Source organism: Molothrus aeneus, chromosome 9 (assembly GCF_037042795.1).
Source record: "Molothrus aeneus isolate 106 chromosome 9, BPBGC_Maene_1.0, whole genome shotgun sequence".
Taxonomy (NCBI): domain Eukaryota; kingdom Metazoa; phylum Chordata; class Aves; order Passeriformes; family Icteridae; genus Molothrus; species Molothrus aeneus.
The window spans coordinates 14,519,326-14,744,578 of NC_089654.1; the positions used below are offsets into that span (position 1 = coordinate 14,519,326).

The window sequence follows — 225,253 nt, forward strand, 5'->3', positions numbered from 1 at the left end:
CTCATCTTTGCATGGTGGTAAGAACTGCTGCTTCTTTACTGATCATGCAGATTTGGTTTGTGGGGCTGTTTGATTTGTTGCCTTTTAGTTTAATTTTCAGTATAGAGATAAGCTTAGTGAAATCAGATTTTTCACTGTATAACTGGATTTCAGTTGTGCTTTCTACTGCATCTTTGCAAAGACCTTAAGAACATGCAAGAAACCACACACGTAGCATAGCTTAAAGAACAAAGCTACAGCAAAGCAGCTTACCAGTCTGCAACAAGAAATGTCGTTTTCTAGACTCATATCACAGATAGGAGAGCAGACCCAAGTACATGATCTCTGGAAACCCAAGGGTACAAAATTGCTTCCTCTCCCTCTTCCCCCGGCCCCGACTTTGTTTCCTTAAAGGAAAGAACGTATCATGCAAAATAACGCAGTGTATTTTTTCGGTGTGTTGCATGGATTAAGGTAACACCGTATTAAAAAACCGCTTGACACAAGACCTTTGCCGGCGCCCGCAGTCCGTACGAGCTGCCCGCGCCCCAGCAAGGCAGGGCCCCGCAGCCAGGGCTGTGCGAGCGGAGTCTCGAATGCTTGGAAACTCACGTGTGTGCTCCTGATCGCGTGTCCGTGCCCGCACACACCGCGACGTCTGTCCGGGACAGAGCGACAGCCCCGGCTCTGCCCCGCCGGGCTCGGGCTGCGCTCCGGGGCTGCCCCGCCGGGCTCGGGCTGCGCTCCGGGGCTGCCCCGCCGGGCTCGGGCTGCGCTCCGGCCGCTGCCCGCTCCGCTCACCGGCACGGCCCGGGGCTCCGCAGAGAGTTTTACAGAAGTGAAGAAGTTTTGCCAGCCCGACTCGTGAAGCAAAGGCGCATTGCTCCCGGAGCCCGGCCAGCCCGCAGTAACAGCGCTCCTTCCCACCGCTGCCCCCTCACCGAGCGCCGCCCCGGGACGCGCCCGCCCCGCGCCCCGGTCCCACTCACTCAGCGGCAGCCCCGGCCCCACTCACTCAGCGGCAGCCCCGGCCCCACTCACTCAGCGGCAGCCCCGGCCCCACTCACTCAGCGGCAGCCCCGGCCGGAGCGGAGCAGCGCCAGCGCCGCCGCCAGAGCGGGCCCGCCCGCCCGCCCCGCTCCGCGCCCCGGCCCGCCCCGCCGGCCTTAACCCGTCCGGCCCCGCCCGCACCTGCCCCCGGCCCGAGAACGGGAGAGCTCGCCCAGGACTTGGTTTCCTCCCTGGGACCAAGGTTTGGCTCTCCCCCGGCACGGGCGGCTGTGGAGAACGCTAGCGAGACCCCCGAGCCGCGCAAGTCCAAAGGGCTGTGCTGCCCGAAAAGCCCAGCAGAAGCTCCATCACCATTCACACATCAGGAAACAAACGCAAAACCCAGATTAAACTGCAATAACTTCTGCGAATAGATCCGGACAGTACAGACAGGTAGAGCACACTCGCAGCTGTTCTTTGAAACACGGTGTAAAAAGCAAAAAACCATTTCACAGCCAGCAGTGTGATACAGAAACTTGGTGGCTCATGCCACCTCCAAGGGGCCAGAGTGAGCACACACAGCTTTGCAATCAAAGACAAGCCAAACTCAAGAGTAGATGGTAGTACAAAAATCGCATTTATCTGAAGTCTGTGATCAAGCAGATCTGACCCATTGCTACCCACCTCAATCACTTACTGAGCTGAGGCCAGGCATATGCCCACATAGTGCAGACCTAGGCACAGGTCTGCTCAGAGCTGAACTGACTAAACAAAATCTCAGCAGATCTCTGTCCCACTTCTCAGAAAAAAAAAAAAAAAAAAAAAAAAAAAACCTCGGAATAAGGGCCCAAAATCTTACTGATCCTGTTCCCCTCACTTGAATGGTCACCTTGACAATGGTTCAGGAAATTTTCTTCTCTTCCTTCCTGTCCACGTCTCATCAAGCTTCTCATTGTCTCATCCATTTCTATCCTCCTTTTGTTAAGTCCTACAAGCAATTAGCAAAAGCTTCCTACTCCCAAAGAACAAGACTATGAAAGGCAACATCCCTTTTCAGAGCACTTTGTGAAAGTTTATGTTCCAGTTCTGCTTCCATTACTGGGCATTACCTCCTCAGCAGCTCGAGTGGGACCACCTATTAGCCAGCAACTGTGTTCAAATCTGTATTAATGTGCAGAATTCAGAGTCAACATATGCCAGATTTCCTGTTAAGTTTCACCTCTGTGGAACAGAGAGGCAGTAATAGCCTCCAGAAAGTGTGTCTTATCTTCTTTTTCAAGAGGAAAAAAAACAGAACACCAGATGGTGAAGATAAAAAGTGGTTTCTACAGCACATTAGTGACCTGCTTTAATATGGTGGAGCTGAAGCAGCAGTCTAGCTAGCAAGCATTTCATATGATTGAAATAATTTTAAAAAATCAATACTGGACAAGAAAGCCTTATGATTCCATTACAGAAATTAAGTCTTAAAAACAGTTAAGAATTATTAAGTATTCTTTGCATTTCTTTTGTTGATAATGCTTTCCCTCATTCCCTGGGGGGTTCTCTCACAAACAAGTATTTATGTGAGCAGTGGTTTTGGCGGGTCACATGAAGAAAGAGCTGGAGGTTGAGTGAGGAGCCACAGCTCCAGCACCTTGGCTCGGTGTCAGGGGCATGGGAGGCACCTCAGCTGCTCCAGGGAAGAGGCACCAGCCTCTGCCCACACACTTGCTTTACTATCTGCTTCTGCTAGGTTCCAGTCTCTAACCCAAGATTCCTGTAAGTACTGGCAGAGGGCACAGCAGTAAGGAAAATTCAGTTCATTTTCAGACATGATGGATGTAAAATGTTTGATTTAAAAAGAGGCACTGCAGAAAGCTAACCAGTAAAATAGCTGCAAATTCAGAAAACATCAGCATCTTGTACATCACCAAGTAGACTGCACATTGTAAGGGGGAGAGGGACCTTGGCACCCAGTTAATGCTGACCCTCCTGCAGTCTGCAGAAGAGTTTTTGGGTTATCCAGGGCCCCAGAGCACACACCAAAATACTAACATTGCCCCAAACAAGTTCTGCAAATAAACACCAGGAGAAAAGTTGACTCTTCTGTCATCAGTGAAAAACAGTAATGCTCTGTTCTAGATCACACAATTTATGAAAAGACAGTTACAGACAATCTTTGCTAAGAGCACAGTGTCTTGGTTATTGGTAGCAATTTCAGTTATAGCCAGAAGCTGTAGTGAGATTAGGCCACAGCAACACATTGCACAGCTGGGATGGGAAGAAAATTCACTGTCCCAAATACATTTCAACAATAGAAGCATTAAAATGTGCAGAACCTGGATGCATCAAAATCCTGACACCAAAAAAATCTGTTCTAGACACCTAGCTGCAGCCAAAGCAATGGCATTCACTTTCAACAACAACAATAAAAGTAGAATTGTTACAAATGTAAACACTAGGCAGGAGACTAAAATAAACAAAAGAAAGGGGGGAAAAAAGGCTGCCACTCATCTCACTCATATCAGGGCAGCATTTTGAATTTCCTTTGCCATTTGAAACACTGACAAGCCAGAACCTGCAGAGAGCACCGTTAGTAGTTAAGAACACGCTGAGCAAGACTGAGTCCAAGCCAACACACTGACATCACCTACTAAAGAGTGGCTTTACTACTAAAGAGAGCAAATAGTGCAGAGACACAAGTGGAGCATCTCATATAATAGCACACCCACCCCAGGAACTGTCAGCATCCCTGGAAGTTTCCAGAAATACCTGGTTAACACTTATGCACTACTATCCTGGAAGTGCTTTGAAGTTCCCCAAAGTCCTCTGTTCTCATTAAATAAAGTTTTTAAAGGGGAAAGAGGAAAGTACAGTCTGCCCATCCCAAAGACAGCTGCAAAGTCACCTGAACAAGCCAACTGCAAGGCTCATTTGCTACATATTTCCTTCCAATTAACATGTGCTTGAAATAGAAGTAAAATTCCATGGCACTGCTTTTGACTGAATTTGTCCTCTGGATTATGACAATACAACAGTATAATAGTACCAAATAATATAGTATAATAATAATAAATATAAACAGTATAATAATACCAAAAAAAAAAAAATCTTTCCAGCAGCCTTCAGATAATGCTTACCACGAAAGCTTCCAACCCTGTAAAGATGTATTTAACTATAACTAAAGCAGTAAGTTGAATTTGGACACAGTATAAATCAATATTGTGGGTATAATAGAAAAGACAGCCAAAAAAGATAAAAGGATAACAAACTGCTTTATAGTAAAGCTGTTAAAGAAAAGACTGTGACCTATAAGTGGTTTGTGGTAAAATTATATACAAGACCGAAAACAACAGTTACTTTCCACTTTTGTGCAGCTTGTTTTACATAAATTTAATTCAAATAAATCAAATGTGCCAAGTAGAAATGACAGGTTGAATTCATCAAGTGATAAACTCCTCCCTTCATTACTTCTTTTTATTTAATACTTTTAAACACAGGATTCTTTTTTTAAAATTATTTTTGTATAATTCTTTTTCTTATTAACAACAGTTGATTCAAGGCCATTTTCCTTCCTCCTCAATGTCATTAGCAAACAGAGCTTCCACAGACAATGCTCAAGGATCAGTCTTCTCTAACATGACAGAACTTGAGGCAAGAATACAGAATTCTTCACTGCTCTCCTCCAGACACAGCTTCTGGGTCTCCTGTTGGTCAGCCAGCTGCTGTCACACCAATAGCTTTCTCCCCCCAAAACCTGAATTAACTAAAACAAGTTGTTCATGAGGCAGATCCAGGTGGCAGGTTCCATTGCAATTTGGAGAATTATCCTTCTCCATACCACAATGCTTTCTTTGCATATATCAGTAGTGAATTTCAATGTGCGGCAATCAATTAATAAGTATCAAGCTGTCATCACTCTGTTGTCTGCAAAGAAAAAATTCACAATTCTCCAATCAGCAAGAAATGCAATAGGAAGCATCTACCCATATGAGCTCAGATTTGATCCTTCTGTTCTCTGCTCTCCCATTTCCACATACAACTCTAACTCCTGCACTGGACAATGATGCAAAACCTCCCACAGCAGCAAAAGCTCAAGATTTTCACTCCACTTTCACTCCAGGCTTGTGCCCTCAGTACTGCACAGCATATTATGGTGTATGCTTATTATGCTCAAGCACACAAATCTCTTACTCTGCACAGTGACTTGCAGGTGAAACCTGAAGCCAGAATTCTTGTTAATTAGTTGGTTTGCATGTGCCCCCAGCAGCCACTGGGATACCTGCCCATCATCATCACCTCACATGTTCCTTTTGTGGCTATGTGTCCCTTTCTGCCAGGGCACACCAAAAGTATAAAATTGCATTTCAGAAAAGCATCAGTATATAATTAGACAACAATCCTACTGCTAAAAGGAGATTTGTCACACCAGTTGTGATTAAGTGTTCACATTTTGGTCTGCTCATTCTCCCATAGCCTGGCTTCCTTGCACAGAGCCCACAACATTCTGTGCACATGAATGGATTATCCTGGACTGTCTAGGGACAGTGACAAGGTCCCTCCTGTCTCTAACAGGGCTTCAGAGGTGTGTTATGCTGCCTCAGAAACAGAATTCAAAGCAGACCAGCAAGCACCAGATGAGACATTTGTCTCTCACCACCACCTTGAAAAGGACCCCTGCCACAATGCCTACAAGAAGACATTTACCAGTGTGTTTCCAATATTCTGGCAGATGGTATTCAAACAGTGTGCCTCTGACACTGCATAGTTTTGGGATTAAGCACCTGTGGCTGAATCAGCCTCTCACTTTTCTGCTGCTACTCCAAGCTTAGTAGCAAAGCTTTTTAGAAACAGCTTGAAGCAAAAACTTGGTTTGCTCCAGAACCCTTGGTAGTTTCATGCTGCACTCCTCAGCCCTCTCATCAGCTTCTGCATAGCAGTTTTCATAAGAGTACAACAGTTAAAACATGTTTAAGCTCAGAACTGCTGCCTTTGCATCATCAGCTGACTAAAGATCTAACATGAAGTAAAGTGCAGGAGGAACAGCAGCACCCAAATATTACCAGGCTGAATTCTGGATACTCCAGCATTTTGCAGTGAGAAGCTAACTGTTGTGCTTCTCAGGAAAACACTCATTAAAAACACCCTACTGACCTCCTGCAGCAGCAGATGAGTGGAAAAGAAGTTCTGTCTTTTCTGTAGCCAGCACTGCTATGGTCTTTTAGAAATTCATGTAAATCTGTTGCTGGAAAACCACTTTCTTGGTATTTCTGAAAGAAAAAGCATTTCAATTACAACACATGAGAAGTTACTGGTCATGACACATTCTAAAATTTCCTCTAGAGTGTGACAGTTAAACCAGATTATTTGGTTCAATAATTCAATATGTCTGTAGGAAGGAAAGAATCCATTCCCATCCTAGAAACACTACATAGCTTGCTTTGTTCCACCAACAGTGTGACAGAAAATTCACATTGTTCAGTAATTCTTATGTTTTGTTTGCTGCCCATAAGGCCAAGCAAGTGATCTCAGGCCATAATGGCATTGATTCTCCCTTGTTCACAGTGAGATGCTGTGCTCACTGCAAGTGCCCTGGGCTCCTTTTCCCTAAAACCTTTAATTCTGGATTTGAAGGGTTCCAGTGTGACAATTCAATATTGCCATGCTGAAGAAATGCTATGAAAAAACAAGTTCAGCATACTGAAACAGCTCCCAGTTGAGCTGTGAAAAATGCTCAGAGGGACAAGTCAGTATAACACCATTTTGCCGATCAGACCATCCAGTAAACTAAGAAGCACAGACAATTAAACTATATTTTGAGGTTCTTCAAAAGTAAATCTCTTGCTTGGTCTGGAAGTTGTAGTTTGTGTCAGACCAGCCTTATTTTGCTGGCCTGTGACACCAAGACAGAAAGAGATGAGGGCTGAAGGCTGGGATCCACATTCCCTTCCCACTGGCCACTGAGGCTACCAGCAGCACAGAGGGCAGAGAGCACTTGAGGTCAGAACAGAAGGCAATTACTGAAAAATGAGGTTCACTTTCAGACAGTCCATACTGGAAATGGATGGCACAATTTTAACTTGAATGAGAAGTAGTGCACCTCTCAGAAGACATTTCCTTTTAACCACACATTTCTAAGCAGCACATTAAGGAGGCCTGGACACCTAAATGTCCAGACTTTGGAGTTATCTGCTTGAACCTTTCCAAACTCCTGCCAAAAGCACATCTCTGAGATGTCAGTAAACCCAGCCACCCTTTGCCACAGACTAAAGGAAAATATTTTAATAATCTCATCACACATCAGAAGCAATTGTAGATGGTATGGTGTTGAGTGATTAACAAGAATGAATGCAAAACTGAATGGAAGTGTAACAGAAAACAAATGCTTTACCTTTATGGTGTCATAGGAGTCAGTAATGAGTGCAATAAAAAGGCTGAGGATCATGTATATAAACAGACTGATGAAAGAGTACAGATACAATCGGCTGAACATCCACACCAGGGAACTCTTCTGCTGGATTTGAGCAAATGTTGCAAACATATCATCACCATTGACCAAAGAAAACAGACATTCAGCCACTGTGTTCAGATCTTCAAACTAGAAAATGAGTACAAATTATTAGCAGAATGTGAAAATCAATCAAGACTCAAAGATTGAGTTTTACTCAAAGCAGATAAAAAAGCCAACTCAGACAATTAAATGCTACCACACTTTCCATTCAGGCAAAAATATACATCAGTAATAGAAACATGTAGAATTATCATCTTGACTAAGCATGATGTGTTGAGATTAGACATAAGAAAATTTATTATCAAGAAATAAAACTTACAATGTTCAACAGGCAGAACAGTCAATAACTGACCACCACAGAAAGCTACTGAATTATAGGCAATTTTGGACCTGCAGAAAAGTATCATTCCATTTCCCAAAGCACAGCAGGAGTGATTTCACAGAACCTATACAGTAAATTAGTGGTAGTATGCTGGGAACACACCCACATTCTCTGGCTTCCCAGCTCTGCAGCATTACTGGAGTATGGGTAATAAATCAATACTGTGTTCAGGGGCTAGAGTCAGCACATAGCCTTCAGAACTCAAATGGTCCAAACTGAATTAACAATCTGTCACTCAGAAAGACCTCTATGAGCTCTAAGTACAAGCTATAGCTTTATTATGAAGCTACTGGAGCATACCCTGTACAAAAACCATGGCTTAATTTCAAGGACAGTCTCTTAAACTCCAAACTCCATTTCCCCAAACTGGAATGTGTCCTGAAGCTACCAGGTAAACCCACTTCCCATTTTGCTCTGCCTTTCCAAATAACTGGATATCTTAACTATAATTTATTGGACAATATGAATTAATAGCCACATTAAAACATTGTGCATTATCAATGAACTAACACAATTGTGGCCCCACAATGAAAACAAGATGTCAAGTGGTACATGCTTGTAAGGAGAATATATTGGTGCACAGGAACAGCAGGTCTGGTTCACACCTATGGCTTACTCTATTATTATTTTTTAACTGAATTTTAAAGCCATTGTGCAACTCAGCAGTACATTATCCAGGAAGAAAGGAGGCATGGCACAGGTGATTTTTGAGCAGCTCAAGTTTTGATGCACTGACACAGGGACACTGCTAAGGACTGCTCACCTGGAAGCCCCTGGGCTGACATAGCACAAAATGCAGGACACCCACTCCCTCTCTCTGACTGTAATAGAGGGTGTATTTCTATATTTTTGAGCATAAGGAGCTCTCCAGTGTTTCTGCACATCGGGGAAGGCCCTTCCCATCTCTTCCAGGAGGGCTCAGTGGCTGGAGAGCCCCAGGAAAGCAGCCCAGGGCTGGCCTGCCTTGCACAGTGCCACATTGCCTTCCTGTGGGACACTGGGGAACTGGCAGGAACGGGAATCCTCCACAGCTCCAGCTGCTTTCCTTGACATTGATGCATGATATTTAGGGAGGAGGTAACATTTTCATAGATAAGCATGATAAGCATGTTGTTGACTGTCCTTCCTTTAGCTCAGATAAGGTACTTGTTGCAGGGAGGTTACAACAGTAATTATGCTGTGCCTCATAATATTATAAAACAACTGAGCCTCTGGTGTGGCAAAAGATCCCTCTGCATCCAGCATCCCCCAGAGAAATGTATTGCCATCAGTGAGAACGTGCAGACTGAACACCTGCATTGCCCAAAGGGGGAATTACAGTAAACTAGAGCAATGCAAGCTCTGGGGGCAGAGCAAGCTGGAAAAGCACTGCAGCATGTCCCTGTTACACACACACTGTGTGCACCCAGAGATCCAGAATGAGGAATCAGACATTTGTTAGTCATTAACAGACATTTAGAATTTGCCACGACAGGATTCTGCCTCTGTTCAAACTGTCACACAGAGCATCTGCCAAGAGGAAAAGCAAACAAGCTTTAGGGTTGTTTTGGCTTGTGTTTGAGAATATACAAAGCCTTACTCCTGCACCCGGGTTTCAGACAAGACATACCAGGCACACACTTTGATACGAACCTTAAGAAAACAAACAAACAAACCCACAGCACGCCCCCACACAGGAAGCAAAGCAAACAAGACAAGCATTCATCCATTCCTTTATGAGTCACAATTTAGGAGCTGAAGTTACATGGCACAGGAAAGATTTGGAAAAACAAGGCCAGAGCCAAGGAGATAAAAAAAAAAAAAAGTTCCAGCGAATTATTTAGTGCCTCTTTAACCCAGCTGAAGTGGGATTGCCAGAAGAGGGCAGAAGAGACAGACCAATGCCCATGGCCTGGGCAAACCATCCCCTCACCAAACCAGCCTGGTGCTGGAGAGCACGCTGACTTGGGGCACACAGTAAAAGCAAAAATAGTTATTTTGTTACAAGAAGCAGGTAGAAGGAAGTCCAGAGGGAATGAGAAACACTCCCATGTTCACATTACAGCTTTTAAATAGACATTTCCATTTAAGACACATTTCTGTTGGTTTGGCTAGGAGCTACACACACACACACACACACAGATATTCCCATCATTACACCACAAAAGGAGGGATACTGCTGATGTACCTTTTCATGATAAGGTCCCAGGACAATCCAGCCACAGAAAGTATAGCCAAGATAGATCATCCCAGCACAACAGCAAAACCGCAGCACTTTCGGCAATGATGCCTGCATAGTCAAAATGAGTACCTACAAGTCAGAGTGGAACAAAGAAGAGGGGAAAAAGCAAAAAAATTTAGAGAGAGATCTGGAAAGAAAGCATATATATATATGTTTTAATTGTTAGAAATTTGATTCTCTCCTTACATTGTAGGTTTGAAAATATCCCAGGTATCGGATGACTCCAACCCAGACAAACAGAGTTGAGGTTCCAAGTAAAATGCTGCAGACATCATAACTTGTGAGGTTCTGGGGGATCCAAACAGAGCAGATGGTCAAGTTACAAAGCAGTAGATATGTCAGCTTGACAGCTATTCAAGTTCCAGCAGTTCAAACAAACAAAGCAGGGCAGCCTAATACTGAAAGCCTGTTGCTACATCAAAAAATCAGATCAATGTGAACTTCAGTTATTTACTGAGATCATTCAAACACAACAGTGCTGCAAATGAAGGTACGCCTATGCTGATATTCTTGAAATTTTATATGAAGTGCAAAGTCTGGAAGAAAAAAAAGCCCTTAGTTTGGCTACAACACAGTTTCAAAATTAGATTGGATAACTCAAAATTTTTGTTTAAAAAGAAGGTTACTATTTGCTGTTGGGCAAAGAAGGTCTCATTCACTATTTAAAAAACATGAGCCATCATTTACATGAAAAGTGACCCTTGGGACTACAGCTCTTTCCATGCTTACATGCATTTACATCTCTGAACAGGTTCTCTGCCAGCAGATCACAACCTGAGCATTGTTTTTACTACAACCAAATCTACTTTCACTTTACTTTAGAAGGCTGGAACTGGTTGCAGTAAGCACAAGAGAGCCATCTAGCTCAAGTTTTCCTACCCTCAATCCCCACCTCAACCTACAGCCAGTGATTCCCAAGCGCTTCCTCTGAAGGCCACTTTGGGATCTGCCTTTTGAGCCTCAGTACACATGGAGCAGGAGCAGCACACCACCTACTCTGTTTTTCCCAGAACACAAAGTTTTGTGAACACATGAATTGTTGACACACATCTATTGGAGATTAAAAAAAAAAAAAAACTAGAAAAAAAACCACAAAACCAACCCCAAAATCCTCTTGTCAGCTGGACAAAACACATTGATTTCAGCAAGCCCAGGCAGGGAGGTCAAGGATGAGCAGGTCACACACTGTCTGTGCCAATGCTTGCCAGGAAAGCAAGCTGTGACAGCTATGTGTCCAGTCCCACAAGCCATCAAGAGCCCTGTGTCATTCAAGGGGAGGACTCGTGCCTTCCCAGTCCTGTATGTGCTACTTCTTACAGAACAAACAACTCAAATTGTTGGGTCTTTCTGTTAGGAACTGTCTACCCACAGGTCCCATACCAGGGATTAGGGGTCTTAGAACTGTGGAAATAAGATGTTTAAATGGCCTACATGGTCTTACTGAAAGACTTTGGGGAAGAGTGACTAAAGGTAGTTATTAGATGAACTAGGAAATGGACTGAAATAAGCAAACAGATTAAAGCGCATTGCATGTGGTTGTAGCAAGATTCGTATTTTAGCTGAAGTATGAAATTCTTACCTTGGCTTTTATTTCCATTTTTAGGATTGACCCAATGATTGTCATGACATCACTGATAATTACCAGGACATACCACCCGTTCAGGAACTCCAGGCGGTCAGCATAGCACACACGGCGCTTGTGTTTCTCCAGGAAGAAATTCACAAATCTCTGTTGACAAGCATTTAGATCTTTAGTTACAGGTCACCTTGGATGAAAAACATGGCAATGTTCAAGTTCCACACAACCCATTTTCCTATAGTATTCACTGGAATAGCAGCTTAAAGCTCATTCTCAATGGCAACAGAAATAAATAGGAAAAATACTTAAGATGGATTTAGCCAGTGAAAATGAACTTTCCAGAGATCACTTGATTTCAAAACCCATTCCCACCAACCTAACCACAGCCTGCTAACCCCTTTACCATAGGTTCTACCTACTTCTAACACAGCAGGGCACCCAACTAAAGAAGTGAAAAAGAACTCAAATGCAACTACAGGGCAAGAGTTCTCATTTCCAATAGAGCAAACAATATCACCCCTGCCCAGCACAGCCCATCTGCTTTCACTTGCTCTTTTTACTCAGGAATAAATGTGAAGTGCCTATTCCTGAGAGCAGTTTGACAATGCCTCTGTTGAATCATGTCCTCTTGACACTTGGTCTTGTTTCCAAGCTACAAAAAGGATATATTGAGCTACATATACAAGTATTTGTGTTTTCATATGCTACCTACCATGGACTCTAACTCTCATGAGCCACATGCTTACAAAAAAAAAAAAAACCCAGCCAGAGTTAGATTATGTGCTGTGCTTTACATTTTTTCTGTTAGAGCTGGCTTTGAGGTATATTCATTAAGGCATTAATTTATAACTAGACCACAATGGGAATTCTACTCTGAAGCCAGGGAAGAAAGATTTGTGGTTTGGAGGTGCAGGACACATTGCCTGTTTGCAGTACAAAGACTCAGAATCATTTTGTCTAAAATTCTGGGGGAAAGAGGGGAAAAAAGTATGCTTCTTTTGCCCATGGAGAGATACAACAAAATACCTCAAATTACAGCACCACACAAACAGAAGTAAAATCCATTCACAGTTAGCAATTGTCCACCAAGATATCTACACATCCTTCCTAGAGATAACAGTCAGAGGGATATCTTACAACAGATTTTCTCACTTTAATACCCCATGTTCAAAAGGTCCCCTCACAAGACCAGCAGCAGAGAAGGCAGAGAGCAAACAAGCATTAAGGCCATGGGCACTGTGCTCACCTTCTGCAGCCTCCAGGCAAGAACGATGGATCGTGTGCAGAGGATGAGAGAAGCCAAGCAACTTAATATGACAAATCCATCAAAGGCTAGAATATACTGAGTGTTTTTCTGGAGAACTGTAAAGAGACAAGGCAATAAAGTAAGGTGAGTCTTTTCACATCTCTTTTAATGCAAGTTATGTGACATTTTGCAACAATTCATGCTCAAATACTCTCACCCCATAAGCAGACGGGTTACAAGCTATATTCTTCCTGCAAGCATGTCTTGAACACAGCTCAGCAGAGAATTACATCAAGACAGTCATGGAGACAGGGTCACAAGAATGAAAAATATGTTCAAGTTCTTCAAAATAAACCCAAAAATGGGTACATTAATACAGGTATCCTCCTTTTTACCTATCCATCTGTGCTTCCACAGTGTTACAACTACATGAGGCAAAAGAAATGCAGATTTGGTCTGTAGCAACACCATTAAATTAAAAAAAAAATCCCACCTTAGTCTGCAATAAGAAACTTGTTGGACTTTCTGTACTGTTTTCTTTTCATCCACAAATTTAAAACTCATCATGTGAACACAAACTAGGTCCTTTGCTTCCTCACATCAATAGTCCCTATCTTTTCCATAACATACATTTTTAACTATATGAAAGAGGCCAACACTCAATTTTAATTGTTGCAATAGCCCTTCAGCTCACCTTTATTACTGAAATATGCATGCTCCCTCAGCTGGTAATTAGACACAAAATAAAGAACTCAGGAACAGGTAATTGAAAGACAACCACAAGAAATTACTGGACAGAGATGCAAGCCAAGGCACTTTGAGATTATTCAGAATATTCTATAAATTACCACTTTAATATCTGTACAACACAGCATTATCAGAGAAGGCAAAGGGCAGGCCACCTGGCATATTTATTAATCAAGATACTATATAGCACACTACAAAATATTGTTCCATCAGTCCTTTACAGCAAGTCACCACATGGGAGAAGCAGTTGCACAGTCTGTCACAGCTGCTGTTTCTTTAAGGGCCCTTTAGTGCACATTCCTGAGCTGTCAGACCAAGCCTTAACACTGGAAATACATGGCAGATGCCAGCCTTGTTCATACACATCATTTCATCTACCAGCAGTGGCAAAAAAAAAGCCAACACGAAGAACAAACTTTCAGAAATAGTATGCTTCAATCAGTTAGAAGAAAACAAAATTGAAAGCTGTTGGAGGCTTCAGTTGGAAATGTATCCAGTGTTAGTGGGTTAAATTGAGTCATCTCAGAGCAGCACACCAATTAAAAATCTGTGGAAGAAACATTCACCCTCCTTGCAGGTGGAGCTCACTGCCAATACACACTGGCATGGAGAGGGGATCGTGTCATCTCACAACACCCTCACAAAAGGGATTATTTCCTAGCTCTTGACTAGCAAGAGGTAATGAATAGGCAAGTTGCATTGTTTTATGGCCAGGGGGATGAACAGGCTGGACAGACTGCTACAGACCAGGGAAAACAAAGGGAGACCCATAAGTGCTGTTCTGCAAACACACATGCACCACACTTACCTGAGTTAAATATGTGCCAGTCTTTGCACTCCTGAATGTCAGTGTCACTATCAAAATAGACCTTGATTTTTCCACTGTGGGCTCTATTATTGAAAGTTATCTGAAAATACAGAGCTACATCAGAAACAGGAACAGCAAGATTGCATTCCAGAAAAATTAGTCCTGTTAAGTTCCTTGGACACAGCATGCTTTAATACTGTTGATCAGATAGGCTTTAAGAAATTTGCCACCATAAATGATGGTGTAGGTATAATTTGAGTAGATGACATGTATTGCTTACAGAGCTGTATTCCAAGAGGCCAAACTTCACACTTAGTCTTTAGGTGAAGAACAATTCCCTACCCCTCTCTCAGGTTATGAGGTTACCAGCTGGAATATGTTACAAAGCAACACTGTCCCATGGCAGCACCATTTCAGCAGCCTTTGCAAAGGAGGGATGAGGGCCAGCACATGCTCAGCTGTGCTTCTCCTGCAGGCCAGATGTGAGGATGACACCTACACCCCAGCCTGAGCTCTCCTCACATGTGCAGGGATGGAAGTGCCACAGCCCATTTTCACTTACAGTGTTTTGAAATGCATAGCAGTCAGGCAATTCACGAGCATGGATTGTCTGAAGAGCAATGCCTTTCAGCTTGAAGGAGATTTCAACCTGTATAAGCCTGCATATTTGAAAAAGTGCACAAAGATATTTAAATATCACAGAGATATACACAAACTGCACAAATCAGAATCCACCATATTAATATGAAAGAACAAGTTGGAAAAATTTAAAAACCACATCACTTTACCTGTAAAATTCAAGATTGAAAAAAGAAGAGTTCAGCTTCAGTTCTGCCTTCTCACCAGTTAGTTCCTTTGGCTTTAAAAGGATACATTCTGGAAAGACAAGAGGAAAATATGTTAGCATAAAAATTTCACATTGAAAGTGGCATTAAACTGAGATGATCAGTGTGTATAGCAAGTCCTAATCAGGCAAAACATGAATTTTGAGCAAACCTATTCAGAGGCCCAGCTAGTGGGGTCAGAAGCAGGTTTGTGTACCAACTTGTGAGCAGCCAGGACTCGTCTCTGAGAGGCAGTAAGGGGACCCAGCCATGGAAAGTACAGACTGCCCAGCATCCAGAATTCCCTATTTGAACCTCCTGCACAGAGGGGAACAGGTGTGTTTAAGAAAAGGAACAACAAAGCACCACCTCAGCATCAACTACAAGGATTTTAGGTGGTAGAAGAGAGCCTCTTATAATCACAGCTCTCTTTTCTAGACACCTGCTAAAAGCCAAGAGGGAAATAGGCAAGAAGCATGGTGATGTTCCTGTGATGGCCACACAAAATCTATTTGTTTTAAGCTTTAGAACAAGAATTCAAGTACTCCACAGCAAGACATTTTAAGTACAACAGTACTGTACCTGTTTCAGTAGAAATATCTATGCTCAGTGTATCGTTGGTAGGAAGCATGGGGCCTCTCTTGTACTGCTGTTTACAGATTTTTAGACCTGATTCTTCATGTTCGTAACCAAGTGTCCCCAAGGATATGTTCTTTAAGTTCCTGTACTAGTTTAAAAACAAAAACAGAAGTTAGAGAAAGTAATCTTTTTTTTGCATTAGAAAGCGAACTGAAACCTCAAAGTTATACGTATCAATACAGGTTTTTAAATTAAAACTCACACCTACCTGATTAATAACATAAAAAATGCTATCATAAGCATCCTGTTGAGTATATATACTGCAGCTGTAGTCATCTTCATCAGTTCCAGAATAGCCTTTCAGGAATAGGTGTTTGAAAGCAACAGTGTTTTCCTCTTTGAATGAGACCACCAGCTGGTTACTCAAACCAAAAAAAACAAGCTGACAAGAGGAAAAAAAAAAAGAAATGGATTTGAATTTTGAACAGTGGTCAAGCACCAGCATTTTTGGAAACAGCTTTAAATTACAATAAACACAAGCCAGACAGGTGCCTTTTGCTGTAACTCTGGCAGGAGCAGAGCACCCTTTAACCAATGGCACAAGATTCCAAAGCCAAGGTTATCATCTCATGCAGGGTGACTGAAACAGACTCACTGCAGCAACCAAACAGACAGCTCCATCACTTGCAGCTTTTACACTTCATGGACAAACAACTCCAGCTGGGATTTGCAAAAACCTCTGTGGAGGATACAAATGGCACACAAGCTAACTTAACAGCATACCTGCTACCCCTGAAAGGCTCTGCTTCGCTATGGACAAATTCCTGCTCCTTTCCTACCCCTGGCATGGCACAGGATTAGAGCAGTAAAAAGCCTCACCTGCCTGACCCAGGTGCTGCTTAAGGAGGCTGTAACAAGCAGGAACAGCAAACTGCAGAGTTACTACTGAAGACTTGTGCTCCCTTGCCATTTGGATGGTCCCATTTCCACCACCAAGAAAAACAAATAGAGCCTAGGAACTGCTTGGTTTTCCACAAGAGCTTCTTCATAGGCACAGTAGCAGGAGGATATCCCCAAGCCTGACATCTGAGCAAAACCAAGGGCTGACAAGAAAAGTCTCAAGCAGCAGTCCAGAAAAATCTTGTGGCCTTTGAAACCCAAGCAGCAGAGCACCCCTTCTGCTCACAAAGGACAGTGGGAGACTGGGGCAGCAGACAGAAAAATTACATGTTCAGTGATACCCCCAAAAATGGAAGTCAGTAGGTTAAGACAGGTGGCAGTACTGAATCTTTCCAGAGACCTGTAAAGTTGTATTTTGTGTCATCATTCACATGCAAAGTCTACTGTCCTGTCTTTGAAGGAAGAGGAACAACCCAGCCTGTATATTTAGCTGTTCTTGCAAACTGTCAGATGTCAATCTTGCATTTCAAAGATTCAGAAAAAGTAATTTCTACTTATATGTGTCTCCCATTTTTCTTCCCTCCACATGCAGTCACTGTTAGAGGACCGTATGCACTGTGATACCGTTGCAGTTTACAAACACCCTCTTCTTTGCCTCCATGTAGTATCTCAAACAGTATACAACTTTTTAAATGCATTATTTGATTACAGAAGCAAGAGGAATGTCCAGTTCCTGCAGCCCAGCCATCCCATCATCTTCAGAAACCAGAGCATCTTCACATTGAACGTGGACACCTTAATTTCCTGATTAGATATCAGGAAATATCACTTTTGAAATAGTCCAACAAAACTGTAATCTAAGAATGGAACAAAAAGCAGTACTGTGACAACAAACTTGAACACAGTGCTGAATTTAGTGGCAAGAGTAATTTGCTTTAAAGTATGTCAAAAATGGCAAAATTTTGACATAATACTTTAAAGCAAATTCCTGCCCTAAAAAGTACTTTAAAGTAATGACTGCCCTAAAAGCCTCCAGGAGGCTTTTATAATTTATGTTATTCTTCCCTCTAGAAACACCTTTCATAGTATTTTTCCTTTATGGACTGAAGTGGGAGGTTCAAGCCAGTAACGAGTACCCAGGATGGCAAAGGCCCAGAAGCACAGACCTGCCTCTCTTGCTACTCTAAGAGTAAAACCAGAGGCTCACCTGTGTTGTAACCATAAGTATCTTCAAAATCTGCAAAGCCAATTTCCATGGTATCTGATGTCTTGCTCTGTATTTTTCACATGGGTTCATGAAGTAAAACTTCAAATCCTCTTTCAAAGCCGTCTCTTTTAGATCTAAATCTGACTGAGTCATCATATTTCTGCCACAAAAAAAAAAAAATTAATTAGAAACCAACAGAATATTTTGGCAGACAATTTCCTCATTGCAGTATCACCTCAGATCACCACATGACATAAAAGGTCCAAAATAGTTTTTTGGGTTATCTTATGGAAATGCAAAAATATTTTCCTGTCATCACATCATTGAAAAGCATTCAAACACATCTGATCATTGAAACACACCATTTAGACAAATAATTAATAGCCATTAAATAAGAGGGTCTGTAATAGAAGGAAATGTAGACTTGCTAGTACTCTCTTTAAAATGTATTTGAAACAAAGAGGGACCACTGTTAACATGTTTGTCTGAATAACCCACATTCTAGCAGAAGAAAAGACCAGACCAGAACACAACTTGTAAAAGCAGAAGATCAGACCAGAACACAACTTGTAAATTTTTTTTCTCTCTTTACATGTTAACAGGATCATATCTGACAGCAGCTGATTATCAGTCCCATTTACCATTCAGAATATTGCTCCCAAAGTTCTGAATTTTACAAAGGATAACATTTTGTCTGAGGCTCAAAACCAAAAGCATCGATTCCAAGTTTTCAGATACTTGGAATACTTTTTCATTTTTACTTTTGTGTCCTCACCTGCCTGAAGTCCAGAGATATTTAAGCTCAAACTGTAGATCACAAAGCACATTTGATTTGCTAGAACCAGCTGTCCCACAAGAAGAGAAATTTCAGTTAAAGAAGCAGAGTAAGGCTGACACTGTGGGGTTTCCTCAGAAGAGGAAGTGAAAACAACAAAAAAAAATCTATTTTAATATTAAAAGCTCAAGAGCTATCTTTCCTACACAGCCTTAAATCAATCTTTCATGAAGATGATGAGAGGCGGGATGATTTTGGTTGTTGAAGCAGGAAAAACATGAGAAGTTTCCAAGAAAAAGGAACTGTGGGCAGCATCCCTATTTAAAATTATAATAAAACCATACTGGACTAGCTTCAGTAAGGTCTAAGATACAAAAACTTTGAAAGATGTAAACACACCTGACAGAAGAGGATGTGATAGTTCCAGATGTGAGCACTGATCAAGGACACAGGTACAAAGATGCTTCAGTCCTGACTGACACCCAAAGACATCACTGCTCCTGTACCAGCCTCTCCCACAGGCAGCAGTGTTTGTGTGGGCACACAGTGAATAAGAGCTAACCCAGAGTCAAACTGACAGCACGAGGTGGGAAGGAAAGAGGAAACAGAACAGGGTTAAGCCAAATCTGGCCACATTTTAAAGCATGAAGGTATGACATATGAACCACGCCAAGACTTCAGCAAACTCCTTCCCTAATCTTCCAGTAAAAGCATATCAGAAGTGACAAATCTTTAAAATAAAAAAACCAAACAAACATAGGCCAAAATCCTCACAAATCAAACAGCAAACTTTATAATGAACTTTTTTAAAAAATATTCAAATACATAGCATGAAAAACATAATGCTTACTCCAAAGATGTGTCAAGACCTTACAGATATTCCAAAAACTTGATGTTGACTAATAACAGCACTTTCACCTTTACACAACTCTCACTTGTGGGTAGGGATTATTTTCATTGATGTCTTTAGCTCCCTTTATTAATTAACTGTAGAAATTATGAGCAGGAAATTTGTCAAAGAAAGCAGCACTTTTTTTTTTGCTTAAGAGAGATCAAAAATTCAAGTTTGTATCACTGTTGGACTTTGTCTTCCAATTAAAAAAAGAGGCATTCTCTGGTGTAGTATTTAAGAATTCATTTTTAAACAGGTGAAACAGGTAACAGGGCAGCAGGTGAAAAAGATCAACTGGTTTTGAATTAATTCATTTCTGGGCTAGATTAAAAATTACATCCAAATAGACCACATTAAATCAGCAGAACTAGAACCTTCAACCAAAGCACTGAAGAAGTTTAAAAGCTCCAAGAAATTACCACTGATTTACCATATTTAAAACAAACCATCTAATTCTACCACATGGTCATTAGCCTAATAATCTAAACTAATTGAAACAAAGTACCCAGCTCAGGACAGAGCAATGAAGCAATTAAATCCTGACACAGTAGTGTAATTAACACCACTCAACGGATTTCCATAGCGTGTTTTGTGAAGCACTGACACATTCAAATTTTTTTTGTGAATGAAGACTAACTGTATAATGCATGCTGAGGTGCACATCCAGGTTCATGTGTCTCATATATTATAACTGGTACTGACTCAGTTCTAGCAGCTGCACTGCTGTAACCAACACCGCACTGCTGTAGCTGGTAGGACAGTCTGATGTTCAGCTGGTTTGTAGCGAGGCATTTTAGAGCTCAACATTCCACTCAAGAAAGAGGTTTCAACAGTAAGTACTACAATTTACAGCTACCTACTCATGAAATACACGTGTAGTAGTTAGCTCTTCAACCAGCAGAAAAAGCACCATTGAATCAAGAGCTAAAATGCGCTTAGTAAGTGAGCGCAGTCACTTTCTTTAATGAGTAACTCACTAGAGCAGCGACACTAACAGTGTCCATCAGAGCTCCGTATCAGCAACATTTATCTGCTTGAGCGCTGTATCTTGGAGAGCTATTAACGAGAACCCTGCGTTCCTAAGGGGGCAAGAAGGAGAAAAAAAACCGGAAAAAAAGCCATCATTGAGTTCTACATGTCAGCCTGGGCAACCCCAGCTTCACCTTCTCGATCTGTACTAAGCTCAGCACGCTACCAGAGGACGGCACCGCTTCGCTCTTCTCAGAAGCGGAGGGGAAAGCGCTGCCGTGCGGGGCTCACACCGTCAGTACCCTCTCAGAAACGGAGGGGAAAGCGCTGCCGTGCGGGGCTCACACCGTCACTGCCCTCTCAGAAGCGGAGGGGAAAGCGCTGCCGTGCGGGGCTCACACCGTCACTGCCCGGCTAAGCCGGCCCGGCAGCCGCGGGCGGAGCGGCCGCAGCCGGGGCAGGCACGGAGCTGCGGGCAGCGTCCCGGCGGCGGCAGCACCCACTCACCCACCCACCTACCTGCCTTCCTACCTACCTGCCTTCCTACCTTGTGCTCAGCCCGAGGCACCCGCGCCCGCTGCCCCCCTGTGCCTCCCGAGCGGCTCCCGCCGTCCCCGTGCCCCGGCGCTACCGCGGCCCCGACCGGCGGGATGGAATGGGATGGGATGGGATAGCCCAGCCCAGCCCGGCCCGGCCCCAGCCGCTGGCGAAGGAGCGCCCTGAGCCCGCTGCCCGCCGGGCGGGCTGACCCGAGGGCTCGGCACCGCGCCCAGCCCGGCCCGCTTCCCTCACCCGCTGGCGGCGGCCCGCCCGCCGGGGAGGGACTTGAGGGGGATCTCCATGGGCCGCGGGGTTCGGCCGCTGCCCGGCCGGGGCAGGACTGCGGCGGAGCAGCCCGGGCCCTGCTCCTGCCCCGCCGGCCGCGCCGCCTTTATGGGCCCGGCGGAGGAGGGAGCCAGCCCGCCGCACACGTGCCCTGCCCGGCCCCGCTGCCCCGGCCCGAGCGCGGGGCTCTCAGACACACGGTGCGACTCTCGGGGATGTCCCGTGCGGGGTTGAGAGTTGGACTGGATCATCCTTGTGGGTCCCCTGCAACTCAGCATAATCTCTGTCATAACAGGAGTTGCCTTACTGCCAAGGAGTAGTTGTAGGCGCGGTGATACCATGCAGGGAGGACCGCAGGTGAGATTAGCTACTACAGAGTTGGTTGTCTTGCAGGTTAAGAGGTATTTAGTTCCTCAGAGGATGTGGTTTAATGCAGTTACTCCAAACTAGGGCGTTCCAAACAGAATGTAGGCTCATAAGAGGCATCATTGCAGCAACTGAGCTCTCTACCTGCCCACCCAGTGGACATGGGCAGCACAGGATTCTTACACAATGCTCTCAGATCATGCTGTATTTGGTTGTGGTCACACTGTAAGGGAGAAGAAGGAACAAAAGCCCAGACAAACATCCATATGCAGTTTCTCAACATTAGCTGCAAGGGCATTGTGTCAGCTCATGCATGAAGGTTTTCTTAAGGCTTCTTCTGGCATTAGCTACTGCTTGAGGCAGGAGGATGCTCCTCATAGGTGCAGCCATAGGTTTTGTTTTTTACAGCAGTGTCTGTGTGTTGTCATACCTCTTGTTTCCATTCCTGTCTCCCCACCTGTCAGATAAATTATGCCTTTACACATTTTAATACTGAATAGGTATGAGCACATCTGAATTTGTATACACACTGTTTACCTTCTCTTGAGAATGTGCTTCAATCCAACATGGAAACTGGTACTTAGAAACAAGTAAGCCCTCCACCTCTTCCTCTCAGCATAACTTCATTATGTTAGAAGATCTGGGCTCACTGAAAACAAGAAGTTCTCCCTAACTGTATATGCAAAACAGTGGCATTGAAATGAGCCTTGGTAGGAGAACAGCTGCTGCCCAATACAGCACTCTGTGATTTATGTTCATGAGAAAATACTGACTATTGGACTTTCCAGAGCCCAGTGAGAATCAAAACAAAGAAAATCTCTTACCCCTCCACAGCCTCTTGGTCAGGGCTGAAAGCCCTGTTTGTCTTAGGAGGGCATATTTAAGCATGAGTTTATCAGATGCTTTATCTGCTTCCTTGCTCTCCCCAGCTGCATTTTACAGCTCTGTCTGTGCCTGCTTGATTGTATCAGCATAAAGATACCCATGTCTCCAGGATGCAGCTTTACATGTGCTACCAGCATTGCTAATGCTGAGATCACTGATACCCAAGTCACAAGGGTTTTTTAGAATAAGATCATTGTCACACATCTTGGCTCTGCAAGGCCATAACCAGCACATCATATGTTGATAAGATTAAAAAGCCTCACCACATGCACAACAGCAGCAGCCACAGATCTGGCCGAGCTGTACTTCATGTCAAAAGAACCACCAGGCTAGAAAACACACCACTGACTGGCTTCTTCTCAGGTGAGCAAAATAGTCAGGCAGATGAAGATCTTTAACACCAAGGATCACATAGGTCAGAAACCTGGACAAGCAAGCACTTAGACTGCAGCAGTAGCACCAAGGTGAATTGAATTGTTCACCAAGGTGAACAATGCAAGTTTGAGTGTCTGCTTCTTTCTTTAAAAATAATCAGAATCTAAGTATCAGAAATATAATACAAGCAGCATTTATTTTCCCAGTCAGAACTGGACATTTTGAGCAGTTGCAAGCCTGTAACCTTGTGGGGTACTGTTCTTTCCCAGTGTGACAGCCTGCACCCATAGCCAGAAATGCACGATTGCTGCCCTGCTAAATTTATAAGCAGTCCCTTTCTTTCCCCTCACCCCATCCTATCCTTGCTTTAAACATCCTTCTCATTCTTTTACCTAGCCCTCCTCTCTGGCCTCATAGTCTGCCCCTGCCCAGTACTGTCTGAGGGCAACTTGTAATTTATCAACTCTTTCCTCCCCAAACCCACACAACTCCCAGCAATGCTAAATAAAAAGTTGTGGAATCCAGAAGGAGAAACATAGACCTTGGTTTTCCAAGTAATTTCTGCATCTCAGTTTATTGACTTTTTAGCTGTAGCACAAGCACCTGTCATCACTTAAAGATCTACCAGGGATTTCCAGTGCTTCACTTCAGGCAACAGAAACCAATCTTCAGTGGATGACTTCACCACTTGTATTAGTAATAGAAAGAGTCTATATACAGTGTATTTTCCTGCTTTGTGGTCACCTGTTGTAGATTTCCATGCCTTATGCTTATGCTGCAGGCTTCTATTAACATGCTTTCTCTCTGCTATTCTAAAACTCTGTAAGAATTTGATACTTTAGAGCTCTGTCAAATTTTGTTGAAACTTGCTGCCAATTTAATAACTTAACGGTGACAAAGCACATGTTCTACCTCATTTCTAAATGAAATCAGACCATTTCTTACCTTATAATTGTATTGGCAAAATATTCCATAGCTCTTTACAAAATATACCTGCATTTTAAGTGAATTATTAATCTTAGCTTTCTCTTAACTCTGTATGAAAAAGCCATGTAGGTCTGCCTTCTGCATTTCATTGATCTTTAAAGTGCTTGCCACCCTTGCCAGAGTTCCTTACATAAATTACTGTACACAATAGTGATGTGCACATTATATTTTGTGCATTGTCAAAGATCCATAAGGAGTTAATTGTGTCAAGAGAAAACATGGTCACTACATATTTGCTTTTTGAGGCAAGACTGCCTTGTGTCTTCTTGAAAAGTTTCAAAAGTCTTCAGTCTTAGGTGTTGAAAGAGAAGGACCTCAGTACACAAAACTTTCAGATACTGTGAATAATCTGTTCTGCCTACACCTTATATTAGGTTTGCCTTTGCTGAATTTGAGGAGTGTTTTTAGTGTAAGGTTAAATACTTGAATATCTTTTTCTATGGCAAATTTTGAAATGCTGTTAAACATCAGCTGGAGGCAGGTCCTCAGCAGGGTCCACAGGAACTAGCATGGCTACAGGAAATCCAAGTTCACACACTCCACTCTCCGTTTCATGCCAGAAATTGCATATTAAAAAACAAAGCTCCTATATTAACCTGGCAACATATTTACTCTTAAGATGAATTCTGACACACTCAATACTTACTGCGGCTGTAAGTGTTTATTGTAGCACATTTACAATGTGTAAGCATTCAGACAGAACATGTTTGGTGTCCTCTACAGCATTATACATTGTCACACACAGCTACAGCAATGCTGCTCACAAATGCAAATTCTCTAAAATATGCTTCCCTTTAGTTTTCTATTCTGCTCCCAGAGTGAATAGACTATAGAAAATAAGGCATCCATTAAATAGTATCACCATCAACAAAGAATATAAACAAAGTTGTCAAAACTGGGTAAAAGCTAATGTTTCATCCAGCCACTGACAGTAGCAGGTTATTAGGTTGCTAGGAAACATCCAGTTTCTAAAGTGTGGAGAGATTAGACTCAGAAACATATATCCTGTGTCTTTAAATCAGCTTAGACTTCAGGTTTACAGACTTGTATGCCAGAGGAAGATTTTCAAAATACCTATTTTTAAAAAAAATTTGAAGTGTTTTTGTCTGATTTTCCCTTTAAAAACGTAAGATTCAAACACTGTTAAGCTGAAGACTGTAACTGGTGCTGCCCAATGCTTGATACATGAGAACATTTCTCCACTCAGCTCATCCCTGAAACTTCAGTTCAGCCTGGCACATCCCAGCCTCTCTGAGAATAGATTGCCACTTACATCCAGTGGTACTTGTGTTTAAAGAAATATTTATTTTGTGCTTTCAGCTATATTTGAGTGGTTTGTGTATCAACACAGTGTAATGACTCCAGAAACAAATTACACCAAATTTCATAGTATTTATTTTTACTGTGAATGCAAAAAACCAAAAAATGCTGAGGGCTCTACTGAGCTTTTATTCCTTCAGTAACAGGTCAGCCACAGACAGATAATGCCTGCAGTGCTGAGGGCTAGGTTGGTGTTCAAAGCTGAAGTTGTCTGGCACTAGTTCTACTTAGAGTTGAAGTTACTACATTTATATTCTACTTTTATAATCTAGCCAAGTCTCTGAACGCAAACAGGTTTTTATGCCCTTTGCATTCTAGCATAATTTAGCTAAGGAATCAAATAGAATAAAACTACTAAAAACCATCCCCAAACCCCCTGAACTATCAGTGAGTGTCAAATCAAAAGTCTGTAAGTTTAGCATAAACTTCTTCCATAGGCTTACACTGTTTCTTGAGAAAAGCAAATTAAGTCTTCAGAAATAAGGTTTTCCACCAGCTCCACTGTCAAGTTCTTGCAATGTGTGCTGCTTTAAAGCCTCCATGATATACTCCCACAATCCATTAAATATGTCCACTACAACCTGTACAAGAGAGGAGGAGGAAGTTGTCAGGTACATGCATCAAAATAATAGTTTCACAAGGAGCCTTAAAAATGCAACTGAACTATTAATAATTTGACATCCATTGACAAGAAACTGCTATGAACCACCAGAAAACATTCTGAATATGAGACTGCTCTCCTCGATGCCTGATCCCCACTGCACAGTCTGTTGGAAGATTATTACATCCCCACCCTGACCCATCTTCTCCTGGCTCTCTTGTCTGGTTAAACTGAGAGGTGTGTGCAGAAAAGGAAATATTAATGTGTCCATGCCCTTCACCCAGGAGCAAGATGCCCTGCTCTGCTTCATCCCACACTTTTATCTCCAGTAAAACACTCGCTCAGAACAGGGGCTGGCTCACAGCAGGCTCTGTCATCTCCTTGCTCCAAAATATATCCCCATCTCCTCCCTCTCATAAATGTGTTCTATCAGGCATACAACAACACTGCCCACCAGAAAAGCCCAATACCAAGGAGTTGCACCTTTGATCTTTTTAATCAAGAGGCAAATATTTTTCAGCTCCCCCACCAAAAGGCTCTTCAGCAAGGAAGACTCAGACTTGCTGCCAGGCAGGTTAAATATAAACCATGTATCCTGCAATCAGTATTCCTGAAGAAACACAACTTAAAATAACTGAAGCATTTTCCCTCCATAATGGAAGTTAGGCAATGTTTTCCAAGTGCTGTGGTAGTATCTTAAACTGCATGCTGTCTTAAAACCTTGACAAGCTGATTTTCTCCCCAGATTTCAGGCCTGTTACCTGCACAAGGTGTGATTAAAAAGTGGATAAGAGGACACTGAAGGAGTTCTCTTAGTCCTGCCTGTTGCAGTGACTACAGGAAATGTTAATGCTTACACATTATACTTATGGGGTTCCTAAGTTACTGTATATATTATCTTACTTTCTGTATAATTTTTCACATTACGTGCTTCTTAATTTGGAAGTTCCCTCACATTTTCTAAGAAAATTGTTGGCTGTAGACATTTTGCTGAAGTTCTCTGTTCATTAGAAATAGTTTGGGATTTTTGTGTGGGTTTTTCCCACATATACAACTTCCCCCAAAATTTAAGTACTTTTCATAAACATTGTACCAGGGACATTTTTTAGCATGTTGTTTTTGTATCTACCTTAATAGATAATTTTAATATAGGTACATACCATTACAACAACAGAAGAGAGATGCAGAACTTTCCTCCTCTAACCTGTATCTCCCAGAGTTTGGTGAGTCTTTGCACTGTGATATAAATTTCTGCAGTTCTGTCTCTGGAAAGCCATCTTGCTGGTAGTGCTAAAAATTGATACTTAATTAAACCTTTAAAAAGGCTAAAACCTACAATAACCCAAATTCTCCCCAGACCACTTTTGAGACATTGCTCAAGTCTGAAATTAGAAGATTTGTAGGACCTAATGTGAAAATACTGCTTTTTAGTAGATATTTCGCTGCATTGGAGCAGAAAAACAGACAGACTTTTTAAGAAAAATGAAGTAGAGAGCAATTAAAAACCCTCCTGTCATCAATTTGTACCCTTAAAAGTAGTAATTATATTTATTCTTTAAATTGGCATGCACTGCAAGTTAAAAGATTGAGGGAGATGACAGTTTTGATAGCACCAATTTTGCTCTGTTATTCCAAATGAAGAGTCTCTGCCTACCTTGACTGTTTCATATGTATCTGTAATGAGTGCAATGAAGAGACTCAGCACCATATAGATGAACAGACTGATGAAGGAGTAGAGGTAGATCCTACTGAATAACCAAACCAAGTAACTTTTCTGCTGCATTTGTGCAAAGGTGGCAAACATGTCATCTCCATTGATCAATGAAAAAAGGCATTCAGAAACCATGTTCAGAGTGCGAAACTAGAGGAGGGAAGACAAGGACATGTCACTGCTTTATTTGGACACAAAGACTGTACATAACATGAGGAACATACACTGAGATGACTGGCTGCCTCAGATCTCTTCCTACACCCAGGGGATGACAAGGTGCAAACAGTAAAACATCTGAGGAACAAACAGTTTGGCACCTCCTGTATTCATGCACATTCAATTCAGATAAGCAAATTTTTCTCATAAGAGGGATAAGCATAATGTCTCCAAAGTTTTAGTCTGATACTCGTGTTCTGCAAAATGGAAATTATTTCTTAAAATATCAGCATGTGATTGGGAGTCACGGCAGCTTCCACTTCTGACTTGGAGCTTTCATAACTTGAGGAAAGTCTGATTGAGTCATGGAAGTCAGACTCCTCAAACAGAGCAGCATCATGTTGAAGATGCACTATTTTTACATTAAGGGAAGCCTTGACATGGAGAACTAGAAAACAGCAGGAGTCATCTCTCATTCTGTTATTCAAGCTATCTTTTCTCATCGTCAGAACATTACCTTCACATGGTATGGTCCCAGCACAATCCATCCACAGAAGCAATAGCCCAGGTAGATCATAGCAGCACAACAGCAGAACCTCATTACATTGGGTAATGCTGCTCGCAGTGTTAGGATGAGAAGCTGCACAAAGCAATGCAAACAGTTAGAATTCAACCAGAAACTTCTACCAGTCCTCTTATAGCAACAAACAGAATAAATACCAACAATATGAAGATCCCAGGAGATCCTTACATTATACTTCTGAAAGAAACCTAGGTAGCGAATGACTCCAAGCCACACAAGCATGGTAGATATTCCTAAGAGTATGCTGCAGACATCATAACTTGTCAGACTCTGAAAAAAGGCAAGAGAAGAAGCAAAAAAAAAAAAAAAAAAAAAAAAAAAGGAAAAATTAATTATTGTAACAACTGACAGATTCTAAATAATGACTCTCATTATTACAAAGATTTGTTTAGAAACACTTTTCCTTTGGCAAACTCTCTCCAATTAGAAATTAGTTTGAGGCAATATACATTAGAGAGAGGTCCTATGAAAGAGCAGGGGCACTTTGAAGTGCAACTCATTTAATGAGTTGCTCATGCCTTTACACATGGCTGTTTGTAAAACAGATTCTAACAAGATGAGCTTTATTTGCAAGGCCAAGAGTGCAGGTGTGCTGCAGAAGCAGAGACACCTCCTCTGTACCCAGCTCACCAAGATCTGCAGTGGCACTGTAAACATTTTTATGCTGCTTCCAGACTTGCAGCAACTGCTTCTAGAACCTGCATTGACAGATTCCTCAGAACATCTTAGGAATCTCTGCACTGCAACCCAATGGACAGTATGAACATGACAAAGAACAAATAAAGTTCTTCCGCTAGTTAGGAAAAGCTCTTTGTAAAAATTAGCATGACTTGTCAGCATTGCTCAGGAAGAATCTTGTTATGTAGTTGGGAACTATGAGCTATATAAAGCTATCAAGGAGAAGATTAATTAGCTTCTAATGAATTCTATCTGAATTCTATTTTTCTGGTTTTTCCACCTATAGATACTGGCCTGTTTTCATCCAAATTAGCATGCACTCTGTTCCTGAACTGCAGCTCTACTCTGACATGGATCGTGACAGCTTATTTGAAAAGAAGTTTTCATTCATTTCTGTTTCTATTCTCCTAAGAATAAAACAAAAATAAGAGATATTGGCAATGGATATTGGCTAATCTTTCCTATCGGCATAATTCATTTAGAACTTAACAAGAAACAAATTTAGGCTACATTAATGTGAACTTGTGATTCAACCACTTTCATACAGTAACATGGAACAGGATCTTGTCATTATGGTCCACAAAGTTTGCAAAAATGGACCAAAATGTACCTGTAGAGAGGAGTTTTAGTAAAATACTCTTGCATATATAAATAGATGTATGCATAATATAAGATACAGGAATCCCAAATGCAAGGTATTATTCCAATCTTGTTCTCTTTTTTGCTTTTCCCAAAGTAGGATGGAGCTATCTCTTGTCTTGGCCAGCTTCCTCACAGCTTCTTTCTACTCTCAGTGAGTTTATAGGTCCTATGGTGAGAAGGGCAATTTGTACAGGGTGTTTGTGATAGTCAAGCTGTCAGCAGATGGATTTCAGACCCATCCTCTCATCATGAGTGTCCAAAGTTCACTATGTTGCAATGTCACACTTCAAAGTCTGCTACAGACTTTGTGAAGACCAGTATTATCTGAATATCAGAGTGCTTCAGGATAACATATTATAATAATTTTTCTTTCCTAATTCTGTAAAAAATAATGTTTTACAAGTTTTGAATTTTGTCCATATCAAGTCTATTTTAGAAAGTGAAAGCCCAGACCCTACTGTGGCTGACTGTTAAATACATGCTGGAAAACAGAAGCTGGGAAAGCAGCAAAGTGATATTTAAGGAGAGAGAATGTTAAACACTTGCAAACAGAGTTCCAAAAGTTAAATCCTAAATTTGAAGAAATTCATCAAATGAGCAAATATAAGTGAGGAAGGGAGGAAGTCAACGGTGAAACTTTCAGAGATGAATTACATTTTATTCCTCAGAGTCACAGGGAGCAAAGATAATTCAGCACTATAATATGGAGTGATATTTGGAGTTTTTAAATCTTGCTAGTAGGAACAACATGCATGAGTTGCAATTCTGGAGAAGATAGAGTTTTAAAATGTCATGCCACTCAGAAGCAAGTACAGCCAGCCTAAAGTCCTCTGAGAGATTTAAACCTAGGCTGGACAGAAACAGTTTTCCTACCTTAGCTTGTATCTCCATCTTTAGAGTTGATCCAACAATAGTTAGGACATCACTAACTATAATCAGGATGTACCATCCATTGACAAATTCCATTTGATCACTGAAAGATACTTCTTTCTTGTAATAATACAGGAAAAAGCTTACAAATTCCTAGGAGAAAGGAGGAAAGAAAACAGTTAATCAGGCTTACACAAGACAAGGCTTTCCAAAGAAGGAGCTGTACCCACCCTTTGGAGCCAGATTCCTTTAATCACTGATCGTGTGCAAAGGATCAATGAAGTCAGACAAGTCAATATGACAAAAGCATCGAAGATCATCATGTAATGAGTGTTCTTCTGTACTGCAAGAACAAAAATGTGCATGTTTATAGTGCCTTTATTCTTGTTGATTGACGTAAAAATCAAGTTTTGATGTTAACTATATTTATACAACCAAATTAAGAAAAATTATAATCTTTTTTCCAACAAAAGTACATCTGACATATTTTATGAGAGACACAAGTGCATCTGCACAACAGATACCCCTTCAATAAATTTAGGAGGGTGGATATCACATCAAAAATATACCAAAGTGTGAGTGCTTCTTACATCCCTGCAGGATTATGGGTGAGAGTTAATAATTTTACAGGGACTGGAATGGCCTTTGGAGTCATAGAGTGGTTCAGAAATATTTTTTTTTTAAATCCTAGGAATATTATTATATGTATCTTCTCTCTCACATCAGTATTTGATAATCAATTTTTCTGTCCTAGGGCAGTGCAGATAACTTGTACTATTGAGTTAGACACGAGTTCTCCATCTCTTACATTACTAAAATTTACAATCTTGATCATCTAATGTTAAACATTGCATCAAATCTTTTTGTTTGTTTGTTTTTATACCTACCATACAGCTGAAAAGAGGTGAGACAGCAGAAAGATTAGATTTTTAATGCTAAAAGATTTCAGGAGGTCAGCGAGGGGCTCCGGGAGCGGCTCCGTGTTTGCGGCACCAGCGCGGGGCCCGGCAGCGCCGCCCGCTGGGCACTGCTGGCACGGCAGCCGCCAGCTCGGCACCGGGGCTTGGGACTACCAAAGAGATTATTTTTGCTAATGAACAAAGATGATGTTTTAACCACGCCAAATACCTGCCAACAAAGGTGGCTCATTCTTGTGAGTGACTGCATAAGAAATTTAACTATCCTGTGTACCTCAGTTATAGCCAAATACACAACAAATGGCATTTAAGCAACAATAAGAAGTGTTTCTAGCCATTTCACTCCAGCAAGATTTACCAACAATGCTTCCTTATCTTTCCTGGTACTAAGTCCTGAAATAAGAGTAAATCAGCTTCAACTTTCCACCACTATCATGTGTCCTGTTGCCTGGTGCTAGAACGTTTCACAACTCTGCCTTAAGAAATGAGCAGTGTGTTCCGTAGCGAAAGAGAGAAGGATGCACAGTGAGGCATTGACAAAGTTTGGTTTGACATTATCAGTGGTGCAAGCCTTGAGAACTGCTGCAGAAAGTAATGGTGTGACTGGATTCCCAGGTTTTCAGATCAGGAGTTGAAGAACAACAAATTCTTAGAAAATCAGATATAGACTGCACATACTAGAGATTGTATGTCAATGGTGTCTCACATTTCCATAAAGAAAAAGTTTAACAAACATTGTGCTAATGGAAAAAATTTCAGCATGAAAATTTGAACACATTTATGTCACTTACTTGATCCAGAAACATGCCAGTCTTTACATTCCCTGATTGCTATGTCATTGTCTAGACTTATTTTAATTCTTCCACTGTGTGCTTTATTATCAAACACAATCTGTATTAAAAACAATAAATAAAGAAAAGATGCATGTCTTTATAAAGTTAAACAATTACATATGTAGTCCACTGTATTGCTAAGCCTGCATAATGATGCAGAATAATTCTCCTAGGGGAGAAGTGACAAAACATTTCTAAGCTTAAACTAATTCAAGTATCTTCAAATAAGTGGAGTCAAAATGAAAGACAAATCTCCTGAACCATGTATTTGCCACAAATTGTTTGATCAACTAGTTACTAGGTGAATTTTTTTTAACTGCATTTTCATTCCTCTGTGATCTGAAAACAATCTTTCCCAGAAGCATCTCTAAAGAGAAGAGATTTACACTTCCATTATACTTCAGCTGGATTAGAGCACAGGTGGCTGTAAGCCAAGCAAATACTTCAGGACCACATCAGGAGCACTCAAAGCTTAACCTCCCACAGTGACAACTGCCGGTTATTTACAGGGTACACTAAGCCATAACAGAATAATCCAGGCCCCTCTGATCCAGTGGTACTCAACACTCTTCAGAAAATGCCTGTGCTGACTATGTGCAGTAAACCAGTGAGTAATTTTCTGGTTTTGAACAGAAGGACACGTGGCAGGCTTCCACATACCCGCAGAGTGAAATCGTAGCAGTCGGGGAGCTCGTGGTGACGAACGGTCTGGAGGTTGATTGCCTTCAGATTGAACATGAGCTGCACTGCCACCAGCCTGCAACAGAGCTTCAGCTTAGCCCTGCACGGGGACAATGCACCAAAACCCCAGCACAGGAGGTGCTCTTTCCTCCTCACCTGGGGAAATCCAGAGTGAAATTCAAATTGTGCTTTCCCATCGTGGTGTTGTCTAGTGAAGTCGTTGGCTCAATGTACAAGCAGTCTGGAATGGATAAGGACTCACAACAATATCTCATGGATTATCAGGCTCTTTAACTGTAATCTGCCTGTCCCACTCCCGAGGCTGTTATGAGCTGTTGGCTACACCAGACAAGATAGCACACTGGAGTGAGGAGTCATCTGAGAAGCCAACTGACAAATACACTGGCTTCCTTCAACACCAGCCAAGTTGCTCATCATGAATTCACAGGGATCACTCCTGAAAATTAGCCCCAAACACTTGTATTAGATGGTCACCAGTGCTAAGGGCCAATTACCTTTACTTTACTAATTACTTCTTTGTGGCATTAGACATTGGAGGTGAGGGTTAGTTAAACAGAACTTTTCTTACCAGTTTTGGCTGGTAGTAAGTTCAATACAGATTATGTGATAAGACTATACCATACTGTAAAGTTTTTGAAAGAATTTATCAAAAATGTAGGTCCCATCCTCCCAAAGAACTGATAAAATAGATCAGGTTCATCACCAGTCACGATCTCTGGGTCTATATCAAAGGTGTCGTTTCCAGGACAGATGATTCCTCGCTTGTAGAACTGCTGACAAACAGCCAGGGGGGTCTCTTCTGCTCCCCTCTTCTCATAAGCATGATTTCCAACAGAGATGTTGGGCAGCTGGAGGTACTAAAGTCCAAAACAAACAAACCAATTTAAACAGCAACAAAACTGTTAGTCTCTGAGAAAAAAACAAAACAAAGCAAAACAAAACAATGAAACAAAGCAAAGCAGAAGTGTTTGGATTGGTCATAACCCATCTCTTTTATTTAAAACATCATTTAAAGAACTGTGAAACCTAAACCACACAACAGCTGAGTCCTCAAATATCTTAAGGTATTTGACAAAAACACTAAGTACAGGATTTGCATCTAAATACCTTTTTGCTTATTAAGTTTTTCTCCTTACAATCTTTACTAGAAAGCCTAATTTGTTACTTGCAAAGGATTCTGGCTAAAATCCAAGGAGTGCTTTTAGTGTAGAACCAGTACACTGATTATCTTTAAGGATGTTACTATACCATAGTGCTCTAGCAATGACAGAAAACCTAATTGAGTTGATGTTTTTGAAACAGAAGTTCAATTCAAAAAGGGGTACCCATGCAAAGATCATACATATTGTACATATTGCAGCAACAATTCCTACCTGATTTATTGCAAAGAATATCTGGTCATAGACATCTGTTTGTGTGTATACAGCATAGGTATCATCCATTCTGTCCATATATCCTTTCAAGAACAGATGCTTGAATGCAACAGTGTTCTCTTCTTTGAAGGCAACCACCATTTGGTTGCTCAATCCAAAAACCACCAGCTGAAAAAGACATATATTTCCTGTTCAAAGACAGAGTTGGCTTCTGGATTAACATATGAACCTGTTCTATGAACAGCCAGCCTTTTGCCTCACTGCTAGGCACAGCAATTACATGCAGGCTGCTCCACTCCACAGCTGCTGAAATGAAAGTTTGACTTTAAGGAAATAGTGGGTTTCACAATGTGTCTTTAACATGTTTACAGCATCTTGGCCAAGGACTTGAATTTTTACAAAGAAAATGATACCATCTCAGGTTTGAGCTCCCTATATACTGTTACACATGCTTTTTAGTTCGGCCTGGCTCAATTGACTTGTGCTGGGGGAATATCATTGTTCCTCAGCCAAAAAGGCAGGACCAGACCTAACAAAACCCCACTTTGAAGTCCTTATTCCAGTTCACAAAAGGGAAATTGAGGACAACTCAGGAAAACAAACATCTCTCAATCAAGTTTCAGTGAAAAGTGCTTTGAGAATAACTCACCAAAGCTGTGCTTGTAACAGGGTAACACCTGAAGCTGGTTAAAAATATATATTGCAACCGTTCATGAAAAGTGAGCACAAAACTGTTAGCTACTATCCAGACTGGAAAAAGTTTCTAGAAGTACATGATGTATTGTTTCTGGGAGCTCACAATTGCTTGACTGTTGTTTCAAATCTGGTGTCAGGTGTATTGTGAAGAAACTCATCAGAGATAAGCCTGAATCAGTAGTCTGCAGATTTATGGCCGTGGTGCAAACTGGATATGCAGGTTTTGATAAGGGTAACTCAGTTACAGAGATACTGAAATGCTCTGTAGGCAAGCTCAGCCCACAGGCATACACCAGCAAACCAACACTGCACAGACTGAATTACCACAAGGCAGATTTTCTCTGAAAATATGAAATCAGCATTAGTTCCTTTCTTACTGGATTCTTCCATCATCAAATTTTACTTTTAGTTGCAAAATGGGAGAGATGACAATCAGAGAACAATGACACATTTAAAAATTGATCAGTAAGGGACACAAACACGCTGCCAGATGCACAGCAGGAGAACTTTTCTGCAGTGCCATCATTCATGCAAATGGAAAGAAAACATTTTTTTCTATACGTGTATTGCCATAGCACTGGCATAACCATAAAGGGAAATTATGTGGACAACTCTGAAGGATCATCTGAGGACTTAGAAAGGTTTTGTGAAAACTTTCTTCTGCCTTAACCACAGAACTTTGAGAAAAACAATTGTGTTTTGAGCAGTAGATAAATGTGTTATATGAAATCTGTGGTGCAAGACCTGGTGAGAGGAAGAATTTCTGAGGTTTTTTTCAATGCAAGAGTTTGTATGCCATATGCAAATAATAAGCAAACCAAAAAAAGAAAAAAGTCACCAATTTCAGTTCTTATCACTGTGATATTGAAACAGAAACAACTTCTCCTTCCCTCAAACACAACAGTGAAGTGGGTATTGGGGTAACAGATGCATAGGGATGCCATCCTTTGTGCAGGGAAATGGCAAAGGAAAAAAAAGTAAAGTAAAAGGTCAAGTTGAGCCCTTAAATATAGCTCCTTTCATCTGTACTGGAAGGCTATTTTTTTCAGTCCGTAGTTTCATGAGAAAATTAGGCCACCTGAGATCTTAGCCACATATATGCAAATAAGATAATTTTGCAATCTATCCTTTTCCTTTCTCTGCACCACACCATGAATTGCATGTCACCTGCATTCATCTGACTTCCCATAAAGTGAGTCCCTGCTTCAATAGGTACTCACCTGAACTGTAACCATGACTATTTTGAGTAACTGAATGCCAAGTTTCCAAGGCTTTCTGCCCCGCGCCCAAAATTTCTCACACGGGTTCATGAAGAAAAATTTTAACTTCCTTCTAAGCTGGTCTTCCAAAAGTGTCTCCTGTGATACTGATGAGTGTCGTTTGTAGCTGCAAAGGTTTTCATCGTCATGTGCACTGCAGCTGCTCACAGTCACTTCAGGATTCTCCATTTCTGAAAAGAAAAGTAGGCCTTGTCCGTTGAAAAACCTGCAAGCATCAATAGAGTAGCAGCAGATCAGTCTGCACTAACAACCTGGACTCCAGAGGTGTTTATCTTCTGTGAAAGGCACTTACACTTTACACTGAATTTCAGACCTTTCACATATTATTGCACATGCTCTGCAGAACTCCAAAAAAAATATGGCCAAGTTCTTAAATTTACAGCTAGGCTGCCAGGACACTTATTTAGTAGTGGAATTTCTGTCCATTTGGACTTACAGGATCACTTCCTAAAAACTTCTTCCTCTCTCACTTGACAACACAGCATATGTGCAAGATATCCTGACTCAAGAAGAGCACCAAAAGCCTCTCATGACCATTCACTCTTCTGGAAAAATTATCTACTGCTGTAGCTAGTATTTTCCCCCACACCTACAAGCCTATGTCCAGTCCCTGGAAGAAATGGAATTTTCAAGAGAGGCAGCAGTTTTCTTATACATTACTATTAGCATGGTTTACTCTGGGTAATGGAGCATGACAAATTGCAATTCAGATAAATCACCTGAGAGCATTAACTTGTCATTTGGCAGGATTATGTCTTTTTCTTTTGCCATAAAAGACCCAATGCAAACCACCAGTGATAATGAACCAAACAAAAAGAACAAGAGGTAATTGAATCATGATTAGCCAGAGGCTCACATTTGAGTTCAATATGATTAGATGAGAAGATTAGATGAGAACCTTATAAACATGTTTAGAGATATTATTCTACATAGTATTCAGCATGTTTACATTTTGGTCTGTTACTAAATTCAACATTTTATAAATGCTTTATAAAGACTCACAAACATTTTATAAATGCTTTTTAAAATACTAAAGAACTAGCCAGGAATATTTTTTTTCAGATGACATTAAGAACAGAGAAGACAGCCTTGGCTGTGAATAAATGTGTTCCTTATTAGACAGTTTATTTTTGATTCCCATAAGAATGCTTTTGTATGTAACTCAAACAAAAAATCATCATCAAGATTGGTCAAAGACATTTTTACAAATGTCCAGTCACATCCAGTCTCCTCCAGCAGCCCCTGCGGACAGAATAACAACAGTCTGTTTCAGACATGATTCGAGACCTTCAATTTCCCCAGCTGTCAGGAACACAAGAAAAGTTTGGAGTCAGCAGTGCAACACTAAGAACAGGCCCATACAGAGGCCAAAAAAGTTCAGCTCCTGTTTTATCAGACTTCCATTGTCCTTCAGGATAGAGTACAGTCTGTTGTGCTTTCCACTCACCTTACTGACAGCTGATCCAGCATTTTTTTTAAAATTAAGCCCTACTCTGCCCCTGCAACAGTCCTGTCAATATCAGTGCTAGAAAAAAACCAAAAAAAAACCCAAAAAACCCACCAAAAAACCAAACACCAACAAACCCAAAGGCATTTCTGGTCCCCACGGTGGGCTCGAGGCGCCGTTCCCACAGGGCAGCCCCGTGCTCCCCCCACAGCCCGGCCCGGGCCGGTCACGGCGGGGGCGGTCACTGCGGGCCGGGCCGGGCCCTTCCCCCGGCCGCTCTCCCCTTGCCAGCGGCTGCCGGCGGCTCCCAGCCCCGCGGGCTGCCGCAGCCTTGCGGATGGCACCGGGGCCGGGGCGGGAGCCGTCCCCATCCCCATCCGCGCCGGCATCGCCGCCCTCGGCCAGGCCGGAGCGCGGCAGCCGCTGCCCCTCAGGGCTGGGCGCCCCTTCACCGCGGCGCCCAAAGGCGAAGCCTGGGCCAGGGCGCACCCCCGCCGCTCTCCCCGCTGCTAAAGGCTCCCGCGCACCTGCACCGGCGCCGCTCCTGCCGCTCCCCGGCCTCCGGGGGCCGCCGCCGCCTCGGGGGCGGCCGGGGGAGCGCCGTGCCCGCAGCCGCCCCCGCTGCCTCCCGGCTCCGCTTGGCTGGGCGGGAGAGCCGCGGCCTCCGCCAGCCCGGCCGGCCCCCGGGCTGTGCCGTGCCGGGCTAGGCTCGGCTGTGCCGTGCCGGGCCGGGCCGTGCCGCGCACACCGGCACCGGCGGCCTCTGACACCTTGCGCCGCACATCTCCCTCCTGCCGCACGTGACGGGCGGTTCTCCACACTGTAATACACTCCCCATAGGATGGGAATGCCGGCTCCAGATTTACTGACCTAGGCTTCTCCATAAGGGGAAGTAATGTTGTCATAAATAGCTGCATTGCACCCATAAAAAAAAAAAAAAAACCAAACAAATTTAAAAAGCCCCCAAAATCGCTGTAGTCATGAAGGGCAGCTAGTGGTACAGTGGACATGCTGAAGTCATTCCACTCATTACACAATTAAGCTATTAAAGTTATTAACTGAACTTCGAAGAGAATGGACTCCTGCCTCGGGTCTGTGCCAGTCCCACTGCACTGCGGAAATGATCCCTTTGGCATTGCTGCCTGACAAGAGGATAAACCTCGGGTTATAACTGTGCACAGTCTTCAGCTGCCTAATTTGTGCCACTGGTATAAAAGGAGAAGATAAAATAAGGCCAAGACCAAAACAAGGTGAGTAGCAGGCATTTTGAGAAAGGGAACTTCCTGGCTGTACAGGTTGACAAGGAAGACAGAAGGGACCCTCCTGCTTACCATAAGAAGGGGTGAATGGACTTCGGAGAGGCACCAAGGACCAGCACCAGGTGCTCCGCACAGGGCAGAAGATACTCCGGGGCTCCTTGTGTTTTACATTGCAGCAAGGCAAACTAAATTATTTTTATGCGTCCAAAATACAAAATATATAGATTACAAATCGTCATATTAACAAACCACATCGAATCGTCTCAGTCCCAGCGGCAGACGGCCGCAGCACTGTCCGGCAAACACCGAGGCGCCGCCTGGGCTGGGGTGCGCGGCTGGCCTGGCTGCAAGGGGACTGCCGCCGCCTGCCTCCTACAGACCCCATCATGCCCCGAGCCCCAGAGCCCCGCCGGCGGTGGGTCTCCCGCGCACGGCATGCTGGGACAAGTAGTTCTTGCCTGGCGCGTCCCTTCAAGCTGCCGCGGCGGGGGCGGGCTTGCAGAGCAGGGCGCTGATTGCCTGTCCCAGCCGTCAATCACGGCTGGACCGTCGCCATGACAACGGCGCGCTGCCGGGGACGCGCCGGGCCGGGTTCAGGGTTCCCGCGCAGGTAGGGGACAAAGGGCACGGAGGGGACCCGGCCGCGCTGTGGCAGCGCTGAAAGGTGCCCGACCCCCGAGCACCGGGCAGCAGCCGGCAGGGCACAGCCGCTGGTGCGGAACCCGCCACTGCCCCGTGCGGCCCAGCAGCCCCTTCCCGGGGCACGGCCAGCGGGCCCCAGGCGGTGCCTTCCCCGCTGCCTGAGTGGAGCGGGGGCGGCGAGCGCTGCCCGGCCCCGCACAGGCCCCGGGCTGCTGCAAACCCCCGCGAACCCGCACCCCAGCGCCGCTCTCACACGGGATCTTGTACGGCCACCCAGCTCACAGTTCATAGATGAGATGGTTATTTTTCTTACCTCTGCGTAAAGAAGTCTTATCTAATGTAAATCTTTACAATATAGCATTTCTGTTTCAAAAGTCCTGACAGCGCAACATATGTTACTGTTTGGTTCCTGGCAGGACCATGTTATGACAGCTTCTATGTTATACTTAGTAACTCTTTAAGTACCAACCAAATTGTTACAATATTTTAATGACCTAAACCAGCTGTACTGGCTCATACCAGAAGTTCTGTCCGGGTAAGATAATAGTAAAGTCATATTTCCACATTTTGCTCCCTTTTTTTTTTTTCTGGTTTTGTGGTTCAATTTCTACAGCTAGATATATTGTCATTATTTTTAGTTGCCCTCAATTTTTCATGTGTCAGTTTGCCCTGTTACATTGTGAAATTGTGGGCTTCTGGCAGCGTTCCTGTCTAAAGGCAGTATATTTTCAAATTCACACACTTATTGTGCAATGAAACACTTCTGCAGTCCTGTTGTTTGTTCCCAGTTGTTTGTTCCACATCCGTAAGCTCATGTGATGCCAGCTCGATCTCGTGTTAGGACCATGAATCAGCATCTCCTGGTCACTTTCTCTGTGTCTCTTGTGATTTCGCTGACTTCGATCATACCATTTTCAGGCTAAAAATAATCCTTGTTTATTCCCAGTACAAAATATAATCTATGTATTCAGTCATCCTTGTTATACCTTTTTCAATTTTAATCTATTTGTCTTTGAGTAAAAGAAAGGAGACAATCAGAACACAGTATTAGCCAACATTCTAATGAAGTTTTCCATTTTGTTCTCTTACGGCTTTCTTATTAATTCTTAACCTAATTTTACACATATTGTACTTACCATCCCAGGTACTGTAACTACACCTACTGGTTACTATCAAATACCAAAATCAACATCAGGTTCAAGGAAGCCTGATTTAATGAGAAGTTGTAAGCGTGAAACTAGTTACATTCAAATTGAATTTCTTATATGCTGAAATGATTTGGCAGTTGCCAAAACTTCAGCTTTACTCCCTACAACTTATACAGTGAAGCTGTGTAAGTTCAAATATGCACAAGATTATTAATAATTTTTAATAATTTTGTCTTATTTCCTCTTTGCGTAGAGCAAAATAGAACAAATTTAATTAAAGGCAACACTGCATGTGAATTTCTGGAGAGACAAAGTAATTTTCAAAATGGTATTTTTAACAAGTTCCTAAATGTTTGCCAACAGAAATGTGGTTTTTAGCTTGCTAGTGATACAACAAAATAAGCAATTAGCACAGGGTTTTGATCCTTTCCTTGTAGTGCTTTTGTAAAACGGACATGCATCCAATTCTTCTGTCATTCCAAATTATAGTAAATTACAGTCCTGAAATAGTAATGCACACAAACTTGACCTTAAATCATTCAATTAGGCAACTAATGAATCATTCTGTGTCCTAAAATCAGGCAGCATCTTTTGCAGAACTGATAGCTAATTAGTTTTTGCCTTTTGCAGAACCTAGCAACTTCACGGATTTGTTTTTAGCTGTAAATGTTTCAGTACATCAAATGATTAGGAGAACACTCTGATCTTAGTTTTTCCTCTTAAGCCTAATGTTCAAAATATTAGAGCCACCTGTAAACAAACTAGGCTATTAAATGTCAAACAAAGTTGTCAAATATTTACCCAGACTTTAGCAATTACATAATGTAACACTGTGTTCCACTGAAAAACTGCTGAAAAACTGGACTGAACATAATTAATGAAACCTAAATATTATTTACTTTCTAAAAATAAAATACATGGCAATATTTATGACAATTAATTTTCAAAAGATATCATTTTATATAGATTTTGCACTCTTAAAATTTACAAATTATGTTAATTTACATGTTGTTTCCAACCTCTTCTCAATCATGGAATCATGAACTTTTATAAGCTTAATGGAAAGGCATAATACATTTGTGTGTGCCTTGACCAGTCCTTTTTAAATAAGCAGTATAGAAATACCCGTAAGAGAATAGGAACTAACCATAGATTAAAAAATTAATTGTTTTGGTCACATTTTCAAACAGTCCACTAATATAGAATGATTTTTTTCATGGCTTTCTTGATAGCATTTAGTATCTTGTATAAAAACTTAGGGGGAAAGAAAACAAACCCCTAAACTAAGAGGTAGCTACTGAAAATAGTAGCTTTTAACTTACACATTGGGACTTTTGTTCTATTACACTTTTTTGGAAGAGGTGAGGTACAAAAGGCTTCTCCTCAATACATAATTGAAAGTTTAGTGTGTGTGTTTCCTGAAGGGAGCACCTGGAGGTTACCATATTCCTGTGTAAAAACCAACTTTGCATCTAGGCTTTGTGAGTGGCTGTGGGCCTGGTTATGCTTCCAGAGAAGTTTCTGGAAGCTCTGCCTTTGCTTTTTCTGCAGGCCTTCCCTGTTTCCTGAGCACTGACACTCAATGGGCCACAGGAGGAAGGAGGGCCAGGGTGATAGAGTACTGGGGATGTTGTAGAGGAGGATAAGCAGTCTGCAATTTTCTATCTCCTTTCTGGCTGGGAGGCCCTGAGCATCCCAGAGGGAAGCACCAGCAGTGCCACTGACTGCTCTGCTCATCTGCAGCCCTTAAACAGGGCACTTCTGTATTAATAAATGCAAATACATGCACCGGGCACTGACACCAGCTTCACTGACTACCTCTGTACCTCGTCCTTTCAGTGAAGGAGGGGGAACTGAGTACTGGGACACCATTTTCAAGGGTTTTAACTGTTTTTGTAGATAAAAGATGCTTGAAATCCTTTGAAAGGAAAGGGATGTTTTTATTTGCAAGTTATTTTACTAAACACAGAATGTGACTTATGTCGGCCTTCTCAGTGTTTCCTCCATTCATGTGACCTAGAGATTAGGATACTCAGAGGAACTCACTCAAAATTTCCAAACCCTGTTTGTTGCAGTGCATAATTATGAAATGGTGAATTAAGACATTGTGACTGGAATATATATGAGATGGTTTATATTGTCCTTCAACTAATTTCTACAACAGCTGCCCTCAACTCCTGGTGGGGATCCTGGAGTGCTGTCTCTCTTATACAGAAGTATAAATGTTGGTTTCAAATTAGAATAGTCACAGAACCATTTACAAAATGGGTCACAATTTTTATACATAAAGTATGCAAGAAGATAGATAAGAAATGGCTTCATACAGCTTTCCTTTTTAAATAAGGAAAAATTAGTCTCTTTTGACCATCTGAGTTGATATGAACTCTCAGTGAGGTGGGCCTGAGTGTTTCAGAACTATAAGGCAAGCATATTGTATAGGCTCCTTTGAAAGATTATACATATCTATGAAAATATATTAAAAATACACATAAATATATGAAAATATATTGGCTTACACAGAACTATGTTAACAGTGTTTCTACTCCTGTATTTGACAAAAATACTGTGAGAAGGAGGGCAGAAAAAATTCTCAACTTTCTCCTTAGATTCATTATATATAATTTTTGTGGGGGCAGGGGTTAAAAACATCATTCCACTCATAGCAAAAGTTTCAGAATTCTGAAACATTAATTTTCTTTGCATTGGTATCATAATTGCTTTTTGGAAGAAGCAGAAGATTAAATTACTACTGTTCTTCAAACAGATTAATGAAGGGAACTGCATTTGCCATAATCAAGAGAGATTAAACAAGAGAGAAATACACTAACATGCCATGGATGCAGCCTGCCCCCTGTGATTTGCAAGACCCAGTATGATCCAGAAAAGAGTCTGAGGATTTATAGAGTATATTCTTCTAATTTCACTGGAGTGAAAACCAAAAATGCATAACTGTTATAAGAGTGTCAAATTGCTCACATTAAAGCCGAGACTGAAATTTACCTTGAGTTCGTGGGAGGCCAACATGTATCCCAAACCTCAGCTATTCCATCAGGCTATAATCCATGACCTATATCTTGCCATCAGGGGCCATCTCCATGTTAAAATTTAGATCAGAAGCTAAGATTATATTGCTCGCTTCTGGAGTATTTGAGAACTATGTTACAAAACAGTAAACCACTGTTTCTCAGTCTGGGTTTGCCACTGAATTTGCAAACACACAGGCCACAGCATGTTTGTTTTAGCACTCACTATTTTTATGTTGTTCATAAGGAAACCCTCAAGACAGAACATTTCTTTTATAAACTCACCTTTTTACCTTAAGCATCTTGACAGAAAATGTGCTGTTCATGTGCACAGGCAGATGGGCTGTAGCTCCTGTGAGATCATCAGAAATAGTTATGTCATGCCAGCGTTCCTGGAGGTGCCGTCTCTTTCTGTCCTATCTGCATCTACTTTCCTCTCGTTAGTGGTAAAATTGTAATAGCACCCAAACCATTTAAAAAATGGTTCCTCTCCCAGTCTGTTTACATTCATAAAAGTGTGAACATGGAGAGGGAGAATACAAAGTGAGAGCCCCATTGTCCTCATCCCATCTGAACACCTCTGTCTCTTCAATATTAACACCAAACAATTGTAACCCTGCTAAGAGAATTGGGCCATCCTGATTTAGTTGTTCCATCGGCTGCTATGTGAGCACCTCCCACATGATGGTGCTGTCCAGCCTGAGCAGCGGGCAGCTGAACCACGTTTCTTCTCGCCATGGAACTGAGTCTTTCCTGCCCTTCTGTTCTAATCCTTTCTCCAGATATTGGGATGAAGGAAAGCAAATGAAACACAAGTAGCCAATATACAATATCATCTCCTGCCGCGTGGTTGCTACATTTAATCAGGCATATATCTTCTTCCCGAGTCTGTCCTCTGCAGAGCTGCACTGAAAAATAAACTGCAAAAAGAAATGCTTTGTGCAGCTGAGTAATGGTTGACACTTACAAACATTGGGGCAAACATTTATAACTGCTCTTCCCACTTTATCTCAGATCCTTAGCTTTCAGTGAGGGGAACCTCTATCCTCATTTAACCTGCTAGTATTTTGGACAATCAATGCTCATTTTTGAACACCCAGGGCAAAAGAAGTTTTTCCATCTATTATGCATGATATGAAAATACAGCTTATGATTTAAAACTATGAAACATACCTTTAGCTGCATATGAAAATATTATTATAATGATAAGCTACATAAAGTCATGGACAAAATTTTCACTCATGCATGGTGCATTCTGTTGTCTATCTAAAATTATTAATGATATGTGTCTTTCTCTAGAGAAATCTGAAAATATGCCAAAAAATGTCAAATCCAGCAAGACCACCTTGAAAGATTCAAAACCAGCAGCAAAGAAACAAAAAGGTAAAACAAAGCTAAGGAATCATGAAAAGGAAAAAGAAACACATCTTGGTATGTAAGGTACAGCAAAAATGAAACAAGCAGCAGCCTGGGCTCACATGAGATCTACTTTAATTTTTTTGGCCCCATGCATTAAAAAAACATGAGATCAATTAGAATATGCTATTTTATATAAATAACAGAGAGAGGTAAAATTACTCATTATAGTTCTGTAACCAGCACTGATAACATCATGTCCTTATATTTCAGATAAAAAAGATGAAGTTGATCTTTCTATGGCCAGTATAGGTAAGTGCTATGATGACTGAGCTTTAAAGCAGTAGTTCTAGAATACTCAAAGCAGTTTGAATTTTCAGTGTTACTAATGCAGAGAATAAAAAGAAAACATTTTTTAATGAATGGGAAAAATTAGAAACTATTTAGAAATGCAGCTATCACAGTAATTACAGTGGCTCTGAGTAGCCAGCAGTGCAGCAGGAAACTGGTATGGGTTTTAGAAGAGGTTTTTTTCTTGGTTTGAGAGGAGTTGGAATAGGGGGAAATAAGCATCATAACAGAATTATAGGGTGCAAAATCTTTGCATTTAGAAATAGTTTAGCAATTGAAAGAAAAATAATAACTTTTTTATAATTCATTAATCTTTGATCTTTGTCAAACCATTATTAAATTTCATGAGAAGATTATTTTAGCATACCACTTGTGGTTCTTAATCATAGATACCAATAGACATCAATTAGCATATTTTTTTCTTTGTAGGGGAAAAAAATTAACCATTTAAAAGTCACAATTAGTCTTATGTTCAAGTAAAGTTAGGTTTTAAGCATGGCCATAATTAAGGGCTAAAAGTATGCAATTATCCAAATTTAAATATATTCCTTTTTCTTAGACACCAAATGATTTCCAATGGTTTATTATTTTTTATATTTCTGGTTGTATTTTTCTTCTGACCCAATTTGTGCAATTATCCCTCAGATAAACTTAAATTGATACCAAAGTAAAATTTATCTATGGTTTACAGGAACAGTCCAAAGGGTTATCTTATTAATTGGCTTGTAACAATAAAGCTTTTATTGTTAAAGGCTAAAACAGAGTGGCAAACAAGGAATACACAAACTAGGTAATTCTAAAAGAAACTGTAAATCACTTGTTTTCATCCATAATCCTATGAGCACTGGGTGAAAATTGTTCTCTGGTTAGCATCACCAAAATGGCTAAGCTGCAGTTAATGAAAAGGCACAAAAAGTGATCCCTCCGATGATTAAAGTGGTACTTTTAAAATGTGCTTTCAGTGTTGCAGGAGATAGTTAGTAAGAGAGAATTGTACCTCCACCTACTGGCAATAAAGGTTAGAGCTCTAACAGCTAAACCACTGCTAGGAACCTGGTGCTGAAAGCAGGAAAACAACACTGGTGTAAGCAAACACTGCCTGTGCAAGATTTAAACACTGTGCACACACTCCTTAGGCCTGCAAGTGTTCTTTACTTCTTCCTTAGAGTTTCTTGGTCTTTTGTGAAGACCTAGCACTGAGCTGCTGACTGTTACAAATGATACAGGTACAATTTATGGATAGAAAAACAATGTGAAGCCTATGATCAGATGTTACACACTTCTTACTGGAAAAGAGCATTCAATAAAAATGTTTATAATGTAAGAGCTCCAGTATCTGCTACTTATATTATAGATTCTGTTAAAAATAATATTCTGCAATATAGAAATTTAGTTCTTTAGACTGAAAGGTGTAATTTTAATTCTGATCATTGTTCTGTTTTTAGCTTGGGCTTATAGCAATAGAGAGTTGAAAAAAATGCACTTAGAGTATCTGTCTTACTCTGTTTCCTCTTGCAGTGATGTCCATAGTATTCTTGCTTAACTTTAATGCATGCTTGTATTGTTTCATTTGGCAATGAAACCTACAGCTCTTTAAAAGGATTTTTTTCAGCATTAGCATTTGTGCACAAGGCTTACACAAGATTCAGCATTTTAAAAACAGCACCATAAAAGCTTATTGTTACAAGCAATAATGTCTAAACCAAACATTACTCCTGGCTGGGATTTTTGAGGTCTGGTGTTACCAACAGTGAGTTTGGACCAGATGACTTGGAGGTCTTTGCAATCAACATCCCTATGATTCTGTATTTTTTGGAAGCATCCACACAGAAATCCTGGAAATCTCCAAGATATCAAAAAGAAAATCATGCAATATTGATTAGAGCTTATGATGAAAGTGAACTAATGGCCTGTACATGCTACAGATTGTATGTGCTATGAAATAAGTAGTGGACACTAAGTAATCCATACTTGGAACGGTGTAGCATGCACCAGAAACATCAGGCATGCCATTAATTTTAGTGATGACTGTGGCAGAGCAGATGCAGTGGAGTAGCAGCACTGAAAGATTTTAAAGGATAAATGTCAGATTCATCAAACATAATGTATTATGTGATAGGATTATGCAGAGATTAAGGAGGATTTACCATTTTGTGAGTCCTTGTTGGTTTGGATTAGAGATGACTTCTCAAAAGATGCTGACACAGCTGGTCACAATCATCATTTGAGGTATGTCAACTTCTCTTCAAGGCATGCACAAAGAGGAAAAGCCCCACAGGTGCCGGGAATTAAGATAAAATACTAAGTGACTGAAACAAAGAGAGAAAGTATCAGCTATTATCACAACAGCCAGCATATTTCAGTTCAGTAAAACAGTATACACATCCCTAAGTCTTTTAGTTTCCAGTTCACCAAAAAGATGAACATCTGCTAACCTGCCCAGGCAAAAATGTAGTGGCCACATGAGGAATGCTCTTACTAGGGCAGCTGAGACAGAGCATGAGTCTGCTAGCAGGGCAGTGTAGCAAAGGAGGAGTCTCAGGATTCAACTGGCCGGGCCTAGAATGATCTTAGCACCTTAGAGCTGTCATGCAAGCTGGAGACAGAAGATGTAAGGTGAGAAAGGCCAGCATTACACACATTGCCCTACTCACACAATGAAAAGCACTGCATGCTACCCCCAGATTGAGGGTTGGCAGAGCACAGCTGACAGGTCACCTAACTGCATCCAGCCTCCTCAAACCAATGCAGATATCCATGCTAGCACAAAGATAAGAAATATCTTATTCTGAGTTAATATGAATGACCCTAACAGACATCATGTGTGTAGAAAACAACATTCTCTAGTAGAACTTAAAATAAATATCTGACTTTAATCTCAGTGAGCGTGCTTTAGTCTCATTGATCAGTGAGAAATAGTCTCTCCTGCACTCTGAACTCAACGGGAGCAAGATGAAAGTCCAAAATCAGAAAAGCATCCTCACCTCAATTTGGCTTAATATGGTGCTGCCCTACAAGGAAGGACCACAGGGTATTTATTCAAAGGCTTTCTTAAGTCAGAACCATGCAGTTTTGCCCTTAATATATTAAAACCAACCCATTAAAGATTTTTCACTGAAGTTGTTAATAACCTGTTCATCAAGAAGAAAAAAAGCCCCCTATACCAGGGAAATCTTATTCATTATGTGCAAAATGCTGGGTAGAGTATTTTCAAAGATTAATAAAGTAAATATAATTTGTATTTCATGCCTTCCAAAATACCGAAAACAAAGCTGAGAGATTCAAAGGCATAGGTGAGAGATTCAAAGGCATTATGCTGGAAACAGTAAAGACATAGACTTATCAAAGTATACGTGCATGTTTAAACCACACTCTGAAGTTATCATGCAATTTTGCTTTTTTTCAAAGGCCACCCAGAAATCTTTCCTTTGCTTTTGACTGAAAAGACCCAAGAAATTTTTAATTGCCGACCTGACGAAGATGTCACAGAAGAAAATAATTTCAAGTGTATTAAAAAGGAGGACATAATTCAAGACCTGAAAACAAGAGCTAAATCTTCTGATTTCCTCCCTTTCAAAAAAGTTATCCTAGTATGTAGCATATTTCCTTCTCTCTTTAAGACTTATGCTCTCAGAGTGTCCATTCTTTTGGAGAGTGGGTCTGTTCTTGTTTGACTCTGTGTAAACACACTGATGCTGTAATATCTGAGTGCTAGAGGTCATGGACAGTTGTTGACTCAAAGTTTCTCATGGCTTGTCATGCTTTTTTTTTTACTAGCTTCAGATTGAAAATATGCTAAAAGTAACATATATTAATTTTGATTCTGTGAACTGACAGAGCTCCACATATTTGGCTTCCCCTAATTCATGGCCTATGTATTGAAAATCATTAAAACAGTTTATTTTCTGTTTAATTGTCTGTATAAAAGATTAGTTTTGTCCCAGACTTATTTTTATTACAAAATAAACCCCATCTATTCCTTTCAATTGACACATTAAATTCTCCACTAAGAATACAAAATTAACCTAACGTACTAAATTGGTGGTAGCTTTTGCAGTCACGACTTTATGTTTGTTTTGAGTATTATTTGTTTTCAGTTTTCCACTAATTTTTTTCATTAAAATAGGAATATCCAGGGGAAGAACTCTTGGTAGTTTTTGATCCAAGCTTCCAGTATGGAGAGAACTTTTATATTGTTGCTTCTGAAGAAGCCAAGGAAAACTTTCTAAAGGTAAAACCCAAGTATACCAGAGCATTGTTCTATCTATAAATATTTCAGAATCTAGTCTCAAACAAAGATGTCAGGAATAGTATTGTTAAGCACCCAGTATTTCTCTAATAGTTAAGCTGATCATGGAAAAGTATGTGTATCACTGTAAAAATATATTTTATTCTGAGAAGGACTAAATTAAGTTTTTGCATTTTACTTCAGAGAGCCAGTATTACCCCTCTGCTACATTTTTATCATAGGCATTCATTTTCTCTGACAATAATCAGTTTTCTCAGACATAAAAATAACAGAAAATAAACATATAGAGCATTTTCAAAGAAGTATTATACTTATTTTTCATAATATTTATTAATATATTCTTCAAATCATGAAAATGTTCTTGAGTTCCAAATAGCTCCAGATATATAGAACTTGTACACTGCATCATAGGAGAATGTTTATAGAAAGATTATATAATTTTTGAATATGAGTTTGCCATCCAGCATCAGGGAATCAGGAGAAGAAAAAATCAAGAAAAGTAAAATGCAGTTCCAGGCTAGAGGGCCTAATGGAAAAAATCACTATAAATTCTTTTTATATAAAATGATTTGATTTCAAGATAACAGTCTCTCTTTAGTAGTTAAATATTAAATATTATTGGAAAATTCTAATGCACAAATGAACAGGACCTAAGCCTGCCCTGCCCAGAGGCACAGTATACCCAGACTCTTTGCTCAGAGACAAAAGTAAAGAATGTGTGGTTAAGACTGAAACCTGGGTTTCTAGTTAATACTTACATTTCTGTAGCAAATTTTTGAAAAAGTACCATTTCTCACTGTTTGATATTGCAGTCTTTAGAAGCTGCAGAAGAAAAAGAAGAAACAGAAGAAGAAAACATAGAGGAAACTCCGGAAGTCCGCAAACCTTGGGTTTCCCTTGGCAGCGAAAAGGAAGTTGAAGAAGAATCTGTTATAGAAAGGGATACAAAGGTCAGAATCAACAGATGTTAGTCAATGAAAGAAATATAAACCCCCTATGTTTGTTTTAAAAAAGCAACAAGTCAGGAAATTGGAAGCCGCAATCCTAGTTTTTCTTGAGGTCTTTCAAGAAAACTAACAGAGAGAAATAGAGAAATATCTAAACTTTTAACAAAATCTGAAGGTGCTGCAGAAACTTTTATTTTGAACTCTGTTCTCTAAGTCTTGCAAATTAGGCATGTATCACCTCCTTGGACATAAGTACTTTTTAAGGTTTAAGGTCAGAAGTCCTGATCATCTTTGATCACTGGCAGCTCTGCCACTTTTTGCTCAATTTACCAAGTGGCCAGATGCCAATGGGAGTCATTGCTCTGTTTCCATGAAGCTCAGGGAACAGTTCTAGTATATGAATGGCATTTAAGTAGCATGCAACATCTTTAAGTATCCACAGGTATTACAAGCTGACTTTACAGAAGGACATATTTGATTAATTACATTTACATTTGATTAATTACATCTACAGATAATACATATATATATATAGAGAGAGAGAGAGAAGATTATATGTCCAAAAACTAGATCCACTCACAGCTGTCACTAATTGGTGATGTGTGGGGCATCTCCAAGTATCTAACTGTCCATTAATGATTTTTACTTGGTACCTAAGTCCCTCTTCAGGGAAGACTGGCTAAGTTTTGATAGTTCTCAGCAACTGAACCTCTTGCATACACCTAAAAAGATGTCTGATTGCTCTAAAGCTATTTCACAGTCATTCAATTCAATACATGCACAGTCCAAGAATTCCATATTCTGCATTCTGCATTGTTGGCAAGGCCCACTCACAAGTATTTTTAGCTTACTTTCCTTTCCAGGTTTGTGGGAGGTGCTGGGGAAAAGTACCTGGATATGAAACCAAGACAAATCAAAACCTCTCTACTGCCCAAAATCAAGTGCCTACTTCTCTTTGTGGGCAGAAGTCAAGACACATCCTTCTCAACATAAGGAAACTCCTCTGAACTTCCACCAAAAGGGAAGAGCTGAAAATTAGGTCTTGGAAGCTTAATTCAGTATTATATAAGGCTTTCTGTAAATCAATTAATTAAATGTGCAGTTTTGATACCGGATGAATTAGAAAATGTAATTCTCTTGTCCTCCTAGCAGTAATCCAAAAATGCTACAACTTCTAGTTTTACAAATACAAACCTGTCTTCTATCACATATGTAGTTTATTTATAAGAGCACTTCAGAATTTCAAAATGCAGAAATATGAATAAACTCAGTGCAGAAATTGTTAAGGGAACTAATTCTACCATTATATGAATGCAGCCATTTTAAAGAATGAACTTTCCAAAAGCTTTCTCTTTTCTAGCCATGGAAATGTATCTTTTCCAGATTAAGTACAAGATCTCACGAGTTCGCAGGCAGTTTGGTGCGCCCATTGCATTTACTGACAAGAATGCTGCAGATGACAAAGAGAGCTATGCTGAATGCACAGCCTACGAAGACAATACTTTCAGTATTAAAATGCTTGAAAGGGATGTGGGGGTGCAAATGGTTCCAAAACTAAGAGAAGCTAGTACTCAGACAAAATGGTAGGTATGAGAAAACATTTATCAACTTATTTATTAAGCTATGCACTGCTTCTTACCTCAGCTAAAATTCTGGTGTTACTTAGTTACAAACTGATTAATAGAAAAAAACTGGATGCTCTGTTTGCATCTTTTTTCTTAAATTTTTTTAAAGTGTCTAGAAAAACTATATGTTTTAATTTTACACATTACATAGGTTTCTGTCTTTGAAATATTTTCTATACTTACATTCAAATTTATTCCAACTGGGTAGGACTTATCCAAAAAATGCATCCACGCAGTATTATCCAAGGCAGTTGTCAAATGAAGCAAAAGCAGAGAGTCTGTCATCTGAGACGCTGAAAAAATTTCTTACAGCAGTACATTTAAGGTAAAATTATTGCAGCATACATTTGAAGACCCCCTGAAATAATACAGAGTACAAGCAAGTACTCTTGTCTGAATGGATCATTGGTCTAGTCAATTACCAATTTTATTTTTTGTTTCTATATAATTTTTCCTTTTTTATTATTATAATATTAACAAAAAATAACTTAAAACTTGTTTATATGAGAACAACCATGAAGTCTATGCTATATAGGTATGATGTTGCTTTAAATAGATATCAGAACTGCTAAAGTTGATAGTGATACATATTTTTAAACAAACTGCAAAACTTCCTACTCAAACAGATGGCTGTGCAGTGAGCAAAGGTGCTGTCCTAGCCCTGATTATGCCCTTAGCCACATCCTATTAAGTGGGACAAATCCTACTTAATGACATTTTTTGCACAAAGAATTGGACAATTGCTCTGTGCTTGGTCCACAAAGAACTGAAGCTAAATTCTTGATACAGTAGCTATTTCTGTTTATACAGAAGATTGTTTCCTTGCAGGGATACAGCACTGAGGAATTAACACTTGATTTTTAAACTAATGTGACCATAATTTTGTGAAAAACAGAAGCTACCTCTTTACAGAAATATTTGTAATTCTACTATTGAGCAGTCGCATCTGGATTACTGAAGTCTTAACTGTTCTTTTCACAAAACAGAGTGGAAATTGCACTGCAGCAAAATGAAATTATGAACGTTTTTTTTGATGACTGGAAGGCCCTAGCAGAAGACCAAGAAGAAGGCAAGGCAGATGTTTATTTTAAAGAATACCAATCATTTACAGATGTGCAGTATCTCAAGAACAGAACCATTACTTGCGTTCGCTGGCATCCAACCATTTATGGTAATGCAGTTATAGTACTGATTTGAGTTTTCAATGATGGGTATTATATGACAGCTATAAAATATGCATCTTTCATAAAATCATCAACTTTTAATTTTAAAAAGAAATCAAAACTGATTTAGTATCCCTGTTTGTATTGCCAATTTGAGGCAAAATGAAAAATGAGACAAATTCTTAGTAGAATTCATATAGGCCATGCAAAGTTCTTTAGCTTAATGTTCAAGTGGAGATTATAGGTAAGAGAAATTTCCCCCCATGAGGCTCATTTAAGCAGGGTTGTGGTGCCAGACTCTTCAGATGGCCCTGCATACTACTGTGCTTGTGCCCATGCCTGGCTCTCACAGCAGCCTCATGCTGGTGAGGAGTGTCACAGCCACAGTGGGACACGGCTCTGCCAGTGCCAGGGAGCATCACAAGACACACAAAATATCAACTCCTGCTCCTGCTGTGCCTTACTGCTCTGCACAGACAGACCTAAAGGCACAGTTAAGTTCCTTAAAAATGCCCCAGCTCCCAGCATACTACTAGCCAACACTGCAGCCTGGGTAAGAAAATGAATTGGGTTACCAAGGTTTGTTTTCATGGTGGGTGGCCAGGACTACATGTCTGTCATATCATTTCAGGTGCACTATTACACCATTGAGGAGCATGAGCGAAAAAAGAGGAATTTTATCCTGATGCATAGGTTCTATGACTCATTTTAAAATAACCTAATGTTAAGTAACGAAAATAGTCTCATCAAAGCTGATCTGAAAAAAAAAGAAATATACATGGTTGGTTTGTTTGGGGTTTCTTTCCTGCTTAGTGGTTTTTTTTCACTGTATTCAGAAGGTATAGATATAAGTAATTTAGGATAATTATCAGTGTGTTGAAACTTGAATCGTCTCTTTTGAGAAAATTTATTTTCTCTTTTGATTAGGGATTATAGCACTGTCAGCAAGAGAGCAGCCTTTGTATGAAGAACAAGTTAACCTTTCTAATAAATCATTGCTACAGTCAGTTATACTTCTCTGGAGTATGTTTGACCCTCTCTGCCTCCAGGTATTTAATCATGACTTTTAAATATGCCAAGTATTTAAATAACATGAGAACAAACAAATGGTGTGACTATTTCTCAACTATCTTGTTTTTCTTCTCTCTAGTTGGTGTTGAAGGCTCCTGAAGACATTTGCTGCTTTCAGTTCAGTCCAAGCAATCCAAATCTCATTGCTGGTGGCTGTGTTGATGGACAGGTTTTTCAATCTTTAAAAATAAAATTGCATATTTCTGTATTTTCTTCCAGTATAAAAATAAGGGTGAAGAGATGTACTCAACATCCATAGTAACACAGTGACAGACAGAAGACAGATGTCACAGAGTCCTGAAGCTCTCTTATCCTGGACTGAAGCTATGTCTGGTTATTCCATAGCTGAGCCATTACCCTACAATGCTTCTTTGTAGTACTGATAAATAAGTCATAAAGACTTGGTTTTTTTGTTTTTTTGTTTTTTTCTTCTGATTTCATCAAGCTGAAGAGAAAATACTTTAAAGACTTCATAAATTCTAGTGCAGAAAGTGAATTTCTTTTGTTTCCCCAAACCTCCATGATTTGAACAAAAAAAGTGTATTAAGGCACATTGTATTAATACACATATACAAATATAATTTGTACTATACTAATTTATCATTGTAGATTGTATTGTGGGATATCTCTAAACACGAAGAAAAGCTGGAAAGTACAAAGCCTGTTGTTGATGAAGTCACTGAGTCTTCAGAGGGTGAGCCAAGAGCAGCAGTGGTGACTGAGGTAACTCTGGGGCTGATGGTTGGATATAATGCTCAGGGGTTCCCCAGCAGTGAGCCCTGGCACACAGAACACCAGCTGAATCCTGGGCTGCATCCAAAGCAGTGTGGCCAGCAGGACAAGGGAAGGGATTCTGGCCCATACTCTGCTCTGGTGAGATCCCACCCAGAGCACTGCATCCAGCTCTGGTGCCCCCAACACAAGAAGGACATGGAACTGTTGGAGCAAGTCCAGAGAAGGGCCACACAGTTGATAAGAGCACTGGAGCACCTCCTCTACAAAGACAAGCTGAGAAAGTTGGGGCTGTTCAGCCTGGAGAAGAGAAGGTTGCATGAAGGCCTCATAGCAACCTTCCAGTATCTGAAGGGAATCTAGAGGGAAGCCAGAGAAGGACTCTTGGTGTGCAACTGTAGTGACAGGACAATGAGTAATGGGTAAAAATTAAAGAGAGGAAATTTAGGTTAGATATTCAGAAGAAATTGTTTGCTTTGTGCGGGTGGTGAGACACTGGGATAGGTTTCTCAGGGAGACTGTGGATGCCCCAACCCTGACAGTGTTCAAAGCCAGGTGGGAAAATGCCTTGAGCAACCTGGTCTAGTGGGAGGTGTCTCTGTCCATGGCTGAGGGCTGGGTCTAGATGATCTTTAAGGTCAACTCCAACCCCTTAACATTCTATGATTCTATGAAATCAAGATAACAGCTATTAATATGTTAAATGCTTCTGTTGTAAGTCTATTGCAGTGTATCTGTATGTCTGTGGAGGAAAAACAGGTTAGGGTATCCTGACTCAAAAGAGGGAATAGATAATCTTTGCAACAAGACACCAGAAAGGAAAGAAAGCTGATGAGTTCATGAAATCAAACCATTATCACAATTAGCATGGTATAATTTCTACCTGATTAGTACAGCTTAAAATGTTTACTGCATTTTGTGCAACTTATGTTTTAGTGAGTCTTTTCTTCAACGGGCACCAATATACCCTCCACTCTTACCTTACAAAGCCTGTCAAATACAGATATTGTTTGTTACTGAAAACAATACTGAAAGTATTCTAGATGTTTATGAACAGAGAAAAGATAGCTTGGAAGATGAGAAAATGATTTCAGTCGAAAAAGACAGTAAGGAGAATAAGCAGAAGAAAGCCCTAAGAGGAGAGGAGACATTAATGATGTCTGCATATCTGTGGAGGCATGTTGGAAGTCTTTGTAGAGCTTTATATCCAAAGGCCTCTTTTGATACTTTCCTTCTTTTTTTTTTTCCTCAAATGGTATTGGAATATGATCCCAATATTACCAGATGGAACATGCCTGGGCTCGTCCAGCCCTTGCTGCTTGACCAAAGGCGGCAGCTGTGGTGTTTCACCTCAGAGACACCTTTGGCTGGCTGGATGTTGTAGCTGGCACTTGGAACAAGTCCAGGCAAGCAGGAACTCAGGTTTACCTCTGGTGGAAAGGCTTTAGGCGAGGTGAAGAGGAAAAGGAGATGGATTCTGCAGTAGGGTTTAATCCAGAGTTTTCTTCCAGGGTCACAGATCTCTGAATCTTGTAACAGCTCCAACAGAATCCCGACCGCATGGTCCCGTGTCTTTTGAAGCCCGGGGAAAGGGGGAGGGGAGGGGGTAGGTGTGCCGCCAGCCAGGTGGTAGGGGGACAGTCTCAGGGGACAATGACACCCAGACTGGCCAATGACCCCAGGGCTGAGAAGCATCTTTTGAACTGCACCAACCAGACGCCGCCCTTGCTGGAACGTTAAGACTGACGGACAGCACTTAGCAAGGGGGAGGGAAAGGGAGAGGCTGGCACACCTGAGGGACTGGGATAGGTGAAACAGGATATTGCTTCACACCACAACAAAATGGAAGGTATTAGACCCCTAAAAAGTGCTATAAACTGATCTGAAATACATGAAAAAGTGTTAACAGAATGCAAAGTAACCTTTTATTCTTTGATCTACTATTTTATTTTGAAAACACACTAAGATATCTTTTCTTAAAACATTTCTAGCCATCACCTAAGCAAGTCCAGCACAGTAGCACAGAGCCACCTCTAGTGAGAAACTGTGCAGCCTCTTCCACACCATATTGTCATACAAAGCCAGCAACAGATGTACAATGGCTACCACGTAACGTTGAGGTGAGTTTAAAAATTCACTTTTCTTTTTATTGCTTTTCTAATCTACTACCTCAGAAATCCTAATGTAAACTCAAGAGAAAATACTGAAGAGTTAATTATTTGTATTCATTATTTCTCACTGCATTTAGTAAACACTAATAATCTGGTGCCTCTTGCTGTGTTCATTGTGCTTTACAACTGTGTTGTGCTCTCAGTCTGATATGAATCTGCTAATACTGGAAAAAATTTCCATAACTTTACAGACAAGCATAATTCAAAATTATAGTAAGCTTTCCATATTTAAAATGCATTGAATTTCTACTATGAGCAACCTAGCCAGTCACTAAGAATTCCAAGCAATAACTTCAATTACCTAAATATCTGGATACCCAAGAATGGCATTATTGTAGTCACCTTACTTTTTCCATCATAGTTTTAAAGTTCCAAAGTGCTTATAGGAACACTGAGTGCTGATTTACTATCAAAGTATTGCAAATGGTGCTAAAATCATTTGAAATGCAAATGTAGTCAAATGCAAAATAATGACAGTGGAAAAGCAGGCCAAGAAGAAGAAAACTGAAATCTTTAAAAGGTTTATGGAAATTATATATCAATAAAGTTTTGAAAAAAAAATAAATTAAGACTTCACAGACACTACAGTCCTTAGTGGCATTTCCAGAAAAGTGAGAAAAGGGGGACACATATATCATCAAATGTCAGCTGATCCCTCTGTTCATTATTATTTTATACAGTAATAGTCATGGATACTAACTGGTACCAGATGTAAAGCATGAAGAAAGGGATTGGATAGCAGAACATTGTTGTGGTTTTTGTTGTTTGGGTGGGGTTTTTTTAGTCAAACTTTAGGCTCAGAAGGCTGTTTTTGTGTTCATCTGGGATAACAGATACAGGAGACCCATGCTTAATAAATAACACTGACAAAGGAGTCACTTTGCCAGTATTTAGCAACATTACTGGGACATACTTTTGTTATATAAACATGGAATATGTGTCAGCCTTTGCAGAACACAGCAGTTTTTATGGCACAGTTCCTGAAATCAGCAGTTTTATAATTACATATTAATGAAAAAGTATTCAAAGTTATATCCAGAATCTAATTCAGCTTTGCCTGCCTGCATTACTACCCTTGTGATTCCAGATAGACAAACTGATGAATGAAAATTAGAGTAGGCCTAACTTGGCTCAAAAAAAAAATAGCTGAAATTTTGCCACATACTTGATAAGTACAGTTTTTCCAAAATATGTTTGGTTTTATATACTGGAAGGTAGATTTGATTAGCCTATAATCCCTTTTTACGTCTGACACCTTTCCTTTATTTTCCTGAGTAATTAAAATCAATTTGCTATAAACCAATAACTACTTGGTAAATGATAAATAGTATAAAACCTGCAGAACCCCACATACAAAACCTAAACTATTAATAATTAACATTTGAGGGCACCACTACAATCCCACAGTGAGGTCTAGCCAAGTGATAATTTAAGATAGATGACCCATGGTGTAAACTTGGCAAAGGCACATCACTCCCACTACACTGAACTGTTGGAGATAAATTTCTCAATTACTGGCTCTTTGGTTAAGCTGCATAAAAGAAGTTACAAACATGGCAAATTAAAGAGGTAAGTATTTATCCTGCTAAGTTAATGTAGAATTTTAGGTGTGTAGCAGGCAAAGCTGGTATCAGTTCACTTGAAGCATATTTGTAAAATACCTTGACTTTATAACTGCAAATTAATGAGCCCCTGATTTTCAAACCTTAGCCAAGCAGAAACAGTGACTTAATTTCTAGTAGCCTGTTTTATGTGTTGAAGTCCTTACATATCAGAGTGTGATTTTTGTCTTTCATCATCTTCTTCCCCTGTAATAATTATTACTGTTATTTTCAGGAAAATCAAAAGGGTGGTACTTCTGAAAAAAAAGATGAAAAAAAACTGCAGCTTGTAACCTGCTCCCCTGATTGGTATGTGCAATACATACTCTACAAGACATCTTGCAGTTCCCTTTGAAAAGCTTTATGAGGCATAATCCATTATTTAACTGGCACATTTCTGGATTCCTATCAGCATATCCTGAGTGGCTGAAATTCTGTATGCAGAAGACAAGTTGCATTCTTGCCCAGTTAAACCCTTTACAGTAAAGTCATTAAGAGTTTATTAACTGAAAACCCTTGCATATATATGTTTATATTCTGTGTACCCCCTTCAGAAGAGTGTTGATCACACATGTTAGCCTGGAAAGCCACATCCCCACACTTACAATTGTTTGTGTGACATGCACAAAAAGCTGTTAAAAGATTCCTAGACTTATTTCTACAGAAATACTTTAAACTATAGACAAATTTGGAGACTTAGCTGGCAGAATTACTCTTTGTGAATCTCCTCTTTTGTGGACCAAATACTCATGATAGTTATATTATTATTCTGTGTGAAAGACTAGAAAGGGGGGCAGAAAGCAAAAAATGGAAATAAACATTTATCTTTCATGATGTCAGAAGGCTTAAGGCTTCAAGGCTGCATGGGTGGGCTCAATCATGTATTTGTTAGTTACATCAAAGGGAGTGTCAGAGAGAGAAAAATTTTATGATGATGCTAAGTTATTTTTCCTAACCAAATAACAGGGAAGACTTTGAAGAATTAAATGAGAAGTAAGATTGCAAATGCAGTTCTTAATAAGTTTGCAGCGTAATGTAAGTAATACATATAGAAGAAATTATTTTAACTACTCACACAGCAGGGTTCCAAATTGAAAGTATTTTGAAGTTAAGAACAGGGAAGTCACTGTAGTGGCATACTTGAAGAGCAACTCCTGTTAGAAAAGGGAAAGAGATATCAGCAATGAGGAAAGTTTCATTGGCTATATCAAACCTGTAGGTGAATGTCCAGAGTAGAACAAAAGGAACAATCAGAGGGCTGAAGATGACAAATATGAGTGGAACCATTTGCCTTGAACATCAGCAAATTAATTGGTACACACAAAAACTGGGACTGAACTTCAATTTGAGTTACTAAATTACCTGCTACAGCCTTCAGGAATTTCACCCAGACAGTGCCAGTAAGTTCACCCAATAACTGTCCATGAGCAAACTGTATGAATACTACCTAGCTGCTTTGGTATAATTAACTGATGAATGGGTGAAAAAAGAAATATATTTCATCATTTGCAAAAGAAGCAATAATTATCTAGCCTTTCTCTGACTTTCAGTCTCCACAGTTATATAAGGCTTGAAGATAAAAGGTTTAAAAAACCTCAAGCTTTAAAATGTAAGGAAAATTGCATGTAGCTGCAAACCAAAACACTCTAAAATATACATTATACAATTATTTTTCAGCTCAATATTATTTTGGGATATTCCATCCATGGAACGTCGTGAAGAATTTTTATCCGCGAAAATAAAGGAGGAGAGAAGATCTCAGATGCCCCCTGGTGATCCAGACACTGATGAGGATTTAGATCTCTCCTGGAAGCCTCTCATAAAGGTAGTGTCCACAAATACAGAACACAGGGATCGAGCCAAATTGTAGATATGGCCAGAACTCCATAGCAACGTATTTTGCTTCCCAACTCTATCTTTTCAAGCAAATTTTGACTTCCTTGTGATTTTCTTTCTGATTATAAAATTAAATATTTCAACATTTCTTTGAAACTTCAATAAAATGCATTTTGAAAAGCTAATTCATAAGAAACAGCATGACTGCTTCTAAAAAACTGCAGTAGGTGCAAAAGTAGTTGTGTAAATACTGTAAGTTCCTGTCAACCTTTTCAGATGCTCTATCTCAATGGATTCCAAATAGTGCAACATGGTCATGATCAGCAGAACCATAATTACTAGCAAACCAACATTCAGTCTCATGAAAACAGTCATAGCAGTTTGTGAAAAAAAAATGAGGATGAAAACAATGTTAGGTAAGAAAAAGAAGTTATAATTTTAGACGTCCTGATCTGTGCTGCTCAGAATACCTGCAGCTGACAGTTTTTGAACAAACAGTTCAGAAGCAAACAGTTGGGTAGTTTGGGCTTTTTTGCTAGAAACAAAGCAAAATTCTTACAGGAAGAAGGCAACACAAACACCATTTTTCCATGCTTGTATGTGAGGCAGCAAATACTGTTTGTGCAGTATTACAAACACACTGCAAAGATCTGTTCCATTGCAGCAGAAAGTCATTTAGACTTGTACCTCAAAGATGTGACAAAATGGTTTAGCAAATGCACTTCTTCCTGAACAGATCAATCTGCGTGAAAGGGATAACGACACAGAGTATGGTCCCATGAGAATCAGTTTAAGGAAACTGCAGTATCGTTACAAACCCCCAGGTAATATTTTCATTTACACCTTACAGAGGAAAGTGTTATTAATAACCTTGTATTTCAGTACATACATAATAAAAGCTGAGCAACAAAATACTGTATAGCTAAATACATCTGGAGAAAAAGATTTCTTAATTCTAGTGGGATTCGGTGTGTGACCTACATGTACTGACTATGAAGAGAGGTACATGTAAAAATCCAAACTGAGCAATTCCATATACACAGTAACTCTATCCAGTTTCACTGAAAAGCCTATGCAAATCCCTCACCCAATCTCTTTATCCCTGAAACAATATGTCCTTTTCAGCCATTACAGAAAACTATTTTTAGAAACATAATCCATTCCCTGGAGCAGAGATGTTAGCTCCTGGTTGTGGCAGCTGTGGGTGATGTATAAGGGCAGCTCCCACAGAGACACTGGTGCTGTGTAAAACTGGCACAGAACAGGATGGTGCAATACCCTGAGCATTGTCTGGGTATAAGAAGCACTGACTTCAGAGTTGCAGCAACAGGGAGACTCCACCAGGAAACAGTAAACCTACAGAACTGCTGATTTACTTGGCAGTCTTTCTTCATATCTCTTCTTGAAATTCCCCTTATCCACAAACTACCTTTACAAAGGATTTGCTTGGTCTAATAAATTCCAGTGTGTAACAAAAAGATGCCACTGTCATTTCCCAGGGAGGGTAAGACCTCGGAGCACACTAAGAGGACCCATCAAAGAGAGCACATATACAGAGATGAGTGCTTCTTCAAGCAAAAATCTGGAACTGCTAGAGAATATATCCACAGACTTTTTTGTTGGAAATGAAGTAAGTGAAAATAATGTATTACCAGTGAAAATGTTAATCCAAAATATCTGAAAGACTGAAGAGTTAAATAACAGAGTTTTCACAAATATATGAACTTGCATGTTTTCTTCAGGTATAACTAAAAAGATCTCTCTGAACATGCCACCTTTCACTTCTACTCTATAAATTTTTAATATTAATTATATTATTAATTAATACATTATTAATATTTTTAGCTACATGCTTAAAAATAATAAACCTCCAATATTCAGTAGACTATGAATTCTTACTTCAAGAGCAGAATTAGAAGACATTTCCAAAATATGTTGAGCTTAACCACCTATTAGGAACCAAAGAGTATTTCCTTATTCCAGAACACATAAGATTAGTAATTCTTCTAGTGTCTTCCCACATGTCATGTGAAAACATTTATTCTACAGTTTGCCCCCCAACCTAATTTCCCATTTGGAAATTCCAAGTAATCATAACCCACTACCTACCCTATGCTACTAAATTTCATGGGTCTTTCCCAGTTCTGAGTTCTTATGGAAATGAAAATTAGGCTCCTTTTTGCTTCTAGTCAGCTTTTCCCCAAATATTGGAGCAAAGTATGAACTATCAAAACCAAACACCTAATTCTGCAGGAAGGACTGCTTACATACATCATGGCAAGTAAAGCTGTTTTGGCAATACATAACTGAAAAATGGTGATGCAAAACTATATTGTGTTTTCAGTCATTGGCTGCAAATTCAGGTTCTCAGATCATATGTAATGATGGTGGTGCCTTTCCTTGGTCTTAAAAATGGAGAGCCAGACAGGGTAAAGGGATAAGGGGTTTTTACCTCAGTATTTAATAAGGCTCATGACTGATGCACCACTTTGCCAAGGGTGGGATATGACCCAATGCACACACACAACAGATCTTGTATACAATTTATAGACCTTCCAAATTAGAATATCCTCAATGGGAGGCCTGGATGAATGGCATGAGATTCCCCCATCTGAGGAATTCCCCCTGGATGGGCCAAATCTCCAGTTTACAGGATATGTTTTAGTGACGACCTTGGTTTCCAGGTTAGTGTAGGGTTTTCCAGCCTCCTACTACGAGGCCTTTAGGATGTTTGCTCTCCTGGCCTAACAGAACACTAGGACTATGCTAAGTTATTAGACTTCAGGAACTACAAGTATGCATGCTAAAAATACTGAGGATACATAAAAGTTATATAAAAAGTATATAAAAGAAAAGGCAAAAAATCATCTTGGCATCAATGGTTATAATTAAGAAAAGTCCCAGCTTAAAAACAAGTCACTTTGAAATAAGCCACCAAGCTCTAACATTAGCATTTGCTTGATTTTTTGACATTACAGGATGGAGAAGTTGTTTATTCTGAATGGAAAAAGAAAATTGATACTAATACAGCAAAACCAGTTAGTAAGTTCAAGCTTCTCAATACCTGTTTAAGCCTTTATATATTACTAACTTGAAAATATTTGTGTCTGAAATTTGTTTTTTTAAGGTTCTTACTCATAGCTCTAATAGTCTCTCTCACTGATAATGCCTGGATTTAACAGTACACCCTCAAAAGTACAAGCACTTTAGCTGGCATGAGAAAATAGTACAAAGATATTGGCACAAGTCATGGAAGTAACTAGATTTGTGGCAAATCCAATTCCTGTACCTTGTGATTAAAAAGAAGAGGCTGATATCTTCCAGGGCTGTGGTAGGTCCTGCACTCTAGTTCCTTGATCCCTAAGGCACTAGTAACAAGCAACTGCCTTTTTCCTCCAATAGGTCAGAAGCACTCCCAGAAATACTCCCTCCACACTGAAACTATCAATACTCTCCAGAAATCTCCATTTTTTAAAGACATCTTTCTAAGCATTGGAGGCCAGAAGTTTGCCATTTGGAAAGAAGGAGTTACAGTAAGTTACTTTAACACAGCTGTAACATTTGTGATAGGTATACAAGACAGGACTATGACAGGCTCAGAGACTGTATTTTCAGAAACATCTAAGTCATGAAGCTTCATATCTTAAAACAGATATAAAAGAAGCTTTCCATCTTCACATCAGAAAACTATTTTAGATAGAGCTTAGTAGACTTGCCTTTTAGAGAAAAAGTGACTTTCTTAAATTCCAACCTTGTAAAAAGCATAGCTTACCAACTATTCATTTCTCCTGCTAGAGAAATGCCTGCTGAACAAATCTGAAGTTGTATTTTAGGACAAGGTTATTTCATCACATGAAAACAAAGAAACATGGGGGCTTTTTAAGTGTCTCATGCAGGAACCCAGGTTAGCTGCACCTGACAAAATCTCCAGACCACAGGTTTTAACAGCAGACAGACAGATTACCTGAAGAGACTGGAAGTGAGAGGTTTTTATTTCCCCACAATCCTTTTTATCTACAGCAGGTAGCAGGAATTTTGCCATTAATTTAATTTTTGTAATGGGACCATTTAAATGGTGAGCATTTTCCAAGACAGAAGCTCTGAAGAGTAGTGACTTGATAATACCGTTTGATTGTCTGGTTTATCTTTTGTTTTACAAAAAAAAAAAAAAAAAAGAATGGACCAATCCTTCAGTCAAGCTGCTCTGCAGGAAGATACACTGCAGGACAATGGTCCTTAACAAGACCAGGAGTTTTCTTCATTGGCAGAGACAATGGAAATATAGATATTTGGGACTTACTGAAGAAAACTCATGAGCCATCTCATTTCCAGAACATCTCCAAATCAATCATCACTTTCATCAGCCCCTCCAGTGCCTCAGGTATGTGGATGGTGATTGTGCTTTATTGTGCTACCCTGTTTGCAAAATGGCCCATGACTCTGAGGGACACAAATCTTATTACAAATGATCTTATATAAGTACATACTTCCACAAATTTAACATTGTACATACAAAAATGGATACTTAGTTCTAAGTGGACTACTATGGCATAAAGGCAACTGAAAATATTTCATTTTAAAAAAAAGTCTTTTAAAAGAAAAACTTGAAAGGGATTAATAAAATAACAGAGCAAGAAGGTTGTTTTTTTTGCTGCAGTGAAACTAAAGGGACCAGAAAAACTAAAAGGACCAGAAAAAAAAAAGAACTGTCTGTAGCTTGTCTTTGGGTGGAGGTTCACGTTGCTGTTGGAATTTGGATTGTTTATACTTTTTTTGTCAAATATCTTTCAGCAGAGCAGCATTTTCTGGCTGTTTCTGACAATCTTGGAGTTCTGCACATTTTGGAAATCTGTCAAACATTATGTCACCCTCCAAGTAATGAGGTTAGTAAGAATTTTTATTAAATATCTTTGACACTTTATCCTGAAAACTCCAACACAGAAACAAGTCTGCATCTTCAAATAATGGCAATTAATTTGAGATTAGTATAGCCATATTCTCCAAAGATCAACTGTAGCCAAGCTGACTTTGTAGAGAGCTTAGATAAGAGTCAACTAAAGGAAATCTCAGTGATAGGTGGCAGAATTCCACTGTTCCAACCTGGCTACATGAAAACACAATTAAGAGGCCAGCATTTTTTGTCACATCCATAAAATGACACCTTTCATGCAGTAAAACAATGTTTTAGAGTGCATAGCATTGCATTTATACTGAATTCCTTTTTTCTTTACACCTTCTTGTCCACATTTGTGTTGATTTTTTTTCCTTATAATTTGGTAATTCAATTTACATGTCTTTGTATCCGGTTCTAGTTCAGTGAAAGCACATTTTGAAAACTATTATTATTTGAAAGTTATTAACATTCCCACTCATTCACACTCTTGAAATAAGGAGCATCTGTACCAAAAGGCCACAGAAACAATGCAAGCAGTTTTAAATTCCCTTTTTTTTCTACATAGTTTTCAGTTTTTCTTTTCCTCCACCTCCCAGCCAAAGATCAAGCTAGTGTCTCTGTCCAGCAGTCTTGCCTGCTGCCTAGACTGTTACTCTCACATCACAAAACCATCCTCCCATTCTACTGCAGTGTAATGTTTATGTAGGCACTTAAACAGTTTCTAAACATCCCATAAAAGTTTGCCATGCACAGAGATGCAGTAGGCAGCAATAAAACATCTCGTCAGCAGCTTCATTTTAGTAAAAACAACTTCTCCAAAGCAAGGCAGGAGCTGAGTGATCTGAGGAAACACATTGCTTCTGCACAGATTACCTGTGCTTTGGAACCAAACTCTTTAGGGCGCAGAATTATCAACCAAAGAACAGTCACTAATATTTAGATTATGTTGATTGTAAACAAAGTATTCACTGAAAAACACTAGGCTGTTGAAGAGACTAATAAAAAAGTAAAGCACAGAATCCCAGATAAAATAAATGCAAAATGTACTACCAAAGTATGTTTATGGTTTCTTTGTGCCTGAAGTTTGTCACATCTTTGTATTGTTTTGCTGCAAACTACTGGGATAAATAGAGATATTTCTATTTCCAATAGATAAAATATGAATACCATTTTAGATAAAATATGAATACCATTCAGATCATCAGCAAGAGATCTGTGTCTCTGAGCATGTAATGACCCTTGTTTGTCACTGTGTTTACAGCATGCCAAAGTACTTGATTACTTTGAAAGAGAAGTCAAATATCTGAAGTACTGTGAAGAGGAGTTTGAAGAGTATCAAAAGTTTCAAGCCAAAACAGAAATGAAATTGAGCTGGAGACAGAGAGATAGAAAACAGTATGTTATACTTGGAATTAAGAAAATGTTCTATGTTTCTTTTACCTTTAAAATGCACCTGTATTGCTATACAGGATTTTCCATAAAAAATCAGGATGGGCATAATCAGAATTGTTTAGCAGCTCTTTATTTTATATCTATAGTTCTTAAGAATGGAAAATATGGTCCCAGTTCATGTGGTGCATTTCCTGGTCAAATGAACCCCCCCCTGCAAGAGCAATAGAGCCTATGGACATTTAACAACTCTAAATTTGCTTTTCATTTTACACCAGTTGCTTGGTCAAAGAATTACATTTTGTCAACTTCCCTATTGCTCCTTCAAGCAAGGATGGATTCCAGCCTTCCCTTCTTTACATACGAATTTTGCTTATCCATTTTTTGGTAAATGGTTTAATACTAAATAACTAAACTGTCATAATAACTAAAGTGCCATTTCTTTGGTTGATTGATGGTGATGTCTATTTTCATATGGTGATGTCTATTTTCATTAATTTGTGACAGCACTGACACAATCCACTGGAAAGCAATGGGGTCACATACAGTTTCAAAGCTTAACAGTGCATTATTGTCTGGTTTGTTTTTTTTCCTTCAGATTATGACTACAGAAAACAAAAGAAGAGATGGAGGATCAAGAAAATGCACATTATACCATGTTTCTAGAGCTGGAGAAGCAGATAGTAATGGATTTAGAAACAAGAAGTACTTTCCTCACTGGATGCTTCGAGCCCATTATCACCTTTAGAACCAGCAAGCTTCTTATTGAAAGACCTCTATTTCAGCAGAACATGTTTAGCTTTGGAAAGAAAGAATCTTGCAGCAAGAGATTATTGTTTCATTAACCTTATCTATTTGTTTGCTCACAGTGTGGTAAAAGAACAATTGATTTGGACCCAGGTTCCCCACTATTTTTCCTTAATACAGTTATAACGAATATTATCATTAAATAATAGTTTTCAAAGCTCTGTCAGGACTCTGAACTACTTTTACTTGCTATCATCAGTTTACAAACATATTGTTACTTAATCCTGGCAAGTGCTTACAAATAGAAAACCAAGTCCATTAAAATATATTGTTTTCTCAAATAAGTCAGTATTATTTAGAACAAACAGCTTTTAGTAAGCTCACTGTAGCTGTGCATTTCTGTCAAAAGACAATTATCCCTCAGAGAGATCAAATGGTGTTATACAGAAGTTTTAATATATACCAGTGTAAATAAGTAACAGCTCATGAATATTAATACCCACTCTCCATCCAGAGAGGACTCTTTGGTAAGTGGTTCTGCTGCTACTTCAATAGCCAGGTCAGACACCATGTAACTGAGCAGAGCCTGCCAGGCAGAAATTAAATCTATCAGAGAAGGACAGATTAAACCCTATACGGGTGAGTTCACTCTTTCCATGACTCACCAAACTGTTTGAGGGTCACAGACTCCTGTCAAACAAATGTCCATGTGGTCACAGTAGACACTAAAGCACAAAAGACAACTGACACCCAGGGGATTTGCAGAAAGGATCTTCAGCTGACAAGCAATAGCCAGCCCCAGTGCTCTGCTTTGTCACAGTAAAGCACAGCCAAAGAGAAAACAGGATCAAGTGTGAGGCTCCTGCATCCCAAAATAAACACTGCAAATTGGGGTTAGGCAGTGTTAAAGACATGGCCCTTCACTTTTCTACAGCCAGAATCTCTCTATCATGTACTTTTAGCACTTTGATTGAACTTTGGTCAGATTAAGAGAGGTTTAGAGCCAGTAGATAGGACTTGGTTTGAAAAATGGTCTCTTGTTTGTTACTTTGAAGTTTAAATATTATAGCAATATTCCTTGTCCTCATGTTGAACTAGTTCTAAATTAAAACCAAGGAAAATTCAACAAGCATGTCCCGAGCACCTGCAGCACAGTGTTTGCAGTCAGAGTGCAAACAGGAAGAGAACACTGCTTCTCTGCTAAATCAATATTTAACTAACAAACAGCCCGCTCTACACAGATAGGTAAACATCATACAGCTGACTAATAAAAAAGCTCACCTATTATCAGGCATGGACTTCATTAGCACACCACCTCAGAGCATCTTCCACAGATTTCTTTTGATTAACAGGGCTGCAAACTACATATAAATCAGTCAATCAGATGGCCATGGCTTATCTGGAAAGCCCAGCCAACCCCCTCCACTGCAGCTCTGTCACTACTCCCCAGAAGAGGCAGCAGCCTCAATGGGAGCCTTGTTCCCCACCACAGAGGTGCTCTTAAGAGTTTTGATTAAAAAAAAGTCCCAAAAGACAGAGGGATTTCAGATGGCTTTTCCTAACAGCAAGGCCAAAGAGGCAGCAAATCAGGATTCTGCTTTATCAGCTCCCCTCCCTCTCTAGAGCAAAGTAGTTTGGGGAGCTGCAGCAATGCCCCATTGGAAAGGGAGTAATCTTCCTAAGAGCCATTTTCCTCCTCATCTCTGTTCCCAAGGAATACAGGGGACATGAGATTAGACATCCCATCAGGATCCTTTAATCTGTCTAACACAATTCTAGATGTTCAAATACCTGCAGGGTCAGCTTTGCATCATCTCACGTCAGGCTGTTGCAGTTTTGCCCTGAAGTTGTTAAAGCACGTTACAGGTTTTCCTACTTGGTTCTAAGGGACAAGCACAATAAAAACAGTAAATTCATTATGTAGGATGACATTTTAAAGAAAAGGTCACATAACAGTATAACATCAGTCCCCCTCACACCCCAAATAACCATCTTTCAGCTGATATTAGCTGCAGAATGTGAGACAACAGCTTCCTATATCAAAATGCACTTCCTGTCAAGAATCCCAGTATCCCCATCCTTGGGATGGGGATGAAGGGGAAGGGGTTAAGATCTGACAGTGAAAATACCACGTGTGTCTCTGTTTTATCAGATTTATAGATTTATTCTGTAAAAATCCTACATATCCATTGGGGATGTTTCCCTCTGTTTTTAGAACGTCTGAATATCTGCAGATCCATTTCTTGTCTGGTGCATAAACAAACATACTTACAGGTTACACTTTTGGGAAAGACAGATGGAAAAACCTGAAGTTTCTGAGCATGTAGGTTCCCCGTGGCTTAAGCCAGCCTGAGGTCATGCCCCCCACTATTCCACACTCCACACCATTCCCACCCACCTCTTGCATGCTCCTGTAATGAGCCCTTTGGGAAGCAATAGGGGGTAAAGCAAAGGTAGATCAGCCACACAGCACCAGCATTGTTTGGAATGTGGAAAAACCTATTTAAACAAACAGGAAAGGATTAAAACTCTACAAATGGCCCTAGTCCACTCCTAAATCTGCAGTGTATCATATCCCTCACCCTTGGCAGCAAAGAAAGCACAGACCTACCTTTGCATTTCTGCTTTTCCCTGGGGACTACAAACTACAATTCTTGCTTGTGACCCAGCCCTGCACTGGCCATCAGTGGCTTGTGCTTGGGTAAAACCATTTGTTCGTGATTTTGGTGCAAGCCCTGGAGCAGCCTCTGTAAAAGCACCCACACCCATTTTCTTTACCTGTTTACCTGGAAGCAGAGGTCACACCTGAAGGAAGTCCACGGACATACTAAGGACAATGTGCTCTCTGAACTCCACTGCAGGCTCTCCCTCTGCTGGTAACTCTTCCAGTCCCTGGTGAACAGGAGCTGCTCCTGGTGCCAAAGGAGTCTCGCCCAGCAGACAACATCACGGGTCAGCACAGCAAAGAAGGCTGCTGGGATCAGCACAGCAAAGGAGGCTGCTGGGTGAGGCCACAGGGCTTGGAGGAGCTCTGCCCTGCATCCACACACAGCCAGAGGCTGCCCTTTTGTATAAGAAACTTAATTACTGCTTTGGTAGAAGCAGGTTGTTTTAATCTCCCAATTTAGTGTTCCTAGATAAAGGTAATTCCCACAGTAATCCTGTTCCTTAAGAATCTGTAACAATCACAAAAAGAATGCAGCTTGACCAGATTCTATAACTCACTATATGAAATATAACAGTCTCTATAAGAATATATATAAGGGATAACATAACAAAATACCACTTGGGAAATATCTCATTAAAGGAGGATTTCTAAGATAGAAGATGTGTTTGACAAGTTGTTATAACTAAATTACCAGGAAATGTTTCAGTAATACAGTATATTGATGTTTTTTAATTACCTCATGATATTAACATGAATACAATTTATGGAGTCCTAATTTCCACTGTTATAATATTAAAATACTGAGAGTTACAGAGCCCTCCTGGAGGAAAAGCTTACATGCATTCAAGAGGTGACCACTTACCTCATCTGGATTATTACAGGCAATGAAAGATTAATAAATAAATTTAAATGCAAACATCTTTCAAAGAGTGCTAATGGAGGAGAGGTTTGTTTTTAATTACCTAACTCAAACATTGGGTCAATCTGGACATGACAACAGAACAAAACATCTGAAAAACTAAATGTCTTTATATAATTAATTCATGTGTCAGCCAGTGCAAATGGATGACATCAGTTTGGACAGGTTTAAATAATCACAAGCTAGGCACGGACAGATTTTGTTCTTAATTCAAATTTTATTTAGAATTTAAATTTATAGTTTAAAAAGTATGCACATTCTGTAGGTATAAAAGTTTAAAAAAATACATCGATTTATTGATAAATGCTTCAGGTTAAATTTACATTTTCATTCATATCATTATATTGCAATAATTGTTTTGCATCTTTTAATACTTATAAAAATAAATTAGTGAGATTGAATAACCCATTGGAACCATGCTAAAATAATTCCTTAGAAAAGAGGGGTGAAGTTTGCCATAGCAATTCTTAATTCCTTGCTACTGTAAATAAATAACTCTTCAATTAAGCAGTATAAGGAAGTACAGGTTAGCAGAAAAGCACTTACCCAACATGGTGAATGGAAAGCCATGGTGGGATGTCAAAAATCGTACCAAAAAGATGTAGAATTAATTTCTACCCTGCCACCTGGCAGCAACTGACCTCTGAAAACACCAAAACCTTCTCAGCCCCACCTGCCCAAATCCCCCCTTCCTTGGGGATGTGTATATGACCTGTAGAGGACAAGGAATGACTCTGTATGTCCTTTTGGTTAGAAGGACTATCAAAACATCTGTATACAATTTGGTGACTATTTTTACCTGTGTTTCCTTAACAGGAAATGTTTAATGGCTCATCATAAATGACTAGAGATAAAAGAGGCTCTGAGCAGATGGCGATAGCTGAATCTAATAAGGTCACAGTGAACTGCAATCCCACCCAAACTCCCCAGGAGTAATATCATTCCACCCATTCAACCTCATGTGACAACTCTGGCTTCCATTTCTGGGAGAGTAATTTAAAAAGAAAAAAAAAAAAAAGTAACTGGCTTTGTGCTGAATTTATATCTTGTATCTCCAGAGCCACAAACCTTTAGAGAGGGCTCAAATGCATCTAACTACCAGCAGCAGCCAAGAGTACCACAAGAAGAATACATGAAATTCTGGAAAGAAAAAAAGTACCAAAACATCAAAAACAAAGCAAGATGTTATAAAGGAAAAACAAAAAATATTTTTTGAAAAGTAAATACCTTCCAGACCTTCTTTATATGTGAAAAAACCAATGGAGGAAGAAACAAACAATGAAAAAAAAAACCAAACAAACAGAGAAAGGGTGGTGTGTGTGTGTGTGAGAGTTAATAGTCAACACCTGCAAACGGCTGTTCCTGCACTACACAAGGTCATTTACATTAATCATTCACCCTACCTTCTCTCTGGCCATGTCTCTGTGCATAAATCAAATGCTGTGTTACCCAAAGGGTAACCTTGTCCTGGCATCACTGAACATTCTTCCTGGAAATGGGAACATTTCATAATTCTGAGACCTTTCCTTTACAAAGATGGCTACAGACACATGCACATTTATACATATATATATACAAACAAGGTTAGAAAAATATTTATTTTTGCTTGTTTAAATAATTACTGAAAAGTGTTAATACAGTAATACGTTAATATTTGTACAATTAAAACTTTATATATAAATATTATATAAAGCATTTTTCATAGCAGCCATTGCATATATAGTAAAACAAGTCTATCTGAAGTCCCTGCTGCAAAACTCAGGCCAAGCAGCGTTCATCCTATTCTGAGAGGAACATCTGTACCAGAGCCAGGAGTTCAGGAATGAGGAATTCTGCTGCCACTGACAGCAGAGATGTTGCTTTATCTTCTACCAGGTACTGCCCAGGCCACCTAAGTGCATAGTGTTTTTGGGGAGAAATGTCACTATGTGGAATCACATCACAGTCTAAGCTTGTCTCCAACACAAACCAGGACAACACCTTCTAAGAGAAAGGCAGAAACATTACGGAATGGCTTCAAATGTGCTAACACAAGGTGGGCCATGGCCTTACCACAGGGTGCTCAGGGGCACCATCACTCCTCACTCAGCCAGGGAAGCCCAACAAGGGGCACGGAGGCACAAGGAGATGTCGTGCAGGACAGGATTTAATAACTCATATTTAGTTTGTTTTTATTGAGTTCCCTTTCCAGGTTTCCTATGAGAGTATCAATACTTTCCTGCAGGTCCTTGAGGTGTGCTCTTTGATCCACTGCAGAGTCCATGGCTGGCACTGCCAGGCAGCTCCCACAGGGGAGCTCTGCGGGGCCGGGCTGCGGGCGTCCCGTGGGGCCGTCCGGCTCCTCGGCCTTGCCGCTGTCCTCCCCGCTCTCCGTGCCCTCGGAAGGGACATCATCATAGTCTGCCTCCCCCAGGCAGTCCCTGGGGCTTAACAAGTAGTTCTCCCCACAGCTGCTCCAGTCCCCAGCATAGCGGTTGCTGGATGGGCTGTCAAGGCCGGCTGGCCTCGGTCTGAGCACCCCCGACATCTCGGCACCGCTCAGATTCAGCACCTGGGGTCTCTGCCTCTTGGGCCTCAGGTAATTCAGGCAGGATGAGTGCTCAGGAAACACACTCAGATGTGCTGGTTCTTTGGCAGGCAAGTGATGAACTAGAAGAGAGAAGTTAAACCAGTCACAACTGAACCCATGCTGCAACACAAAAGTCCATGGCAGCTGCCCACTGTCATCCCTCAATGTCCCACCTAGCATGCATGAATACATGGAATCTTGCAGCCAACACATTGCACACTTTTTGCCATTGTTTGATATAAAATAATTAGGAAAAACTACTTTTTTCCTAATTTGAAGATTCATGCCAGATTCAAATTACAGTAGAGAAGCCTTTCTTAAAGTGGAAACTCCCAGACCACCAATTAAATTCATTGTATGAGTTAATCACCATTCAGCTCTCGTCAAAGAAAAGCGAACTGCTCAGTTTGCACACTTCATCCAGGCTAAGGAGTAACAGAAAGCAGGCACAGCAAAAGAGGTTAAACCACAACAAAACACCACCACTGAGAAACCCCTAGAGAAGCTGACAACACATTGAGCTGAGCTCTCGTGCTTCTCTTCTGCCCTGACGCTCTGTGCTATTGAAGGAGCTCCCCTGCAGTAATTTCTGTGTGCAGCACAAGCACAGGTACACTCACACAGGTTTGCTGGCAGCATTACCTGAGCTCACGAATGCACAGCACAGTCACTGACAGGCTCCTCTGCTGTGACCCACTGCCCAAGGCAAGCAGCACTGCTCTGCTCACTGCCCTGGGCCTAGTAAGTATCTGAGCTGCAAAACTTCTGGTTTTATACACACCACTGCTTCTTGTAATGAGCAGCACAGACTTCCTATTCCCATTCACCCCTGAAAAGGCAGTGCACACAAACTCATGCAGATCACCATGGGAGCCCTCCTTGTTAGACTCCCCACACACAAGCACAAAGCCTCAGTCCTGAAATGTGCCCAACCCTTCTCCTTCTGGATCCACAGTTCAGGTCTCCAGGGGATTTTACTTTATGTCTTGCACAGTAATATGCAATAACTCTCACTGCTTTCCCCCCCCTTACGATAACAAACCCCTTCTGTTTAGACTGTGCTCCATTAAGAGAAGGGCCATGGGTTAACAATAACTTGCCAGTGTTACACAGGCTGGCCAAACAAGGCCTATTTGTTTTTGCTCAGAAATAAACGGAAATCAAAGTATTGCACAACATGTTGGTTATCAAGCTGTCTCAAACTACAGGAGATTAAATGTAAGGGACCAGACTGTGATCCTTCTATTCAATCCAAGTGTGCTGTTTACACTGTGTGGCATTCACCTACTCAAGTCTCTGCATTTGTGTTTTACCTCCCTTTTAACACAATATCTTGCACAGTTCTTGCAAGCCAAGGGATAGGGCTCAGCTTTTTCTTCTAAGTGAAGGAAAACTCTACTACTTACCCTACTCCTACCCTCTTAGAGCAATACACACTCCCATGGGCAGAGCTGCATCCACTTGGTTTTGTAGTCCACAGCAGCCATGCCATAACCCATCCCCATGGTTTCAGGATTAGTTTCTGCACAGTATTTGCTGCCCAAACAGCTCTTGGTCTCCCTCTTCCTCCACCTACATGCCTCATCTCTCCTGCATAGACTCACTCATCTGACTGAAAGCTTCTTTTCATTTTTGGTGATCAGCAGCTTTGGAGCTGCCCACCTGCAGCTGACAAGTGAGCAGCAGCATCTTCAGTCACCTCAAACCCATCATGGAGTAGCAACATTTTTCCTTATGCAAAGCTCTAAAAAACAAGTAGAAGTTGCAGACCTCTTACTCTGAGGATATCTTCAACTCTGCCAAATTACAAGAGTGGAAATAAATTAACCCCATCAGGTCAAAGCTGAAGAGCAGGGGAAAAAAAAATCCCCCACCTCTCTAATACAGATATGGAAACTTTAATGTCACCGAGTTGGTGTTTTCTAGTGTCTTTACTCACATAAAGTCTTCACTATTTCTTTCATTATACTCAATTACTGCCATATGGTAAGAAAGCAATTAAAGCAACAAACTTCCCATTTAGCAAAGTGCCCAAATAGAAACTGTCATCATTTCTTTAGATTAACAGTGATGCCATAGTACTTCACATTTTAAGAATTCTGATGCTGCTCAATCATCCTGTGAATTAATGTACAGTGTCACACAGTGCAAATACAAAGCAATGGTTTGACTTTTTTTCCTTGATCAGATGAAAGTACCTGGCCACAGCTGAAGTAAGTAGTGAAGAACCTCTATGTGCTTTTTGAAGTCCAGGGCACTAGCAAGCTCCTCTGAGTCTGTGAAGACTCTGTTGTTATGGTTGGTGGTCTCCTGCCTCTGGCTCAGTAACACAGGGCCAAAACACACAGCTAAATTCTGGCACGTCATCTTATTCACTTCGTGGTAAGAGGCCACCAGTTTCAGGTGATCCAACAGCATCTTCAGGGTAGCCTAAAGAAACAAAATACTGCTCAGGAAACCAAACACCAAACAACAGTGGTACTGGTCACAGCTCTAGAGAGAAAAGATCAAGGCTGATAGCTCTGGTTTTCCTACCAAAACCCATCAACAGAACATCCAAGTGCTGAGTTAGAAAAGCTGTATTTGACTACGACAGAGCAGACCAATTAAGACAGACTTTCTGATAAGACTCAGTTTGTTTCTTATCTGAACTCATTTTCACATGGATGAGTTTTCTCACAGTACATCAGGAAGGGAGGAGAGGCTGCAGAAGCAGTACAGATGATTCAGGTACATTAGAAAATAAAGAAACCCTCGAGATCATGTCAGCATCTGAACAAGCTTCCAGGTAATTCCAGATACCATGCAGGCCCCTCCATCCCTCCCTCTCTCCCCCCCAGAAGGGGCTGTGGTTTGTGGTGCTACACAGGAATTTAATAGGTAACAGTGCACAGCTCTCTCACACTGCACAGCAAGGGAAGCAAAGGCTTTATTGCACATATTTAAGAAAGAGGAATGGATTTGCCCAGGTAATTCCAACATACAGATCAGAGAGCTTTGCAGAAGTGGAGCAGGACAATGGAATTATCATTTATGTGATATTGTAAAAGTAGAGATCATGGCCTTTCATTCAGTTTTAAAGAAACAATATAAAATGAAAACTAGAGCAAGTCCAGCAATGCAGACCCTCCAATTCATTGCAGCATGGAATTATTTTCACATATGTGGAGCATCACAAATACAAGTGAACCACTTGATCTGATAAACAGTTCTGAGACATTTTATATCCAGTGTGAATATGTTCCTTTAGTTTCTGATGTTTGTGATTTACTTGAACGTGCTAACACGACTCACCTTCTCAACATCTGGCAGGCAATCCAGAAGGGCTGCTGTGTGCTCAGAGTCACTTGGGTCATTCTCACAACCACTGGCTGTCATTTTCAAGGGATTTTTCACCATTGCATCCAACACTGCTTCATAGAGCTGCTTGGTTATCAGGGGAGAGGGCAGCTCTCGCAGATAATCCTTTAGGACACCTAATGGGACACAACAGCTGCCTTTAACAAGCTGCAGATTCTCTTTGCAGCAATTTTTGGGAGCATTAAAGCACATCAACTGCACTCATTACACAAGAAAATCCCCTGTGTCAGTGCCAAACCTGGCCCTCAGGAGCAAGGGATGGGAGGACAGCACCAAAAGGGCACAGCAAAGAGGGGCAGGAGGACAGGGCTGCTGCATGTGCAGGAGTGAGGACACTGGGCACCAGGTGAACATCTCCCCAAGCTTCCCTCCTTTCAGGTGAGGGGAGGCAAGGAAAGGACTCAGAGCAGTCCACCTCCCATCCAAGGAAAGGAGCTCCTACAAACATCAAAGTCCAGCTTTTATATAAGCCTATCAGTTAGGGTTTTTTTTTCCTGTTTATTTTCAGCTATAAAATTATGAGCAAACATCCCAGTGCCAGGGGCACGTAGAGCAAAGCACATGGTGCCTTCTCACCCAGCCAAGCACAAACCAAACATGTCCTGATGAGAGAGAGCCACCAGCCCTGCTGCTCCTGGGCACCCTGCAGCCCCTGCACACCACTCCCTCCAGCTGTGACAGATGTGATCCACACCCCCGGGGGACACTGCCTGAAGTGCCCAGCACGGAGCCCTCCCTGGGGCACTGAAATACTGCAGCGTTTCTGCAGCTGGGGTGTGCTGGGGCAGAGGCTGTTTCGGGGACTGCAACAACCAGGCAAGCACCTCATTACCACCTATTCTTTCTGAAGAGGAATTGAGGTTTGCATTCTTGTAAGCTGGCTTTGGAACTTGGCTGATACTTCATTTTGAGAGGGGTTTCAGTGATAAAATAACCCAAAATATTAAGGCTTCTAACAGCAGTCTCTGGAAAGGACATAGCAGGATGCTATCCAGGCGCAATATCCAATACAACCAACAAAAAATTGAAGGAAACAAGCCTGCCTCCCAGCAGTTTTCATTTTCCTTAAAAATTTGCTTTCTGTGCCACAAATATATACTAATTTTAGCTAGATCACAACTGCATTTAAATACTTTGTTAGGAAGAACTGCTGGACTAGAAGAAACTGTTCAAAAGTATGAACTGCAGTTAACAAAACAGCCTGTCCTCCAAACAGGTAAAGTTTTAAAGGCAGGTTTTTTTAGCAGGCCCTCCTCACAACCTCGTAAAATCTCACATCACAGCAATTACCATCACACTGTGCCATTTAACAAAGTAACAGTTTTCATCGACTCGAGCCTATGCAACGGAGCTGTAAAATGAACTGTACAGAGTGGGCTTTCTTACAAGGTAGTTTCTTACAAAGTACAGGGAACAGAAGTTAACATTTCATCCTTCACATGCAGAATGCATGTAAGAGTTGTCTTCTACCTGTATAAATATTTTCATTTAAAAAAGAATCCTGCCCTTGCAGCAGTGCCCTGAACCTGAGCTGCCAAATCACCTCCTGCTGCAGCCAGGCAAAACCAGCTCTGCAGACACCACACGGCCTCCAGGAGCTCACTCTGTGCTCAAAATGGGAAGATCCCCTCAGGAACACAAAATGAGAACAACCACTTTTTCCTGAAAAAATATTTCCCCTGGTGTTTTGGTGGGATTTTTTTGTTTGCTTTAAAAAGAACATGCACTTTTGGTACTTCTCCACTAAAGTAGCTAGTTTTTGTTTAGTAACTTACTCATATTCCTCCCTTCCCACCAAATACTTTTTCTTCCCTGAATTTAGAGGGTCATGTTCCCGATGTGGATTAGCTGGTTAAAATATTTATGAAACTAATGTGGCAGATGCTGATACTGTACAACATGATCTGGGATATTTTCCTTTTTTCATAGGCAAAATACTAGCATGAGATGCTGACTTCTATCAAGATCTCTGTTTCAGTTGTGCTTTTTTTGGAGGCAGAGGCTGAAATCAAAACCAGCTTCCAGTAGGAAATTATATGTTCTAATCAAATTAGCTTATACTAAACCCAACTGTCTATTAATAATTATTTACCAGGAATTCCTGCAATAGCATCCACAATCATAGGACTGCCACCTGCCAAAGGACTTTCTCCTGTTCAGCTCCAGATAACAGGATGGTTTGGGAGCCATGAATGCCCCTTGACCTTTCTAAATCCTTTTGCTATTCACTCAGCTAAATTAGCCCTCTAAGAGGCTGCTGTTATTTTTTTTCCATGAATCTACGCTTCCTGCCACTGCCAGCCCACTAGCACATTCCTCTTGACACAACCACACACAACAAATTTAGACAGAGAGCAGAAATTGCCATCCACTTCATTAATTCCTCATTTTTCTGACCCACTGAACTGTTAAGAGCGCTGCAAGCTTTATGCAGAGATATGAATTCACGTGGATGCCAACAGACACGATACAACAACATGGCTACAGGTCAGTTCCATGAACTGCCTGCCCGCCTCAGTTTGATCCATGAGCCCACTTCATTGTGTGTCAGCTTGTGCCAATCCCAAGCGTATTTCTCAGTCAAGATTTAATCATTAAATGTTCATTCCTTAGTCTTTGGAGAGCTGTCAAAAAAAAATATTATTCATCTTTTTGAAAAGGAGCGCTACTCAAATTTCAAAAAGGACATAAGGCAGCACTTCTCTTCAAACCAGCCAAGATTTATGCTGAGGATTCATATTCTGTGGAACACATGTTCTGGCTGATAGAAGTATGAATCATGTGCATCAGCCTCAGCATTAAGTAATCAGGGGAAACATTCCCTCTCAACCCAACTCCCCAAGCACATGCAGTAAGGTTTGTGGGCTCTTTTATTCCTAGCACTGGGCACAGTGGCTAACTCAGCTGTCCACAAAAACTGTAGTTTCCCCTGTCAATCCACAGCAGGCAGCTTCCAATAACTGGAGTGGCTGCATTTGGTCAGTGGAAGGTACAGATGCCAAGAGCCCTTCCCTCCCTGCTCCCCAGCCCACAGAGCCCCCACAGTCACTCCTTGCAGCACAATGCTGACACAGGCACTGCAGGCACCTGCACAGCACAGCTGCAGAGCTACCAGGGCAAAGAATCTGCTTCTCAGTGTAATTCCTTAAAACTCTTTTCCCTTGTAAGGAAAGCAGCATGTAAGTAAACTCTTGCAAGAGAAGGCAAACTAAAGGACCCAATAGACTTTCTGTAAGGCAGAAAACAAAGCTGTAGTCTTTTCACTCTTGCAATGCAAACTCTGGACACAAAATAATTTCATGGAACAATCTGATATTAGAAGTTCTCAGCATTTTTTCTCATTAATTTATTTGTAAAGAGAAGAAAATAACCCAGTTTAAAAGATCATTTATATTTTTTACCTTTACCAGATACCTTGTTTATAAAAGCTGTATAACATCAGAGTGAAACACTGGTGGGTTAGTGGCTGGACTTGATGATCTTAAAGGTCTTTTCAACCTAAACAATTCTATGATTCTATAAATACAAGTTTCTGATGCTGACAGTGCTGGTACTTCTGAACAACACTGAACCCCACAGCAAAATCAGCCAAGGCAAGTAAGGCAAACTGACTGGCAGCACACTGAACCAGGAGGTTTATATAACTCAGTAAATGTCATTGGGTAGCATCTTCTGCTAACATGTTGTATCATTATAAAATGTAATGAATAAAATTAATTCCCAGTACATTGAAATGAAATAAACCTCCAAACAGGGTATAACTCTTCTATACAGCTGGATGTTGGATATTACAGAAAGGGTTTTGGCACAGAAAATTTACACCCCAACTACTGTTACATTTTCCATGCCTTGATATACAGGCAGTGAATGCTTCTGACTAATTTCTCAGAACAACTGGCTTACTCAGTGATGCCTGAAATTAGATCAACTTTAGCTAGCATCAAATATCAATAGTTATAAAACTGTTCCAGTTTTTAGCAAACCAGAAAAACCTCAACAACTGACTTCAGTTCTGCAGTGCAACTCCTGTGAAGAGAACCATGTAAGGAGCTGATGCAGGAGCTGCCCAGGAGCAGCCCTACCTCTTCCTGGAGCTTGCTGAGTGACACCAAGTGAAGGGCCACTCCAGGGAGCAGGAGAAAACCCAGCAAGGTTTTAAAAAAGCAGTGAACAAATGAAGGCACTTTCCTGCAGCTCTAACTAGCCTGCACAATACAATGGGAAATCTGCTTGCATATCTCCTGCAGTCTCCAACATAAAGGGGAGAACAGCTGGTCCAAGGCAGCCCTGGGTCACATGGTGAGGATCCACCAGCACAGCAGAGGGGCCTGATCACAACCAAGCTTTTCCAGATCTTCTCCAATACAAACCAATGGCAGAGGTTTAACCAGCTCCAAGACCCCAGCTCCTTTCAGACTCCCACTTCCCTCTGTACCTGGTGGAGCAGTAACTGAAAGCAGATCCTTCCATGTCCTCCTCTCCCTAAAAATCACTGCTGCTTCATCCATACTTACACATCCCCAAAGTAACTGCACTCATTCCCACCCAGCTTTCAGCAGAAGTTAAAAGCTTGTTAAAATGACAACAGAAAAATAGTTCAAAGCACAATTTCCCCCTTTTAAAGGTACATGAGGAACATGGCACAACTCTGTTGGAAGAAAAGCAAGTAAATGTGTTACCTGTTATGACATTAATATCTGGGTACTGGCTTTCACAGAGAGTAACAGCCTTGCTGTCCCTCTCAAACGCCTCTCGAAGCTCTTTCTTCACCGCTGCCGAGCCACAGAGCCGGTACAGCCCCACCACCTGCAAGCACAAAGCACAGCTCATGTCAGCAATGCCTGCCCAGTGACCAGTGACTGCACCCTGTGCTGTGCCACCAGAGAGCCAACAGCAGCAGCAGCTGGTGACTGCACCCTGTGCTGTGCCACCAGAGAGCCTGAGAGCAGGAGCTGGTGACTGCACCCTGGGCTGTGCCACCAGAGAGCCAACAGCAGCAGCAGCTGGTGACTGCACCGTGTGCTGTGCCATCAGAGAGCCTGAGAGCAGGAGCTGGTCACTGCCATCATGTGCTGTGCCATCAGAGAGCCTGAGAGCAGCAGCTGTTTGGGAATGCAGCTGGGCTGGCACAGTTAGGCTGTCCCATCACCCCACACAGGATCAGACACTTCCCAGGACACAGGGGCTGGGAGCACTCAGAGAAGGACGCTCCTGTTTTCTCAACAGTCAACGTGCTGAGCAGTATTTTATCAACGTAACACAACTTCTAAATTGGAATGGCTTAATATTTTGCTTTTATGCAGAATCAGGAAAGAAATACAGATTAAGCATATATTTGCTTCTCACCCTACTTACTCAGATCATCATTATTTTTCCTGGCATAATTGTTTAATTATTCAAAATAGAATTCAAACATCAGCAGAAAGAAGTGAGAAATGTTTAGAGCTTTATGTAAGCAAAATTGCAGTACAAATACAGTCATTAATCATCAGCAGAAGAAAAAGTCACACAACTGACTCCATACTAAAAACGAGGAAAGTTACAAATCAATTAATAAACGAACACAAACCCAAAATAAGTGAAAGCACTTTCCTACAGTATTACATTATATAGTAAAAAAATAAAAATTTATTTTTATACCCTTAACCAGTTTCAAGAAAATTATGACTACTCTATTGTTACAACTGTAAGATGTTATTTTTAAAGTTGATAAGATGCTGACTTCCAAGTGTTTCAAATTATACTGAAAATTTTCTGCAAAACAGCTATTATTTAGCATGTTTAAGGTGATAGGAGTGAAACCTGCACCATTCTTGAACTAAATTGCCATTTAAATCATGTGCTTTCATGTATTGAAATTTTCCATTTTATCATTATTTTCATCAGCACCATTTATGCAAAGTACTACTATGATCTTACAAAACTAATTCTTAGAAATATTAATTTTATTTTAATTAGCATTATCAGCAGGTGTACTGAGCAGTAAAAGATTAATTTAAAACTACCATGGACTCAAGACAAAAAATTATCCAAAACCAAGCCAAACCAAAGAAACCCATCTGTACTGTCTTAAGACCATGAGAATGAAGGTATGAAAGCAAAAGCATTTTTCTGGTCATATATTAATCGGAAAGTTACCCAATGGAATTTGTACTGCCCCATTCCCAAGACTGAATATGACCTAGTATATGCTTAAGACAATTTCTTTTAAAGTTTTAAAGTTTCCTAATGCCACATCTGAAATTCAGGTGGCGATTATGTACCATGATAGTATTTGCAGTCTATAGGAAAGTCACAAATGTCAGACAAGCATGTGGTTAAAAGAAGAAGTTAACAGTATATTTTGCACTTTTGGTTCTCTCTGTGAAAATACAAAAATAGATTTCATGCTCAAAAGTATCAGGTACATTCAGATAACTTAAATCCCAATTGCTTCATTACCAGTGTTGCCTTGATTACCCAATATCATTTGCATGACTAGGTGCTAATAAGCCCATAATAAAGTGCTGAAACCATAGAACACATATACTAGAAAGAATAAAACTTCTCTTTTCCAGTAATTGCATGTTAGGAGAAGTATCCACAAGAAAAATCACACAGCTAATACCAGTGATGACTTTCAGCAAAAGAGCCACACGGAAGTTCCATTTCCCTCTATAGTTCATGACCTGGGTTATAAACAGCAGAGCTAATCTCATCACACCTGCAAGCATATCCAACCTGTCAGCAATTTAAAATAGTAACACTGGTAGGTGTGACTACTTCTCAAGTTCACCTGAGTGAGAACAGGTGCAAAAGACAAGGAGGGCTCACTAATGCTGTGGAACAGCAGACAAGAGTCCTCCCACCAGTTTCAAACTAATTGCCATGGGGAACATCTGAGCTTAAGACTGCATACTCTTTCTTAACAGACCTCTTGTCTAGCACCCATAACCGGTGATGTTTTTCCATACCTCATTTCTCACACATATTTTTATTCATTAGATTACATCAACCAATAATGGGATGAAAAAAAGACACTGGGCACTTTTGCTTTGAAGCACTCCCAATTTTGAGGACAACCTGTAGAAAGACAAGGAGCAGTGGTGTGGGGAAAGAACTAATTCAGCCCCTCAGGGACTCATCCTAATGCTGTGTACAAAGTGATGACAGAGATGGGTCTCAGGCACACTGGCTTCAGACTCCACCAAAAGATAGGCTCACTGTGTCCCTGCACAGAGTCTCAGCTTTGGGTTTGAGCAAACAGTGAACCATACCATTTTGGCATTTAGATGGTCTGTCCCTACAGACTGACCCATGTCTCAGGGGTCAGATATTCTCAAATTCTCAACTGATCTCTGTTTTCCGAGGCTGACTCTACACACTGGGGGCTGCACGTTTGTTTCACAAACCCCACTCCTAAAGCTCTGCTGGGAGCAGTTCCTGTGAGCAAGTGTACTTCTCCTGTACAAAGGCCAAGCTGGAAGTGCTGACTGCACACAGTCCTGTTATTCTTCCCACATTACAATAGCCAGTGTTCAATACACACAAGCAGCAAAGGAAAAAAAATTGACTTGTAAAGATGTTTTTAATTTCCCCCATTTCCACTCGCTATTTACACTGCAACAACAGCTATCTCAACACAGAAATATTGACAAAAGAGATTAAAATATGCACAGTACCTGACAGCCTCTCTTTTCAATCTCCAGAATGCATTTCTGCAACAAAAGGGGCACCATCAAGCCTGCATTTTCCTTCTCGACAACTTTCCGAGCATCCACCCCAAACATCACAGGCTCACGGTCTGTGTCAAGGCCATCAAGAGAGTTTTCCCACTGCTCCATGAGTGACAGCTTGACATAAATAAGCCCCCTGGGCTCCAGCTTGACAGCCAGCTGATGTGTTTTGGTGACCCGAAAGAGAGTGGGAAGAGCCACAGTTCCATGACAACACACTCTGTTTTTCCGTGGGGTGGGTTCCCAGCTGAACACCACCAGCTTTAAGTGCTGAGCATTTTCGATTTCTATATTGAATGTGTGGTCCATGTCAAGAAATGTTGTCCTACATGTGAGCAGGGCAGTCCTTGCTTTGTTTACTGAGTCAACCTGTATTGCACAAAAGACATCTTTTGAGTCTATTCGTGGTGGCTTTAAGTCTTCAGCACCATAAAAGTGAATGCTCATGAGTCCAGAGATGTACTGAGAGCACTTGGGTTGATCAGAAAAGTTGTAGTGTCTGAAGGCATCGATATCTATTTCAGGTTTACCACTGTTACTTGGAAGGCTCTCCTTTCCCTTCCCACACTTGGTGTCATGTCTGTGTTTACCTGATTTTGTTATAAGTTCAGGAGAGTCACCATCACTGAGGTAACCACCTTTGTTGAAGGATTTGGAGCTCCTCAAGCTCTTCTTTTTGTAGGTGTGTTGTGAGGACACACTGCTGTCAAGATGGTAACGGCTTATCACATTCCTGCTGGCAGCTGTGGTGGAGTTTCCAGAAGAAGGCAAAGACACTGTATGGCTTGTATCCCGGCAGCTACTTTTCAGCAGGGAAGGAGGATTATCTGAACTACTATGGCTTGAACTTCCCTTCACACTCAGCTTCCTGCTCAGCTCTGGCAGCTTTTTCATTTTCATGGAAAGCTTCCTCACAGTCCTGGGAGATTTAATTCTATCAGGGAAAGGCCAGTTGATTGATCCACTTTTTTTCAGGGGACTGGGACTTGGAGGAGAAACCTCTGTGGAGGGTATATCAGGCTTGCGTGCAAGAGCAGCTCCAAACCCTTTAGAAGGAAAGAGAAGGAACAATCATTTTCAAACTGCAATTCTCAGAAATGGAAAAATAAAATTTCAACTTGGGGAAAACATGTACAATTTGTCATAACCTGATAAGTACAATTCATTCAGACACCCTTCACTCATTCAGTCAGATGTTCACAAGTGTTCAGAAAGCTGTGCTCTGCTGACTCGTTCAGCCAAACTTGGCAATTCATTGTCAAAAGCCAGATTTGTTCTGCTTTATGGAGATGAAAGGGCCAGAAACTACATATAAACAAATGAGCAATTGCACCCGCTGCATTCAGCTCGAGGCACTTGTGCTGCATCCCCCAGACAAGCACACACAGCCACATTCCTGGGGCACAAGTGCAAGGAAACCAGACTGAAAAAATCCTGGAAATATGGCAAAGGCACCCTTGTCTGCAGAGCAGTTAGCTACACAGCCAACACATCAGCACTGCCACTCCTCTAATGTCTCAAGGAAAGACACTTGTCTCTAGCAAAGAATGTGGCTCTTTGTTTCCCTCTATTATCTCAAAGAGCCCTAAATCTCTCCTGTGTAGATGCAGGCAGTCTCACACCTTTTCGTTCATTTTTCTCAGCCTCTCCTTTCTACAGCATGATGTAAGATTTATTCCTTCCAAAAACTGCATCCTGCACTGCCTCATTTCACTGCCTGCCAGCAACCTTCCATGTTTCCTGGCACTACCACCCCACAAGAGTTTTTAAAGTTAGACAGCTCCCAAGTGACATCCTCACAGGAAATCACCCCCCTTTCAAGGTATCAAAAAGAAAAAAAAATATATAACAGCAAGCACTGATGGTAAAAAGAGCAAAAGAAAAAAAAAACCAAAGCAACAACACTTCCTCAATTCAGCAGTAAAGAACTGCTAATTAAGGAACACAATTAGACATAAGCCAGTACTGCACACAGACAGGAACCTGTGGCTCACCTCATGCTCTAATACCCAAGGAAATGCAAATACCAAGTTTTGCTCAAGTCATTCTCACTTTTACCAGCATGAGGCAGTAATAACTGTAAGAAAATTGATCAATTTACCTTAGTTAAGAAACAATGCGGGAGGGAAGCTGAGGGCAGAATGATAGATAGATATTAATAAAATTACATGATTACTTTCACTTAGAGTCACTTTTCCTCCCCTTAAAAAAAAAAAGAGTACCTCTTGCTAGCAACAGCCATCCCCATCACCATTTTCAAATGTTAGCAGCTCCCAAGAGGACTGGGTAGCCTTGCCTGTGCAGGATGGGGTTCTATACAGTCCCTAAACACACCAACCCTGTGTGAAGCAATTAGCCCAGGCAGCTCACAGAGACTCAAACACCTTTATCCATCCATCATTAGCCTTTGCTAGCCATGGAAAAGGAGATTGTTTACAGCATATAAAAAGAAAGAAAGAAGTGTTGTTTTCACAAGATGCTTAGTAAACCACACTTTAAAGGAGTTTCTCCTTCAGATTTGCCAAGGACTTACTACTTTAATTGTAAACTAACCACTTCAAGTCCACAGCAAGTGATTCTTACAAGTGCTTTGTGCATTCAAATTAATTTTCACCACTGGACTGTAATGTACTTTTTATACTTCACCAAAACTTAACAGCTAAATCAGGCAATCTGGTCTTTGACCAAAGTCATCTGCTGTGGTTTTGGTTCCCTCGCCCCCTTCCAAGAAAAACCCTACAAAGGCTAGTTCTAGTCTCAATAGAAGTTTGGATTAAGTAACTTTTGCAGACAGTGGCTTAAAAGAGTACCTTTAGAAAAGGAGGTTTCAGTTACGAAGAATAATGCATAGAATCTGTCTTCCAGAGGAACAGAAGAAAATTCATTTAATCCTGCATCTCATGGAAGTAGTTCCCTTGCAGGGGCAGGGCTATTTCTAGCACGCCTGCTGTGCTTTTCTGGCAAGCAGCTAGTTAGAAATGTGGTGTTTGATAAAGGCAGACAAAGCCTTCCCTTGTACTGCAAATCACCGCACGGTCCCACTGGTGGGCTGGCGTGGAGCGCACTATAGCAATCGCTGCCACACTGCAGCCTCTAACATTAATCTCCCCTTTCTGTCAAAACTCTCTGGCACAGGCTTGGAAAAGCAGGCCAACAAATTAAACTTCCCCCCCACAACTCATTAAAACCAAAGAGTCAATCTAACACTATGACTTTTCTGTGTCCAACTTCTGCTGCGTTCAGCAGCAAACAGTTAAAGTGAAATATGTGGCTGGAGGAAACTCAACAGTGGAGCATTATGCAGGATGGTATTCCCATCAGCACTGAGCCACATGTTGTTCCACTAAAGCCAGCAATGTGCTGAGGTATGCACGCAATTTTAAAAGTGTACATGACAGCTCTGAACAAGCTGCAGGAAGAGTTGTAGCACAGTCCAGTAACACTTCACTGCCCAGCCTACCCATCTGACACAGCTTTCTCACAAGGGTAACAGAGAAACTGAGTTGCACCTCTTTTCTCATCCAAGTTACAAGATTGTGCTGCAAACAGCAGTTAGACATTAAAAATATCCTTACAGAAGGGTGACAGAAGACAAAACATAAGAGGCACCTGTTGCACCAGGACAGCATGGGGATGGTCAGTTTTATATACACAGCTGACCATTTGTATGTGTATGTAATGTTTATATTTTACAGTGAGAACACTCAACCCTGGAAACAACCAGGGATGTGGTAGTCTTCACCCCTGCAGGTTTCCAAGCTGCAACTGCACAGGGTGGGGTAGGTGGTCTCATTTAGGCTCCTTGTTCCTCTGAAGGGTGACCCAGATGATCATCTGATGCCCTCTCCAGCCTGGGCTGTGCTATTATACAGGCTTCAATACATTTGCCTTGTGCCTTCTGACACTTCAGCAGTATGAATACAGGGGGAAAAAAAAAAAGTTTTTGCAGGACAATGCAATCCAAGTCAAAACAAACTGACACCCTAAGTAACTGTGTGCAACATCAGCTGTGGGTTCAGCTTGAGTAGAAAGCCACCCTTTACTTTGCTCAGCACTGTGGCTCTGTGAAAGCACAGAGCCTTTCCATGGCCACAGAAACACGAAGAGCCCACAGTGCCTCACAAACCAGGCCCCTCTGCCAGCCCATCCATCCAGGTGTCCACAGGACAGTCACCAGTGTCCCCTCAGCCAAGCAGACCTACACCTACACAACACTGCTCCAAAGGAAGAGAGGGCTCAGACTCAAGCACCTATAACACAGGCCCTGCCAGACATGTGCAGTGATTTAGCACAGTAAACATGCTTGTCTGCCCCTGTTAAATGGAGTTTATATGTGTTTGGGCACATTTATCACTGTCACATCCACTGCCAGCAACACATGCTGTTTTACAGGCACATTTGACTACCCTGTTATATATGTCACATTCCCCATTGCTTAAGATAGGGCTTCCAAGTTATTTTAAAGTTACTCAGAAAACCTGCAATTTATTTTTGGGCAACAAGTTGAGGTGAATAAGTTGGTCAGAAAGCTATCAGTTGCTTACTACACCAAGCTACTGAAGTATCAAACAGCCACTCTCACATCTAATGGAAATGCTGAGTTAATGTATTAAAAGTGAAAAAGCAGCAAATCAAAATAGAAGAGCCCAAATATCTCAAAACCATTCTTGTAGCAAACAATAGGTGAAAGAGGGCTACTGTTCTTCTGTGGCAGAATCCACAAGAGATACTGATCTGGATCCTCAGCTGACACACTGCACATCAGCTCTACTGATGTCAAAGGCTGTTAAGTTTCTGAGGTGCAGGCACAGTTCTAGACCTGTTCAGATATAAAACTTCAGAGCAGAAGTGTAAATGGCATTGAGAGAACAACTTATGATATATCAAATTGAAGCAATTAAGACGTAAGGTAAGCCTCATCTCTATCTACATCAGCAACTGTGCAAAAGAAAATTAAAAAACTAAAAAGCACTTTAAAAAACTGTGTTAGAAAGCAATTATTTCTATGTAAAATCTTAATTACTTATCTAAATGAATGGAAGAATCTCTGCATTTAACACGTAAAGAAAAGTCTTTTTTACCTCTATATAAATTACTATTTTGACCAATGCAGTCCTTATCTCACATACTGCTTCGGAGACAAGGAATGGAGAAACTATTAAAATGGTAAAAAAAAATCTCAGAATTTTGTAAAGATAGTTTGCTTTCTTTGATTACTATACACACTGATACTAATAAAATTGTGATGAACTCATCAACCCAGGGATCACTTTTATAGGCGCAAAAGACAGAAAATACATTGCTTAAAATTGAAATGGGAGGTGGTTAAGCACAACCCCTCCAAGGCTCAGGCACGAGAGGTGAAGAGGGTGACCAGTGCCTGCTCCTCATCCTGGTGGTGATCCTCAGAGCATCCACCATGGGGTATCTCACTGCAGACAGGAGCAAGCACGTGTAACAGCACTTTACTGATCAGATTGAAAGAGTTCAGTATCTCCAAAGCAGCATGAGTTTGCTGCAGATATCGGTGACCCTGCACAGGAACCACGGGCGGCTCTGCTCAGACACTGGAGCTGCACCAAGGCACTCCAAGGCTGGAGCACCGCGGCGATGCCAGGCACTGCCTGCTCAGGCTGCTCTCATGAACATTTCCTCTCCTCACTGGGTCTTTCATGCCATGAAAAGCAGCTCTGCCCCTATCTTCCCCATCAGAGGATATAAACAGTTACTCAGGACAAACCAGAAACTGAAAAAGGCAATAACTATTTTGACAGAACTGCTCCCACTCCACAGCGTTACATCCTGTTGTTTCTTTCACCAGCAGGCGTTTATGGCATTGTCACCCCGTGAAGCCAAGACAAATGCATGAATAAGCCCTTGACCTCCAAAAGTATGTGCACAAACTCCCCAAAAACCCACCTAAAAACAGGCTCCACCTCAGCAGGAGAAAGGTCCCTCTGCTCCCTCTTTCTGCCAAATCCCTAACCATTCTGGTATCTCACACATTGTGCAAGTATTTCACATCAATGCACTTCTGTCTTGTGAAACCAAAGCTCCTTGCACTTGAAAAACAGGTAAACCACAAAACATCTTCCATCTGGGAAATAAGCATGAAATTTCAAAAATAATATTTGTAACATGTGGAAGGAAAGGTGTAGATAACATTTGCTGCCCAGTATACTCTATGTATATTGCTGGAAGCTTGCCTGCAACATGTAAGCATGCAAAATATTTGCATACGTGGGCCCCAAAAGATGTATTTGGAAACCAGGATAATGGTCACAGCCTAAGTGGAGAAAGAGCCCTGTAGTTTTAATAGGAATTAAGCCAAATTCCAGTTGGCACATATCAGGGTTAAGTGGGAATATGGGATCCATCTTCACTTGCCATAACATTGGAAAGAAATTGTTTACAGTGACTCTTACCAGGATTTTCCACCCAGACAACTAACTCAAGTACATTTTTAGTAGCAAAAGCACAATCCAGATCCTGGCAACCTTCAATGCACCAATCCTACCAGGACGTCTCTCAGATACAGACACACGAGATGATTCCACTCATTAGGTAGGCACTAATACCAACAGTTATCCTCCCCAAAAGCAAAAATATTCTAAATATTGTAAAAAACAGAAGGTACTATTCAGAGCTCTGTGGTGTAAATCTCTCTCAGGAGCCAACATTACAAAGGGATGCTTTCCTTCAACAATTTGCAGGTGATACGCACAGCTATAAAAATACACAGTTAAGAGCTCAGTCCTAGAGAGTTATAAAGAAAAATTACTTCAACATTTTACTGTGAAAAAAGTTCTCATATTGCATTTGTAACAAAAACCAAAATTCTATTTTTCAATCATAACCATTTTTTCTGTGCAAAGAGACACATAATTAAAAACAGCCTCCAGGGTTCTTTCCACTTAAATTCTTCTCCCACAGACCTAAGAGCCTAAGCTGGGCTGTTTCTACATTATTAACTTGGAACCAAGTTACCCTCTTACTCCTATCTCTTGAATACATGTTATAAAGAAAATACATTATTTTTTCCCAAGCTCTGCTATAAGGGTGCCTTATTTCTAATCAGTTTCTTTTTTAAAGCCAACAAGGCTAGAATTATTCACTAAGGAATTACCTGACAAATCCTATTAACGTAAATGGCATTTACTGTAGAAAGTAACCAGATTAATACCAGGAGGTAGCAGTGTAAATAAAGACTATGGGACAAATTAGCACCTCTACAACTATGATCCATTGTACTGGAAATAGTATTTCTAGTTACAGGAAATAACTATTTGGTGCTCTGTTTGGAAAGACCCACAAGAACAGAATTCTATCATTTATTCTTTTCATAAAGAAATCTCCTGTCTAATAAAGACTCAAAAAAGCAACCAAAAGTAAAAAAAAAAGTCATTACTATTTTCACTCTACAAAATTGGAAATCAAAGTAAGGCAAAAATATCTAAAATGTTAAAGGCAAAATTGTTTCCATTGTCCAAAGAAGAAAACAGCAAATGACAAAATAAACAAATATATATATTTTCTTGCATTTTGTACTGCCCCACTTTTTTTTCTGTCTGTGCGTCCCAAAACCTAACATTTAGGCTCCAATGCTAACCAATATTGACATATTATATATGAGATCAATAAGAAAGGTAGGCAGACTTTTCCCCAAAGCTTTAATTTCTTATTTGACAGGAGTTACTGCTTAAAGTACCCAGCTCTCTACAAACAGAGACATCCATTTCATACCAGCTATATAATTCAAACAAGGTCCTAACACAAATAAAATGAAATTGGCCATGGTGCCTTTCATGTAGTAATTTTATATGGATGAGCTGTCATTTTAAATTTGACTGAAAATAACTGTAGATACTTTAACTGGATTAAAAAGAACTAAGCCACTTCTCCATAATAAAGCCAATTACTAAGCAGCAGGGATCCACTTCATCATCAATTAATCTATTCAATGTGATCACCACCCAACACATGTAGAAGGAGAGCTGCATTGGAAGTACCTTAATTAACTAAATGCATAACAAAAAATCAGGTGAAATTCGTAACTTATCTCCCAGTTTGAGGAAACTCTTGAAATCAACAACTCTGCTTTCAGAAATAAATGCATCTTTAGTATGAAAGCAAGTTTGACATTTTTCTTCTTACAGAAAGGGACTAACTTTAAAAAAAGAAATAGTCACCCACGTATGGAGAGATTAAGCAAATAAACGGAGGTCAAGCGGTTTGCAGGACACACACAGCCTTCCTAAATAACCACACTTAGTGACCTCTACAAAGCATTTGAGCCCCAACAATGACAAAAATCTACCAAAGAACATATAATCTCATCTGTCTTGCAAGCAAATAAAACCAGTCTAAGTATTTAAAACAGCTATAAAGTGAGCTATTTCTAATAAATGCCCAAAAACTTTAACACACTTTGCAACTAAAAATATGCTTGTATCTGCAGCATTTCCATGAAGAGAACAAAATGTGAGCCCCCAGAGGCCAAGAGTTTTTTCTTCTGCTGTTAACAGCAGTTGCTCTGGTGCTTTGAAAACAAACCCTATTCCCAGAAGGAATACCTCTACACCAGGAATCCAGGCACAGCAGCTCCCAGTACACAGGGACATGGGGCCAGAGACTGCCAGGATGGTGAGGCTGGATGGGGACAACCCAAAAAGAAGCCCCTCCAGAAGACAATGCACACTTGGGCTCCCACACCAATGTTTCAGGTCCTTTCTGATGAACCAGGCAGAAATAGAGGTTCTTAAATGTCAGCGTAAAGTGTAACCTTTCCCAAAGAAAGGAACCTGGAATTCCCTGTCTCCTGAACTTTACGCTGTTTTTAACTTTGAATAGGACACTAGAGTTAAGGTTGAGATAATATGAGGCACGTAAGTAATTAAAAGTAATACCTTTTTGGAAAGGGTTGGGAGAGTTTTTTCTACTTACTTTTGTTTGGTGTGGTTCTATATTTGTTTGGGGTTTTTTAACAGACTGGGAAAAATCCTTAATATGATGCTGAATTCACACACTAATGGAATTATGGAAACAAGACTATCAAACACTCAGCCAAAGATAACAAGGAACAAAGAGGCTGCCTTCTGAAAGTGAAAACCACTCTTCTGCAGTCTATTAGATTAGCCTGAGACAGTCAACAAGACAGTAATTACAGAAAGCGACGTGATGAATAGCATTTGCATGGTCTACCAAAAGGTCTTTATTAAAAAGTCCCAGACAGCAAGTTAAAGAAACTTCTGCAGACATTAAGTAGCTTTGAGGCAGGAATCCAAGGCCAGGGCTAGACACCAGCTGACAAAGGAAACCCAGTGTGTCCTCACATTACCAGGCTTTAGCAAGCTCATTTTGTAAAACCTTTGTCTTCAGTGAGGTGGGAGCCAGAGAGAACCCAGGCCAAGCACACCTGGACATGCCATGAACAAAGTGACTGGGAAACAACTGCGCACCTCTGCGCTTAGCAGGCATCAGTCTCACAATCTGAGTCATTTTCAATGCACTTGACATGCACTGCCACCAAAAGTTTACTTGGTAACATAAGAGGTGGAGAAAGAGAAAAGAGACCTAACAAAGGAACGCTTATGTTCCTGGGCAGTCTTACCTGTGGAAGGACACTTGAAGGCAGGATTGTCCTCTGCTGCTGGCACAGCAGGAGCCTTGCAGGCAAACCTCTGCAGGGGCTGCTGTGCGTGTTCCCCGGGCGGTGCAGCATCCGCCGGGCTGCCCTCAGCGGGCTGTGCCACCCGGCCGCCCTCCGCGGGGCGTGTGGCTCCCTCATGGGGACTCACGGCCATCCCAGAGTCACCCCCAGGGTGGCCTTTGTACCGAACCGACGGGGAGCCCACAGCAACAAGGCTATTCACAGCAGAAGGGTGCACGCCGGGCAAGTCGGGCTCATCGTCTTCAGGGATGGGGTTGTACCATATTTCTCCTTCATCATCCGCGTCGCCGTCCTCGCCGCAGTCGGGGGCGGCGCTGCCCAGCGCGGCCGGGCCCGGCAGGGCGCAGCTCCGCGCCGGCCTGCAGGGAGCCCAGGGCACGGCGGGCTCCGGCAGCGGCACGGGAGACCTGGGGACCGGGACAATGGCCCCGGGCTCTTCCTTACAGGCATCTTCTTCTTCCAGGGGAGGAGGGGGCCGCCGGTGGGTGCTCTGCTGCAGCCAGCTGCGTTTCTTGGAAACGGTGATGCTGTTCACCTGCGGCCTGTGCTCGGGCACCTTGCCGGCCTGGGGGCACTCGGGCTCCTTCCTGCTTCTCGAAGCTATGTAAACATTTTCTATGAAATCTGTTCCCAGAAAGGAAGGCAAAAAGAGAGGGAAAGACAAATGTTTAGAATATCGTTTGGCTTTTGACAGATGAACACATTTGCTGTCGTATAACACTTGCATCAGACCTCATCCGAAAGGACAAAAGATAAGGTGATATGAGCACAAAATTAGATTTCAGCCCATCAAAGCAGAATGTGCACATAGCTAATAAAGAGCCAGGCATGTTTGGCTGTATTTTTAACACCACATAATTTAGATAAATGACAGTGAGATAGCTCTGCTGAAAGGTCATGCATACTTCCACAGAAATGGCTGCTTTTTTCTGCCAAGTTCAGGTGCAACTGGTTTGAAAAGTTACTACGCAGTACTTCTCCAGTTTAGTTATGCCAATGAAGAAACAGTCCCAATGTACTGCTTAAATGGCTACAAAATCCCCACATATATTAATTTCTAGATTTCTATATAAAGGTGATATGTCCTACACCAGAACATCCAGAAAGGACTGTCCTTACCAGCTTCATCCAACAATTATGACAGAAGCATCCCCTGATTTGGGGGGAATAAAACAAAACACACCATCAAGAAAATAAGGAAGGAAAAAGAAGAAATGTAGAGAAGTTTTTAAACGACAAAAATTTCACACAAGAAGTAAACAAATTCCACTGACTGTTCCCAAAACTTGAGAGTTTCATTGAAGCAACAGAGAAAGATTTAACTGTCCATGAAAAGTGCTGCTCACACTTGAGCCCCCTGTCAGAGCACAGCCAAACTCCACTCAGCAGCAGTGCAATACCCCCCTGGCTGCAGCACATCGGGGAGCTGCGACCCCTGCACTAGGACTGGAAGAAAAGCTGCAAACACATCCAAATTAAAATCAGGGAGCAGGTCAGGTAACCCTCATGCTGCTCTGCACACCAGGACAATCCACACTGGGCTCGCTCAGCCATTGAGACTGAATGGGGATAACTGGGTTCTGTATAAACAGACCACCTCTTTTCACATGAAGCCCTCTGCAATTGGAAATTCGAGATGAAAGCAGCTATTCATTACTGCTTGAACATTATTCTTAGCAAAGAATTATTTTCACACCAATAATGGATGTTAAAATATGGGCACCTTTATGGAGGACTCATGGAGCAGCTCTGTAAATCCAGCCAAGTTTGCTGTAGAAAGGGAGACATGAAAAAGACTCATGTGAACATCTTCCCTTTGACCCTCTTTTTAGGTTTGTACTTTAATGATAGAAGAGATCCTTGATAAGATCTGAAACACCACCATTTTATTTGATGAAAGATTCATCATTTGATTTTTCAAAAGCATAGTTTGCTTGTTCAGCTAAACTGCAGTATTATCACTGTTTGAGATTTGAAGAATTAACTTGTTTCAAAGAATTAACAAAATAACAAAATTAATCATGCTCCTTCTGAAGCTTTGCACATCTCCACTGAAGTGTTTTACTACACTTGGGGCCTAAGTCAGGCAGCTAACAGAATCTGAGGGAAATGTGCATGCAGATCTTTTGTCAAAGTTTCAGTGATTTGGCAGCAATCATGCTCCTTCCCCCACCCACAGCCTGGAAATGGAAGCATGCTGCTGTAATGGTTCCTCTTTACACACTGTCACACTACAATTTCACGTAAGAACTAACCAAAAGGATAGTTCTGCAACAGGCATAGGGCTATGCCTATGTTTCCAAGAAGTCTCTTTGGGTCAGGGACTTCTCAGGCAGGCATTCTCCTGCCAGTGACAAATATCCCAAAGTCCTTGCTTCATTCCAAGGCTGGTCCCTGCTCTGGTGACATAAATAGAAGGAGCATCCGAGAGCTGTATTTCCACAAACAAAAATATCTGCTACTTCCTGCTCTGCTGCACAAACACGGGTCCTTCCGCACTGGTTAGGGCAGGCTGCAATTCCCAAAACAACAGCTCCTGTGCAGCACAGTGTGCCTAAGCATACACCCAGGGACACAGCTGGTGTGAGCCCCAGGCTGCCCTTCAGTCCTAGCAGCAGAAAACTTTGTTTTCAACGTCCACTCAGGTATCTCCATAATCTGCAAAAGCTTAGTGCAGAGCCATCAATGCAGAACATCCAGCCTCGTCCACCAAGGCTGCCCACAGGGACACTCCACCTTCCACAGGACTCAGGACCATCCCAACTCATCAGCCACATGCTGACAGATGTCACCGATTGGAAATGCCCACTGAAACTCACCCACATTATACACTTCCACATACATCTCCCAACTGCAGTTTCTGCAACTGCTAGCAGTATTTGCAAGCACTGCTTCCCCTTTATTCGAACTTGGCCCTGATCCTGAAAGCCCTTATGCCTGTGTTTATTTTAGTAACAAACTGGTTCACATGCAAGTATCTGCACAACCAGTGGTTCAATATCACAGAGCTAGTTTTCAATGTTGTTAGCTGTTACAGGAGTGAGTCCATTTTAAATAAATACAAAGCTCGGAGAGACATACAGGTCAGGAACATACTTTTTGTTCTAGAGCAATGCCTCATTCAGAAGAATGCTGCCTACTATTAGCATTTTCACATACTTATTTAATATTACATTTAATATAGTTAAGACCGTGTCTCCACACAAATACCAAACATGACAACGGTTCCTTTTCAAAAGGCTTCAATATGGTGTTCAAGGAAAAAAAAAAAAAAAAAGTCAGGTATTTCCTTCACCTTTCACTCCATTGACAGAAAAATTAAATAAATCAGTATTTCAAGTTAAGCTATAATAGTACCGACACGTGTATGCTCAGAAATCAAAGCTTCAATGTTTCAACTCAACTGCAGTCGAAGCCGACCTTATGCCAACTCCGTGGGCACAGAAAATACTTCACCATGATACCATGCCTTGCTTTGCAGACTGCATGGAAGCAGGGAACAGCTTTATCCAGCCTCTCCATATATGGATCAAACAACTCTCAGTTCTTCTGGCAGATATTTAAACACGTTCTCTTTCGCTAAGTTTCCTAACAAAAGTATAAGATACAACTACTATATATTCAAATGGTACAACGACAAAACTGAAAACTGATCTGTAAGATTCCGAGTGCATCTTTAAAAAGCGAACAAACCAACCAAGCCCAGCGAGCAAACAGCAGCCGAGGAGTGACAAGCAGATGTGGGAGACAAGACAACGCGCAGGGACGCGCACCCAGCGCTGGTCGGAGCCCCAGGAGCTCTCGCTTTCAGGCGCAATTCCCGCTCCCAGAAGAGGCGCAGGTACCGATGGCACGCTGCCGCGGCCGAGGAGCGATCCGAGACTCAAGCTCCCGCCCGCCCCGGCGCCCCGGGCAGCGGGCACGGAGCATCCCGGTGCCGCGGGAGCCCCCGCCCGGCGCTGGCCGGCAGGTGGAGGAGCAGGAGCGGCCGCGGGCGGGCAGCCGGAGCCTCGCGGCCGAGCACTTACCATGCGGGGCGCAGACCCCGCCGTGGCGGTGCCCGGCGCCCGCCGCCGCGCCTCGCTGGGACCTTCTGCCCCGCAGCTTGGAGAGCGTCCTGCGGAGCGGGTCGGCCATGCCTGGCGCTGCCTCCGCGCCGCGCTCAGCGGGCGCTGCCCCCCGGCCCGCGGGAGCGCGCAGCCCCCGAGCGCCGCGGCGGCCCCGCCGGGAGCCCCGGCCCCGACCGCCCCATGGCGCCGCCGCCGCGCGCGCCCGGCCTCGGCTCCGCCGCGCACATACTTGGCATAGCTGAGCGGGGTGAGAGGGCGCCCGCGCCGCGCATGCGCCACCGCCGCGCCCCGCCCGCGCGCGGGGTCGCCCCGGGGGAACCGGGCTGGCTGAGGGGCGGGCCCTGCGCGCCGGGCCCGGGAGTGCCGAGCCCCCGGAGCCGAGACGGGCCCGGGAGTGCCGAGCCCGTGGAGCCGAGACGGGCCCGGGAGTGCCCGCCTGGGGGAGTGCCGAGCCCCCGGAGGCGAGACGGGGCCCGGGAGTGCCGTACCCCCGGAGCCGCTGCAGGGCCCGGGCCGTGCCTGCCGGAGGGGCCCGGGAATGCCGTACTTCCGGCCCCGGGCGCTGTGTGGGCACGGACTCCCCATCGGTACCCGTTCCCCACGGCCGCCCCGAGTGTCATCATCTTCGGCCGCCATGTGCGTGGCGTTTCTTGACCAAGACCAAAAGAATCACAGCATGTTTTAAATCCTTGTTTTCCCTTGTTGTTGGCTTTCCCCGTCCCCAAAGGAACAAGTCCCTGGGCTGAAAACCCATTTCTGCCCCTGGGTTCAGGCTTTGTGTGTGGCAGTTCTCAGTCCCCGGCAGGTTCATCGCAGAGCCTGGCATGCGGGGACGGAGCTGGCCTCGCTCTTAGCAGCTGTTACTGTCCCAGCCCAAATGCCACGCCGGTGGAAGACAAACAGCATTAGGACAGGGCAAATAGTGTGCTGAGGCTGCTCGAGTGGGCAAAAATCCAGTTTTGGTATATGTGCTGCTCAGCTACATCCTGCATTGGTTCCATTAGCAAATGCACAGCCCTTCAAAACCGATCTTGGGAGATGATACAGCATCGATTTTTTACCAAGATAAAGTACTGAGATGGATTTGTTAGTTAATGTGTACCTGAGTCTACATCTCCTACATTTAATTTCATTATAAACAGCTTCATGACTATATTTTGCAGCTTTTTATGTGGCATGGGTTACAAACAATCTGCAGTACACCTGTCTTGTGGTGGGTGAGAGCAGAGGACCACTGCCATCTCCTACCTGTTGGCTGTGGCTTGGCTGTCACCTCACTGTGGAAGGCAGCCAGGAGCAGACAGGCATTCCATGCATTCTGCATGCCCAGCACAGCACTCAAGTCCTGGACCAAAGGAAGTGCTTGTTTGGTTCTAGAGAAAGCACCGTGCCACATAAGAGCATCGCACATATTCACAGATTTCCTCTCTTATCAAATTTTGAGGAAGGTCTAACAATTTTCTCATCTGAAACTAAATCTTCCTGAAGAACAAAATTAGATTAAATTTTTGAATCTTTAAATGTGAGACACCAACAGTAGTAACCCAGTAATACCTGTATTTCTACAAAGTAAAAACAACTCATTACAGAGTAGTTGTGTTTTCTCTTCATATAAAATATATCTCACAGTAGTTACCATATATCACAGCACAACAACTTGAAATGCTATTTTGCCATTCAGTCTTATGAAACCACTTGCATTCCTTTAAATACACATATTGTGAAATAACTGTGTACAGTTTTCAGAGCAAGATGTGAAACCATCCCAGAATGCCTTTGGTTGGGAAAAATCCCAGAAGCAACGGTGGTGGTTGGAATGATCCCAATACTCACTGCTGTGCAGATGGGAAACTGTGAGTCCCAATGGATCTGCCCCTGTGGCCTCAGATCCTGCTCTTTCTGGCAGCTGCATTGCAGCACCCATGGACTGGGTTTGGAACTGCATCTCAGGCAAATCAGAGTGCAAGAAATGCATAAACTCCAAACTGTCAATGCTCTTCTGACAGCACACTTGCTGTGTACAATCCATGTCTGTCTCCAGCATGCATCTGTCTCCAGGAAATTCATCCACAATTACATTTTCTTAATTATCCAAGGGCCCAGGTAAAGGAAAAGCCCAGCACCACCTCACCTGAATTGATCTTACCTGTTTAGGTGGTCTTCTTTCCCAACAAAAATTTCTAGCTGGAATCAGTATGTAAAGCTAAGCCTTTTACTATACCTCCCAGAACTGATCTGTAAGGATACAGGAAGAAGAAAGTATAAACAAATTTGATATTGTTGTTGTGCGTGTCATAATTAGATGCCAAAACAGGTTGCCCAGAAGAGCTGTGGGAATTCTATCCTGGAGACATTGGAAACTTGTCTGGCCCTGGCCAAAGTCACCTGCATGGCTCCTGCTGTGTTGGGGCTGACAAGACAATCTCCAGAGGTTCCATCCAACCTAAATTACTCCCCTAACCATAAAGCTTCCCTCTGCTGAAGTTGCCATGCTCTCCAGCTGAGATATGGCTTGAATAGAAGGAATGAAGCCCAGCCAAGCAGCACATCAACGACAAAAACCCCATTAAAATTCTGCATGGGCACGACAGCCTGAGTGCCCTGACCTTACTGATGCTGTCAGGAGGTGAGATGTGCCACCAGCACATGCATGCCTGAAGCAAAGGGCGTGCATTTGAAATCTGGGAGAGGAAACCTGCCCCACTGAAAAACACCAAAAAGATTCCAAACAGCTTCCAAACAGCTACTAGATGAATTCTGGGCTTTTTCTGCAAGAAACATTTGCTGCAACCATTTCAAACTGAGCAAACTAGTTTATGTCTACCTTGACTCTTATCTTCAGACCTTCAGATTTTCCACCTGTTCTAATGGGAAATCAGCTTCCTTCTGTTCATGTGTACATTTGATTGTCTGAATTATTTTACTAAGGAATAATAACTTGCTGCACTTAAAGCAACTATATAACATTTAGCAAGTTTGTTTAATTTAGGAAGCATTTTTGAAAATGTTTGTCATTTGGATATGTCAGTAATTAAAACTACAAAAATATTAGTAGAAAGTAAGTACTGGCCAGAGTAAGGACCAAATCCTGTAAAGAACTGGAGTACTGGCATTTGGTGTGCAGTACTTACTGCCTTCTCCCATGAGTTTTAGCTATGGAAACAAAAGAAAATTCAACACCATTGTGTTTTCCATGCTGCTTCACACAGTATTTCCTTCATGTTCTGTATGGTTTTAAATTTAATTTAAGTACTTAGATTATTCCTCTGTGCAATAGGCACACAGGAAACAGATTGGTGAAAAGCTGCTAATAGTTGAGTCTATAAACACAGTTTGATCTGTATCTTAGAAAATTGTTTCCATTCCAAACTATGGTTACAAAGCACTTTTTCTTGTTGGCAGCTGGATTTTTTAACTTCCCTATGCATCCTGTATTTGCCCAACAGTGTTGGCATTGATCACACATAAAAACCCCCAAACCTGCAGATAAAGTAACATTAAGGATCTGGCTGGAGCTAACTTGAGCCAGTGGAGTAAGAGTCAAAGCTGAGCTTTTGTTTTCAGCTCAGCCTGTTTTGTTCAGAAGCTGCAAAGCACACAGTGCTGAATGTGAGTCCTTTTATTTGGCCTTCTACGAAAAGTAAAAGCTACTTTAAGAGAATGGGACTAGAGCTTGCATAGACTTGAAGAGGCTTCTTGTCAGGAGACAGGCAAATATTTAGGACCAGTTAAACAGTGTAACTTTTAGCAAAGAGAAGACAGTATTCTTCTGATGGTACAAAGAGAAATCTTTTTAAAAGTTTTTTTCATTAACAGATTGAGATTTCATCAATTACTTTTTTCCAAGCTGATAATGTAAGAACTGTAAATAGCTGAACAGGCGAAAAGTCTAACTTAAGTTGAAAAAAAAAGCATTTATCAGAAGGATATCTCTGGTGAAGATGCTGATGCATAGGTAGCAATGTTTGGGCACTGATATAGTTGAATAATGAAATTATGCAGCTAAATATTTCCTCATGAAGGACTGAAAAATAACCTTTTCCAGCCTTGCTGACAGCACCAGAGATAAGCTCTGCCTCAGCAGAAGTTGTGCTTTCCTAAGTACACAGGCTTTAATTTCTGTACACACTTGGAGACTGGGTTTGAACTGCTCCTGTCTGACTTCAGAAAATTCCATCCCTCACAGCGTACAAGACCTCCTCAGATGGATCTGAAATAATAGTTTCTTAATAATTTTGGATGTACCTGTGGAAAGATGTACTTTATTTTCCTTCAGTGACATTCATTTGTGTGAGTAAAGCTAAAAGTGTCTGCAAACATGAATGAGTCTCCTTTTCATTAAAGCTTAACAAATCAGTATCTTTCTTCTCTCAAGACCTGTTGCAGACAGAGGGATAAAGTGACAACTATATGACTAAAGTGGAGCTGATGACAGCTGGGAACTGGAAGCATTTGAATGTCCCAATAAAATCTATGAGCACTCTTTTTGTTGAAAGCGTCTGCCATCCTGACATCAAAATGGACTGAAATCAGAGTCCCATGAAACTCTATCAGGCAGCTAATAGCTGTGTGTCTTATCTCCAGCCTGCCAAATGACTGATCTCTCTCAGACCTAGACACCACTACAGTCTTCCAGACCTTTGTTACCCCCATACCCTATTTTGAACTGGCCAGCCAAGGCACCCCAGAGGCCCAGAATACAGCTACTTATCTTAGGAAGACAAACCAATGGGAGAATAAAACATTTATATTCTAAACCTGAGGAGGTTGATAGACAACGGGCTGGACAAAGCTGAAGGTGTTCATTGCCAAAATGGGTCCACCATCTGCTCCCTGGTCACTGGAAATACTTGCAGTTGGAGTAGCCCTTTGGAAAAGCAGATTTCAGAGACTCTAAGGGCAGTGAAGTGTTTGGCTCAAACCACTGCCCTCCTTGTAGAGAGCATCCTTGCCAGAAACCTTCCTCAACCAGAACAGCTTTGAGGCACTGCTGTCAAGATCTTACACCTGGTGTGCTGCATGTGAATTGCTGCTGCTTGGCCATGTCCAACAAAACATGGGTACCTTGTCACCAGGAGGTAACACATCTCTGAGAAGCCACTGCCACCCTCAGTCCTCCTCTGACTCCAATGGCATGGGCCACCTGGGCTCTGGCAATGGGACCTACAGCCTCAGGTTGGTTACCTTGCCTTTACATGAAGTGCTGAGCCCATTGCTTCCAGGGACATGGTTTATGTGTCCTGTTAAACTGTAATTACAATGAAACAGGAAAGGATTTGAAGAGCCATATAAGGTAACCCTAGAGTCAAATGAGCAATGTGATGGAAATTCTTCTGTTCATAGTTATCAGCTAACCTAAGCAGCCGGAATGTTCACAGCTCTGCCTTCTGTGCTTTGCTTAAGCAGAAATAAGACAATAATTCATGCTTTTTTTAGCATCTTACATCTATTTTTTAAGTTAGTAGTTGACCTTTTAGAAAATGCAAGTTAACATCTCTATGACTTTTTCAAAACACGTCATTGAACTTCAGGGCTGTCATTACCACCTCTGCAGTCTTACAACATGCCAGTGCTATGGTAGGATGTCAGTCTTGCTGAAGATATGCTAAAAATACCAAAAGATTTTGGGTATAAAGAAGCCAAAGCATGACCCACACAGTAAAAATAGTCCGTATCATGAGCATCACCACAATTACCTTCTCCTAACATGGAGACAAAACCAGCAGATTGGTGGCACTCAACCTTGCTTGAAGTGAATGTTGCAAGGGGATGTTGCAAGGTACATCTGTCATAAATCACATTATCCATGGGGCCTTAAAACATGCAGCATATTCAAAATTTATTTATTAAAAAGTCTGCAAAACTTACAACCCTGTACGAATTGAATGACTTCCAATTACCTACTATGAGCAACAAAATGCCAGACTGGGGGAACACAGTTAATGAGCATCTTCTTAGGAACTTTCAGAAAGTAGATTCCCCTTTCTTCCACTTCTACCTTTAGAAATAGCCATTTTTTCAAATCATCAACTCCCAAACTCTGAGTTTCACATAGTATAAGAGACAAAGTTTCACAAAGTATAAGAGACTTCAGAATGTGGTATCAGGAAAAGCAATATATAGGAAAAAAAGTGGAAACATCCTTCAATTGAAAGACTGATCCTTTTTAAGAACAGTATATAGTGTGTGGTGCTCAAAATACTTGACTTAAGATAATCACAAGGATGCCCTAAAGATGTGTTTTCATACTCTTAAATTTTAAGTAACAGATGTTTCTGTAGGCAAAATCTGGCAATGACTTTTGGAAGCTGAAAGGACCTAGTCTATTTTTCTCTTTTACATAAGTTAAATAATTTTATTACTCAAAAAACTTTACAAGTGTGCATAAAGATAATTTCATTATAGTTACCCTGTATGTTACAAAGCCAAAACAAATGTGGGGGGAAAAAAAACCCAGAGAAACAGAGCATATCACCTTAGGCTGCTGAGAATTCTGTGGAATTTCATACCTGAAATATTCTCTTCATTCTCTCTATTTTGTGTGTGTCAAATGGAGCAATCAGAGACATTAATGGTGAGGAACCATGGAGGGTTTTTTTGCATGTCCTGGAGTGCACCTATCAAATAAAACTGTGTTTCATCACAGAAAAGGTTTTCCTGCTTTGGACAGCCAATATAGGATACATGTTTTGACCTGATGAGCTTTTTTGACTTGTAAAGAGCAGTGCAGCAAGAAGATTAATACTTGAGCCAGCTGGCTGCAGCGGGGAAAGTCCCTTATTTGCAAACTTGCCAGAGTTGCTGCCTACCATCTGCTGATAGCTTGCTCCCAGCACTCACTCACTGCTGTGATAACAAGGAATGGTAAAAGCCAGCAGCTCATGGGAAGGTGCTATGGTCAAGCTTCTTTTCATTATTGATGTCTATCATAACATTCAGTCACTCCTGGAAGACAAAACAGAATCCACGAAAATGGAGGTGAAAAATAGATTTAGAATCTCATTTGTGCTCCCTTAATCACACATGTCCTCTATTTGCTCATATTCAAATCAATCTGGGTTTAAATACCTCGAGTTATATGGTCCTATTATTATCCCAACGACCTCACCTCGTCCTGTGGTCATGTAGTTAGGAAGCATTTCCAAGTATTTAACCCAAATGTTAGTCAGCTGTTCTGTCTGATGATGAACTGGTCTAATTTCCTGCTGGTCTTTTGTGGCTGCTCAGGCCATGGCACATGGTCCTGGGTGGCACCTTTCCCTGCCCACCCTAGCAAACCACTCTGCTGGGGGCAAAGGTGACACCAGGCATTGGCACAGGGGCCACCAGCCAATCCTGCATGGGTTCCTCTGAGCTTCCAGGGATATTACCTGGACAATAATATCTATATTCAAATGCAATTTACTCTTTTAAATAATTGAAAATCAATTATTTAAACGAGTAAATTGAAATATTGTCTCCATGGGAGAAGAAAGTCACTGTGTCTCAGCTGATCAAGTATTCGGAAAAGGCTACAAAGGCTTCTCTAGTGGGCACTCACAGTAAGGGCACTCTTCAGGTGAGACCTGTTAGAGAAGTGGGAACTATTGAAAATATTCAAAATATTTACATTCTTTAGTGGATAGAAGCACTACTTTATCCTAATCTCTTCTCTAATTACTTGAGTTTCCAGCTATGCCCCAGGATAATATGTGTAACGTTCACAACAGAGACCCACAGCATTTTAATACAACAAATTTCACAATATCACAGTATCACAATATTGGGGATTCTGAAAGAATGTATATCTAATAGATTACATCAACTTTTCAATGTATATTTCTCCTTATTTAACCCCTCAGCTTTGCTTCTTAGTGCTAAAATTTGTTTCCTAAATGCCATATTCTCCAGAATAACAAGACTCATTGTATGTAAAAAACAATAATTTAAAGTTAAGCTTCTGGGTTTTTTATATTGAGCTCTGAAATCTAAAATGACTGATTTTAAAATCTATTTTTGGATGGGTTTAACTTTATATGTTTCCAAAGACCAGTTTCTGCTCTGAAACATCATGTGCAAGGTCATTTTCAGTGTACTTCCACTTTTGTCTGGCAAATTCCCCTGTTGTCTATTTATGAAAGAAACACATTTAAACCGGATATACTGAGTGTAAAACTGGAATTTGCATGGGAGGGACAAGGGCAGAGGAAAGTCTGAAACTAAAATTACTCCAAGTAGCTTATTCAAACTGTGTTTCCAAGGTGACAAAAACCCCTTTATTGCAAGGTTGCTCATTTATGTTGTACAGTTGCCAAGATTTTGATCTAATTTTTAGTGCTGAAGAACTAAAATTATCCTACTTCTTCCCAAAATAAAACCCAACAAAACAGATTTTAACTGTGTAGTGGCTTCTGTCTTTATGACCAGCAACAAAAGAAAATCAGGTCAAATTGTAAAGCTGCAAATTTTGGAAGATGTATCCCCAAATAGCACATTCTAATCATGCATCCAGTTCATCAGGTGTCACAGGCTAAATCATGCACTGAGAGCCCATTACCAGTTGACCTTTCTGAGCTGGCACCTTGCACATACATGTGACAGGCAGGACCCCACCTGGGCAGCTACTGGTGCAGCAAAGCAGGCTGAGAAAGGAAAACCCTGAGGAAACACACCCTGAATGTGCTTCTTCAGATCTTCATACACATATTTTGGGAAAAAAAAGAACCCTAAGCAAACACCAGTGACTGCCTCCTGCACTGCCCTATGAACAATCCCAAAACTGACAGATCAGTTCAGCAACACTACTGAGGCAGTAAAGTGGATGTTTTGTTAACTACTGTATCAAGTCTCAGAGCTTAACACCTCACTATCATCAACACCTTGTCTCAGGATTCAAAGCTCTCTTTTGCACAGCATGTGGTCCTTCTTTATGGACAAAAACTGTGATGTTCCTTTTTCTTCCCCAGTCCTGCCCCCTCCTCCTTTCAATATCTTTCTTTCATAGAAAACACTCCAAAATTTGACTTCAAAGTCATCTTCCCCATCTACTTTGCCTGCTTCTGAAAGACAAGAAATCAATTAATGCTCTAAGCTAGCATATTTTTCCTTTCTAAAGAATATAGGGGCTCAGTGAAGACCCGTAGATATTTACCTGAAAAATCCCAGAGAATCATGCCCCCCCAGTTTTACCTCCTGTGTTTCCCTCCTACTCTGTCATAGGCTGATGTTTGGGACACTGGGACAAGTGCCACGACACATCTCCATTGAAGATTCATTTCCTGAAGTGGACCTTCACCATCTCTAGACCTCACATCCATGGCAGTCCTCACACTCCTGTTCCTTGGGCCTTCAGAGGGGCTTTGCCCATAACGCTCCCAGGGCCCTGAGCTTTGCCCCTCACAGGGGCAGAGGCCTCTGTAGGCAGGAAAATGGGTTTATCAGTCTTTTGTCTGTCAGTTACTTAAAACAGTCTTAGCAGTCAGCAACCTCAGAAAGCAGACAGGTGTACTGACCTTCCAAGGGAAACCTATTCCTTCAGGATTCAATGTGCACAAGGAGGCAACACACAGGGCTGGTTCTGCTGACTGCCCCACCTCCTCTGCCCACCCAGTGAAAACCAGCTTGTGACTCAAAAAGGCATCCTGGTCTCCAGTGGCATTTCTGGTTCCACACACCATTTGAGAAGGACAACAGTTGTTAGGAAGGACTGCTTCCCAAGGAGGCACTTCCTTTGCTGCTGACAGGCAGGAGCTCCGTTACTTCTCATGCTCAGGCTGCTGTTGCCTTAGAGACCAGAACAAACTGAAGAAGAATCTGCACTTCCCAGGCACCAGGGATTCCTACAGAACTGATTGATGTTTATCTTTCACCACTAAGAAGTCCTCATGTTGTAGCCACTGGAGATTCCTGCAAGGCGAGACAGCCAGTGGCAGGGTGAGCCTCCATGGTGCAGGGGGCAGCAACTGCAGGGGTGATGCTGCAGTGCTGCTCGGGAAGCCAGAGGGACACACAGGGAGCAGGACACCAGGGCCCAGCTGCTCCATGGGCCTGCCTGTCCTCCCAGGTGACATGGAGGACATGTAGGACACCAGCTCCCCCTGCTTCACTAATCTGGGGTACTTCCCAGAAGCCTGAAGTCAAACTACTTGTCATTCACTGGACCAAGTCTTGCCAGAATTTAGTGTGCCATGTTTAGGAATCCCAGTATGAAATGATCCTAGAACATCAAAGAAACAGTGAATTATCTCTTTTAATATATCTGATTCAGCAAACACCGTGGAGCCAAGTGTCTACCTCAAAGCACACTGCACATGGTGTTTCTGTCTGAAAAGCATATGCATCTCCCCTGCCTGTCCACAGGAGATTACAGGGAGGGAAATTCCCAAGGCTTTTAGCCCAGTCAGCAGGGGCAAGCCCTACCTTATTAATGCAGCTATGACACTGCAAATCTGTGCATCTCAGCCCCTGCTGCACTGGCTTGTGCCTCTCCCTGGCAGGTTTGTATACAAAATGTGTATTTTTGAAGTACATTCACAAGCGTTAACCTGAAGCAGATTTTTTCTTGCCTGTCAGTGATGATCATTTCCAGATGTTCTATCTCTCTTTCCACCTTGCCCAAATGTCTTCAGGGAGAAATTAAGCTTTTAAGACATCTATATTAAAATGAAAAAATGCATTTATAAGCTTGCAAAATTCAGTTGAGTTTTCCTGAGAAGAATGCATAGAAAGGTAAAGGAATCCATTCTTTCTAGGAGTAAAAAAAAGAAAAATCCCTTTCCTTACTCTGCTGCAAGGTGCACAACAAGGCATCAGCCCCATCAAGAAACAGAGGCTCACTGCTATTGTCCCAGCACTGTAAACTCACATGTGCAATTAGCTCATAGATAGCAGAATTTCCATTGCCTGTGGTGGGATTAGTACATAGCTGAATTGAATCCACATGTGTAGATTCTTGCAGGAATGAATGCAGCATCTCTAAGGAGAAACGTTACCATTCAGGGAACCCACAGGCAATGATCAGTGCTGCAATTTACTCTCCTCCACCACCCTTTGTAATATAAGAACCAGTGAATCAATTGCTATGAAAGAGACAAGCTAAGGTGAGGAAAGAGCTGACTTTAGAGGGCGGCACTGGCGTGCTACCAAGAGCAGAAACACTGAAGAGAGCTGTTTTCCCAGCAGGGTGTATTTTGGGGGCAGAGGCGTGTGCTGGAGGGGCTGGGCGCTGAGCGAGCAGGGCCCTTGCACGGGCAGGGTGTGCCTGCCCAGGTATTTCAGTTTGGAGCAGGAGGCAGCTTTTGAAGTGACTCTCCCTATCAGCCTGGCAGACTCCAGGCTGACTTTGGTTTCCAGAGTGCACCAGCTGGATTCCTTTCAGATGAAACTGCAATCAGAGGATGCACTCTAGGAGTGCATTGAATGCACTTGGATGGCTGCTGGGAGTTGCTCCTGTGGGAGCACAGCTGAGCAAGCCCCCAGCACAGACAAGGTCCCCTGTTGTGCTGAGTGACTTACTAAGGCAAGTGAGCCCAGGATTAAAGAGCATCCTTTAGCATGATATTAGAAATAGAACCAGTCACATAGAGCTTCCCCAAAACCCTATAGCATTAACCTGGAGAGTCAGTAAACCTTATTCTTATAAAAACAGAAGAGCTACTAATTTAGCAAACAAAAGCCATATGCAATATAATTGAAAAAACAAACAAGTGTTCAAGATGGAACTGATCACCTGAAATGGATTACTTCTCAAGTGCCAGGGGAGCAAATTTCCCAGCTGCTAGTATTTCTGGTTCTTAATGCTCATGTGTGTATGCACAATCTGGGATATAAACACAGTTCTGATAGAAAATCTGGGAGAGTTTCATGGGAATTAGTGCTTATTAAATGTGATAGTTTTTCAGGTTAACTTCAGCAGAATGCTATTAAAATTGAAGGGATTTTTGCAGTATGAGAAGGAAAAGAAAAAATCAGGGTCTACAATATATTCCCAGTATAAACTAGCTGATTAATTTAAGCCCCTTCACATTATTTATTGAACTCTGAAATTCAGAGCAGTCCATGAAAACAGCTGCATCACCCCCAGCATTACTGCCCTGCTGCAGCCAAAGCAGCCTCAGGTGAAGTTTCCTACCATATGGCATATCCAGCCCTAGAAGCATTTGCCCTATAAGCAAATCACATTAGGTATTTTCAGTGAACAAGACCATTATCCTTCAGCTCCATATGTTGTGAAAAACTAAATTGGGTCCTGTAATTAAAACCCTAAACACATACCATCTCTAGAATCCCCACTGCTTCTCCCGACTATAACAGTATTTTCATTCCTTTTGAATAGGCTTGAGAAAAAAAGTTGGTTTTAAAGGCCAATTTAACTTCTGAGTGAAGTGCAGGGCCTTAGTGTTAAATGCTGTCCAGAGATACCCCAGTTCAGCAGCAACACAATCCTCAGCAAAAGTGTCTTCCAAGGAAACTTGGCTGCAGTGCACTCTAGCAGGTTCTGTGACCAGACCAATTGGTCTCAGAAATTGTCTTTTGCTATAATTCTGTCATTTGGTCTAGAATTAGTTAATTTTTTAAAAAATTGCATTAAATGTTTTTATATTCCCTTGGCTATGCCACAACCAAGGAACCAAGGCAAATCCTGAGGTAAATCACATTTTATAACTCTGAATATGTCATCCTGAGCCACATACACCTGTGCTTACACCAGAGTCCTTGCTGTGTGTGAACACAAAACTACAGACCATGGAGTTGCTAGAAAGGGTTATATGCTTCCCCAAAATGAAAAAGTTAAACTCTCTTGTTCAACTGCATGTTTTTGCTGGTTTCTACTGATTCACTAAAGCAGCAAGCTGCCAGCACAGGCAGAAGGGCTGCTGGGGCCCTTCTGAGCAGTCACTGTCACTGCATCACTGCCTCCCCTTCCAGCACTGCTTTAAAGCCAAGAGGTCTGACAGGAATGGAGTGGGCCTGGCTGGCCTGGGGCAGCCAAGGGGCTGGGTCACCTTGGGAAGGAACATTCCAGCCTTATTTTTGTAACCTTCCATGAAAGAAGGTTAGAAGTCCATGCTATTATAAGAAAAATGCAATTTTTCAAAGCCAATTCTTCCTCACTTTCTTATTTTATTTAAAAGAAAAGTTTTTCTTGAGTATTCCTAAATTTAAACCAACTATACCTTTTTCAAGCACAAGATCAAAAACCCCTTTTTGGGCTTTCTTCTTCTAAGTTAGAAACTTTGAAACTCAGTAGTTTGTCTGAAATAGACATTTAGCATGACATTTAACCATTCATTATTTTCATATTGATTTCACTGCTTTGTTGAGACAAACACATCTGACTAAAATTGTGTGCTAAATAATTTTTTCATCATGATCCATCAATAAAAGAATTATTTTTTTTAAAGAGAAAGGATTATCTCCCCACACAGCCTTCAAAAATCATGTGAAATTTACAGTGCAAAAGCTGTTTAAAATGCCTTGATCTAGAGCAAGATATCAAGAAAGTAAACAAAATAGATGTGTACTGTTTCAAGAGACACTTAACCAAGCATTAGAAAGAAAATTAGAAGGGAATTGGGTTCTGTAGAGTGGAGCTGAGCTGCAGATGATTCAACAGGCTCTGTGCCAGCAGTAACAAAAGCGCTCTCTGCTGGAGCAGCACAGCTGGAAAACCTGCAAACAGCCTTTACAGAAATACTTTAAAAAGAGTAGGTTTTCAAGGGGGAAGCAGTTTTTCATTACTATTGCCAAAGATCATGGTGACACAGCTGCCAGAGATACAGGTTCTTTACAAGGATCCAAGAGCCATGCATAAATGTTCCTGTGAGAACAAGCCACTAATGTAGGCAAACCTTAGATCTTGTACAAACCCCTCTATCCCTAAAATTCCTATTAAAACAGTATGTTTTGAACTAGTCCTTCCCATTACCAACCTTGTAATTGCATTAAATAATGCAACTCTGAATCATTTCAGACAATGTATAAACTCTTAGTCTCACAGAATACAATTTTATCAATCCTAAGGAAGGGATTACCACAGAAAGTGATACATTTCTAGATCAGAAGCCTAACAGAGAAACTTTTTTGTGTGTGTAAAAAAACCCCTTCTTTAGGTCTTCATTAAGTAGTAGTGATCCTTTCTGCAACAGAAGTGAAATTAGTCTCTCACATTACCTGGCCTGGTTCCTCAAAACATCCCTCACCAGTGTGAGAGAAGTCACTTTTTTAACAAAGCTGGACCATGTTCTGCTTCCAACATAAAGACTCCCCAGTGACTTTTGCTGTGAGCCTGTTGCTGGCAGGGCTGTTTGTTTGGTGGTTTGGTTTGAGGAGAGTGTGTTAATCCTCCCCTGAGAAGTGCTGTGGTTTAGGTTTCAGTCCCCATTACAATTTCCTGGGGTTACCCTGTATTAATACTGTATTTGTTTTTGTATCAGTCCATCTGCAGCAAGAAACATAGGGTGGGAGAAGTTATGGGAAGGGATGGAAAATCTGGGTTTGCTCCTTAGAACAAGTTTACTTTGTTAGAAGACAAGAAAATACAGAGTTTTTGTGCTGCTGCTCTCAACTACAGCAAAGCAAATACATCTTTGTCCTCTGAAGCTACCAAGACTAAAGCATTCTAAAGATGAAGACCACTTCATCTTCTAAATGAAGAGCCTTGATAAAATAATTTGATAAGGACTAAAAATGCTTATCTCCATTCATTGAATTAATTGCATTCTTACATCAACTGAGCTCCACAGGCACAGGCTTCCTGAAAATTCCAGCTTTTTTCAGAAGTGCCCTGAAGAAAACAGTTCAAAGGAACCAGCAGCACAAACCCATTCCAATCTCTGCTGTAACTGCCTTCCAGCCCCAAACAATCTTTGCACATTTCTAACAGTGACACAAATTCTGTGGACTCCTCTGAAGATGATGTTCCTTTTGGTCTGATACTCTCAGCATAAAGAACTAGCTCACTGCAATCTTTATCCCTCCATTATTCCTGCTATTTATTGGTTCCTGATTATGACTTTTAAACTTTTAAAAAGCAGCCCACTGCCACCAACATATTTGTCCCAGAACAGAACTACTCCCTGAGATTCCCATGTCTCGCAGGAAGCCTCCTGTGCAATGAAAACACAGTATTTCTTTTCAGCAGTTTTCTGTCAATATTTTGTTGTACAAAAATCCTGCTACTGCTTCAGTCTTGACATTCTGAGACAGCCACAGCCTGGCCAGCTAATCACTGCCTCTTGCTACATCATTTGTTGGACTTCACCTCAGTCAGTGCAGCCAGAACATGCCTTTGGCAGTAATGGAATCAGATTTCTTAGCAAGGTGCCTCCATTTGCTCAAGGGTTTTCTAATCACATCTTACACTAGTGTTTTTGAGAATTCATTTCCTCTAACATTTGCCCTCCTGTGAATTACACAGGGGTTGGCATCTCCTCCTGAGCATGCCTGGACAGCCGTTCCCACTCAGCTGCTGCAAGAGCAACTGGCCTGTCAGCAGTGCCCCTCCGTAGGGCACTGGAACCACCATGGCTGTGCCCAGGCCTGAGGTCCTGGGGTTTGTCCAGCATTGGGAAACAACCTTTCAGATTCTTCCAGTCTAACAAGGAGTTGTGGCTGTCCCTAAACAACATTTCTCAAAATGGAAATGCTGCACAGCTGTAGCCATTGCCAGGGTCCCTTTCACCTGGTACAACCATTTATCCTACAAGAACACAGAGTTCAGCTGTAATCATCTTCCATGCTTTTAAGACAGTGCTGCATTGTTCTCACATCCAATCCACACCCAAAGCAAAAGCACAAACATCTGTGACCAGTGGCCAAAGGGGCTTGGATAAAATGAGCAAACTAAGACACATAAACAGGAGCAAGAACTTTTCAAGCCTGAGAAGACTGAAAGCATTGCATCTTTTTGTCCTGATTCTCTAAGATTAGCAAGCTGGCGAGAAGCTTCCTGTCACCAGACTGAGCCAGCACTGCACAGCTTCTCCTTCTCTCCAATGATAAAACCCCTCTTCCTGTGCTGGCTCCAGGTTCACATTAAATTGCTCTTTATGGAACACACTACATTTCTCTGGGCTTACTTTCATATTGGCTGCACTAAGCTTATCACAAACTATTTGTTAACAAATCAGCACTTCAAGAGCAGTGGTCTGCATCAAGAACAGGAACAGCACAGTAACAGAGGGATGCTTTGCCACAACCTCCCTGTCAGCTCTTCTGGGAAGGAGCACTGCCTGCCATTACCCTCACCATTACCTTTACTTTTATACTGACATGAACTCTTCTTTTCCAGATCATCCTGCATCTCCAGGAAAGCCAAGTACTGCAGCTGCTATTGTGCCACCATCTGAAGCAATGCAATGTGCTCACTGCAAATTAATTACATTCCAGACACTATTTTTCTGATTTTGACAATTTTTTAAGAGAATTTCCTCAAATCAAACCTGTATGCAATTTTACTACCTTTTCCCCCCAATACACATAATGATTGTAACCAAATTTGATTCATCATAAAAACAGTAGAATGATGAGTTAAAAGAGCACTAATTTTCAGAGGCAATCTTTCCCATTTGTCAGCAACTGTGTATGTTCACTATCACAGTCTTCCCTTGAAAGACAATCCAGGATAAACTGTTCTATAGTCAGAGATTTCTGAACATCTGAGCTATCAGTTTAAGCTGGTGTTTACTCACATTTCACATGTGTTGACAAATTTTCATTATTAGCTGCCCAAACCTGAAGAAAATTCTGTTTCTTGAAGTCTTTTGAGTTGCTTCAGAAGCTGCAGCATTGTACCACTTCTCTCGTCATCTCTTTCTGAAGATGCACTGAAGCATCTCTACCAAAAAACTTCCAGTTACAGAACCAATCTATCCAGATAATTCAGCTTCACACAGGCTCTCACAACCTTGTTTCAGATGTCTTACTTCAGAAAAAGGCAAAGAGTTTTTGTGCCATTTCTCCTGAACAAGGAAGCTGCCATGGTCTCTGCTTACCATGAAGATTCCCTCAACCTGCAAAAAATACAATTAACTGTTCTTCTCTCAAGCTAGACAGGCTGGTTTTCTCCTTGGAAAGGAGAAATCAGATGGTGTTAACCATCAGATGGTGTTAACTTCAAGAAAACTGGATACTGGGTATATCATATGGTCTGAAAACAAAAGGAGCAATTGGCAGGATAATTTCCTGAGCTGCCCTGTGGAATAGCAAAAAATAAACAGACAAAAGCCTCCTTGGTCACAGCAGTCATGGGAATGCATCCTATCTCCAGAGCTGGTGACATTAACCTTCAGCTGTAACACTCTTCAAGGAGCACTGCACTAGCAAAGACAACTACTGTAAGACTCAAAAATGCAGCTGGAGTATTTTGAGAAACCCTACAGAGAGCTGGCACTCCACAAGCTTTGCCATGACAGTATCCCTGATCCTGCAGCTTGCTAGGACAGTGGCTGGTATCTGGGTTTGCAATAGGAAAGGTGGGCACAGGGAGCCCTCAGCTGTGTCAAATACCACAGATCTGGCCCCACAGCCTGTGAAAGTGGCAAGGAGCAGTTGCAGTCTGCAGGTAGACAAGGATCCAGAGAAAGCATTATCACACTGCCAAGGCTAGAATTGCACAACTCATAACTTCTTAACAACTTCACATATTCACTGAAAATGAATACACTTTTCTATATATTGAGGTTAAAAAAAATCTCTTAAAATCACTTAAAAATATTAACATCATATTAGCACATATGTATACAGAATGTGCTCCACCAAAGTAAAGCTAGTCCAAGACAGAAGGAAAATAGAAAACAAAAATTTTTACATTAACAATTAAACTACATGAATCTCTATTAGCAGGCACTAATCTCACTGCAGATTTTCTAAGGCACAGAATCTTTATCTGAAAATATACAGCAACCTTTTCTCCAATCCAGTACAAGCTGGTACCTGCTGGTACCTTGTCATATACAGACCCAAAACCCCATTCAGCATCATACCACAAATGCAATATATACTAGCTAGCACTTTGAGAAGAATACCAACTGTTAGTACTGAAATAAATACAATTTGGCAGCAAAGACTCTATCACAGCTTTGTCATAATTTTTGTCCACATAAATATCTTGATTCTATTTTCTGATTCAGGAAGAACACTTTACATGCTTCAATTGTCCCTCTATCAGTTAGTCTCATGTTTCACTGATGAACATACCATAACATTAAAATAACTGCAAAATATTAAACTCAGTTTTAGGTCCATTTTTTTTTCAGTTTGTAGTTGTGTATTTATTTGAACAAAAAAGCCCTGAGGAATCTGTTAAGTCACATATCAGTGAATGGCATATAATACAGAATTCATTGCTCCTATTCACCAAGCATGCAATGCAATATTTATTCCACAGATGTTGAAAAATGTAGTTTTATTCCAGTGACTATTTGCAGTCTATACATATATTTAAAAACAACATTATGTGAACATATCACAGACCAGTACCTAAAAAATCTTTAGTATATACTCCTTTATAAAAGGTTTTGACACAATGGAAAAGTCAGTCCAGAAGAACGCACGTTACCAGGTTTCTTGATAAACAAAATACTATGAAGCCCTGTAACCTGCATGGGCACAAGTATCCATGGCAATGGATCTTTCATCTAAATCCTTGTTTCAAATAAACAGGTTTAAATTTTGTTCAGTAAACAAGTTCTACCACAACACTGTCCATTTAATTTTGTGCTTTCCAAAAGGCAAGCACACCACAGAAATAAAATTCCCTACCCGAGAGAGAAATGCAGTAAACATGTATTTGTTTCCCATCTCAGCAGAGGAATCCAAGTTCCTTGAAATTCTCATTATGCCTAAATCCAAAACACCCTGCTTATACCTTCTTCTTCTTCTTCTTTGCCTGTTCTCCAGACTCTACTTTACGTTTCTTAGCAGAAGATGGTTCCTCTTCTTTTTCACCATCTTAAATAAAAGAAAGAGTTAATCAAGATCAGCAAAGCCAGTTTTTTGTCTTAAACACCATCCTGTCTTAGAACAACTAACTTAACCACATCTGAGATGGCTGGAAAAAAGACACTGTAGCATTAACTGACAACATTCTCATTTTTGGAATGCAGACAATATGTGTACAAAATAGGAATGGTTACTTCTTATCACTGCCACAAACCACTGCAGGTAACTGAAAAGAGGCTTTATGCTACTGTACAGTACCTGTTCTAAAAAAATTATTATTTGACTAGCTAACAGAAAAAGCTAGAAATTGACATTTTTGAAGCAGGAAATAATGTCAAGATCAATTAACATTTTACCTTCTTTCTTTGGATGAAGGCTGACTAAGAGAAATGCATGGACAGGGAAAACATAGAACACATGGAGAAAGACATAAAAACTGCTACTGGGAAAGAACACCCAGAACCAAAAAACAGGCAAGACAGCAAAAAAAATCCTTCTTTTGGAAAAGCTTTGTTCACAACTTTACAAAGAATGAAAACACTGTGTTCTGAAAGCTCAGAATTTCTTCTTCTGGTTCTGTTCTCTTGGTTATTGCTATTCTCTTTCTCCAGCAATTAAAAACAAAAAAAGCCACCCACCTATCATTTCTTTACTACCTAAATTACCATTACAGCTTGTACCATCATAGAAAGTGAACAGGATAGTAAATATTTTCTTCAGTAATCTGTCCCATGGACATCCTATTTGATTCCTCTTTTGGACCCCAAGTTTTGCAAACGTTAGAGAAATAATCTGACCTACATCTACAACTAAGGTCAACACCTTAGTGTAAAGCACCTGAAGCTTTTACACCACCTTCTGTATTAGCAGCACCATGAGTGAACCTGTTGGTTTCACAGAACTACAGTGCCACAGACTCTAATGCTTCCCTGCTACTGACAGAGGGGGAGAGGAGTAGAGGGGCTGCTCGAGGGTCTGTGTTGAATCCAGGAAAGCCCAACCACCGGCACTGCAGTGCCCCCACCCCTGCAGCCAGAGCGCTCTGTCCCTGGGCAGCGGTGGAGCAGGAGAAGCCGGCAGAGCTCCCTCGGGGCCCAGGGCAGCCTCCCGCCCGCCCGGCCGGGCTCCGGCAGCGCCCGGAGCCTCCCTCCGTGTGAGGCACGGCCGCCTCAGCCAGGGCTCACCCGACTCCAGGGCCTCACCCGACTCCAGGGCCTCCTGCTCCTCGTCCGGCAGGAACTTGGCTTTGCCGGCCTGGCGGGGAGCGTCGTCGCCATTGTCCTCGTAGATGTTGGACCACTTGATGGCCATGTCGAGGGTGGGGGCCGGCGGCGGCGGCTTCTCGGGCGGGCTGTAGGTCTCCGGGGGGGGCACGGCGTTGCTCCTCCACACCTTGAACTCCCTGGGGGGCTGCGGGAGAGAGCAGAGCGCCCGTCACGGCGGCCCGGGGAGCCCGTGGCGGCCCCTGCGCCGCCTGGGTTCACCCCGCGCCCCACGCACCTCCTCGGGCGCCCGCAGGACGCGGCTCTCCCAGTCGATCTCCTTGTTGAGCGGGTTGTAGAGGAAGGCGGGCGGCTGCGACACCCGACGGAAGAGCTCGTCGGGCGGCGGCAGCCGCGGCCGCCCCGGGGTGCCCCCCGAGGCAGCTGCGGCTCCCGCCGGGCGCTCGTCGGGCTGCGGCTCTTCGGGCTCCGAGTCGGAGCTGGAGCTGCCGTAGGCCGCGAAATAGCCCAGCGGGTCCTCCCCCTCCGCCGCCATGGCGGGGCCGCGCCTCGCACCTCCCGCGGAAACCGCGCCCGCGCCGAGGGTTCCGGCCCGCGGCTGCCGCCGGCCCGGGGCCGCGCGGGGCTGGCGGAGCGGAGCCGCGGCGGGCGGGGAAACGGGGCCTGAGGGCTCCCGCCGTGCCAGGGGGCTTCCCTTCGAGTGACCAGAGAGCGAAAATCAGGCACGAAACCGAGCCAGCCTTCATTTCTCCCTTCCACACCTGCAGGCTAAGCGGAGGGAAAACACGTTTTCCTTAATGTCCGATCACCGGCTAACCCAGGGCAGGCACAGCGCTGATCATCACTGCTCCAGGAGGTATCTTTACCAAAACAGATTTTTCAAATTTGTTGGACCAAGTGTGTACTAGACCTCCCTTGTGATTGACTCATACATTACTGCATCAGCTAAAACACTGGTGCTGTTCAAAGGGGATGGAGGGCAGGGCAGGTCGAGGTTGGGTATCAGGAAAAGCTTTTTCCCAGAGGGTGTTTGGGCACTGGGACAGGCTCCCCAGGGCAGTGGTCACAGCTCCAGCCTGACAGAGCTCAGGAAGGGTTTGGACAACACTCTCAGGCACAGGATGTGACTCTTGGGGATATCCTGTGCAGGGCTGGGCATTGGGCTCCGGGATCTTCATGAGTCCCTTCCAACTCAGCATACTTTATGATTCTATGTTCAGATTCCTTCTACTACCAGAAGCAGGATAAGATCTGAGGAAGGGGTTTTGCTTATACTATGATCACTTTCTTTACTGTAAAGATGCTAAACCATATCCAGCTGATCTCTCATAATCAATACCATGTCATTATTTTGAAGTAAGCCCTATACACAAAGTACAATGAAAACAGTCACTGAAGTGAGACACCACAGTGCCTGCAGCATTTGCAAATCCTCCTTCAAGTCATGCTTCTCAGCACTCAAAGTTTTTGTTTCTCCCCTGCTATTAATAAAAATCTTAATTTAAGAATGAAATCGCTATGTGTGGTTGGAAGCAACTCTTCTCACATCCGCAGGAAGTTGAGCAATAGAGTCATTTGAAAAAAAGCAAGAATCAGGTTAATAATAGTAGTCATTAACTGCAGAAACTACTTAAGCAGCAGAGCTGTTGATTTCACATGCATGTTTTTCTTACAGACTGCTCTTGAGTGCAGTCCTACCAGCCCAGGCGTTTCACATTAAGTCAGTCTTTCCACCAGACTTCTCTAAAAAGACAAGGAGAACAAAAGCCTCCCGCACACACAAAACCAAAACCACACACCAAGGTAATGGCATGAACTGCTCTTGCAACCTGTACATCTTAAAAATGAGAGAGGCAGACAGAAAAACAGGCAATTGTACAAAAGAATTTATTCCAAAAGTTGTGATAAAAATACGTTTTAAAAATGCACATTATAGACATTTGGAAAGACAATACATTCACTCAAGGTCTCAGGTTTGCAGGCTCCACTGGGAGTGGTCCCTGCACACTGCATGGGGCAGGATGGGGAGCAGCAAGGCAGCCTCCACCCTGAGCTGGTGCATTTTCTCTGTTAAGGCCAACCCTGCTCATTCTCTTCTCTTTACAAGAACCCAGGAAGGGACTCAAGCCTAAGCAGAGCTCTTTAAGTGGTTACATTTAGACAAATCACTTTCTAGACCTCCCAAGTACAGGCAACTACAATTCAAGTTAATGGAAGACAGGGAGTTCATCCTATCCTTAATTTCATGTTAAAGAACAAAGTTTGGCTTGCATATTTAGGCACTCAATTTCCAGAGTGCCATCTCATCTAAGCAGTTCCACTGAAAAGCATTTTCACTGCCTGGACACTATATGATTGTAGATGTAGACAAGAAAAACAAGGATTTTTATAAACACATCTTTCTCACATGTAAGATGTTCATATGCTCGGGATGGAGGGTAGTTGAACATTGCATTTTATTTTAATCTACTTCCAAAACAGAATAATTGTGAAAAACAATTTATAGAGACTATACTGAGGTCCTGCAGGTGGCCTGTCTCCACAAATGGAGAACAGTTTAGTGATATTACCCCGGTGTGCACTGGAATGGTATTCCATGGCTATACACACTATGAGAGCCAAAATCATTGAGGACCTTAAATACAAACCTACCCTTTGATATACTGAAAACATCCCATCACTTTAAAGTGTAGTACTGCAGAACACAGTTGTACACATGTCAAATTAAGAATGCACCAGGTCATTTTGAAATTATTATAGGCACCTGCACAAAAGGTAGGCTACAATTCCAGTGTGAGAGGAATACAGTGTGTTACATGGTGGCAAGAAATGAGAACCTTCCCATGTTGAAAAAGAATGCATTTGACTCTAAACAATTTGAAATGTAAACCTGTCCGTCTGCTTTGAAGAGGAGGTATTTGAAGTGCCATATTTCCAAGAGTCCTTCAGGTACAGATACTTTTGTGTCACACAGCTTCTCCTCCACTTCCCTAGTGGGACAAAGCATACAGTAAGCTTTGCTCCTTAATAGCATCCTACAATAATGTGTTCTTACAGCCCTCACAATGCCATTAGAGCAGTTTACATTCCTTTTCCAGTACTAAAGAGAATTTATATTTAAAGTGCATCTCAAATCTGGAATCTTTAACTAATATACAAGAAGAAGAAGCTGAGGCCTGCAGAAGTGTATTTGTGATACTGACGCCTCTTGATGTACCAGTAGGACAAAGTTCACACAAGGAAGAAACTCCTTGCTAATAAGCATGATTTGGCCAGATTTGTGAGGATTTTTGCAAATGGAGCAGCACACATATACACAGAGAGCAGAATTTATCCTAGTGAGAAACATTTAACTCAGTTAATGTTTAAGATTTTTGGTAAGTAAGCTTAAGTTTCTAGTTCAGATTTTTTTCCATATTCAGTACTTTTCCCAACCATCTTTCCCAGTTCACCCATCACAGAAACATTAAGAAAAGCTTATTTGTTAGTTTCTGCAGAAAGAAAAAACCCATTTGTTCTGTAATTCCAGCTAAAGTATCTGCTGGTGTGAAATCTCATACACTAAATGTGAAATCTTATACACATTGGTTTAAAAAACAAACGTTTGTTGGTGTAACACCACAATATTTTGTACAAAGCTCCCTAAAAACAAAACAAACAAAAAAAGTCAAGCAGCACCAGCATCACACAATTACAAAATTAAAACAGAAATTGCATAGATTATTTACTCCAATTTTCCTAACAGTTTGAAAACATTTTTTAGCTTTAATGAGCCATCCCACAAAGTTTCAGTACCATTCAGATGAACAGAGGAAAGTCACCGCGTTCACTGTGGCTGAACAGAACGTGATCTTAAAGGCAAAAAGCAATTGTCACTTGAACTAGTGCATGGCTCCTGCTGGTCTGCCTGCAGCTCTGGGGGCAGCGGGGGTGCCCCTGGCTCTCCAGGCCCTGGGAGGGTGGCTGAGAAAACACTGCACTGTGAATTTCCCATCTCTGCAATTGGCAAATTCATTGAATGAAGAGAGACAGCAGACACAAATGCAGCAGTGCTATAATCTTCTTCTGGGTGATGTATCTGGGTAGATTCTTTGTCTTTTGTTTTATCCAGAAAATTTGATTCATCAGAAAATGATCTAGAAAGATTATTTGTTCCTCCGTAGAGTGAGGTCATACAGGTGCTGCAGCTTAAACCTAAGACAAAAAACCAGATACTGGATTTAATTACAGTATGAGGACATCTTAAACTGTGCTGTGATTTAATATCAGTAACACTGTCAAAAATCAACTGTCCATATTTTTAACAGACTAACCCTTCATCTCACCTGTGACATCCAGAATTCCTGACAAATTAGAAAACAAACATGCAGGTTATGTAGGCTGATATGAATGGTTTCTCTGTACTCAGTACCAGATAGTACTTGACAAAAATGCACTGTAACTTAAAGTTCATTTTAGAAAGTCACTTTAGCCCTTTGGCCCAACTTTTTTTAGATTCTTCTCACTGTGTTCTTCAAACTTTTAAGAGCTTAAGCTGCTGGTTCTGCTCCAACATGGACAGCATTTAAGGCTATTTTACCTGAAGCCAGAGCAAACCTCAGGCCCTTCATCTCTGTGGTTAGAACATACTTCTTCCTTCTTTATTTGCCTTTTGATGGGTGTGGAAGGGGAAGTAACACTTTTGGTGTAGAAAGCCTATACTTTCTTTCTCTGCCTTAAACTATAAGTACACACAGTCACTTCAAGGTTTGGGTGTCAACAAAACCTCTAAGCCTGTATGGAAAAAACACACACATGTATTTACAGTGTCTGCTTTAAAGCTGTGGCAGTGAAGGCATACAGGGGAACTCCCCTCAAGCTGCATTTGCTTGCACATCTTCTGCTGAGACACAAAGTTTAACTAAACCAGAGCATCCTGCCCCTGCAGTAAACAGTTTGAAGAGAAATGCAAGATGGAACATAACCACCCATTTTTGAAAAGCAAAACTGAAATGTGGAGACAGATTTATCCATCATAACAATACAACAGAGGCTTTTTGCTAGTTGTTATTTGTGATGGATGTGTTCAGATAGTAAAAAGGTAAAGCCAGGATACATGCACTAGGATCTTAAATACAAACTGGTAATATTTCCAAACATGTTGTTCCAAATACCAGAGGAAGGGTTTCGTTTTGGATTTTAATTTTGCAGACCCTCCAAATAAAACCTAGGTCTTACACAACATTATTAAAAATTTGTTACCTTTAAGAGCTTCCAGCTTTTCATTTTTGACTTTCAGCACTACATCAGTTATCTTTTGTAACAGGAAGTTTTGTGTTCTTTCTCGTCTGATAGATTCAATCAGAGTATCTAGTCCCTTTGGATTTTCTGCTAAGTAGTCCAATAACTTCCCAGCTTTTTTCCTACTGGAAGATCGAGCAGAAATTTCTTCTGTGTCCTCCCTGGTGAGTATTTTCTTGGAGCGCAGGTAATCAAAGTGTCTCTCGGCTATGATCTTATCACACAGGTAAGGACGCATCCTTTCTAAAGCCTGAAAAGCAAAACAAACTGGTATGAGCCAACATTTCAAATTATTTGGAACCTATATGATTTTGATACAGGTTAGCAAAAGAATTTTTAAGGCTGCTGCTGTGTTACTTAGTTGAGATTTTTCTCAGTGTAAATTTTTTTTTTAAAAAGCGGTTCCCTGATTATCACTTTCATTAACTCTTGGACTGAACTCAGCAGTTCCAATGCTTGTTAAGAAAAACAGTGACTACTTATAGAAAATGTGATTACATAAGGTCTGAGGTTAGCACATTTCAAAACAGTCAAGTAAAAATGAAATTATACCAAACAGCACCTACTCACTTTGTCTACAAATACACCCATTTTCACTGATCATCTAATTGCCACATTGAGGCACAATTCCAAAATACTGCAGTTACTGATGTTTTCTGTGCATTGAGCAAAAGTGGTCTCAAAGGAGCAGCATGAATGTACTCACAGTTCAAAATGTTTGTAAATAAACCTATTTATTTACAAAATTTAAACCTATGTATTTATACTATTGACAGGTTCAACAAATTACTGACATCCAAAATACATGCACTTTCATCCATACATGTATGTACTCTCAACAACGTTAGTGGCTGCTTTGTGTCTTTTGTAACCCTCTTCCATTGTATGAGTGATTTTATATGGCTCACCCTCATCCTTCTCAGCTCTTAACTGCAAGACTCCAAACTTTATAACTCCTCCTCAAGACAAGCTTGCCCAGACCAAGATGTCCTTGCCAGTTTTAGCTTCCTGAGATGTGCTGTCCCGTGTCACACACAGTGCTAATGCTGACACAGCACCCTGGCTTGCAGAGATCCCATCGGTGTTACCTGAACAGCTCTGAGAGAGCCAAGTCAGCTGTGAAGCCGCAACATTTAAAACCTGAGTGCAGAAGCTCTAAAGTCAGATTTATGGGACTGCATTTTGATGATAAAATGAATGTTATTTGTTTCTACCTAAGATTTCCATCCTTTCCCCTCCAAGTACTATGGGAGGACCTGTAAGGTTAAGGGCTGAAGTGACAGTCATGCATTTCTGTGAGCTGCAGCCCTGGGTTCAGTCACTGACCCAGACTAACACACCTGCCATGTTACACCTATAGTGTCTGACTCAAGTGGCTTTTATCCATTTTTGGTATAACTACCCAATGCCACCTATTGCAGTATTACCCTGTGGAAACGAGTACTAGCTTGAAAACATGCCTCATAGAGCTATGACAAAGCATTTAAAGGAAATCACTTGAGCATAAAGCTAGAAAGAAACAAAAACCAAACTGCAAGCGGTCTTCACTGTACTTTAAAAGAACATAAAAAACCCCCAATGAATCAAACATAAGACACTGTAAATTACAAACAGAACAATGGATAGGCAATAAATAAGTGATAAACTGATTTTACTTTTTTTTTTAATTAAACAATCACTTTTTAAGGTGGGTTACATTGCTTCCCAGTCTCACGTTGAGATAAATTAATCTAGAATGAATCAGGATGAAGTCTTCCATCAGATTCCAGAGGAAAACCCAAGAAAATAGAGAACAATAAGCCTCAATAAAAAATACCGAAGTATACATAACTAAGTATACATAATATAAAATACCTAAGTATACATAACATACCTAAGTATACATAAGATATCTACGCTTTCTAATTAAGAGTTTTACTGGCACCAGGAGCAGCACACACACTTTCAGCCAAGCTTTGGGTACCACGTTACTCCCCCCGTTTGCTGCCTCCGGCGCAGGCACCGGGCGACCCGAGCCCCGCAGCCCGGCACACAGCAAGGCCGGGGCGCGGGGCGAGCTCCGGGATACGCGAGTCATGATCAGCCTGGCCCCGGGGGACCCCGGGGGGCAGAGCCGTGCTCGAGATTCGCCGCCGCCTTCCCGGACGCGCCGCGTCCCCCGCGCCGCGTCCCCCGCCCGCTCCCACAGCGCTTCCGCTCCCCCGCCCGGGCCCCGCTCGCCGCTCCGCGCCCGGGCCCTGCGCCCGGGCCCTGCGCCCAGCCCCGGGCCTGCCCGCCACTTACATCCTTCTTCACCTCCGCCATCTCGTCCTCCGTCAGCGGCCGCCCCGCGCCGCCCGAGCTCGACCACGACCGCGGGCCCTCCATGGCGGAACCCTCGGCGGCGCCGCTGGGGAAACCCGCGCGGGGCGGTGCTTCCGCCCGGGCCCCGCCCCCGCCTGCCTCCACCAATGGGCGCTCAGAGCCGGCGCTCCGCCCCGCCCCCAGCCGGGACAGAACGCAGCCCCGCCCCAGCTCGGCCCCGCCCCGCCCCCAGCCGGGACAGAACGCAGCCCCGCCCCAGCTCGGCCCCGCCCCGCCCCTGCCCCGCCAATGGGCGCTCAGGAACCGCGCTCCGCCCCGGCTCCGCCCAGTGGCGCGTGCGCGGCCCGTGCCGGTGCCTCAGGGCGGGCGCGGCTCGCTGGGTGCGGGGGCTGCGCTGCCGGGACTGGGGCTGGAGCTGCCCCTGCCCCCCCGGGCCTCCCGGGACCTGTGGCAGCCCCTCCGCTAAAGCGGCTGGACCGTGCGGAGCGGTGCCGGGGCCCGCAGCTCGGGCAGATACTGGCACGAGTGACAGCGGCTGGCCGTGCCCGCCGGTTTCGGGCCTGGCGGTGTTCCAAAGCCCCTCCGTGCACGGGCTCGTGCTCCAAGGCAGCAGCAGACGGAGCTGCGGCCCCGCCGGGACCCGGCGCCGCCTCCCCAGGGAAAGGGAGTGCTGAACTGCAGCAATCGGGGCTCTTGCAGCTGGCACGGGTGGAACTCGGGCTATTCGTGCACTCCTAAAATTGTCCTTTCACTAGATAAACATGAACATAAGTAGAAGCGATCAACACTGAGGCTTGCTGTCAGTAAGGAAAACCTGCCAGTTTTATGGTTGTTTTACAGTTTTGCAAAGTCCTTGACATGTTTTGTTAATGCAATTGTACTTGAACTATTAATCGTGACAGTATCTATTTTACAGTGCTAGCAGTCCCAGCTTTAAAATAAACACGAAGATCCTGCCCAGAACACGTGAAAAATAAAGGACCAGGCACCTGGTGAGAGGGCAGATTTCTGCAGAGCTGGGTGTAAAATCGGGGCCAATCCCCAAACTGCTGCCAGCCAGCTCCGTTCCCTGCCACTGCTGTGAGAGCCCCTCTGGCCAGTGGAAACTCGCAGGCTCACCCTCCCCTCAGAGCCCTGGTTGCTGCTCATCTGGGGCACACCTGCTCACAGCCCATGGCCTCCTGTTATTCCCACTCCAAGCAACCTTTCTTTGCTGTAGTGCATTTGAATTTCTCAAAGCTGTGTATCTCTGCAAAGTAACCTATTTATCTCCCATTTTCCTACTCCAAGAGCTGCAGGGCTGACCATTTTTCCCCAATTCAAGTGCCTACATTGATCCTCCCCAATCTGTGCTATGCACCCAAAGTACATGGAAAGCTTTCAGCTTCTCTGATGCTTCCAAGAGAACTGATTGTGGTACTTCTGAAACAGAACCAAGCGTCTTCCCAGCCCCTGACTCCCACCCCTGTTTATTATATCACATGCCTTTCAGCTCTTCCTCTTCAAGGTGAATTATATTGTGGACTTTGCTGGCTCCACACAACACTGCTGAAAAAAACATCTCTCATGCATTCTGGATTTAGAGTATTTGTTAATAACCTTGCTCAGCAAGAGGTGCAGTTCAAAGCCATGTGATGTCTGGAGGGTTAGGCTGCTGATTCCTGAGCCGTGTAGGAGACAAACTGGAATGCTTTCACTTCAGCAGTCAGGAAGAGAGCATGTGGTTAGCGAATACAAGAGCAGAATATATTTTAGCAGACTTAATGCCAGAACACCCTACCAGGATTTAATGGTGCAGGCAGCAGGAAGAAGGCTACTCTCTGCAAAAAACTCATCTAATCGTTGCCATTAAGAAACAAATTCAGGTAAATTGGTACCAACTCTCTCCTGTAGACATGTAAATGAAGTAGTTTAAAATACTAATTGCATCACACTAAATGTATTCACATTAGACACAGCACTGATTTAAATACATTAGTTAAAAATCATACTTTTAACCAATGTTGTAAAATCAGTATGAAGGCTGTGTTTAAGATCCTTTGTCCCTACTTCTCTGGCAAGGAGAATAATAGATGATGGTTTATTTAAAGTCCTATTATACTAGCAAAATACAGTTTGAAAGTAATGTAATTATTTTGCTACAGTTCATTAAGGAATTCCTACTCTGTTAAATTATCTTGGTTTTCTTAAAAAGCTGGAAGAACAACACTGAGGCCTTGAACCAGCGACTCCCGGGCTGCCAGGAGATGGCACTGATGGCCCACGAGCCCTTGCACACACGCCCATGATGGAGCCCAGAGTCGCTGCAGGGTCACCCTGCCCTGGATCCAGTATTGTACCCTGCTGGCACTGCAGCCCCAGGAGCAGTCTGCAGCACACCGCAGGAAGTATTTAGATATAACACATGCAGTTATCTGTCAGGTTACCTCAAAGCAATGTCTGGAGTGCAGTCGCCTCTCCTGAGATTGTGGGGGAGAAAAGACACAAGAGCTGTGTGAGTAATTTACCCATAATGGGAATGCCACTAAACCTTTGCAGTTTCACCTTTTGTAAGTTACAGTAAATGCAGGCACTGCAGAGAAACATACTGTACTATGCTAACATCTGTTTTGTTACCTTGGACAGCAATAAAATTAACCATGACCACTCACAGGCGGTATCTCCTCTCTACACATTATAATTTTAGACTCTACTTTTAAGAGTAATTTGTTTTTAAAGAGTCAAGATTTCCCCTAGCAGAATTAAGGGTTTTAGTGCTAATGTCTATAATTGGCTTTACTTCTAGGTATGTAATAAGCTTGGAAATAAGAAGACAGCATGAAACACTATTAAATTAAATACATACACTTTCAGTTCCAAAAGAAGAAGCATGAACTACAGAGGGTAGGGTACAACTGACACTTTATTCCTTCGTGATGGAGATATATAGTATTGAAACTGCAAGAATCACAAAAAAAAATTAAATCAAAGTGCAAACCTCTATTAAAACTGATTATGGAATGTATTGATGTTTTTGGCACAAAAAGTGGGGAATTATATACTGCAACAAGATTAAGTTTAATGAATGTAATGCTTCTGTGCTCAGTAGTCACATTTGTGCACTGCAGAACAATACAATGTAAAACAGTGACTAACACGATTCACATACAACTCCATACAATTTACATCACACGTCCAGTTAAAACTTCTCTGAAATACATGAGGTCCACTGATACTTTGTTCACAATCACTTAACAATTACCATTGTTTAAGCAGGCTTATCTTTTCAGCTTCCTTATTGATAAAAGCAAAAATAGACAATCTTAAATAGTAAATTATCTTCCTCAAATGGTTCCATGTGGATGTTGATGTTTTCTATTAATTTGGCTCTGACTTCATTGATAAAACATATATGAAGCTGAACAAAATCAAAAGTTTTTTTTCCCCCATATTTTCCAATTTGCTGTGAACAAACAGCATTCTGTATACTGCCTTTTTGTTTTCAAAACTGGACATAGTGGTGCCTATGAGCTCTATTCCTATCACATGGAAATCACAAAAAAAAATCAGAGCATAGCTTCACACAGTGGCATCTATTTAAAACTGAATATTAGCATGGTAAACACAAGAATACATAAATGGAAGAATTCAAGTTTATCTCATAAGGTACAGTATGCATTCACATTTTCATTACAGAGAGAGACACTGTATTCACATTCTGTTGAAGAAAGAAACCCACATATCACACATCTCCCTAAACTCTTAGCAAAGATAACATCCATGAAATACTATAATGCACATTCTGGCTCTTTCATTTCAACTGAGCTAAACTGATTGCTGAAAAGAAAAATCCTTTGATGAGTAATTCAAGCCCCATTGCTGAGCTGTTACCACAAAAACTTCAGTACGGGTCTGCTCTGTCATACAGCCTGACAGTTGTTATCAAGAGTTTTATGTGGGCAACTATCAGTGTTCAGTGTCTCTTCCCCTTTTTTGGTTTGGGATTTTATTTTATTATTTATATTAATCAAGGATGATGTTTTACATCAGGCATCTGAGAAATGTTCTGGTGACAAAATGTACAGGACATGCATTAGATGCACATGTGTCACTGCAGAAATGTCCTCACAACTGAATTCTTTGTTTGGGCAACAGAAAAATAAACAGCAAACAGCAAGAAGAAGCATTTGGCATGATTTTAGTTCTTAGTACCACACTGCAAATACATAAATGGAAGTGTTCATAATATTTTTCTTTCCAATGCAGGAATAAAGATTAACAGGAGAAGCTGTGAGGTGAGGGTGATCCCGCTAACCAGCTTAGGTAACTTTTGGCATCAGACTAAGATGTAATTTAGAGCATCTATGTTAAGAGGCTGTGATTCCTACTGAGGCCAAGAGAGAGAAAGCAGGTGTGGTTTTAGAGCACCTCAATTTTGTGCCTGAAGTCACACAGTTTGAATACAACAACTGAAGGAATTCAGATCCCTCAGCTGCTCCCTTGCTTTCTGTATACCAAAATGCAGCCCTGAAACCAAAGAAATCTAAATGGCAAAAGGTGAAAACCCAACCTCTCTGTCTATACAGCTGTTTCTCAGCTCTGAAATCCCAACTCCTCCTCTCCCTCCCCTAGGGAATCAGGGGAATTCATTGTCACTCATTCTATGGCTTTCAAGGACACAGGGTAACAGCACTGTCACCAGAAATGGTTCTTTTTTTCTGGAGAAATCTTAAGAAGAGGAGTCACCCTTCTTACCCTCTGGATCTACAGCTCCTGCTGACTGTCCCATGCAGCTCAAAAGAGGTTGCTCAGACTCAAAGCAGATCCCTCAGTTTTTCCTCTCTACTGGCACCTATTCAAGGAGGGAGTGAGTTTAGGATAGTCCCTCATGGCTTGGGATACTGTGGAGTGAACAGTGAAGAAGGAGAAATGAAGAAAAAGACTCAAGTAAGAACTGAGGCAAGAAGGTAAAATCACTTGGGATTAAATGAGAAAAGTTCTCATCATGCCTTGATGAGCAAACTAGAAATGGGAGTCTGAGGAAGGAGACAGGTGAGAGGTGAGAGAGGGTGGAGGAAGAAAAAAACCAAAACCAACACTATAGAAATATTTAACAATAAATAAAATTGAAATTCTACACCCTAACTCTCCCAGTGTAGCTGGATGCTCTGGCTCCCTAGCAAGAGGAGGGAAGAGGGACCGAAGGACATGGATGGGGGTCAGGGACAAATGGACAAATCAGGATGGGGGGGCTATTTCAGCTTTGACAGTTTCCACAGCTGCACAGGGTTTTTAACAGAGCACAGCTTGCCTTTAGGAGCTCACAGCTCAATACTGCAGGGCCACTTTTTGGCACAAAATCTCTATTTAATGTCAGGCTATTTTGAAATGTGTGATACTTTATCAAATATTTAAAAAGCACCAAGGGAAGGCAGAAGAAGATTCCCCACTGCAACATTTACATCCTGAGAGCCTGATCACCTGGCTCAGGTTTATATGATGGTGCATGGGAATGGAAGAGACAAAGAGGGAACATTAGGATCACCCTTTGGGACAGGAGAGCCATAAATAGGAAAACCCCCCCACGTGCTGTTTGGCTGGCTGAAGAACTTCCTTTGGGCCATGTTCTTTGCACAGACAATATATTCACTCATCACTGCTCTCCTCCCCATGACACCTCATGTCATCACAACAAACAGAGCACCCACGAAGCATCAGCCAGGAGGTTTTCCTCTCATTACCACTGAGATGCAGTGTGAGATGTGCCAGAGAGAACCTACAAGTGTGAGTACTTGTGTTTCCTCCCTTATGGCTGCACAAAACAGGTTTCCAAAGGGTATCCCAGTGGGCATCTGGTTAATTCTGTTTGCTTTCCTGCACACCACATTGCCCAAGCCCCCTCACTCATTTCCTACTGTACCTCAGCAACACACCACAAGTGGTTCAGGAAAGGTGGAGGAGATGTCTAGGAAGCTGATAACATGTTCAGACTATTTGTCAGTCTCTGGAGAGTTCCCACTGCTGCCTCTGTTTGGGAATTGCTCCCATCCTTAGTTTACAAATGATTTAACAAGAAGCATGTTAATACAATGGTGTGTGCTTCACTTTGCAGTGGCAAAAAAAAAAAAAAAGCCATGACTCAGTGGGTAAACATGTTGAGGAATTTGCTACAAAAATTATATTTGTCTTAACTGAATACCACTGTGAATATTCATGCTACTAAAAAAATATAAGATGGTTATTGTTCCAAGGAAAACTGTCCCAAGGGCAGATAAAGAAAAAATTACAATCTTCCAGGAAAAAATAGTTTCCCTTATTCATGGGCATAATCTAGGAATAGCTGTCCTTCAACTTCTTCTAGCACCCTTTTCTTTTGAATTTTGCTAGTAAGTGGCCTCCAAATGAAGAGAAAACAGAAAGGAGAAACAAATTTTAAGATGTAAACAAAGAGATTTAACTCCCCCATACTTTACATTTCTTTTGCATCTCTGCATTTAATTTTTGTGGTCCAGAGGCTTCCTAGGATCTGGCCTTTTAAAAAAACTCCTCTCCCATTCTCACCACATTGAAAGTCACGGTCGTAGCAGGAAACTGGAACCTGAATTGCAGGAGACAATTTGTGTGGCTGCACTACTCTCTCCTTCTGTCATTCAAGTTTCCCAGGAAGTCATTGCCCTTGGATGCTCCCATCAGAGGAAGCTTTTCCAAAGCTGGTCCCTGGTGTCTGAAATGGATTCCAGCCACAACTCTGCCCAGCAGCAGCAGCAGCACTGTGATGTGGCCAGGACAGTGAGCACAATCCACTGCCCAGTGTCCCAGCTAAGCTTCCCTACCACACAAGGTTCATGAGCCCACTGAGTTTTCTTCAGTCCCCCTAATACTTTGCATCACTGAAAGTAGGAGACTGAGGAAGGAAAAACACATGTAGAGCAAGGAAGCAAGAGAAAAGAAGACAGAAGGGAACAGTGTAAAGACGACAGAGGTGCTTGAAATACTGAGAATTAGCCAGGTTTCATGAAATTTTCACATAGATATGTTAAATCACTAAAGCTAAGGGTTAGCCATTATAATTGTCTTCTGCTAGCCCATGGGACTAACTTACTTCAGAGTTACGTGCTCCCAACAAACCCTACATCCACCTTAAATACCATCTGCAAGGACATAATAAAAATCACAATGCAAAAAATCTGTAAACAAGGGTTAGTAGCACAGTGGTACAGTAGATTGTCAATAAAAACAATAAAAGTGTGGATACAGATTCGTCTACCTTGTGTGTAACATTATTGCCAGTTACAAGGGAGGGACTCTGTAAACTCATCATTCTGAAGCTTTGTTAATAAGCACAGAGCAACAGGTGAGTGACCCATCTACTTTGGCCAGTTCTGTGGCAGCTATTGGGATCAGCATGTGGTCCTTCAGCTTTTCAAATACCTGTTCAGGGGAAAAAAAAGTAAGGGAAAAATCATTACATTTACACCTCTGTTTTCCCCTTTCTCTAAGTATTTACAGAACATGGATTTGCCAGCAGGTGCCAAGCCATCCCAACACTGTTAATCAACAGGAACATCCACGGTGCACGTGTATCGTTATAGGACACGAAACAACACGAGCACACGCCGCTGCTCTCAAGGTGAAGAAAAAAGGGAAGTTTATTTTCTTCCTTTTCTATGTTGCCAACATTTATAGTTTTCAAAAAGTGACAGTGGATTGGAGGGTGAAAGTGCCACCTCTCCAATAACACTGGACAAACCAACAGTCCATCAGATTTCTCCTCCTCCATAAAAGAATGCAAAACAGTAAGTTATTTACAGGAAGTGTGTGAGAAAGTTTGCTACAAGAATGTAAACACCAGAAGGCTTAAAAAATCTTTAAAAATCAGGGCGATACATGTGGCCTTCTGGCTGTGGCACTCACCGCCATCCCTGCAGCAGGGAGCTGCTGGGCCTGGCTGCAGCCAGGGCTGGCTCTCACCTTGGCACTCTCTGGGTACTCCTCGGGGGCGCGGTGCAGCAGCACGTGGCCCTTGCTGGGGATGTTCAGGTAGATGCAGTTTGCTGCGGCATCGTCAGGCACTGTCAGCTTGTCGTAGCGGTGGTCACTCATCTGTTGCATGGTCTGCCAGGACACAGAGTGCAGCTATTTAGATCAAACACATGAGCAGTCCCAAAGTAATGGGAGAACAGAATCTTCAGAAATAGCTAATTGTGATTGCCAAGGCAGTCAAGAGCCATTTTGCTATGCAGCAAGTACAGATATTTCCTTTTATCTCTGCCTTTATGGAAGAATCTACTAAACCTAACTGAAAAGAGCTGTAGAAAACCTTTGTGCAATGGCTCTTGCAAGAAGCAGGATTAAGCAGGGCACTTGGTAAGCATCCTCTGTGGGGTCTTTTCCTCAAAGATTGCACACTGAGTATGCAAAACTGCTCCTGACACTGATTGAGACTATAGGTGCTCAGCACCTATAAAAAAAAAGCAACCATTGTTCAGTATTTATGTAATGAGTATGAATTAAACCAAAAAGGACAGGAATGGTTCCCAGCTTGGATATCAGCCCAATCTTAATTCTTTTCAAGGACCTCTGTTCTGCCTTGCAGGCAGTTACTCTTTCACTAAGCACCTGTGCTGGGGAGTGAGCAGGCACGTCTGTGCTAATCCTCGTTCCCAGGGGGACAGCACAATGCCTGCCTTGCAACAGGAGAGCTGCTGGCCTCCAGAGGTTTGGGTATAAATACACAAATGTAGACCCTGGCTGGCTGGAATTTCAGAGACAGAGACTCTCAGGACACGAGAAGCATGCAATCCCATGTTTTGGATCAGATCCATTTTAGTAAGGATGGGAAAAGCCTGAAGACAACATGCCTGATTCCCAGTTGTAGCATTCCAGCTTTACATCAGCTTCAGCCTCACAGAGACCAAGAATAACACAGAACTGAACAAGACTCAAAGTCCAAAACTTTGGTCCTACTGAAAGCCTAAGCAAACTGCAAATGTTTCCATTTCTCCTCCAGCCCACCTGTGTTCCCACATACATTGCAAAGATGCAAACAGAAAGAAAAGGCCTTTTTTCAGCTTAAAATATTCACACTAATATTATCTTTAGAAAAACCTGGTCTTTTGTTAACAACATTTTTCAACTAAATTCCCTTCTCAGGGAGAACCCAGAGATTTATATCACACAGCAGAAAGCAGACTTCAATTTTAGGCACAGTTAAGTTTGTCATTAAATTGCTTCCAAGGTCACTCATCTGTACTACTTCTCATTCATTAAAGAAATACTACTAAGGAAATGTAGCTGATTCATAACAGGGTCTACAAAACATACTGGGAAGCAACAAAGAACTCATGCTTGCCCACACCTATGGTAAGTAATTCCTTTATAGGTCCACATTTTTCATGTTCTAGCCTGAGTCATCCACATCCTGTGGAGAACATGAAACTCTCAACAAAGAATGCCATGCATTCTTGAGGAAGTGTTATCAGATTGTCATTTCTTGTTCCTTCTCATGTTATGAAACTCTCCCAAGTTCCCAAGGACACATCTACCTCCTTAAAAGGTTAATGTGTTTCTCTGGGCAAAAATCCTTGCACCTTTACTTCACCAGATGTAATTTTGTATTTTTGTATGCTTTGCACAGTTGATCTTCTTTTTTATAATTTTGTTTCTGTTATGTTGCCAAGATGAGTTTTATTCTGCTTTCCTCGATGTTGCAGATGTCCTGCACCTAGTGTGGCTCTTCCACCTGGTACCCAGAGTCAGCAGACATGTCCTCCACCAGCAGCTTCTCTTTTCCTTCCTGTACAATGTTTTTAAGTCTTGACTAAGGAAACATTTTTTAAATCTGCACTAAAATACATGTATCAGTAGAAGAAAAGCCACTATGTCTGGATTTCACTAAGTTTCCAAGCAGTTGTTCTTTCTCCACTCCTTGTTGGAAACAGAATTCTGATGTTGTAGGTTTTCAGTAGGAACATCAGAAATACATTGTGAATCACTGTGAAATGCTTCCATATGAAATGATGAAAGAATTCCTAAGCAGAAGGGTAAAAACAAGTCTCCCATTCATTTGCTTCTGCAAAGTGCTGAAGTGGGAAGTACACCAGCAAGCAGATAAAGGACAAGTGGCAGGGCCCTAGTGCCTCAAGGACCAGCTTTGGGGAGCCTGGGAAATGATGCCAAGGGCACATTAAAAGGATTGTTTTCAGTATAATAAAGCACATAAACGGTGGCTGAATTAGTTCAGAAACAAATCAGAAAACCTGAGTGAGAAAGTGAGACAAAGCAGCACAGGAGTTTGAAGACACAGCTTGCTAGTGGGACAGGGATCTCAGCTAGCTGGAACAACACCACAAGAAAGCTTTTATTACTAACTGGAGGTTTGACAACACAAGATTACTCTCTTCCTCAGCTCTTAAGATAAAAAGGAAATCATATTTGCAAGCTTTCATCGCTGTTATAACTATGCCTGACTGTTGCAGTAAAATTTCAAAAACCACTTACTTGAGAGAGTGCCCAGGCAATAACACCCCAAACCTGCCCCAAAGGGAGGCTCTGGATGCAGCAGAAATGCACCAATACGACACAATCAGGGCACTTTGCAGACCCATGTGGTTTTCTGTATTTCTATTATGTGAAGTCATTAAGTACATGTGCCTGGCCAGATTGACTCCAGGGCAGAGAAAAGGAGATAAAAGCAAGGTCCTTTGATTGTATTTTCTATCAGATACATCCCAAAATATGATGCATTTATATATAGAGGGCTGGCTTTCTGTGCACAAACGTTGTACAACCGGCTATGTTAAGAGCCAGGCATTTCCCATGTGCCTTGTTTTTCTGGGAATTTTCCTCAGCTTAAAGAGGGTAATTTTCACTGCACATTCTCTCAGCCCTTAGTCATGCTTTCCTTATGTTGAAGTCATCCATATAGCCTAAAATGCCTTCTCTATAGTTTTTTACAGTGTGTCCTCAGACAACTGAGGTAATGGATAAGCTAAATAATCCTAACTATGAAGCAGCATTATACATGAAGGAAAAAGTGTATGTGTTTTGGGTCCATTATCTCTGACAGAACTAAGATGACTGCATGCACTTTTAGAAGAGGCCAAGCCTAGCTACAAATGTTCCCCCCTCCATGAGGAAGGCCCCAGTCTGAGCCCTGCTGCCTACTCACATCCAGATTGCTGCAGGACAGAGAGTGACCAAACCCACCTGCAATGCACATTTTTATCCCCAACTCCCCAAAAGCAAAACCAAACATACACTGAATGTTCCTCTTGCTAACAGGGCATTGAGCATCACACCTAAATTGCCTGTGTGATGCTGGTGGAGAAGCCCAGATTTCCAGGGTTTGATGTTTGTATTGATTAGCCACTGTTTTCCTGACTGCCAACACTTAAAAGAAAAATCAAACCTAAGCTGAAATGGAGTTACACCCATGGGATCATTCCCTCACCAGCTTTCAGCTATCCTTTCTTAAATCCTTCAAGTCAAAGTATTCTTTTAAGAAAACTAGTCATGTCAAACTAAGATAATTCTTCTATCCCACCTCTTTTCTTTCTTTCCAAGCACATTAAACTTTAGCCCGTTTGACACTGAAGCTTAAGCAACCTTTGCCCTGGGATCCAAGAGAATGAAAGGTGTGAGAAAAGATTACACTATGTCAAGGTTTCACCTACAATGACAAAAATGAAGTATTTTTATGGTGCAGGGCAACTAAAACTGCTGAGAAGAATAACAGCAATAGGCTGGATGGGAGTTTGGAAGGTCAACATGTTTCTTTTCTCCTTGGAGGAAAGACCACTTGTCTGGGAACAATGTCAGGCTATGCCATTATGCAGCAAAGGCAAAAGATGAGGAGAGGCACCTGACCAGCCCACTGCCATCTGGAGGGACAGCTGAGAAAGGTAAATTAGTGCTTGCTACCTGGAAAATACTGCTGATTGCCAAATCTCCTTTTTAAAAATTCTCACAACACCCAGAAGAGCTTCTTTTTTAGTGCTGCATGGTATGGTGTCTCCAGTCTCAGGTGAGAGGTGATGGTACCCACTTTTGCATCCCAAGATAGGGAGTGGAGGTGACCATGATCTGGTGCATGGTTTCCAGGACCTCAACTCATCAGCTGTCATACAGAGTGATACCAGCTGCACATCACTTTACACTGAAACCAAAATTCATTCACTGATTTATTGCCCTGACTGTCCTTTGAGTTTCTTCCTAATTTCTTCATATTTAGAGAAACAACTGGCACTGGAGAGAGAAAGCAGCAGCCTTTGGGTTCAACGCAAGGAAGTGCAGGACAGAGTGGAGCTGTTGAGCTGTGCCACAATGCCGTGTGCCTCATACAGGACTCAGCAGCTTCTCAGAGTTTCCTTAAACAAAGCAGTGACCATGAAACCCTTGGCTAGGCTGGCCAGAGGGGACAGAAGAGCAGAGCTGGAAAAGCCAGCGACCTTGCTGGAATGTCAAGATCTATCAGGAGTGTCCCCCCTGACATGCAGGCAGGCAGAAGAGACAACAGCATAGTAGACTCAGTAGGAAGGGGCCATCACAGCCACTGTGAGCAGCATAAATCAAAGGAGAATGATCTAAGCCTTCTTGTCAGGCACTGAGAAGTCTGATAGGGATCCAGGACAGGACAGCCCAGAGCTACAGACACACACCACACTGAGGATCTGTGAAGCCAGCAGTGCCCTGGTCTGCCATGCTCAGCATGCCAGATTTCTTAGTCCATCCACAGCCAGAGTGTTGCTTTAATTTCCGCCTAACACCCACAGTCCCAGCAGCTGGGCTTTGGGCTTTGCCTCCCTGCTGCACCCTCCCAGTCATGTTTTCCAGAAGGAAGAGCTCTTTTAAGCAGCCTCTCCCACCCTGCTCCTCGGCTTTTCCTGGCACAGGACACCTTTTGCATCACCACAGATGCGATGGGCACTGAGTGTCATTTGTGTGCACACCTGCCCTGCTGTGCCCCTCTGAGCCACCATCCCTCATGGCCACGCTGTCCCCTGCCTGCAGCTCTGCCAAGGACCATGCAAAGGGAAACCACGGCCTGAGAAGGAGCAAAGGAAGCAAATTACGTGAGCTGTTGTTTTCAGTGGAGAAGGCAGGAGCACGAACATCCTGTCGTTTGGAACAGGAACCCAGGGAGAGAATGGTCAAAGGGGAAAAAAAGAAGCAAAGATCAGAAACATGAGTCCCCATTTACGCAAAGCACATGACATCTTCTCAGCCACCCTCTGACCCAGCTCCTGTGCCTGACAGCCTTACTGGTGAGGAAAAACATGTACTGAAAGGGACACTTTCCTCACCCTTTAAAAACCAACAAACAAACAAAACTGATTCATAAATAATCTCTAGTATATAAATATATACTTTTGAGTCTTTATCTTCCAAAGATTCTTCTGCACATATGCAAACTGAACAGAACTAACACTCAGATAAGTGCAGTGGCTATAACATCATCTAAAATTAATTCAAAGTAAAACACAATGAATTCACTTTTTAAGGTAGGAGGTCATCTGGCACTCAATGAAGACCTACATCCTCTGAGATGGTATGGACCCCTAATTGTTAAAGTAATGAAGAATCAGAAGGAGATAAAGGAAAGTACATAGAATTTTATAAGTTGATTCATGTATTGATTGATTATAAATTGATTAATTTTCCTATCTACAAGGCTGAGAGAAGCAAAGTCTCATTTTTTAATGTTTAGCTTAAAGGGGAAAGTTCTCAACCCTTCTTTGTATTTCACTAACCTTTCTTTGTTCCCACATTACAAAAAAAGTCAGCATTCATCTTCACTTTCTCCTAATTCCCTACCTGATGTCATCTTCTTTGGGTTATTAATATTAGCAATGATTTCCACAGCAACCCATTGTGATAGCATAAATAGAGGATTATGACTTCATGTGGGGAATAAGCAGAGGCACAAATGATGAATTCTTAAGGAAGAAGAGATAATGTTTTCATGCAAACTTGTGCATTACTAGAAAAGACAGTTGCTATACAGACAATAGGAAAAGCAGATTTAGCTGAGACTTTTCCTGCTGCATGGCAGTACAGACTGTTTTCTAAGAACACCAGAGAGATGAAGTTCTCCCTTAGGTGTCTGGAGGCATTTCTGTGGCAGAGCTGGGAACCCCTCTGCTCTATCCAGGCACTATAACACTCCTGTCATGCAGAGAAACACTACTCAGCTCTTCAAAAGCTGGCACATTGCAGAAACTTCAGTTACACAAGATGGAGTAAGAACAAAAGGCATTTAATCAAAGGAATGGGGGCAACTGCCAATGCGAGAACAACTCCTTGTGCTTGAGTCTTTAAAAGCTCTGCTCTGATCACAGCTTGGACACAGACCAAGGGCATAGTTACCCAAAAGAGACTCCTTTCTATATTATCCTTAAGATGTGGTTTTGATAAGCCTCCCTTGATCACTGTCAAAACAGGTGCATTATCAATAGCATCCCCCAGGGAATAATTTAGGGGAATAATGAGCAGCTCCACTTCCAACAGAAGATACTGAATGAGAGAGTCAAGAACAAGGCAGGACAATCATGTCCTGAAAGCAGGAGGAAAAAGAGAGGTATATTGCTAAAGTCATGGCATTGCACTACTGCAGATATTCCAACAGAGTCCTGACCATAAAGAAATCCCATTGAATAATGAGGCTGGACTCCAAGATACCAAGGACCAGCAAAGTGCAGATGTGACCACTGCTCTGGGTCCTGCTGGGACAAGTCTGTGAGGGGACATGAGGGGTTACACTATCAGCTGCATCACCTACTCTGCCTTGCACCTTGACTGGCAATGCTGCTCAGTCCTGACATCTGCCACGGCCACACTGCCTCTGAATTAGCATACCCTCCTCTCAAGTGACCAACTGAAATCCCAGATGTTTCACATGCCACTCCATTATTCCAGATCTCCGAGGAAATATGCCAGACTCAGCTGACTGCAGGACTGAGCCCAGGCCATATGGAGGGATGAGTGCCCTCCCTGCCAAGATCCATCAGCGATCCCCCCTCACCCTGCATTACCCCAGAGCAGTGCATGCACACCAAGGCTTTCCCTGCCAGTCCTGTGGGGACACCCCAGGGCTGCTCCTTTGGTCAATGCCTGCTATCAGAGCCTACCCAAGGGACAGACTCAGATACAATCCACACTGCTTGCAAGGGAATAGTTGAGCTTGTCAAAGCCAGGAACAACATGTGTGACCCTCAGATGCTTTGGGATTACTAATGCGTTATCCAAAGGGTGACAGAGATGGTCTGATCAAGGACTGTGTCCACAATCATCTGCTGCTGTCCAATCTTCACTCATCACAAAGTGGAGGGAAATTGTGCTCTGTATCAACCAATACAAACAGCCACAAATGTGCCTCTTCTGGATTTGGTATAGAGCAGGAGAATACAGAAAGGAGTGTGCAACAGATGCTGTGTCACAGCTCCCATTGTCACCTTGCCTAGCTTTTGCATTTGCTGCTGGAACCTGAACTGGATTATGTCCTGGGCCAGTTCCTGCTATTCTGCTGTCCCAACAAGACCCCAGGGCTGTGTCCCCTATTGGGGAAAAAGTGGTGCAGGGTGCTCATCTGCAGCACTGCCACATCAACGCCCTGCACTGGGACTGGCACTGTCACAGCCCAAATCTGTCCTCATTCATGTCCACAGTAAAGGCAGCAACTCTGGCAGTGCCTGATCAGGGCCCAAAGGTGACATGTTTACAGGAAATCCTGGCTTCACTGAGGGACCTGAAAAATAATCCTAGGCTTCATCCTCTCAACAGCCACGGCTGATGTTCAAATGTGGAATGACGTGTATGGAATTATAAACAGGTTTAACTACAAGAAGGAATTAAATGCATGCTGAAAACAGCAGAGGGAAGTTAAAGTTTCAGATGTGATAGTCACCAGAGGCTCTGGTACTTTCTGCACTTCATCTGTCTCTTTCTTTCACCAAGTTTCCTCAAGTGCCACTTTTCAGCTGCAGTCCAAATAAATACTCTACACTTGCCAAAACCTGAAGAGGATTTAATGGTTAAAATGTCATATCTGATTTATTATCTGCTTCTAGCATGTGGTCTATTATCCTACACTCTGTGGATTTTCATTTCCCAGCTCACTTGCAGAGCTTTACATTACACATACTGCACTGAACTCAAGATCAATTGCACTTGGCCATATGTGAGCACCAGATGCAATTTCTTTTTCTATTTTTAAAGTACTGTAAGGATACATAAGTTGCAGCAGTAAGAACAATCAAGAAAAATCTCTATTTCAAACAAGAATGTAAGCAGATAAATCCTGTTTTAAATGTAAAATGTTAGAGTAGCACGATGTAGCAGTTCACTAGAAGCAGTTACCTAACATGACATGTGAAAACAACTCAGTTACCAGAGATGGTTAAAGACAGCTCAGTCATCTTGCTTGTATGATTGCATTTCCAGTCACAAAAAATGGCAACATGAAGGAGGAGTTTAAAATAACAAGCTATTACAATAAAGGAGTGGCATGCTGGGCTGTGCCAGGCAACAGACTCAGCAGGACTGTACTGCCACAGACTCTGCTGGGTAACAGGAGAACAGCTGACAGCACTGCTACAGCTCAGCTCATCTGCTGAAATCCAGGGAGCAGCTTTTATTCAAGTGTCAGTTCCTCCAAGATCCTCTTGCACTTGCATTTCCACAAGACTGCAAGAAGCTGATTGCAATTTTTTTTTTTTTTTGCTTTGGTGGCAAGTAAACAAATACAAATACATTGTCAGAAAGCAAGAATTCAAATGTTAGGGGAAGCTGGTGATCAGCAGCACTGCAAATGCCATCATTTCCAAGACAGAAAATTTACCCATTTGTTTGCCAATAGTTTCTCATAGGAGATTTAGACTCCTGGACAAACAGCCAGATCCAACTCACTGGAACATGTTCTGGGTAACTCCATATGTTGCTGTGACATGGCTGCCTGATATAACCTGTCAGCTCTCTGGGAGCATGAGAAGAGCACATGGCATGGGACAAAACCCTGCTCCAGCCCAGACTCCCTAACCTCAGCTGGCAGGGTGTGAGCAAACGTTGTCCTCAGACACATGCAAATGTGCTGCTAAATGTCCAGTGCAGAGAAACATACTGAAAGCTGACAGTTGATTTATTTTAAAAAATATATCCACCAACAATCAGAGACTGCTAGATTATCTTGTTAATTATCATGTCCTTTTAAAAATGTATCTGCTTATTACTTTACCTTGATTAATGCTGGTGTTTACTTGATGGTTATTTACCAGCAATATTTGATCAGGTTGGACAAAAAAGGCTTTTGGTTACAATAGCTAACATGATTAGCCGAGCAGTGCAGAAGGGTTTAATCAAACTGATGAGTTCTCAGATTAGCCCTGGCTCAAATTCAAACTGCAGCACTGTAACCAGTATTGTAGTTGAATTTTGCTCATGTTTATAAACACTCTATACAAGTGTAGGGCCTCTTCCTCCTTCTTTCAGGATGGAACCTTTACTTCCCCTCTGTGAATTCTAGAAGACAAGTTTCCTCATGGCAACATCTGAAGTAAATATCTCCACTGGTCTGACTATATCTCCTTCCCCCCTTTTAATACCAAATTATCAGATTTTTAGTCTAAAAAGCTGTAAATAATAACCTGCATATTCTGTTTATTTCCTTAAGATAAATGAAGTTAAATCAACATCACCATTCTCTTGCCTGATATAGACATTCTTTTTGGTTTGCACATACAGGAGACTCAAACACAAAGTCATTGTTTCCTCTTTCACTGATCTATATGTATTTTAAAATTCCAGCATCCTTAAGCAGATATTTTAAAAAGAGCAGAAAGAGATATGCCGTTTAGAATATTTTCTTATGTGCTTTACCTTGAGGGCTTTCTGTGCAGCTTCACTTGATCCGATAGCAATCAGGTTTGGTCCAGCCATGCTGCAAAAGCTCTTCAGATGCAAAGAATCATGAACAGGGACTGTGGAGACAGCATAATCCTGTATGGGAGTAAAGAAGGGTGCTATAAATATTTTTTAAGTGTTCTAGTTCCATAATTATATGGAGGCATTCCATAATTAATTTTACTCTCCGCAAATTATCAACCCCGGGGCACAGTGTCAACTGTTTAAGTATGACATTGTCCTCTGGACCAGCTTGTCTTGTCTGGAGACTGGCATAAAATCCAGAACATGGTTCAAATACTACTATTGTTGCAACCACAAAGAAATACATTAAAATGCTTAATTAAACAGTAAGTACATAAAATCTCTCCAGGAACCAGCAATAAGAACACAGGGCTGATACATGAGAACATGAAGAACGTGAGTGTTTATGTGCTCTCAAAAAATAACAGCCTCCCACTATCCAACTGATTGTTATGCAGTAATCTCACATTTCAGATCCAACTTCAGCATCTACCACTTTACAGGATGCTCAAACCTTTCAGCAACTTGTACCTTTGGGGTTTTTTTAATTAGGTCTTAAATAAAGTACATGAGTATGACAAACATCTTAGCCAGTACAATTGTTCAATTAGTTCAGTGAATGACAGCTTCTATTTCCTGTGGCATGCAGGAATCTACAAACCTTAAATGTGTCAGCCAGAATTTCTGCACCACGTTGATTTGTCCGCCTGGAGAGACCTACGAAAAATTCTCTGCCTGGAATAAAAAAGCAGACTAGCTTTAGAGACATTTTCAAGCAATCTTTCAAGAATTTTCATGTTATATGTTTCTTTTCTCAAGCTGAGTATTTAAACTGAAAATTCAGCATAAAAGAATGCAACCTGCAATTGTGAGCTGATAATCTAAAGCAATTAATCCTTTGCCAGAAGAGATATTTAACCAGAAGCATAAATAGCTTCCTCTTCTAAATCTCTCCAGTGGTCATTGGGTCAGGAAAGACAACAGCTGGGCTGGATTAGTACACCACTGATTAACCATTTCCCTCTCCCTTTGAGATTTCCTCTGGTCTCAAGGCAGATCTGCAGTCATCAGCATCCTCCAGCACCAGAGAAAATCAGTGCTGGATCTGCACTGCCTGAGGAAGGCCTCCCTTCCTGGTCTGCCTCTGTAGCAGACCCTTCTTTCCCTGTGGTGCTCTAAGGCAGGCAGCCAGCCTCCTGTGATGCTGATCAAAACCAACAGGCTCATTCAGCACGGGCAGGGAGCAACCCTGTGTGCAGCCAATGGGAGAAAATGCCTAATGGGTTTAATGACATAAAAAACACAGGCAGTATCTTCATCTTGGAAGTCAACCATGCATGTAAGGCTCATGACATCTGACAGGCAACTCCACCACATCCCTGATTAAGTAAAAATTTCTTTTTTTGCATTTAATTCATTGAACTAGCGACAATTGTCTGCATCAAGCTTTTGCAAGTCCTGAAAATGAGTCTGGTGAACGTTATCTGCTTGTAATAAGAAATATGAAACAACCCCTGACAGCTGACTACTGAAAGCATTTTTCTTATTGGCACTTTACAAGCTAAAATAAAATCTGTATGCACAGAGTTGTTCTTTGTAGTGTGTGTACTGCTACTCCATTTATTCAGGTATTAGGCAGGACATCGAGGGCTGCACTGAGAACTCATCTCTCAGCAACCTTCGTGACATTTAGCAAACAACAGATTCAGCAAACCACAGCAATGACATTTTATTGTGCTGCTGTCAGACAATGCGCAGTCTTTAAGGCAGTCCGAACATGTGAACAGTAAATTCACTACCTGTGATTATTATACCTGTAAATAAGACATCTCCACCATCCAAGGTTGCATTTTCATCCACCATCTCAACTATATTAAGGTTGAGACTTTCCAGTGCTCTCTTCATGGCTTCAACCTGTTTAAAAGAAAGTTATTAAGGACATATTGTACTGTCGAAAATTTTTTTTAAAATCTGCCAGAAATACATATAATTAATAAGAATTAAAGCCTTTTAATGCACCTTTAGCAGGATGGATGGCAGGGTCCTTTGTGGACTGCCCATCACAGTTCCCCATCTGAGGCCTCTGTGGTCTGGGGGATGGGTTGGCAAGGGACAGAGATCAGGCTCTTGTCTTTGCAGAGGAGCCATGCAGCATTCAGGAGGCACAGACAAGGGCTCCAAAGCACATGTTAAGTCCAGTCCCTCTGCACAGTAATATCCTCTTGAAAACCCTGTCCCCCAGATTTGGGCCAGAAAAAGCAGCAGCAGAGGAGTGAGGTTCATTCCTTCCACTCTGCTCAGACACAAGAGATGGCTCTGCCAGCCATGGAGGTGGCAGCTCTACCCCAAGTTCCTCTTCAGCCCAAAGGAAAAAAAAATCCCTAGTCAGTAAATGTTCAAATTCCTTATGGCTTTGCAATTTTACTAGGCACTAGTTCTCTTTGCATGTTTGAGCTACCCTGTTTCAGAATTACAAGACATTTCATGCCTATACAATGTGGGGCTTACTGCTTGCTGTGGAGAGTCACACACATGGCTGGAAGTCAGAGCCTGTTTCCTGCTGAGAGAAGTTTTTATCAGGAGCAGGGAATGCAGCTTCAGTAGGTTCCTTCTTTCCCACTGAGGACTGCAGAGGATGCCTAAAGCAGAATCTGTTTCTATAGAGGCTCGTATCACTTGCCATCCAGAACAGGGGCTATGCTCAAACAGCATCACTGGGGTGCCTTGTAAGGCAAAAGAAGAACCTACACACAACCAACCATTCACCAAAAGCATAAACCTGTAACTTGCAGAATGTCAATAAAAATAAGAGCTCATCCACAGAAACCCGTGAACTTGATCCCACACAGGGGTATCTGCATGTTCAGTGAAACTTCCTCACCATGGTTAACTAGAGGTGCCCAGAAAGCATTAATAAACATGGCAAACACAGTGAACTCCTATTCTGCATGTCCCACAGGTCACTCATCTATTTAAAGTGCTAAATTAAGCATTTCTAGAAAAAAACACATGGAGCTAAAACAAGTGACACCATACTAGTCTTCCAGCCCTGTACAACAACAGAGGCAGTCCTGGCAGCCCTGCTCCTGGGCTCTGCCAAACTACACCTGCACAGCAGGAAGGGCATACGATGGTGACAGGTCCTTCACTCTCACTGTGGCAGCCTCAGCATAAGAGCAGCACACAGTTGGGCTGACACACCTTCCTAAGAGCAGTGCTGGCTTTAGGGAATAAGGAAACAGCCAGACATGATCCACCTAAGCTACCTTTTCCTGCTCATTTTCCATGACCTGGCAATGAGGCATTTGTGAGTGATCCCATTAATGCTGAGCCAGGCTCATAAGGCAAGGGCAGGTCCCCATGGGCTGTCAGGACAGGTGATGTGGGTCTGTGTGGGATACACTGGAGGCAGCACTTTATCCAAGCCTCATCTGCTCTCTGGAAGTTTCTCTTCTTCTGTAGCATCTTCTCACTCTCCAGCCACTGGAGAGAAAAAACCCTGGACTGTTAAGCACACTGTTAAAGTAGGTGCCTCAGTTAAAATTTGTGAAGGACAGAGGCAGATCTTTGTGCCACCTGCAGAACTCTGATGAGTTACAGTGCAACTCAGAACTGTATCCAGGGGGTTTCTGATAGCAAGGGATTCACAGAGAACCATCTAAGGCCTTGACATGCAGCCTGGAATGAGCCTACAGCATGCCATTTACAAATAACACTTCTTTTTTGCTCCTCTGTCTTTCAACTGATGTTAAAATGACTTCAGGCAGAAACCTGGCACTCAAGAGTCTCCAGGCTTAGCAGAAAGGCTTCATCTTTCTTAGTCTTGCTGTTTAACCTCCAGCATTCTTTAAAATTAAGTTTATAATGTGGATTGGACCCACGTGGTGTTTTACAAATAAATGGGGAACAGCTGAGGTAATATTGGAAAACTGCTGTTGTACAAACATGGCAACATTTCATAACATCCCTGTGCTGAGAGCAGAATGATTTCTTTTGTCTGTGAAGCCCAGTGGGTTTTACTGTGCAGGTGCTCCATGTATAAGAGTCAATAGAACCCAAAGAAGAAAACAATTGTTTAATATGGAGTAATGGAGATGCAGCATGATAAAAGCAGGGTTCCATTCCAAGAATACAGATTCACGCTTTTGTGCTGACATGAGGCAGACAGGCAAACTCCCCATTGGGACACCAGTCACAGGCAGTTAGAATAAATAAATAAAACCATCAGATGGGAGTATTTAAGGCAGAAGGCCAAATGACAAGAAAAAACAGCTTCACCCAGCCTGTTGCATGGTCACCTATCTCCAATTAATCTACAACCTGCAGCAGCTTCCAAAGCCAAAACACCAGGAAGAGAAAGCCCTTTCAGCAGATGTGCTGCCAAGCAGGTGCTCCCAGCAGAAGCTGTCTGGGCTGGCAGAGGAAATCAAGCCAGCGGCTGCCCTGCCATGCAGCCACTCCCCACAGCACTCCTGCCCTCCTCCCTGACCATGTCTCCAGAAGCAGAGGCATCAGCAGAGCTGTGGATGCTCCTGTGGCAGAGGAACCATCCCATGGGGAGACACAAAAGCTTCTCTGGACCACAGGACAACATCTGAGAGAGCAAAGAGGTGCAAAACCTGGGCAGCCTGCAGACATTGTGTGAAGGTGCCTCATGTAGTGAAGGTTCAAGGAAGGCTCAAGCCCCGAGGCTTCCTGAAGTCCTAATGGGACCAGGAATGTGCAACAACTGTGATGAGCTGTGCCCAGGGATGGGCAGCAGTCTCTGTGATGAGGGACACACACACAGCAGTCACAGTGTGGGTGTGAGCTCCCTTCAGCAGGTGGGAAAGCTGCTGCTCCCTGAGCATGGCAAACCATGCTGGGTGCTGAGCAGAGACAGCCCTGCAGGAGCAGGGGCAGCACAGAGCTCCCCAGGGAGGGCAGGCAGGGGAGCAGCAGCACTCCACATCCCTGGCCCAGAAGGCCAACTAATAACCCTTGCACAGTTAACTAAAGTGCCTAGCTCATGAGGCTGGTGGAATGTAAATGCTGACTTTGGATTTGTGATTTGAGTCATATGGATGTTTTAATCACCAGTTGCTGATTACCATTTAACTAGCAGGCTACATCAGAGATGTCTTGAATTGTTTCTTTATTTAATTTACAGGGGTTGATGCAGCTGTAGCACAGACATTAAGGAAAGTTATCAGAATTAAAAGTTGTCCAAAGTCACAGAAAACTAGTTTAATTTGCTTCATGGTGTCCAAGGCTTTGAAGATATTTGTAACATCCTCACATTGTTTTCCTCCAACAGCTGGGTTCATTTTAGCTTATAAAACCAAATTTAAACAAATAAAATGACTGCCATATAAATAGCTGGATCACTTTTCCATGATGGTTGTTCATGGATTCAAGCTTCAGAACACTGTTTTGTAAGGACTTCAAGGAACCAGCAGAAATTCTTAAGAGTTTTAAGAATTGAAATTTAAGAATTTAAACACTTTAATTGGGAAGTGCTGTTCACATGTCTGCTGACACATGCATGTTAGGAATATCTTTCAATATCCCTTGCTTGTGTAAAACAGAAGTCTCAAGTTATTCTTTTTTTTTCCTACAGGCCAACACCAGAAACTTCAATCAGTTGAAGCAGAGATGAAAAAAGCACTAGAGATGAAGAAGACTGAAAAGAAAACTTGGCATTATTAAAAAGACAACTGAAAAGAAAACCCCATAAAGAAGCACACTTGTAAATAAAGGACTCCAGAAAAACAAGCCAGGACTGAATAGCCCATCTGCTGAATTTCCTGTAGAGGGGACAGCACAGACTCACATGATCCCCACCAGAGCATCTCTAAAGCCATCCTGCAGCAGTCCTGAGCTGGGTTTCCAACACAGCAAGTCCATGGAATGTCTTTGACACAGTCCCACCTTGGAAACAGCACGTGCAGCATTCAGACTTGGGGTAAAGTCCACACAAGCAGCTTGAGTCTTTATCTCATCACTGCAAAAGGGACTCTAAAGCTTGGCTCCATCCTTAAACCTTCCCACATCATGAAGGACTGTGCTACTTTCTAACAGAGCTTTTACAGATGGGAATGAGATACAATCTCAAGCTAAGGATGGACAGATGATTGATATCCTCAAGGAAGATGTTTTAAAAAGGGATGTAGGAAAGGGGGTTGATTTTACAAGGTCCTCTATTCTGCACACACTTTATCCTCTCCAAATAACTGATAGCCATTTTCTGAAGTGTGGTGTCTTAAAACATATTGGTGACATTTTCATTCATAATGAATGAAAGACTAATTCACAGAGCTAGCTTTGATGTATAAACAAATAACCACCTCTTGCTTTTTTCTGGGAAAGAACTAAAAAACAGTGAATAGAAAAGTCCTCTGTGGAACCACAGTTACCCAGGAGACACCAGCAAAATACACAAAATATTTGGACACTACCTGATTACAAGCATTGTCACTATGAAGAAGACTTACATTGCTCGTTCTTTTAGAAGCAGCCAAGAGGAAAAGTCACCTTCCCTCACTTTATCTCCTTTATTTGAAAACTAAAATCCCAGGTAGTCAGAAATGCTGCACACAAAGAGAGCACTCATCTGCAACCCTTCAGATTTCTGTATCTTATTATCTCAGGTCAGCTTTAGGTTTGTAACGTGATATTGGGTTTCATTGTACGTGTATCCATTAGTACACGGGCTGAGCGTTAAAGCTTGTATGCTTTGTGCAGAGATATTTTTCTAATAAGCACATTCCTGGTGTGAGATGGGATGTGTCTAATCCATATCAAAGCTGATTGAGAGACAATGGGCTCCAGCCAGCTCAGCTCTGTTTCAAGGAAGGAGGACAATAACTGCGTTTGACATTTATAAAAATCTAATTTCCTCGTGCTTTAAAAATGGAGCTCATTACCCTTCGCACTGGTGCCTTCCACCAATTACTGTAACTGATGTGTAGGGATTTTTTCCTTCTCTATATTAGTACTTGATGCACTCTAAACATAGGCTGCTTCCTAAATTATTTACTGGTCTCCTGTGCACTAACCATATTATGGGATTTATGTTATTGACAGAAGAAGGAAATTATCTTTTCAAAAGACAGTGGAAACAGGGAAATGATTTTGCAAGCCATCATCTCACACCTGCCAAGACCAGGGCAGATTTTCCCCTGGGTGGTGGGGCCATGGGTGAGGCGCCACTCAGGCTCCCAAAATGTCCCATGGGCAGGGGCACAGCTGGGGCTTGGCAGAGGCTGCAGATGGTTTCAAATCAGGCATCTTCTAATGACTGCAGGGACCGATCTGCCTTTGTCTCCAAGCTCTTGGTGAAAGGGGGAAGGTGCCTCCAGCCCTGGCTTAAAGGAAAGGATGCAGAGGGATTCAGAGGGCAGAAGACCATCCAATGATCCAGAGGTGAAATGAGGTTTCTAAGCTAGCAGAGCTCAGCTTCCTGTGCTCACAGCTCAGCTCTCCAGAGACCAACCACAGCTCTAACAAAAAGGGCTCTCAGTCCAAGACACACTACTGCACTGTCTCCTGAAAGTTTACATCCACCACCCCTTTCTCCAGCTTGTTAAATCACAAATACTGCATTTCAGACTTTACTTCATTGTGTTTTAAACAGGCATTCATAGCTGTGCAAAGCAAATGTCAGACCTAACATATGCAGAAGTTAGACTATAATAATCTCAAAGGTGATTATTTCTGGAGCCATTAGATCAGAGTTCACAAAGTGCCACTGTCCATATATAACACATTTTTCAGCAAGGTTTTGAGTAAAGGCTATAAACAGAGATGGACAGATCTGGGGCCAGGACAGGGTAGACTTCAGTTTTGCAAAACCAGATACCAATGTTGGTCACAATCCACGCTCTTGCCTGCCTGAATCTGCTCCATTTGGACATGAGGGAAGTCTGTCTCCTTCTGATGATAAGCTCTGCCCTTCTGGACCTGCACAGGCTTCAAAGAAAATAAAGCAGTGCTGCAATAGTTTTGAGGGTTTTTGAGAAGAAAAACCCACTCCTGGTTGTTTTCTCACTTTAAATAGGTCAGGTGCACACCCTTGTGCATACTGATCTCAGAAATTTGTGGGATGTTGGTTGTGGTGAAGTTTCCAACTCATTTTCCCAGTGTTGATACCAGAAAGGGCCTTGGCTCTCGAAAGCTTATCAGGAAAAACACATAAGAACAAGATGCTCCAGAACTGCTATTCAATGAAGGTCAGGCAGTAAGAGTGTGTTAAGAGCAAGACAAAAAGTTTAGCTGTGTCCTACAAACAGCCACCAGCACACCCTGGTAAGGACATTCTGTACCTGCCATTCCCACTTCCACCAGCTGACAGGTTTGCTTTGGCAATCAACCTCCCTTTTCACCCACACAGGGCCTTTGTGTCCATCCCACTGCCTCTTTTGAGAAGGGGAGAAAAGGAAAAGACCAGCAGTGGCCTGGTCCCAAAGTGGATCAGCACTGCTCAGCTGCAGGCTCCTGGATGCCATGGGTGGGTAGGCTGCTCCCAGACACCCACACAAATCACATCTGCTCTCCTCAGCTCTGACTAATCTGAGCATGACCTCACTAAACTGGGCTGAACCTCACATACCCAGAAAAGGGCTTTTTTGGCATTTCAGCTGATGGTAGCCTGCCACTCTGCCAACATGGAGGCCCAAGGCCAGGCCCTCACCCAGGTGGCAAGGCGGTTACACAGCAACATCAATCAGCCTCTCCTGGCCCAGGGGCTGTGCCAAAATACCAACCAGCACAGCCTGTCCTCAAGCCTCAACCATTTTTCATCAAACAAGGCCAGAGAAGGGACAATGAAGAATACCAAGGGACTCCTGACCTGTACTCTCAAGGAGATGACAACTTGTTAGCTCCTCCTGATGCACAGATCCCACACTAATGCCTCTAGATTGCAGCTCTAAGACGGTCTCATGCTTAATCAAAGCTTGCACCAAAAGCAGGTGCAGTTTCTGGCACAGTTTTGGGGGTTATGAACCATGGAGTTCAGAAAGGGCCACAGAGATAATGATCTCATTTGTTACTGCCCACACATGCCAATTATGGATCCAAACCCACTTAGTGCCCTACTCTGAACCAGTCTCAAGGGATGTGCTGAGGTACCTGGTGCAGAGTGGCCATTGCCCCAGGAGAGTGCCCTAAGTCTGGGGTGATCACAGTACTATACCAGGGATTAACAGGGAAAGGGACACATGGAAAAAGCTGGACCAGGGCACCACAGAGAGGGACTGGCCCATGTAGGAAAACCAGAATAAGGGGTGTCTAAGGTTCCTTGTCCTAGAAAAGCTTCTTGATCAAGCAAGAGAGGAGCTTCAATCTGACTGATCTCAGGAATTCAAGCAGCAACCTCCTCTTCCAGGTACATTCAGTTAAAAACATAATTAATCTGGTTGTCCTTTGAACATGTTGTGTTTTAATATCTAAGCAGAACTGAGGCACATAAGAGCAACTTTACAGGAGTAAAACATGCCTGGGTTTCTCCTTCCTCTCTTTCACCATTTAGCCTTTAAAATCAAGAACACTATTTCCTATAAATTGGGAGCCAGCAACAGCTCACTACAAAAAGTTGGGCTGAAATTTCAACCCACAGCAAATGAAAATAATTTCAGTCAGGTTTTAAAAATTCACTGGGAAGCAAAAAAGGATGTTAAAAAGATGGAGATTTAAAGTCACTAGAAGAATAGACTCTCTGAGATCCACTAAGCATAAAATCAGGTTAGTGGAAAAGTTTAAGGGGCATGAATGCATTGCTAGAGAAAAACAGAGAAGATTTTGCCGGATAAAGATGATGACATGAAATTTAAGTCGTACACAGGCATGCTGAGAAAATAATGTTCTAAATACTTTCTGCTTACAATTACAAAATGATCAATTGTTAAATGTTGGACAGAGAAATATATTCCATTCTGTCTGGACATGCACAGCAGGCCAAGAATGCACCTGGATAAGCCAAGCATTCATTATCTCCCAGACACTCAATATCCCATAATACCCTCAGCGGCTGCCAGCTCCTTGTCCATCGTTGACCAAACGCCATGTGCCCCATTTTACAGCTGAAAAGTATTTAAAATTCATGAAGCCTGTTGAAAGCTCAACTGTCACATTCTGCTCATTCCACAGGGTATGGGAAAACCGTGCAGAAGGGACATTTCAACCAGGGCTATTATGGCTCTTGAATAACCAATATTCCATTAAATTGCTAATAAACCCACTTGAAGATAAGTTGATCACAATCGAACCATACAGTAGCATTCCTTTCCTTTAACACCAAGTTGTCAGGTTTCACTCTGTACTGTACTACTGTTTCTGTGCCATTTGTTCCTGCCTTGACACAGAGCATTCAAGACACTCACTTTGTCCCCACTAATCTAAATGCCCTATTCTAAAGAGGCTGAAAGATCTTTGGCAAGGATACTCTGCTTATTTTAAGGTAGGGAAGTCTTTTCAAAGGAAAAATGAAAAATAATTAAATACCCTCAACAGGGAAATGTGGGGCTTTGCAGCTTCTTGAACAAGGTGCCCACAATTTGAACACAGTGGTAAATGGTATGAGCACCTCCCAGCCTCACTAGTGCTCAGACAAGCTAGGTCTGCTCTGAAGTTCAGCAACTCATTTCATCCTTCCTTCACTAATCCTTAGTTTTATCAATCAGATATAAAAAAATTCTCAAATAAACTTCAAGAGTATTTGCATTTTTGCATTAAAATGGATTTTGTAGTTAGTGGTCAAGCTGCTGGCAGGTCTGCCATTGTCTGCTGATCTGCTGTGTGCACATGTCCTTGTACCAAGAAGGCTACAAGTTTTGTAATTTTTAACACTGAAAAGAATATCAATGTCAGAGGGTATTTAAAAGTTTTAATTTTATATTGACTAACCCAACTCTGCTGAAAAGTAGCTCCCACCCAGCTCCATCCCAGAAGGGAAGCATCATCACCACCCAGCTCTGACATCTCCCATCATCTCTCTGAGGTATGTGGGACCCAACCTGCAGATTTCAGCTGCACAAATGGCCAAGAATCATCATCACAAACATCTGATCCTCTTTAGTCTCTCTGGTGGGAAGCTCCAGACACGACCCAGTGGTTGCCACCCCATCTGCCACACACCAAGGATAGGCAGGGAGGAGAAGCAATTGCTCCAGAGGGCACCTGCCAGTCCTGGCTCCCTCTGGAACCAATTCAGCTCAAGGAGCAATGGCCATCCTCAGAGGCAACAAAGAATATTTTTCTTCCCACTGAATTCACTCACTAAGCAGGCTTTCACAAGGAGCATCCGGCTGCTCCCATGTTATTTTATAACAAGGGCCCCACGGGCAGAGGTTTTATTAACCCAGCATTTTCCCCTCTAATAATAGGTTTCATTCATGCTTTCAGAGAAGTTGACCTGTCTGTCGTATTTTAGCTATGCTAACACATGCTGCAAGAGTGCCCTGAGGTGTCTAGACATATATAACAACAATAATGGCAGAAAATTTAAATTCTGACCATTTTCCTTCTCCCACCTAGTTCTAGTAAGGTTTCCACTGGCAGGCAAAACAAATGTAATGCCAGCAGGTCTATGGAAGTTTGCTGGTAGCCTGAAATGGAGTTAAATCCTTGAAGACACACCAATGGTTTAAAAAAGTCAATAATATATCTCAATATTAAAAAAGCAAACAAATAATCATCTAATGATCAAATTTGCCCTCACAGGGCTAGGTGGGAGATTTCAACCTGAAAATAACCTTTACCAGTCTAATACTATACTGACAATTTTAATAAAATCTTAAAGAAAACTATGCAGTAAGTAACATGGCTATTGTTCCTTGAACTCACAGTGAAAATGGAAAAGAAAGAGACAGTCCTGCTTTGGCACCAACTTCCCATCTGAGGCTTAGAGTCATAAGAAGGGAACAAGGATAAAACAGCAAGCAGTAAAATATGAAGAGCACAAGCAGCTGGTGCAGTCTCTTTTAAGAGATGGAAACTTTAATCAATGCATTGCCCTGCATTTCCTTGCAGGCTCATCACGAGTTCAGCCCAGCCTACAGCACAGGGCTGGGAAAAGCCTCTGTCCCCCAGAAGCTTCCTATGCACCCTGCAAATGCAGAGAGGCATAATGGCACCTCTTGGGCTGTTTTGCCAGGACACCCCTCACCCTCCTGTGCCTCTCGAGACAGGTCTGCAGTTCATGCCTCCTCCTCACCTTTTGCATTTTTAAGCTGTAAAACTAGAGACAATAATTAATTTTAAAACATCAACAACTGTACATAGACCACCTTCACTACAATGGACAGGTTAATTGCATTAACACAGCACTAACAAAAGTGAGCTCCTGCTTTCAGCCAGCCTGCTCAAACCCTGCCTCCCCTTCTTCCCCCACTAATGTCTCAGGGGAACTACAACACTGTTGCTCAAAAAATGACAAGACCAGAGAGTTACAGAACAGGGAGTTCATGGTGATTAAACCTCCTACGTGACAACATTCAGTCCTCCTGCCCAAGAGAGGACAGCAACCTTCGAGATGCTGAACCATGGCCTCAGCCCTGAGGAGGGAGCACGGGAGCCTTCCCAAAGCTGCTCCAAAACCTTTCCACTGAAAGGGCTGTGAAAGGCACGTGTCTGCCCTGAAAATCACTTTGGATGTAAGTGATACACCAGCAGCAGTCCTGCAAAACTGTGGATTTCTTACTTATGACAAACATCTGAATCCTTGGAAAAGGGACACAGCCACCTGCTCTTGACACAGTGATGTTTCACCCAGCCAAAAAGGGGCACACGCACAAACTCTGATCTACACAGCCCTGAGCTGTGCCACAAATACTAATGAAGTACAAGCCAAAGGAATTCCTTCAAGGCCTCCATGCATTTAAATACCTTTAAGTCTACATGAATTTCAATGTACTGACATTTAAACAATTTGCCCAAACAATTTCTGCAATATAGGCATATGGGTAGAGAACTTGAAATATTCTTTTTAAGATGCAGCACACATCCTTTTAATACTTAGCAGTGGATATGTACTGATCAAGTTTCAACCCAAAACCTAGATTAGAATACTACACATTTTTGCTTTTTCAAAAAGAAATTGCTTAGGTGCTCATTCTAAGTTCAAGTCAGTGTCATTTCAACTCTCAGAGGACACTTTGATTACCTGCATTAATGATGCTTGCAATTCCACACAGATTTGTCAGGAGAACATTTGGTTGCAGGTGGGAATTAGAAGGGCCAAACCTGAACACAGGAGCTGAGCTATAGGCAGGCAGAAGAGGCTGAATTACCCCCACTCAAGATGCCCCTTTACATTTAACACAATAAATGCAGAATGCAAATGTCTGCATGCCAGTAAGGAAAGCACTTTCAGAGCACTAACCGGTGCAATGGGGTTCATTGTTTTGCTCCTTTCCCTACCAAACAAGCTGCTGCACACTTTTACAGATCCTGAGACCACATTCTTTCAATAGAGCTAAATATTGCACTCAGCTAAGTAGTACAGAGAAGTCGGGGGTGGAAACAGTGTTACATTTTAACAACATTTTAACAAACTACACTTCCTTGCCATGTTTGCAACTCAGTCTGCACTTTGCTGCTGTAGAAACATCTTCCAGTATTCATGCATAAAATACAAGTGGATTTAAACAAAGGGAAGCTTGTAATGCAGAGAGATGTAGGGAAAAAAAAAAACTGGAGAAAATTAATTAAAGCTCTTGTAGTAGAAAGACACTTTAGACGTGAGACTCCTAACTCAATCATGCTCCTTTAAAAAGGTGTGCGTTTGCCAACTGAGCCCTCTCTCCTTCACTCACTCACCAATCCCGCTCCTGGGGCACTATGGACACAGCTTCAGTATCTGCCTACTTCATTTTGTAAACTTATTTTGGGAGGGAAGTATCTCTCTGCAGGCTTTAAAGTGCATCTTAGAAAAGATGGTTTCACTCAGAGCATTCTTTAAAAAGCACTACCCTGAGGAGGAAGCAAATACAGTAAGAACTCTTCCCTGCTACACTGCACTGGGCTAATTGCTTTTGATGACCTATATTTCCTAATTATGCCTCCTCTCTCTGAGGCAGAACAAGCCCAGGTTTCACTGCACCCAGGTGGGTGCCCTTTGCTGAGCAGCAGCGATGATCCCAAGGGATGACACAGGGCAGCCCCCGAGCTCTGCCCTCCTGCCTGCTGCCAGCCCTGCTCTGGGGACACGCTGATGCCATGATCCTCTTGATGGGTGCGCTGTCTGGAGTGACCCCTGCCATCCAGGAGCTCAGCAGGAACCCCATGGCACAGAGCAAGCAGCAGTGCCATGACTGACAGACACAGCACAACACCAGCCCAGGGAGTTTCCAGACTCCCGTGGGAACAGGGAGCACATCTGCTGGAACAGCAGCCAAGAGCTGACCATACATCAGACTCCAGTATTACTTTATAGTCACTCTAATGGCTTTTCCTTTCTCCACACAGTCCTACACAACTTCACCTCCATAAAGAAATAAAGAAAAACACTGGAATTTATATATTTGTTACCAAATGGAAACTATTACCTAAGCAGATGCTATCAACACCATCAGAGGCCTGGAAGAAACCTGACAGCTTGTAACTGGAGCATTCTCAGGCAAAGAGGATGCCAGAGCCTGCAAGCTACCTGCTGCAAACAGAAGGTGAGCTTGGTGCTGGAGTAGTCACTCATGAAAAAGTTAAATGAAAACCACTGAATGCACTCCTGCCACGAGGAGCACCTGGCAACTGTTTCTGGTTTTGACTACTCCTTGCCCCACTGGGGAAATTGTCACTGCTGTATAAGGGGGCTGAGCCTCCCTGAGGACCACAGTCCCAGCCAGGAAAGCCCCAGCCCTCCAGCAAAGGGACTCAGTTGAGTACCTGCCCTGTCACCCAGCCTAGGAGGAGGGAAACAATGCCTACACCATGGTGCAAGCATGGGGGACATTAATATGAGCACCTGATCCATGGACAGCTGCCTTTGACTGTGGCATTGAGCACTCAGTGCATCTCCTGCAAGCATCCTGGAGAAGAAAAAACATCTTTTTAAAATAGCTTTAAAACTTGCTATTTATGCAGCCCCAAGTAAGGAAGAAGCTCAGGAGTTCCTCATTCACTCCTCACACTCACTGAGTTACATGTCAGAGATCAGGGACAAGCATATGCTGTACAGCAAGGTTTTTTATCATCTTCAGTAAGAAGAGTTTTCTGCAGATCAGAGTGACTCCACACTGTGCACTCTTACAGATCTGGGGGGTCAAGCAATGAGGTGGAAACCTGGGAAAATAATGACTGCTATATTCTTTGTGGATGTCAGTACTACCTACTGTCTCTACCTACTGCTGAATGCTTTTCATGTCCTGCAAGTCATAAGAGCTCAAGGCAAATAGAAGAAATCTTGTTTTCCTACCTGTTTTGGCTGGCGAAATAAAGTTATAACTGCAGTTATGCAACACTGAAGAGAAGCTGAAGAAAAAAAATACAGTCTGTGAGGTCAGAGCAAAAAGAACATGGTATTTTGTTTGGGCTGCTTCACATTCAGCTTCCACTTCAGCAGGTAACAGGCTGATAAAAAGGGCAAAGGTAGGAAGCAAACCTCCAACACACTGGAACACATCAAGACTTCTCAATACTCCCTTGGCACTCATGGAAGACATTCAGCTGCTCCCTCAGAAACCTCTTGTTACAATGACCAGAAAGGTGTTGCTCCTGAAAAACCTAACCCATGGTTGGAGGGCAATACATTACAAAGGCATGATAAACTGTTCAGAATATAGATGATACTCTGCACCCTTTCTCTTTCAGACCAAGTGATGAAGTGAAAAACACACCCAACATCAAACAGATTCCATAGCAAAAATGGATGTTCCTAGTAAGCAAAAGCAGTTACATAACACAGACTTAATAGTTTTCAAAAGCCTTATTTTCACAAAACTGAAATACTTGAGCTAAATCACTGAGCAGCTAATCTGCACACTAAAAATATGTGATGCCTAGGAGCAGTTTTAAGAAAATGTCATTAAATTACCAGAAAACCCACTCTCACATGTGAAAAATAATGCTGTATTAGATGAAGGATCAGAGATAAAGTCTAAGTTCATTGGTACAGAGATTAAATTAAATCAGATATAAACCCCAAAACAATTGTGGCAAGTTTTAGTGCAATGTATCAGAAATGACGAGAATTTATACAAGCAAAAGGACCTAGCAAAAACCTCTGGATATCAGAATCAATATGCATGAGAACCTTCTTTTCCCCTCCTTCATTTCCCTACCTTAGGAACAACAGGAAGAGCAACAGTAATGCTGATTTATTACTACCTGAAATTACTATTCACCTGCAAAAGGTGAAACTTTCAAAATTCACGCCAAAAAGGAAAATATTTCTGCTCTTCATGGGTAAAAAGCCAGTTAAATATTCAGAGAGTATTACAAAGAGTAATTCTCATCCCATACCTTCCATAACACAGGAAGACATTACACAGCAGCTATTAAGAAGCAGTTTTAAAACAGCAGCTCAGGATGATTCCTACCTAATGTAAGAGTTCTGTAGTGTTTATCATCCTTATGGGGATGCTGGAAAAATCTGAAAAATGACTGAGAGGGGAGTAATAAGGAATAGAAGGGAAAAAAATTATTACTACCAATCATCATGTGCTTCTAACAAGTCAGTCTCATCTAGTTTAAAACAGCTTTGGATGAAATGCTGACCATCACTAGCAGTGATGTAGCAGGTTAAGCTGGATACAAGTGACACTGCTGCTGGTATAAAAGCAGAATGTTTTCACACACCTCAGGACCTGATGAGAATGAAAATCACTGCTGGATAAGTGTGTTTCAAACAGAAGCCCCTCAGTGCAAGGTCACTCAAGTTTCACAGAAGTAGCCTGAGGGCACACAGTGATCACTGTCCAGTCACCAAGGCAGTGTTAAACCCTGAGCAAACCAGGTCAGAGGCAGGGACAGCCCAGGGGGCACAAGTGACCAAGCCACAGTGCCATATGGCCAGTGCAAAGGCTGCTGGCTGGCCCAGGGCCTCGGGCCACGGCCAGGGATGGCCCATCTGCTCAGTTTGTCAGCCAAGCCACCACGGAGGATCACTGTCTGCATGTGGGCTCCAAGCACTGCCCCACAGCTGAAGGGACCTCGTGGGGCAGACAGGCAGGGCACTGCTGTAGGGACAGATCCACCATCCCAACGTGGATCCCCACTGCCACAGCTGCTCTCAGTGCCACATCCAGCCAGGGAGAACGTCCAACAGTCACAAGCAGCTTGGAGAGCAGCCACCAGAAAGAATGCATCATTCCCAAAATCCCCATCAAACAGCATTCACAGAGCTCAATCTGTTTCAGAGGATCACAGAGAGGATTATAAAGGCCTTCAGTCATGTCTATGAAGACATACACAAGGAAGCAAAATTCAGTAAACAAGCTCTGACAAAATACAGCATCTAGAAGCACTGTACAGGCAAACCATTAGCCATGGCTGATGCATGAATAGTACTCTCATTTCTAAAAGGAAGATAATTTATCATTGAGATAACTAAGCAAGGATTGTGTTTAACTCGTTCCCTTCTTTAGAGCCCAAGCAGAGGGCCACCCTTGGGCAGCAAGCAGCCCAACTCCAATATGGCAGCACAGATCTGGGAGGTGATACATGCAGTGCTCAACCTGGGGGCTCACTGCCAGTCTGGGTACCAGAAAAGACTGGCAGACACCACAACTTCATGACTTTTTTGTTCTTGTTCAGTGATGGGGTAGAAGATACAGAGCCTGGTGAGAAACTAAGACTCTTCTTGCACATGGCTCATGTCAGTGTAAATTATGTAGTTTTAGGAACGGAGGACTCTCAAAATCTTGACTGAAGAACTTTTTTCATTTAGTTTCGGTTTTTTTAATTGCTACACATCCTTGCACAGGCAGAAGTAGGTTCACAGAAACAGACAATGTGCTCTGCTCACTGCCTACAAATGGATCCCCTTTCTTCTTGCAGGTACTAAAAGGTCTCCTGGAAAAGCTTGTGGCTATTTAGGACAGACAAAGTGGTTAAAGATACCATACAGTACCATTTACTCACCACTTCTGCAGGTGTACTTAGCAAATAGGAATATTAAAGTACACTCCTGAGTGAAAGCACAAGGCATCTGCAGTACATATGCAACACATCCAAGTGATGGGATAGCTGGGGAGGAGCAGTGTGAGCGGCAGAGTTCACTTGGGAGGGGCGGGGGCAAGGCAGCTCGGGAAACACTGACGTATTGTCTTTCCATTACTAAAAATTACACTTTGTGAAAAAGCATTAGATCATTTTAAGAGGTTTATATAAGGACACTGAAAAACAAGTTCTTTTGCAAATTCTATTTTTTTTAATGCCTCCCTCCCCTTTCTATTTCCACTATGCATCAGGTTGTGAAAATCCAACATGCAATAAGTCTAGTGTTCCCAGACAGAGAGATCAACCTCAACACAAGTTAAATCTTCCAGCTGTTTCCAGCTCCTTCTCTCCATCAGACAGGCTCATAGCAGTGTCTTAATTACTTGTTTAGGAAGGATGTGACATGCTCCAATTTAATACATTTAGCCCTTCTTAGAGCAAATGTAGAATTAAGCCTCAGTATGCACTTGACAGATCTCTTAGCAACTAGAGTGCAATCAGCCAACAATGGATGATTCACAGTTTTAGCAAGAGTGTGCAGAACTGCCTGCCAAAAGTCTGAATAAACTCACATTGCTAGACACTATGGTAAAATGTACCCTGATCTCTTTTAAACTATTATATCATAGAGGAAAGTTGAACTGCATGCATTCCAGCAGCTTGCCTGAGTCTGGAAATACAATTGAACTGCAACATCTCGATTTTAAGAGAATTGAGACTTTTTGGTGGTTATTTTCACTTAATTATGATAATTGTACCTTTCAAGAAGAACTGTTCAAATCTATCAGTTTGTGTAAAAAAGGGATGACTTCTGTTTCCATTGCTCTGAAATAGGAAGAGGCTGGAGGATGCTAGTGGGGGTAGTCTGTCCAGAGTCACAGTGATTAAAAAATGGGCTTAATCTCACGCCTACTGCTGCAGGGGCCACTGGCATGTGAAATATTTAGAGATCTCTGTGCAATCCATGAGTCAGAGAGGAATAGAAGGAAGGACCTCGACAGAGTGCAAATATCTATCCTGACTCATTGCTATCCTCCCTTTATCATCCTCCAAAGCCCAGCTGAGGATCAGGCTGCCACAGCAGAGACAAGATTGTTTGTACTTCTACAGCCAAATTTCTGCCTTCTTTGACCAGTTTTCACTCCAAGGTTCAGATTTTCCTCTGGAAGAATTTCCTCTCCGGTCTCCATGTGACTATCTTCCTACACAAAACCAGACTCAAGCAAATCCTTTACGAAATACTATTGAAAAAATAAACGAAACTGGAAAAGCTCCACTGGGATTAGGCCCACACAGAGAGGGCACAGAGTGACACAGGGTAAGTCACTGACTCTTCCCTTTCAGCTACAAGCATGAATCATGAGCAGAGCTTTTCCTGTGGCACACCAGACACCAGGGTGAAACCCCTTGTGAGTAACAGTGCCTGGTCCCAGGAGATGGGGACAGCCCTCCCCTAGCATCCCAGTCTCATCTCAATGCTGTTACAACAAAGGGTCCTTTGGATCTCTGGCAGAAACTTCAGGTCTGGTGATCTAAAAAGCATTCAGCGTATTTTATGGTGATTGAGCCATTGCATCTGCTCGTATCTCATATTTTGGACTCTATTTTTCATCATCCCTTCCTTGAGACATCAATACTGACAGCAGAAGAGAGCTGACACGGTTATCTTCCTACTTTAACCACCTCAAGCTGCCACTCTCTTGACACCCACCAAACAAAACCCCATTTCAAAATACAAACTTCCTAGCCACTTTTCTCTGCCAGTTTTTTCTGTAGCCCTTGTTCTGTGGCTCTCTCTTGAGGCAGGGGACAACCTGGTGCCATTCAGTGGGAGCCCCAGCCATACCCCCCATCCTAGGCACCACATGAATGCTGTGACCCCACCTCACTCCCAGGAAAGAAAGCCACGGTCCTCACAGACCAGGCACAGACCCAAGACAGTGAAACACTGCTGGGTGCTAAATCTGCTCACCACTTGGGCAATGTGCCCTGGCAGCCCAGTGCTGCCCCAGCCCCCCCCAGACTGGGGACCTGTCCCAGAGAAGGCAGGAGCCTTGTTCCGGCAGCCCCAAGCAGCCTTTTCCAGGTACAGCAGATATGCTTGGCTAAGTAAGCAGCTTTCTTTGGCACAGTAGAGTGTGTCACCCAAGTTGGTTGGCAGAATTCACCTCTAAAAAGAGGACTGTGGTTAGGGAAAAGAATTTGAACACATTGAGCTCCATGCTGTCTTTAATACTAGGATATTCACAGGTTTCTGCTCATATGGGCTGACAATCCTTTAAAAGCTAAATGAAGGCAGCAGGGGAGGTACTGTAAGCTTTGGGAAGACACATCAAGTGCAAAAATACCATAGCCGAGAGTTTCTGTAGATGCACAAAGACAAAAATTAGGCAGGTAAGGAGAGAAGTAAAGTAGAAGGCACTTATCCATTTATTGCTTTTGTAAAGAGAAGTTTCCTACTGACAACCCTCACTAGACAAAACAGCTTAGGAGATTTTTCCATCTATTTCCATAAGGATTAGATCAAAGGGCTGAAAAGAATGTGAGCAACAGGGCCAGGGGGAGCTGGGGCACAGGCACCTTTGTCAGGGAGTCACTGGTGGCATTTTGACTTCAATGGAGCAGCAATGTGCAGTCTGTGCCATGGACTACCAGCACCATCATGTTCTGTCAGCTAGAAAAATGCTGTTATAGCTAGAAACAAAACACACCAGGGACTGATTTTGCCTCTGCTACGAGCAGACTATCGTCCTTTGCCTGGATGGAGATGGGATAGAATTCCTTAAATCCCTGAGTTGCTCTGCTGTAGCTCTTTCGGGAGCTCTGCTACCACCGTGGCCTCAGCGTGAATGTGAGGCTATTTGTGCTTTGGGGAACCTGATGTTACTCAAGGGCTGACGTAAATCCTGCGCTGTAGAGGCAGCAGAGCAGAATTCCCTCGCTCCCTGTTTTACCCTATAAGGACATTCCATGATGGCGCTGTAAACCTGCGCCTTCGCACAGATTTGCTGCAGCTGCTGCAGCGCAGCAAAGCCAAGCCCAAGTTTGGATTCTTGTGTGTTGTGATAATCAGCTGGGGTTCGGAAAATCCTTCAAAAAAAACCCCTAATGTTCTGGCAACTTAACAAGGCTTCTGAAAAAACCACCATTTTAACATCTGGAACAAAAATACTCTGAGGAAGTCCAAGACCAACACAGCACAGAACATTTTCCCCCCATAACTGTTACTGTACAGCACTTTCTTGTCCCCAGCTCAGTGAAACTGGAATGTTTGCATCAAGATGCTGAAACATTTTATTGGAAGTAATGCTGGAAGGTAGAAAGATAAAGAGCTATTCATACACTTGAACATTTTTTCAATTTTCTGAGTTTTGCTTATTTTTATTCCTGAGCCACGAATTTCCTCAGTCTTTTAATGCATCTTAATCTTCATCAATATTTAACTCTGCAGCAGAAATACTGCATACTTTGTTTTCCCATTTAACTTGAGAGTAGAGGGGTAAAAAAACATCTATGGAAAGAAGGAAAACAGCCAGTTCTAACGGAAACGACTTTTCCTTTTTCCACAAGACGTCCTGGAATAGAGTCAAGGAGAAGGATGAAAAAGAAAGGTGGGCAGAAGGAACACCATGCTATTTCTGCAAATTAGCTACAGTCATCATTTAGCACACTCCTCTTCCTACCTTTGAGTCCCAGGTTTAAGACCTGCCTAAGATCAAGAGCAAAAATATTTCTCAAAGACAGGCTTAATTCTCAGTAGACATTGGCACATATGAGCAGCTCCCTGCAGTGTCATGAAATGAAAAGAGCCCCATATATACATAATACATACACTATGTACACATGTGTACATCTACACACACATTTGTACCTATGAGATCCTTTCAGATGGGGGTGGGAATGATAAGTGAACTTTCACAAGCTATGAGATGTCACATTATTTTCAATATTACCTGGAACAGCAAGTTCCTATTGCATACAGCAGACAGTCTGTAAGAAACTGCCCAAGACAGAGCACAACTGATGTAACCCCATGCTAGCAGAGATGCACCACATGTCATTGTCACAGTACTATGCCAGAGCTTTCAACAGAAAAACACTATTTTTGTGTTTCCTTTACCTCTAGCTGAAATCTCTATGTTCAGATCATGTTCTGAAAAGTTTCAGATATATAATTTTCCAGCTGCCCACTCTTCCATGGAGTGGCACCTGGAGCAGCACTTGTGCCTGGGACACTGTAGTTTCCATTCATCTGGTTAAAAATAAAATTAAGAAAATCTCATAAAAAAATGTATGATTGGTTAAGCTTTCCAACACAGGTCTTTCAGTGTTGGTTATTAAATGCTACATGATCTTTCCTTGAAAAAAACAGTGCTGCTGATCTTTGGACAAGCTCATGCTCTGCCCTCTAATCCAAATGACTGAGGGCTTGTGCTACACCAAATCAGACCCCAAATACTGACTGTTACAGCATTAAAAGTAACACGGAGCTCCCTGCACACTGTCACCTACCAGAATCCAAGAGATCCTAAGGCCCCCAAAGAAACTGTGAATACCCTCAGCTCACCCAGAGAAACTGGCTGTGGAAGGCTCAGACTACAGAACCAAAATATAACTGCATCTCTCCATTCCCAATTACAGCTGAACTCCAGTGTCACATCAACAAACACTTGGCACATAAAACAACAGCTTTCAAGTGCCCTTATGGAAATTAATGATTCCTCCCCAGCCCTACAGCTCAGGAGCTTCATTATTTTGGGAGGATAGACAGGAAATGGTGCATCCCTGCCCTGCTGACTCAGTCAAGGGAAGCTACAGGTGCTCAGCTCTGCTCAAGGAGAGCTGGCAGGGGGAAGCCTGGCCACCAACTGGTGGCTTCTGCAGGCAGAGAACCAAAGCACCTTCAAAGGTGCTAAGGAACCAAGTGAGAGCCATAAAGCTCATGTTAGAGACAAACCTGTGCCACTGTTTTGTTGCTCTGACTATGGAAGGCTATTCAATTCAACAAAAAACGTCAATAGACAGAAAGAACTGGAATCAGAAGAAGTTAAGTGTTGGTTTTTAGTGGGTTCCTTACAGCATGGCAGCTCTCACCAGCAATGGTAGGCTTTCTCATGGTTTGTTTGGTAATATAAGATTTTCCCTCTTGATCAGAGCAAACAAGATGAACAGGCACTTCAGAAAGAGTACAAACAAGCTTTTTAATTGCAGCCTTGAATTTTTTACAGGCTCATGAGATTTATAGCAAAATGCTCTTCTCCAAGTTAGTTGTTCCTCTTTTCAGATGTAAATAAGACCCATACAATCTTCTTTTTCAAGCTAAAACAAAAAAAAAAACAAAACAAAAAAAAAAAACAACCAAAAACCCCTAACCTATGCCCCTCTGCTGCCAAACAAGTCATAACTGTGCACTGCTGTCTTGGGGCAGCAGATGGATCTACAACTTGGCATGGATGGATGCTCCAGTGGTACCACTCTTCCATCCAGGGGAATTGTATGAAGCATTTCCCCAGTGCAGAGCCCACCACCACCAAGGATCCCATCATAAAATATTTTCAGTGTTTTTGGAAGTGTTTGTTGCTGAACAACAAGTAGACAAATCATTCTTTTCCCCATTCCCAAACACAGTCGTGATACAGGGACAAAAACTAAGCCAAGGAGTTGGTGTACAACCAGTGCTCCTGTTGCAAACTCAGAGCATCATTTTATGGATTTCCAGTGTCCATCTTCTGGGTTGCAAACATACAGGCTTTGCAAAAGGCTGCTAGAGTCCATCCTCTTTCTTCTGTCTACAATAAACCTTAGAAAGCAGCAGACAGTGAGAGGTCTACCCTTTATGCACAGGCAGGGAAAGTACATCCCACAGATCACACAGAACCCTCTCTCCAGGGCCCCAGACACACACAGTGGCACTTCACTGTCCCTCCCATTCTGCCCCAGCCTCAAACCTTCACATTGCTGCATTTTAATCCCACAACTTCTTACCCTATCTTAGCTACAGTTAATCCCTCCTTTTTGGCAGCTGGCTGCCCAGAGGACAATTCTGTGTTTCACTGTTACACCACACAGAATGCAATGAATCTTTAATTAAATGGGCTTGATGAGGAAAGTCATTCAAATTAGGCTTCATCAGCAAGACAAAACCCCAGCTGTCTTTCTTGAAGGATATAATGAAGCACAGTTTCAGCTACCTGGGATTCAATTTTAGCACTGCAGAACAAGAGTTCATAAATCCAGCATTTGTTAAGTAAGCAGGGAATGGCTGACAGTGTTTAAGATCTTGGACACTTTTCTATCAGGCACACTTTAAGCCATGCAGCTTTTATGGCAATTCCTTCATAAACCAGGAGGTTCTAACAATCTAACAGGCTTAATGCAACCACAGGCAAGAGTGCAACTGTTTTCACAGGGGTCATTTGATCATGCAGTAAATTACAGAAAAATGGTGCAAGCACCCTGGAAAAGGCACCTCTGGGAAGCTCATTGTAGCTCCACGGAAACGGAGTAAATAAAGCACGCATCATCAGCACATCCTCAATGTGCTTCTCATCCTTTAGCAGGAAAGCAACACTGGGAGCTTCTCTTGTTTAATTTGCACAAAAGGATTCATGTGCTCGGTGCTGAATGACTCTTCACATTGACTTCAGTGGAAATAAGCTACCCTGGATTTCAGAAGAAAAAAAGCACTAACAGAAAGTTAATGAGGTACAAACCAGGTTATGAATGGACCAAAGAAAAAATTCTCCTAAAGCTATTTCCTGCCCTGCTGTGATCGAATACACGCCTTTTAAGGGCTCACCTTACCCACCCTCCTGCCTTTTCTTAAGCAATGCTTTATTCTATCCCAAGACTTTCTTCACTTTTCTAATCAGTTTCCATTATGTCTTTTTTCTTTAAAGTCTCCCACTGTTAGAGCTCCACCAGGAGCAGTAATGCTGAAATCGGCAGCACAGACTGGCTACAGTCTTTTAAATAGTTTTGAAATGGAGCCAAGGTGGAATAATTCTGCTGGTCAGGGGGTTTAAACTCTGGGACTCTCACTGCAGTGCCTGCATCCCTGCTCCTGCCAAGGCAGCTCTGCACACAACAACATGGAAAGTTTTAGAGCAGAGTCTAGCCTAGGGTAAGAAAAAATTCCTGACCTACAAGTTTTAAGAAGGAAGTTATGAACCAGAGGGTTGGATTTGGTCCCCTTCAAGCCAGAGGGAGACCCAAAGGCAGAGCACAGAGGCAGAGCAGTTCTGGCAGAGAAGCACTCAACCCATACAAGAGTTTTCCCTATTTCCTCCTCCACTGGAAGAAGGAGGGTGATGCAAGTTTGCTTCATGTATTCACTTCTTGTTTTTATGTTGAAAACCACCACCATGCTGCACACACATACTGTGCTATCACTTCCAATGAACCATTTTACCTACCTTCAAATATTTCTCTAAACCGCATTCCCACCTCACCAACTCACACTCACAAGCAGCAAGGCTCAGAGCTGGCTGGCAATCTGATGAGACAGGCTCTCACAAGAATTTCCTGCTTCTGGTTCAGCCAGACATACTGCAACAACAGACACTCTCGCAGTATTCTGGCACCTCTACTCCTTGTTCAGGCCAAGACCCAGGAATGCAAGTGAAAAAAACACTTTTTAATTTTTAGAATTTTAAAATAGCTCTTCCCCGTGCTGCCGTGGGTGTCTGGTTGGCTTCCATGCTCAAAGACTGCTTCCACTGAGATTAACTGAATTTGGAAACTACAGTGCTGAAGGTATGACCAAAAAATTTGCTTCCCAGAAAACAGCTTGGGACACCAGCACAGTAGGGCGGGGGAGCAGTTTGCTCCAGAGAAGCAAATACTATGGAAAGAACAAATGCCTGACCCTCCAAGTACACTGAATTAGGTTTTCCACGAGCCCTGGGATACTTCCAGTAAGCATTTCAATAAAGATGACCTAGCTGGGGAAAACTGCATAGGAGCCTCAGGCAAGATCTACAGATCTGTCATGCATGTTCCTCAAAGTGCTACTCATGATGAACTAAGGCAGCCAAAGTTTCCATATTTTCTGGTCTCTTCTACTGAATTACCATGCAAGCCTGCACTACAGGTGGACAAGGCCATTCCTCAGTGCAACTAATGTCTCACACTAAATATTTCAGACACTTGTAGGCTGCTACAGCTCACACTTGTACTTCAGAGAACATTTTTCAAGGTATCACTGCTGGACCAATGAAATTCCTACTGACAGATCAGCTTGGGAAAAAAGCCTTGCTGAAAATTCAGAATTTGGGTCACATACAGATACATTCAAACAAATACCTTCTTCTCATCCCAGGTCTCACCTTGCAGTAGATAGAGTCTGGATGTATACCCATGCCACTGGCATGAAGTAAAGACCTCAATGGAAAGCGTGGAAGGTCCTGGCACCTTTCAAGAGGGGTGAGCCTCAGACATTCTTCTAGTTTTTCACTGAAAATGCAGCTTCCTACAGACTGTGCTGATACAAGCAGCAGTCAAGATACTTTCAAACACCTTTCCAACCTCCAGCATGTGACTGCATGCTCCTCTGCCTTGTGCTTAGCTTTCTTACAGTAGCAAAAACAGAGGAAGTGGGCGTGAGAGCACGTTTTTGAAACATGAAAATGACACCCCTAGCATTAGGAAGCTCATATTTTTAGGATGAGTTTAGAAACAGAGCCCAAAACTTCCCAATATGAGGTTTTATAGCTAGTTTGAGATCCCAAATTCTGCACAGGGCCCAGGAGTAAAGAGCCTGACTTTCAGAAGTGCTGAGCCTGTACTTGCCACTGAGGGCTCTGGCCACGGGTCAAAGGACAGGCACCACCATGGTGTGAGCTGCTATTCAGGCGTGTTAAAACACTTTAAAACCATTGTGTTGATGATCTCATCGACAGGAGTTATCACTTGTGCCTCTGTCTGTAACTGCCTTGCACCAGACAGAGTGTGCAAGACAAGGAGAGCTGATTTTCACAGCAGTCACCACCTCATCTCCTCTGGGAGTGTCTTCCCGAAAAACTAAATGAGTGCATCCGTTTTCTACCAGGTATAAAGGGGCAAACCTACAGAAAATCTCATTACTAGAGCAGCCAACACATACAGGAAACATGTCAGAGGCTTGATGTATCAACAATGATGTGACAGCCTTGAAGAGAATGCAAAAAGCAAGGGGCAAAGATTATCCATTCTTTAAAGACCTATACTCTAATTGGACTTAGCGTGTTCTTACAACTAATTGCAGGATATATTTCACATTGCTAGATGCTCTATTTAACATTACTATGGATGTGAGTTCTATTGTGCTATTAACCACATGCTTTCACAGGCACCACACTGCAGCCCAAAATTGCCTAGTCAATAGTTAAGGCTAAGAAATACTTTAAAGTTACAGCCACATCTCAAACATCACACTACCTCAGACTTTCCAGTAGTGAAAAACATGACCATGAGACCAGCTTAGAGAGATGGCAAGTAAGCAGACACAAGGGAGGAAGGAGTTTAAGTGCTTTAAACTAGTAAGACTGATTACAAGCTCTACATTAAGCACTGGCACCTTAGAGGATTAAGCCCCATCTACTTACACATGTGCGTCACAAGCACAAGGCTTACAGTCAAAAGAAAAAGTCCCTTCTCTTGGAACCTACCATAACATATAGAATACACACCAATTGCCTGTTTTTATTCTTTCACTCTTTCTGGTCTGAAAGGAATTGCTAAATCTATATCCAGCTACCCCATACTCCTTCCTACTCCAGATCAGGCAATCAATGCTTGCACTTCTCTGATGGACACCTCTCTAGGATGATTCCCATATCCTGTGCCTCCTACTGGAAGCACAGCTGCAGCTCATTCCAAGTGTTACCGTATTTAACATGATTGTCCATGTGTATTTCGTAGGACTAATAAAATTAAAATGGGTTTTCAGCACTTTTCATACAACTCCTTAGAAGTCCAGTTTGTGACCAGCACAGCACTTCATGGCATATGCAGGTTTGTGGTGAATCTGCTTTCAAGAATGCAAAACAATACACTATTTTTAGACACAGTTTCAGGGTTTATATTAATCTGAATAAGACCTAACACACTGTATTAGTAGCAGCCCTTGGTTTGCATTCCATCCAGAAAAACACAAACCCACCTCTTAAGAAATTTTAGGAGTACTGCTGCATGTTAGAGGACTGGCAGACCTTTAGAAGCTCCCATTAGGCTTCTGGTTTGTGTGCAGCAATCTTGAATAGAGGGTAAGGAAACTAAGGAAAGTGGAAACTAGGTTAAATTCAGAGAAGCCTGGTGCAGAATTATAAGCAGTGCCTTTAGTCCTTAAGATGAAGCGTGGACAGAGCACATCTTTACTGCACAAAAGCTTTTGGCGGTTTCTGGTGGCTGCTGACATCTGTGCCAAAGTTCCCCTAAGGATGGAGAAATGAGGAGAATAAAGTCATGCTCAGGAAATATCAAGGTTAGACCATGAAACAGTAAGCCCCAGGAGAGACAGGACATGCTTGCAGCTAGCAGAGGGGATGGCCATGGGAGTATTTTCCCATCAGTGCCACAAACACCAGTGCCTTAGTTCAGTGCCTGGATAACAGACACCTTTCTTTGTTTCATCTTCCCCTGCATTTGCTTTTGCTACTTCCCAGTCAGTCTGAATGGCCAGGACACAGAGCCACAGCAATGTGGGCTGCAGGGGAGCCAGGGCTCCAGCTGCTGGGTCAGGCAAAACCATTGGGAGGGTTACTGCAGCCAAGTGCCAGGCACCAAAGCAGAGGTGCACCACAAGAGCCCATCTTCCCTGCCTGTAACACCTATGAGACCAAGGCTCTCATGAGCCCAGTCTGATCAGTGATGTCCTTGGTCCAGACCAGGCTTCAGCACAATGGGCTGGTGTCTGTGAAGACTTTGGAAATACAGAAAAATGCTCACCATCCAACCCTGGCCATGCCAGCTCTAGTCCTGCTCCTGCAAAATCTCTCCAGCCAGCCCTGCACAATGCACAGCTGGTTTGATGTTCTCCTGCCAGAAATGGCTTTCAGGCTGCTCATGGCATTATCTCAGACACAATGAGATGCCACTCCTGGCAGCCTGCTATTCATCAAACCCACCCAGAAACAGCTCCACTACTGCCATTTGCAGCCATAAAAAGACCAGCAGGTCTAGTCTGCAATTTTTTTTTTATCCTTGAAGCCAGAGCATAAGGTCAGAAAAGAGTGACACCATTTCCAAATGGCTCCTTGCACCCAGAAAATGAACACCTATTTCCCATTACCAATGCTGGTGTTTTCAGGCTCATTTAATCTACAAAATGCTATTCAGGAAAAACCTGTTGATCGTTTCCACAGCACAAATCAGCAGATCATCAGTTGCCATCAGCTGTTCCACAACAAAATAGATCCCAGGAGTCCACAGGAGACTCTTCTCCCCTGGCAGCTTTCTGCAAAGGCTCTTATAGGACACTCTCTTCCATAACATTAAGCCTTTAAGCCTGACTCTCAATATATTAAACCTCTATTTGCCAAGCATGCACTCCTAGGCCTTTCTAAGAATCATTTTGCAAAGCTTGGATGGCAGTATGTTTTCACAGCTGATGTGGAAAATCTAGAAACAACATTTCCCAATGAGAAATCTCTGCTTTACAAAGTGTGCACTGTTTCTTTGGCTTAATCTGACTTGCTAAGGGCAGGGGGGGCTGCAGAATTCTTTTATGCTGTTGACATAAAATATCTCTGCCTGTCTTCATGGTGGAATCGTTCCATTTCCTGCTATCAGTTCTAGGATGGATATCCTGAGGCAGGGAAGAAAAAATAAATCAACATCTGACCACAAACCACCCATTGCTGGTGCTAGTGATGGCCCATCTTATGCCACTGGACACCCTGATTAAGGCTGAACACAAGTCTTCCCTTGCCAGGTGGGAGGAAAACACCAGCAGGATCCATGCAAGGTAAAGACAGGGCATCTGCCTCCCAAACAGGCACTGCTTGGAACAGCTCTGACCTTCAGGATCACAGCAAGCGACTCACTAGGAGTGTGCTGAACAGCTATCAGTATTACAGCTTATTCATAATACATGAACAGCTTAAGGCTCACAGAGACTGCATTTCCCAGCAGCCTGACTCCAGCAGCAGCCAGCACTGAGAGCTGAAGGGAACAAGCACAGAGAACAAGCACAGAGTGCTGCTGGCCCCAGTATATTTTGCCCAGCTTATTGTAAGAGGCAATGCACGTATTTCCAAAGCCAGCTATTGCATCTGGATCAAAGAGTTAAAACAGCTATTGATGGATATCTCTTTCACAGCTGACATCCAGCTGTACTTTTGTCCCCCCCACCCCCCAACCTTGCAACATCCTGGCAATGACTCTGACAGTTCAGTTGTGCACTACATGACAAAGAACTTCCTTCTGCTGGAATCTGCTGCCCAGGTATTGCTCTGGATGTCATTTCCATACTGTCAGTCCCAGTTCATTTACTCTGTACCATCTGAGATATTGTAGAACTCTCCTATTTCTCCCCTCCCCAGAATAACTTTGAGCTGAAGGCATTTATCTAATTAGTGTTGCTTCATCCAGGAACAGTCCTACACTGCAGCAAGGTCTTCTCATCCATCCACACACCTTTTCTGCTTATTCTACATTTCCAAAATGGGTAACCAGAACCTCACACAGCATTTCAGATCCAGATGAATAATCATTTGAGCCAAGTCAAGAAAATGGCCATTCAGCAATACTGGAGGTATACAGTGCTGATCTAGAAGGAACTGTCCTAAGCCAGAGCTCTCTGGTCAAGGCAGGCTGGTTGCTTTATTATGTGTTTATTATATGTTGGTTTATTATTTATTATTATATGTTTATTATGGTTTATTAATTTTACATTATCTTATGTGACAATAAGATCACAATCCAGAACAGAAACATTTGCTTTAAGGATCATAAAAATAAGAGATTTCTGTATGGCAATGCAGAAGCTCCATTTTGTATGGATTAGATTTTCCCAGTTGGAATGCCAGCATCAGTGAAGACATGGCATCCTGTATGATACATGGAGTGCTGACAAGGGCTCTCCCCCACACAGACAGTCAGGTCACTGCCCACCCCTTTCTTTGACAGCAAGCCTCTCCTACACTGACTTCTGCCCTGACTTTTCCTTGCACTGGTGGTGGTGGGGCTACCTTTCAGATCAAAGGGATCGAGAACTATTGGACAAATATCAGTAAGGGCAACACCAGAGTAGTGTCTGCCTGATTTCTTTTGGAAACCTACACTAAAATCAGATTTCTCTGCACACATTTCAAGCTGCTGCAGCCAGAAGGAATGTGGAAAAGGGTTATGACAACCTTGTGCCACCTTCTTGTCCAACACCCTCTGCTCCAAGGAAGCACCATAGTTTGAAATTTCTGAATACAGGAGTATTGGCTACAGGAGTCACCCAAAACCACCTTGCAAAAAAACCTGGCAAACTTTGCAGAAGACCTCAATGAGACTTTTCTACTGGAAAATACATGCATTCCATTCATATCATCCTCCATCACTATCTATTGTTTCTATCAGCTCATTTTTGCCTCTCAAGAGCTCGCTCCAGCTCTTGCTAGCACAGGCACAAGTATTTCCATTAGAGTCTTTTAGCAGGTTCAAAGAACAAGTGAATTAAACTTCAGTGAATACCTAGTGACCAGCAATAGCCATGCCACCTCTCCTCTGTAAAATGTCAGAAGAACGTGAGATTCATCACTTTTACTATTTTAAACACAGCGATGACAGACACACTCAGTACTTCAGTAGGTGAAATGCTTCAAAGTGCTTTTAATATTTGAAAAAATTAACTCCTATAGGGCTGCTAAATGTCTCTACTTCTACACAGAGGCATGGTCTGCATTTTACCACTAACATTTAAATTATTTTTTAAAACATAGCTTGCTATTTCTGGAGAGCAGGTCAAAAACACTTGTCTTTCTAGCTTGGGTTTGCATGGAGATGACCATCTCCATGGCTGCTGGCCTGCAGCTCAAAGGACATCAACCACACTGAAATGCAGAGACATTTGCACGAGCAGGATTATTATCCTGCAGCATCACCCTTTCTGAGATACAGGATTCAGCTTCCTGACAGCTCTCACATTAAAAGCCTCAGAAAAAGCAAAGAGAAATGCAAAATCAATCACAACTCTGTCAACAGTGTCCAATTATGTAGCAGTTTTGTTTTGGTTTGCTTCAGTGGCCAGCTGGGACTGAGCTGAGATAGATGATTTCATCTTGCCAGAGAACTTCAGTTGGCATCCGGAGACAGGCGTGGATAGCCAGATCCTTTGCTGTGAACATACATAATGAACCCTCCAGAAACAAATTATCACAATCCCTTTTCAAAGATGATGCCAAATACTGAATTGCGATTGACATGAAAATGAGTTCTGCAAGTCGTGAATGAGATGATTTTTATCTACTTGCATGGTTTTAATATTTACTCTGAGACAGAAAAACAGCACATCAGAGTGGTATAGGTGATCACTGGCCTTGGATGAATGCAAGACCTGACTCAGGTACAGCTCAGCCATAAGACATTTCACTCTTTTTTCTGGAAGACAAACTCCTGATGCTGCTATAAAAGGGGCAGCAATCAAAGATATTGTCACCTGATGCTCTGGGTACATCATTTATCTTCACCCTACAACTGTGACTGACCAGATCTGACACCAAGAGTGAAGCTCTCTTACACCATAAACTTGATAAGGGATATGCTTCTATAATAAATACCAAAAAAGCAGAATGGTTTACTTTTCAAAGGGATGAATGATCAGTAATTACTGACAGTAATGTCTTTCTTGGTAGGAAAGTATTTTCTGTAGTCACAACCTCTGGTTGGCACACCTGCCATAAACAATGACTTCCACACAGATGTGTATGTGTACTGGTGGAACTTATGATTAATTAACACTGTTTTGTATACATAACATTCATTTCAGGTCAGCATTTAATGACCAGGTCTACATTTTTGATCCAGCACTATTTACTAGGAAACTTTTGACAAAGACAAGAAATACTCTGAAAACTGACAAACACAAGCATAGAGACTGCTTTCCCAGACTGAGCTGCTAAGCTCACTAAATATTCAGCATGAATGGAGTATTGCAAGTTAAAACCTGCTATTAAAGTCACTTCCACAGCATCCTCAGCAGAGCCATGCTGAGCCTGCAGCAGAGGCAGAGTACCTGCTCCAGAATCACTTCAAAATAACCAGTAATAGTGGTAGAAATGAAAGTCTGCATGCATTTATTTTAATGAAAAATACCCGTACTAAGATCAGCCAGTCTTGCTGAAGAATTGCATGCCCCAGTCACCCCACTAAGAGGGATGATGAGAGACAAGAAGTTTAAGCACACAACTGATCAGGCAGACTATACTGGGGATGTTATGAACCCCCCTTTGAATCTTGAAACCACAACTCCAGAAGTGGCTGTGGTAAACTAGTTTTTGAAATGCTTTTAAGTAAGGCAGTTACAAAAAAAAAAAAACCCAAACAAAAAAACAAGCAAAAAAACCCCAAAACAAACCAAAATACATAAACAAAAAGCTACAAAACATCAACTATTTTGGTTTAATTTGAAAGTCCAAGTAGAAAGTTCAGGGTAGCTCCAAGCCATATGTATAAGTCAGAGCAGCAGCAAAGGATCTTTTTACTTGGTGGAAGTGCTTATGGTTCTTTGGAACCTTTAACCACTTAGCATTTGCACCGAACCATAAGATCACCAAGGGCTATTTATCACAGCTAAAGGAACCGCGATTAACAAAGTACAGAAGCTGACATCAGGCTTGCACAATAATAATCAAGTATCCACAAGAGATTAAAAAACAGGCACTTAATTTGGGTTCTGACTTTTTTTAATCTTCTGGTCAGCAACTGGGATATTTCTGAGAATCCTGACATCACAATTCAATAACAAGGTCTAAATATGGCTTCTACTAGAAAAGCATGAAACCCAAGCTGCTCCTGGACTGTTCTTAAAGATTGTTTTACATTTCTATAAATAGAAATCAATTATAATGAATACAGTCCACTTATATTGATCTGACTAGAAGCTACTTCCTAACATTTTCATTAAATAGGGGATCACAGAAGGAAAATTGAAAATGAAAAAATTCAGTTCTTGGCATAGCCAGTTCATCCAAAGTGTTAGCCTTATTAATGCAGGGTCAGAGCTACATCAGCAATGATCTTTAAGACCAAAGAACCACATGCCCAAACCACAAGGCATCACTTAAACTGTGAAGCAGATGATTTTTTAAATAGTCTGCTTTAGGAGGCTAAAACACCCATTCTTATGTATACTGATAATTACACTGGCTCCTGATAAAGGTCTACCTGATGTTGCCTAAATGAATGGGGTTTTTTTAAACTTCTCAGTACTGTTTAAGAAACTTTTCTCCTCTACTGCATGCTTTTCATTTAATTTATATACTAATACAGAATACAATGAAAATTAACATATTGATATGATAAAATACTGAAGCAGATTCTGGTATCAGTTACTTCACTGCCTTCTGTAACCCATGATGGGCATCACACACCATTCTGGAGAAAGTCTCCAAGTGACACTAAGTTTGTAGAAGATCATTACATTTGGGTTTGCCAATTATAGGTCCAAAGAACAACCAAATCACACATTAAAACGCAGGTATGCATCTTATCCAAAGTCTGGCTGGTACTACTTAACTTGCTTTCAGAATGACAGAAAAAATGCTGACAGTATCTTGCATGCTTTCACTCTAATTGTAAGGTTAGACAGAGAACGTGATGAAAAAGATAGGCTACAGGCATATGTATATATGGCTCAGTATAGAATAGGAAAGGTATTAAAAACTCCAATCTAATAAGAAGGTGGAAAGGTACCTAGTGACATCCCCAATTTTTGTCAGCCTTCATGTAAAGTGTTTGCCCAAGTTTACAAACCTGCTGTTTTAAGTACTAAGCAATTACACTGTGGTAACCTCTGTGCTTTCTATCACAAGTTTTTGAGGTGGAATACCAAGGTGGTCTGGGTCATCAAGGGTAAAGCACAATAAGGATGTGCAAAAGGGTTAGTGAAAACAAAGGACTGCCACAATTTGTGTGACAGTTTAAAGAACCATGAATTATTTTAAATGGTAATAAAACATTTAATCTCTTGCTTCTCTAGTGACCAGCCAGTGCTAATCCTCCATGGAAAGGAGACAGATTCCTGACAGTGCCAGCTCAACCAGGGAGCAGAAAGCCACAGCCTCGCTAAGCTCTGCACCCACATGACTGACAGAGCTGCCCAGACAGAGCTCAGTGGGAGCACATTGTCACCCTGAGCTGGGCTGCAGGGAGTGCCCTGCTCTTCCCCCAGAGCTGGCCAGCAGCACTGAGCATCCCTGTGGGAGGGGTGCCCAGTACAGGAGCTCCTCTGCTTGGTTCATCCAGCTTGGAGGTGTCTCTGAGCTTTAGTCAGCATCAAAACTGCCACCAGAAAGGGAAAAAAGAGGCCACTGACATGAGAGAGGAGACTCCCTTCTGAAGGGAACAGAAGGCACCCCATGCAGACCAGACCCACTTGTCAGGGAAGCCTGCTGCCCCCCTGGGGCCTGGTTAAAGATGGAAGAGAAAGCTTCCTCCCTTTACTGATATCCCCTGATACTGATTTTTCAGGTGTGCAGCAATGAAGTCTCAGGGCGACCTCAGAGCCTTGGGACAACTCATTAAGGGATCAGGAGCACAAGCAGTATTTCCCTTCAGCTTTGTAACTGCAGGGAGTGATGAGTGCAGAAATGAGAGAGCCAGCAGATCAATACCTGGCTCTGAGCCTGGTGCCACCAGCAGAATTTTGGGTTTTGATAATGGGTAGGTTTACACAACAGCAGGCCTGCTGGAGACACTTGTCTCTCTCCTTGCAAAGGAGTTAGCAGGGCTCATTGAGCCCTAGAGTTTTAACTAGAGTTTTAAACTAGATTTGAAAAGAAAAAGAGATAAAAACCAGGCTAACTGGAGATAAGCCTGGGGGCAGCACACCAATGTTTGAGGGATGCTGTGTTTAGTGAGGCTGCTGAGACAGCCATTTGCTGTCTCAGTGGAAGCAGGGGATGCAGATCAATGTGGCAGCAAAGGGTTACCGATGTGTTAGGTCCCTCTGGATATGGTGATTACTAACAGAGAAGGACTGGTGAGTGATCTGGTGGCTGAAGGCCACCCTGGGAACAGAAATAATGAAATAATTTTTGATTATTGGAGAAATTGGCCTGTTTAAGGGACTGGTTGATAAAATCCTTGGGAGGCATTACTGAACTGCCTGTAGCTAGTCAGGCTCTCCAGAGGGGTCTGGACAGGCTGGATCAATGAGCCAAGGCCACTTCTATGAGTTCACCAATACCAAGTGCTGGATCCTCCATTTGGGTCACAACAAGCCCATGCAGCACAACAGCCTTGGGACAGGGTGTCTGGAAAGCTGCCTGTGGAGAAGGACCTGGGGACCCTGGTTGGCAGCAGCTGAACATGAACATGACCCAGCTGTGCCCAGGTGGCCAAGAGGCCAATGGCCATTGCTGTGTCAGCAATGGTGGGGCCAGCAGGAGCAGGGCAGGGATTGTCCCCTGTGCTCAGCAATGGTGGGGCCACACCCCGAGGGCTGTGTCCAGTTCTGGGGCCCTCAGTTCAGGGAAGACACTGAGGGGCTGGAGTGAGCCCAGACAAGGACAGTGGAGCTGGGGAAGGGTCTGGAGCACAGGTTCTGTGAGGAGCAGCTGAGGGAGCCAGGGGGGCTCGGTCTGAAGGAAAGGAGGCTCAGAGGGGACCTGATCACTTTACAGATACCTGAAAGGGGTTGTAGTGAGGTGGGAATTAGTCTCACCTCCCCGATCAGAAGCAACAGGGGAAGGCCCTCAGCTTGCACCAGGGGAGGTTTAGATTGGATGTTAGGGAAAATTTCTTCACTGAAAAGGTTGTAAAGCTTTGGGCTGCTCAAGGAAGTAGTGGAATAACCATCCCAGGAGGTATTTGAAGGATGCATAGATGGGACACTCAGGGACATGGTTTAGTGGCAGACTCAGCAGTGCTGGCTTAACATTTGGACTCTACAATCTTAAAGGTCTTCTCAAACCTAAAGGATTCTAAAGGCTCATGGGTGTATGCTGTAAAACAAAACCCCCATAACTTAATTAAGTTCAGGAGCCCAGCAGAGCCTTAAATCTCTCTCCTGAGCCTAGCTTTTCTATTACTTTGAAACAGACATCATTAACCTGCAGGACCATCTATACCTACAGAGAAAGTGGAAAAAGTGTCTTGCATTTAGCAGCAGCTATGCTGTATTACCTCAGTGCATACAATACATAAATAACTTACTAAACTCTTTTTGCCCTCTGTTTTTTTTAGAAACATCTACCTCCTGGTGTGAGAACTATCCCTGCAAGCAGTAAGCTGCAGCTGGGACAAGGGGCCAGTGCAGGCTGCAAGCTATGGCTCATACACAGCTACACAGCCATGCAGAGGCTCTACAGGGTGTGAGGGGGCGGCACCTGAGGGTGCTCAGAACTGAGGAGCAGGTTACCTGGCCCAGCACAGGATGGGCTGTCGACAAAATCCTGCCACACAGCAAGTAGATTTGGGAAGAGATACCAAGAGATGTTGAAAAGGCAATTAGGTGGTTTCTCCCATTCTTGTTGAGAGGATGGGTTTGACAAACACAGTCCTTCACTGCTTATTCTGTCCCTCACTGCTGAAGGACCAGCTTTCCTACACCACATGAATGCAGTCACAAGTGTTCCCAGTGTGTCTTGGGGGTGTAGGGAATAACAAAAGTCTTGGGTAGAAGTTTCCTCTTAACCAAGGAAGGAAATACACTGAGCGCTTCTGCAGCAGCTCCTGTAGTTTTCCCAGCACCAACTAATTCTCCATTCTCTATTTGGCAGCTGAGAAGAGGCCAGGTCAGTGTGGGTTTATTTTGCTGAGCTTTTGGGTTTCCATCTGTCTGCATAAGCACAGAAATGGTAGAAATGCTGTTTTGTGCTATCCCAAGCACATTAAGACAACTTAGGCAGCAAGAGCAATGTGCTGATGAGGGCCCTTCACAGCAACTAACCCTGCTGTATGCAGAAGGTGACGTTGACAGTTTATACAGGAGGAATAAACAATTGAGAACATACTGCTGGAACAAAAGGTGCTGGAACTGGCAATCTGATCAACGATCACAACATTTCCACTCAATGATCACAACATTTCCACTGGACTTACTCAACTTAAGCATCAAGTGCACTGGTGACTGCACAGAGCTAAGCAAAACACTAGTTTAGACATATGAGCAATCTACCTTTGGCTTACTTCAAAAGCCTTTACCTTTCTGCCAAATCAAAACTCCACAGAAACTATGAATTTTAAAGTAACTTCAGAAGCTTATAACACAGACACATAATGCCTTGAAATAAGTCCGATTTGCAAACAAATCATTAAATGCATGACTAATTTTTCTACTTTACTAAAAAAATACTGGGCTCTTTCCCAGCACTGCCTGAACATGACCAAATTTAATTCAATTCTTTTTTTTCTCCTTACAATAACTTGGAGCAAGAACAGACATAACCCTAGATTTTATTTTGTTTTGTTCCAGACAGACAACCAGTAAAGAATCCAGTGTTGCTGGGGGGATAAGCAATATCTATAAAGCCTGAAAGCTCAATCAATGCTATTACAAACTACTGCAGAAATTTGTCTACTGCATAGTGTTACCGTAATTGGTGACAAGCCTTCTGAATAAGGAGTCTAGTCAGTGAAAGAAAAAGCTGGATCCTTCCTGAATACTGAATTTTAGGTTTTCAGTAGCATGAAACAGAGGAGATTAAGACAGTGCTGCTCAGTACATGCATCTGGCAGACAGTTTATCAGAAGGCACAACACACCTGAAACAGCACTGCTCCAGCTGTGTATGCAACCAGGCTGCTGTGTTTGGGATGCACCTCAGCAATCCCCTGTGCTCATCAATTTTCACTGGTCTGACTAGGCTTCAGAGCTCAACCTTCCACATGCCTGTTTGGCAGGCTTCCTGGACACAAACCCTCCCTCTATTAATTACTTGCAGAAATGGTGCTCTATGACCCTCATCCTTTCCTTCCTCCTCTGCCCCTGCCTGCCCTGGACAAAAATACATCCAACAGTTAAGAGACCAGTAAGGCAAGTCCAGCTGAGTCCTGCTTTATAGAGAGGCCCAGCTCAGGAGTGCATGATCAGGAGTTGGGCTTTACTGGGTTAAGCCAAGCATACACCAACTGTACTGCTAAAATATTCATGGGTTTGCACTTATGTTACATAAAAAGAATAAGAGATTGCAGTTTGAGAAACCAGTGCTTACGCAGCTTGCATACACCCTCCTTCCCTGTCACCCAGTGCAAGTGACAGTGCACTGCAACAGCCTTGGTTCACTTTCATAACAGCCAACAGATGTAGGATCCTTCCTTTCCTGGGGCAGCACTTGGCACCTGTCCCTGTTCAGCCATGAGGTCTCCATGGGTCAGCCCCTTTCTTCAGCCTGGTAAGGACCCTCTGCATAGCCTAGACCTCAATAGTATCACTTCTCACCTTGCCCCAGTTTGGGGCCACTCACAGCTCAATAAAGATGCCTCAGTCTCCTCTGGGTCACTGATAAAGGCAGATTTGACAGGACAGATGGTAGGACAGACCCTACAGCAACATCACTTGCCACCAGACTCCAGTAACTATCTCAGTGGGGAATTCAGAGACTGAACATAAACCGCAGAAAACTATCCTGGGAGGCTGCTAACAGACACTCACTGGGATCAGCAGGAGGGTCAGGAGCAGCTGCTGGGCTCCCTCAGCACAGGGTGCCCACATATCTCAGTGCCTGGACTTCCTGAGCACCTGTGGTTGATACCTCCAGAGCCAAAGTTGGAGGCAGTAAGAGCAGAGAAGCTTTGGATACACTAGGAAACAGCATCTCATGCAACTACAACATGCAGCTCTTTCTGGGGGCTCTATGAAAGTGACATTACAATAGATGTTTGCAAAGATGTCCAAGGCACACACTGTCACAGCACACAGAGCTCTGGGTAGGCATGTGTGCATTCCTGCTTTCTAGAGCCTTTGCCATTTCACTGTTTTCATATGACATCCTGGTCACCAACTACTCAACACAGACACTCCAGATAAACAAAACTGACAGTAACCACTTGGGAAGGGGAGGATGCCTTGGAGAGGACAGAGATCAGGAATAGGCAGGTAGCATCCTGCACAAATGAGCCCCTTCTCCCTCCTTCCACAAGGCACTGCTGTAATGATGTTACCAGGAGGAAGAATTGTTGCAAATAGGAGTTAAATGTTCAGACAAGGACTACACTGCAGTGTCATGCATTGACATAACTTTAAAAGGATACTTGTTCATTTTTTTTTTTGTTTTATTTCATAGAAAACTCAGGGGAAGTGATTGCTCCATCATTCAAGAACACTAATAATATTCAAATTATGCCTGAAAGCTCTGTCTCTCTCTTGTTTGTAACTCTGCCTGGACAAGTCAGTCATGGACAGAAGTAAATCCCTCCTCCTGAAGGGGAAATGGTACAGATGGCAGCAGGACTCACAGAGCTACACATCAGCGTGTCATGGGAAGGACCAGTGAAAACTCGCTTGGACTCTGGCTAAGAAACAGCTGCTTCTGAGAGTAGCATGTAGTAAACACTTTACTCTGGTGCTGTCACTGTAAAGAGCATTCAGGGTGTTACAAAGAGTAAATACACATGGTTATGCACAAGAAGTGCACGTGTACAAGTTGTACACAGTATGTCAGATACTACACTGCTGGGGAGAATTTAAGAAAACTTTGTAAGTGATAAGAGAAAGGCGCTATGTAAAATACCCCAAAAGCAAGAGGAGCTATTGCTGTACTAGAGCTAGTGGCCTGTCCCACAGGCAGAACAGCACAGGCCTGTGGATCTCACAATGCACTATGGTACCAATGATGGGAACTGAAAGAGACATGAGAAGGGTTACATTAAAAGATGCTTACAGGAAGGCAGACCGTCACTGCTCATTGAGAAGATAACTGGGTGGCACTTCAATGCATGCACTGCCTGATGAAACTAATTTATGAATGGGCTGAAGACATTTAGAAAGTACTAAGAAAACCTAAAGTAAGGCTCCTGTGGGTGTGCATCCACCACACCTCTCTCCAATGGCCTGTGTCCCCCATACATGCAGGGAGCCTGCAATGGTTTCACAAGGAAGGCGACATCAGGTTCAAGGGCATTAGGCTGACACCAAGTACAGCAAAACACATACCAGCTCTTGTGCGCAGGCCGGTACATACAATTACCACAGGTATCAGTGATGCACTGCCTGGGGCTTAGCTCGGGTTCAACGTGTACCGAATATGGGGTTTGTGGACAGAGCAAGGCTGCACCGTGGTCACAAACCCGCACAAGCCGCCAGCGACCCTTCCCGCTGGACGGACTGGGCACGCTGACACGGAGCGAAAGCCCGCACGCCCCAGAATGGATGAGTCATAGTTTACACTGTCCATCCACTTGTCTCCAGGAGCAGAGCATCGCTCCACAGTGAGCCCAGCACAGCGGGGCTCCGCCGCACAGCGAGCTCGGCTACCGGCCGCGGGTACCGGGCTGAGCCGCGGCGCGGGGCCGCTCCCGCCGGGCAGGGCTGCGGCTCCGAGCGCGGTCCCCGCTCAGCCGCTCCCGCCAGGGGCTGGGCGGGCCCGGGGACACGCCCGACAGCGCGGCCGCCCCGAGCTCACCTGCGCAGGCATCGCACCCCATAGCACCGCACCGCACCGCAGCTCACCCTCACCTCCCCTCACCTCCTTCCGGCGGCTGGGCGCGCCCGGGCGGGTGAGCAGCGCCGTCTCCTCGCAGACCACGGCCACATCCTCCACGAAGACGCAGTCGGGGAGGCTCTCGTCGGCCGGCAGCTCCAGCACCTGCAGCCCCAGCTTGCCCCGCAGCACACCCACGTACAGCTGATACTCCCTCTCCGCGCGGGCGAAGTCTACCTCGGGGCCCGCCACGCTGCGCAGCGCCTGCCGGCACAGCGACTCGGGCAGCGCCCGCACCACGGCGTGCGTGCAGCGCCCGAAGGCGGCGAGGCCGCCGCCCAGCCCGGCCATGCTGCGCGGCGGGGACGGCGGAGAGGGACGCGGGGGACGCGCGGCGGGGACGGCGGAGGGGGACGAGGGAACGGCGGAGAGGAACGAGGGACGCGCGGCCGCCGCCGGCGCTGGCAGCGCATAAAGCGCCGCCCGCGGCCCGGCCGCGCCCCATTGGCTCCCCACCAGGCACATTTCCATGGGGCCGCCGCCGCCGCGCCCCCATTGGCTGGCGGCGGCGGCCGGGCCGCGCCATTGGCCGCCCCCCGCGCGGCGCCGCTTACCTGTACGGGCGGGCCCGGCCGGCCGCGCGTGTGGCCTGAGGGCGGCGGGGCGGGGCGGCCGCGTTCCGCTAGATCTGGGCAGGGGCACGGCTGTGCTGACAGCGCTCTATCCCCGCGTCCAGGCGCATTCTTACATTCGTTCCAGCTGGGGTGGGCAAGGGGAAGGTTGATGACCCTCGGGCTCGAGAGTGCCTTGGCTTGGCCACCTGCGAGCCCTTACCGCTGCCTTCTCCGTCCCTGGTGGCACAGCTGAAGACCAGGGGGTTCATGTGGGTGACCAAAGGAAGAATATCCCATGACAAGGGCAGTTCCAAATACAAATCCTCAGGAAATAAGCCCAGGCGGCTCTCATGTCATGGCTTTCTACAGGGCACTCACCGGCAGAGCGTGTCCACCTGCTCCCACTCCTTCATACTGTTAAGGTTTCCACCTCTGTGTGCTTTCCACCGCTGCTGTGCTCCACCTCTGCCTCAGGGACTGAAACAATCACGATTTCGCACACTTTTCCCTCAACAAGTGCTTCCCTCGGTTTCATTTTCTCCAGTTTTACCCTGACTGGAGGTTATCCCGGAGGATGGCCAGCCCTTGCCAGAGCACATCTCTGTCTCCCAGGCAGCAAATGAGTCTTTGTGCCACACCTCGCGCCATAGGCAGCATCCACAGCACCAGTCCTGAGCCGCACTGCTCCTGCTCCCGAGCCACCCAGGTACCTTCACGGTTTGTCCTCACCAGAGCAGACAAGAAAAAAAGAAGGAATATGAATTTTCCTTCCAGCTCTGCTTTTGCTGGCAAGGCTTTTGCAAGTGTCCCTCTGGTCATGGAGGGGAGCCTGCTAGCACACAGCTCTGTGTTCCCGCTTCAGAGCTCAGACAAAACCCAGGCAGCTGCCTTGGTCACGCTGTCACAGATATCTGCAGATGTTCAGCATTTGGGACTATGGGTAATGAACAGCACGAAGGAAATACCAAAGTGCTTTTCTAAAATGGCAGCTCACTAGATTTTCATCTGCATTTTCCACAGAAATATTTTCCAAATATTCTGTAAAGGCTGCTTTTACTTAATGCACATAGGTGCAGTTATTTGAATAAGTGTCATTCACTGAATAATGTGCAAATATTACTTTGCTTAAATAAATGGACAGATAATTGAGTTGCTATCATGTAGAACATTTCAAATTCTTGAAAAACCTCTACAAGTAGTATCATACTGTATCTGGTATTACATGTAATCCTTCCACCATTGTTAAAGCCTATTTGGACTTATTACGTATTTGAGATATAGCCATTGGCACAGTTTGGTTTTCTTTTAGTTAGCATCACTTTTAGCCAGAAGAAAAAGTGCTACTATCCAGTAATTTTAAAACTTGCCAGGGTTTCCTGCAGCCAATGGATTGGAAAGTTATAGTGAATACAGATGTTTTTGACATCCACAATCACTTTATGTATTTGTAAGTGGTGACAATTTTTAGATCTCACTGAAATGACAGGCTATGAGGTGATGCTACACTGTGATCTCATACACATGTGACATACTCCCTGGGACAGTGAGGCTTGCCCCAGAGGCACAGTCCCCAGTCCAGCTCAAGTTGGCCCCAGCTGCTGTGTGGGAACTGGTCAGGTATCACTTCTGACAGCTCCTCAATACCTTTATGGGCAGCAAGGCTGGAGAATCTCTCTGCGAGACACAGTGCTATGAGACAGAGCATGCTAGGCACACAGTTGTGTGTTGGAAATATGTACCATAGCTGTTTAAACAAGGTTTCAGAACTAATGACTACAGTATAAAGTCATCTGTATTCCCATAAATGTATAAAACTGTGCAGTTTAAATACAAATTAAGATCTGTTTTCTGACTGTGATTATTGTTCTATTATTTATGGTGAATAGAAAGGCACCATTAACAATCTAGGAACAGATGCACCCAGAGCAATATGGTGCATATTTATAATAAGATTATCCAAATATCAGTTTACTCACAAATTAATGTTACAAAATAGAATGTGTTCACATAGTCTTATGAGAGTGCTGTTAAAATTCATCATATGCAGTAATGCAAAATAGGTAAGCTACAGGCACCAACATAGTATTTAAATATTCTCTACCTTGTTGAATATCCAGTATTTTCCTGCAACTATGTCCTGCTGGAGAGACTAGTACAAAAGAACAAACCTTTACCTGGGTCACTGAAGGTCAGAGATGGCCACTGCTGTTGAACAGTTTGTGTGACCATGACAAAGGAGAATTTGGATCACTGCTGAATGCAAATGCATACCACACAGGCAATTGCTCTGGCATGATAGGTAGCTGCAAAGCTGGAAAATATTTCCCATTGCTTGGGAAACACCAAGCAATGGGAAATGTGGAACATCACCACCATCCCTAAAACCTTAATGGACATCTCTCACACTATTAATGAAACTCTAGAGAGTGAAAAGCCAGGACAAGATAGCAAGTGAACTATTCAGTCACCAGCATATCCTACTGTAACAAAGGGAATCTGCACCAGAAAGATGGAGAGACACTGAATTTCACTTTGAAAAGCAAGACAAGTTGCAGTGATTTCTTCAGCTCAATAGAAAACTGTGCAACCACTGCACAGCCAAACATCATTATTAACACTGATCTGCTGGAAAAGCTCCCATTATGATCAATGAATCATGCTCTTAGAAGAGGTACATGACCAAGTTTCACTCACAGCCATAGAAGAGAAAAATGTTACTTTAATCATGCCTTAGATACACTAGCAGCAACTCAGAGGGGTTTTCACCCAGATAGTTGCCAGAAGTTTTCTCTTTCTGCTCTTCTACTGTAAAAAACCACAGTGACTCAGTGATTCAGTACTTCTACTAAATAATTAAGTATAATCATTAAGAGATAATAATCATTTAGAGAAGCTGAACAAGACACTTCACCCCACTGCACGGACAAGCTCCCAAGTGCTTTTACATTTTCCAAATGCTGAACAGATTTGTTTGCCATCTCTTCTTTACATAACAGATACTTCTGGAAGAAAAGACCATTTATGCTATCCAGAACTTCTGCTGGATGGCATCAATCAAGAGTGCATCTGCCAGCCTGTAGAGAAAACCTGTTGGGGAGCAGCATTTTCCCTTGCCTGAGTTGAACCCGTGCTATCTCAGTGTATTACTAGGGTCAGAAAAATTCTATATATAGCTGGTTCAGGGGAAACACAATATTTATTTTGTCTGCTGTGGGATAATGATCTGGGTGTTTCCTCAGCTGGCATTTTGCATCCTGCAGAGAAGGAGGAATTCCCATGAACTGACAGCTACACAGTTGTTGGGAGACAAAGCAGTCAGAGGGCGATTCTTTGCAAGTCAGCTTTGGCAGCATTGTTGCTGTGACAGGGCACCAAGCAGCCTGGACAACATGCAGAGGCACAGGGCATTCCTCACATTTGTAGTCTTCCCACGTGTTGTGTTACAATAGATTGCAGTTATTGTGTACAACCAGAATCAACTTCTGGATTTTCTTGGCTGAGCAAACAGATAACTGAGGGAAGAATGGCAGGATTCTGACTGTTTACCTTCTGTGCTCCTATCTCCTCACCTTCACCATGCCTTATGACCACTTTTACTTTTCTTTCTATGCAGGAGAAAAGTCACTCTTTGAATTAAAAAAAAAAAAGTAGAGGTTAGGGTATCACAAGTATGAGATGAAAAAATTAGAAAAGTAGTCTGTGGAAATTTATACTGAATTACATAAGTTAACATATCTCTTACAGAAAATGATAGAAATGCACCATTTGTGTCCCTGATGGACAGACTTCCCAGAAATATGCCAGAAATGCTACTTCAGCTAAGAGAAGGAGGAGACAGAGCTAGGACAAGTGCCTTGCAAATGGTTCTTGTTATGACTGCAACATAACGATATTTCTGCTATCAACAGCATTTTTAATAAAGTATGCTATTCTATAAGCTTGGCAAGAAAGCATCAGCTCTAGCAGAAGGAGAAATGAATGGTTCATGCCACTCATACTTATGCAGCTACTGTTCAGTGGGTCTCATGAACCCAAAGCCAGCTGCTGTGAAGTGCTGTAGGTGCCCACTGTGGGGCTTCCTGAGGGAAGGGTGGGATATTGAGTAGCTGTATAAAAAATGTTGGTGCCTAATGATGCTATTTGCATGTTGCTAAATCACTGCTGCTAAACTGGGCTGCACTGATACAAGAGGAAAAATGCATATGCTGTGTTCTTGTCTTCCCTTCATATCAACCACCAAAACTATGTCTCCATTGCCTAAAAAAGCAAATGCTTAAAAATGCTGATGGATGCAAGTTAATAATTTTGAAAGGATCCAAGCCCTTTGCAATGTAACTTGAGTTACCCTTTAATGTTTATCCTAAGATTCCACTTGCCTGTTGTAGAGCCAGTTGACCAGCTGGCAGCACCCTGCAGGTGGGGCAGGCTGTCCTTCCCTCGCATTGCCTGAAAAGCCCTCGCAAGCTCAGCAGGAAGAGGCAGTGACATTTGGCTGTAGCGTCTTTTGCTTTTCATGGTTTGCATTTCTCATTCCTTCTAGCAGCCAGCTGCCTGAAAATTAATTCATAGCCTTTCTTTTCAGTTAGGCATCTTTTGCCTTGATTTATAAAAGCTTTGTACATTTTTTGTGTTGACTTGGTCAATAACTTGCCAATGCAACTATGAAGCTTTAAATTTACATGAAACTTGTTAAAGTGGAATTAGCTTTTATAGCTAATCAAACATATAGCATATAACTCACCAGCTGAAATAGAGTGGAAGAATGGTGCAGTTGAGGTGCAGTTCAGAAAGGGGCAAAACTACTCCCAAGAATGTCACTGGCAAATAGTGCCACAACACATGACAGAGATTGGAGGCAGCACAGAGGACACTGCCTGCAGCAGATAAATCTGCAGCAGATAAACCTACAGGGCACTGCCTTCAGCAGATAAACCTGTACCCTTGATGGACCTAATGTTTAATTCTGAGGGGTTGCTGAGCTGAAGCATCTATGGGCTTTGAAGTCTGTTTTCCAAATGTCAGCAAGAAGACCAGAGCTGTGTATTTGGTATTAGAATCATGTATCCTTGTAGTGCAAAAGCTTTGTCATGATGGCCAATTTGAACCTCTCAAGGCATAACTTCTGCCTGATTTACCCTCGATGTCTGTTGAGAAGAATTTTTCTCCATTGTGTTTTAACTGTCTTTCAAGTACCCATAGGTTGCTTCTAGTTCCTTTTTTAGCCTTCTCATTTCCCAACCAAAGAAGCCTAGCTCTCCAAATCTCCTTCCATGCCACATGTTTCAGACCCCTAATTGCCATGATAGTCTTCTGCAGGGCAACCTTCAGTTTCTCAATCTCTTTTCATGGGCCAGCTCCAGACCAGAGCCAGTATTCCAGTTATGGCCTCACCAGTATCAGGTAGGTGGGGATAACAATTTCTCTTGGCTTACTGGCCATGATCATCCTGGTGCAGCCCAATACTCTATTTGCAGGCTTTGAACCTGGAGCCCTCAGTAACCCTCAGATCTTTTTCTGCAGGGCTCCTGGTTAGTTCCTATGGTGTACAGATCTATCCATTTGCAAATCTTTGCAGTTCTCCTTGTTGACCTTCATGAAGTTGCTGTTAGCCCAGTGCTCAGTTTTCACAGGGTCCATCTGAATTCTTCCACCAATCAGTACAACTCAAAATGAAGATTTCCACATCGAGCATATTCAAACCACAAAGAGAAAAAGGTAGATTAAACTGATTTACTGCTGTTAAATTCAACAGCAACCTTCTATATATAATACTAACCCTCCCATCCTTTCACTTGTTTAGGAGGAATTCTAGCCAAAATCAGCTGCTTCCTCTTAGTTCCATGGAAATATCCCTGTATTCAGCTCCAGGGACCTATGTCTAGCTACACCAATAAAATATCTCAATCACCTTTTCCTGTCCTGTCTTGAAACTGATGGCTACGAGTCTTTTTTCCCCCTGAAATCCTGAGAACTTGTGATGACCTGTAAATTACTGTTTCCTATGTGCTGCAGGTGTTCTACACCAATGCTTACACTTCTGTCTGATATGTTGATATTTAGATTTCTCTGTCCTTCTACATTTGATAGCAACTTAATATTTTGTGGAAATCCAACTGCTTTAATTTTAGGTAGGCATACAAACACTGCTAACCACGTTATTGGAAAGAAATGAGTGTTGTCTTAATAAACGGCCAGGAGAAGTTGGTTCACATAGTGAATATGTCTGCCAGTAACTTTGCTGACCACGTAAATCCAGGTCTGTTTGAAATGTACTTGTGAAATCAAATGCAGAAGACCAGTTATGCCTTTTACAATCTGACTGCAAAGATAAAATCAGCACTGAAAGCAGAGACCTCTCACTGATTTCTCTGAAAGCTGTAACAGAAAATTTCATGCATTTTGGCAGTTCTACTCCTTACTGCTATAAATACATATAGACTAGTGCCTCAAAATGCTCATATTCTTATTCCTTTCAGGATCAAGGAAGAAATACCATATGGTAATAAGTGCAGTAAGTGGGGATGGAAGAAATTTTATTGTGCATCTATAGAAAATATAATTATTCAATGATTATGATCATAATTTTAGAGTATGGATAGATAGATCTAAAGTATAATTATCTGCTCACTTTAACAGATACATTAACAGCAAGAATGGAACTATATACTTACTCATTCTTTTCAGTTGCAAATAATATAAATCAGCCTTTTAATAGCACAGGGGAAAGCATTCTTTCATTTATTTTTCACAGGAGAAAGACACATTTTTAAAGATAATTAATGGTTTCAGGTGATTACACTTCTGAGTAGTCTTCTTTCAAGACCTGAAAGTCAAAGGCTTGGAGAAGCACTTGTAAAAAGCAACATCTGAAGTATCCTAAGTAGGACATACCACACCATGACTCATTTCTCAAATTCTCTCCAGAAACAGTGAAGATGATAAGACAGTGTCATGTGGGAAGCATTTTGTAACCAACGATAGGACTGCTGTGTATAAAATAAGACTATAACCCAACCCTGATTAGCAAAGGGGATAAGGATCAATAACTGTTGATTTTAACAGCTGTCTGAGGTACCAGGTGACTTTTGCTGTGTATATTGTCACCTTCTGATTAGAAAGAAATACACACACACACACACACAAAAGTAACATAGTGATTCTAAAATATTCTAAAATGCAAGACATAATTCAAGATCAGCCAACTGAAAATACATCATTTTCCTATTAAAAATTTGGCAAATACGAATCTAAAATTCACCATTTTAATCTTTATTCTCTTGTTCATATATAAGGCTTTCTTTCCACTACAGGCTACAGGATTAGTTACTAAAGTCAACTCTTTCCAATAGGGCCTATTGGAATTTTATTCTTTTTTCCCTAGGCATCAAGTTAAATCTTTCCTAAAGAAAGAAAAAAATATATCAAGACATGGCAAGTCAATAACCATATTAATCCATGTTAGACATTTTATAGATTCATAGAAAGGGACCTAGAAGGTCCTTGGCTGGAAGGGACCTTAAAAATATTCTAGTTCCAACTCCCCTACCATGGCTTGGGACACCTGCTCAAAGCCCCAACCAATTTTAAACACTGACAAGGATGGGGCATCTACAACTTCTCTGCACAACCTGTTCCAGGGACTAGCCATCCTTCAGTAAAGAATTTCTTCCAAACATCTAATCTAAATCTCTCTGGTTTTAGCTTAAAACTATTCCTTCTTGCCTCCTATCTTACCTATGTAAAAAGTTGTGCTTTCTCCTTTTTATAAGCCCCCTGTAAGTGCTGGAAGGCCACAGTGAGGTCTCCCTGGGCTTTCTCTTGTGCTGGCTGAACAACCTCAGTTCTCTCAGCCTGTCTTTGTGCTCTTTCTTGGTAAATCAGAAAAAGCTATGCACACATCTACCCTGCATGGGCACACCAATCTCCATTACATGCACAAAGTTAGATTGAGTAGCTGTATAAAAATGTTGGTGCCTAACAATGCTATTTGCATATTGCAAACTGCAGCAAGTGTGGGTTTTTAATCACTTTGCAAAAATAATTTTACCTCCTCTCTCTCTCCTCAACCTTTTCTTCCAAATACTCCATTTTTTTTTCCTAGTGGCATTACTACATAACACTATGTAATAGTTTTCTCTTTGTTCCTTTCTTTCAAGATCATGACCTGCACCAGCTACATCCCCCTGGAACAATGAAACTGTCAAGGACAGGAAAACATGTGGCATTTAGCCCGTGAAATTTGGAAGCCTCCCCCAGAAATGATCATGTTGACTATGGACATCTGTGTCTTCAAAGAGAAATGCAAAATCCACTTCTTTGATCTAATCCTCTGCTCAGTAACACCACATTTGTAAACAAACATGCATCATATAAAATCAACATTAATTTTCTCCTGTTGAGCAGGGAGAGAAGAAGGCTCCTTCTGTGCCTGTTTTATTTTTGAGACACAACTGCACATTACAGCAAAGAGACACTTAATGTGAGGACCTAGATAGGTGGAGATGTTCAAAACTAACAGCACATTGAGCACTGCCAGCGTGGTGAGTCCGTTTTTGCCATTAACGCCTTGCAATTCTAACCACATATTCAGCTGAAATCCCACCTGAAATCTGCCAATGAAAGCAGCTCTAGCTTGATCACAGCAGTGACAGGGAATGAAGATACACATCAGGCTGATGAGCACTAAAAAGTAAATTGTTTGTCCAGATGGAAATCAATAGCTCTCTTCACACTCTTCATTCTTTGGCAAGATCAGGAGCATTGGATGGCAATTAAAGCTTACCCAGCTGCCAAGTGTCCTAATTATACACACAAGAAATCCCACATTTCACCTCTACCTGAAATATCTCTTGTGCCACATTCATTAGGCTCATTACAGTCAGACCTGCTGTTGCTGGCACTGGTGTATATTTTGACACAAAACTCCCAAATAAATCGTTGTTTGCACCCAGCCCCACCGGTGAGGAATCCTCCCGAAGCACTGCAGATGCTCTGTGGTGGTCACCAGCCTCTGTGCCACACAGAGATTTTCACAAGGCCCTTCTGGGCAGTGTTTTCCCTCATCCACTGCATTTCCAGTGTTTTTCACCTCCCATTGAATTTTTCAGCTCACCCTCCCTTGTTCAGGGCACATCCCATTCATCACTGCCCTGCTGACTACTCATGCACTGCCATTTGTTTCTTCTGCTCACGCTGAGCTTCCCCAGGTCCTTTGCAGCCATCCCCTGCCTGCACAGGACCTGCATTGCTGCCCAGGGTGGGCTGTGTCTGAGGGGCAGTGCTGACAAACAGGGCACCCAGCAGGGCACCCCCTGCATGGCAGGGAACCCCCAGCAGGCACAGCATGGGCACTGGAGACTGGCTGCACTTGTCATGGATGGACTTGTCTGATTCTCTTGGAATTGAAGCCAAATCTTTCATGTGTTTGGTAATTACAGTGCTCATCCATCTTTTGTGAACTGAAGCAGGTCTGGGTTCTGAGGAAAGAGCAGATTTTACTTCCCTCTTAAGGAGCAATATAGCAAAAATTTCTCATAGAATTTCATAATTACTTCAATTTTCCTGACATGATTTTGGAACTGTATAAATAAAAGTAACTAATGGAGGGTTGAGTTTGAGCTGTGGAAACAGTTTCCAGGAATTCCTCCTAATTGTCCTTGACCAAAATATGCATTTTTTCCAGAAGTTTTCAAAAAGTCAGGTCTGAATCTAATATTATTAGTGAAGCTGTGCAAAATATGATAATGAAAAGAACCACTAAATTTTAGGCCTCTTATTTGATCATGATGATTAACATTTTATTATGAATTATATTGGGAAAACCCATTTAGTACCTATGGATTCAAGAGCAAGAGGTCTAAAAAGCTCCAAAAAACCGAAGCCCAACAGCTCCAGACCACATTGCCCAAACATTCTGTTGCATAAATCACTTTGTTTATGCACAAAATTGTTAGATTCTATTAAATAAGACTAGCTGAATAGAGTTCAACAATATTCACCAAGTAACAACTAAGCTATGGGAAACATCAAGGGAGAAAAGAAAGGGCCAGAGGGAGCCCATCAGTCCCTGTGAGCCATCCATAACTTTTTCATTTACATCTAAGGAAGAAGGTTAAAAGAGTATTGTTAAAATTATAAAGTATTTGCTTCTGTTACACTTTTTTTTGGCCACTTTAATAGCATTTTGGTTGCAATTTATTCTCAGCCTCTGGTGCACTGCTCTGGAAGGGCAGAGAGGCCATAAAGGCAGGCATAAATTAATTTATACTGCCTGAGAAGCACAGGAGCACCTTAGAGCTAATGAAAATTGTCTCCACTATCAGAGAAAGGTAAAATATTGAACAGCTGTTTCTACTGTTGATGCAAATAGTTAAAAATTTCACTTCATTTCAATGTGTTTTAGCTCACCAATAAATGCCATACTAATTCTCTTTTAATACAAATAATTCACATGCACATAAACCATTGCAAATAAAGCCTGAGGGGAATCCTCCTTGAAGGAGAAAAAGACCAGCTGTCCTGCATCAGTCAGGCACCAAAGGGATGCCTTGGTATTCCATAAAAGCTCCCAGTCAGTTCTAGGTGTGGGATCCTCTATCACAAGAGCAATGTGCCATCTCTCACCCTGGTGAAGTGCTGTGTAATTTGCAGTGCTGTGAACATGGTTTGTAGTTATGTTTGATAGGGCCATAGGACATAAATTACATAGTTTTACATTTAGCTGCTACTGCAAATTCTTAACTGACATAAGCTCCTAGGGATTTTCCAGCAGTGATGAGGAAGAAGAGAAGGAAAAATACATGTTCTAAATTTCTTAGGAGACTTCATTTTTAAAAAGAGAGGTTTAGGAAAAAGAATTAATAATGTCTATATAGGAATGTTTTATTATGACTATTTTTGTTTTGTTGTCAGTTCAACTGGACAACATCCCAATAGGACTAGTGTGCCAAAAGACACAATTTTTTATTTTTTTTTCTTTTTTTAAGGTCTAAGTCTGGCAGTATCTGTCGAGATATGTCACAGCAAGACCAGTTTTCTTCTCCTATTTGCAATGATTTGTGAGCACTGCTGTCAGGCAATATTTGGGTCTGGAAACCAGCTCCATAAAAAACGATAGCTTATAACCTCTTACGAACATTTTGAGTGCAATATTGATCATACTTGCTGACTATTGTGACAGATACTCTCCAGGACACAAAGCAAGAAGGCCCTTCCCGCCGAGACCTTGACAATGGAATTTGAGGAGACAGAGCCCAGTCCCAGTGCAGAGCGCATACTCTGGGCTTCCCTGGGGTTTACTGTCATTAAGGAACCCGAGGCTGAAATGTCGGCACGCCAATGCCATCCCCAAACCCCCATCTCAGGGAAATGCTGAATGATTGAAGATTAGCAACTACTTAATCCATTTTGGCCTGGAAAGAATTTAAGAAGAATGAGAAGCTTGAATTAAAACTTGAGTAAGCCTGAAGCTATCTTGACATGTTTGTGAAATAAATTCCCTCCCGACACTTTTCTATTATTTCAGTTCTTGGATCATCATTCTTTGCATGCTGGGACCAACAATGCCTTTTATTGTAGCCTGCCCAATTTTCCTCTTGCACACAAAGGGAAAGCTCCCTTGGCGAATGCCAGAGGCAAATACTGCTTTCTCAAAAAGTTACATGGGAGAAGTATGCTTTGGCTTTTGTTTGCATACTGTAAGCTTCAGCCACACTGAGAACAGGCTGAGTCATTCATAAATATGGCCTTTGGACTTTAAAGGTCAGCTGTGCTTTTCATAATAAAAACCTGTTAACACAAAATCATCCTGGCAAACACAAACAGCAGTTTTAAGTGAGGTATCACAAAGGACCCACCAGGATGAATACCCCGCCCATAAACTGTTGCTCAGCAGTCTACAACAAGCAGTACCAAAACAAGAAAAAGTTTTCAAGTGAAGGTGGTTTTAGAAAGGTCTAGGAAAACCTACAATATTTTTCACATACCATAGGGAAGAAGTTTACAGAAATGCCTGACACAGCTAAATTTGAGAATATGTAGACATCTGTATACAGGTGGCCACCTTAGGAAAGAGGTAGCATGCAAAGGACCAGCTCATGGATGACAAGACTTGCAGAGAAATGACCAGGGCTGGTTGCAAATAAGAGAATAACATTTGAGGCCTAAAAAATCAGCACAAGCTATTTTCCAAACATAATGAAAAACTTAAACTCTTTCAGGGGCTTAAGGGTATTTAAATGCAAATGAACTTCCTTCACTCAACCCAGAATCAAGACCTGCTTAGAAATTGTTGGATTATCTTCTGTTGAGTAATCATAACATTTGAGCACCCAGCATAGTTTGGGAAAGGGCTGTGAGCATGGTAGCTGGGTGTGCATGGGATTATCTCCTGTTAAATAGCACAGATGTCTGCTCTAAATGTCATAGCACCTTCACAGCTGGGTTCTGTGTACATCTGTTTAGTGGAGACTAACTCCCTTACACATGTGCCTGAATGCCAGTACTCACTGGAAACCTGCTATTTTTATGAAAATGAGTTAGAAATATGTAGAAAGAGTAGCATGGAGTTACTTTTATACAAGAGCCATAATATACTTTAAAATTTAAATGAGGTTGATGAAAGGCAGTGGGATGACAGACACCAAAGTCCTCCAAGCTCATGCAAGCAGTACTGGGAAGCAGCTGTGCCTTGTACTGCACTCTGGCTCATCTGCCTCCTACGCCTTTCCTTTCCTTTCCTGCCAGTAGTCTCACCACCTCCCTTCCATTCAAGCTGTCTGATTCAGGTAACTTCCACTTCTTCTTACCCTTTTTGTCCTCCCAAAATGCGTCTAGGCTCCAATGTTTCTCTACAACTCAACTGAGAAATCTGGGCTGACCTGGTTGTGACTGCAGCATGGAACCCCTTCTGCCACCCTTGCTCTGGGCCACCCCACTGGCTTGTAACATTTCTTTTCAAACTGCCCAACTCTGGGATTCCTCAAAGCCACAGGTCCTCATGATTCATCTAACCTTCAGCAGGTTTGGGCTCCTTAGAGTAAGCCTGAGATCAGTGGGAGCTGCCCTAGGTCCCTGTGACCTCAGTATAAATGCCTTCACCATCTTTAAATCTACTTCTTGCTTCTCCTTTGAAAATCCAGCCCTGGCCTCATCAGACTCCAATACCATCTCTGATATACACACACACCCCTGGTGCTCCTTCCAGGCTCACCCAGACTGATGTTTTCTTCTCTTTTTTCTGTGCCACCTCTCCAAAAGGAAATGTTTTGCTAATTCTGCTCAGTTTATCACATCTTGTCTTTTAAATCCCTCCTCAAACTCCCTCTCACCAGCCTGCTCACAATGCAAACACATTAATGCCCATTTATTTGCTTCAGCTTTATGCCACATTGCAATATGAATTAACTCTTTCTCTGAGTGCTTGTCTGGTGGGGTGCCAAAGGAGCAAGCTGGGGGGACCAGACAGGTTCCTGAACACAGGGGAAGGCTGAGAAGGAGCCAAGCACTTCTCCCAGCCACCCATATCAGTTAGTGTCACCATGGTCCCCACCCCCAGGTTCTTCATCCCCTCTTCTGACAGCTCTTCGTCATGCTTAAATTTGCAGTATTAGGCTCTCTGGCCAGGAAACTTGTGCCATCTCAAATAAGAGAATTTCTCTGAAAACACCCAGCAAAATTTCTAGGCACTGCCAATTTACCAAAGGGAAGGCTGTTTCTATTTCCAAATAATATGAAAATTAATTGATTTGGAAACATTTGTTTATAGTGTTGGTAAATGTTTACTTGTGCTGATTAGGAGTGATGCTATTCCTATATCCAGTTTATTTGTGTGTGATTAAAATTATGTATCATTTCAGCTGACTGCCTCTCAGACCAATTTAAAAAGCCAGTGCTGGAAGCCTTCAAGTGAGCATGTGAAGATGGAAAATGAAACAAGAAATTAGCCACATTCTAGAATATTTGGGCTACTGGATTTCTATTGCAGATATCTAAAGGCAGAAATCCCTCACACCATATTGTTTCCCTGCTCTACACCCAAAAAGACATCAGAGATATTGTCATAGTTTCTACATTTGAACTTGTTAAGGTTTGATCCTGTAACCTCTGCATATTATGAAAAGGTCAATCCCTAGTGAAATATGTATTTAATTTGTATTTGAAGTAATTTTTTTTTAAACTAGACCTGGGTTTATTTTACACAGAAGCCTTACGGATGACATTTTCTTAAGCTTCAAATTGTACTCCAATGAGTAAGATCTTATTTTAACTTGCTTATAAGGATTTATCTTGGCAAGTGGCTGCAATGTGCTATTTTATTTGTTGTTAATGTCCTGAAAATCAAGGCATCACAGACGTGTTTTCTCCTCTGCTATTAGAGCAGTAGGGAGGAGATGTGCCATTGATGCCTGAGTGAATTTATGAGACATGCTGTCATGAAGATGGAAAACAAGGGAAGAAGTGGCTGTGGGTGGATGAGTGAGCCCATGCAGGAAGAGTGCTTGGAATCCACACAGGACACACCATGGGGGAGCTGGGAACCTGCATATTGAGAGACATTTATTGCCTCAGTAATGAAGAGGAAGATGAGTATCCCAACCAGGCAGCAAATGGGCTGAGAAAGAATAGCAACAACTGGATACAAATAAAATTTATAAAAGCATGCTCTAAAGCTAAGGACAAAGATACTGATATCATTTAGAGTCCCAGCCTAGGCAAGTGATCCAGACTAGAAACTCCCCTGAAAGCATAGGTCTCTCTCTGTATTCTAATATGGAAAAGCAAAATTCTCATTTAGGCAATCACCTAAGTGTATGTGCTTGTATCTTTAAGCAATATTTTAAATTCACAAAGCAAGGGTGATAGCCCAAGGATATGTCATTTCCCACAGAGAAAACTGAGCTTAGGAAGAACAGATCACCTTTCTGCCTTGAGCCTACACATACTGGTGCTGACTCAAGGGAGACTTTCCTAGGAAAAACTGACAAGGAGGATGAGAGAATAAAATAACAGGCAGAAATAAAACTATGGAGACAGGTGGGTACATTCTGGTTGCTATTAGGAGAAGCAGGTTAGGGATGGGTATCTTCTCAAGTGTTAATATCTCAGCAAGAATCTGACCTGAAACACAGAGCTCAGCATTGCAGTAATGCATTTTCTGTGTCTGGATCTAAGGAGGAAAGAAGTCACATCCATTTCTGCAACAGAGCTTGGACTTTAGCTGGGACAGTTCTCCCACCCCTCCTGCCTAGTACCCAGGCAGTCACCTCAGGGCTCACCACACAGGTACTTGGAACTTGTTTTTACAAGTCAGATGTCAAAAGGACACCTTTTTCCTCTCAAAATGGAAAACTTCTTGTACTAGAATCAAATAATTGAAAAGTTGCTGAAACAAGAGAGTAACAGTTAATCCGGCCCAAAGGGTAGATCTAAATTCTCCCTGGAAAGGCTACTGCATTTGGGATTATATATAGTGGTTAACCAAATATTCAAGGGACATTAGTAATTACCATAACATCCCACCACTTACTCTGTCAAATGCACAATTTATGCAACAAACCCATAACTTCAAAAGGAATTTGTTTACTTTAAAAATAGTTGGAAATACATTTCCAACCCACAGTTTTTCCCCCAATGCCTTCCTGTCCCCACCTCAAAAATGCGTGAAAGGCTTCTAGGTGTTTTGTGCAAACACCTTTCCCTCAGTGCCATTCACTTCGAATGTGTGCCATGCCAGGGCACACAGCTCCTTCCTTTCCCTGCTGTCCTGGCAGAGGTGTCTGCTGGCTGCCAGTAGGAGATGGCTGCTCCTGCTGCTGGCTCCCAGGTCCAGAGCCCTCCTGCTGCCCCATCCATCCACTATGGGGAAAGCCAATTGGCTTTCTAGCTCAATGCAGCAGGGGAAGAGGGTCACAAAGAAGGCTTTCTGCTGAACAGAAATCAAACTTTATGCTGCCATTTCTAAAAATCTAAGATTTATGAAAAATATACATCTGGAAGGAGAAATACATCAGGGAGTTGTAGATGGGTGTCAGGAGCCAACAGTTCCCACCCTTCTGCAAAACCAGCACCAGCAGTCCAAGCACCAGAGGTATTCTGGGATGCAGGAAAGTTCATGCTTCTCTTAGCTGCTTTACTCTGGACTGCAAACAAGCTGCAGCCCTGGTTGGACAGCCCCTGCCCACAGGGAGCAGCTCCTCTCCATGGGAAACAGCCAGCTCTTGCACCAGGAACCTGCAGCTGTCAATGGCAAACCAACCAGCCCTTATCGTTTGAGGCTACACTGACTCAGGACCCTTAAAATAAGGGCTGGTGCCAATCCCTGTGCTCTTGGATCTCATAGCCCTGATGCTGAGCTGACCCAGCACTCCTGGAGCACTTTGCCAGCTCAGCACTGGCCTGCCCAGACTTTCTGTAACCCAGAGCTCTGCCATTTCAGTGAGGTGCCACACTGCTAACTGAACTCTTGCTCTTTAAATCTGATGCATGTTTGGTAACTTGCTTCTTACCTACACTCTGAGAACAGCAGATGCTCTTAGGGATGAGGGATCAGGATTGGTCCCTAATAATGCCATATTTTTGTAGAGGCACTTCAGTTTATGATGGCATCTATTTAAGACTGTGGAATATTTTTAGACAAATGGAACAGAGCAGTGGAATAAAAATGCACTTTATAACTTAGGTTTAGGCTGTTAACTGACAGTACTGGTAACCAAGAAAGTAGTGCTGGGTTATATAATTTTCCTTAATTGGTCCAGCTTGACATGTTAGGCTGAGCTTAACTGGTCCCCTGAGCTTGTGCCCACTGCCTTCATCAGGGCCTAGGACAAGGTTCCCAGTCTCTCCCTTGCCTCAGCACAGGCACAGAGCTGGCTGCTCCCCCCCAGCATGGCACTGCTCCCCCCCAGTGTGGCACTGCTCCCCTCAGCGTGGCACTGCTCCCCCCCAGTGTGGCACTGCTCCCCACACCGTGGCACTGCTCCCCACACCGTGGCACTGCTCACCCCAGCGTGGCACTGCTCCCCCCCAGTGTGGCACTGCTCCCCCAGCGTGGCACTGCTCCCCCAGCGTGGCACTGCTCACCCCAGCGTGGCACTGCTCCCCCCCAGCGTGGCACTGCTCACCCCAGCGTGGCACTGCTCCCCCCCAGCATGGCACTGCTCCCCCCCAGCGTGGCACTGCTCCCCCCCAGCGTGGCACTGCTCCCCCCCAGCATGGCACTGCTCCCCACACCGTAGCACTGCTCCCCCAGCGTGGCACTGCTCCCCACACCGTGGCACTGCTCCCCCCCAGCGTGGCACTGCTCCCCCAGCGTGGCACTGCTCCCCGCACCGTGGCACTGCTCCCCCAGTGTGGCACTGCTCCCCCAGCGTGGCACTGCTCCCCCCCAGTGTGGCACTGCTCCCCACACCGTGGCACTGCTCCCCCCCAGCGTGGCACTGCTCCCCCCAGCGTGGCACTGCTCACCCCAGCGTGGCACTGCTCCCCCCCAGTGTGGCACTGCTCCCCACACCGTGGCACTGCTCCCCCCCAGCGTGGCACTGCTCCCCCAGTGTGGCACTGCTCCCCCAGCGTGGCACTGCTCCCCCCCAGTGTGGCACTGCTCCCCACACCGTGGCACTGCTCCCCACACCGTGGCACTGCTCCCCCCCAGCGTGGCACTGCTCACCCCAGCGTGGCACTGCTCCCCCCCAGTGTGGCACTGCTCCCCCCCAGTGTGGCACTGCTCCCCCAGTGTGGCACTGCTCCCCACACCGTGGCACTGCTCCCCCCCAGCGTGGCACTGCTCCCCCCCAGCGTGGCACACTGGCCAGGGAGAGCCTCAGCTGCACGGGAGGCAGCTCCCATGCCTGGGCACAGCTTGTGTCCATCTGTCCCCCTGCCCTCTCCCTGGGCACAGCATCACCTGCAGAGCTCTCCTGACCACCCTTCTCCTGCCCTGCTTTCTGCTCAGCTCTGCCTCTGCCCTTGATGGCTCAGCAGCTGAGCCTGTCTTGGCAGAGGCTCATTACTAAAGTAACTCTGTAAGGCTTAAAGAAAAGATCTTGCAAAGATATGGGAACTGAAAGCCCCACTTTGTTCATATTTGTCTTTCTTTGGCCGTGTGCATGCCACAGGGCTATCATCTTCCTTCTAGGCTAAAATAGAAATTCAGTAATGCATATTTGGGAAGTTCTGTCACTGCAGTAATCATTTAATAGTGACAAATAAGACAGGGAATAAAACAAACAGATGGAAAATGGTCATCCCCATCCGTGAACACCTGCTCTGGGATACAGTCTGTAATGATCTATATACACGTTAGAGACAAAATTACTTTACCACCTGTTGGAGAGTATCTGTTCAGATCTGGGAATGAACAGTCTAAAAAGTACCTAGTTGTACTTTTGAGAATAACAGATTATCTCATTCACAAAAAAAGCTCTTGAACTGGGAAACAAAACAAGAGTAAAAATTTTCCTTAAAGAAAACCAGTATGAGGTCCAGCATTATTTGCCCCCCAAGACAAGTCACTGACATCATAAACTTCCAGGACTTTTTCAAATGTGTGTTATTGAACCTGATTTTGTTCGAAAGAGGCATTCTTCTTACTACAAACAAGGTGGACCCTTTCATACATTCAGCTGCCAGGTCTTAATGCATTTCAGCAGAAGTCAAGAACTTTTAAGATTTTTAAGGGTTCTGAAGCCCATATTGAGTTTGAGAAACCTACATACTCATTACTTCTGAAAGGCAAGGCCAACCCAATGGTATGGATAAGCAAGATTTAGGAGCATAATAACACTGGCAGGGATCCCAGTCTGAGTACAGTTTACATTGAAAAAAACCCTTTGCAAGAAGACCTTATATCTGTTCCCTCAGAAAAATTAGCTGTGTTTATTAGGTTTTTCCAGAGAAGTGGAGAAATGAAGCAAAGAAAACACGCCTCTATTCAACAGCACCCTCCCAGCAAAAGCTTCCAGTCACCATCCTTCTGCTGGAATGTGTTTTCATTCCTGCATTTTGACAGTATCTCAAAATGCAGATGGACAGAGAGCTCTTACATAAAACTAGTGTGGCTTTGTGCTGCAAAGTCACTGTCCAGTAAAATTTCAGCTGTTTCTGTACATGAGGGTTTTAAGACTGGGATTTCTGATCTTTATTTGTAAGAAGGATAGATTTAGGTTTCCACAAACTGAGTAGAAAAAATTTTCTTACCCTACCCTCCCTTCTGGTGTTTATGGAAGAAGCAGAATAGGTCCTGAACATGCACTGATTCGTTCTCTTGTCCTTTTGAGTACACATAAACACATTCAAACAGCTCACTAGCTTTCCCTCAAACAAAAAGCCCAGGTAGATGGCATCATGTGACAATTAATTTATTAAGGCAGCAATACTTGTGCACAAACAGAAAAGATATAATTGCACCTCTGGACTTTGAACTGAATCCTTGATGTCCAACAATGTGTTTGAAAAAACTTAATAATGGGAAGAAAAGAAAAACAGATGTAAACATGGGAAGAAAATTGAAAGCAAGTGGGTTGAATTTTGGTGGTGATTATATAAAACAAGTGTGATCACAGAGAATATATATAAAAGCCTTACTGCATACATCAATATCAATTATAAACCATCATTCCAAAAATAACTTTCCCAGCAAAAAAACATATCCACAGGAGGAACAGAAGACTGTTATATAAAGGGATTCAGGGTCAAAAAGGAAGGTCCAAGAACAGAGATCTATTCACAAACTCTGAATTACTTCACCTCTTTGATGGAAAAATACAGGGCGAGCATAAGGCTTCCTCGCTTCATGTGGTTAAAACTATAAATACATTCTCTGCCGACCTGCAGGTACTCACTGATGCCAGGCCGACTAAAAGGGAATTCTTGCCAGCCTTTCACTCCTTTTTTTTTTTGATAACAGGTACATGTTCACAGTCTTTAGCCACAGCATGGTTCAAAAGTTACTTTGGGACTTTTACCACTAATGGTGGCTATTTTTACAACCCTCTTGCCTCGATCTGTGGGATTTTCCCCATTAGACAATTGCTATTTTAAGAGTAACTTGTCAGCCAACATGAGAAAGACGAGATCCAAACTTTGCCCTGTTTGTGTCACCATCTTGAGTCAGTAATTGGTAATGCTGTAAAACAAATCAGTTTAGGCATCTGAGGCACAGAAACAACTTTTGACCAAACCAGGCACTGTGAGTAGACCTGGCCCCAACAGAAAACCATTCAGCGTGCTGCAGATGCTGCCTACTGCTTTTTGGCAGAGAAAACTAATTAACCCTGTATCCAGATGCAGCCAATATTGCTTCTAATCCCTGCATCAGCCACCGGGTCATGGAGAGCCTGGCAGTGTCCCACTGGATTTACCTTTCCTTGCAAAGGGCATCCCTACAGGCACATGTCCTGCTGCTGCTGGCCAGCATTGAACTTAGAGCAATGCAGATTATGAAAGACTTCAGCTGTATGGGAAAGAAATTGTTATTTTTCTTCCTGCACAGAAAGGAATGGATTTAGCATGTGCCAGACTTGCCTCTTTTTTTTCCCCTTGACAACTTGCAGCCCATTGTTTATCAAATGGCACCCTGAATCTTCTGCGTCACATTTGCTTTGACTAAAATACTTCACTTTAATTAACACAATGTGTATGATGGCAAACAAAAATTTTTAAAAAGCAGGACTTCTCTGGAAACAAAGTTTACTATTTTCCAGACAGATTAGATGCTACTTTTCTTAATGAAATAAAATATTTGCATATAACTTGCTGCTTTCTATTCCAGATAAACCCAGAGCCTCATGCTGGCTCTTTTCAGTGTGACACCTGATTATACACATGGTGTAATCACCTCACCTTCTTGCCTTCTGACCTTTTTTATTTCCTCTAACTGAAATGAGACTGTTCCAAAATCCACCTGTGTCATCCTCTGCACCAGGGAGTTTTGGGGCAGGCCAAAACAGATGATCTGTGTCTCTGGCCCACACTGAGGTGATGCTCTACTGCATGTGATCCTGTGCCATCACCAAGCAGAGAACCTGCCAGCACCTCAGTGGACACAAGAAGATTTTGGCTGGACCCCAGTGCACTCCAGGATGACAACTGCTACAATTTGTTCATAGCTTGAAAAATTTAGAGCAGTCTTAGCACTGCTCCAAATCCTCTGAGGCTGCATAACCCCCCCCCTGCTGCACTGTTGTGGCTATCAGAATCCATCTCCTCAGTCCTCTCCAGTGAAACTGTTTTAATTTTTGCCTTCAAACAGGCAAACTAAATAAGAAATTCCACATGCAGTTCATGAGGACAGCTGGAGTCACCTGCAAGGGCCTGCCAAAGGCAGGCAGCTCCACAATGCCCTGCTGGCACCACTGCCTTCTGTGCATCCCTCTCATCCAACCTCCACTCATCCTCATTTGCAATAAAAAAAATTTTACAAATCTCTCTCCCTAAAGTTCCTGGCTGTGAAGTATCAGGTTATCCTGAGGGGTTCCAGGTGGCTGCAGCCTTTCCAGGCCGATAGCTTTGCTGTGAAGGACTACTGCATCAAAGAGTTCAAACATTTATGATCCTGAAACAAGACCAGGAGATCTGCAAAGGGTACTTATACTGTAACACTCATTTAGCATTGTTAAATGGTACTATCTTCTCCTAAAGACAATATGTTTGGATTTTTTAAAAAAACAGACAAACAATATTGTTTTGAACTTACTTAAAATTTTCTTTTGGGATTTTTTTGTTCAAGCAGCCACATGATCTGTACTTACAGAAGGTCTACAGTGCTTTTGCTTTGGGTTTTTTTAGTGCAACCTTACTTGTAAATAAAGCCTCTGATGACTAAAATGGCATGGGATCAACGTGTGAGGCTTTTTCAGGCTGTTATTAGAACATCTAAGAAAACCTGGTTCATTTTTTCCTCTGCACAGGCAAGTTTCCTCTGCTTCTGTGTACAGCAACAGAGGAGAGAAAAACACTGGGAAGATGTTGGAAAATATGATAGTAAAACTACAAACACTGACAGGTGGGCTCAGAGGAGGCAAATCTCTCCATCATTTTGTTTTTAATGGACTAGATTTGATAGTGAAGCACTGCCTTCCCCTCCTGTTTAGGAAGGAGCCTCTTTACAGAGGAAGATGGAAAGGTCACAGGGCAGGAGCATCAGAGGATGGCATTAGCATTTCACTCGAATTCCTTAGCTCTGCAGAGCCCCTCCAGTCACCTTTGCCCTCCTGCCTCTCCAATCCTCCCAGGGACCCCTCCTGCAAGCAGTGGTGAGCTGGCTCAGCCCAGGTTGTGTAGGGATTCATCCCCAGGAGCAGCTCACATGTCCAGATGTGCTGTTTCTGGGCTGAGGCTTGGCTGTGAGCTGCTGGCTGCCTGCTTCAGCTGGCACAGCACTCAGACCAGCAGCCAGGTGGCCAGCAGGCCAGGACAGCTGGGGCAGAGCAAAGAGGGCACTGGGGGCACCTCCCCAGCATAACCTCCCTTTTGGTGGTGCTGTGTTTGTGGTGGCTGGCAGCTCCCTGTGCCCAAGGCAGGGCTGTGCCCACAGCCTTGCTGTGCACCCATGCTGCTGGCGGCCATGTGGGACCATGGGCAAAATGAGTAGCACAGTTTCTTGTTAGGAACATTTGAAAGCAGTTTTAGAGAAATGTATCACATTTGGAAAACTCTGTGTCACAGAGCTGTTGTCTTTCTGGAGTGGGGAGACAGGAGGTGTGGAAGTGCAGCTTTATACAAGCAGGAGGAAAAAGCTTGGCAGTGCTTTCAGCTACACAAAATCTGAGCCTGTGTTAGCATGGATGGAACAGTGGTTGCCCAAGCATTCAGGTAATTTTCCCCAAGCAATACTCCTGAAGGGCTATTTTTTCCTTTTTTATTTTTTTTGTTGCACAGCATCTCCCAGGTCCTGTGCTACTACCTCCCATCACTCTCCTGAGGACAGCAGGACTGAGTGGCAGCAAATGTCCCAACAGCCCAACCCTAAGAGGCAGCACCACACTCACAGCACCCCTGACCTCTTCCCTGCCGAGCACTGCTGGCTCTATTCCCAGTGGGGATGCTCACCCTCCCACGGTGACATTGACATCTCCACAGATTCTCTGCATCACAAATGAGCTGCAAAGCTGCCAGGAGAAAAGAGGAAAGGACACCTTTGAACTCCTGCCCTGGTCTCTCTTCTCCGGCAGCCAAAAGCTGGGCAGAGCCTTCCCTCTGCAGCAGCAAAGGCTCACCCAGGGGTGCTGGAAGGCACTGAGGGTGGGTCCAGCCACGTCTCCATGCCTGGGTAGTGCAGCCAAGCTAACCAGCTGGAGTGTGGAGGAACAAGAGCTGCTCCGTGGTTTTAAAAGGGGAAATGATTTTTCTGCCAGACCATCCCAAGCTTCCAGCACTCGCCACACCATCTGACCATGGCTACATTTAAAACATGCTTTCTGGCTCTTTCTTGCCCAGGAAAGGATATGAATAACAAGCTGGTACAGCCTTCTTATAATGCCACATTTTTCTGGTTAGTAAAATCTCTGGCAAAAACATGAAGAAGTGAATGGCTTGCTATGTGCCAGCACCCCAGATGCAGGCTGGATGCCTGTGTGATGACGGACAGCTGGACATCACCTTCTCTAGCAGCACCCTGGCCTGGGAAACACCCTGACCCTGGGGAGGTGGAAAGGTAGGGTGACTCAGAGAAGACAAGTGCCCATTTTCCAATAGCCCTTCTACCAAACCAAACACTTGGAAGCACTGGTGGAGCCATGAGCAAGTTGTGGGCAGTAGAACTAATGAGACTCCATTTCCTATGGATTTGTGTCTTGTGGTTGGACTTTCCAGTGTCTGAAGACCATGCAAGCACCAAGGAGACACCCTCTGTGGTTAGGGTGTTCACGGCCTCTCCCTCTGCATTCCCATCTTGGATTCCTTCTCCAGCCTCTGACTGGAGCTGGGCTCAGGCCATCAGCTCTCCAAGGGCATTGGCAACACCCTCTTCCCCCAGCTCCTCACCTTCCCTTCCTGGGCTCTGCCTCTGGCTTAATCTCTTGGAAACAAATACTTTCACTGCGGGGTTGGCTGAAATAGATCCACTGGACTCAAAAATAGAGGGTAAACCAGCAGGCAGAAGTGACTAACAAAAATGCCTATAGCAAGAAAGCCAGCATAACAACCTTACATAAACATTAAATATAAAGCAGGAGCAGCCCACATCCTTGAGACTAGAAGCCACAAATGAAAACTTTCTCAGGGCCAGGAGATGCTGGGCATGTACCACACACCCCTGAGCTCTCAGGGCAGTGAGGGAGAGGGAGGGAGTTGTTATGATTGCTCCCAGTTACCTCCCTGGACATCAGCACTGTCAGCTTCCCAAGCTCCCCCTGCATCCCTGGAAAGCTCAGCAGTGCAGTCCCTGCTGTGGGTGTGAGGATCAGTGAGCATCCCGACCCCTGCACAGTCCTGCCACAGGTTACCCAGCACAGCAGCACAGGGATGAGTGGGAAAAGGCTGGTAAACCCATCTGTTTGGTACACAGCTGGGCAGGCACACGCTGCATTTCCCACATTACAAGGGGATCTGTTTTGCATATGGTGCTTACCCTCAGTGAAACTAATTATGTAGTGCCAGCGAGGAAACACTGAGCTTTGCTGACCTGCACATGATTCAGTGCCACGGGCTGACTGTTGCTGCACTAAACACTGCCTCACATTAATCTCTTGCAAGGGCACAGGGACTAATGTTTCACCGTGAAGATACATGACAAAATAAGCGGAACAGATCAGATGCAGAAATGAAAGGTTACCCAGCTCTATTTACAATGTTGGAGGTGTCATATGCCCAAAGCTATATAGTTTTTAAAATAGACAGAAAACGAGGTCAGGCACGTTCTAGTGACCATGGGGTTTGCTGTCAAGGGCAAGGGAAGGAGCAGGGTGCAGCCACAGCACAGCGTCACAGTGCCTGCTGGAGGGGAGCAGTGATCCCCCTGCCCCGGGGCTGCAGTAGGAGGGAGGAGAGATGCAGGCACAGCTCCCTGCATGCACACTGGGCAGGAGCCAGCAGCAAACGTGGCTGGGATGAGGGAAGGGTGCTTGTCGCCATGGAGAAGCAAAGCCTCCCCCCCCAGCACCTCTGGAGCATTATCCGCAAGGCAGAGCGAGACTGATCCCAGTGGTGCACACCAGAGAGACACGAGGCATACACAGCAATGAGAGAGGCTCAGACTGAGTTTGGAATTCCAGCCTGAATTATCCAGTGATCTTCTATTTTCCCTATGGCTTGGCTTCCCACGTGTAAAATGCAGAGGCACATATGGATAGCTTTTCCCACCGACAGGAGAACACATGCACTAAGACTGTGCGGCACCAGAGACCAGATAGGCTTAAAAATAAATACCTTTATAAGACAATGAGGAATAAATACCCATCACATGAACAAGTGCAAAATTAGCTGGGACCGTGTTGTCTGTGGGACAGGAATTCGCTTTGCTGTCAAGCTGGTTTGTGGCAGAGCTGACTGGCCACAGGGTGGGATCCAACAGCACATCCCCTACTGCAGGAGGCGACCAGGACAGCAGGACATGGCCTTGGTCTGTATTTACAGCTTACTCCATGCATCTCACACTTAATTTCTTTGCGTGATAATCTGCTTCCCACAATATTTTTCTTCCTAAAACTAACATGAAAATGAGAGCAGAAGAAAACATAGCCTCAAATTGCAGTTTGAACAGCACTGGGTTACTAAAAAGTAAAGTAAAAAAAAAAAGGAAGCTGAAGATGCTATCACCTGGTGTAAAAGAGGCTAGACTGAGAGTCAGCAAGAGACTTCAAGACAAGCTGAGGGAAAGATGGCTCTCCTCACATCAACAGCAAAATGTCCCTCAGCAATTGAATCAGGTCCCCTCTGCACTGGAAATCAGCTTTCAGATGGGGCCAGCCACTCTTTCATATTGACTGCCTGTGCCACAGTGACACTGCCACTAACACCTAATTTATTTTGTCCATTTAGGAGACATCTAGTTATCTCAATTATTTAACAATGTGTAAAATTACAAACATATTCAACTACAATATGTTCCTCTTGCGTAAACCTCTCCTCTTGGCCACATACATAATGAAAACCCTGTTGAGTCAGTAATAAAATCCAGAAAGCTTTCAAGTCTCAGAACTGAATGTTCAAATTTTGTGGCTCACTTCCTTTTCTAACCAGACAGCAGGGCTGCCAAGAGAATTTCTGGGCGTTCAGCCCCTTTTGATATACATACACACACAAATATATATATAGCACTCTGCTGGGACTGGCAGAGCGCAGGCACTAATTGTTTTAAATGCAGTTATGAACAAATGCGCTTTAAAAATAAATCAGAATACTACTTGTTTTCATCTGACAGAACAGACATCTCAGACTTGGACAGGGAAAACGATCAGCTCCAGCTCTGTCAATAAATAAATATTTGCATTTCACTCCAGGAGAGGAAAAATGCAGCACTAATTTTGGGAACAAACCTCAAAAATTCCTGTGTGGAAATACCATGGCTCTTTATGCAAATAGACTGGTTACACATGCAAATGCATGATTAAGGTACTGTGTGCATGTACAGGTCAGATGTGATCTAGCACACCACAGGCTTGGAGGCCAAGCCCTGCTCCTGTGAAGAGCAGAGCATCCTGACCCTGCACTGGAGCCAAACAGAAATGAGTGAACTGGACCAATCACAACTGGGAAGGTTTTGATAGCTAAATACAAGAGCTTTAAGGCTATAATACACAGAACACTTGTGGATCCTGCCCAAAAAGACTAAATAGCTTCTAAATCCTTTGCACTATTTATAACAACAACCACCACCACAATTACATTTATTTCTTTTCAGAAGCACTGCCTGCTTTTGTATTTATGGTGTAAGCAGCATATTAAAAAGGGGACCAAATAGATTTCACATATGTCAGTGCAATCCAAGAGCAGCAGCCATGTGAAGGGATGGCAAATATTCAATGAGTTTCATATGGCATGGAAACACAAAGCAGAGTTCAAGTCTGAGAGTTTTCCCACACTTTGGCTGAGTATATTACCAACAGGCACTGTACAGGAGCAGGAAGATCCAGAGCACAGGGCAGCATCCCCACAGCACCCAGAGGTGCTTAAACTGCTGTGGGAGCAAAGGACCATGGAATGAGAGATACACTGGCAAACTGGCATTGGCTGAGGAATTAAACTCTGTGGCTCTTCACGTGACGGGTGGAGCAAGGTCATCCTAACCTACCCTGCACTCTAAACTGGGAGATTTTTACATCACTTTCATGATGAAATTTTTCCACTGTCAGTGGGCAATGAGTCAGAAGGGAGAGGGGAGGGATGCTGTTTACTGAAAAGCTCTTGGCTCTAGAGAGAGTAAAAGGGAAATATATAGGAGAGGCTAAGGATGGGTTCCAAGAAGAACATAAGAAAAATAAAACACAGACAAAATATGGAAGTGAGGCTGGAGGTAGAAGCAGAAATACCAGAGATGACAAAAGGGAAGACACATCTAGAAGAACCCAGACAGAAAACTGGATACAGACAAAGAATACCAGAAGGATGTAAAAGGAAAGAGAGATGAAAAATGGGGGGATAAAAGGTGGTGGGTTCCCAAATTGTGTGCTACTGAAGTACATGTGCCCTTTTTAAAAATAAATCCATAGCAAGAAGACCCTGATATTATCAGGATACCATTGACCCTATCAGGACAGCCAGCTTGCTCCAGCAGAGGGTACAAAATAAAGGTGCCTGACTAGTGAAAATCATTACATTGACTAAAATTATTGGAATCAAAGGGAAGACCCATTGCTTCCCACAAAGATACCATTCCTCCTCTTGAGAGGAGTCAACCTGTGCATTGTAGCTGCTCTGCATGTGCTCCTATCATTCACAAGCACCCATCGTATTTTCACTTCTGCTTCAGGTACCTCGTCCTTAGCACACCCTCCTGACCCCCAAGAGTCAGGCAATAATATTTATCTCCTGTCTACAGAGAGACATTGAGCACAGGGAAATGAATTACTTGTCCAAGGCCATGCTGGCAGACTCTGGAAACCCAGAGCTTGAACCCAGCTCTCCCAAGTTCCAGGTCAGAACTGCAGCTGCTAATGAGAACCAAGAAAACGTAAAACATGCAAACGAGCCATCTTGAAAGTTTTATAAGTGAAAATCCTGCTTCAGGCATGAATGGAGAAAGTGCAGACTCCAACAGGCAAATTCTTTGCCATCCCATCTCCTGAGTCCCAGAAATCCCGTTGATCTGGGCTAATAAATTTTCCTGAGCCCTAGACATTCTCTTGGCCCTTATCCCAAGCTCACATAAGAAGCTATTTCATAGACGAAGTTCTTATTTACAGTTACTCAACTCCCATAATATTTTATCTGAGGTGGCATTTTTAACACTCCCCTCCCCAATACTGGATGAACTGTCTCTTTCTTTGCTTTATAGGTTTGTAACTAATCTAGTTAAAATCCCATAAATTTTGGGATGTTTCTGTGCTCCCCATTCAGACAGGAGGCTGGCTGAGGAAAAAGTCCATTCGCATTAAAATGGTGGTGACATCCAGACTGGAGCTGACAATTAGTTCATTTTCTAAGGCTACTGTCACCGTGCCAGCTGCCCTTCAGGAGCTGACTGTACATCAACTGTGCAGCCTCCTAAATGTGTGATACTTGGGCAAGAGTGTCCATAAAACCCATTGAGAGTCACCAGTCCTTGCCAGGTCTCACAGAGGGTTAATGTGCTGTTTGCTACCCCTGGGGGGCCCAGGCAGGAGCTTTTGCTTTACTGCAGCCCTGTGTGCCACTCCAGCATCAAGGGATGTGGGGGTCATAAATGCAGGGAATGTGGCTCCAGGGAGCAGCCAGCAGGCTGCCTCAGGCCAGCAGGACTGCTGGAATCAGTGAGTCTCAGTTTGGGTCCAGCATGGTCGGGTTTGCTTGAGCCAGAGCTCACAACTGATGCACAGCAAAGAGGAGGGAGAGGGGCATAAATGTAAAACCAGGGCTGTGGTTCAGCTTGCAAAGCAAAGATGGTGCTGCTCTGCCCCTTCTCCTGGATGTGCAATGGCCCCGAGTGCTGCTATGGCAGTGCCAGTCCTCAGCCCAGGATCCCCCTTCTCTTGGCACCCTCCTTTCCTGATGCTCCCTGGGCAATGGGGTGATCTGTGCATCCTTGTCCCAAAAGCAGCTGGCAGGCAAGGGAGCTGCAGCCAGGGCTGGAAGGAAAGGCAGCCCCTCACCCCTCTGCTGGAGGGCTCCAGGAAGGAGAAGTGCTGAGCTGCTTTCACCACCATGGTGCTGTCCTGCACTGACACGGGACAGCCCCAGCCCCATGTGCCACCAGGATGGCAGGTCACCTGCAGTCAGGAAAGATGTCCTTGGCAGGTAAAGCTGGGGAGAAAGCAAAACCATCTCACCAGGACTCCTGACTTTCTCACACACATGACATGATATATATTTAATCATAAAGTGCTCAGCTATCCCTAAGACAGGCTTCTGCTTCCTAATTCCACTTTTTCTTCAACAGAAAACTTTTATGAGAAGTTTATCAGCCCAAGATCTCCTTTTAAAAGTTCAGGGGTTTTTTCTTTCAAAAGCTGCCAACTATTTAATCAGATTACTGAAATAAACTCACTTCTCAACCAAGGATAACTTCTGAAGAAATCTGAGAGAGGCAGATGCAGCCACCCATTCCTTGGGAACTTTCCAAAACCCAAATGTCAGTTGTTGCAGTTAATCAATGTGTGCTAATTAATTGATGCCATTAATTTTGACCAGATATATCAGCCTTAATGTCAGTATAATGAAAGGGAAGCTAAACCTCATAAAATACCTCAGCCAATGTCAAAACGAGTTTATTAAAAAAATCTTGAACGTGGAAGTGGGTTCCCAACCATTCCTGTCAGCATCTCAAGTGTGTGGGAGGTGTATCCAACCTGTTGGGTGGGGAGGGCTCTGCACATTTTGCTTTCCCCACAGCATCTGGTTCCTCTCAGCTTTTAGAAATATTCCTCCTGATAAACATCCAGGATCTCAGCCATGGTCCTGAGCCCCAGCTCCTTGTCTGTGGAAAACCACAAGCACTGCATTCTGACTTGCATCCCCACCTACCCGGGCTTCCCATGCACAGGGTTTGCTGCCCTGCTCTGCTCACTCCTGAACTCTTTATTGCACTCCCTACCTTCATCAGGGGCATTTCAGCAACAACCATCCTCTCCTGCCAGAAGAACTGCCCATGACTGTCCCTCTCCCCGGTACATAAGAGAGGAAACACTTACTGCACATCCCTACTATCCAGTCCCCTATTTTTGAAGTATGTAAGGCCTGAAATGTAGAGTTTGGGATTTTGCACCAGCTAATATTAATAGAAACATTCTCAGGATTTTTTTCCCCCCAATGTAAATGGAACACTTTTATTTTTTTAAGCATGTCCCTGCAGAACTCACAGGCCAAACACTGCAGCATTGTACCTGCCTGGGGAGCACGCTATAAACACATCTGTCTAGCTGCTCTGTCAGGCCCACTGAGCTTTCTATAAACCAGGAAAAGTAAACCTGTACATTAAATATTTACTGTTTTCAGTGTGTATAATCTACAAGTGTTTTTAGCAGCACAAGCAAGGCACAATTTTAATCAATGATTTTTATTTTGACATGGCACTGTTAAAGGCTGCATGGGTACATCCTTGGAACCAGAGGCTCTCCTCTCACAGCCAGTTACAAACATTATCATGTTATCACACACTGCTCACCTGAAAGACCCATCCTATCCACCACTTTTCTGCCCTGATCCTAAATTATCCTCTGAGATCTGATCTCATGGCGGGGGGGCTAATAGAAGCAGACTCCAGGCTGTCCAGAGAGGACAGTGGCAAACTTGTGGTTGAGTGTGTACAAGAGAATAGATGGATGCAAAGTGCTAAAAGAATTAAAATACAAAAGCAAACTTATCTGAAAGTGAATAGCTGATGGCCAGCACTAATTTTCTTTTACAATTAGTATATCAGCTAGCTTTTAATGCTTGCTCCATGCAGAAGAGCTTCTGGTTTCATCTCAACACTGACACTAGGAGCCATAACTTAAGTACAACAGGAATAGTTATGTTAATGCAGTCATAAAAAAGTCTCTGCACCAAAGTCTGCTGATAGCCTCTGCTAACCTCCTACTTCCTGAGAACACTGGTGGCTGGGAAAGCAGTGGGCAGGAGACAGGCTTCCTGGCTGGCTCAAAGAAGTGGCCTTCTCCCTGAGGCTCTGCACACAGCTGCTGGATGGAGCCCATGTGTGCACCCTTCCTCAGAGCAGCCCTCACCACCTTGCTCCCTCCAGTTTTATTTTAGCCCCTAGCAGAGAGAAGATAAAGATTCCATTCATATAGTTTCTTCTTTGCTCACCTAGAAAAATCACCCCAACCAGTCCCCATAACAAATTTTTTTTGTTTGTATGCTAGTCAAGTCAAGAGATGGTTTAGCACTTCTTCCCCATCACAGGCATGTAACACTGGGATGGGCAGCTATTTGCACATTCTTGGATCATCACCCCATTTCCACAAGCATTCTTAAGGCGCATACATGATCTGCTGTCTGCCTGCGAGTCCTCCCTATCTGCAAGGATGACATCGTGTCTAATTATTTGTCTGCTATTGATTTTTCCACTGCACTATCACAGACTGGAAGCAAAGAGGCAGAAGTAACTAATTTCCAGCAGTGGAGTGTCCCTGGAGGAGGTGGTGCCTGGCTTCCTTGCACCACTTAGCTCATGAAATAAGCATGCCCAAGAGAAGAACACAGCTAGCTGCCACTGCTAGGTGCTCACAAAACATACTAGGGGGAAAAGGGTAGGAGTCCAGATGGAGCAGAATAGAAATGAACAGTAATGCAGCAAACACAGCTAAGGTCTCACTGTGTTTTAGTAACAGAAAATGAGTACATAGCAGAGAATGAGTAATGATTTTGGACAAAGCCAACAGGCACCTTAGGGGATTCTGAAATTAATCCAGTGACATTTCCAGCAGCTAGCCTGGAAAGTGCAGTAAGTGACAGAAAGCACTGTGTGGCAGAACACGTTCAGCATCCTGCCAGAGCAGGCTTGTCCTCCCATTTGTGTGCAAAGAAAAAAAATAATTAATCAATACTTCCTTAATTTTTCAAGAAAACATCTACAAAAACTTGCTAATACAATTAAAGGCTAGGCAACTCCTTTGAATGCCCACAAATCAGTGAGAGAAAACTATTCTGTCAGGTCATAACCAGCAGGGAGGGAGGGAGGGAGGGAGGGAGGGAGGGAGGGAAAGCATCAGCAGGAAGGCAAAGGGTTCCCATACCCATAACACAGACTAACCTTAAGGAAATGTAGTTATGATTATTAATTATAATGAAAGAAAGCACCTTTGGGAAAAGAAGAGTTTGTAATATATCTCAAACGTAGACAAGGAAAAGAAACAAACCTGAACCTACCAGAGAGTGTGTGTTCTGAGCAGACAGTCCCACAAGGCAGACTCAAGCAGGAGCTGGGTGTCTCCAAGGTGCAGTTAGGCTGTAGACTAAGGCAGACTGCAGCTGACAACCATTACAGATCACAGCCTGGAAGTGTGCTTTGATCAAGGATTTCTCAGGCACAGCCCAACTGACTGCAATCTCAGGTTCAGCTGACTCCAGTAACTCCTTGAGATCATGAGCAACTTTCTTCTGAGCTTGGTTATTTTGTCTTAGCTGCTGTCAGTGCACACGCACAGCTCCACTGGGAAATCCTGCACTCTGAAGACCAAAGTTTAAAGTTAAGATGTTTTCACTGAGGCCACTTGGGATGATGAATTCTCTGCAGTGAGATCTCTGCCTGAGACCTTTGTCTCAGCAGATGCTGGGAAAGAACCTGTGTATGCCCCTGACACCTCAGCCTCCTTCATGTGAGTCATGAGACAGCTGTGAATTCTTTTCTGGAATTTATAAAGAGATTACAGGCTATATTGCTACATTCTGCAAGCTTCATGAATGCATGGGATGAAAACAATAGACATAACTAATACATGTGTAGCTAGGACCACCTGATGATTTTTATTTTGTGGCATGGAGAGACAGCCCACAATAGTCTCAGCATTGCAAACTTCAGCTATAGGGAGGTGCTTGTTGCAAACTGCACCTTCTGGATGTAGCCTAGCATTGAAGTACACCTGCATGAGAGTAGATGACCATGTGTAAGTAATTTATTCATCTCACTGAGGTAATAGTAGTCATTGGTGCTGAAGTTAATGTCAGATCCTTGAATGACCATGACAAAGGTGTTTTGAGTCTCTGACTGGGGAGGAGCTAAGCATGAGCTGGCTGTAACTGCTGCATGTTTCTACATCCAGCTTGGTGTGAGGAAGCCATGGAGTACAGACACACGGCACAACAGGGGTTCAACAGGAGCATGCTAACCCTGACTGTCAGCAGGGATGCTTCCTGCATCTGTCACATTGCTGTGTCCCTCATGTCCATGTAAGTTGCAGGTATCCTTGTATCCATGTAAGCTGCAACTATGGCCATGCAGCTCACACGCCAAAGCAGAAATAAGCACAACTGAATATGACATCAGATTTCCCTTCTCCGTTTCCCTGCTGGATGAGGAGGCTCACAAGTCCCCCTTGCACTTCCATACAATGGGAACCTCCATGACACCTTGACAGCACCCAGGGGAAAATGCAGCACACTTACAAAGCACAATGTCTCTCACTGCACAAATACTGCAAAGCAAACCCCACATATTAGAAACCACAAGCAAGGCACAGACTGTACAAAAACTGACAGGCATGAGCTTAGCTGAAGGGAGGGCAGTAGGGAAGAGGAAGAAAACAAATAGGAAATGCCATACTCAAAAGAATTCAGCATAAACTCTGAGCAAATCAAAGCAAGGAAAAACTTCTGAACCCGCTTGAATTTTAGCTGCCGAAGCCTCCTGGCTACTTGGCCGCTCTGCCTGTGCATTGCTATGCTTAATTTGCCCCACTGGATTTGCACCTCCTGTGAGTGACTGAGAGGAGCCATTGAGTCAGGGAGGACTGATTTAGTGCAGCAGGAACCGGCGGCCTGGCAGAGGCTGCGGGAGAGGCCCAGCCCAAGGTAGGTAAACACTGTCGTGGTTTCACCCAGCAGGCACTGAGCACCACAGAGCTGCTCACAGGCTGCAGCGGCCTGGGGGAGGGAATGGGGAGCACCAGGACAGCCCATGGCTCACACAGAGACACTTAACAGGACAGAAAAGGATGCAAAGGAATAGTAAAAAGGAACATACAAAAGAAGTGATGCCCAACACAATTTCCCACCATCCTCTGACCAGTGTCCAGCCAGTTCCCAAGCAGGGGCCCTGGCCAGCTTCCCCCTAGTTTACATACTGACCATGTGTCATATGATGATACAGAATGTCCCTTTGGCCAGTTGGGATCAGCTGTCTCTGCTGTGTCTTCTCCCAGCTTCTTGTGCTTCCTAGCCTCATTGGTGGGGTGGGGGGAGGAGCTGAAAAGTCCTGAACTTTGTGCAAGCACTGCCCAGCAACAACTGAAACAGTGGGCTATCAACAGTCTTCTCATCCTAAATCCAAAACACAGCAATGTACCAGCTACTAGGAAGAAAATTATCCCAGCCAAAACCAGGACATAGCAGAGGAGGGAAGGATGTGGTGGAACAACAAAAAAAAAAAAAAAAAGAAAGAGTAGGAGAGATGGAGGAAACACACAGCAATGGATCTGCAAAAGAGAATGAGAAAGAGGAAATTAAACACAGTACAGAAATAGGGCTGGATGCTGGATTTAGTAAGATTTTTCAGAGTCCACATGGTTGTAAGCCTCTGGTGTGCTCCAGTTTGGGGCTGGATACTTACTGCCAGTGGGAGCACCCAGGGAGCCTCTGTCCCACACAACCCTTCTGGCTGCTCCATGGTCCCTATGTACAGCTGTGAAGAACTGTTGCTGGGTGGAGGGAAATTAAGCCAGTTATTTTATTCTTGATTTGTTTCTCTGGAAAGTCCTTTCCCCGGAGAGACACAGGCCTGTGAAAATGACAGGATATACTCAGTAAATCTGTAATAGCTACAATGTAAGCCAACAGCATCAAATTCCTGCTTTGCGTTAGCCAAGGTCCCAGTGATTCCCTACAGCACTAAAAGTGAGAAACCAGTGAAGTACTCTTCATGACATGAAGCAGGGGCTATTTCCCAGTAGGCAAACAAAGTTTACTTACTGGGAACTGTAAATTACACTGAACAAAATCTAAAAAAGGAAGATATTCCAAACTTCTTTCTGTTTCCTGATGTACATCCAGGATAGGTAGGCACAGCCTGGAGTGCAAATGCTGGGTCATGGTTTGAGATAGGGAAGTGTGTGCAGGGAAAGGGTCACAGACTTACCTGAGCTCCAAACAAACTCAACCTATCTCAAGTGTTGTCAACTACTTGAAATTCAGGACAGGTTTGTTAAAAGGTTCTTCAAAGCTTTTGAAGTGACCTTTTCTTGAGCAAATGCAGGTTCAGTTAGTTTCCCATCAGAGTTGTGTGAACGTGTGGTAAGACATGAAACCAAGTGAGAAAAGGCACTATTCATTGACTTTTCCTGTGGCATTTGCTGAATGTCATAAATCAAAGCAAAATGCTCCATGCATGTCCTTAAATTAAATGTACTTAAACAAACAAGTGTTTGCATAAATCCCTGAAAAGCAAAACTGGCCGATTTATACACACAATAGTGTGTTAGCTTCTTTTCTTTTTCAAAATTTTAGAAATTTTTTGAACATTTTCATTAATCAAGGTGTTGAATCACAAACATTTTCCTCCTCATCATAATGCTGCTGTGTAAAGAGCTATCCTGGGAAAAAAGTACCAGTCAGGTTCCCCATCTAAAAAAGTACTTTGGATTTTTAAAACTAAAGTACCACAGTTTACAGCACACCTGTAAAACTAAGACATAGTGGATAAAAAAACCAACATAGTGGATAGCTTGAAGTCCAGAGCCCTGCTGCTCCTTGTCACCAGCTGGGGCTCAGCTGAATCAGCAGGGATGGAAAGTCATTACTACCATTACTGGCAGCCATCAAAGCTTGCTGGTGGTCTGTCTCCAATTCTTGATGGACACATAAAATAATTTCTGCCATCAGAAATGGCACTACATGGTACATATTGGCAATTTCCAGAGAGCTGCTTATCACTAAGGACTGGTTTTCCTTCTCAGCTTTTGTTTTTTCTGGCCAAATTTTGAGGCATACAAGTAATGAACAAAACCACTGCCACTTTCTGAAGCACAAGTTTTGGGCAAAGTGTTCATGGAGCTTTCATCCCAACACCTTTTCCAGCCCCCAAACCACCACAAAGTAAAGCGTCAAGTCAATTTACTTAAATGAAAAGAAAACCATGAAGACAAAAAACTGAGGAGGGGAAAAACCCTACAACGGGAACTCTCGATCGGGCCTGGCCCGGGCAGGGCCTGGCGGCGGCCGGGAGGAGGGTCTGCAGTGCTGAGGACATGAGCCCCTCTGCCGGCACGGCCAGGGCCGCGGGGACATCCCTCAGGAGGAGGAGCAGGAGGAGTCGGGCTCCGCAGCCCGGCCGGCAGCGTCATCCTGTCCCCTGCGGGACACCCGTGGCACCGCCCCGTCCCCGGGGTCACGGCATCGCTCTGCGGAGAGGCTGCCCCGTCCACAGCGCCCACCCCGCCTGGTCCCAGCCCCCAGCCAGTCCGGTCCGGCCCCGCGCCGCCCGCGGAGCCGCTGCGGGGCCGGGGGCAGAGCCAGGGACAGCGCCGGGGGCAGCGCCTCCGGGCTGTCCTCACGGCCCCCGTGCCGGGCCGGCAGCGGCAGGTGCGCGGTGGCGAGGCGAGACCAGCCGGCGCTGCCGCCGAGCATCCGCAGCGCTCCCGCCGCCCCGGACGGGCTCCCCCGACCTGCGGCCCCGGCAGGGTCCCACAAGGTGCCTCATCATTCCCGCACGGGGAACAGCACACGGGCCCGCGGCACTTACCGGAGCCCTGCGCACCGTCCTTGCTGTCACCCACCGGGCAGGCGACGAGACGACCGGGCTCGGCTCCTCCGAGCGGCGGGGCTGCGGCTGCCTCCCCTCCCCGGGTGCCCGTCCCCGGCGGGCGGCACGCAGGGACACCCGCTGTACGGGAATGCCGCAGCCAGGTTAATCACATCCCTCCTGTCCGCATCCCCCCCACCCGCTGTCCCCCTCGCCCTCTCCCCCTCCACTTTTCATGACCTTTGGAGGGGGTTTTGCAAGCTTTCGGCTCTCCTTTGAATCCGCTTCTCTACCTTCCAGCCTTGAAGGCGACAAGAAAAACCCCAAACTCGTGTTGGGAACAGTAATCTCATTTGCAAAGAAAAATCCCTGGAATGGGGACTCATTGTAACGCCTTTGGGCAGCAGACCCAACTGCTGGGCTATTTCAATAAAGAAGCGAACTGCAGCAGAATGCCAGTTGGCTCCTCCAGCAGAGTTCTCCTAAATCATGATAGACAGATTGCGTGAAAATCAGGAATTCCAAAGAATTTCCTGCCCTGGGAACAGAAGTTAGGGCTATATTTAACAACATCTGAAGCTGTCAAGAATGCTTTGTGGTTGGATAACAGAGCAGAAAAATGTGAAAAATGCGGGCTACTGCTATACCAAATATGGAAATATTGTTACGTCTGGGGTCTAAATCCCATCTGGAAGTACTTACAGCCAGGAAAAGAAAAGACGCCACAACAGAAGCTGAAACTCTCCTCCCTATCCCCAAATATTAAACTTCAACGAGGCAATACAATTCAAGGGCGCCCAACCTGAGTGGGGGACAGAGAACCCAGGGACACACAGGCTGAGGGAGGCTGAGGGGGGCTGGTCACTGCGTGCTCATCCCGTTCCTGGCCGGGAAGCCGAGCCCCGGTGCCGCCGGGCATCTCCCGGGCTCCGCCGCGCCGGGAACCGCTCGGACGCTCGCTCGCAGCGCAGCAGCAGCGCGGGGCGAACCCCGGCACGGCCGGGTGACCGTGCGGGGCATGTCACAGCGCGGGGCAGCCGCGGGCCCTCACGGCGGCCCGGGGAGCTCCCCCGCCGCTGCCCGCGCAGGTGGCCGGTCGCGGGGCGCCACCGGCACAGCTCTGGGTGCGAAGGG

The 225,253-nt window shown here is 43.0% G+C and overlaps 7 protein-coding genes across 14 annotated transcripts; 1 reads left to right on the plus strand and 6 right to left on the minus strand.

Moving 5' to 3' along the window:
• Positions 1-4,746: 4,746 nt before the first annotated feature.
• On the minus strand, positions 4,747-21,433 carry MCOLN2 (mucolipin TRP cation channel 2). Of its 2 annotated transcripts, XM_066555720.1 has the most exons (15): positions 21,384-21,433; positions 20,786-20,788; positions 17,956-18,115; positions 16,117-16,290; positions 15,852-15,996; positions 15,234-15,321; positions 15,008-15,104; positions 14,446-14,545; positions 12,891-13,006; positions 11,645-11,794; positions 10,252-10,353; positions 10,012-10,134; positions 7,343-7,549; positions 6,106-6,221; positions 4,747-4,878 (listed from the first exon to the last, which is right to left on the minus strand). In XM_066555720.1, the coding sequence occupies exons 1-15, from the start codon at positions 21,431-21,433 to the stop codon at positions 4,842-4,844; spliced, it is 1,668 nt and encodes a 555-aa protein (XP_066411817.1). In that variant the 3' UTR covers positions 4,747-4,841. The 2 variants fall into 2 exon arrangements, with proteins under 2 accessions (XP_066411817.1, XP_066411816.1); XM_066555719.1 differs by lacking the exon at positions 20,786-20,788.
• A 3,235-nt stretch (positions 21,434-24,668) lies between these two features.
• Positions 24,669-39,408, minus strand: MCOLN3 (mucolipin TRP cation channel 3). 4 transcript variants are annotated; one of them, XM_066555712.1, is made up of 14 exons: positions 39,170-39,395; positions 36,332-36,561; positions 34,416-34,583; positions 33,746-33,899; positions 33,178-33,262; positions 33,001-33,097; positions 32,299-32,398; positions 30,821-30,933; positions 30,594-30,743; positions 28,569-28,670; positions 28,335-28,457; positions 27,605-27,811; positions 27,111-27,240; positions 24,669-25,930 (listed from the first exon to the last, which is right to left on the minus strand). In XM_066555712.1, exons 2-14 carry the CDS (start codon positions 36,557-36,559, stop codon positions 25,911-25,913), a joined length of 1,677 nt encoding a protein of 558 aa, XP_066411809.1. In that variant the 5' UTR covers positions 36,560-36,561; positions 39,170-39,395; the 3' UTR covers positions 24,669-25,910. The 4 variants fall into 4 exon arrangements, with proteins under 4 accessions (XP_066411809.1, XP_066411810.1, XP_066411811.1 ...); XM_066555713.1 differs by having other exon boundaries at positions 36,332-36,596; XM_066555714.1 differs by lacking the exon at positions 39,170-39,395 and adding an exon at positions 38,366-38,452.
• A 192-nt stretch (positions 39,409-39,600) lies between these two features.
• DNAI3 (dynein axonemal intermediate chain 3) lies at positions 39,601-68,006 on the plus strand. Of its 3 annotated transcripts, XM_066555700.1 has the most exons (23): positions 39,601-39,707; positions 45,210-45,293; positions 45,540-45,578; positions 49,026-49,207; positions 49,744-49,848; positions 50,679-50,816; positions 52,197-52,396; positions 52,647-52,763; positions 53,425-53,609; positions 54,529-54,650; positions 54,752-54,841; positions 55,282-55,395; positions 57,396-57,524; positions 59,412-59,485; positions 60,854-61,001; positions 61,749-61,836; positions 62,512-62,642; positions 63,991-64,054; positions 64,415-64,545; positions 65,189-65,393; positions 65,804-65,895; positions 67,168-67,301; positions 67,894-68,006. In XM_066555700.1, exons 2-23 carry the CDS (start codon positions 45,224-45,226, stop codon positions 67,898-67,900), a joined length of 2,565 nt encoding a protein of 854 aa, XP_066411797.1. In that variant the 5' UTR covers positions 39,601-39,707; positions 45,210-45,223; the 3' UTR covers positions 67,901-68,006. The 3 variants fall into 3 exon arrangements, with proteins under 3 accessions (XP_066411797.1, XP_066411795.1, XP_066411796.1); XM_066555698.1 differs by lacking the exon at positions 39,601-39,707 and having other exon boundaries at positions 45,194-45,293; XM_066555699.1 differs by lacking the exon at positions 39,601-39,707 and having other exon boundaries at positions 45,194-45,293; positions 65,807-65,895.
• Positions 68,007-71,826: 3,820 nt separating this feature from the next.
• SYDE2 (synapse defective Rho GTPase homolog 2) lies at positions 71,827-99,080 on the minus strand. Its single transcript, XM_066555623.1, has 7 exons — positions 98,972-99,080; positions 94,884-95,567; positions 85,220-86,319; positions 82,238-82,364; positions 77,493-77,674; positions 76,397-76,628; positions 71,827-74,278 (listed from the first exon to the last, which is right to left on the minus strand). Exons 1-7 carry the CDS (start codon positions 99,078-99,080, stop codon positions 73,776-73,778), a joined length of 2,937 nt encoding a protein of 978 aa, XP_066411720.1. The 3' UTR covers positions 71,827-73,775.
• An 18,301-nt stretch (positions 99,081-117,381) lies between these two features.
• C9H1orf52 (chromosome 9 C1orf52 homolog) lies at positions 117,382-119,703 on the minus strand. Of its 2 annotated transcripts, none has more exons than XM_066555736.1 (3): positions 119,435-119,703; positions 119,137-119,344; positions 117,382-117,943 (listed from the first exon to the last, which is right to left on the minus strand). In XM_066555736.1, exons 1-3 carry the CDS (start codon positions 119,690-119,692, stop codon positions 117,855-117,857), a joined length of 555 nt encoding a protein of 184 aa, XP_066411833.1. In that variant the 5' UTR covers positions 119,693-119,703; the 3' UTR covers positions 117,382-117,854. The 2 variants fall into 2 exon arrangements, with proteins under 2 accessions (XP_066411833.1, XP_066411832.1); XM_066555735.1 differs by having other exon boundaries at positions 119,119-119,344.
• Positions 119,704-121,028: 1,325 nt separating this feature from the next.
• Positions 121,029-126,833, minus strand: BCL10 (BCL10 immune signaling adaptor). The gene is made up of 3 exons (XM_066555763.1): positions 126,721-126,833; positions 124,399-124,687; positions 121,029-123,351 (listed from the first exon to the last, which is right to left on the minus strand). Exons 1-3 carry the CDS (start codon positions 126,802-126,804, stop codon positions 122,984-122,986), a joined length of 741 nt encoding a protein of 246 aa, XP_066411860.1. The 5' UTR covers positions 126,805-126,833; the 3' UTR covers positions 121,029-122,983.
• A 2,792-nt stretch (positions 126,834-129,625) lies between these two features.
• DDAH1 (dimethylarginine dimethylaminohydrolase 1) lies at positions 129,626-186,900 on the minus strand. Its single transcript, XM_066555384.1, has 6 exons — positions 186,590-186,900; positions 146,454-146,553; positions 145,301-145,374; positions 144,592-144,711; positions 134,692-134,835; positions 129,626-134,151 (listed from the first exon to the last, which is right to left on the minus strand). The coding sequence occupies exons 1-6, from the start codon at positions 186,893-186,895 to the stop codon at positions 134,038-134,040; spliced, it is 858 nt and encodes a 285-aa protein (XP_066411481.1). The 5' UTR covers positions 186,896-186,900; the 3' UTR covers positions 129,626-134,037.
• Between the last annotated feature and the right edge of the window lie 38,353 nt (positions 186,901-225,253).

Excerpts from the sequence above, each read along its gene's own strand:
- MCOLN3 (XM_066555712.1), bottom strand. The coding sequence starts at position 36,559 with ATGGAGAATCCTGAAGTGACTGTGAGCAGCTGCAGTGCACATGACGAT. Across the intron at positions 33,263-33,745 it reads AGACCCAGAGATCGTGACTG|ACTGCTTGTACATTGAGCCA; the intron begins GTGATGAACCTG and ends TATCCATTCCAG. Across the intron at positions 27,812-28,334 it reads TGGGACCATACCATGTGAAG|TTTCGCACTCTGAACATGGT; the intron begins GTAATGTTCTGA and ends TCCCTCCTCTAG.
- BCL10 (XM_066555763.1), bottom strand. The coding sequence starts at position 126,804 with ATGGAGGGCCCGCGGTCGTGGTCGAGCTCGGGCGGCGCGGGGCGGCCG. Across the intron at positions 124,688-126,720 it reads TGGCGGAGGTGAAGAAGGAT|GCTTTAGAAAGGATGCGTCC; the intron begins GTAAGTGGCGGG and ends TTTGCTTTTCAG. Across the intron at positions 123,352-124,398 it reads AAAGCTGGAAGCTCTTAAAG|GTTTAAGCTGCAGCACCTGT; the intron begins GTAACAAATTTT and ends TTTTTGTCTTAG.
- MCOLN2 (XM_066555720.1), bottom strand. The coding sequence starts at position 21,433 with ATGGAGATCCCCCTCAAGTCCCTCCCCGGCGGGCGGGCCGCCGCCAGC. Across the intron at positions 16,291-17,955 it reads TACTTATGGTTACAACACAG|CTTGTTTTTTTTGGTTTGAG; the intron begins GTGAGCCTCTGG and ends TCCTCTTGTCAG. Across the intron at positions 7,550-10,011 it reads TGGGACCTTATCATGAAAAG|TTTGAAGATCTGAACACAGT; the intron begins GTACATCAGCAG and ends CTCATTTTCTAG.
- DDAH1 (XM_066555384.1), bottom strand. The coding sequence starts at position 186,895 with ATGGCCGGGCTGGGCGGCGGCCTCGCCGCCTTCGGGCGCTGCACGCAC. Across the intron at positions 146,554-186,589 it reads CGCCCAGCCGCCGGAAGGAG|GTTGAAGCCATGAAGAGAGC; the intron begins GTGAGGGGAGGT and ends TCTTTTAAACAG. Across the intron at positions 145,375-146,453 it reads TGGAGATGTCTTATTTACAG|GCAGAGAATTTTTCGTAGGT; the intron begins GTATAATAATCA and ends TTTTTATTCCAG.
- C9H1orf52 (XM_066555735.1), bottom strand. The coding sequence starts at position 119,692 with ATGGCGGCGGAGGGGGAGGACCCGCTGGGCTATTTCGCGGCCTACGGC. Across the intron at positions 119,345-119,434 it reads TCCTGCGGGCGCCCGAGGAG|CCCCCCAGGGAGTTCAAGGT; the intron begins GTGCGTGGGGCG and ends TCTCTCCCGCAG. Across the intron at positions 117,944-119,118 it reads GGGTGAGGCCCTGGAGTCGG|ATGGTGAAAAAGAAGAGGAA; the intron begins GTGAGCCCTGGC and ends CTTTTATTTAAG.
- SYDE2 (XM_066555623.1), bottom strand. The coding sequence starts at position 99,080 with ATGGCCGACCCGCTCCGCAGGACGCTCTCCAAGCTGCGGGGCAGAAGG. Across the intron at positions 95,568-98,971 it reads CGGGGTCTGCGCCCCGCATG|ATTTCATAGAAAATGTTTAC; the intron begins GTAAGTGCTCGG and ends TTCTGGGAACAG. Across the intron at positions 77,675-82,237 it reads AGATATTAATGTCATAACAG|GTGTCCTAAAGGATTATCTG; the intron begins GTAACACATTTA and ends GTGTCCCATTAG.
- DNAI3 (XM_066555698.1), top strand. The coding sequence starts at position 45,194 with ATGTGTCTTTCTCTAGAGAAATCTGAAAATATGCCAAAAAATGTCAAA. Across the intron at positions 57,525-59,411 it reads GGCTACCACGTAACGTTGAG|GAAAATCAAAAGGGTGGTAC; the intron begins GTGAGTTTAAAA and ends TGTTATTTTCAG. Across the intron at positions 65,394-65,803 it reads CAGCCCCTCCAGTGCCTCAG|CAGAGCAGCATTTTCTGGCT; the intron begins GTATGTGGATGG and ends AATATCTTTCAG.